The sequence below is a fragment of the Emydura macquarii genome, unplaced genomic scaffold, assembly GCF_026122565.2.
Source record: "Emydura macquarii macquarii isolate MOO-44397 ecotype Brisbane River unplaced genomic scaffold, CSIRO-AGI_Emac_v2 contig_2975, whole genome shotgun sequence".
Lineage (NCBI taxonomy): Eukaryota > Metazoa > Chordata > Testudines > Chelidae > Emydura > Emydura macquarii.
The window spans coordinates 5274703-5563060 of record NW_027133112.1 but is presented as its reverse complement, the minus strand read 5'-3'; positions in this window follow the sequence as shown (position 1 = coordinate 5563060).

The following is a 288358-nucleotide window of genomic DNA, read 5'->3' as shown; positions in this document are numbered from 1 at the left end:
TGTCAGTAGCAGCATGTTGCCAGGGAATTTGGCTGCGGGATGTGCCAGCTTTTGGAAGAAATGAAAAAGACTGAGGAGCACAACTGGTAAGCACCTCAAAGATCCCATGGGATTTCTTGGAAAAGTAGGAACATTAGCCCAGATATCCTGGCCAAATCCCAATTGTGGTAACTGCATCGTGCCAATTTAAGGCCCTGATCCTGCAAACATTTATGCACGTGTTCAAATGTACATATGCTGATGAGACCCATTGAAGTCAAGTTTTTACAAGATTGGGGCTTAAATTTCTTTGTCTCTTGAACTACCTAATATATATTTTTCCTTGCTGCCTGTTCTAAAATATGTTGGGCAGCATTACTGGTGGCCTTATAATAATTGCCACATCATTCCTCGGAAGTGGATGCATTTTAGTGGTGGCTGAAACATTCCCAATGTTCTTTGGGCCTCACCTACCACTACATTACACTAGTTTGATGTTAGTATAACTCAACTGAAATAAATAAATAAAAATCTGTTGGGTTTCAACACACAAAGCTGGTGTAATGCAGCGGTGAACCAGGCCCCAAAATGCTGTACAGTATTTCATTCTGGCGTGTAAAGAAATAATTAAAGAATTAAAAATAAAATAATGGTTTTGAGTCATTCTATAAGACCATCCTGAGAAGTAGCTTTCATTAAAAACCTTAGAAATGTCTACATTTCTGTTTGTATTAGTTTGGTTACCTTTTTATTTCATAACCTAGAACATACATTTAATAATCAACATAAGCAAAATGTTCATTTGATAAATATACTGAAAATAGAGCTAGTTACAATTAATGTACTTATTAAGGACCTGTTCCAAAGTCCATTCAAGTCAATAGAAACCTTTCCATTTACTGCCATTGGCTTTGGATGGGCCCTAAAGAATCAAACCCATTGAAGACTTCGGAAAGATAAGAATAAAGATGTTCCTTGTCTTAATAGTGTTCTTTGTTCAGTGTCACTTTCTCTGATTCTGAATCATTGTCACATGATAAATACAGTTTTGCTAGTGAACTTTGTTTTCCCCCCATAGGAAAAAATTTAATTGTTCCATTCTTCCAAGCTCAGCTTTGATTTTATTTACTAGTGGATCTGTTGTTAATTTGATTTCTTTTAACATAATTAAAACTTGTTCCAGGACTCATTTTCAATTCCAATCTTCAAATTAGCATCTGTTATATGGATTAGTGTCCGAACTGATGAATCATAAGATGAGGTACTAGTTAGTGTCTGCTAGAGACCACCAAATCACAGTAGGGAACAGGATGACCGCCTCATTATGCACCCAGCTGTAATGTGTCAGTAAAAACCCTGTGTGATCATGGGGGACTTCAACCTGAGTGACATGTGCTGAAGGTCTCATAGATGAAGATTTCCTGACTCAAAAAGTTTTCTATATTAGATCTTGTCCTATCAGATAAAGAGGAACTGACCACAGAACTAAAAGTTAATGGTAGCTTAGGTACAAGTGATCATGATTTAATCACATCTATAATGTGCAAACAGAATCAAGTCCAGACCAGTAATATGTATACTTGGTACTTTAATGCAACCTATTTTACAAAGCTGAAAATAATTATGAGGCAAATCTGCTAAGTGGAAAAATGAGCATGATAATTGGCAATCATTTAAGAACACCTTCCAGACACCCAAAAAGCCAAAAATTGAGGAAGAAAGCTGTGCTGGTTAACAACCAACAACAATAACCTGGTTTAGAGGGGAAGTGAAGACAACTGTAAAAAAATTAAAACATAATATATAACAAATGGAATAAAGTGGAAGTTGGTACTAGTAAATATAAATCAGAAGGTAGGAATTGTAGAAAACTGGTAAGGGAAACAAAGGGACAAAAGGAGACATCTGTGGGCAGCAGAGTGAAGGACAATAAGGATTTTTAAAAATATATTAGGAACAAAAAAAGAATCCTGACAATCATATTGGTCCATTATCATATGGTGATAAGACTTTTTCCATTTCAATCTCTACAGAATGTTTAACAAAAGCTACTAAAAAGTTAGATATTTTAAATCAGCAGGTCCAGATAACTTAGCAGGTCCAGATAATTTGCATCCAAGTATTTTAGGAGATTTAAGAATCTGAGAAGCTCACTGGACCATCAACATTGATTTTCAATAAATCTTGGAACACTGAAGAAGTTCCAGGAGACTGGAAGAAAGCCGACGTTGTGCCATTTTTTAAAAAAAGTGTAAACAGGATGATCTGGTCAATCATAGGCCTGTCAGCTAACTAACTAACTTAATATCTGTTTTTGATGAGGTTACCAGTTTTGTTGATGAAGTTAAAAGTGTTTCCATAACATCCTTAGAGTTCTGTATGGCATTTGACTTGGTATTGCATGACATTTTGATTAAAAAACTAGAACGATATAAAATTAATGTGGAACACATTTAATGGATTAGAAACTGGCTAGCTGGTAAGTCTCAAAATGTAACTCTAAAGGGCGTATCATCATTGAGTGAGTCCTTTTCCAGTGAGGTCCCACAGGGATCGTGTACTTGGCCCTACACTATTTAAGATCTGTGGGATAGCAACCCCCCTTTGGTCTCACCTATTGGCCACAGTCTCCTTTGGCAGTCTCCTTTGGGGCCTGTGGTAACTCTGCCCCAACCTGGACCAGTCCTTTGGCTCTTCCCCTCGGCACCTCCCTCACAGAGCGTTTGGAGCAGGCCTTATTTCAGGTCTGGGAGGAGTCCTTCAACCCCGCAGGGGAGGGGCGGGTAGTCCTGGTCAGTGTATATGCCCCAGGGCCCAGGGAGGTACATTTCTGTGGCTCCTTCTCGGGGCTGTAGAGGTGGTAATAAAGCCCTGGAGGGTTGGAGACACTGGTCCTTCCTGCAGGCTGGCTGAGGTTTTTCCTCTCTCTTCTTCTCTGGCTGAAGAGAAGCACTGTCTCCTGGTCTGGGGGAGTCTCTCCTCCAACCAGCACAAACCTTCTGGCAGCTACTTTCTCTCCTTCTCTTTTGCTCCCCACCCTTTAGGGAAGGCAGGGTTTAAGTACACCTGGCGTAGGTGTCTCTAATTGACCTGCAGTAACCTCTCCTGTGCCTGCAGGGAAAAGGGCCTTTAGCATTCTAGGGCTCACATACTGGCCCTGGTATACCCTTTTGTAGCCATCTTGCCTGACGTTACCACACATCTTCATTACTGATCTGGAGGAAAACATAAAATCATCACTGATAAAGTTTGCAGATGACACAAAAATTGGGGAAGTGGTAAATAATAAAGAGGATGGTCACTGATTCTGAGTGATCTGGGTCACTTGATAAAAGCAAACAACATGCATTTTAATATGGTTAAATGTAAATGAATACATTTAGGATAAAAGAATATAGGTCAGACTTACAGGATGGGGGACTCTATCCTGGCAAGCAGTGATTCCGAAAAAGATTCAGGGGTAATGGTGGATAATTAGTTGAACATGAGCTCCCAGTGGACACTATGGCCAAAAGAGCTAATGTGATCCTGAGATGCATAAACAGGGGAACCTCAACTATTTGTAGAGAGGTTATTTTACCTGTATATGTGACAGTGGTGCAAGTGCTGTTGGAATACTATGTCCAGTTCTGGTGTCTGTAGTTTAAGGATATTAATAAGTTGGAGAGGGTTCAGAGAAGAGGCACGAGAATGATTAAAGTATTAGAAAACATGATGTATACTGATAGACACAAGGAGCTCAATCTATTTAGCTGAACAAAGAGAAGGGCAAGGGGTGACTTGATTATGGTCTATAAGTATGTATAGAGGGGGAAAAATTGATAATGGGCTCTTCAATCTACCAGAGAAAGATAAGACACAATCCAATGGCAGGAACTAGAAGCTAGATAAATTCAGATGCATAAATTTTTAATGGTGAGTCTAATTAACCACTGGAACAATTTATAAAAGGTTGTTGTAGATTCTCCATCACTGACAATTTTAAAATCAGGATTGGATGCTTTTCTAAAAGATATGCTCTAGGAATTATTTTGGGGAAGTTCTATGGCCTGTGCTATCCAGGAGGTCAAACTAGATGATCACAATGATTCTTCTGGCCTTAGAATTTCTATATTGGGAGAATTTCAGATTTATTCTCTTTATTTTACAAATGGATAATGTTCCAGATTCATCAGTTAGTTTCAGGTGATTTTGAATGGTTTCTTCCACATTCGGGATCCTAAGGTGCTGCCAGCATACATTGGAACCTGATTCTCCTGTGCCTTATACCTTGTTTAGTTACTTACACCTGTGCAAAGTGGGTATAAAATGCCACCAAATAAGAGCTACAAAAGTCACACTGCAATACATCACTTTAACTCTACCCTCTTCATTCATTATTTCAGTATAACATCTTGGGCCAGGCTGTAGTACTTGGCAGTGCCTTACTCTGTAATAATCCCACAATGGGACTTCTTATGGTGTTAGGTACTACTCTCTGTAAGTAAAAGAGCGGCAATCCAGCCCATTATGACTATTCATATGAAACTGTGAATCATGTGTAAATTTATGAGAGTCAGGTATATTCTTTTGTGTAACCTTGATTATTTATAAAAAGTACACAGTGCAGTTTTTCCCAAACACAGTAGAAACAAACAGGAGGACTTTCCCTTGCTCAGAGATCTCCAAGCCTGTCACTCCAGTGAGCTCTGTGCCCAAGAAACTGTTTCTCCTCAGGGTCACCCTGCTTCTCCACATTTTCACCTCTTAGACACAGGTTGCAAAATCAGTATTCTAGTCCCCGTGTTTACAGTCAGGGAAACCCCTCAGTCCGCACAATATATCTTTGACCCTCCACATGCCATAGATAGCTACCAACAATCTAAGACTATCTCTGCTCTGTAAAGAGGCTTAATTTCTTTTTCCACTGAGCTTGAAAGAGTGCTTGGCACACCCATTGACTTCAGCATAACGTGCTATGCATGGCTTTGTTTAATAGTATGCACACTGTATGCCTGATCTAATCTTTCTTGAAAGTCATAATGTAAGCATGTAGAATTTTTTTCCCCATGCTCAACTTTACTCACTTTATCAGTCAACTGTGCATTTTTTTTCCTGCTGGGTATCTGAAGATGCCAAGATTGTAATTTTAACATGACAATTGTCAAATTATTAGATAACGTGGCATTGGAGGGTTGAAGGCAGAGTATTGCCATGTAGTTTTCAGTTATTTGATGTGTGTGTTGACAGAGTTTCAAAAGTGTGTTAGCGAGTATTACTGAACTCGTGTGGTTGAATGTTTGAAAGGCAGTGGAATGTTACCATGTGCACTCACCATTACAGCACCCATTTGCTTCAGAGAGTATGTCTACACTGCAATTGGACACCCAACCCCTCTTGGAGCAACTCCTAAGTCCAACCCCTCTTGGAGCAACAAAAGCTGAAACTTGTAATCAGTCTTTCACAACAAATCTGCCCTTCTCTCGGCTCCATTTTCAATTGCCTTCTTAAGCTACACTGGAGTCTTCTCCCCCACCTTCGGCACTGAACATTGGCCCCTCAGAATGAGTCTCTCTGAAGTCTTTGCTCGCTTGCAGGCTCTAGCTCAGGTCCCTTCACAGAAGCCCCTTAATGTGACTCCTCCTCTCAGACTGAACTCTTTCAGGTTTCATGGGGCCCACGTGTCTATTAAGTTTCACTTGACACCTCCCAGTCCCACCCCTTTGGCTGAGAAGCATCTAATTGGGTACATCTTTTGAACCTGTGCCATAATTAATTGGCCATTAGCCTGTTTCACCCCATTGCAAGGAGATAGATATGGGGTGGGATTTTTCAAAATCATTCAGCATTGGATTAATTCTGTTCCTTTTGTAATACTTGGTAATGGGAGAAGTTCTATGCAATTGTCAAACACTTGTGAAAATCCCACCCACCATGGGGAGTGTGAATGGTGCCTTCACTTGTGATTTCCTCACTTTTGTTTGCATTGTGAGGAAATGCACATGAGCAAACTTTGACCTCAATTAATGCAGCCTTCGGTGTTGGAATTTCATATTTAAAAAAAAAATGCAAATGTGAAGACTGATGGCTGCGCATGGTGATGAGGGGGTAGTTAGGGAGTAGAAGAGACAGATGAGACATGGCCTGACACTAAGAAAATGGCCAGACCAAAATTTTCAAAAGAAACTAATGTTGCAGGTGTCTCAATTTTTGGGTGCTACACTTAAGACACATTGCTGTGCACCCATCCTCTAAAACTTAGGCCCCTGTAATTTCTGGACATCAGACCTTTTTAATGTGTCTCAAAATAGCAATTTTCAGGGACTCAAATATGAGAACATCAAAAAATCAAAGCAGTGCTATTTCCTGTTGTCTTTCACAGAACATACCAGTATCCAAATATGGATTCCTCATTCTTCTGACAAAACCTGTAATGGGAAGAGGACATTGTACAAGAGCAACTCATCCTTGTTATAATCATAAAATGCCATAGTTCAGAAAGTATTTAATTTATATTGTCAGACCTTGTCAGAAAACAAAATGGCTCTGAGAGCTCTTTTAAGATTTCTTGTAAAAAATAAATGTCACACACACACTGAATTATTACAAATATAATCCTAAATGTTTTTGCCAAAATGACACAACAAATAGTGCATGGATGATGATTTTTTTTTCCAGATGCAAGAGAGAGGCTGGTATATATAACTCTTCACCTGAAACGTGGCTTATGCTCTAGTCTATTTGCATCTCTTTTAAGCCTGACAAATAATGATGCTGGCTCATATATGGATCTTGCCTCCTCTCATGGTCCATCTGCCCTGTATTTGTCAGCCTTCAGGGCACAGTGCAAGGTGGATGTTTCTTATAAAGCGTGTGTGCGTGTGGGATTTCTTTTTTAACTGAATTTACTGCTCATGAGAGGTGCTGGATTGGGGACTAAACTCCTCTGTCTGTCCAGAGAACTGTAGGAATTATCTTAACGGTTCAGACCTGCAGCCGATCTAAACCAGTATCGAATCACCAGCAGTAGACGGCATCAGATGCTTCTAAGATGTAAGAAACCCCAGGCAGATGTAAAGTAATCTACCCATCATGACAGTTTTATCCTAATCCCTAGTAGTTATTAGAGATTAGTTTAAAATCTGAAACATGAGGTTTTATCTCCCTTCTAATACGCTGGATATTCTTGATTTCCATGTAAACAACCATTCCCTCTTTGAATCTGATAGAATTATTGGCTTCAACAACACCCCGTGGCAGAGAGTTTCATGGTCTAGTCACGCTTTGAGTGGAAACAATATTTCTTTGTATCAGTTTTGAATTTTTCACCTTTTGATTTAATTGAAATTGCCCTTGTTGTGAAACGGAGAGAACAGAAACTCCTGATCTCTCTCTTGTACATAATTCATTATTTTATGTATTTTCACATGTCTACGCTTATTCAGCTCCTTGATGAACAATCCCATTTTTTTCATACTCTCTTCATTATGAGAGTTTTTCCATGCCCCTCATCATTCTCATAGCTCTTCTCTGAACCCTCACCAGTTCTGCAATATCTTTTTTTAGATCAGTACTGCTCACAGTATTCCAGATAAGGCTGCACCATTGATTTATATAATGCCATAATGATTTCTTTTGTGCATTATTTTTTCATTCCATTCCTTATGCAACTTAACATTTTGTTTGCTTTTTTGACCTGCAGCTATACAACTGAAAAGAGACCTTCATAGAGTGGCCTACAATGATGTGTAGATCTCTTTCCTGAGTTGAAATAGTTTATTTAAAACACTGTACAGTGTACAAATACACATTTTTCTTTGTATTTATAAACATTGAACTTAATATGCCATTGTGTTGCCCAATTGCCTCACTTAGTTAAGTGTCTCTGAAGTTCCTCAGTTATTTCTGGACTTGACTAACCTAAATAACTTTGTGTCAGGTGCAGATTTTGCTGTCTCACTGCTCAATCCACTTTCCAGATAGTCAATAAACATATTAAACAACATTGACCTAATATAGAACTTTGAGGCACCGTGCTGTTAATCTTTTGCCACAATGAAAACCATCCATGTATTCCTACTCTTTGTTTTCTGTCTCCTAGCCATTTTTTCATCCATGACAATATTTTGTCTCTCACCCCATAAGTAAGCATAAGTACAAGTAAGCAATAGTACAAGTTGCCTCAGACTGTTGTGCCTATGTGCTACAATGACTTGGTTGGACCCCCTCTGAAGAAGAATGTGTGGGAGGACCCTAAATATAGTTACGAAGTGATTTTATACTGTAAAGTTACATATGTAGTAATGATTTGAAACATTGTTTGAATTTTCCTTTGTTTTTTGTGTTTTGTATGTTTGATAGAAGATATATTTATTGTGTAGGGACCAAAATCAGAGCTGTCCCTTTAAGAATGGGGTCAGGCAGCAAGTTGCACTACGTTGTGAGTTTGAGGAAGACAAGTCTGCAGCTCCAGAGCACAAAGCTTTTGGAAATAAATCAAATAGGTCACAAGGTCGCAGATGGATGGGACCAAGCTGCACAGATTTGTAGAAGTCAGTCAGAACTGACTTTGAACCAGTTCAGGCTAGTACTTTAGTGTAAACTGCCTTCTCTGATGCAAAGATGATTTTTTGGTGTGGATGCTTTGCACATACCAAGAAATCCATCAGTGTCTCTTTAGATTCTCAAGCTGCCTTAGTTAACTTTTAGTTGAACTCTGGGGCATTGTTTTCAAAAATATATGTTTAAAGCATTTGCTTTAGCTTGGACACAGTCACATATAGGCTGTAGAGACAAGGAGGCCACCCAGGCCAGGGCTTGACCACTTTTAAGGAGGGGAGATTAGTGCTACCAGAGTGATCTGGAGCATTGCTCGGGCCCCTGAAATCCAGGACAGAGGATGCTGTGGAACTTCAGAATTTCCCCTTCCCTTGTTCCCCTCTCTGATTGGCTCCCACTGCTTCTCCCTAAAGCATCTCTTGCTCAGTTGCCCTGGGAGACACTGTGGATGGGAGAGATCTGAGGGGCACATGTGGCTAGGGTCAGAGGAGCTCAGCTTGGTTCTGAGCCTCGTGGTTCCCCAGCAGCAGGATGATCAGTGAGTGGTCCCAGATCCCCATTACTAGGATACATGGCATCCTACTTAATTCAGCTTAGAAAATTAAAACATTGGTGGTGTTTGTTTTAAAGTTATTGAAACAGTGCGATCTAGAAGACTGAGCACCAGACTGGAAGTCAGGAACTCTCAAGTCCTTCTCCTGGCTTTTGGACTGAATCATTTGATAAGGTGATGAAAAGCACGTGACTTCGATTCACGCTGATTCTCAGTTTCTCCATCTGTAAAATAGGGGTGATAATATCAATTCATCAGTGGTTTTGGATGGATTATTAGTACAGTGCTTTGAAGATGGAAAATGTGATGCCCTACTGGTTTTAAGAAAATATAATGTGACATACATTCAACATTTTGAAAATGAGAAGCAGCTGCAATTGTATTTGACTGACATTTCAAAGAGAAAGTGCTTTCATGAAACTGTGGGATTTCTTATTCACGTTTTTTTTTGGTCTGCTTCTATTTATTATTAAACTTTTAAAAAATAGTATTTCATTGTACTGAGATGCATCTTTTTCCAGCATTAAACCATTCTTAACAGTAAGTGCTGCATGTGAAACAGAAACACATGGTAATCTGAACACAGCCAGTTAAGAACTCTGAAATTCAGTGAATGATTCAGTAGGTGGGCAAATCATTTCTACTTTTGTGCCTCAGCTCCCACATGTTTAAACTGAGGCTAGTAATATTTACTTCTTGTACTTCATAGTGTGTTCTGAAGAAGAAATGTTGTTTACAAAAAACTTCAAAAGATGTACAGTGCTGCTTTTAAGAGCTAGATGTTAAAGTTAGATTTCAGCTCAGATATTTTTATCTGTCACCTACTGGAAATGTGTGTAAGGAACCAAAAACATACAATTGATTGGTTGCATCTAAGTGGTGGCAAAACAGAAATGCAAGAACTGTGTCCATCCTGCGGCGCTAGTAAAAGTTTTCTTGCTTTGCTTGGGATCTCTCTCCTTTCATCTTGGTAGGATGATCTCTACTTTATTAAATAATGATTTCATCCTCCTTTTCAAATTCCTCAATTGTGAAAGGAACTGGGTGTATTTAAACTAAATTGAATGTCTTTTCAGAGGCTGGAACAAAATTGGGAAATACATAGCTGCTGAGTAATTCTCATTACCTGCCATCCACAGCTGACATTTATTAGAATCCTCAGGCCACTTGTGCAGAATTCTACTGTGGCTTGCCTGTGTGTGCTTAGGGCTGGCTTTCAATCACCCCAATAGGCTTTTATCCCTGAAGTGAATCAATACAGAGAGAGTTATTTTGAAAAGGCCTTAGTCATCTGTAGTCTATTTGTGTTTAGAATGTTATTTCAACTTCTCTCCCACAGAGCAAATATCACCGGCAGCAAAACCATCTCTTTTCATATCTACACAAAGAAAAGGACAGTTTAACACTCTCAGTAAAGATATAAAGATTTTCCTGGTTAAACTATTTTATGATTTTTTTAAATATATATTCTCTAAGAAAACACAAAGCAAAAAATAAAGGACCAGAGCTCCTCAAATTTACACAAGCATCAGTCTTTTCTGGATTTCCCACGCCTTGATGCCATGCAAGGTACATCTCTAATATAAGATACTCTAAGATAATACAAGAAACACTTTGTGTGTCAAGTGTAGTTATGTACATTAAAAACCTCCATTATCTCTATACGAATTCTGGATGAAGTTTATACACACCAGGCAATGCAGGACAGTCAGTACCTATTGCTTAACACTTTATCAGAGAACTATATACATGTATATCTGTTTATCTGCTAAAGATGAATGAAAGTTAGTTCAAACTCTAAAATGAATTTTGATTCAACCATGGTTGCAACCCCTTTCTGGGTCACTTTTTGTGAATATTTATATGCTTTACCTTTATTAGTGCAAATAGTTTGGGATAGTAAATTTGAAAACTGGATGAATTTCTAAACATTAAAAGCAAATTTTAATTGTGAATGTGACATCCTTGTTTTAATAGAGATATGATGATTTACATCAGCTAAAGCTCTGACCCTCCATAATTACTATTTTTTAATCTAAGTATATTGATTTTAACATTTGCAATTCAAAATCTGTTCTGTATTGGTTAGTTATTGTATAAGTAATCAGTTCATTGAATGAAAACAACACATAAATGATCAATACAGTATGAATTTCAGAGGTACAAATAAAAATTTACCTTGTTTATTTATATAAGTCACATGGTATTGTTTCTGTTACTTGATTGGATGATGTAGGAAACTTGCCATCACAGCATTCATCTGTATTTGTATATTTGACTTAATAGGGCTACTCATTTTTGTGAAGATAAGAATATGACTGTTTGCAGGATTAGGGCCTAAATGAAAGACTAGTGAGGCTATAACATATACCAAGAAGGGAAGAGTAAGGAAGGACATTAATTATGTATATATAATTATCTTGTTACTTGGTTTAAACAGACATCTGTTTTGATGGCTCCCACTCAAATCAATGGGAGTTTGAATAAGGGCTACGGGGTTTAGCCTTGCTTAATAGTTTTGGCTACATTCTTCTCCCACACACACCAGTGTAAATGCAGACTCTCTCTGATTTGCCTTGCTGAACTGTCCCTTAATTCTGAATGACTCTGGATTTACATTGATGTAACTGAGAAATGAATTTGGCTATGGTTTTAAAGTCTGCAGGGACAAGTTCTGCTTCGATTGATTTGGAGTTTACCTGAGTAAAGACTGAGGCTGAATGAAAATGATGTAAAAACACGAAATGGACCTCAGGATTTGGCCCATATATATCTCAGTAAATGTTTATCAAGCTCTATTTTAGTAGTTTCCATTGAATGCAAGTCAATTAAGATATTTTTCATTAATAATACATTGCTATTCTGTGGTGTCTTCTGTTTGAGGATCTCAAAGTGCTTCAGATATTAAAAATCTCAATATCCTCTTTATTATTTAACAGATGGGGAAGGAAAAGCTCAGTACAGTTCAATAACTTGCCCAAGGTAATATGGCAAGGCTGATGGAGCTGGCAACGCAATTCATGTTTTCTGTACAAACACTTATTCTATTTTAGTTTTTGATATACAGACCAATGTTTAAAGTTTTTTTTCTCCTGTTTAAATTTTGGTACACTGAATATTCTAATTGTGATACATGTGGTATTTCCATTCATTGTGATTAAGATATATTTCCTACTGTGTATGAGAGAAACAAGGTGGGTGAGAGAGTATCTTTTATTAGACCAGCTTTTCTGTGTAAACTTGAAAGCTTGTCTCTCACCAGCAGAAATTAGTCCAATAAAAGATATTCCCTCACCCATCTTGTCTCTCTAATATCAAGGGACCAGCACGGCTACACCATCACTGCATCCTACTGTGTGTAACATTTACAATACTGAAGGTTTGCGTTTGGACAGCATATTCTAAAGAGAGAAAATAAAAGAAACTGTGAAACTGCATGAGACTACTGCCACTCTAGTGCCTTTTAAATCTTCTATGTAAGGAATAGCAATAGTAGGATTTTTGAAGGAGGAATTGGTACTGAGCCTTGCTGATCTCTTATTCCATTGGGTCTCCCAATTTTACAAGGAAAGTTTTTGGAAACAATGGTAGAAGGAACTAACTTTACCTTTGTTACTGGATGAAGAATACAAATATATTCATGGGGCTTTCAAACTGTTGCTTCTAACTTCACAGGCTAATTCTTGCAACTGTTATGTTATTTATGGTTAATGAAGAGCAAAGCTTAGGTAAATGTTTGTAAGAATCAAAAATGCAACTGAAGTTTTTACAGAATACAGGCTATTAGAAATCATATGACTTGTGCTATTCAATTAGCTCTATAAGCCATTTAATTTTTTGGACATCATATGAAAGAATAATTAATTGAGAGTGTATGGCTTGCTTGAACTTGTAGTGAAATCACACTCCTTAACCAGTGTAGCATTGCCAAAAGCCACGTAAAAAGGCAGCACCCAGCAAGGCAAAGCAATAGAAATCCAGCTGTCCCATTTCCTGTATCAACTAGACATCAATTATTTGTCAGGCAGCAGGTGTAATGTCATTTCAGGTTGTTGAATCCGTGGAAGATTGCAGATGACATTTATGGAGCACAATCGTATCCCAGGTGCTTCTTGGTATTCTTTTATCAAAGGTGACACACTGAATAACCTGCAGGTTAGAGTCAGGAAGGCCAGACAACGCACTAGGGACAAAAGAGGTACATTGATGAATGGTCTGACAAAGCAGGCCTGCCTGCAGAGAATAAGTCCAGGGAGGTGAACATGAAGTAAGTCACAGAAATCCAGAAAGAGAGGCAGATTAATTCTAAAAAGAAAAAGGCATGATGTCTCTGTGCACTTAGCTCAGTGGAGCGTATTATCTTCTTAATGTAAACTTAGAATTCAGGACATGAAAAGGTCTGAGTCTTCTGGAGGCTATGAAGACCTATGTTTAACTTGACAGTGGGTACTGTGTGCTGCCTCTGGTCCAGCAGGTAGTTTCAATTTACACTCAGCCTTTAACTGGCAGGGCAAAAATCAGTGCTGACTTATTTCATTGGGGTTGCACAAGGTGTAAACCAGTCCAGAATTTGTCTCAGTGGGTTTAATTTGGTAAAAGGCTTTGGCAGTTAATCCTTCATTCTTCCGAGAACAAAGTGTATATACTACACAGAAATATCAGATCAGGCTTTGTTCTGTGAACTAGGATTCAGTGTGTGAGCTAGACATCTGTTGCATTGACTTTTGAGGATTCTACATAAATAAGAAGCAGCCGTGAAAAAGACACAGTTTAAAGTTAAACTGACTTTTTTTTGTCTCATTTACCTTGTGCTATCAAGAATTGACTCCACTGAATTCAGGGGAGCTACGTCAGTGTAACTGACAGCTGAATTTGTGCATGGGTGTTTAACAACCTCACAACAGAAAAGTAAAGGGCACTTACTACATAAAAGGAGGAAATACTTCAGAGTCTTCTGCTTACTTTCTTCAAAGTCCAACTAGCTGGTTTCACATTCATGTATTCACACAGGGAGAGTGGTTTAAGAAGAAGATTAGCCATTGAAGAACACAACTCTACCAATTAAAGAGAAGAGCTTCCACAAGGTTCTAGTTAAAATTTAGTATGGAATCACATTTTCCTTTAACTTATTGTAGCTAACTAAGTATTATCCTGATTATTTGTCTTTCAGGTTCCAAGATCATCTAAATTGTGCCCAACTCAGAATTGTACTGGGAAATTGCCAGACGGCCACACACAGTTTTAATAAATGGTAGCCACCTTTATTGTTAACTTAGAGGTTAGAGGCACAGCTAAAATATTCTTTCGTGATCCAAGTACTCAGTTACAGGATCAAGACAGAATATCACATATGACTTATGTTTCCTAAAGTCTGTGCTTCATTATTATTGAAGGTGAGGGCAGGAACAGGCCACATTGTACAATCTTGAGGGGCAGAACTTTAACCAGTGCAGGCTTACTGAATGTGTGGCTACTGGGAGCCCTGATTTTGCATTTGAATCTGCTCAGGCAGGTTCATCTACCCATGTGGTGTCATGCAGAACTTAGTGGGGCTCCACCTAAACAAAAGATCCATCTGTGTAGACTGGATTTCAGGGATAGTAGATATAACATGACCTCATGACTTTGTGCAGAGGTAAAAGTGTGCTGGAAATGAACTAAACTCTGAATTCATTTTTCTCTCCCTGGTGAAGGGAAAGTGTCTAATAGAGACACATGGTCCTACCAAGCCTAAAACTATATAAGAGCAGAAACTGAAGAAGAAATCTCTCGCTCAGCGTATGTGCAATGTGCCCAGCCATTTGATAGCATTGTCATCAGCCAGGTTTAGAGCCAGTAGCCTGCCATCAAAATAAGTCAGTGGGCACTCGTCGAGGATATGCGACATAGTCTAAAGTTGACTGCAACTGCATCATGAATCTTTAGAAAAACCCCATTTGAAGAAATTGACTGCACAATTGCCTGGACCTGTTTGAAATCGGTTCAAAGATGACTACAGGTGCCTTGGCAGGTCAAAACTTTGTGGACAGATGGTTGGGTCGGTGACAAGAGAGTGATTAATGACTGTTGTCGCTGACCACTTGTTATGCCAAGCAGATTCCACCATCATGTCCTTGGTAGCCTAAATGACCATAAAGGGCATCTAGAAGACAGGTGAGCTGATGGATGGTTGAAGAGATCTGTATATATAAAGGCATGTTGCTGTTTTCACAGATTTTGGCCAGCAGCATGATGGAAGCCTTCCCCCGGTGAATATAGGGCCGTGTTATGTTACTAAATTATTGGCAGCCATAACAACGGAGTTCCACATAAAGTCCCGGTGACAATATGCATAGCTTTGTTAAGATCTACATTGACCAGCTTTGTGTGAGATGAGTGATGCCAGAGAGGTGCACAGTACTCTGCTGTTGAATAGCAGAGGACAGGGGCTGATGTTCTAAGTTTCTGTGCGCTCAGACCCAAAGTTAAACTGGCCAGTTTTCTGAGCAGATTGTTCTGAGGGCTGACTTTTGCTGCTGTCTTTTTCAGGCAATACTGGTATGTCAATGTCCTATCCAATGTCACGTCAAGATAAACTGGGTTTGGATCATGCTGCAAATGTTGGCCATTAAGAAAAAATTTTAACTCGTGGCTTGTGCCTGCATTTTGCAAGTGAAATACACTGGAAATAGTCTTCGAAAAACTCAGTTGCAGGCGCCATCATTGAGAATAGTCTGCCATGAGCTTCATATCATCATTTAAGACCTTCTCAGTTTCTCAGACATTGAGATGTCATTGGCATAGATACATTCTCATACAAGATTGGCTGGCGGGTCTTTGATGTACACATTGAATAGTACAAATGAAAGAAATGAGCCCCAAGGAAGATCATTGATGTGACACTTCCAAGAACTACAGCAATCACCTATGTGTACTCTGAATCACCTTTTTTGGAGGAAGAGCTCTCCTACTTCTACCGCCCATCGTGGGGAACTTGAGAGAGTTTAAACAAAAGGCCTCTGTGCCAAACCGAATCAGAAGTGGGGGTCAAATCCAAGAAGATGGCTCCTGTCTTTAGATTTTGTTGAAAACCATTTTCAATAAAGTTGGTCAAAGCCAGGACTTGATCTCAGGTGCTGAGCCCTTTCCTAAACCTTGCCTGATTGACATGCAAAATATCATCCAGCTCCAGAGGGATTTGTTGAAGAATTAAATGCTCAAACACCTTGAAACACACAGACAGCAAGGATATTGGGCAGTAACTCAACACACTGTAGGGGTTCTTGTCTGGCTTGAGAATGGCAATAATCTTCACTTGTTGCCAACTGTGTGGTAACGTTTTCTCATTAATGACCCATATATAGAAATTAATGAGCCACTGTGATGCCTTTGGTCCAAGGTGCTTAAGGAATTCTTGCAAGATGTTATCTATAGCATGCCGCTGTGCATGGTTTGATGGAATTGAGAGCCTTATCTAGCTTGTCAAGCGTGAATGGCTCTGGTTGACTCCTGTCCACATTCTGATGTTGAAGTTGGCACCATTTGTCATGTATTTTGCATTTAAATTGCTTTCCAGTGGAACCTTTGCTACCCCAGTAGATGTCTTGCAACATCACTGGGCTTAACCAGTGGGCAATATTGATCTGGGGGTCATTGAGCAGTGCCCAGCCTGGATCAAGTTCCAGCACTTCTTGCTGGAATAACTGAAGTCAAAGTTCTCCATAGATTCCTTCCACCAAGTGAGCCTGGTGGCATCCAGAGACTCAATCAGATGGCCTCCAATGTCCTGGTTGCCAGATAATTCAAATTTCCTGAGCAAGACTTGGTATTCGGCACTCAGGCAAGGAGTGTAAATTGGCCAACAACTCATGGTATAACCGAGCATTTGGCTTTGTAAATGGCCCTTGAAATCAGTGGTAGACTTAAACAACTGCGATACAACATAACGGAATGGTAACCACACTATGTTCCAGTGCATTGCATAAGTTTTCCCAGTCTGCCTTATCAAGATTCCACTAATGCCTGGTTGAGATTCTAATGGTGGATAGCTGGAGCCTGACATAAATGAGTGATAGCCTATGTTGGCTATGAGGGAAGTTATCAAATACTAACTGACTCATTGGTTGTCGGTGGCCATCTAGCGAACTGACTGAGCAAAGGTCATGTGAATACTCTTTTGACCATTTGGCTGAGAGAAATGCGCCACATTATTTTTCATTGTGGATCAACATGAAATCATTGTTAGTTGCCCAATCCATCAGCCATTCACTGTCATCATCCAAATCAGCATACCCTCAATTCAGAGTGGTGGTTGTTGAAATCTCCAACAAAGATTGCTGGGTGTTCAAGTGTTGGGATGACCTGTTGGTCCCAGTGCACACTGGGTGTCTTATATACATTGGCAATCCTGATGCCATGAACCTGGATCATGTTGTAAAAAACTGGAGGATGGGAGAGGAATGAGATGTATTGGAATGCATGTATGTTGCTTGGCCATATTTAGTATTTGGGATTTGTGAAATGAGGTCAAAACCATCAATGCCATAATGTCCTACTATTGCAACATATATTTCATGAAAACAGATTCAATCGATACTGTGATGAGAAGCTAAGGCACTAATGACGCTGCTCTCAGCTGTTGACAAGCCCTCGACATTAAGCTGAAGAATTTGAAGCTCTGGTCCAATGGCTTGAAAGTTGAAGAATGGCCATACATTGGGGTTGCAATCAGAAATATCATAGGGAAATATCACAGCATTGATTATTAAACAGAAATTCTCACTGGAATTAGTGGTGTTCTGCTTAATAATCCATGGCATGATAGGATCCATAGGGTAAAGCTAAAGAAAGCTAAAAACTGAATTTTTGGAACTGAATATCATGGCAAAAGAACCTCTGGCCTAGTGATGGCTCATGTTACAACTAAACCAACTCAGATGCTGCTCAGTCTCCATAGAAAAATTCAAATTGGCTAGGGGTGTGGTGAGTGGTGTCCTCTTAGCTGCCCACCACTACACTTTCCATTTGGGCAGGCCAGTTGTAGGAGATGGGCTACAAATTGACTGACCACTATTGTAGGGGATGGATTATCACTCCACAACAAAGATAAGCAATTCATGGCAGTCCCACATGGTTCCCACTGGAGGGAAGGAAAGTCACTTTTGGAGAGGGAGAGAGAGAGAATTGGCTGAAGGACACCTGGTTGGCTCTGGGCCAATCTTCCATCACAAGGGCATGGGTTGGGTAGGATACGGTGGTGGGAAATTTTATTGTGGGCTGGGAGAATAAGACAGAAGATAAGGGGGGAGCTAAAAGCTGTTGTGAAGAGGTCAGCACCATAAGTCCAGGGCATAAGATACAGCACCCCAATCTTAAAACACACCCCATTATCCAGGACCTCAGTATAGAGTTGATTGGGACCTAGAATGGGACAGAGAAGGGTGGGTTGGACTGCTTGGACTCTTAATCAGTTTAGAGAGAATTACTCTGTACAGTTAGAAGTTGGGGGACTGGGCATATTGTATTAGTGCGGGATAATATGTATGAGTCTATAGGAGTCTCCTCCTGGAACTGCCTCTGATATTGATTGAAGGCTTGCCTGTCTTACATAACCATTGCTTTATTGTTGACAGCAGACTCTGGTCTCGGGATTAACTCCTGCCTCTTTGAGGGGATTGGGGTTTAGCTCGGAACAAAAGGGGTAGTCCCAGGTATGGTCTGGAGTTTGGGAACCTCTCAGCCAGCCCTGGGATATCCCCACCTGACAAAGGCACAATCATCATTCCTTTACATATGCATGAAGTTTTATTTTGTAAAACTGACAACACACTTTCAATTAGCTCAGCAGAGCAGTATAAATGCATGAGTTGATCTCCCCCATTAGAACTTGAAACTGCAAATTTATTTAAAGTAGGTGACGAAAATAGTATTTTTTATATTCCCAATGACATATGTTTCAATACAACATGTTACATAAAATTAAGGGGAAAAGAAATAAAAATACCCTCTCCTCCCCCAAAAAGCACAGTATAATAAAGAATATCGCATCTAGTTCCCAGAACAGCAATGAAGTTGTAAAGGATATGTATCTGTGGTGCCTCTTCCTGGAATGACAGGTGGATACCGCGATAATGGCTATGAGTTTGTATGGTATGTTACTAGGCTGATGCTCTGCAATGACAGAAAGAGATAAAGCTTTAAACTGGAGCAGACCAGAGTTCTGCTTCATCTAGAGAATGGTTTCAGTGTTTTAGTCTTCCTGTACAGCTTATGGCTGTGATCATTCATTCTTCATCCAAACACTTTTAGATGGGAGCCCCTGGAATAAGCAGAGTAGCAGGAAAAACTAAAATGCATGACAGGCTTACATGACCAGATGATGCTGTAGATGGACAAGGCCAAGATAATTATAGGCATAGTCTGTGCTCACAGGACCAAGGAAGTTCAGATCACGCATATTACATCTCCAGTGTATCCTTTCAGCCATTATTAGTATGGAGAACTGGCCAAAAAATGAACCATTTTATTTGCAATTAATTATTTGATTAGAAAAAATGCCAACATTTGCAACAGAATGAACAGAGAATAATATTAATTACATTCATCTCAGTGACTAGCTCTGGGATTGAATGTAGTTTCTTATATGTCCCACATCACTGTAGAAACTGTAAACCCAAACCGAGGTATGGAAATGCTAGATGAGGCACAAAGATTAAATGTTTATGGCTGCTTGATCAAATATCAGTAGGTATTGTTCCATTGACTTCAGTTGACATAGGCTGAAGCCAATAGTGACTTGCTTCAGGTCATACTGTAATTCAGTGGCAGAGCCAGGAATTAACCTAGGTCCCTGAATTACACTCCAGACATAACCACAAGAGACCATTATTCCTCCCTTCACTAGATATTAATTTTTAAAAATAATGCTTATTTTTGCCATTGAAAATATTTTTGGAAGTCTTTTTAAAAAATGAAGATTGGTTCTGTAGGGGGTAGTTTATTAATACTCTCTTCTTCCTGCTATTTTTGAACATATTTTGCAGATTTATTATATAGGAAGGTTTTACATCTGTGATATCTGCAAATATTTTTCAGTGTATTTAATGGGACTTTTAGTAGAACTGGTCAAAAAATGTCATCAAAAATATTTGATGGAAAATTGGGTTTTCAAATAAATGAATTTTATTGCTAAAAGTATCTACCAGAAAACTGAAATATTTTGATTTTGGAAATACCAACCCAGTGCTTCGTGGGTTATAGTCCAGTTGCTTCATGTCCCCATTCTTTTCTATGGGATGGGTTCCCCAGCAGGACTTTATATCCCATGATATATTTTGGCCCACTCCTATGATACAGTCTACCCTCACCAAGAGGAGAGACCATGGTGCACAAAGGGAAGATGTATTCCAATCAGGGAACCCAACCTAGAGTAGAGAATGGGATATGAGACAACTCCCTTGAGATACTATGATGGCATTTCCTAATCAACATAGTTCAGCTTTGTTTTTTTTAAATTTTCTTTCCAAAAAAGGTCAAATTTTCTGTGGAATATTCCAATGACTCACTCCCAACCCCATTTTACATCAGTTTTTTTCTGTGTGTGGGGGGAAACCCAAACATTTTCCAACCAATACTACTTTTAATGTATGACCTGGCATATATTCTGGACTTTGTTTAATTGCAGAAAAGTGATATTTGTACCAAAATAACTGATTGTTTCATTGTATTGAATTTTTTTCTTCCAACTCCATAGGAACGTGTGATACATTAGTTCAGGAAATAAAGTAGAGCCTCAGAATTCCCAGCAATTTCAATGATATAGCATAGAAGGTCCATGTTTATCTGTGTATTTTCTAAATGTAAGATACATTAGTGACCACTAAAGTGAACACAGTGGATCTGATTCTCATTTACAGTCACACCCCTATGCAATGAAAAGGGGCTTTTTTAATGACTGTAAATTTAATTTATGTCCATTGTAATGCCCTTTCACACAACTAATGGGGAATAAAGGGTCTGAAAAGTAAATGAAATTCAGGACCAAATGACAGAGACAGACAGACTCTCTCTCTCTCTCTCTCTCTCTCTCACACACACACACACACACACACACAAAATTTGGTACTTTCTCCTGCTTCCATCGAAGTCAATGGAAGTTTTGCCTTTGGTTTCCATAGAACAGCATCACATCCTTTAGCTTTTCATGGACAGATTCTATAAGTTACCTATTCATGCACAGTCCATGTTGTGATATTTATCCTAGTGTAAAAACCAAAAGTGTACTAATTCTAATAATCATCATTATATATCCTTAACTAATATAATTTCTATCAAGATGCAAGCCTGCCTTTCCTGAAGATGTCAAAGGACAGTGAATTCAATACATTTAGCAAATAACTAAGAGGAACTGGAAGAGACCTGGTTGAATGAAGAAACAACATAAAGAGGATGAACTTTATCAAGATCACAAAATGTGCTCATACAGCATAAAACTGTTTGGTACAAATACTTTAGGTAGAGAACGGGCCCTCATGCTGATCCATCAATGGGAATTTGGAGATGCACCCATTAATGGTTAAAAAATTGTATTTAGATTATCTAAACCTGTCCAACATAATTAGTGGAAAAAGTGGAACATTTTGTGGAAAAATTTCCCCTTTTTTTTGGTAAAAAAAGTTTCTATAAGAGGTGAAAATGTGAAATCTTGGCCCCATTGAAGCCAGTGGCTCCTGATTACTTTACCCAATTACCCACCCTAAGGTGCGGTTTATATCTACTTTAATCCATGTGAGTTCAGCCTGCAATATCCACCACTGTAGAGAAGTTATCAATAGAAAGGTGACTTCATGGTGCACAGAGGCACAGACTGCTTTTTCTATAATAATTAATTTTATTAGCCAACCAAACAACTATACACACATTGCAATTTGGTAAAGGAGTCAGAGAGACTAATATAAAACATATAGTATTCACACTACTCACACAATGCCTTGCAGAAAAACCAAAGTGTTAATCCTCCTTCTCATCCTCACCATCAATGGTCATTCTTCTGGCTTCTCCCTCACAAGACACGTAAGCCAGGATACAGTTTTTATAATGTGTTACACTGGCATCCATTGGGATTCAAACATATTTATGAAGGCTTTAACATCTTTTCCTTATTTGAATATCCACCCCTCCCCACTACTTTGGGGAGTGCCTCATTTTTCACAAGCTAACTTGTTAGTTCCCCGTATACTCATTAACATTTATGTCACTTTAACACCATAGTAACGGTAGGTTACCTTAAGAAAGTTTCCAACATTTCACCCTGGCTACGATCAGTCATCTTGTGATATCTACTGATGTCTTGTAGACATTATTATCCAAACTCAGCAGTTATTTTCAAAACATCAGCATATCACACACATAGACACAAGCTTAGCAGGTTTATTATAATATAAGTCAGGATACATCTACACTGATGGCGGCAAAGTTGCCGCTGTCAGATCGACCTATCTGGATCGACTGAGCGGTCAGTGAAGACCCGCTCAATTGATCCAGAAGTCGACACTGGTAAACCACCCCCTCAAGTGGCATAGCGCTGCGTCGACAGGAATGCGGTTCCCGTCGGTGCAGTGCAGTGAAGACGCCATGCAGAATGGGAGCACAGCAGTTGACGGGAGTTACACAAGCTACTCTGTGTAGGTAGCGTAACTCCCATCGACTGCCGCCGAATCGCCAGGTAAGTAAAGACCGGGTCTAACTTATTCTAAATCCTAATGCCCAATTTGGCTAAGCTAAATATCTTTCAGGCCTGAGGCCCATAGACCCTATGCTACAACAATAATTAATACTTTTATTTCATCTCTATATCCTAATTATACCCGCTAGTGGGAGTGTATCCAAGGATAAAAGCTGACTTCAACAGGAGCAGGATTTCATCAGTGAAAATTTCTAACCAGTTTTAGTGTGACAATGTTTGTCCTCTCCTTAACAGACAACTCTCCCAAAAAAAACCCACCCTCCACCTTTTTGCAGAATCACAATTTCCATAAAGATTTATCTCCCATTAACTTTCAGAAATGCTGCCTTATTTCCTCCCAGAACTGGCTGAACAATCCAGGTTGTTAATCATGATGCCTTACCAGCTGCTCCATATAGCCAGTGCTTACTGGTATGGTCTTGTTTCCTCTATCCATGGTAGGGTGCCCACACTAAAGCTTGACTATGTATCCGTTCATTTGCACAAATACTGCTTGCTTCCTGCTCGTGGCCTACATGTTCACGCTCAAGATATATCTAAACCAGAATCCCAGATCTGAATTTCAGAGTCAGGCTGAACCTCCAAAATGGGCAAAACAAAAAGTACAGCTCCAAACATCTGAGAACTTTGGGCACTTTTAAATCTAGAGAAATCAAATGCATAGTTCAGGCCCATCTCCCAGTGTTCTCCTGAAAAAGGATCCTTACAAAGCATTTTGTCAGACAGGCTGCATTGTGATGGACACAATGAATACTGCTACCTGTGCCCCTACATGTGCCTCTTTTTAATCACACTCTCCATTTTTTTTTTGTCATGGAATTAATAACCAGAGAACAGACTTCTCATGAAATGCAGCTCAGTGAACCATGATGCTTTTACTGCTCTGCTAGCTCCAGGCATTATCTTATGTAAGTATAAAAATGACAGATGTCTGGAAGTCCAAAAATAAGAATACTTTTCCTTTGGCTGTTTGTTTGGTATAGAATTACATAACAAAACAAAACAACCCCCAAACAACAAACTTACGTTAAAAAGAAAGTCAAGATTGCAAAGTCAAGCACTCAAAATTTAGGAAATGCCAGACTTAAAAGTTGCCCGTGCAATGTTAATTTGCCCCCTTCCATGTATATATTATGATATGTTGTTTAATTACATGACCACATTTTTTCCCCACAGGACCCCTGTCTCATTCAGTGCACGCTGCATGGAAAGATAGTCAATATATATTTTTGTCATCATCATTCAGTGGGTAGTCCAATGCATTATATACTGCACACCATCCAAATCTTGCACTGAATACAGAATTATAGATTCCTCAGGGGCTTTTCTATGGTGCTCTCATTGTAGTAACTTGGTGCTTTACAAAGATTAATGAATTTATCTTCATAACCTTCCTGTGAGAACAGGTGGTATCTCCATTTTACACTTGGAAGAGAGAGGCACAGAAATTAAAGCTAAAAGTATCAACTAATTTTGGGTGTTCAGTTTCAGAAGCTGGGGCCTTCTTTTGCAGAATACTTGGCATTTTATAGCATTCCTATGTTCAAAGCTCTCCAAATCAGACCCTAGCCTTTCAGGCTGGGTGCCCAGAAAATGAGGAACACACAATGGCCACCTGTGAAAATTTGGCTTAAGTGAGTTGCCTAGTTCACATAGGAATTCTGTGGCAGAGGTAGGGAGAGAATCCAATTCTCCAGGGAAACATTCAAGTGCCTTATCCATGAGACAATCTTTCCTGCAACTTCCTGCCTCATTCATCACACACCCCCCTGGCTTCTGCAAATAAGGCAGGGGTCCTACAGACAACAGCCTTCTTCAGTACAGAGCCCTGATTTATTCCTACAGCACAGTCCATCCTGTGTACTTGATGAGGCAGGGACCCTGTAGAAAACATAGCATGTAATTATGTAGATCAATGCAGATGCAAAAGAGGACTGAATTCAGCCTGAGGCAGAGACCCAGCTTGGAAAATTTTAGCTCAAATATTTTAAGTTTGGCAAATGCATAAGCAACTGAAAACAGAGTTTAATAATGAGAAATATTGGTCAGCCTTAATGTAGGCATCACTACCAATATCATCTGTAAGAATGGTTATGTGTAATGGATTCTGTAAACAAATATTCATTCCATTTGCATCTGCCTAGAAAATATAGTATTACTTTGTCTTAGGGAGATGCACTGGCCAAAGGAACTGAAGGTGCAAAATACAACTTTTGATGGGTGAGAGACAACAATGCAAGGTCCTCCTAGTTAATTAATTAGGAACTTAAAAAAAAAAACCTTACTATTTAATAAAAACTTTATTCTGGATTTGGGCCTGTGCAGCCACTAGGTCACCATTGAATTTCAAATGTAGGAGAGGTGGAAAATCTTCCCCAACAAAGTGCTTTACATTTTTCCTTGTAATTTTTATGTTCAGCCTCTGACAGCGGAGTGAATAGCTAGCAAAATTATTCACAAATGTTTTGGGGTCTTCTAAAGAGAAACTTGCTTCACCCATGTATAACCCCCTTTCAACCTCCTCCCTCCCAATTTTATTGGCTTTTTGTGAACAATTGTGTGAACAAAATTTTCTTCACACATGCATGTTTGTGGAAACTGAATTTTGGGCCTCATTTAACAGACATGCACCAAAATTCATTTAGCGATGAAATTAAACTTGGTTTTGGGCAAAGATGGAAATAATTTATAATCCAGACAGGAAATAGGGTTAATGCCCTGTGACTTCAGTAACGAACCACACAGTTCAGATATGGAATCCTGTATATCCCATACGTGAAGGAATGCTCACAGAAGAGATTCTGAGAAATCCTTAAGCTGAAGTTTGCACAAATCACTAGTTGAATAATTCTGAATAATGAAAAGGTGTCATAAAAGCTGTACTTTGTTCACAATCAATTCACAAAGAAAAAGGGCTAAGTTGCAAAATACATTTCCAGTGTTCACTCTGCTCTATCTACAAAGCCTGTCTGGACCTAGCCTTTCATAGTTTTGTGTGGCTGGTTTGATCTCCCTATCAAATTCTGGATTGGTGTCCATTCACATTTTAAACAGTCCCTAAAAAATACATGGGTTTAGTTTTGTGAGTCCTGTTCACCTTGAAATGGTGCTGAAAAGGTGCATATCTTTTCTGGTTTGTGTTGACTGCCTGAAATTCTTCATACTTCAGGTTTTATGTTGTCTAACAAACAGTTATTTAGGGCAAGCCTTTCTCCTGGTGTCTGGCGGAAATCTGCCCCAGTGGCAGAGCTATTTGGGGTAGGACGGATGACAGCCGCCACAGTGGCCTTTGGGTGTATGTGTGACAATAAGTAGAATTCAAGCTAATAAGTATAATTGAAGGTGGCATTACCAATGACCTATTGCCCCCTCCATAGCTTTGCCAGTGCTCAAAACCTGGCTTTTCTACTGCACCGCACTGTATATTAATGTCATAAAGAACTGCTTGAACACAAGGTGTCCAAAACAGTAATACATGTAGTCTAGAAAGGGAGACTGGATCCTACACTATCTTTCCTAGTAGATTTAAAATTTTTTATTAAAGATAATGTTTAAAAAAATGGTCAGGTACAGAGTTTAAACAAAAGAGTTGCTGGACATCCAGGCATAATGTACAGATTATCAGAGGGTACAGAGTTTGGTTGGGAGTCAGGGAGTACAATGAAAGCATAATCTGTGGTATCCTGGATGGGGGTAATAGGTTTGACAGTTGTCAGTACACGCGATCAGTAATTCGGGAACATCACTTATTGCAGGAGTTACATATGATGCGGTTAATGGGGAGTAGATATGTCCATAATAGTGGATTGTCCCTCAATGAGTCAGTTATGTGGTGTAGATAGTCCTTTAATCTATAAATTCCTTGCGGTGGCGCTCTGGTTTAGTCATCCCGGTATTGTCTGTGCCCGGTGATGTGCTCAATGTAAATATCTCTCGACCACCTGATGGTGTCAGACACCATGAGGCGCCGCATCAGCCGGGTGCATGAGGTAGAACCAGAACAGGTTCACACACAGCTAATAGAGTGTGATCCCATGCAGTGAACTTACATACTGGGGGGCAGATCTGCTGTGCTAAGTAAGAAGGAGTCCTTCCGGCATAGCCATTTATTAAGAGCAAAACTAGGCTTAATCTGTCATATGGAAGAACAGTGAGTGGACATAGATTGAAAAAAAATCAAACACTCTCTTAATAATACCTGGAGATAGTTACTTTCAGTTTCTGTGGGCAAAGAAATCCTAGAACTGGCATCTGTCCATGCTCACAAATGAAAAAGAAATGGGGCAGTAAGAGTAGGAAGCATATCCTTCAGCCTATTAAAGACCAAATATGGGACACAGAAAAATAGATAACTTCTTATCAAAAGATTTCTGCACTAAGCATAAACAACATCATCATTAAATCTAGTTTCATGCATTATACTCCAGGAGATATCCTGGCTCATTTTCCATGGTAAATTCTCATCTACGCTCACTAACAATGGTTTGTTTTATTACTGAGGACTCCTCTGGCACTAAATCATTTTGAATCACAGCTTAACAGCAGTACATAGTTTGCAACAGCGACCAGGGCTAGAAGTGGGCAGGAATGCTGTTTCAGAATTGAAAATAAAAACTGTATGTGAGGCAAACTAGATTTAAGTGTCAAGGCTTCTGAAGTTCTGAATGTCTTCAAATCAGTCTTCTGTTATGGATGAAAGCATTGGTGTCAGTTTTACTATGTGGAAAATACTGAGCTGGAAAGAAACATGAAATCTGGAAGTGCAAAGTTACATTCCTGCAAGGGGACCACAGGCAAATATAGCTCTACAGGCTTCTGAAGAATTGTTTTCTTTTTATGCGGACAATGATAATTTTTCAAATTTTGAAAATGTTATAACAGACAAAGAAATGCATACCATAAATGCCTTTCATCTAATTGTATGCATTTCAAGTACTTATTAAATTACTAGATACAGTTCTTATACACTGTACCTCTGACTCACACACACCATCTGGTAACATTTGAGAAACACCTCTGAGAAATGTTATTGAGAATAAATGTCCATGTCACATTCAACATTGGAGGCAATTACAGGAGATAGACTTGAACAACAGCATGATGGATTTGTCAAACCTCACTCACAAAAGCTTAGAGAATTTCTGGCAAAACTCTTTAGAATAAGGGCCAGCAACAATGATCATGGGCATTTTCTCAAAATGACTTTTGTGGGGTGGGGATCAGGTACATAGATTTATATGGAAAGTAACTTAAATTTTTGGTTTTTGTATCTTATGTCAGAGCTTATACCTAGAGAAACATGTAGGAGAATTGTCTGAGAATATTCATTTGAATTGAAAACTAGCTTCAATTTGACTGTATATGCCTTTCACATTCATTTTCCAAAAATATCCAATTAACTCTCACAAAAACTTGTGAGCAGATAAATCTTAAGCTTGAATGCTCAAACATTTGTCAAAATCCAATTTTAGATTGTGTGTTCGATAAAATTCACATTGGATGCTCCGTTGGCTAGTTTCATAAGTCATCCACTGTGATGATCATATCTGAGATCAAGAAAGTTATGGCTTGCAACTGAAAATCTTAAATAAGGATCATGTATGGAAATATGCAGTATGAACTGGGCTAGTTAATCATGTAATTCATTTTTTAAAATTATTTCCTTATTAGAGGAGCTGGGTAACTGATCAATACAGTATGAATTTCCAGCTGCATATAACAAATACATTTGAATAATTCTGTAATGTGCACGTGTAAATTTAGTACCTAATAAAAATACAGAAAAGCTGTCATTCTCTATTACATTCTGTAGAAGATTCTTGTGATGAAGGTCCAGGTGAAACAAACATGTGAAACTGCAGCAACAGAAAAGGTACAAAGCATTGGGATTCACATGGTCCACCCGTTCATCCCTAGAGGTGGAAACATGAGTGGTATACTTTACTAGTATTAGGAATTAGGTGATGGTAGCAAGCTGATTGAGCCAACCCCTAAAAAGTGTTTAACAATCTGATGAAATGCACTACAACTCTCAGACAAGAGATGCCTGAAGCTGCAAAGTTGGACTGATATTCCCATTTCCCCAAATTTGTTTGGGTATGCAGGATTTTGATTGAAGCTTTACACTTCAAATGAGTGTATTTTCAGAACCAAAACACCAAGGCCCTTTTGAGGTGATTTTTTTTTAAGACTAGTAAATTAGTAATGCAAAAACCAAAAATACACTTCATTAAAAGACAGTGGTGGAGTCAGTGACTTAACAGCAACGTACTTATTTTTGACAGTGGAGAATTCCCGCCCCCCCCCAGTAACTTGGCATAGTACCATGAACACTGTCTTCTCCCACCTGATGGTAGTCTGCAAATAAATGATTTGTAGTCCCCTCTACCCCATCTTTATATAGGTCTGAAATCACAGCTCACACCCCTATTGGAATTACTTTGTATGCTAGCAATGGGGGAAGTGCTGCATTCAAATATACCAATCCATTGGACTGACTACTTTTTGAGATAGCTTCCTCAAGGCTTTGTTTTCCATCTCTGTTCAAACCCATTTCACATTCTTTCTTTTTTAATGCAGACACTGGATTGACTAATGTCGACAAACTACTATGAAGATCCACCCTAAATGTAATACTGGTGGAAAATACCTCAGCTCAAACATTCCAGGGTGGTGCCACAATCACCCCAAGGATCTATCCTCTATCTTTAAAGTTGTCCCCAGAAAGTAACTTGATTCTGGAAAAAAAACAGGCTTTGCTTTTATCTCTATCACCATTTTTGCAGTCTTTTCAGAAGCTTTGTTTCACCTCTCACGTTACTTTATCTCTCTCCAAGTTATCAGTGTCATCATTGAATCCCTGGTGCACCTGACTCATTGTCCTCTGAAACATTTGGGCCTTGCTCATCAACATTAATGAAAATTATGTATTTCATGAATGTGCTGGAAGGGCAAAGACTGGCCATGTTTCCCATTACAAATTCAAGAGCACCAATTTCTATGCTAAACAAATAGATGGCCACTGTTATTACATAGCTATTCAGAATTAAAGCCTTCTTCTGCCTTTTCTGTCTAATTTCAGATATTTTAAGAATATTTTTGTACACAGAATATTAGAAAATGTTTAACAGCTCAATATGCTTTCATCACTAAGCAGTATTTTCAGTGCCCTGCCTTCACAAAGCACAGGCAGCTGTGTCCTATTATTTTATATAGAGTCTGGCCATTATACCATCCTAATCTGCTAAATTACAGTGATATCACAAAGAAATAGAAAATTTCATAAAAGCCTTCACCAATCCCTTTACCCATAACCCCTCACCTGAAACAAAATACAAACAAAAAGCCAGATAAAACCCCACAACCCAAAAAACACCCAACCTTTAATTTCAAAGAAACGATCGGATGTTGAATCGGGATTGAGGTTATTAAGGTGGTTTAGGGTAATCGGACTGGTCATCAGATAACTATGGGCCTGAATGTCCCTGCATGGGAGGAGAGAGAGCAGAGGGAAGGGTTGCAAGGAAGATTTACCCACCTTATACAAGACTAGGGACCAGTGAGTTTCTGCACTAATAGAAGCAGATATTGCTCCCTACCTGTAAAAGGGGTTGCATGGTGAAAAAAGTCTCCTAACTGAGTGACTGCCTACGCAATTTCTGCTTTGGATTTGCCAGATTATTTGGACGAATACCTGTAGCACTTTCAACAACATTTGATCATATAGTGTGCTAATATTATTACTTTTTACTTGTAAGCACACAACAAAATCTTATGATATCATTACCATGTTTTTGGCCTACAAGAGTTGTTAACAGTAATTGTTGCTAACAGGCTATTACAGGATTTGTTTCTGAAAAGATAACTGCACTAAAAAGACAGACAAGTCTAACTTTTTGCAACCTGAAACAGAAATGTTGGGAGGCATTAATAAACCTTGATCAGAAAATTTATTCCAACAGGAAGGGAAATCTACATTCTCCCTATAGTAGAAGGTAGAGAGGGAATATAACCAAAAGTCTATATTACACTGGGGCATTGATGATTTGAACACATGGAGTACAGCTGGCTTCATTCAAGCTAATTTAACCCTCTTCTCTCTCCCGCCCCTCACACACTTGCATTCAGGTAAGATTATGATGCCTTCACTCATATTGGGCTAGATCTGGCCACAGAAACTCTGGCCATTGAGTACTACTATGTAAAGTCCCACTGAAGTCAGTGGATCAGATCTTTGATTGGCATAAATTGGCATAGAGCTTTTGACGTCAATAGAAATATACCAATTTCCACCAGCAGAAGATCTGGCCAAATAGGACTATTTGAAGAGTAAAATACTACCAATATGATTATGGGTCTCACAATCTAGCTCCTTGTTCATTTAGGGTCTAATCCTGTATTTGTTTCCCATACAAAACAATAAAAGCAAAAAATGCTAGGAAAACGAAAGTTTGAAACTACAGAAATCATCCAACTGCTGTCAGCTTAACATTAGGAGAATCCAAAGTGACAGTAGTGATAGATCTAGGTGTGAGTGAAAGAGAATTCAATTTTCATGTTACTGCTAGCAACACCAAAAATCAAGCAATGGGTTTTCTAGTTTGTTTGGTTCCATCTTAAAAAAGGTGAGTTTACCACAGGAGAGCATTTTAAAACATTTACATGGATAAACACAGATCAGATCGAATGTGTTACCTATCAACAAGAATATTTTTAAAGAAGGCTACAATAAGATTTTTTTAATTATAAAAAAAGTTTCAAAATTTGGCATTCCAAAAAGTTATTAGAAATGACAACATCTAACAGTTAACTAGAAAAGTATTATTAAGCAAGGGGAAACAATTCCACTTCAAGCAATTTATTGCTTAATTCAAAGATGAAGCAATCAAGTAAAAAAGGAAGCAAGTAGCTAACCTGTCCCAGAAGTAGAACTGCCAGCCCTTGTAAAAAAGTGGGAATGATTCTGATAAGTCGTCTACAGATCAAATACTGAAAACTAAATCAGATGCTGAAATCAATACTGAATCAGGGTTAGAGAGTTTTATTGGATTAAGACATTTTCTTCATTCTTCATGTTCACTAATGCAACAGAACAATTAACTTCAGAGGGAGTGCTTAAGGTTGATTTTAGAGAAAACAAAATAGTATCATTAATCAAAATCCCTAGGTAACTGTATGTTTTGATTATTAACCATAGATAAGCCTAAGAGAACAAAGAAATTGATTAGTGGAAATTTTGCTTTAAGATTTCTGGAATGATATTTTATGCCATGCTAGAATTAAGTAGAATGAAATACTTATTAACTGTTTTAGGGGATTTATATGAACATACAGAAAATTATGAATAAATTATATGCCCAATCCTGTGTGCCTCTCTCACACAAATAATCCCTTTGAAGTCAATGTGATTATTCATGTGATAAAGCAAACAAGACTTGACCCAGTTAATACCACCTAAAAATGTTATACAGAGCATGGACACATGTAGACAACAGACAAGAGCCTCATTGAAGCCAATGGAGTCATGCCAATTTACAACAGCTGAGGATCTGGTCCAACATTTCTATTTCTGAATTCACTGATGCAGTTTCTATGGAAGCCCTTATATGAAAAGCTACTTGTGTTGCTATTGTTTCAATACTTACTACAAAAAGTTACTTGACTACACTAAATTTAAGGCTGCATGTTGCAGAAAGGACGACTCTCTATAGCCCATAGCCTGCAGTATACAGGTTTATTGTTAGGGGAGAGTTTTATGGCTGGTGGGAAAGGTGAACTCCCTGTGAAAGTGAAATATAGTTCACCAATCACAGGTAATTCATTGGCTGCCAGCATCTGGCCATACTCCTCTTGTAGCTAGAGAAGTGTGGTTACAGATCTAGTGGCAAAGCAAGGTGAATACCAAATGTTTTATATATGCTTTGAACCTCTTCACTGAAACAACAGCCCTGAAAGCGGCTACATTTTTGGCCCTCTGGTGTTAGGCACTCTGTGAATAAAGGGATCTGTGATTAAAGAGGGTTTCTACTATGGGTAGGTGTTGCTGTTCCTTCACTTTGAAGTTGGATTTGCTTGTTGACCTCCAATGGGGCCAAACTGCACAGACCATTTTGCGGTTCGGTATTGGGCTATTGGCCTGGAAAGCCACAAAACTTCTTCCTGTCATGTTTGTGACTGTGCACCCTACATACGTGCTGGGAGTGGACCAGCTAAGAATCATAATTACTCTTGTTTGTATCAAAGAGCATGCCTGAAAATAGACATTTTGGAGTCCTTCTGAAGATGCAGAGGTACTTTATCCACTTATCTCAGCACTGACATGAACCCCCTTGAAGAGGACAACATCACAGCACATATATAAGAAATAAATACTATGGGCCAGCTTCTGCAACCCTCACTTATATTGAATGGTAGTTAGTCATGCAAGTAGTCCCACTGATGTGTTAGTAAATGCTACACTTTAAGAATAAGGGTTGCAGACTCTGGCTTTATATGAACAGAATATTTTCAGTTTTAATTCTGGAATATTATATTCCCTCCCCTCCCAAGAATGAGTAAAAGGCTTTTTTGTTTTGTTTTTGTTTTTGTTTTTAAAGACGTGTTGTGTTGGAGTTAGCACTAAAATGTCCTGCCTTTCTAGTACTGTTTGCTAGCTCATTGTGTAAGCGCTTTTCAGTTTGAGTCATTGTGCACTGCTTTTTAAAGAGATACGCTATGCTTCATAATATGTTCAGCGAGACGGGAATACCCTGCAAGCTTTGGAAGGGCAGTGGAACACTGTTCCACCAAATCAAGTCCAAATTTCATTTTCAAGATGCAAAAAGGTTTTTCAATCACCAAGCTAGTCATTTTTTTTAAAAAGCATCCAGCTAATTTTTTCCAGGGAGATTACAGATAAAAAATAGGAGTCAGCCAGTTTGCCCAAAGATTACATACTGTTATAGCAAAATAAAAAGTACAATTATTTCACCAGCCCAAAACACTCATCAAAAAACTTTTGAGCAGACAGTTGAAAAACAGCATAGAAGTGGGAGGTCGGAGACCTCAGTTCTATGCTTGGTGCTGTTAAAAACTTGACGTTAGATCTTACAGTTACCTAGCTTCATAAAATGCTTTGGACCAAGATTTTTGGCATGTAAAGTTAGAATGAGTCAAAAGAGCTGAGTACGCTGTAGCTCTCCTAAGATCTCAACAGGTGCTTAGCACTTTTGAAAAATCCGGCCAGTTATTTGGGTGCCTAAATACGGATTTATGAGCATAGCTTTAGGATCCTATTTTGGAAACTATTGGACTTAGATGAAAAGCCTTATGCTAATAACTATTATTTTGACAAAAAGCATGAAGATACCTTCACCAAACGTAGCAAAAACCTTCTATATACGAAGGCAACTAAGGAACTCAGCATAGCTCTGCAAGTGAGCATCCACATTTAAAGAGGATTTGCATAAACACAGCTTCCCAAGAATGGGACTCTAGCAAGATGTTTGACACTCTCATCAGTCAGAAGAACCCTGACGCTTATCACAAGCTAAAGAGACACTCTACATCTGTTAGACATGGGCCAACTGGGGCCCATTTAGTACACACCCAGACATGGCACTGTATGGACAGTTGGTAATTTGAGCCTGTAAAGTGTGGTACATTCTTTCAGTCATTAAGAATCAGACAAGAAGAATGGGACTCTAATAGCCACTGAATGGGAACACTGGTCAGAATCCAGTGGTGATTCACACCCAACTGCACACTGTTAGTTGCTGTGGATTACTTGGCTGAGTCAGACATGTCCAAAATAGATAGGAAGGCCTCGTACCACATACAGCCCAACACAGTGGCTGAGATAATGAGGGAGAGAGAGAATTTTTCGCCGGCAACATCCATACAACCCGGACCTCCAAAAACATAGATCAGCTAGATAAGCACATGCCTTATATGGTCAATCAGTAGAGGGTGAATTGGCAGCAGAATCCAAACCTACATGTTGACTGTGACTGAGCCTAATGTGTACTGGCAGCTGTAGACATTGTCTGAGATTGGGCTTGGGTAGATAGTGTGTGTGTGGCGGGGGGGGGGGGGGGGGGGGAGAGAAACAGAACTACCTGGACCCCAGGTCCCACTGTCCATCATTTACCCCCTCTTCCCCAGTTGGCAGCCCTTGGGGAAGTTCTCTGCCAGCTACCACCCACAAGCAGGATTGGTGCCTCTTCTTCCCTTTGCAATAGGAGAGGGTCTGGCTGGAATGAGGACTAGTCTCTCAGGCAACCAAGGCTCAGTTCCCCCCTTTTAAACTCCTCTCACTCCAGGATGGACAAGCCCGCAGGTGCATCTCAGTGTGGAACAGGCCCAGAGGAGCTCATTAGCTTCCTCCTTACCAGGGTGAGGGTGATTCACATAATGTTATCAGGAAAACACTGCTTGTGTCTGTGACCCGTCCGTGCCTAGGGTAGCCACCTGAAAATGCCAATGTCAGGGCAGGCTGCAAAAGGAGAGCAGATTCTCCCAGCACTGGTAGGTGACACTGAATTCAGACTTCCCAACCAGCCACAAACAGTGCTTCTGATTCCCCACACTAGTTATCAAGAAGCCAAAATAAAGATATACACAGCCCCCTTTACTGCATTTCAGTCTCCAGCTCCCAATCAGCCACTAGGTCCAGTAAAGAGATCAGTTATTTAAACTCTGTGCTCTTTACCAAAAAGGTTTCTCTGACCCCAAAGGGTCAGCCACAGTACTAGATCAATATAAGTTTAGATCTAACCCAAAATATCACGCTGCTAGCCAATCCTTTAGTAACTAAAATTAAAGGTTTATTATAAACAGAAAGAAACAAAGTATAAGAGAAATGTTAAAGGATTAAATCAATCAGATACATACAAATGATTTGAAAGTCCATATATATCAGGTTTCTAGAAGAATTGTGGAGTTTGCAGGCTTGTATAGACCCTCTGGCATACATCCAGTACCTGGATGAGTCTCAGTCCTTTGTTTCATAGCTTCAGTTCAGTTGTTGTAGATGAGTTAATCCAGAGGTAGACTGAAAGACAGACTAAAGATTGGTGACTGAAGACAAAATGGATCCCGGGCAGCTGCCTTTTATGTCCTTTGGTCTGTGCCATGCTGTTTGTGGAATTTTGCAGGAAACAATATGGAGTCCAGAGTCACATGAGCAAGTCCTGGTGACTCATCAGGTATATCCCTGGCTTCTCTCCCTGGCCCCTTGTACCTGTGAATTTCTTAATGGGCCATTAAGCAGGCTATCGCTGCAGCCATCCTGTCTGGGGTGTCGCCCAGACACAGCACAATTTGAAATACAGATATATCAAACATATCCATAACTTCCATTACACATATAACACATGAATATAAACATCATCATCTTACTTAGCACATTATAGCCTTTCTAACAGTATCTGACATGGCATATCTTACATGAATTATTATGATGATCAATGACATATTGATGTTAAATAATATAATAAATGCCCCCGTCCATCTAGCCAGCGTGACACCCCTAATGCGAGATTGGTGTAGAAGGGAGTAATCAGAGCTCCGGAATACACCTCAAGGGCCCCCCCTAATCCAGCCAGCGTGACAGTGTCATCCTGCCACAAGGTGCAGAGCCACTCAACACCTTGATTCCTAGCCGGTCTAGTTATATGGAAGGTTCTCCAATCCTCTTTATTCACAATCAGACTCTGGAAACAGATTGCCTTTGTGTCTGTCCACAAACTTCCATGGGATGTCCACAGGTTTGCAAAAAGGAGGCAGGGTGGTGTAAGTTACACTTGAACACAGTTTACACACATACCACAGCGTGTGTGTAGTTTAATATATTCCACTATCCCAGGAGCCTTCATGGGGCATCTTGTCCGTTGGTTGCACACTACTGCTCGTACATGTGATTTGGGACAAGACGCTCAGTGATCATGGTTTAGCCAGTTGAACACACCTTGGCAACTGTGCCATGCTGTGTTACTATCCTCCCAAATAAGGTTACCAGTCCTTCAGTAGCACATTCTGAAAAGGCTGATGTTAGATTCTCTCATACACATTTTAATGGAACTGGCAGGCAGGTCTTGATGACTGTGCCAAATGTAGCGTCCAACCATTATGTAAAGCAGGCTGTCGATACTTCTCTGTTTGTGGTCAGACAGCCACAGAACATGCCAGGATCCTGGATGTATGTGCTGGTGATGGCACTGGGAAGCCAGAGTCAGAAGTGGGCAAGAATAATAACCATCAACATCTGAAACATGAGCAGACACCTCCTCACTTGACAGCATTCTCATAATTCAAGCCAGAGGATTGTCTCAGTCACCACCGGCAGGAAGCCTGTTCTCATAATATATCTTGATGATACATAACCTGCACCAGCTGACATCACTGTCCCTCCTACAATGACACTATGTAGGGCCATGGTGAATGCAAATGCCTGTTTCTTTACTGAGCCGATCACCTCGTTCACTCCTGCAAGATCACATTGCCCCACAGCAGAAAGTGCTTCCATATATCATGGCAGGCGAAATCACCATGAGTTACCTGTGTCATGCTATGACTGTTTGTCTTCATTGGAGGGGTGATGCTCCTTCATCCTCTGACAGTGAGCAGCAAGAGAGTGGCGGTACCACCAGACAGCATAGAGGTGCAGGCGGTGAGCAGGAGAGATGGAAGACAAGCCTTCCGGAGAATCAACAGGCATCAGCTAGTTTGCCTGGAAGACTGGAGAAACAGTTACTTGGCTGCAAAGAGTCCCAAATAAGGAGTGATCTGGCCATCGTCAGTTCCATAAATGGGCTTCTTGCTAAGCACCCAGCAACATGAAATACATTGGATGCCATGCAAGCAGAACATCAAGCTCTCACCAGCACGCTAAAGGCATAGAATAAGCAAAGGCAATTGATGCATGCCTTCATGCAGTGCCAGCTGATGCAAAATAGGACAAATATGCTACATCCAGCATTTATTAGCTGTCCTTTGGGATGCACGATTGTCTATTTCTTACATAGGCCGACACAGAGCATTCACAAGGAGATTACAGATTTCTAGGTAGTCCTCGGACAAATGAGAGAGAGAAGAGAAATGGATGTCACTGTTACCCAACAGGCAGCCATGTCACCCAGACCTACAAATCTTTCATTGGCCACTGCAGAGGAGGTGAGTGATAAAACTGCACAACAAATGGGTCATCCTGAATGCTGGTATTGTACACCACCTGGAGGTGCATCCTCTATATCCCTGGTGCCCATCAAGAGAGGATGGAGCAAAAAGTCATGTGCAAGCAAGCAATGTAGTTGTAGATGCATGCAGAGGGACTACCAAGTAGCCATTAGCAATGTGTAAAACTTGATTACATGATGGCAGAGACTCTGAGGGAACAGAACGCCCAGGTATATTGTCTTGTGCAATATATTCCATGTCAGAGTGGATTCTGTCTCCATGTCCTGCTGCACTGCAAAAGTATGGTACTGTGCTGTGACGGTGTTATGTTCAGGGCATACAGAGAAGTTGGACAGAAACATAAAATATTTTCTTGAAGGTTGCAACATGACAATGCTTTATATCTTAAAATTCAGAACCTAAACATACATGAACCGAAAACAGACAGAAAGCAGGCTGCTCCCTGAAGCAGAAAGGCACAACTCACGCCAACTGGCTGTAGGCTGGAACTTTGCAGACTGACTGCTCCTAGACTCAGATCACACGCTTCTCTTCAGAGCCTGCTAACCTGCAAGCAGGACTAGGAAAACCCCTGAGAATTTAAAGTGACAGCGTACAATTTTAACAGTTTTCAATAGATCACAAACAGGAAACAGCAAGTGGCTGGTAGCAGCAGGTGAAAACAACCTTCCTTGAGCAACTCTGAGTGCCTGCTCCTCTCTCCCCCTTCTTTTGCCTACCTGCATCAGAGAGAGGCATCCTAATGAGTCATCGTGTGGCATTCAGATAACTGATTTTATTAGTCTGTTTATTTTAGGAAGAAGCATTTGGATTCTTTAGAACCATTAAGTTGTGCAGTAGCATAATCTCTCCCTCATTCCCTTTCCCCATCTGTTGTTACACTCACGTGTAGCATTTTGTTTCAGATTAGATTGTAAACTCTCTAGGACATGGCAGCTCTCTATCTAGCACTTTCGAGCACCAATCCCAATGAGCACTCAGATGCTCTACTTTAATATGAATAATAAATAAGGACACAGAACCACTCAGTAGAAAAAGTATTCTTAGCAAAATATGGTAGGGTTTACATGAAACTGGACACAAACTGGAGGTTTTTGAATTTAGAATTTTTCATACACCTCTGCAAAATACATTACTCACCCTACTGGCTTGGCCCTATCAATGCCTGAAAAGTACGTATGTCCCAGAATTTACTGGTATAATTATGGTTCACGATTGTTATTTAACATAAGTACAAGTAAGGGGATGTATGAAGTATGATTCCAGTTTAGCAAACCATTTAAGCACATGGTTAGTCTTGAAGCTGTATTGAAGTTCATCCCTTTTCATCAAAGCACTGGCACGACTTAAAATTAAGAACTGAGTTAAGTGCTTTGCTGGATTGGGCCTCTATGCATATTTATTGTCAGTAAAGCACCTAGCAAATAATAAAAATGCAGGATAACTTATTCACAATTTCTCTTTACTTCTGTCTGTCCCTTCTATCTTTAAACGCTATGAATCAATGAGATTATCTAGTCTGACCTCCTGTAAAGCACAGGGCCTTAAATTTCACCCAGTTACCCCGGCACTGAAATCATTAACTTGTGCGTGACTGAAGCTTATCCTCCAGAAAGGCATCCAGTCTTGATCTGAAGACAACAAAGGTCTGAGAATCCACCAGCTCCCTTGGTAGATTACCAACTGGGACATTCTCCCTGTGATGGAGGACAGGACATTCACCTCTCGGCAGTGCCTCTTGTTGGTTGGGGTTGCTGCAATTTTTTCTGCTTCTGTCCCCTTATAGGTTGTTGACCTTACTTGGTAGGTCTTCAGTGGCTCAGCCCTCCGGACAAGTCACACAGTCTAAAACGGATGAACAAACCATTCTGGGGCATTCAAGTCCAACACAGTCCTCCAATCCCTGGCTCAAGCTGAACACAGCCCTTCCTTCCTGAGGGTGCCTTCTTTCTTCAGAACCTCTTGGGCTCCTTTGAATCCAGCCCTCTGCTCAGGCTTTTAAAGGCAATGTATCCTCTTCTCAGGGCTTAGTATAGAGTCCTGCTGGAATGGTTGGTGTACCCTCACCAAGGACTTCAGCCCTTTCTCTGGGTCCGTTTAAATCTAGCCCCATTCTTGGGCTTTTAAACTAGCCATGTCTCCTTTGCGGGGCTTAAGTCACATGAGCACTGGCTGGTGGGGGGACTCAAGCCCTCCCACTACTCCAGGTCCCAACGCAAGGACTCTATGAACAGTAGTCACACACTACTCCCTTTAACCCCTTCAGATAGCTGCTGCTGTTTCCCTGGGCTTCTTCCCACCAGGTCTCTTTCCATTCACCCATTACCTTACGGTTACTGTTCTCAAGTCCGCTCTCTCCTTGCAAAAAGCAAAATGTAGCCAGAACTCAACTTATCTCTCAGGCTCCTGTGGCCAGAGTGGAGCACCCATCCTCATCACTCAAGTCCTAGCCAGGAACTGATCTACTAAGCCCCCTGCCCTGCAGCTCCTTTTAACTGAGCCTGCTGGGCTCTGATTGGCTGCTTCTTAGGAGACCTCTGTAGGAAGGTCTGGAGGACTCACCTTTTCTGTTCTTCTCCTGGGGTGGGGTGTATGTAGTAGGGCCATGAGGCTTCCATCAGGGGCCCTCAAAGGGCCAGTACACCCCTTCACACTCCCTTATTGATAAATGTTAGAAATAATCAAACAGGTTGTCCTGGGTTGGATTGGGGAGATGGAACCCTTTATTGCCTGCTCGTTCCACCTCGACACCGTGAGTGAGCGACGAGGGGGTTTCTTTACAATTCTTTTATCCATAACAGTATGTAACTGTATACATTTCCCGCAACTCCCCATATTTGGTTACACTGACACCTATAAAATGAATATAAATAACTACATAATGAATACAATTATACCCGCCCGTTTGTTGTTTACAGGATTATAGCACAGAGTGCAGGCACGTTACCTTGAAACTTACTAACATTCTTTAAAATATACTGCATGCAAGGGAGGGAAAGAAGATAATGCTGTATTCCCACCAAAGACCTTGAACAGAAGGGAGAATAATTATTTGCTAGTCTCATTTCTTGCGTAAATGGCTAGAAAGGGAGGGAAAAAAGAGATGATAGACTCTAGCTAAAATTCACACCAAGTAACAGAAACAAGGTTTTGCCTGTGCCATGACTCCATTCCCTGTAGCTTAGGCCTGATTACTTGTCCAGCTTTTAACTCTTTACTCTCCTACAGTCCCTCACTCTCTTTCAAAGAAAGACCAGGCACCCATCCTTCCCGCACACTGGGTGGTGGGGCACTGCTGCAGGAGGCCCTGGCTCCAGATGACCCAATGCCTTGATCCACTGGTCATGCTACAGGGAGACGAGGGAGGCGGGTTACTGATTGGATAATTATGCCTAAAATTACAGGTATGGCTTTCAGGGAGAGGCTAGGGTGGTGCAAAATTTTAAACGTCCCATAAACATAATTAAAAAAACAACTAATATGATTAATATTCCTACAACATAGGTAATACGACCGAGGAGCGAATGAGAGTCTGTTAAGCCTGTTTGAAGGGCACAGGCTACATTACTCTAAGCACAGTCAGCAGGCAATTTAGCGGCTAGTTGGAATGCATTGGTTCCTTGGAGGGCCTGGGCTTTTAAAACCTGTGTTCTGCGTTGCTCAGCCTGGAGTTGTTTTAACAGCTGTGTTAGGTGGTCCCAATTTATCAAGGAGGGTTCAGGTACAGTCTTAGTCCAGTTCATTGGAATTGTTGGGTGTTCTGTTATATTAAGCTGTTTTATGGCTGGTATGAGGATGTGATAGGTGGAGTTTCCTAGTTGCAGGGAAAAGGTTTATGGTCCAAACCCCACCCGTTCCGCACACCTTCTATCCTTTAGCCCCTGACCATTTAGCACAGCTGATCCCTCCCAACAGATTTTATTTCCCTGTTCCACCCAGTGCTGACAGGATACAGGTTCTATACATTGTAATGGTGGTTGTTCTTGTGACCATCCCTCCCATATGTTACCTTGTCCTGCCCAAATTAGTCCCATCTGTGGATAGTATATCTCTGGCCCAACCAGAAACCATGTGTCGTTTGTTCCAACCTGCACCTGCCACACCGGCTATCAGGACCATCCCCTTTGCATCCACCTCTGAAACCTGCTTGCAGAGGGTGGCAGAGGTCCAATTCTCTCTAGCTACTCCTTTGATATTGAGAGTGCACTCAGCTAGAGTACAGATCCCGAGGGTTGTTCGCCAGGTGGCTTTGAAAGGCCAATAACTTTTTAATTGCTTTGCTACATTGGTACCCTCTAGTCCAGAAGGCCATTCCCCCAGACGGGCATTCTGTAAGAGGTTTACAAAACGATTTGTTAAAGTTTGCTGAACCTGGTTACAAGCTTCTCCTCATAAAATAGTTTTGACACTTCTCACCAAATTTGTCATAGGGCTTTTGGTGAGGTTTCCAAGGATTAAAATAAGAGTTCCCAGCAGGTGGTTAGTGGAGCTCGGTGCAGATCCCTGCAATTTCCCCCCTCTGTTCAGCACCTCCAGGACATGTTCTAGGCATGTTCCTGAAAAGAGTTCCACCCTTCCCACAAAAAATTAACAACATTCTGTTGTTCTTGGAGATTAACCCCTGCTGAGTTTGTAATTGCCCACAGCAGCAATTTTTCCTACTCTGGTAAATTGGGAACAATTTGCAAAGGTATTACTTAGAAACCAATCAGTGGGGAATAAGGTGATAGATATCTGCAGTCCCTTGGTCCCTGGATCCAGGATTCAACACGTGTCACTTCCCGCTTCTGGCTTTCTCTTTTTCCCTTTAACAATAGTTATGTTTCACCCTCCCCTTACACACCATACCCTTTCCTCCTGCAGCCACATGCCCTGTGAGGAGGTTGGAGAGTAGCATTTGGGTAACCCCTCCCTTTAATCACCACTCCCCCCCATTTTTGTGGAACTGTGATTCCCATTACCAAGCAAAACGGAGTGTATTATCCTGAATTGCCACCCCCACCCTGCCAGATGATTTTTATTGTCCTCTCTAGCCCTTTCCTTTCACTTCAATAACTGGGCAAATAGATACCTTAGCTCCCCCAAAAACTTGTGAGAATTTCCATTCCGTTTACATCCCCCTCCCAACATGGTCCATTTTTTCCCGTGTGAGTCTGTGATAGTCCATGGGAGGCTGAGTTCATGAGTATGAGAAAAGAGTTCACTGTGGCCTGCACCAGGTGACAGTGGGCCACTCTTTGTGCCGTTACAGCGAGCTGTCCCACTTCGATGATTCCCCTGTGGGTTTTCACGGTGAGATTGAAGATTGCTTGATGAAGTTGGTTGGCAATGTTGGTAGTATACTGAACAGCTTTACCTTGGAGATATAGTGATGAGTCTAATGCTTGCAGCAGAATTGGGGGTAGAAACTCTGGATGTATGGACACTGCACGCTTGGTACGGAATGGAGGGGTGTTTACAATAAATATCCAAAGGCCTTTGGAGAATTGCGCTTCCCAGGTTACACAGAGCGGCATGGTACGACCCATGTTCCAATCCTGGAGGTCTGAGCAGAAATGTGTTACTTGCTCCCTCCCCCCACCGTCCCAGGTTCACATTGCGAGCGGTCAATTACCCAGGGACCGTTACCGTTCCTGGGCTGTGTAACCACAGCCGACCATTAGCCATATTAATTGTACACCTTTGGAGGATCATATAATTATAGAATATCAGAGTTGGAAGGGACCTCAGGAGGTAATCTAGTTCAACCCCCTGCTCAAAGCAGGACCAACCGCAGCCAAACCATCCCCAGCCAGGGCTTTGTCAAGTTGCAGCTCAAAAACCTGTAAAGATGGAGATTTCACCACCTCCCTAGGTAACCCATTCCAGTGCTTCACCACCCTCCTAGTGAAAAACTTTTCCCTAATATCCAACCTAGACCTTCCCCACTGCAACTTGTGACCATGGCTCCTTGTTCTGTCATCTACTACCACTGAGAACAGCCTAGCTCAATCCTCCCTGGAACCCCCTTTCAGGTAGTTAAAGGCTGCTATCAAATCCCCCCTCATTCTTCTCTTCTGCAGACTAAACTAGTTCCCTCAGCCTCTCCTCATAAGTCTTGTGCTCCAGCCCCCTAATCATTTTTGTTGCCCTCCGCTGGACTCTCTCCAACTTCTCCACATCCTTTTTGTAGTGGGGAACCCAAAACTGGACACAATACTCCCAATGCAGCCTCATCAATGCTGAATAGAGGGAATAATCACTTCCCTCAATCTGCTGGCAATGCTCCTAGTAATGTGGCACAATATGCTATTAGCCTTCTTGGCAACCAGGGCACACTGCTGACTCATATCCAGCTTCTTATCCACTGTAACCCCCAGGTCCTTTTCTGCAGAACTGCTGCCTAGCTCGTTGGTCCCCAGTCTGTAGCTGTGCATGGGATTCTTCCGTCCTAAGTGTAGCTTAGTGTCATCTGCAAACATGCTGAGGGTGCTGAAGTTTGTGTAAAAAGTTCACATTAATTTCAACAAATGTAGTCATATGATATACAAAATATTAATTTTTGCAAGTTGTACCTTGGCCTGAGCCATTTTCTGCATTTTTGAAAACAAAAGGTGGTTATTCACTAAGATAAAAATCAATTCCTGCTCACAGAGCACTGCTTTTTCACATAATACATCACCTCTTATCTAGTAAATTTACAGACATTAATGAATCCATGCAACACCCTTGTGAGGCACAATGGTAATAAACCTAATTTGTGATAGACTAGCTCATGTGATATTTACTGTGTTATCCTGAGAAAGACTAGATAGAATCTACAATATTAAAGCCACATTTTTATAGGTACCCTCTTCTTGTTAGGCATGAGGGTGGCCACTACTTTAGGTATTATGGTCATATTGCACAAGGATGAACTCTGATACAGAGATCACTTTTGTCCATGGTCCCCTGGTAAGAAAGTGGCATATCCCGAAACACAACCAAGGAGTTCCTACTCCCCTAAGCACTAGTCACCCTCTAGCCAACAGAAGAAAATATTTAAGGAAATGTGTTAGTTTTTCCCCCCAAATCCAGTGAAAATATGAATTAATACATGGTTTTTCCTATAGCAGGAACTTTTTCTTGCAACTCTGCACCACATAAAGGTGGTATATTACATTTCTGCTTGTTTTCCATTTTCTTTTAGAAAACATCTTACTCCTACACTGCTGCTTCTGATTCATTTTGTTTTTAATACAGTCTCCAATTCTACAATTGGAAGATTACCCTATTACTGCTTTCCTTTGCTTTTTCAACACAAGGATTATGCAAGGCACACTAGCAATCTCCCCCTGCTGAAAAGTGAGATGAAGAGTCAGATAACACATAGCAGAAACATTTTTTATATACCTGGCAAACACTGTGTTTTTTCCCCAGATAAACAAAGCTGTGTTCCTATTACATTACAGCATGCTAAAACAGATTATGGTGATTTCCACAACAGAATTATCTATGCATGAAGTGTAGAGGCTATTTTCACATCATAGTAAAGACTACACTTCCCAGTGTTAACATTTCAAACATTTCTACTTGGTATACTTCAAACTACATCCATGTTTCCTTTCAATCAGGGCTCACACATCCATTTGAGCTAATTATTGTGGATCTTTCACCTGCCATGTTTTCAGTTTTGTTTTGGTTTTTTTTCAGAAAAAAGACATAACTCGCTACCTCGAGAGCAAAGGCTTATAAAGCAAGTGTGTTTATTGAAACAGTTTTTTGCCCTCCAGGAGACAAGGTGTTTCTTAAAAGACTCTTTATGTGAGTGAGGAATTTTCAGAAAAGGTTTGAGCCCCCCCTGCGCAAAAAAAAAAAACCAACCAAAAAAAAAAAAAAAAAAAAAGTGACAGAATATTTTGCTTCCTTTAATGCTGATGTTTGCTTCAGTCTGATTTCATTAAAGATGTGAATACAGGATGTAGCAGGAGGAATAAATACACTGTCATAGATTCTCTGAATCATCATTATCTTTTTTTTTGGTGGGGGAGAGATTTCATTTGAGTATATTTTATGGACCTGTTTTTTCCATGCATGCTGTATGGTTTTGTGTTTTCCAAGCTTAGAAAATGATGCAGAATGTGGGTTTTTGTGGTGTATGTAAATCATGGTTAAGTTCCTTGTTCCAGTTGTCAGTTATATATACTTAAAATAATTTGTTTTCCAAAAGCTGAGACACAAATCAACTTGTTCCATAATGTGTGTGACCTGGTCAGCCATTTTTCAGGATGAAAGCATTATGTTGTCTCACTCTGTTCTTATGGAAAAAACCTGATTTGATTAGAGATTAGAGAAGATTCACCTTTCCATAGAATATTTAAAACAACCAATTAGAGTCTGAATCAGGGATACAATTCTCTATTAAATTGCATAGATTTTTAAGGCAATTTACACAAATGATATTCTTTAATAAATCAGATATTTCTGTACATAAACTGAAATTACTGTACATTTCTGCAGAAGACCATTGATTTCTGGTGTTTTGCTTTAAGACCTACCTTTTGAACTCATGTAATGACAGGAAAGTCTTAGTTTATCTTTAAAAAGATAAGTATGTATCTAGCTTCATGGCTGTGGAGAAAAGCCTGAAAATATGACTCAGCAGCACGCAAAAGGCTCAATACAAAGAAGGCAAATAAAAAGCACTCAAAATGTAAAACTTTTAAAGAATATCATGATTTCTATGCCAATATCAACATTTTGTGGGGCCTGACCCATTACTTTTGAATACTTGGGTATGGCAATACTGCATCATAGAGACCCAACGCTACAAAACAAACCCCACCCCCTGTAACGTGGGTTATGCTGCTATAGCTCCTATTTCTCATTCTTCTATCCTGTCTAAATCCACTCTACACTTTCTGTCATCCATGAGGCAAGGAGAACCAGCAGTGAGATCTCTTGCTCACCCCTCCATAGGAAATGGAAGATCTCTTTCTCTGTTTAAGTTCTTGTCAGCTCAGGGAAAGAAGAAGAGTGGTAGACCAGTGAGAGGTGGACTTTTTTTAAGTCCCTGCTTCCTTGTGATCATAGGTAGCCTTTTCTTCAGCTTCTCCTGCTCTGTGGGAGAGAAGGGTAGGATGAGGTCTCTCCAATCCCTCTCCTGTCCGTGGGGGGACAGAAGCCATCAGCAGGAGCTTTCTTACCCCTATATCCACAGCTAGAGGAGAGAGGGAGCTATATAACATGAAGAAGTGTGTCTTATGAAGCTCCTTACCATACAGCCTTTGAGAATAATTCATGCAGCAGGGGAAGACAGCTCCTTTCAGAGCAAGTGGAAGGCTTAATAGTGTTACCTATATCAGGTTCAAAGCTGGCCCTGGGGAGTTCACATGTTCTGCATATCACTGGGACCACATCTGAGCACAAATGCAGCCGAGCCCTCAGGTTCAACCTCGACAGTACGGAAGGGAGGGAGGATGTTGCCTGGTTCTTCTGGGCATAATTTTCAGGACCTAGTAACAGGTGATGTGAAACTGAAAGAAACTAATGACATAAGCCCAGGTCATCTTACTACAGTTTTCTTGCTTCTTCCAAGACAATTCACCACAACTCATCTCCCAACACTGCCTCATATCCTGAGGGATAGACAGGTAAACATAGCCACCACACAGCCAACAATCTCTGCTGCACTGCCTCCTAACAGCACACACTGGAAGAAGCATGCCTTATTAGGCAGAACACAGAACTCTAAATCAGGATTCCTAGAGTTCTCATCCCGGCTCAGTATCTTCTTCTATAGTCTAAGGTATAAGAATATTGACAAAGATACTGTAGCTCATGGAGATGTTTTAAGAATTCACTATTTAATTACAGTACATTTTGAGTAGATAAACTGCTATGCAAATACTACATTTTATTATCATCATACATACCCTTTCCTTACTTTGGTTATGACCCTCGATATTGCTCCATTTGGACCTAATGCTACACCATTACTGGTCTCCAAATAGAAAGAGGACAATTACTCCTTGCTGTGCAATACCAGATTGAGGCCACTGGATAACCACTTAATAGCACAATGCCTCAATCCCTTTAGCAGATCCATCATCCTACAACCAGTATTCCTGAGATTACTCTTACCAGTTGGTTTTTTTACAATACATTTATTATAATATACACTATATGGGATAGAGAGACTAGCTGTTAGAAATATTAGTCCTGGATACTTGTACTATATGTTCAAGAGTGCTGCTAGAGCTTTCATTTCATTTCATTGTCACTTCATTTCTCTGCATCCTTAAATGCACAATTAGCTAGGTGGAAACATAGCTCGGAAAAGGTTGCTGATTTCCAGCAACACTCGTTTTAGTCCCACAATTTTCTACATTCCACAAAAACATCGTGTTGCCCTCCCTTTTTAGTGTTGAAAAAATATGAGTATTAGAAATAAAGGAATAATGAAAGTAAGGTTATAAAAAGATATTTACACTAAAGGAATGAATCCCTCATCATTTTAAGTTTTTTTGTCTCTCATAAGAAATAAATGATAAAATAATAATAATAAATACTCAGCTCTTATCTAGCACTTTTCAACAGTAGATTTTAAAGCACTTTACAAAGGAGGTCAATATCATTATCCCCACTGTATAGATGGGGAAACTGAGTCACAACAGGATGTGACTCATCAGGCTATCAAAACTGGGCTTGCTATAGATGAGCACTTTCACTCTTAGTGACTGGAACATGCACTTGGAAGCATATCTGACAGCCTAGCTCCGTCTGACATTTAGGCCTTGGTGGTTTGAAATGTATGAGAGGAAGAGACAATAAAAAAGAAGGAATGTGGGTATGCGTATGTGCATGAGTCTGTGCACTACTGCCCTATAATGGAGCAATAGAGAACTGCTTATATATAAAAGTATATATATATAGCAGTTTGCTATTATCTACAATGAAGCAGTAACTTTAGATTCAGTCTTGAATTTATGGAGTAGAAAATTCTGAGATTAAATATCATTGTTCTGTCTTGAAATTAACGTCTCTGATATTACACAGGAATACTTTAGAAGAGTGACCATCTGACGGGTGTCTACCACCTTGTGGAGATATCACAGCGATATATAGATAATGAACTAAACAGTAAAGATTAGCCACTTTGATGAGAGTCTAACCAGCCCAGAAAAATCCTTTGCCAGGCTTTAAAAATGTTAAGATTATATAAAATTGAATGCCAAAAAGAAAATGTTAATGTAGCACTAAGCAATACAGGTTAAAAAAAACCAAAACCCTAAGGTTTCAACAAAAAGGTTAGCTCAACCACATGATATATTTTAAAATGCTTTGTGGTGTAAGTTTAATTGCAAACAAAATGCTGAACTACACATTTAACTAGAAAATTCTACTAATGTAGCCATGTTGGTCACAGAATAATAGAGGGATAAGGTGGGTGAGATAATATCTTTTATTGGACCAATTTCTGTTGGTGAGAGAGACAAGTTTTGGCATTTACATGGAACTCTTCTTCAGATAAAATAAATAAAAGATATTCACCTTGATTCTCCAATACAGCAGAGTGATTCTATGGGATTTTGCTCCTGGAATCTTAACTTCAATCATTTCAATTGTAAAACCTTAATGCTGCACTAATTTAGGTTTTTGCACTTAATTTTCTTTATATGAATGAATAATAGGGGAAACACAAACCTTCACTAACCATTCAAATATGAGGGCACTAGGAAATATCTGTATACTTTGTATAAATGAAGTCAGCATTTTCCTTCAATAACATTTGATTTTAAAATGAGAATATATTGTTCCTATTTAATAATATTATCATTTAAATGGGCCCAATTGCTGGAGCTGGGTTGTTTTTTTTTTTTTTGGTCTTAAAATGTTATGGCAAAACTGGATTAACATGTTAAGTAGTACATCTGTATAGAAAGATATTTTTACATAATAAAATACTATCACTTGTTATGCAAAAAATCAGACTAGATCATAGTTGTTCCTCCTGGCCTTAAAAGTCCTGGCTGCACTGAAATCAAAGGGAGTTTGACTTCCTTAAAATGGAGTGTGGATTACACTTTATGAATACAGAAAACATTTGCAAGGAGTCCTTCAACTCATGGGATCTGTATCTTCCCCCCCCGTCTGATATGTTCTTCTGACCCTACTGCTGAGGCATGGGTCTGTTTGTTGGTGTATTTTGAAGGAGCAGCATTTTGCTACATGTGTTTCACTGAGTCACTTCCAATCCCCCTGATGCAAAGTGTCCCATCAGCAGTCCACAAACAACAGTCCCTGTATCAGTCAGGCTAGGCAGGGACAATGTACAGATTGATGTAAAGAAAAACGTTCTATGTTTTCTATTACTTATACCTTTTTTATTTTTAATGTTTCCTTTCAACCCAAGGCACTGTTTCTCCAGGGTGGGGTTGGGAGGTATAAGATGCACATGCTAATTTTCATATTTCAGGCTTCATTTTAGCTTATGAAATTTTCATATTTCAAGCTATCCTTATCTTATCTGATTGTTTTTCCAGTGGTAAATGTATATACAGTAGAGGGAGGATAAGCAACACTTCATCAATCCACGCACTTAATCTACACAAAAGGTTGGCTGTCACTCAGCAAAGATTTAACTTCAAAGGTGTAGTGACATCTCCTATCTCTAAGGCTTCATTAGTTTTACACATTATCCTACAGTACATTTACATGTATGCCGTGAGGTATGATAATAAATAATTAGAACTAAATTACTGTTGTCAAAGTAAGTTAATGAAGCTTGGTTCATTTTACAATGTATTATCTTTGTGTTTATTTGTTTGTTTACTTGACAATTTGCAAAATTCAGTCAGTCATTTGCAATGGGTTTCCCAGGGAATTAATGAGACAACAGTGTAGATTCTTTCTAATCAATCAAAAAATAGCTGAGGGATTTTGCTCAAATGTTCAAACATTTTTAAAGAAATCTCCCTTGGAAAAATTTCAAACCAAAAACATGAATTTTCTGGAAAATTATGAATGTATGAAAATGACTAGTTAATGATAATGTCTTTTTTGTAGCCTTCTAGCACATGCAACAGGCCTTCGCTATAAATGCCTATTGTACTTACACCTTTTAATCACAGCTGCTAAATTAATAAGATGGCATGAAGCTGATCATATTTGTTACTGTTTACAGGAACATAACTGACAGCTTTAGCAGACACTTGGGTTTATTAGGCAGATGAACACCACAATTTTTAAAACTAACAGCACGTGCCTAAGAAGTTACTACATTTTGGAGTGTTAAGTGAAAGGACTAAAAACACTAAGTTACTGTACTAAAAGAAACAGTAAAATAAAGTTTTTTCACAATTGTGCATGCACGTTGTTATGACCTGCAGTTGATCATTCTAGTTCTCCGTCATCATTTAGATTTTAGAGCTTAATCTTGACTAAAGAAGTCAATGATTCATTTGCCATTGCTTTCAATGGGAGCAGGATTAGACTCATGTTCTCCATACAGTAGATTTCTAATGGCATTTGTACACATATTACAAGTTATAATCAGGGGAAAATATCCTCCATACAAAGAGACTTTACTGCTGAGATCTGCTCCATAACCTAATAATTACACAGACAAGTCTTACAGAATAATTCTTAAAAATTTCTTCATAAATATTAAACAAACCCCAACGCCCTTCTTTCAACCATATCAAGTCCTTCAATACTTCCACCTCTCAGCAAAACCTGAGAAATTAGATGAGACTTGCAGCTTGCCTAGGAGCTCTACAAATCTGAGCTCCATTACACCAAGAATGGAAGTAGAGTTCCCTGTCAGAGACCATCCTGTCAACAACCTCCTCTCTGTTAAATCAGGAGACTACATTAGCTCAAGCAGGAGCAGCAAACAGCTAGAAACCCCTATATAGCAAGCCACTGGCAGGCACTTTCTTATTCAAGAATGTCAGTATAGTCTGTCAGTTGTTCTGGAGGCTTCTCCTCCTGTAAGGCTGATCTCAGTTGCCTCTAGGTTGAACCTCAGACAGCTAGGTCTCAACCAAATCCCAGTCACATAGAGAAACTGGATTAACTGCTCAGGTGCCCAGATCAGGTCAGATGAGATGGAGATACAGAAATAGATATCAACAGACTGAAAGCTCCATAAACAATTTTCTTCATTCCTCACCTGATCTGGACACCTTCAGAGAAATCATGATTTTGAATTTTTATTTTAGCACTGGCAGCTCATGTTTGCTACTGACTAACCAGAGGCTGATTATAACCATCTGCACAAATACGTTCTATAGGAGTGAAATTCTTACATACACTTGTTTAAAATGAATCCTTTATGGAAATAGCTTTCTATTAAAACAGATCTATTTCTGAGTCCTTAACATTTGTGAAGTCTTCAGTTTCAAAAAATATGCTTGATTTTTCTCTCATTTTACATCTGTGTAACTTCAAATTTCAGTGGGCTATGATACTTTGGTTTAACCCTCACTGTTGACTGGTTTTGGAGGTGGCTGAGTGGTGTTTAGTGGCCTGTGATATATAGGAGGTCAGACTAGATGATCTTGTGATAATTCTGGCCTTCAGCTCTATGACTCCATGATTTATAGCAACATAAAAAGAGAATAGAATTAGAATCAATGTATATACCATACTACTTAAGAAGCTTTGGTTAAATAGACATTCCATGGTAGTAGCGTACTTTCAAAGACTTGCTGCAGAGGCAAGATATCAAAGTTTGTTATATCACTTTATATACTATATCAAAATCTATTATCAGTCAATTGTTCAGATCGCTAAAGGACATCTTGAACTAAAATCCACAAAAATGGAAGATAAAATTAAATCAGCATTGACCAGCTCTCTCTCAAAAAACCCTAAACATTAAATGGAAGAAATCAAATGAGATAATATATTTCAGACAGTTATTTTCACTACATCCCATTGTTGAACATGGCCAACAGGAACTGTAAAGAAATCATCTTAACATTATATTTTCCCCAAGCTCATTAAAACCACTTTGCTGCAGATATCACCACAGGACCTACTGAAACTTTAAACATGAAGTCAATATGTTGTTTGAGATAATGCTAATGGCATGCAAGACAGCAACAAGAGTGTTCCAGAAGAGAACATACAACATTTGAATCTGGTGGTTTCAAGGATACCAGACTGTTAGGCATGATCTATACAATGAGGTGTTTGCATATAGTACTTAACAGTTCAATTAAGTAACAACGTTCAGTGATTACTGAGAGCTAAATCCTGGCCATAGTGCATACCTGGTACAGAATTTGCATAGAATGGAGAGACATAGTTAGGCTCCACATAATCATGATACCTCCTACTTATGAGGGAAGCAGAACCCATACTAGGGCAGCTTTTTAGTGCCTACATGGCCACCTACATACTTACTACAACATCTGTAACTCCACCTTCCTGGTTGCCATTATCTCTTTTGGAAACATTCACTAGAGGTGTCATAAAAACCTTCTGATAGATTTTTTCTTCTAAACAATCTTGTAGAATTGAATAGAAAATAAAATAGGATTGTCCAGAAACATACAGAAAGCTAAATGCTATATAACTTCTGGAGAGACAGTGCTTTCCCTTGTTGCATGTTTGTATTTAATAAAACATGATGTCAAATAATTAACTCAGTTGAAGTTTTAGTTGAGTAAGAATTAAGCAATACTTAAAATGTAGTCCTATAAAGAATTTAGAAAGTAAACATACATACCAACTCTCTGTAACTGGAGAAGTGATGGCAGCTTTTACTTCAGTTCACGTCTAACTATCATTCCAAAATCCACACTTTGTATACTGGTTTACAACAGAGAAAATCTTTTCTCATACTTTTTTCGAGGATTGGTTTTGCTTACTCTGAATATTTTCAATTTAAATTAATCAATAAGCTAATTACATAGGTAACCATAATTAGCTCTTAATGACTTAGACATTGAACAAGCCATCACGTAATGGTTTGCTGTTACATTGATTACAGAACACATCTGCTATACTATGCTATTCCTTGTCCATTTTCTCACTTACTAATTTTATCAGTTATAGTGTGTTTGTCAATTATAGCAGTTTGTCCATTACAAAACACATCTATAATAATAGGTATCCCTTTATTTACTATGGGGTGTTAGAAGAGACACCAAGAAAAGGATGACCTATTGACCATGGAGTTCTTTTCAGGATATCTGGTTTACAAAATTGATAAATTAAAGCATCTTTTGGAACATTATTTTATTAATCACAATAAACACCTATCCCATATCAGTTACATTTGGGCTAAGTCAGAGTAAAAGCAAAGTGGTTGATTAAGTATAGTCCTACTGATTAATGATGAGGAGAATGTTTGTAATCAATTTCACACAAAGGTCTAGGGTCAACTACATTTCAGCTTAGGTTTAATTTAAATACAAGAATTATAAACAAAAGAACTTTGGTTCACCTGCAAAGTGTCAAAAGGATTATGGGTAGTTTGGTTCATTTATAGGGTGTCCATATTTCCCAAAGGGAAAACAGGACACCCCGTGGAGCTAGCCCACTCAGGGCTGGCCCAAGCCTCTCATCTGAGCACCCCACCCCCCTTATGTGGATCTGATACTAGCCACTTGCCTGAGCCCTGCTCCCTGCCCATGCACTGTCTGACCCCTGTGCAGGGCTTGCATCATTGCTTGCTTGAGCCCTGCCTGCCTCCCCCTCAGGGCCATTTTAAGACCTTCGTAGGCCCTAGGCAGATTTGCCTTAGTAGGCCTCCCACCGAAATAACTAATTTGATTTTAAGCTATTAATAAATAGTTTTTTAAATAAAAATAAAAAATATATATAAAATATTTTTTCATAGATCCTGAAAGTTTCGTAGGCCCTAGGCGCTGTGCCTATTGTGCCTAATGGATAATACGGCCCTGCTCCCCCCCCACCCATGAAGCTGGAGCTGGTGTCACTGCTCATCGGAGTCCTCCCTGTCCCTTCTAAGCACTGTCTCCCCTCCTGAATGGGGCTGGCATTGTTGTGAGTGGCCCCACACATTTCTCCACACCCCATTTTTTGACAAATGCCCCCCCTTTGCCAAAAAAGTCAGGACAGCCAGGACAGGGCTTAAAAAAAAAAAAAAAAGGGACTGTCCCAGCCAAAATGGGATGCATAGTCACCTTATTCATTTACATATTATTCCCCCATCCTTGACAAACTTTGAGCCACATGGGAGAGATGAAGTGGGCCAAGCAGACTGAAAACAATTCCCAACTGACAGCTTTGAAAGAGAATTGTGTACCCCATTGAAAACAACAGCCCATAAGGGTAAGTTCCCTTCCCTTGCCCCCTTTTGGGCAAGAAAGGGGCTAATGAGCAGCCCTTTGGGAGCCTCCCCTGCCTTCAATGTAAAATTAGTGGTCATTTGGGATGATATAGCTGAGGTTAGTCCTGCTTTGAGCAGGGGGTTGGACTAGATGACCTCCTGAGGTCCCTTCCAACTCTAATATTCTATGATTCTATGATGAAGGATGCTGGATTCCCCACAATAGCCACTTAAGAGGATTCCTGCAGCCTTATTTGTTGAAAAATAAAAAAGACATTTGCCAACAGTGTTGCAGTTGTTTCTGTTTTGCAGGGTTTCAAAAGAATCCATTTTTCATTTGTGTGTGTGTGATTTTAAAAAAAAAAAAAAAAGAAAGAAATTTAGGAAAAACTAGGTTTTCCGCAATCCACTCTAGTAACAGTTTCAATAATGTTCATCCATTTTTTTGGGTTAAAAATATCATGGAAACAAACAAAAAAGGAAAAAGTCTATTTTATATGAACATTTTATTCTTTGCCTATATAAATTATTTAAATTATTATTGGGAAACTAATACTGGTGGCTATTAATCAGTTAAAGTAATTCAAATGTAAAGTCAAGGACTGATTGGAGACCTATAACAATAATTCTCTGGTTTGCTTATTCTGAATGTGAAACTGTATAATGTGCTATTTTTATTTCAATCTAATGTATAGTAATCTCCCTCTGCCATAAATTGTAAGAATAATATTCCTTTCTAACACAGAACATTGAAATAGACTCTGATACTTACAATAGTGAAGGTTGATTTTTTAAAAATAATTTTCACATTTATGCCAAAAGAAATGTAGCGATGCTATTTGTGACCCTTCCATGCCTAGGGTAGCCACCTGAAAATGCCAATGTCAGGGCAGACTGCAAAAGGAGAGCAGATTCTTCCAGCACTGGTGGGTGACACTGAAGTCAGACTTCCCAACCAGCCACAAACAGTGCTTCTGATTCCCCACACTAGTTATCAAGAAGCCAAAATAAAGATACACACAGCCCCCTTTACTGCATTTCAGTCTCCAGCTCCCAATCAGCCACTAGGTCCAGTAAAGAGATCAGTTATTTAAACTCTGTGCTCTTTACCATAACAGTTCCTCCTGACCCCAAAGGGTCAGCCATAGTACCAGATCAATATAAGCTTGGATCTTACCCAAAATACCACGCTGCCAGCCAGTCCTTTAGTAACTAAAACTAAAGGTTTATTATAAACAGAAAGAAACAAAGTATAAGAGAAATGTTAAAGGATTAAATCAATCAGATACATACAAATGATTTGAAAGTCCATATATATCGGGTTTCTAGAAGAATTGTGGAGTTTGCAGGCTTGTATAGACCCTCTGGTATACATCTAGTACCTGGATGAGTCTCAGTCCTTTGTTTCACAGCTTCAGTTCAGTTGTAGATGAGATGATCCAGAGGTAGGTAGAGACTGAAAGACAGACTAAAGACAAAATGGATCCCGGGCAGCTGCCTTTTATGTCCTTTGGTCTGTGCCATGCTGCTTGGGGTATTTTACAGGAACCAAAATGGAGTCCAGAGTCACATGAGTAAGTCCTGGTGACTCATTAGGTATATCCCTGGCTTCTCTCCCTGGCCCCTTGTACCTGTGAATTTCTTAATGGGCCATTAAGCAGGCTATTGTTCTGCAGCCATCCTGACTGGGGTGTGACCCAGACACAGCACAATTTGAAATACAGATATATCAAACATATCCATAACTTCCATTACACATATAACACATGATTATAAACATTATCATCTTACTTAGCACATTATAGCCTTTCTAACAGTACCTGGCATGGCATATCTCACATGAATTGCTATGATTTTGACATATTGGTGTTAAATAACATAATAAATGCCCCCCCCCAGTCCAGCCAGTGTGACACTATTTTACTATTTTCTCTATAAATGGCTGTCTCTGTAATAAGAAGAGGGGTCCTACTGGGTTGTCCTTACTGAGGCAGGACTCCCATTGGGCTCAGTTCTGAGCTGAGACCACTTTAGTATCAATAATTCCACTGATTTTAGTGGAGTTACTTTAGGTTAGCACTGGTTTGAATGACAGAACAATCAAGCCTTCTGTGTTTTCCTTGTGATGATGGATAAGTCTCTGTGAATAACAGAATTTTTAAATGGGGGGGGGGGGGTGAACAAATCTGAACCAATTCCAACATGAAAATGCATATTCTAGATTAAATGAGTCTGTTCCAATGCCCTGAATCTGAATATTTCCAGACTTTAGTGAAATTCAGAATGGGATTCAAACATTGTTAACTAAAATAGTGGGCAAAACCAGCATCCAAGATTAAAACACAAGACTGGATCCAACTCTAGGTCTGAACTTTATGGCTAATGTCCATCTTTATCTTGAGAAAGTGGACACACTTCTTGAATCCTTCAGCTTTACAACTCGCACAATCCAGCTCCACAGCTCCCCGCTACTTTTGTTTAAAGCTGAGCGGTGCTTACCCTTTGAGAGAAAAAATGGCAACACTCATTATTCGTGAAGTGAGAATTCAATTTCTGCAGAGGAATTTAAATAGTGAGCAAGGATAGTTATCTTTCTGATATCTGATAAATGTGAAAAAGATTTAGTTATCCTGAGGTAAGATTACTTTTCAGAGAGAATGACATTTATTACCTCAAGGACATATTTCAATAAATCTCTATCCTTTATCCAGAGGTGAAAGTTCTGTTCATCTGAGTAGAAGGCAATTGCATTAAATTTTTTGTATGCTTGGGTGTGGGTGGGCAAAGACAGGTGCTGATTTTTATTTTTGCTGGTGGGTGCTCCTCTCCACCCCTTTCCCTGAGGTGCCCCCTGCCCAGTGCTAGTTCCTTTCTGTCTTCTCCTGCCTTAAGTGTGAGCGACGGGGGAGAGTAGGTGGAGAGGAGTAAGCGGAAGATGGGAGGGGGGGCACAAAGGAAGGGGTGGAGCAAGGACGGAAAGAGGTACAGCTTTGGGGGGAAGAGGCCGAGAGGAAGTGGGGCCTCAGGGCACAAGTGGTGGTAGAGAGAGGCAGTGGGCTGGCAGAGGCAGTGGGCTGGCACGCCTCCAAAGAGAGGTGCGTTGCATCCAGCATTTCTTGCCCCATTTGGGAAGGCTTAGCCTCCCCAAGCCTCTCATACCTGACACCCAACCTGTGGCTTGTGGATGCTGAGCACCGCCTATTTATTTTTGGTGGGTGCTTGAGCCTGGAGCACTCATGGAGGCGGTGCCCAGAAAACACACCAACATTGCATGTAACAGGAAAAAAAAAAAGTTGAGTGATATCAAACCCTTCCCTCCCCACAACAAAACCAGTAAAATTGCCCGTTGTAGAGAACAGGGAAAAACTCTATTTGTGAGCTGGATGAAAGCAAAATGACATGTTTTCAGGATGTGAGGTGATACAGTGTGATTAATTCACTATCGTTTCACATAGATTAGATAGAAAGCTTTATGAAGACTAGTGAAACATGTCCCTAATCAAGCAGGGGATGATTTTGAATAACCGGATCACTATTGATTTATCCTAATTTATCTTGTACACTGAAAGATTATTGAATTGTTCTATAAATGAGTATTGCTGGGAATGAGTTTTCAGGATCAGATAGAAATAAAATGATCATCTTAGAATTCTAATGATGACTGTGATGCCCTTCAAGACTCAGCAAAGAATGAAAGGGCACATAAGGGTGATGAGTAGCACCCTTAACTTATGCCTTTGGCTAATGAGAATACAAATTTAGGGCTGCCTTTTCCTGGAAAGGACATAACTGCAATTAACATTTTTGCTGCTGACCTGTGGACTGATGTTAGCTAGCACAAAATGCCCTCAATTTCACCAAGATGTGAGAGCATTCACTACCTCCCAGAGTCATTCAAAACTTGCACAATTAAGCCCTTAAAAAGATCCAAAGGGACTCTCAGTCTAGTCTTGATCACACATTACATAGCACTCTGGGGCACATAAGCTGCCAAAAGCAGCTGCCTATCAAACCAGCTTTTGTAGGGAATGTTAGCCTGGTTCATGGAGGTGGAGTGAAGGGAGAAATACACTATGGGAGAGCCTCACAGAGCCACTTGGCGGTGAGAAACTCATGTTAATGAGTGGTCTGGCTCTGCACAGACTTAAATCCCCCAAACTGCTCCCCTGAGCTGGATCAGCCTCCTTTTCATTATGGTGGAGTAGTTGAGAGATCATAATTTAGGTTGCATCAGGGTTTTCACTTGCACAGGGTAATGATGTGTTAATATGTTCTAAATCATTTGAGATGAATAAAGCCCAAATTGTATTCAAGTTAGAAAATAAGATCTACAGTGTAGGGGGAGGCAGGAAGGTGCAGGGCTCTCTCCTCTTGCCTTTAATTCTGATTGCCCTGAAGTAGTTATCTCCCTGTCATGTCTCCCTAAGTGAGTTCCAGAACTCCATAAGTCCTTCATATGCCAATTGGGCCGGGCTCTGGACTCCATCCCTGAGAAGTATAGACTCAGTATAAAGTATAGACTGTCATGCAGAGGAGGATGTTTACTCTTCAGTGCAGAGTGGTTCTGCAGCTACAGAGCCCATGAAGACTGCCAAGCTGTCAGGGCTCATAAAACATGGACACTCTAGTGTGCAGTACTGGGCCTTGTAATCACTTCCAAAAGACTTTGCTCTCTCTAAATACAAATGCTTCTGTCCATCCATGTATCTATGTGAGTCTCATCAATGGAGTACCTGGATGTCATTTCAGATAGCTACTCTTGATGACCATGGGCATCCTTCAAAGCCTTACTATTGTCTTTCTGTGTACACACCATTCCCTGAGTAATCTAAGAAAATTAATAGGACAGGCAGCCTGGAAGGGGAAAAAATAGAAGTGTCTGATTAATGACAGATTCATAGTTAATACTCAAAAGTTTATCTTGAAGAAAAGAAACACAGATGGATAGGAAAAGATAGCTTTTGCTTCTATTTCATTTTCCAGTTCTTTAGCGCATAGCACTTCAGATGGAAGACGAGTCTCCGTGAAGAGTCAAGAATGATTTAATGTTCTCAATAAACTCTACAGGAGAATTAGACTTGATGTGAAAATTTTTGCACGTCTTTTCTAACCCGCTGGATTTAAGCAAGCATATCATGCCAAAGTGACAAAAATTTTATGGAAATTTTTCATGGCATTGTGATCCCCAATAAGAGTTATGAGCTATTAAAATTGAAGCTCGGCGTGCTTTGCAGCAGTAGTCCTAATGCAGCTTTGAAATCCTATATGCTCTTTTTTAATACTTTTATACTCTTATAGAAATTCATTTGAAAAATCCTTCATCTCCTCATTCAGAAGATGCATACAAATTTTATATGTAAAACTATGTCTGGGATGGATTGTCTCAGATGATTTGGTGAGCAGATGTTTGCAGATGGAGCTGGAGCAAGGGAGAGCAGTTTCTAATCTCAGTGGTGATACCTTTTCATATTGCTCCTCTTATTTTAATCCATGTTTTCTAGACTTTTAGATGCAAAGAAAAATGAAATGGTACCATCTGGCCAACATGTCTGTGATTCTGACAGTCTTTTTCAGAAGTGTCTTAAATAAATATCTTCTTTAATAGCAAATGTTTCTAATGTCAGCTAGCTCAAACAACTCAAAATACATTCAATCATTGAAGATGAGTCAGGCTATCTCCCGTCTTCCAGCTGTCTTCACTGTGGTCTATTCTGAGACTGAAAACCAGAACTCTGAGGTTCTGTGCCTGAACCTGCCACTTGTATTTTGTGTACAGACAGACACATTCTTTCCTAGAGCAGTTAGCAGATATGATTCATTTTAAGGCTATAGCTACATTACGAGTGAGGGGTGTGATTCCCTTGCTTGCATTCTCATAATCTTGCCAGCTCACATTGAGCATGCTTAATTGTACTGAGTCCACACTTTCCTGAACCTCATGGGTATGGACTCAGCACAGCTAAGCCATGCCTCCATGGCTGCTACCCATGCTACCATGGCTACCCTGCTATTTATACTCACTCTAGCTTGATAACAGCAGAAGAATCACACCTCTGGCTCGCAGTGTAGATATAGCCTGAGTGAAACACAGAAAACAAGTCAAGCTTCTTCTGGGGACTTTTATGCTATCTGGGGGGGTCTGCTTTACCCCTGATTTGCACCTTTAAACTATCAAACAAATGCAAAAGGCAGCTCATTAAGCTGAGCTCTTGACATGGCTCTGGAGTGCTGGGTTAATGCTTAGATCCTTCCTAGCCTCACAGGCTTCCTAGCCTCACACAGCACTGCCCCAAGAGGAAGCAGGCAAGCCTTCTGAACTGGCCTGCTGGCTCCCAACTGGTCAGCGTCTCCTCCTGGAACTTGTAGGCCCCTGAAGGACTAAGATTTATTGGTCACGCAGCCTGAGCGGGTTTCCTTGAGTAGCGGAGCATCAGGGCAGCAGAGGCCAGAGAAGGCCTGAGAGACCTCATCACAATGACCCTTTAGCTTGATTGCACCTCAGCTGAATTCTGTTTCCATTAACCTCAATGGGAGATGCGGCATACTAGGTACTTTTGAACATCCATAATTTAGGACCATCTAGCTGACATACTTGTATGACTCCTATCACTGCACTATCTGAGCACATCGCAAACTTTTATGCAGTTATCCTCACAACACCCCTGTCAGCTAAGGCAGTGCCATTATCCCCATCCTACCGAGGAAAACTTAGGCACAGAAAAGATAAGTGATTTGCCCAACTCCCAAAGGAAGTCTGTGGCAGCGCAGGGAAATTAACCAGATCCCAGGCTAATGCCCTAGCTGGACCATCCTTCCTCATAACATCTTGGCCTTAGTCGCTGAAATGACTGATTTCTGAAGGGTCCTATTGCTATCCTTTAAGAGAGAAAAAAAGAGTTTTCTAATCAGATCAATCTCCGTACACAATCACTTTTCATTTCACTTAGACATCCTTGCTCTCTCTCACACTTTGACCTGTCTACTAGCCATACACTGTAAAATGTCATGGAGGCAACAGGAATCTGACTTGCACAATAGGAGAGGAGAGGTACATTAAAAACAAACCCATGAAGATTAAGAATTGGGTTATTGGAATGAAATTGTGTGTGGAAGAAAACACAGGCACAGTAATTTGTTGGAACAAAGTTCCGCCTCAAAAATTGGAAGCTGGTTTGGAGCCTGGCTGAAACTGAGGCCCAATGTATTGGCATTTTCCTAGCATTAGCAGGAAAATTATTTCATCTTGGGTTACAGTAGCTGGGGAGTTACATACAGTAAGTTGTAACTGTGCAGAACTTGGCAGGAGGAAGTTCTTAGTGCCCAGAATATTACAGACACAGGATATATATTTAGAAAAACAAGGCAGTGACATGCATTAACAACAGATGATTATGAACAAATGTAGTTCTGGAGGCCACTAAGAAAATCAAGAATGAGCAATAATTCTCTCATTTGTTCGGGCTGGTTAAGAAGAAATCCCAAAAGCATTTTCTCTCACTACAACTTGTACAGTAGTGACTGATATGATTTTGGCATGGGAGATTTTTTTTTGGAAAGATCACAGAATTCACATGAAGAGGGTCAAAGTCATGGAAAAAGCTTTTTCAAAAAAGCAACTCAGAATTCACGGGTATTACATTGTGTCACATTTCTAGTGTAAACAACAAGAAGATATTGTGGTAACAGCCCTTTTGAATATAGGAGTTCTGCTACAGCAACTGTTCTTTGTAAACTTCACCTAACTCTAATGAATTCCATGAATGGAACAGTGTCAATTTCTTTTGCATAATGTTTGAGGCTCAAGTTTTCAAAACAGTCTCACTGAGTTAGATCAAAATCACACTGATAGTCAATGGGAATTGAACGCCTATCTACTTCTGGCCCCTTTGAAAATCCCATCCTGAACAAATGCAGGCAATGATAATTAGCGAGACATTCGCTTTTGAAGAATTATATCTGGAGTAGCAGGAATTGAGAATAAGAAAACCAGTGAGAATTGCATTTTTCAAATATCAATACAATCTTTGCCTTTATAACTAGATAATTTATTGTTAATCTAATTAAAGTGTCTGAATAATGATAGGACTCATTATGAAGTTTGCATTTCCTCCATAAATAAAAAAATCTTATTTGGTTATTACAAAAGCTGGTTACGCTATACTTAGGGCATTATGATTAAACAATTGGTATGCTGCGTTAGTTCCTCCCCTCTTTCAGTTTTACTCAATACAATTCTTTTTTAATATAAAGTTGAAGTAACTGTTTTCAAAGGTTTAGTGTAGTCTGTTTAAGGCACCTATCACAGTGAGATCCATGTTCTAGACAGTATTCTACAAAATGATTATTCCAGAGAGTTAATGTTATATAATAAATATAGCATTGTAGCTATATAATAGGAATGTGCATAAGTTTGCAATTGTAATTTTTGGCACCTCATCAGCTATAGGATGATAAAAGATACAGGACCCATTTTGTCCATGGGCAAAATGCACTTGGGGATGTCAACTTTCCTGTGTGGAATTGGTGGCTGGGACATATGCAGCAGTGTTCCCTCCTTCCCACATATTCTGTGGAGGGCTCACCACAGGTTCAGGGATCAAATATGGGAGCAATAAGAGATCGTGTAATAATTAGTCCTACAAATTTACCTTAATTGTGAGCTGAACTGTAAAAAGAGAATGCGAGTTCATAAGATGTCACAGTATCCTATAACAATATTTGATGGGAAAAGGTGAAAGAGGGAAACTGATAGACTGAATTAGTCCAAAACAAAAAGGGCTACTGATATAACTCAATGACTATGTTAAGATGATGTCTTGTAAACAAGAGAAATGCAGGACTGGAACTCTGTGTTTCAGAAATTAGGCCTAATGGTTGTTGGGAGTAAAGCAGAGCCCACACCCAATTATTAAGCTTAATCAGTTTTAAAGCTTTACTAAGAATTTTTAGGACAATATATCACCAGCTTAATCAATCATAAAGTATAAGTAAAACAGATAGAGCAGGTTCTCTCTTGAGAAGAGCTGAACCAAATAGAGCTGGTTCTCTCTCGAGCCCCCGTGATCAGCCAAGAGCACCTTTCCTTGTTCCCCTGGTCCCAGCCAGGAACTGACCTGCTTAGGTCCAGCAGCTCCTTTTATCTAATCCTGCTGGGCTCTGATTGGCTGCTTCTATGCATCATCTATTGGCAGACCTGAAGGACAAACTTTCACTGCTCCTTTCCTGGGGTGGGATGTGGTTGGATGGGAGGACCTCCAACAGAGGGCCTTGAATGGCCAGGTACATCCCATCACAAAACTCATATATGATATTACATAACCTATACATCGTGAATATGCCCTCCTTGCTATTGCGTGTGTTAACTAACTGATCACCCATCATCCTTACCCATATTTTGTATATTCTGTGCTATGTACAAATTGCATTTTCACACCACACCCTCTTTTCCTAACTGGTTACTCTTTTTTTTATGCAAGCCTTGGTCATGCAACACTCCATTCATATTGTTATCTATATGTATTACTTCTTCAGCATAGGCATTTTCCTGTTTTTCTCAGTTTTATCTGTCTGTGTGACCTTATTCATTTGTCCCATCACCCTGACTCACTTGTCTTTCCATACATAACAGAATACTCACACAGTTTCTATTTACCCAGTTTCTTTTATGACCTTCCAGTACTTTGATTCTCCAACATTGTGGACAAAATAACAAGATGACCAGTTATTCTGCCATCACTGCCATGTGGGGTACTTAGAAGAAGAGACTTTTGGGGGGAAAATTAGCAGAGGCAGAGCTTGAGCACAACAATTGCTGATGGAGAGAAGAGGAAGGAGTGAGTCATCTCCTCCACCTCCTGGGACCATCATTGGGCCTTCATCGTCCTGATTCTAAGAGATGTCCTTACCAGACTGGCCAAGAGAGGGATTCAGATGACATTGCCACTTTCCCTGGTTTTGGCTTCATCTCACCACCTAAGATGTAAGACTTTGTCACCCCCGCACTGTGGCGTGTCTTTTCTCTTCCTCACATTATTTCTTTTCTTTCCCCCCGTCTCTTTCTCTCTCCCCCGCTCCTTTGCCTTCTGTTTAATAACAGTTTGGCTTATATGGCCCAAACTGTATATTTTGCAACTCTGCTCTGAACCTGTGACCAGAAAGGCAGTTAAAAGTAATGCCCTAAACAGACCAATGCCAGTACAATTTTGTCAGGTCTTGGAGAGGCTGATAAGACTGTGTGCTGTGACTGTTTTTTTCCAGCAGTGAAGTTGCAGGTGAGAGTCAATACCAGAGACAGAAGCTGAATTTTCTAACTCGCTGGGTTTTTTTTCTTCTCTCTTCTGTGTGTGTGTGTGTCTTGTTTTCTCTTCTAGGTAATGGGATTGGACTTTAACAATGACAGCAGCAACAATAACAGCTCCATCCTATCTCAAATAACTTCTTCTCTTTTTCCCCAAAAAGACAGTTAATACCATCTTTGATACCATCTAAAAGACTGTCAGACAAGGGGTTTTTCTTTCTAAAGACTCTCTCCAGCTAAAGGGAACAAGACATGCTGTTAAAATGAAAACCTTATTAATACTTTACAGAAAAAGAAGGAAAAAACAGTTAAAGTACGTGAAACTTATCTTTCTGGCCCATGTCAAAAGGGCTCAGATTAGCTTTCTCTGCCTAAAGGCTACAGGAGATTTCCCTTGTCAAATGGAATCAACTTTTTTTTTTAATATTGTATGTTTACTCTAATGACAATTATACAGGTTAGCTGCTTTCTTCCTCCTACCACTGGTTTCACTGACGTGGAGAGGTTTAAAAAATGATAATCATTTTACTGTTGTGTCCTTGAACTAGTGTTCCTTCCTCCCGCAATATCCCAGAGTATTCTTTACAAGTCAAAAATTTACCAATCTTCCAAATGCCACAGTGTTGTAGTTTTACTAGACTAACTTTTGTATATTACCACTTATTTAGTCTATCAAATATTCTGATATATTTTTAATGTAGAATTTAGTTCACAAATCTGTTTTTTTCTGTGTTAAGAATAGTCTTAGCACTACTAAACTGAAGAGTGAAATATAGATGAGCTGAACTACTTGAAGACATCATCTTCATTTAATGTACTGGCTTATTATTACTGTACTAGTATTGCAAAATTTAAAAAGTGTCCTTTCTGTGTGGCAAATATCCTGTAGCAATGCTAACTCTGTCTTTGAAATATTTCTGAACATTATTCTGATTAAACAGCAACATTGATTTGTGGTAAAGGTGATCTGGAGTCAGCAGTCCTAGGTCTTATGTCTGCCTGCAATTGCTACAGATTCTCTCATTGCATTTATCCTACCTGTGGATGTCCTCATCATTACCCATGTAAATGTCTAATCATTTTTGAATTGTACAAGCTCTTGGACTAAATGATATCTTGTGGCAGTTAATTTCACAAATTAACTAAACCTTGTGTAAAAATATGATTTTATTTAATGAGTTTTAAGTCTATTTGCCTTTTGATTTCCTTGACTACCTCCCTTCTTTCATTATGAGAAAGGATAATACACCACTCAATCTATTTTTTCCTACCCATTCATTATGCTACATAACTTGTTCATGTCCCCCCCTATTTTTCTCCCCTCAGTTTAACAATCCTAATATTGTCAATATCTCCTCATTAGGTAAAAAATAAAGTGTTTTCATTCCTCTGGTCTTTTTTTGTCATCCACCTGTGGACTACATCCATTTCAGTTATATTTTTTTGTTATGGAATGACTAGATGTAAACATGATAATTCCAGTTGAGGGTATAGCATTGTTTTACATAGTGACATTAGAATATTTTTGCTATTATTTTTATGCCATTCTTTTTATGGATGTTTTCCAGCAGCACTCAGTATGCTAAACCATGTTCAAACACATCTGAAGATTCTTTGTAAATACTACTAGGACTGTATGAGGGTAAGCAATGTGTGAAAGGTGGGAGATGAGGATAGAATACACATATCTTCTTTTAAAAAATATAAACTATCCCCAACTGCTAATCTGTTGTGTCCTTTTTGTTGGCTAATTTCTCATGTTGTATTTAATTTATATAAAGGTATCAGAACCACAAAACTCCAAATGAAACCTTGTGCATTTTTTGTCAAGAGAAAAATTTGCTGGATCAGATCCTCTAATCCCCTGACTTCCACTCTTCTAACTTCCTTAGGGTGAGAGAAATGGAGTTTCAGCTGCTTGCTTTCAACCCCAACATTTCCTGATGGTTTTGGAGGCAGTTCCACCTTCTCTTAGCTCTTTAGGCATGGTTAGAGGGTCTATTTTCCATATGGAGTCTGTAGGAAGAGCCAAGATATAGTAAGTCAATCCCAACCCCCCCTTTATACAGTAGCGGGATCCCAAAGGCTCTATTGGGTCCAATTCCTGCCACTCTCATTCTGTGTTGCTGAGACAATGCTGAACGCAGTAGGTGGTAAAAGGGAATTGTATAAGTTGTACCTGAGTTGTGCTTTTTTTGGGGAGGGAGTTGTTAAGCAAATTTCACATAATGGTGGTCACATTTATGTATGGGTGTTTCTCACAGGAATACTTCGGTGATAGAGGGACAGTTTTTTTTGTGGAGTTCAGATGACTGTTCTTTCCATAATGATAGCATTCTCTGGCTGTGGAGTGGTCTTTTACTGGTTTTTATGATATATATCCCATGAAATCAGCATCACTTTTACTGGATGAAAAGGTTATATTTGCATATTACAGGTGTTTTCAGATCTTATAAGGAGGAGCACTAGAGACAGAAAGATTGCAAAATAAATAAGTAAAATTCCTGCTTAGGTATCCCATTGGTCAGCTTATTTGAACACATTCATTAAGATCACCAGGCCTTCAACTCCAGAAAAACAACAGTCACACAAGTTCTATAATTAAAAACTTAGGGCCAAATTCTGCATTTAGATTTAATACTTTTCTTCTTCAAAAAATTTAGAAACATTAAATAGAGCCTCACAACACTCTGTGAGATAGTTGAAATATTATCCCAATTTACAGAAAATGAGACAGAAGGGCACGGATGGAATTACTATGGGAACCAGGATTGGAACTCAGGAGGTTTTGATTCCTGGTGCTACACTAATACTATTCATCAATGGAATTGTACGGATGAAATGAAGGGCAAAATTGAGAGCTTAGCTGAAAACGTAACTGATCACATGTAAATGTTTGTTTACCGTGTTTGAAATTTGAATGTGATCACCATGAGCACTATGTTCTTAAAAAATGCAGGGTAACTCTGAATTATATATTTTTCTAGCCATAATATTTGGATGAAGTACAAATATCCACTGGTAAATAGAGCGGTCATGTGAACACTATCTTGTTTTAAAAGTTCCATCTTCCAAAGACATTTTTGTAAAAAGGAAAACAGACAAGAACATATACTTACATGAGAAACAAGTTGACTGGACTGTAATTATGAGTAGAGTTGGCTGAGAATATTTTTGACAATGTTTTTTGTTGAAAATTTCTGATTTGTCACAACCAAAACTGTTTGCAAATCTGGGTCAGTTTTGATGAATACCTGGACATGAAAAAATATTTGAAGAAAGTTTTGAAATTTTCAAAATGTTTTGGTTTTGTAATTTTCTAGATGAAAAGTTCCAATTTTCCCATTTGAAAAGACTTCATTTAGAAATTTATAAACTAATTAGAAAGAAAAAAAAGTGTTGAAATCTAAACAAAAATTTTTCAGAATTATCAAAATGAAATGTTTCAACTGACCCAGGTCAAAAAAGTTTTAAGTTTTTCAATTCATTAATTTTTTTTTTTTGTGATTTCATCTTTTTATCTTTTTTTGTACCCAAAAACATTTGGGGGACAGGAGAACCATTTCCCAACTCTAGTTATGACTTCTATACGTGTGAGCTGAAGACAGAATATGTACAACAAGGCTGTCAAATTTATGGTTCATGGAAATTGGTCAAAAAAAGAAAAAAAATAAGTGATGTAACTGCACGTTCCTTCATAAGCCAAAATTCTTATGATTGGAGCTAAAGAGATCAGTGGCCTACCTAGAACATTAGTTTATTAGTTCTATAGTAAATTTTTGGCATCTGAGAGAGCAGTGGTGATAGAATTTAAGTGGTCATCTTTTAAGTGAACTTAAACAATTAAAGGACTATATAAAGAATAGACAAAGGCCTAGTAGGAGAGGCTTAGGAGTAATGTCTTCTTTGTCAGTCACATGAATCCTAGAAGAACTCTGAAAAGCTTGCTGGAAATATTTATCACCAAGAGAATGACAGAAAGAAAAATGAATTAAACTGTTTTTCATTATCTGAGGAGAACTCAATGGCAAGTCCAGCTGAAGGATTTATCAGTCACACAGGGATAGAAAAAAAAAGTTAATTAAATACCTTTTCCTTATCCAAAGATAAAGAAAGGCGGGATGAATGTACAAACATTTCAAATTGTTTAAGAATTCTCACTGTCTTTCCCTAATGTCTTTTTTCCTTTGGACCAACCCCATCTCCTTACACTGTACTCTTCTCAGCTGACTAGCTAATGAACTAAAGTTCTTCAGACATAAAAATATAGGGTAGATACTCAGAGGTTTTAAAGATATTTCCACCTCCAATAGCCTGAGTTTTTGGCCCAGAATAGGACAGTCCCCATTATATAGGCTGAGTTCCTTTACTGACAACAATGGGTAGTTACACACAAATAGTTCCATTGAGTTCAGTGGGATTATTCATCAATAATTGTTCACCAGTGTGAATACTGAGTTCATAATTTGGTCCTAATCTTCATTGTGGCCTGCAGGTGCTACTGTACTACAACTAAGTGCGATTATTTTTTATAAAAAAAAAATGTTAGGGCAAAAGGTAAACTGACTTATGCTCGTTTGATTCAGTTATATCCAACTTTTTCAACGTGCACACACAACCTTTTGCATGTGCCTCAGGGTATGTCTACATCACAAGTCGAAGGTGTAATTTCCAGCTCAGTAAACAGACCTGTGACAGCTCTGACTGAGCTAGTATGCTAATGCCAGAAGTACAACCTGCCAGTGGCAGGAGGGAGCGAGCCATCCTGAGTATAATCCCACTTGAAACTGTAGCTGTGCTCGGGGGAGGGGGGGGGGGGGCAGCTAGTCCCTCCTGTGGCTGTGGTTGCACTTCTATTTTTAGTGCACTAAAGATAGTTTAGGCACATCTACTCGAGCTGGAGATTAGCTTCCAGCTCCAATGCAGATGCGCCCTGAATGGCATGAGCAATTTTTTTGGTGTATGCATGCATGTGGGGGTTGACTGTATGGAAACCCTTGATTTTCATACACACATTGTGCAGTTCCAAATGCAACAAAGGGGCACACAAAAATGAGACCCTCACAGTTTTGCCCCAACTGTAATGGGAATAGGATTAGATCCAATGTGAGGCAATTAGTATGTTTCACTGTGACCATCATCCTGATCTTTTTCTTTCTTTTCTTTTGGTAGTGCAAGTTCAGGTTTTGAGGGACTAATTATTTAGCCCTTTTACCACTGTAACTGAGTGCTGCTAGTGTCCCTGGATGCAAAAACAGGTGATACTTAGTCATACAAAAACATGAAAATAAAATCTGATTTATTCTGAAATTGATGGGGAGATAGGTGCTAAATTCCATTTATCAGTGGGCTTTATTTTCAGAGCTAGGACATAGCTGAGGTACATCCAACCTATAATTACATCAGTTGGAATAGAAACATTAACTTATTATTTATCCTTTGGTTTTTGCTGTCCCTTACATATTTTACATCAGATCTGAAAGATTAGATATACAGGTAGGTCTGGGGCTCAATAAGTATGATTTTAGTATAATAATGCATCTTTTTGACACACACAAAGTAAAAAATGGTCAGTAGGCCATTACATTTCCTTTATTTAATAAAACTGCCTATAAATGACACTATGAAAAATGCTTGTAGGCAAACCCTGTAGGAGAACAGTGAAAGACATTGGTTGATGCTCTCAGGTGCATGTTAGCATGTCATTAACTAAAGAGAGACATTTGAAAGTCACTACATAAAACCAAATTCCATTCAATTCCATTTTATTTGCAATTTTTCCTCCCCCTTTCATTGACAGAAAGGGGTTCACGTAGGCAGTGTAAAGCTGGGTTGAGCTGCTAGATATTTTATTAATATAGTAGAATCCAAATGAGAGATTGAGTAATGTTTCTTTACTTCAGTCAAAGTTTATTGAACCTTAGCAAAATTAGTGATATTACTGTAATCCTTTTACTTGACTATATCTTTGTACATGACTATATTTTAATGATCACGGATCTAGCTTTAGCAATTTCCATGATCTGCTTTAACTTAACCAAATAACAATGGTAAAACAAATACCAGTGCATATATAACTGTACTTTCCCATGCTATCTGCATATAACAGCGGTGTACCAAAAATCTGTAAGAATAATATTTACTTGGCTATCATTCTTTGTATGGATTCTATGTCTAGTTTACACAGAGCATGCTTGCAATTTCAATACTGCTGAATTGACAATCCCAAGTGTTAAAGAATCATGAGATTGGCTTTAAAAATAAATTACTTTTTAAAAAAAAATTACCATCTGCTTACTAAGCCTTACATAGTCACATGAGTCCAGAAGCTGTGTCTGTAAGAAAAACACCAGGCTATAGACTCATGCGAGAACCATGAAAGCTAGTAACACTGATAGAGGCATTTGCAAAGGCACTGACATAGTTCCATAAAATCATCTACATAATTTACATCAGTACTTCAACATTAGTAATATGATACCTAGCCTTTCACTGCAGGGGCCTGAACTGGTCTCACTCTGTCACTGCTTCCATTTTGGATGAGGATCACTGAAAAGTATCTCCTTCATTCCTAGCAACAAGCACTGGGAGACTGCCCCACTGGAATCCTCTATCATCTACAAAAGGTTTAATTTCTTAGTTCCCTGCTCATTCCCATAAGATTCTCCCAATCCCTTGTTACTCCAGCTCCTCTGTGTTAAGCAGTAGAAGATGATTGAGGCCTTAAAAGGTGAGGAGAGAAAAGAAAATCAGTGTCCTGGTGTCTAGGTATCTTCTAAACCTCACTTGTTTAATTTACACTATATCTGATAGCGATGGAACAGAGGTGGTCACAAAGAGCATGCAGGCAAACTCTTCCTTCAGAAATCTAAGTGACTTATGTTCATGGCAGACACCGAGATGTTAAAATAAATAATGGAAGGCTGCAACATAACGCTACTTTGTTCCTTAGAGTTCAGAACCCTAACACAAGAACCAAAAACAGAGAGAGAGAGAAACAGCAGACTGCTGCCTAAGGCAGAGAGGCACAACTCAATCCACCATGATCCAGGCTGGCTTTTTGCAGACTGTGAACAGAGGGTTTAGAGCTTCCCTCAGACATCCAGAGCCTGCAAGCAAGACTAAGGAATCCCTTACAGTTTAGAGAGATAACTTGTAATTTTAAACACCAACCCCTTGTTCCTACAGAATAATTTTGCCTCAGGAATTGATTCTAATCTGAGACCAAGACAGTGATTAAACACTCTTGCTGATTACACAGATCCCTCTCCAAGGACCACTACCTCTACCCAGAACCTTACATAACTAAAAACAAACATTCTTCCCAAGACTGAACATTTGTTTTTATTCTAAGAAAAGAACTTGGAAGACTTTATAACAGCCCAACTTGTGACACCTGCCATATTATTAAAACAGGTAAAAATATATTTTAGCAAATTGAAGAATAAGCCTCATTCTGGCTATGAATTTAAGCAACATCCTGAAAATAAAATGGTAGTGGCAAGCATACAGTAGCATGTTGCTATTTAGCAAGACCTTTTACAGAGGTGCAGAAAGGGAATCACCTATGGAACCCACACTGAGATGCTTGGTACCATCAAGTAGCTCTACAGGCTTGGATGAGCCATATATTTAGCTATTTTAGTTTGCCTGAGTACCCCTCCTGTAAAATCCTTTTAGCACAGAAATTAAGTCATAGAACCCTGTGTAACCATGCCTCAGTGGGTCACAACTGAGAATACCAGATTCCGGACAAACTGCTGATAAACAGGACAGACTCACCCCAAACTGGTCATTATTGTTTCATTAGATTACATCAAGAAAGTACAAAAAGTAAACTTCTGTCTCACCTCACTGGTTGACAAGAAGTAAAAAATGCAGTCTCCTTATGTATTCCAGCACTCATTTCACCACCCAGACACTAGACTTTATGATGAGTGGTTATTGAAAACCAGTTTAATCAAAGAAAGCATTCTTCTGATTTCTAAAGGTCAGCCACGTAGCCAGGTCAACATATAATTCAGATCTTATCCAATCACGTTGTTGCCAATTCTTTAATAACAAAAGTCTAAAAGGTTTATTTATAAGAGAAAAGAAGATAAGAGTTAAAAATCACCGCAAAGTTCTTATATGAGGATTGTAGCAGTGGTGGAATAAACTGCTAGTTTGCAAAAGTCTCTCTGGAAATTATCCAAACTTGAGGGTCATCAGTCCTTATTTAGAGCTTCCTTGTTAGAAATCTAGTCCAGAGAAATGAAGCAGGAAATGAAGACAAAATGGGAATGTTTCCACTGTCTTTTATACCCTTTCCTATGTGGAAGGAATTTTACTGTTCAAAACAAAGTCCCCAACACAGTTTGTGGGCAAGTCAAAGCACAAGATAGATTCCAGGCTCACATGTCCTTACATGGCCTCACAGGGGCAAGCCATTGGCCGCTTGGAGACTAAGGCATCTGCAGGAAGAACCATCTGGGTGGAATGAATTTCTTCTATGGCCCATTGTGAGTCAGTTGCCTTTGCTGGGCCATCAACACAAAGCTGCCTGGCTTCAATGTAGATTTTACCTGATGGGTATTACCCACGAATACAGCACGTATGTAGGATACCAGTACATAGTCAATATTTATAACTTCAGATACAAAAATGATGCATGCATATAAGCAGGATAATCATACTCAGCAAATCATAACTTTTCCATTGACAGGACATACTTTGTACAAGATTTGTTGCAATTGTCTAACAGTGGCAACATCAATGACTGATTGTAATGGGACCATGTATGATGGTATCACACCCTATCACAGGTCCACTCACTACTAGGGGCACTTCTGCTTAGCCACTCAGAATTAGCTCCTTCCAGGTGCTCCACACACCTCTAGAGCGCTCTTCACCTATCTTCCTCTCTCATGCAACAGACTCTTTTGCTCCAGAGGCTATAACTTCTTTTTTATGACTTGGCCCCCATGTCAAGTCACTATGGTTCTCCCCTTCAAGGGTATCAACATCTTTGGGGGCAAACTGTCTCAGGCAGTCCACTCTCCACTGCCTGATCTGTGCCACTTCCCCAGTGACTGGTAGAGGAAATTTGACCCGTCCTTGACTCTAGATTACAGCTCAGAGACCCCTTCTTCAAGCAGCCAGGGTCCATACTATCCTATACCTTGCTGGTTTTTACCTGAGCCTTTCCTACCATTCTTCCCCCCCATCTACCAGTCCAAGAAGTAACTATAGACTAGACTCCATAGCCCCTAAAACATTTCCTTTACCCAGGAAGTGACAGCAGACTGCTTTCCTGGAACCCTCAGCTGCTCCCCCAGCTAGACTTCCTCAGCATATTAGACCATAGTATGCCCTTGTATCCATGTGCAGCCTATAGGTAATTGGCTTAATTCACCCCTTCTAACCTTGTGTGGGGTGGACACCACTGCCCAGCAGAAACCCTACACAAAAACTGCTTTTCATTACTTAAGTATATTTACCAATGTTGATTCCAACTTGGGCATATGCTGTACATTCTCCTGTACATGGCTTGTTTAAAGTAATAAATCCTCGTGAGTTTTTCCCTCCTGCCCTCATTGTACAGAATAATGTGCACAAAAAATTGGGGGCAAAGTTCTCTTCTACTTAGGTGAGTTTTACATCCGCTTAAGTATACTGATTTCACCAGAGTTACTCTTGATTTACACCTGTTATGAATGAGTGGGGGAGAGAGGAAAAAGACCCCAATTCATATATTACACATACATGTTCACAGCAGCTTTTTTCACAGCCTGTACACAGAATAAACTCCTGAATATGGTTTGTTGTACAATACCTCTGCTGTTTATAACTCTTACTCAAGTTATTCAAAACATTCAACTTTGTTTTGCTGTTCATGAGGGGTTAGGCCATAGGAATCTATTCCCTATTCAGAATTGTTCAATAAAGTTTGTGCCAACAATTTTTCATTGTATGTGGAACCCTTCTGCCAGATGTTGTCAGCAGCTAAAAAAAACAAATTCAGTTTTCCAGGACTTCCCTCTGAAACTTAAACACCAGCTCAAGCCCTTACCCAGAAACCTGGGAAACTCTATATGCCACCCTGAGCACCCTTAATAAGCAAAACCTGCCTTCTCACAAGAACTGAATGTAAGTGTTTAAAACAAAGAATTTTGGAGAGCAGAGGCGGGCAGGAAACAATAGAATAAACTTGTGAAAGCCAGCAATTATACAATATTAGGTAAGCGTCCCACCCCACCAAGGTTTCTAAATATCAGCCCCAACTCAGGCTTCCTTTTACAGTTGTGAGAGGCTAATACATCCTAGTTTCTTTCCTGCACAACTCCCCACTCACAGTTCATTGTTCAGGGTTTGTGAAGACCAAGAATTTGGCTGGTCAGTCTCCAAACCCTAAGGAAAGTGCTGTCTGAGCTGCTCCAGGGGCTCTGTCACCTGACCCAGCTCAGCTGATTTCAGCTTTGATTGTTAGATAAGGAGTCACACACACACTGGAGTCCGTCAGTTAAACTGCTGCTCTCTCTATGGGCTTCAGCCCAAACTACCCCCATACACTTCTGGGCTCTCTCACAGCCTCTTCAGCTTACTGCCATTGTGCCAAGTCTTCTAAGAGCAACCACTGGTACCTAGGACCCTGAACAGAACCCTTATCACCAGAGACACATGACTAAATAGGACTAACAAAATATTTTGTACATGTATAACTACCCCTCTCCTATGCCAATAAGGACTTTCATGTAAACGGGTACTGTTCAAACATTAATGTTCATGAAAAGGGAATCGAAGGGGGATGGCCTTGGTTGAAGCAGCAGTCATTTGGAATTTAGAAGATTACTGTGGAATTGAGATTTCAGTTAAAAAAAGAAAGAAATATTTGCAAAAGGTTTCATAAACTTCCTCCCCCCTTCTCTGTCCTGTGCTTATAGCTGCAAAAACTGCATTTGTTTTGGAGTTTCTTTTTTGTTTTTGCTTTTTGTATTTGATCTGAAGTCCCTATAACCAAGTATTTTATTTCACTTTCCTTTGTTTATATAATTTTTAAAAACAGAATATCTGTCTCATACAAACATACTGAGAATGGCAGCTGCCAGCCAACTGGATGCAGTTTAGAAGAAGAGGTGGAGGCGGGAAGCCAACTTAAGCAGTTTCTCTTTCCTAGAGCGTGATGTGTGCTAATGGAGTCAATTTTGCACCATTTTACATTTTGCACAAACAGGGCCCCCACATGGAGGGGGAAAAGGGTACACTTTACTGGGGCCGAGAGGGCCTGGGGGGCTCAGCCCAGGCTGCAACCCCCATTATCCCCATTTAACACCCCTGTGTTAACAGTTTGTACTGGGCTCAGAAAAATTATGCTTTGGCCCTGTGCACAATTCCTCCATGTGGTGAATTGTGGGAGGGCTGTGAAAGTACTACAGCTGCAAAATCATGCCATTTTCTTTTGTTCCAATAATTGTTGCTTTTATATTTATGTAAGTTTAGATTACTGTAAATGAGCAGAGGAGGATTTCTTCTTGGACTCATCGTCTCCAGTTTTTCATCTGAACTATGTAATTTGCCAAACATTTATACTGTGTTGCTACAAGTGTTTTGTTTTTACTGCATAAGGGCAATAAAATGGCTCAAAACAGTTATGCTCAAATGTTTTTCTGGTGGAGACCCTTTCCATATCTCAAAAACTCTTCTGGGAAAACATTAAAAAAAAGGAACTTGTGTATGGTAGGGGTTACCCACCAAACAAATAAATACTGACCCAGAAACTCCTGCTATTGTAACAACCTATGCACTATAGACCATCTTCAGTATATGCTAGTCCTATTATATGAACTTTTCCCCAACATGCCTTTGGAGGTTGTGGGGGGTGGCCCTTTAAATTTGGTATACACAGGTAGTTGCAGCCTGGATATATATTTTGGATTATATAATAAAATAAAGGGAAGGCAAGAATCATCCTATATGACAGATAACGTTTATATATGGTAAATGGAGTCACCATAGTTGAATACGTATTGACAAATGTAAAAATAAAAAGAACAGGTAGACTGGAAGCAGCAACTTTTGCCTCCCTGCCAGCGGAAGTAAGAAATCTAAAGGAATATCTAATGTTATTGCCATTATGAGAGCTGAATTATATTAGCTTAAACTGGATAAGGGTCATGCAGCCTAGTGCAGCTCTTATGTTTTCAGATTCATTACCAGGTTACTGGCAGTTAAAAGAGAAAGCAGGAGTGATGCAATAAATGAAATATTGTTTTTGACAACAGAGTTAGTATGTGTGGCTGTGAACATAGTACTAGCATGGATTCCAGCACATGCTGGGGTACCTGGCAATGAAATGGCAGATAAAGAAGCAAAACATGCTTTACAAATGGAGAAATTGATAAGAAGATTCCTTTGAGTAATCAGGAATTTAGAAGTTTAGTTATAAAAGATTAAAAAAGGAATGGCGAGAATTATGGATTTAGGAGAAAAGAGGAAGAAGATTCTGTGAAATACACCCCAAAATGGAGGATAATGTGCTACTCCAAAGTTATAAAAGGATCAGTGAAGTACTCCTATTTTCCCTGTTAACTGGTCACTCTGGTTTGAATAATAATTTCTATTTATTAACTGGACATATAGTTGGGTTATGTAACACATATAAGGTTAAAGAAACAGTTGATCAACTGATATGGGACTGCAGAAAGTGTTCCCAGGAAAGAGAGGTTCTTTATGAAGAAATTAGATGCTTTAAAGTGACAGAATATGCTATGAGAGGTTTTGTGAAAGTATAGGGAAAGTGGCATAATATTAAGAAAGCTGTGATAAATTTGTTTAGGGCATAGAGCAGGGTAAAAGAGTGTAGTGGCATTATGTACTAGGAATATAGTAGGTGGCAGTTATAGACTCAATAGACGGGTCTGTTTTGCCATAAAGCAGAAGAAGAAGAAGAAGAAAGAAGAATAGGCTGATGCCTTATAATGGCTATTTGTAATGGTTTTTTGCTCACTGCTTCTCTTTCAACTGGTAAGTATTCTTAGTTTCTCTCATGGTTTCCTTTCTTCATGACTGTGGGGATGATGCGCTCTCACAATATGGTTACACATTCATAGTCTTTCAATGATCCAGATCAAGTGTGAACTCAGCTGTCAAGTTTTTTTGATCTTCTAATATCTTTGCACAGCTAGCAAGTCAGGGCTCAAGAGAATCAAAATGAATTCTTCTCATAATCACTAGTGATGAAGGCTGTGATTCATCTGTGAAGGTACCTTGGCTCCTAAATTCTGTTTTTAGGTGCCCCCCAAACCCCTCTTTTGCCTAACCCTGTAGGTACTTAAAATCACTCTGCGCCTATATTTTCCCCCTGGGCATGCAGATTGCTGCCTCACGATAGGCTTCCAGGACCAGTCTCCTGCCTAATCCCAGGAGCGATTCACAAACTAGGGAAAGTAGGTGTTCAGCTATCTAAGTCATGTGTGGGGCTCGATCTGGTCAGTGTGCTCAGAGGCCACCTACCCGATCACACCCCTCAGGTGAGTTGACACAAAACAGCTGAGGGAAGGGGGAGAAAGAAGGAACTCTCCCAATAACCTTCATCTTAGGGTATTTGGGTGAGTACCCCAATAGTCTGTGGGATATTCTGATGTAGGGCTCCCTCAGTCTTTCCTACTGAAGTTGTTCCCCTTTAATTAAATAATTGAATAATTAAATATTAATTGGGGTCAGAGAAAGCATTAGAATGACTCTGTGGCCTAGTGGTTAGGGCACTCACATGAGAGGTGGCAGATCCCTGTTCAAATCACTTCTCTGCCACAGGTGGAGGGGGACTTGAGTGGGGAGAGGGTGGTCTTCCACATCCCAAGTGAGTACCCTAACTACTGAACTAAAGGTTATTAGGGTTTACCTCCTTTCCCCTGGTTTTGCTTTGGACCCTGCATGTGACTTAGGTTGTCAAGTGCCTATCTTTCCCCCTTTTGTGGATTGCAAACAGAGATAGATGCCCCTCCCTTCAGTCTAGACTTAGGCACCAAACTCTGATGAAAGAGGAGGCAGGCCTCAGCACATACCCCTCTCATCAGCATTCCCTGTTGGCTAGCTTAGGTAATGGTTGAATTTGTGGATCACAGTCTAAGGTGCCTCTCTCTTTCCATTCACGGTATAGGGAGCCAAGGCAACTAACTCAGGCTTTGTGGATTACAGTGTTGTTCCTGTGATTTTCTAGGTGCCTAAAAGTTAGGCACCACAAATGCTTAGCCTTTTTGTGGATCTGGGCTGAAGAGACTGAAGGCCAAATTAGGACTTCAGTGATAGCTGTGCAATACCCATCTTCCATGTGGTATCACAATGTCTTCAATGTGGTATCACAAGTATAGTGGCACTGAAGTCAGCAGATGAGACTGAATACATACAGGGAGCAGATCTGCAGAGAAAAAAGGATGCCACTTTTAGATATTCACTTTCAGGCTACAATTGTAGTTTATCAGCTTTACTGGAGTTCTGTGAGAACCTCTTTGAACTATTCTTGCCTGTTCAGAGACCATTCTAATTCTCTAGGCTGCTCCTGTAGTTAAATTAATCTTAACATAATTGTTTTTACAGCTTGCTTTAGTAGCATTTCTTACATTTATCTAAACATTACTGAATACAACATTAACTAAACACTTCAGAAAATCAAAACGAGTTAGTTTATCTCAATGCTGGGACAGAAGAAGATAGAAGAAGGTTTAGAGGGTCCTTGTTCTGAATTTGATCTTCCATCCCTAGTGGAAATGAAATGATTAACTGTGAAATCCCCTTTGGACTAACAATTCATTTCCTTGAATTTTAATTTATATGAGAAAATATTTTATAGAGCTCACTGGGTCTGATCAAATCTCTATTGTTTTTTTCTGGGAAGCTTAGTTGATATATAAAAAGTCATATCCATTTCACAACCTAAATTAGAACATAACTGTTCTCCTAGCTTTCTGTAGAAAAAATTAAATTAGGGCAACTGCATTCTTATCAAGAAATAATATTTTTCCCTTCACCCCACTAAAATCCTGAGGGAGCCCTAAAAAGATTCAACTTAGTTAAACAGAAGGGAATGAAAAACAAAGGGGAAAAGGGAATTTGCTTTAAACAGAAATGAGCTGTGAATCTTTGCAAATTGGGTTTTATTGGTTGAATAAAGCATGAATGGAAAGATTTGTAGTTTCAGAAAACAATCATCTTATTCCATAATTGAGAACAACACATTTTCAAGGCAGTACTCATCCTCTTAAACAGGGATTGTTTTTTAAGCTAATTTAAGCCATTTTTAAAGCTAATTAACTGCTTTGTGACACAAAATTAAAACTAGGTGCTTTTTTTTAACCCTTGGATCAAAAACAGAAATCTGAAATCACCTTTTCCCTCTGTAATATTTACTTATTCCCTAAATCAGAAGTATAGGAAATGTAAATAACATCACATTTTATGTGCCCCAATTCATTTTACATTTTTTTTGACATTACATTTTCTTTTTTGACTTGTTTTCCTTTTCTTCATGCAATCACTCCATCTTCACCATTTATCCATTCTCTTCTCTTTTCTCTGTCCTTGTCGCCTTACCCCCATTGCTGAATATTTTCCAACTGCTTCTGAATGGAATGATTCACTTCCTCTCAATGGTTTTTCAAAGCCTTCTGAGTTTCAATATCTCTGATAATTGAAAACCCTGCTACTTTTGGAATCTTTGATTTTAAAAAAATAAATAACTCTTTTTTCCCCGGTAGTGTTTGATTTCAGCAAGTAATAAAACATCATGTGTTTGGTTAATTTGTCCTTTGCACATTTTTGTACTAGAGTGGGGTTGGGAGCTGTGGGGGAGCTGACAGAAATAAGAAAAGCAACAAAGATTTAAACTGATAAAATAAATGCAAGAACCACTGCGCTAGGGGCTATTCTAGGGCAGGGTTTTTTCAGGCTTTCTTGTTGAAGTTATTCCGCTGTGTATAAATAAATATATATGGATCAGAGAGACACTTTGAAAAGACACTCCCCTGTTACATATCTTGAATGCGGATCCCCCACATCCTGAAAGAGAGCCTTAATCACTGGGTTAAAAGTTATAAGGGGGTTGAGGTAGCACCACTGCCATCTCTTCTTTTCCTGGACATTTTGTGTAGGTTTAGATGAACTCTTAGCTCACCTTCCAGTTGGAGTCCCAAACGCAAATTGAAGGGAGAATGCCTGGTTTGTGAATCCCACTGGGGCTTAGGTCCGCTGCTGCGTGGTGTCAGGATGGAGGTGCTGTATTATGCATGCCCAGCTGCTGAAATTTAGGCAAATTGGGGACATTAATGGCAGATACTTAGGCACACAGGGACTTTAGGCACCTACAGTGTTAGGTGCCAGCTGAGTAGGGGGTTTGTGAATGCCCGTAATGCCTACATGTTGGATTTAGGCACCTAAGTGTCAGTTAGGTGCCTAAATCCCTCTTGTGAATCTGCCTTAATTGAGAATTCACCATGACTGTGACTGAATTCATGCCTCCATCATACCTACTCCCTGAAAATATTCTAGTGAATCAATTCACTGATAGGAATGCTTACAGAAACAGTGACTCATGATTGGTAGACAGTGCTTAACAAACTTAAGTGGTGGGCCTCAGGGAGAGCATTGGGGGATTATACCTCTGAGAGCTAGAGTCCCTTCCTGATGAGGCAGGGTAATGCATAGGTTGCACCTTGGCGACACTAGATCTATTCTGTGAATGGGCACGGAGGAGAAGGAACTTCATAGTCCACCATCCTTCCAACCCCTTTCAGGTAAGGGGTACCCCTGGGGTACACTGAGCAGCCAGTACCAGTGTTCTCTCACACACAGTGATGCCAATTGTGCCTCAACCTTGAAGAGGCAAGTAAAGGAATGGAAAGCTTCTAGTACCTGGCCCAGTCCGGCCTTATCTGAGTATGAGAGAATATAGGAGGAAGGCAAATTTTAAAATTCACTTTCTATGAAAATTTATGGTGGAAACCTACTTCTCAGGGCTATAATCATCCAGTCAGGAAGCAGAACCTACCATGTGAGTGAATACCTTGGTGCCTGGGGTTCTGCTGACTGAGAGTTGTTGCACCCATGATTTTAAATTAGCTTCAGCTAGTATTCATGAGATGTCTGTTGTAGATCCATGCTCTCTCTACTCAGAGTCACAGATGTTATTTTTCCACTTCAGATAAGAGGATGAACAATTAAATTTAACTTAAATCAGTTCTTTTTTATTGGGAGATCCTAATTTTTCCTCTAAATTTTTGATGAGCTGCAGCCAGATTACACCAATTTGTTAATCCCTTAAGCAGGGAAATGCAAATAACTTTCTTTCAGCCTCTGGGAAAAGTAAAGATAATTATTTACTATTTGTATTTGGAATGTTGCAGAGGTTCAGAGAAAGAAGAAGAAGCCTCATTATGTACCTTTCATATTCCTTATATACCATATTCAATTACATGCATGTGCCAGATGAAAAACATCGCCCCCCAAAACTGGACAGAGCGGGAAGGGAATGCCACTTTCCTGCTTCCCCTTTAGGAGCTTGACTCCTGGACATCCCTAAACTGCAAACAGAGAATGGCAAAAAACCCAGTTCCTGGATTATTGATTATATGTATCACAACTGTGATCAGGGCCCTAGTATGCTAGGCACTGACAAACACATAGTAAATAGGCAAGAGAGAGAGAGTGAAAAAGAGGTGAAGTGATTTGCCGCAAGCATAGGAAGAACCAGGAACAGAACATATCTGCTTACTAAGAGTTCCGTGCCCTAGCCAGAAGACCACAGAGTCTCTGAAGCCACCCTCTGCACCCTCTTTCCCCTGTCAATTCAAAATGTAAGGAAACAAAAAACATACCTAAAAAGGTATTACAATATATTCACCTAGCTCTGTGCAGAGCACATTGTGGGTTTCCACTATGATATATAACACTACTCGGTTCTTTAAGTGGAATTGTTCAAAGTGGAATAGGATTTTAGAGTGGTAACATAGTTGTGTACAAATGACATGCTTAGACTTTTAGGTGCGTGTAATGACAATCCATCACTGGACATATCGAATGAGGTGTTTGGCAAAGAAAATTATTCAGGAATGTTTCAGATTTTAAAGGTGTTAATGAGCACATCTGGTATGTAAAGAACCTGTCTTAGTGCTGTTGAAATTAAGAACTGATCTTTGGAAAGTTTTTAGCAGCTCTTGTTATGAGATTTTCACAGCATAAAAAAAGGAATATTTACTAAATACTAATTTACTTAGAAAATAAACCCCTGTTGATTCTATGTATACTCCCATCAGGGGCAGAAAAATCCATTTGCCCCTGGTGTGTAGCAATCTTTCCCAGGAGTTTACCATAGGCATCTTAAAAATCTAGATATCCATATTTTTTAAGAAAAAATTCTAGCCCTTATGGTTGTGAAAATAACATTCTAAAGATGAGCCAATTATTTAAAGCAATGTAATACACAGTCTTCTGAAGTCGGCTCCAGTGCCTCTACTGCTCTTCGTAGCTCTCCCAAACTGCAGCAACAGAGAGAAACTTCACTAGTTTTATCAGTTGTAAATTTTACAAGCTGGTGCATATTTGGGGGGTGAAGAGGGGTGAGGAGGGGTGCGGACTGGGGGAGTAGCTAGGCCCTTCAGGAAATGAAATGTTGAGAATACAAGAGCCACATGAAACTATCATTTTTAGCAAAATTTAATGAAAAAGGCACCAATTTTGATCACCTTTACTTAAAACTTTTGATATTTAAAATAAATAGCCTCACAAAGAGTGAAATAATTTGTTATATGATGCACCAGTATGGATGAGTTCTTTGTATCTGAACAGCATAGGCATGTGCTACACTTTGTGAACACTTGAAGGATACTTGAAATAAAACAAAATCTAAATGGAAAAATAAACAAAAAGAGGACAGGAAGACAAAAGAGAAACACATTTTTACAAAAGGAAATGGTAGGCTATTGTTCTCAAGTTGCTGTGTTGGATGCTAACCTTCTGGAAATATAGGCATACCAGGGCCCAGTCTTGTAACCACCCCATTTGGAACACACATGGAAGTCAATTAACTTGAGTTAATTAACATAATTATAAATGCCAGCCTAGGCCCTTGGCAAATACTTGTTCCTGGTTTTGACTAGACTAGCATTTACAATCGTGAAAGTTAAAAACTGAGTTAATTAGCAATCAACTAATCCAACTTCAAAACACAACCAAAAACACTAGTCTAGACAGGTCCAATGAGAATTCTGTTTGCAGGACTGGGCCATCTGTTTCTCAGCTGATCTGCATCCAAACTGGTATTTTCCACACTACTGATCGAAGAATAGTTGGATACAGCATATTAAATGTGTTGGCAGAGGCTGTAAATTGGCTGAGATTTTATTTGATAGGTTAAGTGCAGAAAGGGTTGCCAGATCTGGTTATAAATATGTAGCTTTCTGAATTCCTCCATAGATAATAAAAAACATGTCAATGAGTGATGAAATTTAGATTTCCAATTATTTTAACAACACAAAACTGGATTTTCTGGTTATATTTCTTATGCTTTGCCTTTTGTAGTTACAAGCATGGGGTGGAGAGGAATTAGCTGAAGGAAATTCCTGGTTGAATAGAAAACTAGACTGCTCAAAATTCTAGTCAGAAGAGGAAGACTTATGTTCAAGTCTTTTTCATTAGAATTTAATTCACTCATGTTGCTTTTCTCTTGCTGTTGTTTTTATCAGAAGAAAGCTATTTGGTGATATTCTGATTGAAGGAATTTGCAAATCTAGATTACCTGTGACACTGAAATAAAAACACATTTTACAGTGCAAACTGCCTCTGATTTTTAATGCATTTAAGGACTAGATGAAGACAACCATCAGTTCCTGGAATGACACTAGAAGAGCAGCAATCAATCATTATGAGGCGCTAGAAGCTGACAGTTGTCTCATGAGACTGTCAGGCTTAAAGTTTTTGTGCATTCCAAAGGAAATTTTAACAAGCTCAGGTGCTGGAGAAAGCACACTAATCCACAAATCTGGGGAGGATTTGTTTTTAATGTAGATTTGCTGCATGAGCATATGCCCACTTTAAGTTTAATTGCCATATCCAATGTAATAGGCTGAATGCAAAGGAATTCTGACTTCTTACACTAAAGAATTAGTGCCTGATTGTGCAGCTGTGAATTAGAGGTGATACAGTGGTGCAGCATGTCAGAAGGAGCTCCAAGCTATGTGCTGCTTATGCACACTTCCTCCTGGCTTTCTCCTTGAAGGAAATGCCATCCTCTTCATCTGGCCATTGTGCTAAACCCCTCTGCCCTGGATCACAAGAACTACTACTTACCCGTACTCTTAAAAAGAAGAGCAGACTGCCTTCAGGGGGAGAAGCTTGACTCTGTGACTTGGCTGACCTGGCAGCTAAAGAACTCCTGATGTTTCAGAGATGAGGGATCCCGGACAAATTTGAAAAGATTTGTTCTAATTTTTTAGAAACCTTTGACTGATTCCTAGTTGGATGGAAACAGAGGTTGGTCTCCTTTCCCCTCCTTCCTTCCTTTCCTTTCCCTCCCTTCCCATTCCTTTGTTATTTTTTGCTTTATCTTTTTTTGTTCTTTGCTTATTTCTGTACCTTTCCCCCTCAATTACATATATATATGTGTGTATATATATACATATATATATACATCCACACATATAACAAGGATGGCTACTGTCTTTGCATCTGCGGAGGGAGGTGGAATAATAGGGGAACAAGAGAAAAGAAAGAAGCTCCTTGCATTTTCATTGTTTTGCATGCTCATTCAGAGGCCAGGCACAATCTGGCCTTTTGTAGCTGCACTGTGAACCCAAGACCTTACCAGAAGTATTCCATCTCACTGCTTGGTTTAGGGTTATGATGAGCAAAATGCAAAGCAAAAGGTAGTAAGGTTTATCAAGAATGTGAGTAGAAAGGAGTGCTCTTCCATTAAGAGAGATGCTGAAGAGAAGCACCTTCCCTTCATGTTGATACAATATTATGGCGTGAGTTGTTGAGATTGAGGGAAACCTGGGAAAAAAAAATCAAGTCAAAGGATTGATCCTGCTTCCATGGATGTCAATAGCAATTTGCCACCAGCTTCAAGGGAACAAGACTAGGCTCTCAAAGAAAGGTCCCCATTCAGTATGGGATTTGATCCCTGGCTTTACTCTCATAAAGATGGCAGAACAAAGTGCATCATCCCAGGAACTTTTCATCTCTACCCCTCAACACTGGTACTTTAACTTCAGGGTCTGTGCTACTGCACACAAAAAGAGGATCTTTGCAGTACTGCCAGGACAAAGAAACTATGCTATTCTCAGAATATTTTTAGTGCTGTTTGGGCTAGTAACTCTCTGTCTATCATCAGTGAAAAGATTGATGTTGAAACAATTGAACAATTATCTTTTACTGAAACCTTGTAGGAGGTCCCAGCATTCAGCATGCACAAAGCGATGGGGAGGAGGAGGTATGGGTGGGGGTGGATACAAATCACAAGAATTATAGAGAGTGCAGAAATGTTCTTACTAATTAGAGATCCAAACACTAGAGCTACATATTTAGCATGGTGCCATGCTTTTTCTAGTTGTGTCGTGTCCGGACGAGTTAGATCAGGATCCTGTTCTTTTGCGTATTTTAGATGACCAGTAATCAATCTATTTGACCCAAGCAGAGATTTAGATTTAGGTAAATGTGTTTTGAAATGTAGCCTGGAAGCATATGATAATCCCAGAAAGTGTTTAAAGTTAAAATAATATGTGTGCTTTGAAAGCTGCATAATTTGTTTAATATCTAGTTCTGTTTGGTTTGCAATTGCACACATATCGATTATACAGTCCCACATATGTTGTTCCTCAGTTGTTTTTTAAAGAATGTACATTGGAAACGGTGTGTTTTCTAGGGTTGATATTTTGTGGGGTGTGTGCTTTTTAAGTACGTGCACTGACACGCGCTGCATTCATTTGTGCTGGTCTGGGATTCTTGCAAAGTCTCTAGGTACCTTCTCACCAATGTATAGAATCAACGTGCCAAAGGGGACAGAAAAAATTGCGGTGTAAGTCAGACACAGCTAGAACTAGAACCCTGGACCTTAAGTTCCAGAAATATGGGTTTCTGCCACTTGAACTAAAAGAACACTGGGAAAATAGCAACCCTTCATTTACCCTTTTTGTGGGCCAGGCCGTGGACATGACTCTCTAATTGTCATGTGCTCCAAGACACAACTATACTAATGGAGAGCAGGGAGATGCAGGGCCTCAGAGCTTTAAGAATGGCAAAACGCTCTTCAGTGATAGCCACTATTCAGAATGGTCATGCTTTCCATTTCCATCACGGATCACTGCTTCTCCTCTTAAACCGATATCTGTCACTTCTCTTCTTTAACTTTTAAAATATATATTTTAAAATATTACTATAATCATTAACATGTGGGTCACCATCTCAGATGCTAAAGCTCACCTCCTGAAAGTGATTGCATGGGTTACCTTTCTCTTGTCTAGTAATTATATTCTAAACATCCAGAACTCTGCTTCTCACTGTCTAAAAAGAAAGGGGAAATCCTTCTTTTAAATATTGTTTGGCTAATAAAATGTTACATTATATGAAAAAAAGCTACAAGATTCACATCAGTAATCATGATGTAAGCCAGGAAACAATCATTGTAATACTCTGTTTACACCCTTTAGTGGTGGCCACATAGAGATTGAAACACATGCTTCTACCTTGGCTATATATGCATAATAATATGCAGAGGTCCCAGGTTCAATCCCCAGTGCCAAGAACTCAACCAGTGGTTTCAGTATTACGTGCCATTTCCAAAGCTAATTACCTGATAGATTGTGGGGGTCTGTGTGATGGTAGGCAGAACCCCTGGGGTACAGCCTGGGGGCTGTGGAACTGCTGGGTACCCTTATCAACTATTTAGTTTGAGGTGAGCTCACCACCAGACCCTAGCTGATGAGACGCAGTCTCTCCAGACCCTGTTATCATCCAATCCAACAGCAGTTGGCACCACACACCTAGCTTAGTTTAATGAATGCTTCCCCCAATCTCTCATGAACCAGAAAGAGAGAAGCTTCAGCTAGTTCTCTAATCCAGGACTGTACAGTCTTGCCCTGGTCAAAAGCCTGACCAGTGAAGTTTATTGTTCAGTCCAGACTTCCCTCAAAGTGAAAGAGATATGCAACTGCTTTTGTTACTGAGCTGAGTTGCCTAAACATTTCACTCAAAACCACACTGATTAAGATAAAACATTAAACAAGGTTATTAACTGCGGAAAAATAGATTTTAAGTGATTATAAGTTGCAACTGTAAAAAGAAAGGAAACAGTTACCAAAGGGGGGGGGGGGGAACACAATCTAAATTCTAACAGTATTTGAATCTAGAAATGTCTTACCCTGAGAGATGGTATAATCAGGCTACAGATTTTCAATTAACACAGGTAGAGACTGCTTTCCCCACCTGGGATTCCCCTCCTCCATTCCAAAGTTCTTTGTCTTTCAGCCGTTCTCCAGGTGTTTAGCTGTGTGTGGGGGTGGGGGGAGTAAAGACAAGTGATGATGTGACTCCCCAGCTATTCCCAGCTTGTTGGAAAAGTCCATACATGTGATGTGGGGACTGCTTTTCATTGGTCAATCAGTACCCCATTGTGAATGTGCTCTCTACAGTGAAGCCTTCACTGTAAATGATGCCTGGTAGTGGATTTTTTTCTTGATGGCCCATTAGCACATCTGGCCACTTCACTGTTGTACCTGAAAAGTTGGTTTAGCTACTTCCCACAACATCTTTCAGTAGCATTTACAGAAATACTTTATATCTTCCCAATGACAGCACATGCAATCCAATAGGATATTAATGTTTAGCAGATCAAGACCTTTAAAATGATACCAAACAAGGCCTACTTTGTACAGAACACATAATTATATGACATTGGTGAATATGCGGTTTTTGGGGTTTTCAGACAGAGTGTCAAGGTTAGGTACAGTAAATTGGCCAAAATAGCCCTGCACCCAACCCTCCCAAGGGACAGGCAAAGAAGATGAACTGGGCCGTTTTACCCCTAGTTCCTTGGTTGTTGAGACAGCTGGCCAGGAAAGCTCAATGCAGACTTCTTGCTGCCAGCTCCTCTCCCAGAGGTAGGCGGGAATGTCACTTCAGCGTGGGAGCTCAGCCCTACTCAAGCAGGGACAAGAGATTTGTTACCAGATTTGCCCATGACATTGGGGTACATTCATTTATTAGAGTTACTTTTCTTGGGTGGGGGATGTAATTCTATTCATGTACTGCTTATGTCACTTGTTTTCATAGGGAGCTTTACTTCTCCCTTCTGCAAGTCGCCTCCCAATGGAGCTACCCTGCAGGACCTAAGTTTCCCAGGGCTGGATTCCTCCAGCCTCAGACTCAAATAAACACCCACATACACACACACACATTCACAGATTAACAGAGCGCATCTGAGCAGACCGGGTCAATCGGCACTCTCAAGCTGACCCCTTATATGTCCCTGGACTCAGTAGGCTGGCTTTAACAGCACTTCCAAGCTGCCACCCTTATATGCCACTGTCACTGCACCAGAATAGAGTATGTCTGAGCAGGCTGGGTCAAAACAGCACTTTTAAGCTGACACCCTTATATGCCCCTGGACTCCACAGACAGGGCAGAGTAGCACTTTCAAGCTGACACCCTTTATATGCCACAGGTTCAGCACGTTGCTATCCCCACTTTCACTCTACAGTTATTCTGGTAGTAACCCCCTAAATGAGCGAACCCCACAGGATTTTGGGGCATTACAGGGATCTTTGGCTTAGGTAAAAGAAGTGTTGCTGCAGAGCAAGATAGGGAAGCCGAGAACATGAAGGAGTAAATGAAGTTTGGAGAGAGTCTGGCAACCAGCTTGATTATAAAAGTTATTTTATTGCCAGGTTTACAGAGTAATAGCCATACAAGGAGAGACCGATAAACAAAACAGTTACAATATTGCACAGTTTCATTTGGGGGTACTGAGGAAAACTAGACAGAGTTTGATTACAAGTCAGGTTTAGAAAGTTATACCAGGAGTGAGAGAGAGAGAGAGAGAGAAAGAGAGAGTGATCAAATTAGGTGTGAGGGGAAAACTGGGCTTAACCAGAGAAGAGAAGAGATTGAGAGAGAGAGTTAGGGTCTCACCATTCAGCGCAGCTTGAACCGGTCAAGGGTTCCCAGGAAACAGGCTGTTCAGTTTAGGGTCCGGAGGACTTGAGACAGGCAGAGCCCCCAACGTGATCAGTCAGGAAAAGGTAAAATCCCAGTGGAACTGATGCAGCTTTTGGATCCAGGCATCAGAACAGAGTTTTGAACTTGGGTAGGGGTTTTTGTAGGGAAACAACAATGGTGCAAGGGAGAACACTAGATTTGTTTATGGGTAAATGATGACCCAAGGGAGTTTCTACCCGAGTTTTTTTGTTTAGGCTGGACAACAGGAACTGATCATTCCTGGCTATGGGCAATGTTACTTCGAGGGAGCTCACAATGCAATCAGGCCGATTCAGTATTTTGGATATCAATAAAAGTTCTATGACTAGAATTGGTCTGATAACTGCTGAGCTGAGTGTGTGCAGGTGTGGATTCATTAACCTCTGGAGCAGAGATCCCCCATCATGCAGTGCTTCCCTGCTTCTCTGGTCCCAGAGTTCAGTGTGGTCCATGCCTTGGAATCTCTGTTCTTCATTCTGTATGCTAATGGAGATGCCTCCTTGTCGCATCTTTGATGCAAATAAGGCTAGGGGAGTTACCTTAATCCTGTCACCCTTGTCCAGAGGGGTTTAGATGTATCTCCCACTGCCTTTTTATTGCTTTTTGTAAGTCCTGATCAGTTCTGGTTCAAACGGGGGCTGGGGGGGGGGGAGGTCCGTCATGAGTCAGACTGTGGGTACTGTGCCTTGGTTCCCCAAGAACACAGAGCTGACAGGTAAAAGATTGGTTACAGGGTCCCTGACTGACTCTGGAACAATTGACTGAGTGGAAGAAGAGAGTGCCTGATCTGAAGTGAAGCAAGGAATATGTGCTATTGCTGCTGGGTAAGCAGGGCCCAAACTCAAGGCTGAGCTGAGGCTAGGTGAAGCCAGGCAGTGCTTTGAATGCACACCTACAGGCAGCATAGCAGAGAGATCTATTATCAGCAGATGAAGTCTAGACTAGTGCACCAACCACAAAGATGGATGCAGTGGTTACCTGGACTAAGGGAAGGAGGTGGCAGAGGCAATTTGTCTATTGAGTAAATTAGAGCTCCTTTGTTAAAAACCTGGGATTTATCACATTGCACTCTGAGTGGGTAATTGCCGGGGTGAATTAACCATCTGTGTGAGTTACTCTTCCTTTTTAAGAGTACTAAGATTTCTATCCATGCCATTAAGGTGGCTGATAAAATTACTAGAATATATTTATCTGTCGGGATTCAGGAATAAATTCCTGCCTTCACAAAGGCCAAAGAAGGCTCCTTCTTCCCAAGGTGAGAGGGTAGGAATTTGGAGAAACCAGTCTCTGAGAGGAATCTCCCCCAGAAATACTGATAAAAAGTAGGACTTGCCTTCATGAACAAATTGCATGAATTTAACTTAAATCATTTTTTTAGCTGGTTTTGTTAAGTGTGGCAAAGCTCTGTGTGGACATCTGATTTTTAATTTAAGCATGACTTACTTGATTTAAACAGATTCCTCAGCACGAAAGTGAAATAAGCCACTTTCAAGCTGAAATAAGTGCCCATAGAGCCTTTTCCAATGGTTTAAATAAATCAGTTTAAAATCACAGTTTAAGTTAAACCAGTGTAACTTTGTCATGTTCACAAGCCCTTAAAAATGAACAGCTTTGCCTCTCTGGTATATATTCCCTCACTCAACAATATTACACTGCAACAGAACACAATGAAGGGAGAAATCATCTTCAAGTGAAGCTGATTTATATTTTCTATGCTGCCTTTCATAAGCAGGATGTAAGCATAGAGTTCAGACAAAGGCAGGTTGGAACATTTCAGTAGCATGCTGTATGCTCGTATAGCCTTTCACTTAAAATCTCTGGCTAAAATGTGAAAACTTCATTTCCTGAAGTTAGGTGCCTAAATTCACATGAAGATGCTTAAAGGAAAGACTTGTCTGTTCTGCGTTGACGAGAACCTGCAGCTACTGTTGAAGTCAATGGGAGAGCTACAAGTGCTCAGTACCTTTTGAAAAACTGAACATTTCTTCCTCCAATCAGATACTCTTATACCCCTCCAGCTGTATCCAATTGTGATAAAATAATCCTTAGCTCATCAGGAACCACTGTGGTGCCCTGCATCCTATCACACCATAGTTTTGAACAATGATTATGTTAAAATAAAAATATTTTTTCTAGCTATGGTGAGTATGTCTTATGTATTAAGGGCACAAAAACCACCACCAAGGTAGGCCCCAGTTTAAATAGGTGACTTTTACATGATACATGTGCATATGTAACCCACTGGTGAATTACAGGTCTCTTCCCCCACCCCTGACGCCAGAACCCAATCCTCAGAGGATGTGAGTGTTATAGCCACCTCTTGAGAACTTTAGTTTAAGTTGTAGCAGCTCATGATTTTTAGTTCTGGAGGACCCCGTTCAGCTCCTGGTGTGTTGGCCAAAATGACAGCTGTCACATACATGTGTGTGTATAGATATAGACATGTATGTTATACACACCTGCATTTTTTTCATTTGTGTCTCTCTCTTTTTCCTGTATGATCCTTTATTCACATTTTGTCTTGATATTTTCTTAATCCTTTCCATGGATAAGGCTAAAATATTGTTGCCACCTTATTTCACCCAAGGGCAAGAAGTAAAATCTTGCTGCTCTCATCTCTTGTAAGCTGTGTAAAGATTGGTGCTGAATTTGACTAGCAAGCAAAACTTCAAGAAAATGCACTGAATGCAGTATCCAAGTGCTCATAAAACCATATAAGACCCAAGTTTAAATACACATGGAAGAACTTGAACTATAATGACTCTTTTCTTTTTCTTAGCAACTGGATATATTCCTAATATATTCTTGCCCTGGACTCAATGGCCTATGCATGCATGTCACTGGATTCTCCTAAGCAGAAGGTGAACCCAAAGATGTATGGCTTGAGTAACAAACTTCAATCCTACAACATTGGAGTGGCTCAAAAAGAGGCACAACAAATCTACCCATCCATTTTTTTATAGCTACAGTATAGTCCATTCATGATAAATTATTCCTATCACTCATTTTGTGCCCTGTAATTCTTATTGTTCAGGCTATCTATTCCATGATATCATAAAGGATTTAGATCTTTTTAACTACTTGCTGGTGAGATTGTTACAAGGGAAAAGTCACAATCATTACAGTATGTCAGTAATTATGGCAGCAGCAATAGCATCAGAGTCCTGTACAAAGCAAGCTAATGTATTTGAACTTTACCAGCCTCTTCCAATTTCTTAGAAATTCAAAAGTCTTACTTTACTCCAATAAATGTTTATTCTATGTTTCTCCTGTCTGTGCAGTCCCTGGCTGAAACACAGGAATAGTCAAAGGATGAACCAAAACTGAACTCCTGCAAATTTCCATTGAGAAGAGCGTTCTGGGCTCGTAATTCCTATGGTTTATGTTCAGGATTAGATACTGAATCATAAAAGTATGCAGTATGGAGTAAGCAGTATGGAGAATAGCAAAACCTCAAGATAATGGCCATAACCATGAGACATTGTTCAAAATGGGAGAAATAGTGAGAGAACAACTAATCTTTTGAGTATTCTACCATTTTATAGTGAACAGCTTGAATGTTCCCATACTATTGTATCTGAGCCGTGGTCCTGATTAGACATTGAACACAAATTAAACAGATTAGACAAACAGCTGTCAGGGATGGGCTAGGTGTACTTAATCCTGCCAAAACATGGGGGATGGATTAGGTGACCTCTTGGGGTTCCTTCCAGCCCTTCATGTCGAATCAAAGGAACTTTATCCTGTTTCAAACACAAGCCACATCTTATCCTGATTCAAGCTCATCTCCAGCAGTCATATATTTAGTACAGGAACTTTAGCTACTATATGTAAATGTTATTGATTTATTTGTATGCTGCCCCTTTACATTTCTATGGGGTTGCTGTTGGCAGCTGCCATTTTGTGTGCAGTTCAAATGTTAGCTCTTAAAGAGGAGATACACACGCTCAGCTCTCTCGCAAAGGCTTTGTTCTTTTTTTTGTTGCTTTTGATAATATAAAATAAGTAACTCAGACTTTATGTATATGGTAGCCCTTTGTGTTTGGAAAACATACCAATTTATATCTATTGTTTTGTTGCTTGCCAAGGGGAGTTTAGAATCATATTGTTCCTCTTGGCTATTTTGCCAGGCTTGCTTTTAGGGTAGGGGAAAGAATGATTATGCTCAAACTGAGCACAGTTGATGTGGAAATGAGGGGAGACAATAAACATGGAATGCAAAGATCCATGTCTTCTGAGTAGAACCAACTTTAAATGTCAGATTTCAGTATTTTCATTGTTCTTTTTGATAGAACGGTCTTGCTAATGTGACTTGCTGAGCATGGTTGGATTTAATTGATAGGACATTCCAAAGAAATAATTCCAATATTGAAATCTGAAAACAATTGAATGCATCAAATATTTGAGGGCCTTTATTCTCTTAGTATCAAATTTCTGCTAGGAGGGAGGAGAGGAAATCACACTAGGACGGAAAAATCTAAAGGGCAACATGGTCTTCTTACTACCCTTCTCTGTTAACTTCTTGGCTTTTTTGTTGTTTTGTCTTTCTTGAATTCTAAATTTACTATTTGGTTTCTGGCCTGCCAAAGTACTTGGCTAATTTGATTTTAGCATATTAACCTGATCGAACACTTTACTTTAATACTGAAAAGGATGGTCTTGGAGTAAAGGCACTGGACTGGCACTCAGAAGCTCTGAGGACAATTTTTAGTTTTGCCACAAACTTCTTGTGATTTGACTAGTCCCTTAACCTCTTTATGCCTCAGTTTGCCCCCTTTAAAGCAGGGATAATGTTACTTCCTTTGTCTATATAAGTTGTAAGAGCTTTGGGGCAAGTAATATCAGTGCTGGTCTTTAAATAGATTTAGTCCAGAATAGATATTCTGGAGTAACTCCATGCGTGGACACTTTTATTCCAAAATAAGACTGCCTTTTCCTGGTTTAACTTAATCCACTTTTAAGGGGGTTTAAGAGCTTAACTTTAGACACTTGTTTTAGAAAATCTTGGCCATGTGTAAGAAATCCACTTCGAAAGTGGATTAAGATAAACAGAATTAGTGTCCACAGGAGTTATTCAGGAATAGGATGTGAATTTAAAGCACAATAGCTATCTTAATCCAAATTAATTTTCAGGTGTAGACAAAGCTCTTACTCCGTGTTTGTATTGTACCCTGATCCTGATTGGTGTTTCCAGGTGCTGGATGATATTAATAACAGAATGCCATTAATGTATTTGCTATTCTTAAAACAACAACATTATCTCTTTGCGATGAAGCCTTTTTGGTTTGTCACACCAAAAAAATATAAAGCTTTTTATTAAGCTTTGGCAATGTCCACTTCTCATCAAATTTTTACCGGATTTGAAAATCTACTTGAAAGGTTTTATGATGATGTGATGGCTAGTGCTGTGTATAAGTGTGCATTGATTGTACATTGTTTTGTAATCATCCTGAGGAAAGACACTAAAAAAACCCAAATTGGGACTAGAGCGAATTATGCATCTCTTGCTTTAGAAGGGCATTTCATTGCAGTATTGGTTGGTAGCATTGTGTGGGATTGTGGAATCATTACAGTGCATTAAGGTCTTATTTATGTAATCATTCTTGTCCTCTAGGAGACTCTATTAATAATAATTAAAATGCCAAGAAAAGCAGCTGAAGTCTTACCATTCACAGACAGGGATAAGAGAAATTAAATAAAAATACCACAACTACATTAAAAAATTATAAATGGCCAAGGTTTTGAAAAAATAAGTGTCTAAGTTAGGCTCTTATTCATAATTAGGCACCCACATATGTTGGCTGACTTTTCAAAACTGCTGAGCCCCCAGCAACTCCCATTAGTTAGAAAAGTTAGAAATCAGGTTCTCAGGAATTGAAAAAAAAATCATCCCACTTATTTACATGCCTAAATCTCACTTGAAAAGCCTAACTTTAGAAAATCTTTACCATATGTGCAGTGTAAATATAATACAAGCAGAAACTCTTAATGTTTTGGGGAATAAGAAATTCTTCTCAAGATTACCTTCAGTATCTTTTAGATCAGTAGTTCCTCGCCATTTTTGGACAAATATGCCTATTTTCCAAAATCAAGGCTCTCATGTACCAGAGAGTTCCTTCCTTCTCCCATTCAGCTGTGCATTCTTTAAATCTCTCATAAGCGTTAGTTGCTTCAAACATCACATTGAGCCTGCGGCAGACCAAAATCCATTCCCAGCATATTTGAATGGAAGTGAGTAATAGCAGCGGAGTGAGGGCCAAAGATAAAAATTATGAACTTTGGGAGGGAGATGCTAGAGTATAGCAGCACAATGCTGCAGGCCTGGGAATGGTGAAGTAGAACAATCTTAGTCAGCATTCAGGACTTAACACTATCTATGGAACCTATCAGGCCTCACAATCTCTTTTATAAGATATTATTTATCCTCACAACATTCCTCTGAGCTTCCAAAATATTGTTATGCCCATTTTCCAGAAGCAGGTAGAAGCCATGTTAACTAAGGCTTGAAGAATCAAAGTGGTTTGCTGAAAGCCAGAGGAAGCCTGAAATCAGGGGAATTGAACTCAGGACTCCCAAATCCCAGCCTACACCCTAAAACACTGGACTATCCTTTCTTTTAGGGAGTGCTGTAAGAGATTCTGAGCTGAGTTATTTCAAGATTTGGCCTTGCTTTCTAGCCTACTGTGATTTAATATATAAATAAATAAACAGCAAGAAGCTTAATTCAGCAAGCTTGTTTACTGAAATTGTAAATTATGCAAATATATTCTGTGCTTGACTGCTGTTTTTGAAGGTTTTTTTTGCAAGTAATTATGGAAAACTGGCAGCAATAGCCTCTCTCCTAGCACTTAGTGTTTCTAGTGGATTTTCGTGTTTAGTGATGTCGCACCTAAGAATAAAATCATTCATGTTCCCCAGAAATGCTCATTAAACAAACTTTTTAAATGGTTATATTGTCTGAAACTTGACTGTCCCTGTTGGACTTTGATGAATGTTGCTCATTACTTAGATTAAGCTTTCAGCCTTGTGAACACTACTACATTGCCTAATAATGTGAAACATTTTACAATGAAAGGGAGTCATGTAGACAAATGATAGTATTTTAATCAATTAACTTAGCAGTGCTATCAAAACCCACATGAAAGGTCTAGACACATTATCTAATGTCACATTTTTAATAGTTTATAATTAACACTTGGGAAAGAATTGGTTTCAAACCAACTGAGAAGAACATGCCACAAATTACATTCCCTGCCAGCTGAAAAAGGTCTTGAAATTACATGGTGCACTTCCTGTTCTCTGCATACATTTTCTCCCCCTCACCCTCCAAACAGCAGAACAGCTTTAAGTCATGCAGTTGCTCAACTGTCATTTCCAACATTGAATCTAATCTGAAACATTCGGTTCTTCATTGCAAATCAGGTAGAACTGAGCCAGCCTGTGAGCTCTTAATTGGGTCATTAATATGAGGAATGAAGGCTATCATTTTAAATGTTATGGCACAGAACAAAGCAGCATACAAGTTCTCTGCTGTGTTGTGTAAATAAATGTATAAAACAAAAAACCTCTTATAATTTCACACACTGTACTACTAATGAATGATAGTTCCATAACAATGTCCTTCTTTGAACAAGCCTTCATTCATTATGCCTCAATTGTTAGCAGAGACTGATGAACTGGTTCCAACAAGTGTATGTTAATCCTAGGGAGAGAAAAATATTTAAGATGCCACAAAACAAAGGCAGTGATTATAAATGTGAAAAAGTTGGATCTGCATTTAAAATACAGAAAGAAAAACAAATGAAGTGGCTTACAAAGTTAAATAATATTCTTGTCAAGGAGGAACCTCAAGATGTTTGAAGTTTGCATATAGGAGGTTTGGAAAAGCATCCAAAAGTTTGGATTTTTTTGCAACAGTTGGCTACTTTTTTGCTGTAAAACAGGAGTAGTAATCTAGAAAAAGATGCTTTCTTGCATATTTTCTGGCACTTCCAGTTCTGATATTAATTGTAAATTTAAAATAAAAAACAAGAGTTATCTGAAAACTTCAACCCCTTTCCTTCTACCCCTGAAAAAATCCTTGTTCTTAAAAAAAGTCAGATTTGGGAAGGTGATGGGGAGCGGGGGGAAAATGTTCTTATTGGAGACATGCTTGTTTATACATCTTCAGTAAAACTGAGACTGCAGTTACTATCAGTCAAAGAAATGGTTAAAGATCATACATATGATGCAGTTATTGCAGCTGCACTAAATATTTTTATACTCTATGGCTATTTGAATCCTTACTTTTGAATCAAAGGCATGTTGCACAAGTGTAGTCTCTTATTGTTGTGATTTGCCTTATCCATATTCATTCTAGACAGGAGTCTTGTCTCTTTTGTAACTCTCTTTGCCTGATAATTAATCATAATTTGGTCTGAAGTTGCTGTAGGCATAATAGATCAAATAAATCTCTGCGTAACTCCAATTGTTTCAGTGAAGTTAATCCAGAGGTATATTTGGCCCAAAGATATTAGCACAGTTTCTGAAAATACAACCAAATCTTACTCCCTTAATAAACTGCAAGAGTCCTTGAATAGAATCTATTATTTTCATTGCAATCAAATGAATGCAGATTTGTTGGAAAGCTTAGGGGTTATATATATATAGAGAGAATTTTTTTGAGTAAATGCCTGTGTTTTGAAAGGAATGTCAATATTTCTCATGAGTAATGACTGCTTAGCACTGGGAGAAATTTCTTCCTTTTTTATACCTTGTAGACTGTAGTCTCCTTAAAATGACAGTTTGAAAGTTTGCCTTAATTTATAATGTGTTTAGAACTGGAAGGAAGGTACACTGTGAATCTGAAGTAGTAAATATATTTGTATGTTATGCACATCTATGTATTTGCAGGTAGACATTTATAAAGCACAAATCTTTGTCATATCTAGGCACAATCATTGTACCTAGATGTAACTTCCTCTATAATAGTGGAGTCAACATCCACACATATTTTATCCTGGTATAGTGTATGGCAGTTGGTGGTTGATATGAGCATTCTATAAAGATGCATGGATCCAGAGAACAATACTTTCTATGATTAATCACAGTTCTTCTAAGGAATGTTTGGTATCAGACCAGCAATTAGGGTTTGTTAAATAATCATTAAAAACAATAAGCATTTTATCAGTGCAATTGTTTAATGAACTCACACTTTTTGGGCAATGAGAAGGATCCTCAAGTTTGATGTGGACTAAATATCAATCAATCTTAAGAGAAGTCCATGATAACTGCCTGGAATGCATCAAAATAGATTACTACAAGGCTTGAAAAGGGAGAGTGATCTACAGGTTGCCCAGTGGAATAAAAGATTGTTTCAAGAATATGAAAGAAATATGAACAAATTTTAAGGCAAAAGTCTGGTTGGACATGCTAGCCAGTGCATAAGGTTATATATACACAAACCATATTAATACTAATTAATATGTGCATGGTATTAATGAATATATATTTGTGTTGTGTAATCATACTAAACCATATTATGCTTATTCTCTTCACTATGCTAAGGTATATATGCCATAATATCTTGGGACAAGAATAGTTCAGCACTTGGCTTAGGCAAACACAGAGACTGTCAAAAGCTAGATGGACGAGTGTTATGAAACAAAAGGTACAATGTGGTACAAGAAAATATGAATGCCTTATATTAGGGAGTATCTTCATGTCTAGATATTAATATTCAAAAGAAAAATGAGAAAGCACGGCTATGCACTAAAGACAAAACTGGCACAAGCTGGCATATGAACCTCAGAGACTTGAGTGCTATGTATCTTGTAAACATACTATAAAAATGACTAGTTTAAGGGGGCATTTGGGAAGCACATCCTCTGTGTAAGGTGAACAGAACATGCTGCAAGAATTTGATTTCTGGGAAGGATTTGTGACAATTAACCTTTGTTTCCTTTACCGTGTTGCTTTGTCTTTTGACAATAAATTTGCTGAGGTTCGTTATTTGGTCTCTTGAACATTCTTAATATCAAATATTAAGGATAGTATTTAGAAGTGTGTAGAGGCAAACCCCATAGAAAAGGGACAACAAAGTGACACACTGTACCCCATGTACACCCTTATGGTGTGATTTGTGTATCATTCATGTTCACTCTTACAGAGTAACTGTGTATGGTCTGAAGCAGGGCATGCCCTGTAGATGTTTTTGGAATGCTCATGACATACTGAAGATTATTGTTGTGGTAGCATGTTCCCTGCAGTGTCATACATATGAAACCTTGCTATATCATATCCCCAAATGTGTGTCTCACATGGCTTGAATAGATGCAGACAAGCACAGTCATTGCCAAACATGAACGCTCACCTAACCCCAGGGGGTGTTGAGGAAACTTGTTAAAAAGAAAGAGACATCTTTGTCTCAAGTCTCTCACCTGGAATCTATCTTCCAAGCAATATCAAACACTGGCACCTACTCATAGGGAGCGGGGCCCTGGTTGCAAGATACATCACAAACAGCCTGTGTGGTAAACTAACATAATAGATTGAAAGAGACTGGAATATTTAATCCTAGTTTAGGATAAGCATTATCTTTTAGTTAATTGTGATTAACTCCTTGATTTATTAATAATCTGACTTAGATTCACTTAAAATCTTACTGTAATCAATAAACTTATTTGTTTGTCTTATCTAAAACAGTGCATGTGGATTGAGTGTGTGCAGAGACTTCACTTAGAGTGACAGAACTGGTGAATATCAGTTTCTTTGATAAATTGATGGACAAATGTAAATGAGCTTGCAGGGTGCAGCATACAGCACTGAACCCTGCAAAATGGCAGTTCCCGGGATTGCATCTGGGACTGGGGGTGTTTGCTGGGGGTCTATTCTATGAGTGGCTGGTCAGAAGCTCTCCTTCACTAGGTCAGGGACCGATTACTCGCAGGAGGCTGGGTGTGGGCTGACCCAATAGTGGGTGGTTCACACAGCAAAGCAGGGTAGGTCGGGGCCCAGGAGTGAGGAATTGAGGTGATGCAGCTACACACCAGTCCAGATTGCAGGGGAGGAATGTCACAAACATGCATCTGTTTATATATAGTAGCCTCTATTCCAGCCTTTCTGAAAAGTGGCTCCACAGATCATCAGTGAAATAAATGGGAGCTGTAACGGAGGGAAGGGATAGGGCAGCAGAAGCTGAGGTCTGGAAACACTGTGTGCAGATAATAAATGTGGCTGCCTAGAAAAAGCCTTTGTCCCTGTGCAGAGACCCCCCACTACAGGAAGAGATTTTGTGACCACAAGGCATGGGAGTTAGCCACTTTCCCCAAAGTTCTGGTCCTCAGACTAGACTGATTAATTAATAAATAAAAATGTTCCAGACTAAGAACGTCCAACTCTAAGACTCTCATTAAGACCCCAGAATGATCACATGAACATTGCCCAGATTAGGGATACCAGGACCCACCCCTGGAGTCAGACCAGGCATGGTGTTAGGAGAGTGTCTGGTGGCTGGGACACCCATGTAACCTGGCCGGGCTCAGCCCAAAAAGGTAACATGGACCCACTTCATGGGCCTACCACTCGTGAGGTGAAAGGTGAGGGCCAGGTGCCATGCCAGAATGGCAGCAGGAGGGATGGACCATATCAGACTGGCTCTTCGCAATGGAAACTGGCTCTAGGGAAATGGAACATCATTTTGTTGGCAGGGAAAGAGACAGAGCTGGTGGAAGAGGTGGCAAGACACTGGCTACATATAGCTGGCCTCAGCTCCATTCATAGCAGAGGCTCTGGAAACAAAATTCGACCAAAGATGGTCTTTCCTATTCTGGAGTGACCCCATGTGAGAGGCTCCTGGCCAGTGTGAGGATACTCACAAGTCCCCAGCTAGATGCTGTGCATTTGTAGTTTGTCCCAGTAGATGAGAGGGTCGCCTTGATGGGACTTCAGGTCTCAGAGAGGAAAACTCCAATTGTTGTGTGTGTTTATTTGCTTAAAAGCGTGTTAGAATACTTAGCCTTTTTGGAGATTGTGAGATTGGTGCTTGATAGAGTTCCACCTACCAACTCTGAAGTCCCCCAGTAGAACGACAATGCCCACATGGGGAACAATGGAGATATCTGAGGGATGTGATTAGGAGGAGCAGCCTCCCTGATCTGGACCCAAAAGGTGAAATGTTGTTGGACTTATGCACAATTCATGATTAGCACAGAACGAACACCATGTTCAAACACAAGGTTGCCCATAAATGTTCGTGGTAACAGAGCACTTTGGGCCAATGATCAACTTTATAGTAGTGGTAAAGGAAGCTGTCAAGGCAAAGAAGGAGACATTCCAAGAAATACTCATGAATCAGACTCCTGATACAACTGAGAAGTACTAGTAGGCTAGGAGGCCTGCAGTGGTTGTTGAAGCAAAAGCCTGGGCCTGGGAGGAGTTTAGAAAGACAATGGAGAATGACTACTGGATGGCCTCAAAAGAGTTCTGGCAAACCATTAGTTGCCTTAGGAGGGGTTGGTGGGACTTGCCCAGGCTGTTCTCAACAAGGGTGGTGAAATGCTGACTGTGAGTGAGAAGATTGTTGAGAGCTGGAAGAAGCACTTTGAGGAATTCCTCAATCAAATGGACATGCCCTGCTTTCAGGAGACAGTGCCAGAAACCATTGGTGGGATTGGATCTATTTTTGTTGATGATTTGATTGTGGTGTCCAAGTGCCTTTGCAGTGGTAAAGCACCAGGGGTGGACAAGATTCATCTGGAGATGTTGAAATCACTGGACAAAGTTGGGATGTTGCGGTTAAGGTGCCTCTTCAATGTTGCATGGAAGATGGGTGCAGTACCTCAGGCCTGGCAAACCGCGATGGTGGTCCCAATCTTTAAGAAAGGAGACCAGAGAGTGTGTTCCAACTACAGGGGCAATCACACTTCTCAGCCTCCCTGGCAAAGCATATGTCAGGATGTTGGAGAAGAGGCTATGCTCGTTTGTTCCTTCTGAATTCAAGATTCAACTCTGTGGTTTCCATCTTGGTCTGTGGTTCCACATCTATCTTTTTGCTCTCTCACAGATACTAGAGGGATTGTGGGAGTTTGCTAACATGGTCTACCTTTGTTTTACAGACCTGGAGAAGGCTTATGACAGCGTTGCCTGAGATGTCCTGTGGGAAGTACTTTAGGAGTACGAGGTGCCAGTGCTGCTGCTGCATGCTTTCCGGCCCCTCTATTCCTGGAGTGAGAATTGCATCTGCATTCTTGGAATTAAGTTAAGTTCATTCAAGGTGGGTGTTGGAATCTGCCAAGGGTGTGTCCTGTCCTCACTCCTGTCCATGATCTTTATGGACAGGATATCAAGGCACAACTGTGTTGGAGAGTGTGTCAGGTATGGGGACTTGGAGGTGGCATTTTGCTGTTTGCAGATGTTGTCCTTCTTGCTTCTTCAGAAGAATCTCCAACGCACACTCGAATGCGTTGCTGCAGAGTGTGACGTGTTTGGGATGAGAATCAGCACCTCCAAAATCAGAGGTCATGGTTCTTTCCTGGAAGAAAGTGGAGTGTTCTTTCCGGGTGAAGGGGAAGCATCTGCCCTTAATGGAAGAGTTGAAGTATCTAAGGGTCTTGTTCATGAGTGATGGTAAGTAGGAGAATGAGATTGACTGGCAGATTAGTGTGGTAGTGGCAGTGATGCAGGCACTGTACTGATCCATGGTGGTAAAGTGGGAGCTAAGTTTTCAGACAAACCTCTCAGTTTACAGGTCAATCTACATCCCCATCCTCATCTATCGTCATGAACTCTGAGTAATGACCAAAAAGACGAGATCATGGGTACAAGCAGCGGAAATGAGGTTTCTCAGCAGGGTGGCTGCACCGATTTACTTTTTCACTATTAAGAACATATTAATATCTATCAAGAGAATGCTACCAATACCTGGCAGAATCCAAAGGCAAGCCTAGAGATGCCTTCAGCCACTAGAATGGTGTCATTAAGTGTTCTCAACCAATCAAACCACCGCTACAGGTTGTCAGAAAATAGTCTTCTCCAAGGAAAATGTTGACTTTTTAGCAAAAAGTGATTTTTAGAAATGCTACTGTGGTGCCTTATGTTATTCTCCTCATTGAATTGATTAATTGGGCTTCTTGGCCAAACTACATCTCCCATGTGGTATCCCAGTTCTCCTCTTGCTGAGCCACTGTGATGCATTCTTTGGGATACAGTCCAGACTGGGGGTACGAGGCATCATAGTGGCATTTCCAAATTGACTTTTTTTTATGTTGGGTGTTTGCTTTCCATGGAAAATTTTGACTGTTGGAAAACTAGATGCCAACAAATTGTTCAGCTGAAAACCCAATTAATTTTCTGTTGAAAACTTTTTTGTAGGGAAAATTTTTGACCAGCCCTAACCATAGTCCTTTACATGAAATACTGTCAACATACAGACTAATTTAAACAGAAGCCTGAATAAGTGGATGGACCCTACACTGTACCCAAGAAACTTGGATACTGGCTTACTGACAAGAAAAGTGATTTCCCATTGACAAAAATAGTTTTTCCCCCATATGTAGGAGACAGCATAGGCAAAAGCATAAAGATACTTGAAGGAGAAGTGACCAATCAAGGATGTCCTATTGTTAAAGCAAACTCAGAGAGCAACATCTTGATAAACTAGTAGATCTTATGGTTCAGATAGGGCTAAATGATTTGGGCCATAAAGGCAAAGACGAGGAGTTTATGTCTGATGTGGCAAAGGATGGGGAAATAGTGGAGGGTTTCAAAGATGGGGGAGATCTGGTCAGAGCAAGTCCATCTCAGAGAACCTTCACCTTCATTTCTTTTAATATTTTATTATTAGGTTAGAGTGGTGACTATTGGTTAGATCAAGGCCCTGTGTGAGTAAGCAATCCTGGGCTATATTCTTGATACTAATTAATTAATTAATTAATTAATTAAGTGTTTTCAAGCAAGTCAGCCTCCATGATTTAGTTTACTATATACACAATGGATATATTAGTGTTCTGTTACATCACATATTTGCTTTGAGGTTCAATTAATGTTAATCAAATGGTTTGGGGTCCATAAATGGAAAGTGACACTGAAAAGCAAAGTATTTTTTGTATACAAGAGAATCACTTTAGAAATGACAAACTGCCCACTATAAACACCATTTAAGAAGTATATCAGGTTACCTTCTGTTATGAAAAAGTCTTAGGGTACATAGGATGAAGTTTCTGTTCATGATGTGAATGTCATGTACGACTACGCAGTTTCCATACAATATAAGTGTATGACAGGGTAGTTTTTAAACTAATGGAAAAAATACCAGCTCTTCAAGTGTGCATGTGTTCTGCATAATCTCCAATTCAGTCTAATTCTAGTTGAAAAAACACATCCGCTGAGGGCTAATTCTCAGTGGCACACAGATTGAGAACAGCGGCTCTGTGGGATTTGAGGGCAAAGAATGAACAGCTTCAGATCAGCTTCCTACTAGGGCCCGTGGGCTGTAACACTGCCTATTGACAGTGCAGACATCCTATTTGCTTGATCCTTAGGTCCATAACAGTCTGAGTTTATTAGCCTTCAGAGAGCTCTATTTCTCCTTAGCCTAGGAGGAAATGTTTAGGTCTAGTTGCAGTGGTATTGGACTCAGCAGGAAGGCTAACTTGCTGTATTTTTTGCTTTGGGATTAGTTGAGTTGATCCTGGGGTAACTGAGAATGCAGTGTGTTCATATGTGTATTTTTAAAAGCTTGTGAAGAGCACCTACAAGGCTGAATGGGTGTGCTTTTATTGTAGAATAGTAAAAGAGCCTAAATAAATATATCAATGTGTCTAATACAGGGACTTCCTAAAGGAAATGCCTAGTTATGAATCCATTGGCCACTCCCTGGACCTACATCTTCCCTCTGTAAACTATCCCACTTTGCTGCTATGGTGAGAGATGCCCTGGTGTACTCTATAGTGCACAAGTAGTGTAGAGTACCTCTCCAGAGTCTTCCTGTGTGGAATGGTCACAATTCTGCTCTTTTCAGTGCTTTTTGTGCCTAAAGTTCTTCAGGATCCAAAAAGCTACAATATTCTACAAAGAAGCCCAGTGCCTACTAACAATGTACACTAATTTGAATTACAAAGAGGCCAACAGCAGAAGTAGCCACAAATGAGATCAATAACCCAATTCAGCCATCCTGACAAAACATTCAAATGACCTCACAGCAAAAAAAGGCCCCAGGATTGTGATATTCATTAAGTTTGAAAAAAAGCAGTAAATAAGACCAACAAGTTTGAGCAGGTTAGTAATGTTGATTTAGCTGCTGTTAGTGTGTTGAGAGATTACCTCACAGAGCATCAAGTAAAAGAATAGCAAAATGAACAAAAGAATCATTCACAGCAAATACGTATTGTGACAGAGGACTATTAGTAGGACCATGGTCACTGATGTTGCTGCAGCATGAAGAAGGCTGCAGGATCAGCAATGAGCAATTAAACACTTTCTACAGGGGGGGATTATGAGCACCAAGGTAGTAATCACTGGGCCAGCGATATAATTGGGATGATGTAAGTGGAATGAACAGGAAGCAAGAAGAGATCAGAAGGGAGCTCAGAGGATGAGCCTGGGCTAAGGACTGAAGGCAGAAGAGAAGCCTCCCCTTGATGTAAACCAGCATTACAGAGATAATTTGTAAGAAAAGAATAAATACACACCTTGGTGAAAGGATAACCACTTAGTGTGCATTCATGACCATGAGATTGCACAAACTGGCCAGCCAGTGACTTATATCGGATAGTGGCAGAGGTACCAGGAGACACATATACATAAAAGAAATATGTAAACATGGAAGTCTGAACAGAAAAGAAAAGAATAAGTAACACGGTAACACTCCAGGAAATGCTCCCATTCTTAAGCAAGTCCTAATCCCGCAAATATATCATTGAAATCCTCCAAAATGTCTTTGTATTTATGAAGAGATATTCATTCTTAATATCTTAATAAAAGTAGTACTGTCGTCCCCCCACACACACCCTCCCAAAACAATCATTCACAGTTTTGGTGTTTGATCTATCAATATATGAAAAAATTTTGCACAGAAGAATGGTGGCTGCTATCTATCTTCTCAGGAGAAGTCTTTTTTGCCATCTGAGAGAAGCAATGTGACAAAATAACTAAACCTAAAAGATGCTGAGCACATTACACTCCCAATTCAACGGGAGCTGAGCGTGGTCAGTCCTTCTTAGCAGTGTCAAACATGGACGGCCTTCAGTGACTATAGTGAAGTATGTGCGAAAACTGGTTTTTTACATGTATATGCTGCATACTTCTGTTTGATTGATATTGTGCTGTGTGATCCATTGGTGCAAAGAATTAAAGTATTCAAGGAGGGTTTACAATGTCTGCAGGAAGATAGACAATGATTGTCTATTGTTTAAGTATCAATGATTGGGCTACCTACAAAGTCCTGTTGTTGTTTTATGCAAATGGGGGAAAACCACCCCCAGTTTAGTAGAGAGCCAGGGCTCTCAGGAGGACAATGGAGAGTACTGGCCAAAGATTATTGATTTGCCAAAGACTCTGATCTGCTCTAACACACACAGAGGATTGGAAAATGGAAAAACCCTAGAGAAGAGCAGGAACAGACAAGATGTTAGAATGTGTTGTTAAAGGAGACCCTTTGGTGAGGGGAGAAGAAGCCAGAAGAGAAGTCTGAACAAGAAGAGAGGGGGTTCTGAATGGGATGAGGAAATAAAGGCAGGGTCTGGTATATGTGTGTTTGTTATTTTTCCATTGATATGTACATCTATTTTGCTTTGTCTATGAGTAAGTGTGTTTGTTTTTGAAATTCCTTTGAAAAAAATCTGTCTCTAGCTTTACCTGTAACATAGTCCTTGAAGAGTTAAAACTTAAACAGAGTTTCACCCTCAGGGGTTCCCTGGGGGGACATGTGAGGTTCTGGGGAGACTTTCAGGATCAAAATTAGTCTAGGAGCATAGGGCAGCTGGATTGCAGGATTCCACATCTCACAAAAGGAGTGCAAAACAGGGGGTCTGTACTCTGGGAGTGTGCTGGAAAGGCTAAACTAAGGGACAATGCTTGATTGCTGCTCAGACCCAGTAAGCTGAAAAGAATGGGGATCCAAAGTTTAGGTCCAGTACAACAGACTGGTGAACAGAGGGTAATCAGTCAGCGTTGTAAAAGACATCATAAAAAATAGCTGATATTACATTTGTGGAACTGTATGGTATTGTATCACAGGTAGTAGTAGTATCTGTTGGTATACAAGGACAGTTTATTGACGATATCTTTTGGTACTCCACCTAATGTATATTCTGTTGTTTCAAATATGTTATTTATGATTCCTCCAGTAACTATTGCTCCCCTTTTAACTTACACTGTTGTAGTCTAGAGAGTGACCAAGGAACCTGGTAAAGAATTTTGCATTCTATATGTTTTAATTTAGCACCGTTAGCACACTAGCAATAGCTTGTAAATGTAATGTTGAAACCAGCATTTAAGGAACATCTCCAATAGACAATCTCTTGTCTTAACCAGTTCATAGTATTCCCAGCTTGTATTCTTGTATAGCTTTTAGTTAAAAAAATAATTTAAACCACCATTAAAATCTGAAGTCAGTGGCCTGATTAAAGGTCTACTTCTCATGTGTACTATGTGGATCTTTTCAGCACAATTTTTATTTTTAAATGTAATTGCTTGTTCACATAATTTTTAGTACCCTTATACATCCCAAAAGAGGTGAGCTCTCCCTTGTCCCATGCCACCCCTCTCAATTAACATGTACAATGAAAAGTCTCAATCCCCTAATGGATATGCCTGGGAGGGAATAGGGCTGTGGCAAGCTACTGAAAATGTTAGTAAGTGTCCCATATTTTATGTCCCTCATTTTGTCTTTTTTCCATAAACTGCACTAGAATGTGACAGGAAGGCTGAACGGTTCTAACTGCCTCTTATGGGACATTGCATGCTACCTTTCTAATCCCTGCCTTTCTTGATATGAAAAGCACTAATCACCAACTGTCCCAACAGACCATAATTAAGTTAACTATGAAGTTAACAGCTTGAAAACATTTTTCCCCTAAATTAAACCTTTTGTGCTTTTGCTCTGGTGGCTGGCAGATAACCAAGTCTGGGAATGTTGCTTTTTTAATTCCTTCTAGCTCTAAACCAAAGGTGATAAATACATAGATAATTACAGTGAATAGTTTTTTGGTTTATTTTACTTTTACACTGCTTTATCTGAGATGAGATAATTGAGAAATAAGCATTTACCCAAATTTAGATCTGATCTTGGTAATCCATGTGGATTCTGAATACCTGATTTGAAACTGAAATATATTTAATGGGAACAGGTACCCGGGAAGAAGGATAATTTTGAACTATTTATGGATGGTTTGAAGCCATGAATAATTCAGTGCCCACATATCTTTAAATGACATGGCATAACCTAGATTGGTGTAAATTACTAGCAATGTAAAATCACGTACACTGATATTCATCTACAAAGATTGGTTGTTTGTCAAGCTGTTTGTGGGTTTGTAACTGACCTTTAAAAACTTGTGGATGAATCAGACTAATAGCCTGAACAATGAAAGTCTTTCAACAAGTGAGCATAATAAATCTCTTCACTTTGAGAGGGAGGCAAGTGTAATATATAACATTAAAGACAAGTTTTAATAGAAACACTGAACACAGGGAGTTCTGAATATAGAAAGAGATTAATTATAGTTATAGGCACATTGAATATAGAAGCTAGTGATGGTGTATGGATATGTAGGAAAACTTAATTTTTCCCCACTTTTAATTATATCTTTGAAAGAAGTCATTCCAAATATGTCAATTTTGTGAAGAGGGGTATTTCAGAACCTTCACCTTTCAAAGACTTGTCTTTAGCATGATAATTATATTGCGAAGTAGTGAATCACACAGTCAATTAGCAATGGTTGGATCATGAAAAAAAAAAAAGGACAACTTTTAGGTGGAAATATTGCAAAGAATGTTCATTGTGAATCTTGGCAACAAATTATTTGGCCAGCTTTACATTTGATTTTAGAGCTAAACTTTTTTACTGTGTCGAAATGCAGATTGTGAGCTCTTTGGAGAAGGGACTGTCTTTTTGCTCTGTGTTTGGGCAACACCTGGCACAATGAAGTCTATGACTGGGACTCCTAAATGCTACTTCAAATCCAACTAAATAATCAAATCTTAAGGCTTAAATCTTAAATCTTAAGGCAAATCTTAAGGCAAATCTATTTTCCAGGTGGAGGTGGAATATTTGCCCTCTCCTTTCAACATCAAAGTATTTTGGTATTTGGAGCATTCTGTGATTTGAGGATAGGTTACAATAATGCTTTGGGACTTAATTGATTTATTTTACAGTTAAATTATTTCCACGATAGGGCAACAATTTATGTATTTGTAATGTCTAGCCCAATGGAGCAATAATATAGTTACTCTTCCTGGTGGAAGAGAAGAGGTGAAAATTAGAAAAAAGAAAAAAAAGCCACACTTTCAGAAAAACTGCCAACTGTTAATGTCAAAGGACTGGAAGATGTTGACACTTTGGAACAAGAGTTATCATAAGACTGAGGGGGGGTCATGGGATTTATCCTCTTTTCAGCTGGTGACATATTCTCCAAGCTATTTATAAATGGGCATCTCTTTTTCAATGAAGCAATTTGTTTCCCAAAATAGAGAGGTGCAAAGTCAGTTGCCTTTGCTAGAAAAAAAACCCAAAGGGTGACATTCTGTATGATCTTGTTTACCCTGGGAAATTACATTGTGTTAGAACACTTCCTTCAGCAGTTAACTCTAGGGCTAACCCTAGCGTTCATTCTGACCAGTTGACACAATGTTAAAATGAGAACATCTGTCTACACTGAGCTTTAAATAGCATTTAACAGTGTGTTACTTACAATTACTCAAAGGCATGCTGTAATACAATGTCATTTTCCACTGTAGATACCCTGTGTGATGATTAGAAAGAAATAATCTCATTCTGCCAAATATAATGATTTAATCCAACCTAAATCCAGACTGCAAAATGAAGTTATAGGTGTGTGAATCTTTTATTATAAAACTTGAAACTAGGCAAAAGTTGCTTAGCCTGTGGTTTCTTTACAAACCTGGAATTTGGGCCATGTGGTCAAGTTTTGTGAACATTTCAAGCAAAATGTCAGTAAAACACTTCTGTCTGTTGCTATGGCCAGTGTCCAAAAATTATGAGTTAGTACTATTTAAGAATTGCCCAAATATCAAGGCCTTTTAGGAAAGAAGACAGAGGGCTGAGAGAATAAAAACTCTGACAGGATTTCTTCAGTCTTTACAAATGGTCTGAGGCAATTCAGAGTTTCTGCAGCCTTTTACAAGTGTATATTACAACCGAAGACAAGTAAGATAGGAAGCCTGCTAACCACTGGTGCACCTGAAAAGAGTTCCCTTCTTTCCCTTTCTCTAAACTACTTTGAATAAATACATTTAAATATACGTACTAAAGATTAAGATACAATATGACACTGCCAGCTACAAGAGTACAGAAACACGGGGAACTAGACAGGATATACTATTTTGATTAAATTAAATGTGAAAAGGAGTCAACTATAAGTGGGCACAGTAGAGTGAACGTTTACCTCATGGGCAATCCTGTTAAGGAAAGAAGGTGGTTGTGTTCATATTGGCTTCATTTAGTTCTAAAGTGAAGAAGTAAGGCTAATATTTCCAATTAAGTATGCTTATGTTATCAAGTTAGTAAAATACACCTGTGCTGCAAGAGGCAGTAAATAAGAGGGACTGAAACCAAACTGTGTTAGAAGGACACTTTGATCACAGAGTTGATCAGAAGTGCAACTATTTGATCAATAAAGCACAGCCACAGCTCAACCATACATATAAAGGCCCTACCACTGATGTTAAAACAAGGTTTTATTCAGCTATTCCTGTTTGCTGGAGAACAGCAGTTCTTGATATGACTTTGCAATTGTATAATGGACTGGTAAAACAAGTTTAAAGAGCATCAAAGAATGTGGAGGGACTTTGTAAAAGCTATGTGAACATTACACTGGATATTTCAACAGCTGCTAGAATGTTGATGTAAAAACTACAACTTGAGCAAGCATTGCATGCAATGTTGGTCCAAGAAAGCATCAGAATAGGGGCCCACAGAAAGCAACCTGCAGAAGAAGTATGTTGCTGAACAGAGCTAGCCAGCAGGTATTCAATGTATATGCCAAGACAGTTGTACCAATAGCTATGACCTAACTCGTCTCATGCAGACTGGTACAACAAGATGTTTTGCACAAAGAGATTGGACTATTCCAGCCCAAGTTGTAAGACTTCAATAGTAATTCTTAATTATGTGATTGGATGGTGAGAGGGGACAACTCCATTTTGGTTGGATATTTCAAGTCAGACTTATGGGTCAATATTTGATTGGTCCATAGCAGCATCCCCAAAAAGAGGAACCAGTTTGGACCACCCAACAGAAATGGTATTAAGCAGCCTGTCTCCTTCAGTACATTGCTTCCCAAAAACTGAAGACACGGGAAGAGAGAAGACTGATGTTCTGGGCCAGCCACCTGGGAGTCCTACTGCTGATATCAAGTACTTATCTCAGTTAGTTAAAATTCCCTATCTCTTTGTCTTTTCCAGCAATTTGGATTGCTGCTAGCACACAGGCAAAAGATTGAAGCTGTGTCTGTCCTCTGCTCCACCTGTGTTTGCTGTATCAACTCCTGCTGTGAACAATAACTGAGCTGAAAGCTGACCTCTGAGCAAAGATGTGCTGATAAGTAACACACAGACTCTCTTGGGTAATGACCCCAAACCAATCAGTTGACTACTTCCTGAAATTGGGTACCTAATTAGTAAGGAAATATACATGCTGGTGTACATATTTTTAAAGAGTTTGCTTTTTTGTTTGTCTTGTAACAGGTTCCAGTCAAGATTATTGTAAAGTAGTCTTGAGACTGAACAAGTTGTTGTTGTTAGTTATGATTGTGGTGCACTGCACGTGTCTACAATAGTTAATGGTTTCAAGTTCTAGGTGTACACAGACATAAAACAAGACCAAGTGTACAAGACTCTTGAACTGCACTCAGTCTATACAGTTTGTTGTAACTATAGGAGTTCATGTTTGATAGTTAGGAGTGTTAGGTCTTGCAGGTAACATGATTTGTGTGGAAGCAGGTTAAAATAGTTGATTACTTGAGATGCATTGCGAAAGAGATTGTGATGACTTGGCTTCTGAGTAATTGACCAAATTGCCTTCTGTTTTTTAGTTATGGATAGTTTCTTCCTCTGTTGTGTTAAGTAACACCAGAGTCGATAAACAATGGCACAAATAAAGCCCTATTCTGAGGGACTATTTGTTTAAATTTTTGACTAAGTCATCTTCCCAGTACAATGGTTGAACATGCATGTTTTTTTCTGTTGTGATTGTGTTATTTGATTCTTAAAATCTGGATGGGTATTGTACTGATCTATTTTCCAGTTTATGTTAGCAAAACCATAGTCAATACTATTTTGTATATTTATATACTATACTATTCTATAATCTATACTATTAATTGCTGATTTTAAGAGTAGCTGTTTTTAAGAGTAATTTTTAAGAGGAGCCAGCAAACAGAGCTGAAAAGAGGGGAGTTTGAGTGGGACTTTGGGGAGGGAATGGTGGTGTTCTGGTATTATTGGGGTGCTCGTTGGAGGTTGTTTTCATGGATTTTTTTGTTTTTGTGTCTCTCATTGACAGGAACTAGGGGGAAGGCTATGACAGATACAGAGGCAGTAATGGTAGTCACTCAAGTAGTGGAAGAGACAATGAAGATGACTGGATGTGGAAGCTGCGGGATGTACATGCTCCTGGAGGGAGTACTTCAAAAGAGCTTCATCTGCATGAAGTGCTGACTCATACAGCTGATGGAAGAGAAGATTCGAGAGTTGGATATGCAGGTCAAAACTCTAGCTGAGTTTAGAAGGGGGTTCGAGCAGATGATGAAGCAAAGGAATGAGGAGGCTGAAGGGAAAAACCCAGACCTACAGATGGAAGCAGGACCAACAAACTGACAGGAGAATGCTGGGTGAGAAAAGTGGCCAGTGGAAACATGTCACTCTGAGAGCCTGGCAGAGGAAAAGACGGGCTAGTGAAGGAGAAATAGAGCTCAGGAACAGGTTCTCAGAGTTGGAAAATAAAGAAGGGGCAGAGGAGGTGGTTGCTGAAGGTGGGAGGGCAAGAAAGAAGAGAAGAACAGCTAGTCCTATACAAAGAGTGGATGAGCCAATAGAGATACCACCAAATAAGAGCCCTAGGATGATACAGGGGATTGCAGAGGATTCCAGGAGAATAGTAGACAAGATGACTTGCAGCCAGAAAGAACAGGGGATAGGCCAGAGAATCACACCATTACCAGGAAAAGGCAGGTCTACATGATTGAAGACTCCCTGCTGAGAAGAACAGACCAGCCTGTAACCAGAACTGATCCAGAGAAGAGAAGGGTGTGCTGTCTGCCGGGTGCTAAGATATGGGATGTGGACCTGAGATTGAAGAGGATCCTAATGGGTGCGGGAAAGAATCCACTAATTGTCCTTCATGTGGGTACAAATGATATAGCTAGATTCTTGTTGGAACGTATCAAAGGAACTATGCCAGACTGGGGAAGACTCTTAAGGAAATCGATGCTCAGTGACCTTCAGTGGGATCCTGCCTATCCCTAGAGAGGACAACAAAGGCATGACAAGATTCTGAAGATCAACAGATGACTCAGGCAGTGGTGCTATAAGGAGGGCTTTGGGATGTATGGTCACTGGGAGGCATTCATGGACAGAGGACTATTCTCTTGGGATGAACTTCAACTGAGTAGGGAGGGAAATGGACTTCTAGGATGGAGGGTGGCACAACTGATTAAGAGAGCTTTAAACTAGGGAGCTGGGAAGGTGGTTGGAAGATGCCCAGGTAATCTCCAGGCTTGATTTTAACATTGAGGGGGAGGAAAATGAAGTAAAAAAGGACACAGAAGTGGGGAGCAGAACAGACATTAAGAGGAAGGGTAGTGTAGATACCAGTCTAGTAGGCAGTAGAATGACTGTGCCAAATCAGGTAAGGAATGTGAGCGAAGCCAAACAACAAAGATTAAGATGTTTGTACACCAATGCGAAGAGCATTGGTGTACAAAATGGAGAAACTAGAGCTACTGGTAGAGGAAGTGAAACCAGATATTATAGGGATAATAGAAACATGGTGGAATAGTAGTCACAACTGGTGTACAAGTATTGAAGGGTATGTGCTGTTTAGGAAAGACAGATATGAAGGCAAAGGTGGTGGAGTAGCATTGTATATTAATGATGAGGTAGATTGGAAAGAAATTAGAAGTGATGGAATTGATAAGACAGAGCCTGTCTGGGTGAAAATCACATTGGAGAAGAAAGCTACTAGAGCTTCCCCTGGGATAGTGCTTGGGGTGTGTTACAGACCACCGGGATCTGATTTGGACATGGATAGAGACCTCTTTAAGGCTTTTAATGAAGTAAATACTACTGGGAACTGTGTGATTATAGGAGACTTTAACTTCCCAGATATAGATTGGAGGACAAGTGCTAGTGGTAATAATAGGGCCCAGATTTTCCTGGATGTGATAGCTGATGGATTCCTTTACCAAATAGTTGCTGAACTAACAAGAGGGGATGCCATTTTAGATTTGGTATTGGTGAGTAGTGAGGATCTCATAGAAGAACTGGTTGTAGGGGACAACCTTGGTTCGAGCAACCATGAGCTAATTCAGTTCAAACTAAATGGAAGGATAAACAAAAATAGATCTGTGACTAGGGTCTTTGACTTCAAAATGAATAACTTAAAAAAATTAAGGGAATTAGTTGGGGAAGAGGACTGGACTGATGAACTCATGGATCATGTGGAGGAGGCTTGGAATTACTTCAAGTCGAAGTTGCGGGAATTATCTGAAGCCTGCATTCCAAGGAAAGGGAAAAAATTAATGGGCAAGAGTTGTAGACCAAACTGGATAAGTAAGCATCTCAGACAGGTGATTAAGAGAAAGCAGAAAACCTACAAGGTGTGGAAGATGGGAGAGATCAGCAAGGAAAGCTACTTCTGGGAGGTCAGAACATGTAGAGATAAACCGAGAAAGATAAAAACCCAAGCAGAGTTGCAAAGGGAATTAAAACCAATAGTAAAAGGTTCTATAGCCATATAAATAGAAAGAAAACAAAGAAATAAGAAGTGGGACTGCTAAACACTGAGGATGGGGAGGAAGTTAAGAATAATCTAGGCATGGCCAAATATCTAAACAAATATTTTGCCTCTGTTTTTAATGAGGCTAATGATGAGCTTGGGGATAGTGGTAGGGTGGCTAATGGGAATGAGGATATGGAGGTAGAAATTACCACATCCAAGGTAGAAGCCAAACTCGAACACCTTAATGGGACTAAATTTTGTGGGGAATGGGGGGGAAAAAGGGGCAGATAATCTCCATCCAAGAATATTAAAGGAACTAGCACATGAAATTGCAAGCCCATTAGCAAGGATTTTTAATGAATCTAAATTCAGGGGCTGTACCGTATGACTGGAGAATTGCTAACATAGTTCCTATTTTTAAGAAAGGGAAAAAAACTGATCTGGGTAACTACAGGCCTGTTAGTTTGACCTCAGTAGTATGCAAGACCTTGGAAAAGTTTTTGAAAGAGAAAGTAGTTAAGGACATCTAGGTTAATGGTAATTGGGACAAAATACAACATGGTTTTACAAAAGGTAGATGGTGCCAGACCAACCTGATCGCCTTTTTTTGTGCAGATAACAGACTTTTTAGACAAAGGGAATGCAGTGGATCTAATTTACCTAGATTTCAATAAGGCATTTGATACGGTTCCACATGAGGAATTATTAGTTAAATTGGAAAAAATGGGGATTAATATGAAAATTGGATAAGGAACTGGTTAAAGGGGAGACTACAGCAGGTCATACTGAAAGGTGAACTGTCAGACTGGAGGGAGGTTACTAGTGGAGTTCCTCAGGGATTGGTCTTGGGACCAAAGTCAACTTCTCTTACAAGTTCACACTCAATAGACAAGATAGCTAGATGGCTTAACCGTTCTTGCCCCATTGTAGAACGCCTACAGTTTTTGATGAGAGCTAGCTTGCTGAAACTTCTTTCAGCTTCTGCCACAGTCACTGACAGTGTGCAAAAAATCCATAGGACTATACACACTTCACTGAAAATGTGTTGCAGTTGTTTCTTGAAAATCTCATTTAATAAGATAAGTGGGGGTAGTTCATACTCTATGTTGTTTAAACCTCCCTTCAGGAAACGGCCGACATGGAAAGCAATACAGTGCTTGGTTGGTAGCACTCCAAACAAGCCAGTCTCTTGGTATCTTTTCTCTTTTTTTGGAAGTTTTACATTTGAGAAAAAATTCAGGAAAATTATGCCCATCAATATCTTTTGGCATTGACTTTGCTAGCTTCCACATTTCTTCAAAAGTCAGGACACCGGATAGAACAATTTTTTGACGGATAGAATCTGTTATGTTTTCAGGCCACAAGCCTGGATCTTTGAAAAGACAAGAATCAGATAGTGTAGTACTACTCTCTCCTGCTTCTTGTAAATCTTCTGAATGTGGTGGTGCTAATGGTGAGATTACCTGACTATCTTCAAGCATTAGATTGGAGTCACATGATGCATGTTCTGCAGCTTTTCTTTGTCATCAATTGCCAGTGCTACAGACATAGTCTCTATACTGAAATCATTTTCGTCTTGATTTTGTTCATCTGCTTCCCTGGTTAGCATATTGCCGGACTGCAGATTTGAAAAACTGAAGGATAGATTGGTGTGTCCTTTAGCTTCTTTTAGTTCCCTTTCTTTTACCTCCTCACATTTCTGGCTGACTGATTTGTATTTATAGCCACCACCAGACATGGCAGTATGGGGTGTGTGTGCGACTGTAAGTGAATTAGACACTTACTCATATATAGTTTGGGCCTGCAAATCCTATCAGGAGAAGAAGCAGCACTGGCTCCCACTGTGTTATGGTGCTTTGCTTTGCCCTTCCCACCAACTGTCCCTCCCTCCTGCCTATGCACAAGGAACTCTGATAGTTCTAGTTCTTGATCTTGATCTTGATTTGATAGACCATGTCACAGAGAGGAGCACAAATATCTTTGTTTCTCAGTCTCAAACTACAAGGCCTAGTTTAACTGCACAAGCACACACTCTCTGTTCTAGAGAAGGGCTTGGGCTGTATTCACTGTTCAGAACTCACTGTTGCTTGAGACTGCTCTATCACTGCTTCTGCTTCACAGCAAATCTCACAAGATCTGGACAATAGATACTTAGATACAGGGAAATACGTTTCTATAAATATCCTGAGGCATGATCTACAATTTAGCCTCAATTTTTTCCTCATGGTAATGAGGGTTGCAGCCTGGGCTGGGCCCCTAGGGTATCTGGGCCCCGGTAAAGTGTACCCTTTTCTCCCACATGTGGGGGCCCTCCCAGGGCGTATTGGTTGATAACAGGATGACCATGAACCGCCAATGCAATGTAGCCATGAAAAAAGATAATACAGTCCTTGAATGCATCAGATGAGGTATTTCCAGTAGAGATAGGGAGGTGTTAGTACCATTATACAAGGTGCTGGTGAGACCTCATCTGGAATACTGTATGCAATTCTGGTCCCCCATGTTTAAGAAAGATTAATTCAAACTGGAACAGGTGCAGAGAAGAGCTACTAGGATGATCCATGGAACGGAAAACCTGCTTATGAGAGGAGACTCAAAGAGCTTGTCTTGTTTAGCCTAACCAAAAGAAGGTGGAGGGGAGATATGATTGCTCTCTGTAAATACATCAGAGGAATAAATACCAGGGAGGGAGAGGAATTATTTAATTTCAGTGCCAGTGTAGACACAAGAACTAATGGATATAAACTGGTCATCAGGAAGTTTAGACTTGAAATTAGATGCAGGTTTCTAACCAGCAGAGGAGTGAAGTTCTGGAACAACCTTCCAAGGGGTGCATTGGGGGCAAGAAAGCTAGCTGGTTTCAAAACTGAGCTTGATAAATTTATGGCAGGGATGGTATGATGGGACAGCCTAATTTGGCAATTGACTGATCTTTGACTACTGGTGGTAGATATGCCAATGGCCTGTGAAGGGGTGTTAGATGGGGTGGGTTCTGAGTTATTACAGAGAATTCTTTCTTGGGTGTCTGGCTGGTGAGTCTTGCCCACATGCTCAGGGTTTAACTGATTGCCAATCTGTCCTGGGGGAAAATTCCTTCCCGACCCCGAATATGGCAAAGGCTCTGTGGGTTTTTTGCCTTCCTCTGTAGCATGGGGCATGGCTCTCTTGCTAGTGGATTCTCTGTACCTTAAAGTCTCTAAACCATGATTTGAGGACTTTAGTAAGTCAGTCATAGATCAGGGGTCTATTACAGGAGTGGATGGGTGAGGTTCTGTGGCCTGCATTGTGGAGGAGGTCAGACTAGATGATCATATTGGTCCCTTCTGACCTTAGAGTCTATGAGTCTATATCAAATCAACAAACTGAACTTTCAACTCCTTTTCTTTAATTAAGCAATCAGAATCCAAAGAACCTTAAGAAAAGTAGAGAAATTTAAGGAGTTTATGTAACTAAGGTTTGTTTTAAACTATCTTTCTTAACCATTGGTTCCAGGAAAAGCTTTATGGTTTTGTTCAAAATCATGAAATTGGCAGTACTGGCTGAAGTTATACTTGGGGTTTTCAAGTTTGTTCAAACACAAAACTTCAACCGAAACAAAGCAACCATCAAATGCCCTGCCAACAAAATCCGCAGGGTTCTCATAGCATTGGAGAAGTTTCTGTAGCATAACTGGCTTCATTAAAACAACTGAAGTGTGGTAGTCAGAAACACAAATATATACACGTTTATGGTTTATTGCTACTAGGGAGACTATATAGCAAGTGTAAAAAAATCAGGAGGTGGGGGGTAATAGGCACCTATATAAGAATAAGCCCCAAATATCAGGACTGTTCCTATAAAATCAGAACATCTGGTCACCCTAATCGCTACTTACAGAACAATTATCAAACTGAATTACAGACTAAAATTAATGCCTAGAATTAGTACTGCCACTGGGATTCTCTTATTGCATAAGACAAGCTAGCAACCATATCACTTTCTGAACTGTCTTTCTATTCAATAAGTTACTGTGCATTAATCTTATGATAGAAAGTTTTATTACAATGAATGGGAAAAGATTTTGTTCATTTGTATGGGAATCTGCAACTTAAAAAAAACAGAGTGAAAACCACTTAGCAAGGTTTATTGTGCAATTCATCATGTTGTAAAATACACTATATGATGTGTTATATGGTTTGTTCTTATGTAATAGTTTATAACAGTAAAACAGAGTATGTAGAGTATTTCTTGAGATGATGTAATAGCAGAAGCATTCTGAATGTAGCTGAGATATACATAAAATAAGGAAAGTGTCAGATTTCCTTTCAGTGAAAAGAAGATGGGAAATGATACCAGTAGATGTAATTTTCTATGTTTGCATAGATTGATATTGTGGATCTGTCATCACCTTAATTTATGCAGGTAATACCTTGTAATGGGGTCACACTCAGCTCCCATGAGCACCCCCTGTCTGAGTGCATGTGCCTGTACATTCTTTATTTGTGGTGGATCTTCAGTGACTTGGCCCTCCAGCCAGCACTGCTCTCTCTGAGGTACTGTGGCTCCCTCAGCCAGCTGCAGCATCCACACCTCTCCAGCTCCAGCAAAGAACTGAACTCACTCTGGCCCTGCAGCTCTTCTTCTACTAACCTGCTGGTCCCTGACCGGTTGCTCCATGCAGCTCCATTATGATTGGCTATATCCCACACAGCCACTCTAGGCAGCTTGGAGGATCATCTCTACTCTCTTTTTCTGAGGTGGAGTGTGGCAGGGTTGCAAGGTCTCAAGCTGGGGGATTCAGGGCCTGGTCATCCTGTCACACACCTTTACTGGGCTAAGGTATTTGGGCATGATACTGTAGACTAGAATAGAACCCATCAGATGAAACAACCATAGAAAAGGAAGATAGTCAATGCGTACTTTTCTGCTTTAGAGAACTGAATTGTTGTAATTAAACTGGTTAGACAGATCCAGTTTAAACATCGAAGGTTGTGTTAGGACTATGATAGGTGGCCACACATACCCACTAGCACTGCTGTAGACAATTTCATTTGCAATACCGTCTGGGTATCTCTTCCACAGCCCCCAGAAGGAGTAGATTCTGGTATATTTCAAAAGACCACAAATGCATTGGAGGACAGTAATGGGAGGAGTGTTGAATCATTTCACATAGGTCTTGTCCATGCTGGCACTAAAATGGTTCTGATTAAATTGGCATTGGGCCTTACTGATAGCAAATCTACTCCAGCCTGCTTTTCACACATAAGAAAATTCTTAGGAGCACTTTTGTGTGTGGACACAATGTGTCTTACAAATGTGCTCAGCGGACTAACGGTTCTCATTTCTCCACTGGAGAGGAGTCCATATTTTATAGAGAATACTTATATAGATCACCTAATAGACTGGATTTGAATTTTTTACTTCTAGGTTTCCATGGTGTGTATTTTCATTCTCTTAGTTCAACTCTTTCTTTCCTCTCCATTGAAATATTTCAACTCAATATTTAATGCTTTTATCCATTTAGCATTGGATTGTTTAGATCAGCGTTTCTCAATTAAATTTCCCCGCGGGGAAATTACACTCATACTCGATACCCTCCGCCGAAAAATCCGGGACATCTTCCCTTTTTCGGTGGCGCAGAGAACAGCTGCTCTCGGCGGCGTGGAGAACAGCTGCTCTCGGCGGCACGATGTCACTTTCTCGTGGAACCCTCACAATGTTCCCGCGGAACCCCAGGGTTCCGTGGAACACCAATTGAGAAACACTGGTTTAGATAATACCATGAGGAAATGGAAGCACAATCAGTACATTGGCCCTGTTCTGAGTTTTGAAAAAACTTCTATTTTTACATGTATTGTTAACTCAGGACTCTGATAAATTTCAGCATATTCCAATATGATCGTCTTAACATAAAAAGGCAGACTTTAAAAACATTGTATTTCCATCTCTATACTGCATAAAAAAGATCTGGCCTGTAAAAGGCTATGATACTAAATAAAAAAAGGGAATTATCTTAAAAGCTGACACCCATCCATTAAACTATTATAGGAATAAAGGCACACTCATGAACAGAGTTATAAGTTAGTAAGAACTTCTAACAGCAAAGTACCAGTGCCAACAATGTACTTTTCAACAACATTGGTTCTTCCCTGTTCTATAACTGACAATCCACTTGTGTGTGGATTACATCCTGAAATAGCTATCTAACTGTAAACAATAGTGCAAATCAGTTGTTATTGTCCCCTGCTTTTGAATACAGGCCCAAAAACTCAAGTGTTCTGCTTATTATCTAAGAAAAGAATTACCAAAAGGGAATATAAGGAATAATCCCAATGATTAAATGTGTGGAGTGGGGTTCTTTCCCTTCTTTTATAGGCTACTCTTTCAAGAGTCTCCATGTCACTTAATCAGCTGACCTAGTTTTCTATCTTGAGAGGTGTTGGTGATTTTCAATGGCTGTTTCACGGCCATCGAGGCTCCTAGAAATCATCTTTATTTTTGTGAATCAATAAGTGTAGCAGACAAATCACTGTGGGATGATGATATCTATGAGCCTCTATTTTGATGCATGTGGTCAACAGTGCTGGAGAGAGTAATAGACTCAGGGCATTTCTGTATTATGACCGTTTCCAGGCTCTACATGGTACTTCTCTCTGACACTGCACCTCACGTATCAATTTCACTCATGTCCCATGGATCACTTCTCCATCCTCTTGCTTTGGTTATTTTACTGAGTTAAACATTAAAGTTAGGAGCAAATATACAAGTATCCTGTGACATGAAAATATAGCTTTCTATTGCACTTTTTGTATTATCCTTATTCCATTCTAATTGTTAGTGTTTCCCTCCTTTCATACAATTAAAAAATGATTAATTTGAAGATATTGACCAAAAGTTCCAGACAGATGGATTCAGGGACATGGAGGAGCAGAGAGGAGGGGCAGACTGGAACAGTGGCAGGTATAGAGATGGGGCAACTGGGAAAAGTACAGAGAAGTTGCAAGAGGTGAGGAGTGAACCATAGGGAGCCCCTGACAGGGGGCACTCGAAATCTCAATGAAGTGGGGGCCAGATGAAGCTCCTACTGTGGGGAAGTGAGTACTGAGCAGAGTAAACTCCCAGTCAGCAGGACCTGGTGCAGCAGGAAAGGTGATGGGGCGAATGGAAGCAAGGACCTGGAAAGGAAAGCAGGATGCTACCATCTCCACCCTTCAGGATCTTCTTTCATTCTTGTTTCAGCAAAGATAGTGGCAGTCAGTGCTGGGACACTCCAAATACTCAGCCAGCGCTAGCGGGGTGTAGTTCCATGAGGTAGGCAGTCAGTGAAAAGCTCAATCACTTCTAACATGGTGAGTGTGGAACACAAGAATAAGAAGCCGAATAGGCACAGATCTCTCTTGTAACTCTGTAAGTTTCCCTTCCTAGTCTGGCCTCCCTGCAAACACAGCTTCTGCAGCCCCTCAGTTCCAACCAAATATTTTTTTTGAGAACAGTGCTACTGGTTGTTATACCCTTCTCAACACCTTGGTGTGACCTCTTTATTTGGATGTGTTCATCCTCCTCCAACGGGGAATATCTTCAAGAAAACTTTCTTTATGGTCTTCCCTACTTTGTTTCACTGTTCTTCAGAAATATTTGTCCTCCCACACTCACACTTGCTTCCCCTTTTTCTTTTCTTCCTACTGTTAGAACATAGGAGAGTTATATCAGCTGAAACAAAATTGCCACCAAGAATTATAAAAAAACTAAAGGTAATATTATCCATTAGTATCTAAAATATAACATAGCATAAATTTGTACTAATTTGAAAAAGCACACCTTCCTTCTTTAGAATAGACATCAGAAGCCACTTAGAATTTTATATAGTAACTGAGATCTAAAGTTTATAATAGTCGTTTTCAACCTTTTCCATATGGGGAGGAGGGAATACCCACTTCCCATTTAATCAGGATCTAACAGGGATCCTCCTTCCTTTTCACATTATGGAAAGAGCACACCGACACCAATTATTGACCCCTGTAGGGGTCACAACCTCTCACATTTGAGAAACCATGGTGTCTAAGTTATCCATCTGATACCTATTTAGGTCCAGTTTGCAAAATATCATATATTTTACTTTATTCCATTGTTTTAAGAATAGCTATAATGAAATCACAATTTCAGCATATATTACATCAATATATTTTACTAATTTCAAGTATTATTATATTAGATCAGCACTGTATGCACTTTAACAAAATCCGGTTAATATTTTCTTTGTTTCACATTTCTTTTTTCCTTTAAAAAAATCACATTTTTATGACCATTCACTTAAAAAAAAATATAGAGCCTAGGCTAATAGATCTAAATCTTGAATTCTTAATTTAATGTTTCAACTTTTCTTTACTTTATTCTTCGTAAAGTTTTTAATTTAATTGCTTTGTTTAATAAGATACAATATTCTATTAATAGGGGACACAATAATTAATGACCTTTTTTGCTGATGAGTATTTCAGTTCACATAAAGTACTCTTTAACTTATGAATAAAACATCAATCTTTTGTGCAAAATCTGAGTTTACTGCCAAGTGTTCAAAAGGTCTTAAAGCTTTTCAGTAGAAGCTGACTAAAATAGATATAAAATATTGTTCTTTGTTTTCTTTCATTGACAGTGGCTTTCTTCCATTTTATTCTGTAATTTTAAAGATTAACATAATGACAGAAAAGCCATTAACATTAGAGGTGACATATACAAAGTTCAAGAAAAAGTGGCAGGATTGTGTGGAACATCTCTGCAATCCCACAAAAAGGGAATAAATTGGAGAAACAAGGCAATTACATTTTTCAGTAAAGCAAAAATAACACCTGCTTAATAGAAAAATATTTCAAGAGCAAATGCTCTTATCTTTCCTCTATCTTGCTAAAGAAGGATATGTATTTCAGCCATTTATTTCTGTTTCCAATGAGTATTTAAGGGAAGGTACACAGAATACACCTCAGGAAACAGGAAGTAACAAGGGGATATTAACATCCTATTATTATGCTAGTAGTAAGAAGTCTGTGAGTTTCTGAACAAGGTAGCAGGATGAGATGATGATATCATTGCCTATGATCAAGACTTAAAGCTTTGTCATATTTTCAGGAAAGTCGGAATGGTTTTGTGTTGGCAATTTAGTTTAGCAGTGTTTCTTTTCATTCTCTTGTGTTGTAGGTGGTGGATTTACTGAGGTCCATCTTTCTGCTATCTGGTGCAGGGATCATTTGATTGGGGCTCTAATTTGTTCCACAACTTGTATGTTTTGTATTTTGTTTAGCTATTTTCTGGCTGTTATAGTTAAGATTCTAAATAGGTGCTGTGTTATGTGTTTTGAAAAAAGGATTTTTCTCTTCACAATAGGTTGGATTTTTATCTATCTATAAGTTGAAGATGCCATTGACCTTGATCCTCTGTGGAGCTCTGTGCTCATGTTTACAATTGCAGGACTGCAGTTATTCTCCACTTGCACAGAAACAAAGAAAATTCATTTGTATGTCCAAAATATCTTGCTTGTAAAATAGAAATCTGCACTGGTAGATTTGTTTCATGAAAAAATGTCAGGGAATATCATATTTTCATTTTGCAAGAATAATTTTAACAACCTCTCCTGATCATGAGGAAATACAAAGGTTATCAAGAGTGTACCCTTAATTTAAGGAGTTTTACTAATGCTTTTCTGAGTCCAGCAAGCAGAGGGAAACATTTGTAAGATTCTGAAGAGAAACAGCAATGATTTGCTCATCCCAAATGCCCCTTCTGTTTAATAACTTTGGATTTTATAGACAACTCAATTATATAAGAGGAATTGTTTCCATCCACTGAGGCCGTTGAGCCTGTGGGAACTTTATGCTGTGCCTACTGGCCTTGGACCTACAGTGCAGCAATAAACTGTTTGCCACCATTGTAGACTCTGGTAAAGTAGCCCCTTAAAACTTGTTCTATTTCCCTCCTCACCACCAGTCAGAGTTCGGTCATAATCAAAATCAAGGGCTACCTTAGAGCTAAAAGCAAATTAAAGAAGTTGGACTTGATGAACCAGGTAATAACTGTGAATCTTCTACCATAATCCTCCTTTGTGAAGAAGGGAAGAAAATCAATACTCAGAAGGGCAGGCTAAGGTAGGGGAATTAAAGTAGTATCTGCAGGTCCACTTTTAGGTATGTCAGACGATTATCAGCACAAGTGTGCTAATCTGATGCTTGGTGTGTGTAACTGAGAGTAACCTTCCCAAAATTTGTCAATCTACAGCTCGATAGTAACTGCCAAATCAAGCAATTGTATACCAGATATACAGAGCTGAATGACACTTTCTTTTATAGTCCTTAAGTACAGTCCTGGCATTTTACAATTCTTCCATTCCTGCAACGATTATACAGTGAAGTTCATCCTACATGGTAGGAAATCCTCTGAAAGGGAATTCTGCACATAAATCAAGGGGGAGGATATGGCTCATTGAAGCCTCTCCATTAGCATTGTCTGCAGTACATATTTCTTAGCTGAAAGGCCAAGATAAAACATACATACTATCAGATCAATATGGAAAGTGGCCTCTACTGGTAGAACTATATGTTGCAGTTGATTATCTGATATTAGTCTTTTCCATCTCAAACTTCCATGATCTGTGATCACATAATGGGAGGAAATAAATAAATAGGGCTCTTCTGACATGACATACATATATATGATATTTACACATTATATTTACAGCTAACTTTACAATTCTTCACTAATATTTGGATAATGGAGCTTAGAGATGGAAAAGAGCTATCAGTCTATCCTCCAGGGAGAGATACAGGGTGTGGACCTGTGTAATTGGAGTTAACAGGAACTTTTCCAGGATCAAATATATATTAAATATGCATTGAATATCAAATAGTACTACTCAAGGAGTAAGATACTTACTCAAGTGAGTAAGAATCTAGGTCTAGAAATTATACTATTTTTTAATCCTAGCTAAAAGGTAGTTTTCAACTTAACTTCCTCTACAATAATTACCTAAACAAAGTTTGAAAAGATTTTATAGAGACAAAATGGTTACTCATGTTCTGTTCAGAGGTTAGTCTGGGAACCTTTGCAATATCTAAGTAGAATTTACAAGGTTTCCTTCTGAAAATGAAAATTTAAAGGTTCACATTTGCACTTGCATTTTGATGACATATGTTTTCTTATTGAAAGTGGACACTTTCTGTGCACCAATACCTGTGACAGGGTCTTTTTCTGGAAAATAGTCTCAGAATGTATGATTTCTGCTAAATTCTGAGATCTATATAATTTATTTGCATTCTTGTATTCTGACCTTCCTTTGTGTTCTGTAATTTGACTGTCTGCCAGTATCAACAAACTTTCCAGAAGTTTGTTAGCCTTTTAATTGGAAGACAAGGTAGGTGAGGTAATATCTTTTACTGGAAACTTCTGACTTGGAAAGATACTTGTCGAAATTTTATTTATCTATCTATTTATCTATTGATTGATATTGCTTTAACTTTTGCAGCTTCTGGATTATACCAGTTCCTTACCACAGGCTGATGGGGATGGATAGACTGTTTTACCAATGAGCATATAGAGCTTTGCATATTTATAATGAATGTTGTATTTTATATTTTTTAACTTGTAGACATTTTCTCATTATTGTATGTGATAGTATGCACTCCTGTATTCACACCTCACACACTAGTATAAACATCTTTGTACAAAATATGTACTAAACACACATTTTGGGGGAAAGATCTGGGACTAGGAATGTGTAGAGCACCTAGCAAGTGATAACCAAGGCTGGTGAAAGCCAGAGTGTGACAGGTGTGTGCTGACAGGCTTCTGGGGTCAGAGCTGCTGAACCAGAGTTGTAGCTATACACAGACACTCAGGGTGTGGCCTGCATGCTAGTAGGTTGTTTGTGAGCAACCCCAGTTGGGAGCTACCACAGCAAAGCATTGTGAGGCACCCAAATTTGCAGGGCAGGGGTGACACAGACCCTTCCTGGTCTGGGTTGCACCCCAGAATGTCATACTGTACTTTTACAAAATGGCTATTTTCCTAGTCTTCTAAAAATCGACTTTTGTGAGTTGCTGGAATGTCTAAAACAGAAAATGTAGAATATTAGGCATATGCTTACCATTGGCTGTTATAAGTTATAAAATAGTTTTGCATGCATTGCAATTCTGTTCTGATCCATTCTTTTGATCCAAATGTATTTTTTTAAAAAGGATGATGAGCCAATTTAATCCATATGTAAATTGAAATGGCAGAAAATTGGTCCAAATTCAATAATGCTTTTAGATGAGATTTTCATGGCCTTGACTGACAAGAGCAATAAATCGAAGTTATTTTTAAAGGTTTCAATTTTCCCACTAAGCATTATTGATAGTCTTCAGAAACCCTACTGAGCTTGGAATTGTACTTCTTTTTTTTTTTAACAACTTAAAATAAATTCAGTTATCAATGTTCACAAAGTTTTATTTTTGTTAAAAAATAATCTGATGTGCCTAAATTAGACTATCTTTTTAATTAAATGATTTATAGATCATTTTGCATTTTAAATTTGATATGCTTTAAAGCACAAATTCTTAATAGCCCCACCACATCATCAGTAAATGAAGGCACTCTTTAATGCTAAAACAATGGTAGCAGTCTTTCCCTCATTTTTATTCCAAATGATAAAATAAAGCCTATAGAGTCAAACCATCTGTAGGCACAGAGTAAATATCAGTTTCACAAATTGATCTACAACTCTTTGAGGAAAAACCCTCCAGTGGCTCCTCTACTGTATTTCATAAAAGTGCATTACATGCCCGTAGTCAGCTCCTATTCATGTAGCTACACTACCATATGTCAAAAGTAAGATTACAACAGACGGTTGAATGGCTATTAGTGCAGGTATATATACTGGACTCCAGAGGCTAAACATAATTGAGTCAGGCTGAACATGTGGAAAACTATATTAGAAATCTAGTTTAGCCAAAGCAGCAACAAATGAATTTTTAATAAAAATGGATAATCCTGAGCACTTCCAAGACCTGTTCTTAGGACAATTAGCTCTCCATACATTTGTTAATAGTTAAAATATGGTAGAACTCTCATCCTTGGATTAAGTGGTTTATCACAGGCCACACAAGCCAATCTGCCACCCTAGACAAGAGTTCAGTGTGCTGCCCCTTCCTGCTTCCTTAGAAGTTCCTGGTTGAGACACTGTCCTCACAAACCTTCTCCATCCCCTGGGTTAAGGATGTATTCCCTATCCAGCCATCTCCCCAACCCTCCCTGACGTCTCATCCTCCACACCCCAGGACTGGGGACTCTCACCTCTGCAACCCTTCCCTTGGAGCCTCTCAGTTTAACCTTAACAGGTGCTGGGTACTCCCTTGCACATTTGCCAGCAGCCCAGCCTGCATGCCCCACCCCAGTTCCCTGCACTCCACACCCCAGGCCATTCCAACCTCCCCCGTGCCCCCTGGTCTGCCCCCCTCACTTTTCTGAATAAGCTCCTCACTGTCAGGCTCAGATCATGGGGTGGCCGCAGTGCCACTCCAGGGCAGCAGCTGGAGCCGATCTGGGCAGCAGAGCCCACAAGGGCTGGGCGTGGTGTGGGAGGGGGGTCAACATGGCCCTAGGCAGTTTGCTGTGCCCTGGCAGTGCCAGCAGGAGTAGCCCCAAGCTGCTGAACACCCGAGCCGCAGCTGTGATCTTACTAATACTGAGGGTGGGGAGTGGTTGGGGAAGGGGCAGCAGCACTCTTTGGCAACCTGGTTGGCGGTCACCTCTTTGCCCGGGCAGCCCCATCAGCCTCATTCCCTGTTGCTGCCCCAGAAGTAACCAGGGAAGGGATCCCAAAATCTGCCACCCTCCAAAATCTACCATCCCAGGCAGTTCCCTAACTTGCCTATGCCTCGTGTGGCCTCTTTGGCTGACACAGAATCTTAGGTGACGGAGCCATGCTCTGCCCCTCCCCCACTTCCTGTTTGTCAGTGGGAGTTTTTTTGCTTCCCACCCCACAGCATTGGGAGTGGTTTTTTATTGTGTTGCACTGAGTGGTCCGTTTAAAAAAAAAATCTGAAGTTAAAGACAATCATGGACATTTCCAAATGCAGGAAGAGTTTGTATTTGAAGAAATTGTGTCACAAACTTAAAGATTGTGCTTAAAACAAAATCTTTCCAATGCACGAATCTCCTGGGCAGCATTACCTTGAATTTCACTGAACTGTGAGCAAGTGATAACTTTTCAGTGAACTAACCATTGGCTGGGGTGATCCAAAGTGCATGCACCACTCCCTCAAACCTGGACCCTCCATCTCCACAATCTCAGAGCCAAAACACTTTGAAGGAGCTGCATGTGGGTAAGGCGTGAAGACTCCTGGGGCTAAAACCTGTGTTTTCTGGCTCCTGAGCGACTGCCACTTTCATGTCACCAGCTCTTGATAGTGTAGCCATGATAAATCACATTACTAATTTTCCACACACATAATGTTTATTGATTTTTGATTACACTGATGTTTAACAATTAACACAGGTTCTTTCACAAAGTAGAATACACAGAAGTTCAGAAACTCCTCTCTTTCCTTCAGTGATTGATGTGATCTATAATAGAGCTGTATAGATTCATTTATAACCCTACAAAGAAACCAAGTAATTACATGATGTAAAATTACCAAACCTATCCACATAAACAGCCCATATACCCAAAGTGATAGAGATGATGATAATCAAATTTCATATATACACTCTGAAAGATATAGGGATGAAGTACATCAGTTATTGGAGCACCTCAGAAAGCTATGGATCTAGTTGACACCAGTTCAAGAGCTTGAGAGAACCCCAAAATAGAGAATTAGACAGGATCTTTATACTCCATCTGTATGTAGCTTATTGGATACATAAATATATTTGACCACCTTCTGTGACTATAATAAGATTGATACCTGCCTGTAATAGAGTTCTTGGTGGGTTAGGTGGCCTAGTGGCTGGTGCCCTTAGCACCCTCTTTCAGTGGGTTGGTCTTATAGTCCTGGTCCTCCTCCAATCAGAGGTGCTATGAGATAGATAGGTGGTGCGAGTCTCGCCTGTCATGAGGGCAGTGATATGGGAGCACAGGCCCACTCACTCCACCATATTCCAACCAGGATCTTAGGAAGGTCTGACCCTCAGAGGCACCCTCTGAGTTACCCTCCCTGGGTCACTTCCGACTGCTGCTTTTCTCTCCTTGCTTTCAGTGTCCATTTTATTCCAACAGGACACACTGGATCCAAAAATTCTGGTTTCTGTTCCCACTGAACCCAGGGTATTTAAGTCTCATCTTTTCCTATTAAAACTTTCTAATACTCAAAGTCTGGGAGGGCAAAAAGTCCTTACAAGGTCCTCATCTTGGTGCTTGCTTACTTCTTTTACGTGTAATTGATAGGCACAAACTCTTTCTAACAGCACTATTGAATAAAAGCCACACTTTTGTTTTCCTTACAGTATTGCACTTCTAACATATTCCACTGGGATAAATTTAAAACTACTGGGATTTTCATAGACTGAACATTATTGAATAGAATACCAACAGTTGAGGTAGAAGTCAGGCCACTGGGCAATTCAGGGGAAAGAATCAGACAATTGTTGGCCAACTTAATTTGTAACTCTAGTGCTATATGGGTATCTTAATTTCAATTCATGCTGTATGTTTTTATATCCCCACATCTCAAGCAGAGACACATATTAGGTATATACCTTCATCTCCATAATCAACTTTATATAATGTTCAAGATCCCCCTAAAGTGTACTATCACACTACACATGACCTGGCCATGATCCCTATGGTGTTCCTACCTCTACCATGATATGATTATCCTGACAGGTATTGCAACCTCCCAATTTGAATATCAACTTGTTACCCACATTGCTTTTTCAAGGGAAGAGGGTAGAGATTTCTTCTCTTGTAACTTATACTTAAAGGTTGCAGGTTCCCCAGCTGTCACAGGCACCACATGCTGAATAACCTCAGGATCTCTCTCCCCTCCAAAATTATTTGTTTTGGGGTCTGGTCGTAAGGAAACTCACAATTCGATCTCACTGTCATGATGATTAATTTGCTGAACTACTATTTGGCAGTTAACACCAGACCCAGCCTTTATAGCCATATAATATTTATCATCAAAACTTAAAGGAATATTGCACACATATAGAGCAGTCCCTTGGACCAAGCATAAAAGGTAACATTATTCCACAACTTTGTTGTTTTGATTCCATCAGATATGGGGGTATATGTCCATTGCATTATTTGATACAATTTTATCATGGGATGTATTTGACCAGAGCTCGTCTATGGCCAAATTTGACACCCCTGAGCCCTAGGCACATGATATTTTGTTCACGTGACCTCAGTAGCAAAAGGAGTCCACTGGTATGTCAGGTCATATATGAAATCCACTTCGTCATCAGTAGCCTCAGCATATTGTTCAGAAGGCAACGCACAATCTAAATCAGATGTTTTGACCTTGGTTCAGGAGCTGGGAAGGCCTACGATGGTGAAAGCATCACTGTCCTTGCAAAACAGGGTGAGGATGCTAAGGCAACACAGAAAGAGCAGATACATCCTGGCTGGGATTGACCTTTCCAGCTGTAGCAGGATCAGTCAATATCTTTGGGTACAGATAGCCCTTTTGGTACAGTTTTAGCTCATTAGCATGATATACCTTATCAGTATTTTGCTTGTCTGGAATGTGAATCTTATACACAGAGGAGCTGAGCTTATCTATAATGCAGTAGCCATCAGTGACATGGACTGCTTTGGAGCTGCATACAATAGGTGCATCACCAGGTCACCAACTTCTCAATTATTCTCCTTCTGTCCCTGATCAAAGTAGGCTTTTGCCTTTTTCTTGGCCTTTCCCAGTATAACTGCCACATACCAATGCAAATCTTGTGGATAAGCATGAAGACACTGCATATAGGTGTTCAATTTGATCCTTTCCAATTGAGAATCACTGTTTTGCCAACTCAGATGATCAGGCAATCTCATTTCTCATCCTGTCATCATTTCAAAGGGCGATCTATCAGTCAAGGCTTCAGGGGTAGCTCTGAGGCCCAATAAAATCATGTGCATTAGGACATGCCAGTTTTTGCCTTTAGCATCCACTATTAATCAGAATTAATTTTAATGGTTCAGCTGGTTCTTTCCACCATCCTTGATGATTTTGGATGGTAAGGGATGTGGCATTTTTGTTGAATCCCTAACAATTTCAAACATTCTTGGAAAATGCGGCCAGTAAAGTGGGTGCCTTGATCAGACTCTATATTTTCTGGGAATCCCCAGTTTAAAAAAAACAAAAAACTGTTCCACAAAGACCTTAGCTATGGCAGAAGTGATTTAGTGACATTTACTTTCAAAAGAAACACCTCTATCCACTTGTAAAAGAGGTCCACAACAACTAACAGGAATTTGTTCCCATTTCCAATATGAGAAAGTGATCCACCAAAATCATTTTGGAGGGTTGATCTTGGTATTGCACACTGTTATGGCCTAAGGGATGTATTCAGTTTATGGGTGATTGGATTACCCTGGGCACAGACCAAGCAATTTTCACAATACTGTTTAACATCCTCCCTCACAGCTAGCAACCAACCCGATTTAGAAAGACTCTGGAGAGTTTTCTCTGTTCCCTGATGTGCCCCAGAAAGAACATCATGTACCAAGTAAAGGATTTTCTTCTGCATTTGATATGGCACTACCTATAGGGAAAAGTCCTGCCCTATATACATTAACATACACTGCAACACCTTCAGTTTAGATTCAAAAGGCTTAATGGATGAATCAGGGGGTAACCACATGTCTGTACTTTCCTTTGAACCTTTCTCTGTTTCTCTGGGAATTTCTGATTGCTTTTAATATAGCCCAATCCTGTCTTTGTAAGGCCTGAATGTCAGGAGGTGAATTTTGCTGACTTCCTTTAATTAGGGACACCAGGGCCAGTGTGATTGGCTGTCCCACAAATATGAAGGTGCAAGCTCAGGCCACATCAACATGAGTGCCTTTCTTGGCTAACAGGCCAGCTATTTGATTCCCAGTATGACAAGGGTCTGATTTATGGTAACCCCTCCCTAGTGAATGTAGGAAAGCTCAGCAAAGCACGAAGACAATATGCTGATGTATGATGACACAGTAGCATACTTAGAGTGATGAAGTGAATACATCTGCTGCCAAAAGGACAGAAACTCAGTAAGAGTATTGCATATACATGTCAAATTGGAAAAAAATGACAATTGGGATTTTAACTGCAGATACACTACAAAATTCCAATGCATATGCAATGACTGCCAATTTGGTATATCATGCAGAGTGCAGGGTGGAGAAAAGGAAAGTGAAATCTCTCATGTTAAATCCATGGGATCATCCAACATCCCTTGTAAAATGGCCTGTTTATAACCCTGTTGGCCTTCATGGCCTTTCATAACCAGAGGTCCCGCATACTATTGAATATATATACAACAATTCCTGTATTTGGATTACCTTGTTCAGAAAAGCTGGACCTACCAATGAAGATATTCAAAGTCTCTTTCAGAGTGGGTATGGAGCGCAGAAGCTTGAACAATTGATTTAATTCACTTGTCAACTGAAACACTGAACACTCCTGGGTTCTCTTCAATATAGTAATCCAGCCAGCACAGAGATTGAACCCCTAAGGATTTTACCTTGATATCCTTCCCATGTAATAGCAGTGTGACAGATGAGCATTTGTTACTTGTCCATCCTTGACTCTGAGAGCAGAAAGTTCACTAGAGTCTGATAAGACTGCAACATAACAGGGTCTGGAAGCATAGTATAACAGGGAAGTGTGGCCTCCCTCAAAGATTGACAGTGAGGGATGGCCACCCATCTCCTAGTGGGTGGAACCAGGAAGTCCACGCCTGCCAGACTGGTAGCCAAGGGACAGGCCAGGAACAGGAAGTATAAAAGGTGGTCCCTCAGTAGGGAGAGAGATGTCAAGAGAAGCAGATGGTCCCTGCCAGCTGCTGGAGCCAGAGACCACTGGAGACTCATGCTGTCCTGTGAATGAGTCTAAGCCACCAGACTTGCCAGAGGTGCCCTACACTGAGGATCTGCTGGGGCTACCATTGGCAATATATCCCGGAGAAATGGAGGAGCACCCTAGGACTCAGGTACTTCCCGAGGGAGAGATAGGAATTAGCCCCGAGATAGCCAACTGCAGTCTGGCTGTGCACGGGCTAGAGCACCAGTCGACGCGTTTTGGCTGGAGCTCTGACAACCCAGTGGTGGAACGCTCCCTCATTGCTAAAGCCCTGGGCTGGGACCTGGTGGAATAGGGTGGGGCCAGGTTCCCCTGCCAACCCATCCTTGGTGTGGCAGACAAAATCCCCCTAGGTGGCAAGACCTAGACTGTGCTGGTGTTTGACCCCTTTGGCTACAAGCCTTAGACTGTGTTCGGGCTCATCCCTGCTAGTGGGGTCTAGACCCTGTTGATGCTCACCTCTTGCTTGTGAGGCCTAGACTGCCTACTGCCCTAAGCCTTCCGAAGGGCCAGGACCTTTGAACCATGCACTGCTATATTGCACCTGGGAGCCTAACCCCCAGGGACCACTAACCTTCCCCTTGATTTGGGCAGTTACTTCAAGGGTGTGAAGGCCAGGGGTGTGTGGCCTCCCTCAGAGATTGGCCATGATGGAGGGCTGCCCATCCCTACTTTCTTACACATTGGACTGGTCTACACTGACGATAGAGGTCGATGTAACATCACTTACGTCAATCTCTGAAAACCTGTGTCTACACTGGCACGGCAGTCCCATCGAATTAACACGCGGCAAAAGTCTATGTAATAAAACCACCTCCGCAAGTGGCGTAGTGCCTAGTTCGATTTTATTAGTTCAATTTTGCATCAGTGTAGACAGAGCGTAACGTAATTTGATGTTCATGGTCTCCGGGAGGTATCCCACAATGCCCTGTTGTGACCGCTCTGGACATTCGCGCTCTGCTGTTACGTGCTCAGCTACCCGGAAATGGCCCCTCCCCTCATGCCCTGGGAAAATTTGAATTTTCATTTCCTGTGCAGCCAGCATGGAGAGAGCTTGTAGCTGAACTCCTCATGGCTACTGCAAGGCCCAAACACGCTCCAGCATGGAGTCAGCCAGTGGTCTTAGAGTCCGTTATGGCTCAGCTCAGAGCCAGCAAAAGAAATTTGGACATTTATGGGAAGATATCCTAGGGCATGTTGGAGAAGGGGTACAACAAGGATGTGCAGCAGTGCCACGTGAAGATCAAGGAGCTACGGCAGGCATATCAAAAGGCCAGGGAAGCTAACAGCCGTTCTGGCTCCTTGCCCAAAAAATGCTGCTTTTATGAGGAGCTGCATGCCATTCTTGGCAGGGACTCCACCACGGTGCCACCACACAGCATCGATACCTCAGCTCCATCCCACTGCAGGGACAATGATGAGGACTCCGTGGACAAGGAGGAGGAGGAGGAGAGCATGGTGAAGGAGTGCAGGGTGTCCCTTCTCCCAGACAGTCAGGACCTATTCCTGACCCCAGAGCAGTCCAGCAGCACGCAGGACAGCACTAATGATCCTGAGGAAGGCACCTCTGGTGAGTTTTTTTTTCTTCTTATCAGTTAAGTTCTTCTTTAAGGGTGGGGGGGGGGAGAAGGCAAGGGGATTTCAGGGGTTTAGCATACTGTCTTTGGCAGCTACTCCCGGAACAGATTATTTATGTGCAGACATATGCTCCGAAATTCATCAGTGGATATCTCAAGGAAACTTTCATGTATGTAATCTGTTATCCTTTGCAAAAGGTTTCGGGGCAGGGCAGCCTTGTTCCTTCCTCCCTAGTGGGATGTGGTACCCCGCTGGGTGCAGTAAATCTTTCCTTTCCTCATGCCTTACTCTCAGGAGACTGATATCGCTCATGGTCACCTAGGGAAGACAGTGCATGTTTATTCCCCATTGTATTGCCCCAGCAAAGTCATTTTAATTATTTGGCTATGGTTTCAGACAACACTATTAACTCCCCCCACACTGTCCCCAGATCCCCGGTGGCCACCTCGTGACAAAATGGTCATCTTAATTAAACCGTGGCACCCAGGCACCCCTCTCATACAGGACATTTGAAATGAGCTTTTTTAATCCTCTCTAAAGCAGAGCAGTGCCCCTAGCTTACCATCTCTGCAACGGCACAGCGAGCTGACCCTTCTGGAATGTGCGGAATGGATGAAGGGTCTGTCTTACCCTTGTGCACAGCAAGGGGAGTTTTTTATATATTGTTGCATTTCTTTCATTTCCCTGGGTATCCTAACAATGGGACCGCTGTGCATTTCTTTTCGCTCTGCAACACCTCAGCCTTGGCCCAGTCCACTCAACTGCTGCAAAAAGACTATCGCAGATTGGGAAGAGAAAAAAACAACAACAAAAGACGACATTTGTCGAGCTCATGAACGCCTCCGTGGCCACAGAGACAGAGCTCCAAGCACGGCGGATAACCTTGTCCCAGAACATGGACGTAGACAGAGAGAGTCAAAGAGCGATGCAGGAGCATGATCGCAGTACCACGCAGGAGATGCTGCGAATCATGCGTGACCAAGCAGACATGCTCTGGTGGCTTGTGGAACTCCAGGAGGAGCGGTGACTGGACAGAGTCCCGCTGCAGCCCCTCCATAATGCTCCTTTGCTGTCCTCCCCCTCCCCAACCCCCAAGCGGTCTCAGAGGAGAATGGCCAGGCTGCAGTATGTGGTGCATTCCACCCTGGTGGAGGCGAGCAGAAAGCAGCGGCGGTCCCGCTAACAGCTGGCCTGAAAGCAACCACACTACCATTTGAGACTGTGAATGAACACCAGCCCCCCGCCCCCCCCACCGACTTGAATGTTCATAAATAAAAGTTTGCATCTTTTCAACACGTTTCTTTATTAAATCATATCTTGTTTGGGAGGGATTTGGAGGGTACTGACGTACATGGTAGGTGGGATTTAAAGCAAAAGCACATAACATACAGGAACAGAAATCGTTACTGCATCTCATTGCAGAACCTGGTTTTCAATGCCTCCCTAATGCAAAGCGCTACGCGGTTAGCTCTCAGCGTATTGCTGGCATCTGGCTGCTCCTAATTGGCGGCCAGTCTTTCTGTGTCCACAGCCCAACCCTGGGGGAAGCTTTTCCCTTTTGCTTCACACACATTATGAAGAACACAGCATGCAGATATCACTGAGGGGATGTTCTTTTCACTCATGTCCAGTCTAGTGAGGAGACTTCTCTATCTGGCCTTTAAACACCCAAACACACATTCAACAACCATTCTGCAACTGCTTAGCCTGTTATTAAAACGCTCCTTGTCGCTGTCAAGATGCCCGTGTATGGCTTCATTAGCCAAGGGAGCAAGGGGTAAGCAGAATCCACCAGGAACATCACTGGCATTTCAACATCCCTGATGTTAATTTTTTGGTCTGGGAAGAAAGTGCCCACCTGCATGTTAGAGAACAGCCCTGAGTTCCGAAATACATGTCATGCACCTTTCTAGACCACCCAACATAGATATCTGTAAAACAACTCCTGTGACCTACAAGGGCTTGCAGGACCATTGAAAAGTACCCCTTGCGGTTTATGTACTTGGTGGAGAGGTGGGCAGGAGCTAAGATAGGGATGTGCGTGCCCATCAATGGCTCCGCCGCAGTTTGGGAACCCCATCGTGGAAAACCTATCCACTATGTCCTGCACGTTTCCCAAAGTCACTAGCCTTTGTAGCAGAAGTCTATTAATGGCCTTGCACACTTGAATCATGGCAGCTCCAACTGTAGATTTACTGACTCCGAAGTGATTCCCAACCGAGCGGTAACAGTCGGGGGTTGCCAGCTTTCACAGAGCGATGGCCACTTGCTTCTCCACTGTCCGAGCTTGTCTCAAGCAAGTTTTCACGCGCTTCAGGACAGGGCCAGCTCCGAGCAAAGTTCAAGGAAAGTGGCCTTTCACATACGAAAGTTTTGCAGTCACTGGTCATCATCCCAAAGCTGGATAACGATGAGGTCCCACCAGTCTGTGCTTGTTTCCCGGGACCAGAACCGGCACTCCACTGACTGCAGATGATGCGTTACGGCCTGCAGCAATCAGGAATTGTTCCGCTCGATGGCTTGTAGCAGGGCAGCCTCGGTGGCATAGCGGTTGCCCGTGCCTCGGGTTCTCGGTCTTCTTTGAAAATACTCCATGATAAACTAAGATGTATTTGTGATGCTCACAATAATAGTACAGAGTTGAGCTGGCTCCATGTCTCTGCAGGAATGGTGAGCGCGTGGCATAAACAGACGGCGCGAAAATTTCCTGTTTGTTTGGGGGAAAAAGGGAGGGGGAAGGAGCATTGCATCATGGGATGATGAATCTCGTCCCAACAGCCACTACGGCTAGTTGCACTGTGGGATAGCTACCCACAGTACACTGCTTTGACTGCCAACACAGTCATGGCGAGTATGGATGCACGAGCCCAGCGCAAGGAGTTTGGTGTGGACACGATCCAGCGAGTTCTAAAAATCGGCGGGTGAAAGTCGACTTTAAGTAAGCAGTGTAGACAAACCCATAGACAATGGACTACAACTTTCCATGTCTCTCTTGGTATACCACTGTTGTTAAGGCAATAGAACTAACATTCATTTCTAGATGGTATGGCTTAGTGTGGTCAGGGGTAACTAACACTGGGGCATTAGCTATCAATTCCTTTTGATTCTCTTAAGCTATTCATGCATCTATGGACCTTGTCCACTTGTTGAGTGTGGCCGGTCGGGAGGAGTTGAGTCGCCTCCATCAAAGTACCTGAGGGTGAGGTGGACTTGGTAATTGGTGAGAGTGAGATGGCATGATCCAAGCTGTAAGGGGCATCTTTTCCAAGAGCCGAGCCCTCTTCCACCCTCCCATTGGGACTCGGCTTTAAGCTGGCAAAGACCACTCATTGAGGATAGCCTCTGGATGACAAGTCCTACTGCAACCTCCTTGTGGTGAAAGTTGGTAACTGGTGGATCACCAGGTTAATTGCGGAGGGTGAAACCCCTCCCCGCCAGCTGGGGGGAAGGGGTTATATCTCTTAATTATGGAGAAATCTATTTGAGATATTCATACTGGATTGGCACTGGACTGGGTAAACACCACCTCCCAGTGCTGGTTTTTATGCCCCAGCCAGCAGTGTCATATTTTATTGAAACCGTGTGATTTTATTGAAACCGGCCATTTTGATAGTATTTTACATACTGATCTTAATATGCTGACCAGGCAGAAAGATAGCAGTTCATTAAAGGATGGGATATTTTATTTAGAATATCCCGTAGGGTGTTATGACTGCCCTATATGTCCTTAGGTTTTAGCAACTTTCAGCAAAAGGGCTAAACATATTAATGTGGTCCACAGAAGTGCAGCAATTAGTATGGTGTGCAAGAAATATGGCAAATATTCCCATTTTCATAATATTGCTTGCCACTACCTCAAGTGCGTGCTCAAGAAGGCTGATAACTCAGAAAGTTCACCTGTGTGCTCTGTAGGTCTGCCTTCCATACGAGGTCAGGGCTGAGTCAACACACCCGACATAGACATCTAGCAGTAAGAAATGAGCAGAGGAAAGAAGCTAAGATGGTGGGGAATGTAGTTTGCTCTTGAGTATGGACAGATCAAGAAATTAAGCTTTTACTCCAGTTGGAAAATAAATATGCCGGAGTAAGGAATATCAATAAATATATTGAAAAAGAACTAAAGACTAAAACAAATAAGCAGATTGCTGATTAGAGGAGTGTCTTTGCAAAAAAGAAGGGTAAGGGAAATACAGGTATGGAAATTTTAGGGGGTGAAGGAGTGGGTAGTTGTATATTAGAAGTTCCACCCACATGGGAAAAAATAAAAACTTTAAGAGAGCACCCAATGATTGTGAGGGTGTCTAAATTTTGTAAAGGTAGAAATGTTGAACAGATTTGAAATTGTTTAGATGAAATAGAACAGCAGTTGAATCAGTCACAGACTGCATCAATTGGATGGGGTATGGTAGAGGAAATGTGCAGATCATTGATGAATATTAAGGACAACGAACAAGTAGAGGAGCAGAATATAGAGGTTGATAATAAGGAAAGGGAGATAAGAAATTGATTCCTCCTATCCAGTCTATCAGTTTCAAGGAGGAAATATGCTACAAAGAAAGCTCAGTATAATTTTTACCAAAGATTATTCGATAAGGGTAGAAAAAGATTGGTGCAAATTATCATGGGAGAGCCTGATAAAGCTAAATGTTGCATTCCTCTTCAGGAGATTGAACATTATGTAGAGATCTTCGAGAAGGCCAGCCATGCTAGTACTGCAGGATTGCCCCCAATAGAGGATAGGGCTTACCATGATTTACTGGATAGTCCTATATCTACTGATGGAATTAGGGAAGTTCTACAAGCAATTCGAACTAGTGCCCTGGGTCCTGACAGGGTTATGGTTAGAGATTTATGGATCCTTTTTAATTTGGATACTTGTATACATACTACAATTTTTAATATATGATTTTCAAATAGGCAAATCCCAGAATATTTTAAAAAAACAGGACCATTTTAATTCCAAAGGTCCAAGATCCTCAAGAGTTAACTAAGATTTCTTCTTGGAGGCCCTTAGCTGTAGGGTCAGTATGAATCAGATTATATACCAAAATTTTAGCTAAGAGATTAATTAGTGCCATTAAAATATGTCCCAGACAGAAAGGTTTTATTTCAGCCCCGGGGCTGAATTAAATTAATTAAAGGAGCCAAATAGAATGTGCACAAAATTGCTGTTGTGTTCGTTGATTTGGCTAAAGCTTTTGATTCAATTGGACATGGACATATAATACATGGCTTGAAAAGATTTGGAATTGGGGAGCAATTTACTGAAATTACTAGGGATTTGTATATTGATTGTATAACGAAGATATGGGTGGGGGAAGAATGTATGGATTCCATTTTTATTCAAAGTGGGGTTAAACAAGGAGATTCTTTATCCCCCATATTATTTAGTATTGCTATGGACCCACTTTTGACTAGGTTAGAATCTGAGGGGAAGGGTTTATAGCTCAGGGAAAGAAGATCACAACATTAGCTTTTGTGGATGATATGGCTATTTTAAGTAATTCTTATCAGGGGATGGTTAACAATTTGGAGATTTTAAATCAGTTTTGTAGTAATACTGGTTTGCGGGTCAATGTGAAAAAGACCAAAGGGTTTCATATTTCGCCAATACATAAAATGTATGTGGTTAATCCTAAAGGAAACTGGAGTTTAGGGAATGATTTTATTGACTATGTACAACCTGGTCATTTTACACCTACCTCAGTGTACTTCAGATGGGATATTTTATGCAATAATTGAGATGGGGGGTTGGCAATGACAAAATTTAGCATGCAAATCCCTAATATTCTTATCTATAAATGGAGGAAGCATATTGTGTCTAGGGATAATTGGCTGGACTTGTCTTTTTTATATGCCAGAGAAAATCTGGTAGACAAGATTCTAGTCTATAGTGCTGCTACTTCCATCCCCAAGTCATGGAGGGATGAGAAATTTAGTAGATGGAGTAACTTGAAATGTCAGGGGGTGAGTGTGAGATATTTAAAAAATATTATTAGTAACTCATTTTTTAAAATACCCATGCTTGGCCAAGTTTTCCTTTTATAGCTGCTTTACAAATGAGGGCAAATGTATACCCCACCAGGGAGACAGTAACTAGAGAGAGAGAGAAGGATAACACATTGTGCAGATGGTGTGGGAAGGCAAGAGAAACCATTCCTCATATATCTAGGTAGTGTTCTAAGATGAAAGATGCCTGGATCAGTACACATAATGGAATTTTAAAAGCTCTGATTGATGAAGTTGGTAAATTTGGGTGGAGAGTACTGGTGGAACCACATCTTTGGAAAAAGGAAGGAAATTTAAGGAATCCGGATGTGGTCTTTGTGAGAGATGAGATAGTTGCCATTGTGGATGTCACAGTTCGGTGGGAAAACAATGCTAACAGTTTGGAGGCAACTCACAGGGATAAGACAGAATATTACTTGGAGCTGAAAGAGGAGATTAAGAAGATCTCTGGAGGTAAGATCATTCACGTCTTTGGGTTCTTAATTGGGGTAAGTAGCAAATGGAGCAAAGGAAAAGATGGCCTAGTAAAGCTCCTGGGAATAGAAAGATGCAAAAATTTTAAAGAGAATTTATCTAGACCCGCAAAGTACTCTACTGCTGATATGCTGGCCCTTTTTAGTGACAAGCAGTAATCCTGGAAATTCATTTCATGCATCTTGCTAAACTTTTATATATCTTTTTAGTTCTCCATATCTTAAATTTTAACAATGGACTTTACTTGTCTGTACTATTGCTTCCATTGGCTACAATTCTATTTGTCCTTTATATGTATATATTGGTTTTAAATCTTAATAAAAGCATATTAGCTAGGTTTTGAAATCCTATTTTAAATCACTTTTATCAGATGTGTATGCGGACTGGCTGCATAGGAACCAGGAAAGGGTAGGTATTCACGCCTGTACAAATGTAGCCATGGCTTCAGCATGGTGTTCTGTCCATTCCCATGGGACTCCTTTCTTTAGCAACAGATACAGGTGCGTGGTTACCAGGGCCTATTCAAGAGTGAAATCTCTGCGATACCTAGTGAGCCCTAGAAAAGATCTAATTGTGGCTACACTTGTTGGCAATGGCAATGGCAATGTCCCTATCAGCTCTACCTTTTCTGCGATGATGTATGGCTGTCATTCAACAGAGTGATTCCAAGACAGGAGACTTCCTGGGTAAACAGCTGTGCTTTGATTTGGTTACACTTGAGTCCTGTCCCATGCAACAGCTGCAACAACTCAGCCAATTTTTCAAGGTATTACTTTTGAGTGCTTGTGGCGAGGCAAATGCCATCACTATACTAAAACAAAGCAGATAGATTAGAAAAGGTACACAGTGCTTGTTTCATTTCCATGTGGAAGATTGATGGACTATTGTGAAATCCTTGGGGGAATATGTTCCACTTAAGCTGTTGCCCCTCAAATATGGAAACAAATTTATACTGAGATTTCTCTACTAGAAGTAAATTCTAAAATCCATTCAAAATATCAAGGGTAGAGAACCATTTTAGATCTGGGCTAAATGATTTTAAGTAAGTCTGACATCATTGCAATAATGGCTGCATGTGCTTGGGTACCTTGGTTGAATTTCTGATCATCAGTAGTTAGATGCCAGGAACCATTCAGTTTCCTGACTGGACAGATTGGGGAATTGTTCACTGAGGTGCATTTCTGAATTATTCCTTGTTCTAAAAGGGAGGTAATGATAGCTGCAATATAAAGCTTTGCCTTATCTGGGAACGGGGGACTGCCTCTCTGGAGAAGAATAATTCCCTTCGATACGGATTGCAGTATCCATTCTCCAAAATCACGTTTGCATTTTAAAAAGGCAGCAGTGTTCATTTCCACTAGAGGATAGTTCCTATATAAAACCGAAATATTGTATGTGGCTAGTTTCCTCACTACTGCAATGTCATGTTAGTCTGGGATAATCACTGGTCTAGCACCTACAATCTCTGTGGGAATAACACACAACAAGCAGTTAGTTAAATCAAGAATAGAGCCATTAGGTACCAGAAAGTCTGAGCCCAACAAATTTGTGGTTCAGGTAATTTTACCAGTGCAAAGGCATGAACTTTATGCATGTCCCCTATTTGTTATGGCACTAGTTGGGATAAGTTAGATGTCACAGGATTACTTGTAAATGTCTCTAGAGCAAGTGGCTTTCCTGATGACAAGGATGACGTCTTTGGGTCTGGATCATGAACGATACTGATGGCAGGTCCTATATCAATTGAAAAGTTAAGGTGGCAGCCACTTACCATTGCTGACACAGTAGGACAACCATTTAAACTGTGTTTAATGAATCCAGTACACAGCATGGGGCCTGTAACCATCTTTCCTGATCCTCTCCTGAGTCTTCCTCCTCTTCAGGGTATTGATCATCCTACTCTACATTGAATGCTAAGCCACGTCTTGGTTGTTTGAAATTACGGGCTCAACATCTTTCTAGGGGCTGCAGCTGCAGCTGCTGTGCCTGAAGCTTCTGAAGTCTGCTTTACTGTTTTTGGCTGATTCCCTTTTGTGTTGATTTCTTCCCTATAAAAGTGATTTGAAGTCACAGCATCCAGCTTTTCTTTCATGTTGCAAGGCCAGAAGTTCATCGAAGGAATGCCTTACATTGTGGTTGTTGTCCATGCCAAGTCTCTCTGCTAAAAGCAGCATAATCTCTCTGAGGTGATTATCAGTTTACAGGTGACACACTATGACTTTTTGTTTCTGGATTACCCCATTGAAGCTTCTGAGTCAGGAAGCAGATCACTCCTGCCTGCTGCTGAGTTGTTCCCCTCTGTAGCTGGTGTCTCTACTGTATTTCTGGCTTCTGCTGCAGTTGGAATAGGAGGTTTCCACTTATCTCGCTTCTATTGACTCAGTTTGGTTCTCCTCGAATGGAGGGCTTTGTAAACTTTGGTCATAAAGTCAATACTTAATCTAGGTTGGAGTCTGGTTTCACAAACATTTCCACTCTCTTCCAGATTGCTGGAAGGGAATTGCTGACAAGCAAGCTAGCATTCTTGTGAGGCTGGTCAATTGGCATGTAACTACTATTCCAACCAAATCCTAATCTTTCGTTAAAGATGTGGGGAGATTCCCCTCCTGCTGCAATAAATTCACAAGCAGAGACATGTTTCACCTGCCCAGGATGCATTGCCTGGTGCAGCTGTTTCACTATGTTGCCAAAGGTTTGTGTCCCAAACTTATAGTCAGGGAGTAGAGTACTCTACACACCGTGGTCCACAGTCATGTGCGATGCCCACACCCAGTCTCGTGGGGAGGGGGCAACCCTAACATTTGACTCAATTGTGCTATCCAGAGAGCATATCAGCTCTCCTTTCTTTATTTTTCTTACATCTTGAGCCACCATAGCTTTTTCATGTTTATTGGGCTGTCTTGATCTTGGTGATGCTGAGGTGACAGCCCTGCTGCAAAGAATGGGTGTAGCCATGGCAACTCTGACTCTGCCCCATGCCGTCAGTGTTACCTTCTGATGGAGCCCCATCCCATTGTCTCTGCATGAAGAAATTTGCCCAGGTGATTAATGGAGAAGTCCAGAACGGTTGAGTTAACCTTCCACCTGGGGTCCAGATTTTGTCAATGATGTTTGAGCTTGTTTGACCTGTCCCAAGGTCATCCTATCCTGTAAACTAATCACACTCTCCAAAGAGTTACTCAACCATTCTCTATCTTCCATGCTTGGAGTTCTAGGTGTCCCTTTTGGATAAAGACTTATCCTTTCAACATGTCTCTTAAATCTCCTAAGCCTTCATCTCTGCTTAACTATGTCTGCTATTCAGTCTTCACTGAGGCTTAGTGACCTGAGCTCTACCCGTTCTGCTTCTTTCAATCTCTCAGGGTACATCTACACTGCAATAAAAGACCTGTGGTTGTCTCTGGTCAGCTGACTCAGGCTCATGGAAATCAGTCTCCAAGGCTATAAAACTGTAGTGTAGATGTTAATGCTTTGGCTGGAGCTTGGGCTGTGAGACTACACAAGGGGGAGGGTCTCAGAACCCAGGCTCCAGCCTAACCCTGAATATCTAAAGTGCAATTTTTAGCCCTGCATCCTGACCACTGAGAGCCTGAGTTAGCTGACCTGGGCTTTGACACTCAGTGCCAGAAGTTTTTTATTGCAGTGTAGACATACCATAAGTCAATGCAGAGCTTGAGTCTGGGCTGCTACTATTACTATCAGCATTGTTATGATCAGTGCCTGTGCCTCCAATTTCTCCCCAATTCTGATCAGCTCCATGTACTATTAAACTGCCTAGAGCTCTGGTGAAGTTGTAAGGCTATCAAACACCTATTTTGCTTGGATTCCTCTCTGGTAGTGCAACATATGTCGAGTTCCCTCGGGAAATTCTGCAACTTTGGGTTCCAAACGTCCCTTACACTGTCTCACTTAACATCTCAAATAAGCACACTCTTCCTCTATAATGTCATACATCTGCTCTAAGGCTCCCACTTTTATTTCCAATACCCCTATCAGCAGTTTATACTCAATTCCTTTTGAATCTCTTGAACCACTTGTACCAGTCACTGTGTAGCCCTTTCTCGCTCTTTGATTAAGGATACATAGCTTTCTCTATATTTTGCTGTGATGTCTTGGGTTTTATTTGCCAGAGTGTGACAGGGTGTATCTGCTCTGCACTGGACGAGAAGGAGTTAACCCCATATTGTAGGCTGAGGAAGCCACACCCATCACCACTGCTGGGGGTATGCTCCAACTGGAACTTCAGTATAAAAGGGAGCAGCCCAGCTCCATCTGGCCTCCTCACTGAGGAAGGAGGATGCACATTGCAGGCTCCCTGCCGGGAGCTGATGCCAGACTCTGGAGGCCAGGTGTGCCAAGACCCAGGTGGATACCCAGCTGCCTGCGGAAACACAAGAGGAGACGGCGTCGTTGGGCACTTCGCCAGCTGATAACTCCAGAAAACTGGTGGATGGCAGCACTAGAAAACAGGGTAGGGAGTAGCCCAGGGAAACTAGACACTGCTCTGGTTTTGGAACCAGGACAAAGGCAGCATGTTTTGGATGGATCCCCACTGACCTAGTGGCAAATCCATTTGCTACTTACAGGGTCCTGGGTTGGGACCTGGTGGAGTAGGGATGGCCATTCCCCCACACTGCCACTAGGCCATACCACACTGCAGAGGAGGGCTGCCATACTGACTCTGGCCATTAGACCATACTGTCCTGAGGCTAAAGGTGGTCATTTGGTCATGGTTACGGAGCTATAATGCCCCTCTCCCCTGCCCTACAACACAGAGAAACATTTAGACTGACAACTGTAGTGATCATGACCTAAGTTCCTCATTAGACTTTACTCAGCCTCTAGCTACCTTTGGATCACCTCCAACTGGTCAATTTTTGCTTTCAATTTACTTCACAAGCCAAAAAATAACATTGTGTGGTTATTCCTTTAAGTTTCCTATCTTTCACCTCCTTTTGTGACTCAGAGGCAAACACCTGACACACAAACTCCCATGGGTCAGACTGGTTAACCACATCTGAGGCAACAGGGGTGCCTCCTTTGTGAGTTATTATGTAATTAGTAACGAATGACTATAAGGTGTTAATATGCTCAACCATAGTGGCCAACATAATTACGCACACATTTAATAATATCGTTATACCCTTAGTACTCACACAATATATATACACAATGCTTAAACTAAACTAATCAATTAATATAATTAATATTAATAGGTGTTCCTTTTTACTAAACATATCCTATCTTACCTTACTTAATTTCTAAACTTATCCACCACCCCAATTGGTGTTATTGGATCTTCTTGCACTAATTATAGATAACCATGAACACACCTGTATAAAAATATGCATACCTAGATCCAGGAGCACACATAATCCCAAAAATACAAAAATCCCAACATTCATAGGAACGATGCCCAGGTCTTTGGTCATTTACAAACAGAATAACAACAGTACAAAGATGGCTGCACAATTATCCTTTTGACATGGAAGTGTCCCACCAGTTAACCCTTTGTCTTATACGTAGCTGTCCACACAGGTTCCCTTCTCCCCCAAAAGTGTCCCATCAATTAATCCTTTTCCTTTCTGCTTCAACTGCGAGGCATCAGCAGGAAATCTCCAGGTGTCCCGCTACACAGTTATCCCTCTGTGAGGAGATGTCCTACTGCACAGTTATCCTGCCATTATTCCCCCTTTAAGGGACACAGAAATCCTTTCCCCATGAGGGGACAACAGAGAGGTACAGCTGACAACACAGATTTCCCTGCATTTCCTCCTTTACAAAGCCAAAGTGCTGCAGACTACTCTCCAGCCTCTCTCTCTCTGAAAAGGGATAATATTATAAATCTTTAGGCCGGTACTTAGCTTGACTAACACATTGGCTGTTCAGACAAAGATCCTGCTTTGTCTCGTAGAGCCCTCAAGCTCTCTATCGCCACTCAGTGATCATTCCTGTTCATGACACCACTGTAGCCCTCAAATGATGCTACGACTAATTTTCCTCACTTATAATGTCTATTGATCATACTAATGTTTAACAGTTAACAAAGGTTATTTCTCAAAGTGGGCTATACAAAAGTTTATTTCAGAAACACCCCTCTTTCTTTAAGGGATTGATGTTATCTATGATAGAGCTGTATAGATTCAGCTTCAACCTTACAAAGAAGCCAAATATTTGTACTACATAAGATTACCAAACCACATAAAGCTATCCAAATAAACAATCCATGTACCCAAAGCAGTAGAGATTATAATAATTGCATTTCATAAGATAAGAAGATAATGGGATAAAGAATAAGTTAATGGAGCATCTCACTAGACTCTGGATTTAGCTGAGACCAGTTCAAGAGCCTGAGAGAATCCCAAAATAAGGAATTAGACAGGACCTTTATACTCCATCTTTATGTAACTTGTCAGATAAATAATCATATTTGACCACCTTCCTTGACCATAACAAGATGTCCATTGTCTATCTGAGGCCATTCAGGTGTTCATATGTATGCCTTAATCATTCATATTAATAAAATACATCACCCATTTCTTAATAATTTCTCAAGTATTCCTTTATGTAAATGTGGTCTAATTGCTTAGATTACTGCATTTTAGTGAGACAAGGAGAGTCAGTCAATATCTTTTATTGGACCAAATTCTGTTGGTGACAAAAACAAGCTTTCGAGATTACACAGAGCTCTTCTTCAGGTCACACTTACACTGTCTCTCTAATTCCCTGGGACTGACATGGCTACACCAACACTGCACAGATACTGCATAACAACCAAATTGCTAAAGCCCCTTCTCTTGGAGAATCTTGTGGCACGCTGTCCTCTTTGTGGTCACTTGTTTGTCTTCACAGCATGACAGTGCAGAATTTATGACCGAGGTTATTAGGCCTAGTACCCTTTAGCTAACATTTAACCTTTAGCATAACTATTTCCACAAGGCTTTATACTAATACAACAGGCCCCAATCAAAAGAAGCTTGATAATCCAATTATTTATGCTCACATACTTGCCCCACACATGTTCCAAGCCAATAAGTAACACATCCTTGTAAATCTTATAACCCTGTAGTGTCCTTCTATCCATAGCAACCATAAAGCCATCCACAAAATATGGGACAAGGCTATAGGCTACAATGGGCTGTGACTCTTGTGGGCCCAAGCACCACAGTATGTGCCTGATTGGCAATTCTCCCATGGTCCCTGATTGGTCCAGGCACACTACTTAAGCCTAGAGGAGACCAGGAAGTTGTCTCTGCAACTAGATGGATCCCCAGCCAACGTCCTGGCTCTGAACCTCAACCCTGGTTCCTGGCTTCAGACCCTGGCTCTGACTCCATCCACTAGGCCCAACTCTGGCTCCACCCACTAGGCCTGACCACCCACACCCTGGTTGTGACACAGAGTCTAAGAGAGAGGTGGTAGATTCCTTTCCCCACTGAGGGAATCAATGTGGATGTTTTCCTCTATGTTAAAGATTTTGGGGGGAATGATCCACTGCCAGTTAAAGTTCCAGCACTGACCTTAACTTTGTTCTTGTGGTCAAACTAAGAATGAGGAGTTCACAAATTTTGGTGAATATTGGAATCACAATACAAGCTTTCTAGGTGGTGCAACATTACTTCATTTTTATGGTTACAGAATGCATAATTCAGTGGAGAAGGAGATCGAGATCAATGTGAAAAAAGTTCCCTTCTGTACCTTTCAATGATATCAGGGGAAGGATAAGAACTTTTGGTTATAGATTTTGCTGGCCAGAGAGATGGCAGAAAGCTACATGATTAGTGTGGAATGAAGTCCAAGGAGACAAAGCTTTTTAATTATGTGAATGTCTAGCTTACATAGACAAGATCCAAGCCATGAATGTGTATGGCTGTCCATGTGCAGCATGAAAGGAGTTAAAAAACAAACAACAAAAAACCCTTTCTAAAGAACAGGAATGGGGAAAAGAGCATAATTTCTCTGGGGAATATACCTGTGTCTGCTGATTGCAAGGCAATTTTGATTCGACAGACACTCATATTACTTTCTGATATACTTCTTGTAGGAATGCATTTCAGCACTGACATGTGCTTTATATAATGAAAGGAGCTGCCATAATGTGCATCTTCTTCTATTTCTTAAAATAGAATTAAACTCCACATAAATGTGAAGGACAATTACCTTTCCCCATCCATGACAGGAAGGTTCTGATTCTTGCTCAACCTCACTGTAAAATAATATGAATACTGCTTCTAGAATAGGCTAAGGCAACAATTAGAATATATCTGTCCAAGCACAGTCTTGGATCAAGCTGAATTATAGCTTATCTGTTGAACTCCTTACAATCATGCCATCCCCCTTCTCTGTGAGAGAGCCTGATTTGCCTTTTAATAAACCTTACTTGAAACAGACTAGACTTTCCCTACTGTTAAAAAAAATGAGAGAAACAGCAGTACTACTTGTTCAGTTGAATCAATTCTATTTTTCATTTATAAAAGGGAATATTTTGCTAGAAAATGCTTCATTTGAATTCAGTGTTAGTGAAATCCAGAGCAATTTTTCTGAAAAAATGGCATGTTGCTTTGCTGCTGTCAAATTACATTAACAGGATATAGGTATATATTTATATTTATATATACACAAGCTTACTCACTTAGACATAGCTATTTATGATCATCTATATCTAATGTAACCTCTGTACATACACACATCATGTAATATATGTATACAACACTGATTGATTTTGCAAAGTCTTTGTGATGTTGATTTTATAGGAATATAGTGAGTGCCTTTAAAAAGTTACCTTTTTACATTTTAAAACTGTCAGATATTAATGTCATGAACAATAATAACTTACTTGAGAGTAAAATGTCATTTTTGGGAGACTTACTTTAATAATGAATCCCTTTTCATCCAGACACAGATAATTCCACAAACAGTGTAAACTGTTGTCCAGTGATGGGTTGTACTGGTTAAGAATTTCAGTCTTGTACATCAACCTGGGAATGCTATTTGGCAAAGCAGAGCACGTCCACCCCTGACGCTCTTGTCAGCATCAGATATTGTATCTTGGTCTGGCACACCAAATCTCTCATGGAGAGTTTTCATATTGGATAAGTTGTATGATCAAGCCTCTTCATTTCTGTAGGCAGGGAAAAATTAAGGCATAATCATTGAGATTAGTGCAGCACTTGCAAGGGTATGCTGAGCTAGCTGGGCTACCTCAATAGGGCAGGTAACTAATATTTCAGAAGTAGGAAAAAGAAAGTTCAGCTAGGAGTAGGGTAGGCCTTTGAATAAGTGTCTTCTGGGGGCTGGGGCCTAAAATAGAAGAAAACAGCTCTCTGAGCATGCTGAAATCTTGGTGCATCCATGTACAGATTACCCAGAATCCTCTCTGACTCTGTTTTCTCATTCTTGAATTCAGTGGGATTACTCACAGTTGCTTATGTAGCTAAGAGTTTGCACAATTGGGTTCTAAATCCAATTTTTGTTATGTAGTATCTGGAAACTGCAGCTTCCTAAAACATTTTCAATATTGTCCAAACATCCATGTAAGACTGATTACTTCAGCTATTGTACACATGTCTAAACACCTTGGCTCTAAATTTCACCTGAGTTATCTGGTATAGTTTTATCTTTATCTGCATGGTTTTACTTACTATATTTTCTTTGATTAATAAAGGTATATACACTAAATTTACTATTACAAACTGGCATTGCATTAAATACTGATTTATAAACCACTTCATCTTGCAGCAGAGAATTTCCAAAATAGACTCATAGACTTTAAAGTCAGAAGGGACCATTATGATCATCTAATCTGACCTCCTGCACAACACAGGCCACAGAACCTCACCCATCCACTCCTGTAAAAAAACCCTAACATATGACTGAGTTACTGAAGCCCTCAAATAATGGTTTAAAGACTTCAAGGTACAGAGAATCCACCAGAGTATCCACCAGCAAGTGACCTGTGCCCCATGCTGCAGTGGAAGGAGAATAATCCTGGCTAAGGGACCATGTTTCTCTGGACAGAGGTTTCCTTAATGTGATGGTCTGCCATCTCAATCCTGCCCTTGTTTTACAAAGCAAGTATTTCTCCAACACCTTCTCATTGTTGTTCTTTGATTTTCCCATCTTACTGATATTTTGTAGTTGCAAACCTATTATTTTCCAAAAAGTAGGCTTTCCAATTGAAGTGGCAGTTCTACAGTCATGGAATGCTGAGTAGGCCTCCTTTTCCAAATACAAAAGGGGGAACTGAATCAAAAGAACTTTCTCCTCTGTTTCTACCTGACAGGACTGCTGCCTTCTGGAGGAGTCTGGGAGCTATTTTGGGGTGAGGTTTTGGAGGGGGCCAGGGGAACAATGGCATAGTTAGGTGAGGGGAATAAATGAGGCAAAGGGACACAGACGAGTCATACAAGGATAGAATTTTTTGCTAGAGGTTTGGTGGGAATAAAAGATGGAATCCTAAATCTTGCCTAGTGGGAGAGGTTATCTGAGAGAGTGGGAAAGGAATCGATAGCCAATAATTATTCATAACAAATGATCTCTGTAGGATATTTTGGTGTTTTGTCACCATCTTTGAGGGAAACTGAGGTGTGTGTACAGCTGTCTGTGAGCTCAGCACTATATGGACTGTAATTAAACCTAGCACAGAGTCTCTTGTAGTAGAAAGTCCACCAGGTGGAGGCATTACAGTGCCCCACAGAGCTTGCACAATGCCTACTCCCCCTGGGTGTAAGGAACCAGGTATAAGCAGTCTGGCCTAGCAGTCACAGCTGTGGTGGTGTCCACAAGTCAAGGACAGCCAGGAGGCAGTAGTCAGCAAGCAGGGATCAAAGTAATCACTAGAGCTGGGGTCAAGAGACAAGAGAGTCAGGTCAGGGTCAGCCACTGGAAATCACAGGTAGTTACCAGGCTGGAATCAGGAGGCAAAAGTTAAGAAACAAGGTGCAGTTTGGAGTCTCAGAAAACCAGACACCTCATGGTTGTCCAGATAACCACTGGAGCCATCCTCCAGGGTTAAAGAGTGAGCATGGGCCAATCAGAAGGCCACAGGGCTCTGTTGCTCTGGAACCTTTGGGCCATATGTTCTTTTGCACCTTATCTCCACAGTGCTCCTTTGATATAGCTCTATGTGATCTCCTGTTGGCGATGTGGGAATATCTGCTACCCTGGGCTCCATGCACCCAGGCTCTAGTCCAGTGCTTAATTTGTGCCAGGGCTTGCCAAGGCTTAGCCGCAGCACCTCCAGGCTTGGCAGTGCATGGCCCAGGCATCTCTGGGTTTGCCAAGTAAGTTATGAAAGTTAAAAAAATTGCTTGAGCCCCAGCACCTAATTGCTTGAGTCTCGGCACCTTTTTCATTAACAATTATGCACTGTTCTAGTCCCATGGCTTCTTACATGGGAGGGCCATTATGGCTTGAAAGTCTGATCAAGGTCAGTTTGGCTCACAAAATAAACTGACTTCCCTGCTTTTCCATAACTACTACTTATGCTTGTTTACTTACTTACAATCCTAAAATGATTGTTTGGGGTAGCACCAGTGCTGTCAGGATAAAGTCTTGGCATGGTAGATAAGAAGACAGCTGAGAAAAGGGAAAGAGATAAGGAAAACTGTGTGTGTGGACAAATAACTTTGATATCAGGGCTGTGATTGGGAAAATGAAATTAGTGAGGTGATAGAGTTGAACATGTTTCAGAACTGCAAGAGTGTTCAACGAAACAATACATAATGTCTTTTCTATACTGATGAGCTTCTGACTTTGCTGTCATTCCAGTCCAATTAAAATGAATTAATTCCCCCTCTTCCCACAGTATTAGATCCTCTTACCTACAGAATTTAGAACACATCCATAATAAAAAAGATCTTTCTTTTTCATTATCTTTTTAAAGGTGATTTTTCTATAGTGATTTTTCTGGAACCATTGCAGCTAATTGTAAGTGATGTATGAAATGAGAAATTCCTGGCCATCCAATGCCCAGAGGAAATACAGACACTGCTTTGCAATTGCTACTGCTGTGCACATTGCAGCAGTATCTTTATTTCTCACAGGAGATAAGGGATTCCTCCCTCCCATTCTTCCATTCTGTCCTCTTCCTTACCTGAAAACTCATTAGGTTAGCTAGCTAACAGTTTCTGGAGAAAGAGCTCTCCTTTTCACACAGTCACCTCCTTTCCAGAAGTTTCCCCCCGCGCAAAACAAAAAAATCAAATAATTTGATCTTTTCAAATATACAGGAATTTCTTTTGAGTTCTGTTTACTTGTAACTGTCTTGTATTACAGATGAGTCCAACTCTGGATCCTAAAATTTAGGAGGAAGTTTAGATCCTGATCGGAACTTTGTGTCTTGTTGGGCTCATGTGTCTTCTGTAAAAATTGTCCACTAAGTCACTGTGAACCTCATTAAAATGGCTGGATGAAGAACAAGGAAGTCACAGAAAGGTTACTTGGCACAGCATGATCACTGACTCAGGGCTGGCCTCTGTGAGGTGCAGAGTGCCCTGGCATCCCAGGATGCTCAGCAACCTCACAGGAGAGGGCTATAAATCAAAGGGAAATCTGCAGGCTCTCTCTCTTGTAGTTTGTATTGCAATAGCACCTAGAGGTGCCAACTAAACCCCATTATGCTAGATTTTGCACATACACTAGTAAGTGACAGTTCCCTGCCCTGCATATACAAGACAGAGTCCAAGAAAAGACTGTTTTTTCCAACGTTGTGGACATAACAGCCACGTCATCCTGGGTGCAGCTCTGTTTGCTGATTGAGAGGGAATGGAGACACAGCACTGTCTCACTGCCTTTACCCAGCTAGCTCCTAGAGAGGCAATACAAGAAAGTAGGGGACACCTGCTCCCTGGCCATATTATTTCCAACCTCTGCACAGAGATGTGGTATGGGAAGAGAATCATATCATCATCATCATCATCACCACACACACACACACAGACACTCCCTTTACAAAACAAATAAACAAACCTTAAAAAAATTTAAGAACACCCATATCATCTAAAAAGTTAGCTTCAGTTGTACAATTTGAAGAGTTTCATTTTTTCACTGTACATTAACTTGACGGTGTATTAAATTGTGTAACGTAAATTACCTCTTTTTGAAACAAATCACATTCCTTCAGGTTCAATTTCAGATTAGCAGATTTAAGATTATCACTAGCCATTTGTAAATATATCAGTGCTTGTTCAAAGATTTTTAGCTTGCATCAGGAGATCATCTAGGTATAACAAACAGGGTGACAGAGGCATGCCATATAATACTCTCTCAATTAGCCCTTCCAATGTGTTTGCACAAGCCAAAACCCATCACTTTAAATTGTCACAGGCCTTGTTCTACTGGGAAAGTATTTTTCCCCCTGTCCTTTGGATCTGCTTCTACTTACCAATACCCGTTCTTAAGATCCAGTGTGGAAAATCAGACTGAATCTGCTACAGCATCCAGGGTATCATCTATGTGTGGTAATGGACAAGAAACCTTTAAAAAGACTTAACTCATTTTTCTATAATGCACTGCCACCTTTTACTTTAACATAGACTATGGCTGAGGCCCAAGAATTGAAGGCTTAATTATGCCTATATGATACATTTCCTAAGTGACCTATAATGCCTCTTCTCTTTTTGCTATAGGTAAATGTGAGGCTGTTTAATGGGTCATTTTCCTTCAGTGTCAATCAATGTCAAACCAATGGAATACAACCTATATTTTTATTGTCTCAGGAAAACAGCTCAATTCCAAACTCTTAGACCATTCCACAGTTCCGCATTTAAGTGTACAGTTCTGTGCCAGAACAAGTCTAATGAAAACTCTGGGAGCTCACCTTCATCCACTTTCCCGTTGCAGTCTTCTTTTATTAGATCCACAAGCTCATATTTTGCAACTATGGCTTCCTTTTTTACTATTTGCTGCTTGTCAGAAACATTCATCAAATGAACAGGGATTTATTCCGGATTCAGATCCACAAGAGCTTTAGCAGCTAAGATTTCCTCTACTCCCCATCTTTCCATTTTTGGAAAGCTACCATAGCTGTTATAATGGTATCTTCCCATAGACGCAGGGCAGCTCATTCACTGCAAGCCAATAACCAATACATAACTTTTTTCATCTGGGTCACAATTTTAAATGGAATTTCCAGACTAAATTTGTAAAACACTTTGTTTCTGACATTTATTACTCAGTTATTAGCCATAAAGAAATTCAAAACAATTATTAGCTCATTCACTGTTTCAGCTTCCCAGTGTTACCTGAATTGCAGAGGTTCAATGTTCAAACATATTTTTTTCAGTTTTTGAAGGCGTGCATGTTCCCCCAGTCAGTTTTGGATCCCCTATTCCTTAGCCTTTTTACTATATCTGGTCTGTGTTTTGGGCAGTGGCATGTGCCTGTTGTAGGTGGAGACAGCTATTGGTTCAGATTTCTGGGATTCCATAAAGAAGCTCGACTATCCTTAAATTAAAGGCAGCACTTAGGCCCACCAGCTTCAATGATGGTACACCCACCTGCAACAAGGCAATAGAAAGATATGACAAGGAGAGTCACAGACTTTGCTGACACATAACACACAAACTTCTAGAAAGATGTCAGCTTTCTAATATGTAAAACAATCAGTAAGATAACTCAATGAGAGAACAATCTGACGTGTAATATGTTTTCCTATCAATTAGTGTAGTTTAGACTCTTCTCAAATTCGACTCTGATTTTTCTCTGTAGTTTGCATCCTGTGCCAATAAACATGGCTCATGCTGGAGATCAATAGATCTGGATGGGATGCCTGCTAAGTCTGTATGCCTTGGAGACAAAGAAACTGAGCTCAGCTCTAATATTTAAACTTCTAGCATCCCACAGCCAAATCCAGTTAGGAGGTCTAATATCATATTTAGTATAATTTAGAAGACTTTCAGTGCTGAGGAGCACTTGTTCAGAGTATTGAGTGCCTGTGTCACAGGACTATGTGTGTATGTATATGGAGAAGAAGGAAGATACATTTTGTAGACATACTGGTTTCTTATCACCTGCATGTTCCCAACTGCAACATTATAGAAACAAGTGCTTATCTTGACTGTTTTTAATCAATTGCGACTCAGTGCCCATGTTCAGCATCTCTTGGAATAGGTGAAAAGGAAGTAATTAGGTGCTATTCTGTGTTAGTGGGGGGACAGCAGGAGACAGTGTGGGCAGTATAGATAAATGGGACAAAGGAACCCATTTCGAAATTTCAGTGCTGCTCACATGGACAAAATCTCCCTGTCACTGTGTCTTGCACTATCACTAGATAGCTAGGGAAGGTATGTCTGCACTGCAATTCTGAGGTGGGATTGCAGGACTTTATACCTGAGCTAGCTTAGATCTGTCTAGCTCAAAGCTAGCTTGTGCAACAATAGTAGTGAAGTCACTACAACACAGACAGTGGCACAGGTCAGCTGCCGGATTATGTACCCAGAGTCCGGGCAAGTGGGGATTGCCCATGCAGCTGCAGCTTCACTGCTATTGTTACTCGAGCTAGCTTTGATCTAGATTGAAACTAGCTCAGGTATGTCTATATGTGCTGCAATCACATCTCTTGATTGTAGTATAGCAGACATACCCACATGGAGAGAAAACATCCAAGTCTGCCCATCTAAATAAATCCCTCTGTTCATGTTACACCCACATCCTGTCTATATCATGAGAAACTCTACAGCAGTAATTTCCCACAGTCTTTTGCCCTGCCCCTCCATTCCTGTACGCACCTCCTGGCTCCTGCTCCAAACCCCCTTTCCTCCGAGCTCCTATCCTCTGGGATGCCCCTCAAATTCCTGCCCTTGTCCCCTCAATGTGCATCTCTTCCCCTTCTCATCCTATTCCTTTTCCTCACCCCTTTACATCTGCCTGAGCATGTTGTGATAATTGGGCTGACAGATTTACCCTAACAGTGAGCTCCACTGTAAAAAGTATGTAAAAATTCATAAGATGTCACAATAACTTATAACAACAAATGTTGATGGAAAAGAGATGAAAGGGGGACAGACTGAATTACTCAAAACCAAAAGGCCTCAAAAACTCAAGGACAGTGTTAAAACCATGCTTGGTAAACAAGAATATATGGGTTCAATAATCAGAAAACCAAAATTGGTGTGTTAAAAACTAAGCCTAATTGGTAAACAAAACAACAAGGGCATGGGCTATTCCACCCACCATTCCTTCTGCAAGACCTTAAAAAGGAGAGAAATTTGGGGAGGGGTGGAGGAGAACAAAGAAAAGCTACTGAAGTAAGCTTCACCTTCCTGGTTGTTCTCTCCTCCCCCCCACCCCCACTTAGGGCCTTGGACCTTTCGGCACTAATCCTGAAAAATGTCCTCACCCTACTGTTTCCATCTGAATCCCAAACACCACCTGAGATGAAATGGGATCAGACTTTAACAGCAGCAGCAGCAGCAGCAACAGCTCCAACCTCTTTTCTTTTCCCCAAAGGGGAAGTTGTTATCATCTTGAATACCAACTAGAATACCAAAAAGATTGTCAAACCAAGGGATTTTCCTTTTAAAAACTCTGTCTGGATAAGGAAAAAGGGAACAAAAATTTGTTAAAATGAAAACCTTACTTAATTTACATTTCAAATGCTTTAACTGTTTTTCCTTCTTTTTTGTATCTTTAATAAAAAGTTTAAAGGATTTGTAATAGTGTGTTTGCCATGGTACTAAGCAGGATAAAGCCTTTGTACACTAAACCCTGAACCTTATTTAATACTGTTTAATGTTAGACAGTAACTAAGTTATATTAACATCTTTAAGCCCCTATATTCCATTTAAATTAATACAATAGGCACCAGCGAGGGGGGGGGGGGGGGGGCAATTGAGAACACAGAGGAGAGAAAGAAAGAGAAAGAGTCTCTCTGCTCTCAGCTTTGGTGCCTGACACTACATCAGAACGTCAGGAGCACTTGAAGGAAAAATGCTGCTTAGCCCCTGCAACACCCAGCAATGACAAGAAAAGCTGCTCTGTGATGATGCTGCATGCACCAATGCATGTAACACTGGGAGATAAGAAGGAATGGAGCATGCTCAGTGTAGATGGAATCTTCAGAGTATTTAGCTGCCAAAGTCTGGACTAGTATCTATCAAGCATGATCAGACTGAGATTTTTCATAGACTTACAAATGGACCAAATTTAGGCAGTTTTTCTGAAGACAGTTAAAGGCATATAGGCAATTCATCCCACTACCATTTTTTTTTAGTCCTTGCTCTACACTAGAGCTTCTCAAAGATACAAGTTTAAGAATTTGTTTAACCTGGGCAAAACAATATTTTCCCACTAATCTTCTTCTTGGAAATGGCTGAATCATTTTAGCTGAAACTTTCCAAAATGATTCAGCCTGAGGCAGACACCCAGCATAGAAAATTTCAGTATGAATAGCTTAATTTTTCAAGCAACTGTAAACAAAGTCTTATAATAGAAAGTGTTGAAGAATCTTTATATGTCATTACCTGCATTGCCTAAAAACTTGCACTGTGTACTGTATAAACCAATTTTTATTTTAATTATACACAACTGTTTCAAACAGAACTTGAATACATTTGGACAGACCTGGTTCAGCTAGGACACCCATATAATATAAATCAGGGGCTCTCAACCGGTGGTACACGTACCACTTGTGGTACGCGGAGGATGGCTTGGTGGTACGCGAGGCGTACCCTGACGCCGCCGCCGAAATCCCCCCCACCGCTGCCGAACCCCCCCCCCACCCGAAGACGCGTATCCTACCGCCGGCTGCACCCCTGCTGCCGCCGAAATCCCCCCCGCCGCTGAATATGCATTCTTTACTGCCACCGAATTCCGCCCCCCCCCCCCGCCGAAAACGTGTATCCTGCCGCCGGCTTCTCCGCTGCTGCCGCGGAAATCACTCCCGCTGCAAATCCTGCCACCGAAAAGCGGCAAATAGCTGTAGGGTTTCGGCGGTTGGTATCGCGTCGTGTATGCAGCCCGGCTGGCTCTGCATGTCCCGAAGATAGAAACCCTGCCGCCGAAATTTGGGTAACGGCGGCCAGGATTCGGCGGAGAGTACTGCCTCCGCCACTGTTCCCCCCTTTTTTTACTGGAGTACCACTCGGGTCAGGACCAGTGGTTCTTGACCTGACCCGACTGGTACTCGGGAAAAAAAGGTTGAGAGCCGCTGGTATAAATAATTCTTGAATATTTTGGTAACCCTTGTTAAACAACATTTATTTACAATTTTGTGACTATCTCAGAGCCCCATAATATAACTGTAGGAGAGTAAAGAGTTAAAAGCTGGACAAGTGGTCAGGCATAAATTACAGGGAATGGGGTCAAGGCAAGGGCAAATCTTGTTTCTTTTAATTGGTGTGAATTTTAGTTAGAGTCTGTTATCTCTCTTCTTCTCCTCCCTTCCTTGCCATTTGTGCAAGGAATGAGACTAACAAATAATTATTCTCCCTTCTGTTCAAGGTCTTTGGTGGGAATACAGCATTATCTTCTTTCCCTCCCTTGCATGCAGTATATTCTAAAGAATGTTAGTAAGTTTCAAGGTAACGTGCCTGCACTCTGTGCAATAATCCTGTAAACAACAAACAGGGGCGGGTATAATTGTATTCATTATGTAGTTATTTATATTCATTTTATAGGTGTCAATGTAACCAAATGAGGGTCTATGGGGAGTTGCAGGAAATGTATACAGTTACATAATGTTATGGATAAAAGAATTGTAAAGAAACCCCCTCGTCGCTCACTCGCAGCGTTGAGGTGGAACGAGCAGGCAATAAAGGGTTCTGTCTCCTCAGTCCACCCCGGGACAACCTGTTTGATTATTTCTAACAATAACAATATAATAATCATGCATATATTTGTTAGACTATTTTATTATCCTTTATCGTAGCCTATTTATTTCTTTATTTATTGTTGCTGTAAATGTTTTGTTGCATTTGCAAGAACTGTTGTAAAAGGGGCCACTGGGAACATATTTGTCATCATATTAGATAGCTCATTATAATGGTAAAATTGCATAAAGTATGAAATTGCCCATTTATCTTAGCAGTGCCAAGTTATTTGTGTTTTGAATCACTAGTAAAACATACCCAGGTACTACTGTGCAAACACAACATTTATTCTTTGCCACTTATTGAAGCTTTTTGGTAACACAAATTTGTTAAGCTTAAATTTAAAAAAAAAAAAAAGACAGCAAGGCACAAAACAGATATTTTTCCTCGTATTTTTGCAGTTCAGTTGATCATAATAATAGGAAGCAGCTGTACAGCAAACATATTGTTTTCAAATCAAGCCAAATTCCTACTGCATTTGTGATTTCCTTCTCCTGTTCATCAAAGCATTGTATTGCATTTTGTTAGCCATTGCATCCTCTTTTTATATTTTGACAGCACTTAAATTTTCAAAATAGTACACCTTGTGACTGCTTGGCTTGGGACAGGGCAATAATTGAAAACCAATAATTGGCATTTCTCTCATGGGATCTATACATACATTAGCTGTAGTAGATAGCTTTCAGTGTGGATTTAGAACAAACCCATGCAGTTCAGGAATTTTCAGAAGAGCAGCTTCCCTTTGGTAGGCACATTTTCTGCATGCAATTTGTGTTAGTCTTTTGTGACTATATTTTAACCACAGGCATGAACCTCAATTCTTGTGCCTCTAACTACCTGATTATGGGCACAAATCAGGTGGTTATAGGTCCAAGGACTTGGATTTGTTTTTAAATCATTCTATAGGCACACAAATATGGACACAATTTTTGCAGATGAAAATTTTGCCTATGGAAATGAAAACTAAGCTTCAGCCTTTCTATAAAATTAAACCTTAATTTCATAATTTGATGAGCTTCTGTATCTTTACAATAGCCAATGTTGTGTGTTTATTTTATCCTACAGTGGAGAAGTGGCTAATGGAATTTATATATGTGTATCTCTCTATATATGTATATATCTCTCTACAGAAGATGCCATTGTTTATTCAGTCAGCTTGTAGTTTTTTTGTTTTTGTTTTTTCTGTGTTCAGGAAGGAAAGAAAGATGAGAATGCCAAGTACTTAATCTTAACATTTAATAGGTAGAGTCATTAAATAAGATATGAAACAGCAGCCAAAGATTTAGAAAGGAACATCAAGCATAGTAGAAAATATAATTGCTGCACATCTCTAATATGATTCTCCTTCTTTGACAATGTAACTTATTTTCAGGGCATTTCCCCTGCTTTAAATCTTCTCTGGCTCTTTGCCAAAACCTCTCTCTCTCCATTTTCTTTTTCCCTTGTGCTCTCTAATTAATCTCCTCCAAGAAGTCTCTCTCCGGCTGGAGGCTTTCTTTAGTTTTTTACCTGCACCTATTTTATTTGTTTTAAAATTTTCTTGAACTTTTTTCATCTTTTTGTTTCTGTACCTTTGCAAAAACTTTTTAAGCTACTTTCTGTATCTTTTGATTCACCATCTATTTCATTCTGCCTTTTATCTGAAGGATCCGCTCATCTGTTTTCTGTATATAAAAAAGGAGTCCTTATCTTTCACAGCGCTAATATTGTGGGTGCTCTTAGTGTTCCATTACGATAGACTGTTTTTACTATTGTCATTTACTTGTACTTCAATAACACCTGCTGACCCCAACCAAAATTGGAAGCTCACTTTATAAACAGAATAAGAAACAGTCTGTCTGAAAAGTTTTCAAATGGTGGGAGAAAGGAAGGGGTTTGCAGATGGGGAATTTCAGCTGAAGCACAGAAAGATGCAGTGACTTGTAGGAGGTTGTACAGGGAGCCTATGGGAGAACTAGGATGTGAACCCACATCCACTGCACTTCTATCTATAATTTAACCACAAGACCATATAGCTGTTCTCAAAGAATACTGCCTTTTAAGCAGAGAGTGTCCATCTGGAGCTGATTGATTCTACCAATTCTCTTAAGTCAAGAATGTTGAGGCAAAGGATAATCAGACAAACTGATTGTTTTCAGCTAGTTGCAATTCAGTACAATGAAAATAGCTTCCACTAAGCATTTTTGCCGGGCATTTTATCCCATAATGAAGTGGAGCTGGCCTACCTTAGCAGCACCAGTATTAGAGGAATCCTCACTGGAGCATTGGCTGACAAAAATACACGTTCCTGCTTAGAACCCTTGGCACTTGTTACACAAAGCAAAAAGATACTTATCCTCAGGGTGTGTCTACTTTGCAGATAGAATACATGTAATTTATCACATCTCATCTATATTTGCCAGACATGGAAAAGCCAGAAGAAAGCATGGATATTGGCATGCAGAATAACAGAGTGGTGGGGTCCTCAGTCCCTTACTGTTATGAAGGCTAAAAGCACAGAGGATGCCTAGGAAGGCAGGGGTACGTATGTTGGGGAGGAGAGGATTGGATGATTGGTGTTGCCATCAAAACTGTAAAGTTGTGATAACTGTAAGCACATTCTTTTCCACTTTTAGAACATTTTTGCTTACCACATGGAACAAAATGATCAAACTGCTATTTTTTACTATGCAAGCATTTCAGATGTTTTGATGACCGGGTAACAGGATTTATCAGTTCAAAGGGTAGGCATATTTTTTGATCAAGCTGCATATTTTGATAATTCAGTTGCACACTTGGGCCATTGGATTTTATATATCTTGCTGAGCACTCTATTTTGATTCAGTAATCAACCAGTCTACTTCAGTACATTTTATATTTTAGCACAATATTTGAGGGATGTTCAGACTGTTCAGAACAAAGCAGCACAATTTTCTCTTCCATTTACAGATGTTTATGACCCAGCTGTAGACAGCACTTATCTAAGAGGATATCATAGAAGGTCTTTTGTTGTTGACTGACAAGTATTAAAAAACAACAGGAAATGCCTTTTCCAGGGGTGGTGCTGGAGTTGGCCACCCCACAGGCAATTACTTTAATCAGAAGCTAAACTTTTATTTAAAGGAGAAAAAAAGTTTCTAGTTCTGACATTTACATAGGAAAACTTTAGAATCTGCACCAAAAGGTGGCATTTCTGAATCTGCAGATAACAAACCTGAAACAAAAACTGGAAAATGTATGAACTCTCCCTTTGATCTCCATGGGGGTGTTAACGCTAAAGATTACTGAGGGGGAGGCAGTCTGTACGTCAGTCATGCTTTGTTAACTAGATGGCGGACTGCATATTCATCAAGGAATTCAAAGGGAGATTTTGTTTTGTTTTGTTTTTCTAATGAGCACAGCTACCTCTGAAGACTTAAACCCAGTCCTGCAGTGGTGGCAGAGATGTGGGGCAGATGAGAAAAGGAACCTTCTCTGAGGCCTGGCCGACATTTGAAAGTTGTACCAGTATAACCATTTAATTAGAGGTGTGATTTTTTTTTTAACCCAAATATATATATACCAGTGCAACCCACTAGTGGGGGCACAATTATGCCAGGAAAAAAATGCCTTATAGCATATTCCTCTTCCCATATGGATATAGTGCATTCATACTAGGGTCAGTTGTATCGCTTTAAATATATTGATATAGTTAAAACAGGACAACTTTTGTGTGTAGACAAAACTTAAGTCCGGTTTTCACCATAGCAGCTGCCTGTTACCTGTGCCCAGTCAGGCAGGAGCTTCTCCCTCAGCTCCTCCTCCTGCTCTCACCAGCCTTTCTGAGATGCAGAGCGGGAAGCTATGGGCTGGGGGCTGTCCATGAATTATGTAGTGCATTAGGGGGTGAATGGACCCTTAATTTTGTATGTTTTGTTTCAGTGTTACAAGTGGTAGGTGGGTCTTGAAAATCACCCAGAAATGTGTTACACAATGTATTGACAGTCCCCTGGAGCCTTTGATGTGTGGGAGGTGAGCTGTTTGGCAGAGAAACAGGTACCAGGGGTCCTGAATCTATGGGTACATCCATGCTGGGATTTGTTTATACCGATGTAGCTGCACTGGTTCCAACCCCCTAGTGTCAATGTAAAAAGTGATGTGCACCAATGCAGCTGAACCTAATTTCAAAATAGCACAAGTTGCCCTAGGATAAGCCATTATTTTAGAGCTGTGCAGTAAACGTTATACGACAGATTTGCACTGGTGCAGCTTCGTCAGAGTAGCTACACTAATATAATCCCATCCAGCCTCCCACTGTAAATACTTCCTTAGTATTAGAAACATCCTTATAAAAAGGACACTGTCAGGAAATTTAGGACCCCAAATTTAGAGTTTAGTTCAGGGGGAAAAATACAACCCCCAATATTAATAGATATTTCATGAAATAAAAAATGAAATGATTTGCACATTTCCTTGCGAAAGAGGTTATAATTGGCTGACATGATGCGTGATTATGATTTAGAAGGAGTGTATACAATTCAGAATGATCGTTTTACAGGGGTATCTTTATTGATGAATTCCAGGTTCCTGCTAATTTTTTTTTTTCAAGTTACATAGTTGTTCTTTTACAAGACCTTTTTTCTAGGCCTGACTTAAATTTGGCATTGTCAAGCAGCTCCAGCTTTAAGGTATCCATTTTGTAAGTGGCCACTGTGTTTGCTACATCTCTTCCAGCTGGTTGTATTTTTGTTTTCTATTGTTAGACCTGAAGCAGTTTTCAGCCCAACCGAAACCCACAATAATTAACAGGCATGCATAACAAAACCTCAAGGACAATGGCTAGCGTAAATGCCTGATAACTCGAAGACCAGATACCCACTTAGTACCTTTCCATGAGAACAGCACATTCCTTACACCCCCGCCCCATCCCTCTTGTGGTGTACCCTCTTATCTGTAAAAATTCCACCCATTCCCCCCCCTTCACCCCACTCCCGAGGATAGTCAGAAATCCTGTTCTGTATCTGTCTTTATCACCCCTGTTCTTTCTGAAAAGAACAAGGTCTGTATTTGTAAGTAAATAGATAAAAGAAATGTAAATTAATTGTTTAAGTGAGAAAAAAACATATATAAGTGATCTCTGTAACACCATGAAGCCGAAGCTGATTTATCAGACTTTACCTTCCTGCTTTACACTATTATGTTCCCCTCTCCCCTGACTCCACATTTCTCCCACTGTTGTTCCTGAGGGGAATAGCACATTCTCACAGCAGGATATGTGAAAAGTGTCTAGCGGCTAAGATATGCAGCTCTAGTGGTTTAATATCACCTTTAGTTTTATAAAAAGAATTATGAAATGCATTTTTTTCACATTTATTTGTAATAGGTCAAACTAATTTAGCAAAGTTCAAACACACTGCATAGAAGATTATTGTAAACAGTACAAATCAGAGTTCACTTCTGTTACTAATAAAGGATCAAATATTTGTAATGAATTTAGGAAAAGGTGAAAGTTCAAGACTTTTACTTGCTGTTGTTTTTTATGTAGCTCTATTAATTGTCCAGTGGTCTATTATTATAATTTACCATGCCCTGAAATAAGGACAATCTGGCAAGGAGAGTTTAGTCTAAGGCCTGCGGATTTTGTTTCTATAGTTAATCAGTTGAACAGTAGCGGCTCAGAAAACCAAATAATTCAGTTTTACTCCCAATAGTAACATCTAATATCTGTGTTGTCCATTATGCAGGTAAGTGCTGAACTTTAGAGTCAGTGGACCTCATAAAATGTTACATAAAAATAACCTTAAATTGCTGACCTGTGTATGGGATTTTAAGATGATGTCTCTAAACTAAGGGAAAACATCAACTTCTCTGATTTACGTAAAATGCTAAATCTGGATTGTTCTTTTCTCAATGCTTGCTACAGAAGGGCAGAAACACCAAACTCAGCATAGCATTTGCAAAAGATTCTGAATGGAGGCTATACTACACGTGGATTAAAAACTTTTATATTAATGAAGTTACATTTAGAGTGAATTTGGCCCACACTTTATATTTAACTCAAAATTTGTTTAGAAACATATTGTGTGGTGTATATATAATTCACACAAATATATTACAGATTGAAACTTCCAGCTGCTCACTATACATACAGTATAAATAAATTATTTATTATTCCTTAGTGTATTCAAGATAATGTACAATAGCCACCAATTTACCTTATGAGACATTGTATTAAATACAAGTTAGTGACTTGACAGGCAAAAATGGATTTAATTTTACAGTACACTGAAATGATGAATGTTTGTTTTATAGGCATTTTTTAGGATAAAGTTGTTCCCTTAGGTTATAGATCCCAGTCTTGCAGCACGGCTGCACAACTGAGTCCATTAAAATTTAGCTTCCGTTAAAACATATGCACCGAAAATGAGGAGTATAAAGTATAGGGAATGACAGCAGGTCATCATGCAGTCATAACCCTAAGGGAAAAAGACTGCTGCAGTGAATTTGTAGGAGTGTTTGAAGCTCCCAATATCCAGTCAGGATTGCAGTTGAGAAGAGCTCTTTTTAAAGGGGGAATGTTGGGGAAGAGCAATTAATTTGGCTGACCAGGAAGCGTAGCTTGGGAAGAATCCAACTATGGGGACAGTGTGCAATGTGGCCGGTGTCTCAAAGCCTTTCACAGGGATGGAGATGAAGAGCTGTGATGCAGCGCAATTAGTAAAGCAGATAGTTGACTTGACAGAAGCAGTCATAGAAGGCAGTGAAAGGAAGCAATTAGAATAGCTGCTCTTACAATTTGTTAGTGCGTTCTCCTGGGATAACGAAGAGTTTAGGAGGTATGCTTGGGTGCCACTTTGGATTGTGTTTAAGCCGGAGAGTATTTCTGTGAGGCAGCCCCCACATTGGATTCCCCTGGCATGTCAGGTCACAGTGAAAGAAAAGCTAAATTGCATGCTGCCAGGTGTCATGATTGAGCATTCTGCATCCCCTTAGGCATCCCAAACTGTAGCTGTGAAAAAGCCCTCTGGAGATTTGAGGATATGCATTGACTACAGGAGACTTATTCTCAGACAGTCCAAGATAGCTACTCACTTCCCTACATAGGAGACTGTAATGGCATGGAGGCCACCCTGGCATACCCCTCTGTGGTCAGGTGCAGTGCTGCAGGTGAGCCCCTGCCTCAGTTTCCATTAATGGGCTTTCAATAAGTTCAAAGAGGCTATTATGTAGAGAACAGTGCCCCTTCAGGGGTCTATTGTATTTAACCAAAGGATCAACAGACATGTCAGCAAATTTTCACCTGCAGTGTCCTAGCTGGTGGAGGGGTGAGTTAATATTAATCTGTCTTCCCCTCCTGACTCAATCAGTCTCCTCTGTCCAAGCTCATCACCAATAAGGGTCTCTTGACCTGGAACCCTCTTCTGGAGTCAGGCCTCCTATGGAAGAGTTCATTCTCTGGACTCAGAGCCCCTGCAGCGGTCAAACGGCTGCAGTTTTCTTGTGCAGTTTCCTAATGACCTGGACTTTTTGCTGCTATCTGATAAGGTTCTTTCCCTGGAACTGGGTATTCCTAGGCTTTGGTAAGGTCTGTCACTAGAACCAGGCCTTATTGGGCTTTGCCACTTGTAGCCTTTTGGAGCCTGCTTCACCTGGGAGCACTTCTCCTAGGTCCCCTTTTCTTGAGAACTCTCTAACCAACTCCCCTTAAGAAATCCATCTCCTCAGGAGTCTCTCTCTGTTCTGGGGCTTCCTGACAAAGCCCTCAGAAGCCTTTATTAGGCCCAGGTGAAACTTTCTTCATTAACTGCTGCCCAGCTATTTAGGCAATTAACTATCCACAAATTGATTTGGGTTGGCTCATTCACCTTAATGGAGCCTGTCAGAGATAGGCAGGGTTCAGCCCCTGTGACAAAGACACATGGATAAAATGTCAGGAGGAAAATATTTTAGTAGCTTTGATTTGGTATTTGGGTATCATCAGATTAAAGTGGTACCTAAGGACTCATAAAACATTGCCTTTGTGTGAGATCATACAGACTTTTAGTTCTACTGAATGCTTTTCAGACTCATGAGTGCACCAGGGATGTTTCAGAGGGTAGTAAATGATCTAACCCGAGTTCTGAAAATGGAAGACATCCTTGCATACTTAGATGACTTCATTTGTTTCCATGAAGTATGGGAGAAATATCTGGTAGGAGTGGAAAGGATTCTAAAGCTTTTTAAGTAGTCATGGTTTAAACTTGCAGGAAACAAATGCGAGTTTGAGAGGTCACATCACCTTCCTAGGACATATAGTCACTGAGAATGGGGTGGAGCCCCAACCTCAGAAACTGAATGTTCTGAAGTACTGGAAGGTTCTTACAAACCTGGAGGAAGTAGAGTGGTTTGTATTTCTGTGTAGATTCTACAGATTTGTAAAACATTTCACAGAATGGGTAGTGCCATTATACCAACTAATTAAAAGTGACTGTGTCTCCATTGAAGAACACAAAAAAACATTTGAGTCACTGAAGGAAGGAGTTCTAAACCAGGTTGTGCTTAAATTTCAGATCCATCCCATCCATTCGTGGCAACTTGTGATGCTTCAAATGTTGTCACAGTTGCACTTGAACAGATGGATGAGCTCAGTAGATGCAGACTAGTAGCTTTTGGAGGTTGCATATTAAATGAAAATGAAACCAAGATTTCAGCTACAGAACTAGGGTATCTGTCTATTGTGGAGTCACTCAAGGCCTATTGTTCCTATTGTTCAAGGCAAGGCATTTACAGTGCATACAGACTACAGTACCCTGCAGTGGTTCCTTATGAAGTATAACTTGGAAGAATGCCTGTGGAGATGGATTCACAACCTCACAACCTAGCTGCCTCCTCGCTGATCTTGTGTCCCCCTGGCTGCAGCAGGGAAACCGCACATGTCCAGTAGCCCCATGTGCTCCACCTGGATCCCTAGACAGTGGCTCCCTTCTGCAGCCAGAAGGAGTGGAGTGGCAGGCCACCTTGAAAGACCCTGCAGGCCACTTTTGGCCCATGGGCCACGGATTAGGAACCACTGATCTAGATGAGATCTAACTGTCAGTGATAGCTTCATGATTGAATATAGGATTTGAAGGGGCAGAACAACAAACAAACCTGTGTGGATGGCAGCCTACCTGGATTCCTAGGAGTTACTGTTTAAATTCTTATTTAACTAGTGTGTGTATGGGGAGGAGAGTTATAAGTATCCATGCAGGCAGCACTTTCTCCAGTAGATGACACTGTATCTTTATCTCAGTGTTAAGTTGTTGTCTTCTATGTTATGGTATTGTTGATCTGACCTGGGGGGTTAGCAGCCAGTTCAGCTATGCCTGCTGTGCTGCAGTTAGTACTTGCAATGTTCCAATAAATCTGATTCTATAAGTGAATATTACAATATCTCAAGGTAATGGAAGGTCCTTGGTCTTGTGAGAAATTAGTCTGAGCCAGTACTCCAGTTCTGAATTTCATTACGATAGCAGATCTAGATGGCTTAAGTCATTATGCCAACTAAATAGAACTAACATGATAACCTGGAGTCCTTTGCTTTGGTTTGTGCTTGTGCCAGATTTTTAATGTTGTATTAACATAGTGTTTACTGTACTTGGTTCTGGTGTGCTACAAATACCACACAGACTTTCCTTTTCCCTTATTTATTTTACAAAAACTATAAGCATATGACCACATACCATTCATGTTGCCTAAAAAAGTGGCTTGAAGCCACCAGAAAAGCATCAGAATGTTCTCTGTAATAGAAAGACCTAAAACTTTGTAATGCTTGTCTGCTTCCATAGTTTTGAAAGGCTGTTACTGCATAACAAAATGTAGATTAACGGGGAGATTCAATTGCTGAGGTAGACAGATTACTTCAGTATTTAACTCTTCCAACCAGCAAAATGTCAATTTGAAATTACCTAGCTCAGCTGATTAAGTCCATTGCAAAGAAACTCGCAGCATTTCCTTGGAAAAAGCACAGACTTCATCAATAAACTTACTGAGCTTTATGGTACAACTCAAAAGGGAATTATCTCCTGAGCAGATGAGGCAATTAATCTCTATGTTTCTATCCCTTCATATGGAGACTGTGACTGCAGTGAACAAAGCCCTTTAAAAACAATAAAAGGGCTTCTCCCTGAGTGCTCATATTAAAATTTATAGGATATTGTCCTCACAAAGACATTTCCTGGTGAAATGTGTCTTTTCATCATTAACCTTTGGGAATTGCAACAGCCACAAACTATGCATCTGTATATACCCACTGTTCTGAGACATAAGTACATCAATATACTGAAGAAGAAATCTACCGTAGTACAGTAGATGTAGATTATTATCCAAGTCATGTCCTAAAAGCATGAATGGGGAATGCTAATAAATGTGACAGCTTAATAACTGCATTCAATTTAAATTGATTTATCTCTGGTAGAGGACAGATATATTGTTTTTAGACACATCTATGTTCTTCAAAGAAAATCAATTCCAAGTTGAAAGAAACTTTGAATACAAGAAAGACACAGTCATTAGGCAATGAACACATGTCTGAATGATCAGAGTATTTACTGCTAAAGGGAAGAATTTCAGTGAAGAGTGGCTGGATTCTTAGATCTGAAACGTTTTAGATTCATATGTGGTTTTATTTTTGTAAACAATCCAGTGGAATTATTTTCTCAGAAGCTAAGGCATTTTCTTGGAAAACAAAATATCCAAAGGTGGATTCTTGGTCTAATTCAGAGTAAATGGTTAATTTATTTAGACAGAATTAAACTTATAGGTTCAATTCAGATATGGTGTAAGCAGCTATAACTCCCTTGGAGTCAGTGGAGTTACACCTGCTTACACCAGGTCTGCATTTAGACTGTGATAAGGACAGACTATTTACCAACAGGGAAAGGCTAACACATCAAACTATAAAATGCCCTGGATGCCTGTCAGAGTTTATAGTAATGATCTCTTCTGCCATTGTATTGTATCTATGTAGTCTTCTCTTGGTGAGCATTTAATTCCCATTAACATAAATAGAGATGTGTGGATTATAGGCATTGAGAGAGAATAAAATTCATATTAATTACACAGATGCCACTTGTTTCAAAGATTGGAAACAATCCATTTTCAAATACGAGAGCAACATTTGCCATGTCACTGGCTCAAAGTTTATTTTCCTTATCTCAGGTTACCATTGATATACAACTGATCTCAAACATGAATAAAATAATTAACCAGCAACTAAATTACAATGTACAAAATATTAAAACAAATGGGACTGTGATAGCATATGATATCAGAATCCGTGCTGCTCCTGTGGTCATGCTGTCTTTTCTCTATTATGGTCTTGAAGAAAGCCTTGAAAGCAGTCGTTCTGCATAGAGATGGTCAACATTTTTCAAATAAGCTTTTTTAATTGAATAGTTGCCTTTTTGAAAAGCAAATTAGTGGGAAAACAGGGATTTTTAAAAGTTTTTTCCTTCCATTTTTTGTCAATTTTTGGTTAACCCTTTTATCTAGTTTTTTACTGAAACATCTGTATGTTTGTGGTATTTTTTCATAAATTTTAAAAATGTTACGAAATGAAAATTGTTGGGAAAAAAATCGGTCCACTTTAAACATAAGAAAATGTAAACATTCAAAATTTCAGTTCAATGTTGTGTGTTCAGATTTAACAAACCATAAGAATACAAGATGTCCTATAATGGAACCAAGTAGAATTTAAGAAAAGATTAATACAGAGTAGAATACAGAAAGGAAGGTTTTGTATGCTACCCAACCCAGCTGATCCAAATACCAGAGAAGTGACTGCAGTTTGATCTAATCCTCTCTAACTCTCCAAAATTCTTCCTTTGTATATTGCTTCAGACAAAGAAATTCCTTACCACAATTGATCTTACTGTGGGTTCTACTCCAGATATCTCAACTTATCTAATCAATAAGCTAAAGATATCTGCAGCTGAGCCTTTATTACAGAGACCATCTGTGACAATGTGATTCTTATAGAGCATTAATCAGTAATTCATTATTTCATCAATCACAGAACACATCTGATAGGAAACATCCCTTATTACTCATCAGTGGTTCCTATCTGGACACAATTATCTATTGGACAAGGGTGTCAGAGTAAAAGATTATGCATATTCCTTTATTTGGTCACCCAGCAAGGTTCAAACTAAGTACAAAGAATTTTCAGTTTGATAAGCACAGAGTATTAGAGTTGTAGGTAAAAACCGGTTTGGTTTATACACAAACAGCATTTTGGTTCCTATATGTATAAAATTTTAGGTATTTTAATATTTAGTAACATCTCTGATGGTGTTTCTTAGAAAAAAAGACCAGCTCTAGTTTTGTGGTTTTTTTTTTTTTTTTTACTGTTATCAACTCATTCATCATATACAAGAACAAAAATTCCAGTATATGATCAAATACATGTGTAATTATCTACATTAATAATTATTCCATTGTCTCAGGATCTTGTGACAATCAGATGCTGTTAGTTGATGGTCCTTTTCTCTAGAATTTGCTTCCCTTTTGGTATAACATAGTTGCATTCTGTTCACCTGAAAAAATTATTCACTCTGAGAATGATTTGAGAAGAAAATACATTTTTGGTTAGCAGAGGAGTTTGTTGGGTTGGATAGGTCTTGTAAGTGTGATTTTGTTATCAAGGAATTGACATACTGGATTTAAAAAAAAAAAACGTTTCTGGTTATTCATGATCATTAGAGAGTTCCTGATAGCTGCATTGTATAAACAGAAATATTAATAAAACTGAACAGTTTCCCATACATGTAGCTTTATTGGAAGATGGCCTCTGTTTTAAAAAAAAAAAAAAAAAAAAAAAAAGAGCTGCAACAAGCATCCAGAATACACACAACGAATGGTGACTTCCAAAAGAGTTTGGTGTCCTTTCTCTCAAATGATCTTCCAAGCAAACTCTTTCGTCTGTGAATCCAATATTAGACCTTTCCTGTATATCATTTGGATGATGTCTGCATTTTTGAAGTCATGTTCAATTTCTTTGTAAAAAATCAGTTGCTTTGGTGCTTTGAAATGAAACAGTGCTTGAATATGGACCTTTTTCAGAAGTTTGCCCAAACAGTGAATTCTAGCTACATCTGCACATTGATTTTTCTGTTTCTGCTACATGTACCATCTCTTGTGCATTCTGTCCAATCCTGACTTCCAGTTAACTTCAACAGGAGTTACACGTTCTGCAGATGAGACTATTTTTTTGTGTTGATTACAATAACCTGAACCCGTTGGATATAGGGAGATAACCATGAAAATAAGGGGGATTGGATTCAAAGATTCACATTAGTGGTGCAATAACTGTCAAAATGAACTTGCCTGGGTGACATCTGTGCACTTTGTGACCACCTGCCCTGATTTATTTGAGATTGCCTTGATAATAGGGTCTTTCTCCAGCTGCTAATAGAAAGTTTTGATAAGAAAGGGTTGACAGCATTAAAAATCATTGGAACCATAGACACCAAGTAATCTATTCCTTTAACAATCTCTGCAATGCTCATTTAAGTTTAAAGGACTTACAGACACAAATATCAATATGAGAACAGATGGTAAAATTTTCCATTGAAAATGAGGTGATCATACAGTATTAGTGGTTGATTTTTATAAGTTTACCTTTTATTAGTGTTTCAAAGATAAATTCTTTCTCAGAATAAATAAGGTCTTTGTAGGCAGGCACTGTGGCCTTCCTTGGAGCCTGGGCCCAAGGAAGGGTCGCAACGCCCCGGCCAGAAGTTCCCAGGCCCGTCCGGCCAATCTGCCTGGCAACTGAGGGACAGAGCTTCCATGGGAAGAAGAAATGTAAAAGGCAGGCCCCACAGCTCAGAAGGGAGAAGGCAGCTGCCGGAGGCAGATGTACCTTCCCACCAGCTGCGGCCAAGGCCAGACCCCAACCAAGCGGCCCCTCGGAGCAACCGCCTTCCAGAGCGGAGGCCCCAGAAACTGCCTGACCTGCCAGGCCCCAGGGACTGGACCAGGCCACCGGGCCCCAGGGACTGGACCAGGCTACCAAGCCCGAGTGACTGGACTGATCCCTCCGAGTGCGAGATACCCCCGGAGGCTGGCGTGGACCTAGAGGAGTTGCCTCACATCGGGGAACCGCAAGAGCCCTGTGATCCGGAGGAGCTGCCCTCCACTAAGGAGCTACCTGACTTGCCGCCGATGGATGAGGAGGGACTGGTGGGCCTGCAGCGTGCCAAGTACTCCAGCGACCCCAAGGAAACGGAGGACAGACAGGTACCCGGGGACCAGGGGGAGGAAGTAGCCCAGGGACAGGCAGCTAGACAGCGGCTGAATCAGGGGCCAGCCCCAATCAGTGTGTTGCGTCTGGAGCCCCGCTGATTTAGTGGCAACCACTGTGCCACTGCTAGGGCCCTGGGGTGGGACTCAGTGGAGACAGGTGGGACTGCGTCTCCCTCCCCCCTTCCTTACCCACCCCGGGAGCAGGTACGCCCCCCTGCTGCTACAGACAGCGGATCCACTGCCTGCCTGCCCTGCCCCGCCTGAAGGCCGGGGGCAATGAACTGCTTACCTGTCTCACCCTGCCTGAGGGCTGGGGCACTAGACTGCATTAATCACCCCGCCTGTGGGAAGGCCGGAGGCTATAGACTCAAACAGGCACTGCTTATTCCCCTAAAGGAAGGTGCTGAGGCCTTCCTTGAAGCCTGGGCCCAAGGAAGGGTCGCAACGCCCCGGCCGGACCGTGCCACTGGCCTACAGTCTTCTAATAAAACAGAATTTTCTCTTTGTTACTGGGAAATTAGTCAAGATGACTGTAAATGTTTTCCATGTTTCATTGTGTACTCTACTGAACCGGTGACTAGAGCAAATAAACTAATTATTTTTTACTTCAGAAAGATTTCTTGAAAATGTAAATGACCACCCTCTGTGACAAGCCAAAGCATTTTCTAACTCTTCCACTATAAATATTAGAGGATAAAACTAGTTTAAAATAAACCTACAAACGTTAAAGGGGTGTATTCACTATTATTATTATTGGTCAATCTGTCGGAATGTGCTCCTTATATTATTGAGTCCCACTGTTGTCAAAACCTAGCTTAAACATCCACATAATTTTTTGTAGTTTTTTTTTTCCTATCCATTATTTTATAAAACAAAACCTGTATAGAAGTTCAAGATAGTACAGAAGTCCCAAGAAATATTTTTAATCTATATAGAACTTGGCTACAAAATTTTGTGCACAGTTAAAGACGGATCAGTCACTTTAACAGGATATAAGCACTTGCAGAATTACAAGTCCTCTACATAACGGATTTACCTATTCCTTTCTAAATTTAAAAATGAGACTTATAGTGGAACATCAATTTTATGACTTGCAGTCTTAGTAAAATGGACCAAAAAATATCATTGCAAAAGTTTACCCAGCTTCAGTATACAATGTGAATTTCCAATTATCTAGTAAAATTTGAAAAACACTGTAAATGTGCTGTCATTATTAACTTCCGCGGCAATTAATTTCTTGCCCATTTCTAACATATGAAGAATTTGGCAATTTGGACTGGTCCCTGTTTGGTGCTGAGCTCCCTGATGCTGAACTCCCTGGATGTGCAGTATATTAAGCACTTGCAATATGTGCTGAGTACTTTTCATTACAGCCATTTGAAAGATCTTTGACTGAACAGTCTTCCATTGGAAAAAGTCTTTTTGTCAAAATTTTCTTTTCGAAGAGAAGATATCTCCACCTCTGAATAACATCATGGCTAGGGCACTAGCTTAAAACATGGGAGATCCTTGCTCCAAATCAGACACTACCAGGCAAATGGCTATTCTGGGGGCTGAATAACCTTTTCATGAAAATGTTTTAAAGGTTAATCCAAAGCTTTTTTCTTTTTTTCAATTTTCTGGAATTGCCGGTGAACTGAAAAATCAGTTATTCACACAGCTTTAGTGACTCTCCAGTGATCTGGGTTGTCTCAGTTTTTTAGTACCCAACAGGAGACACTCCAAATATTTAACTAAAATACAGTGTTCAAATATCCATATCCAAATATCTAAATAAATACCATATTCAAATACCATATCTAAATAAAATCACATTAAAATATCAGGCCCATTTGAAGTTGGGCTTTCATAAATGGAGACATCCAAAATCACTAGTCACTTTTGAAAATCTGGGCCTTGAGTTTGGCCCCACAATATGAATTTCCAATAGAGGAAATGAAACACCATCAGAGTCCATATAAAATTTCAGCTCCAAAAATGTTAGTAGTGTTCTCATTCTCATTCCAATTCTCCAGTTTTACTGGTCTCTGCTCTGTTGGTCTCTATTTGACTTGCTTGTTTATGGAAAAATATTAGTAGAAATCTGCTGACATCACATCAAAGGAGTGGTGCTTGAATCTTTAAGTAATTGTTCTGTAAAATAAGCTTAATACTGAGAAGACCTCAAATAAAAAGTAACACTGGTCAATAAAAATAGGAGAAATCAACCACTTACATTTTGTTTTTTTCTTTCCCTTCTCATTCCAACTCCCAAGTATTTGGTCTCTGCTCTTGGGGGTCTGCTTGTTGTTTATTTTAACAATTTGATTCTCTTTATCTCACTTACCTGTGCATGAGCCTCACTTTCTGCAGGGAGTTTATAAATGAAACTATAGACCTGCAGCTTTCCAACAAAAGAGCAGCATATTAAATAGAGAGAGCTCTTATTTGTCCTGGATCTTAATTGTCCTGGATTTAATATTATAAAGCTACTTAGTATTTCTCAAATAGATGAAGGAGTAAATAGAAAAATAATATTGTGGTATTGTATAACTCTTGTTCATAACAAGCATATGGGATATAAAAGTACTGTAGAATATAAGTGATATTTTTTGCTATGGTATACCTGCTTTTTCCTTCCATTCCTTTCTCTTTCAGTTGCATTTAGTTTGTTACTGGAGAAAATGTGTGAAAAGATGAGAAGTGTAGTAAACTGTATATGAAAGTTTGAAGGTGAACTGGATATTTCATATATAGGGAAATTGTTAGCAGTGTAAATATAGATTATTAAAGGAAATATATGATTGGAGTTAAGGTTATGCATTTGATGTTGATGTTGAGTATATGGATGGATGGATTTTAGATTTTTATTGATAGAGGAAATTGTGATAGAGGGCATAGAATGGAATTGTTACTCTAAGAACATTCTTGTACATCATATATATAAACCTATAGCTCTGTCTAGCTATGGACTGTGATAAAAAGACTATCTAGGGTATGATCTGTACAACTCGTATTAAGATGGTACTGATGTCAGAGTATCTTTTTGCATATTAAATATCTTATTTTAAGTGATTGGGTAAAATCTAAAGGCTTGTGTATTATTTAGGAAGAGTTTTACAGAGCAGGTCAGGTATGTTAAATTGAACTACTGAAAAGGGAATTCACTGTTCAAAGCAGAGGTAAGCTTAGACCTTGTCGAATTGACTGAATTCAGAGACTTAAATCCTTGAATAAGGCTGCAACTAAAGGACATTTCATTACTCTGGCTAGCTTAGTCTGCCTATGTTATTCTTTTCCAGATATTATATTGCTATAGAGAGAAATAATCCTTAGGATTTGTTCACCATCCAGTTATGATCCCCCCCACCCCACTTATATGAATATCTTCTTCAGACTAATACAATTCTGGTTAATTAAAACTCTCAACTCATTATAACATTCCCAAAATATTACATTTCTACAGCACACTATGTAACTGATTAAAGCTGTATTTGAGAACTGAGATCTTGTGCAGAGGCTCTTTTGAGAAGAAGTGCATTTGTTTTAGATCTGTTAATACCAGATATCAGTTAATAAATAAAAAAAGATGGTGCAGACCCAATCACAGTCACTATCTGGTGTACGGGGGAGCCAAATCCATGAAAGAATTGTCACGGGCAATGTGGAGATTAAATGTTCCCCTTCTGTATAGCCAGTCATAGCTCAGCTGTTGCACAGCTCCATGTGTAATGTTATATGTGCATATTTCCGTTAATTTTTCATATATTTATCATTTTTAAACTTTGGTTTAAAAATAATAGGTGCTGGCTCTTGTGGCAGGCAATAGTTTAGTCTTAGGAGGGCTGTAATGCACTAATCTAGTTTTGGTTTTTCTACACTGGTGTCAGTAATCAACGAGAGAGACACACAAACTACGTTATGTAGCTTGCGTATCTCCTGTCGACATACTTACGTTGATGTACCGCGGCGTCTTCACAGCGCTGCGTCAATGGGATACCCCCTCCCATTGGCGCAGCCTTACTCCTTTCAGGGAAGTGGACTAATTCAGTCGATCAGCGAGCGCTCTACACAGACACCTCAATCAATGCGCTATATTGATGCCTGCCACCATGACAGTGAAGACATACCCTTAGTGTGCGGGTAGCTGGATGGTATTGATGGCCTGTGATACATAGGATGTTAGACAGGTTGATCTTGTAGTCCCTTCTGACAGTAGTGTAGTGAAGAGTAAAAGTGGGTAAATGGCATTTATCCACATCTCATTTGGGGAATATAGAGTTGGTTATATTTGTTTACCCATTTTTTTAAAACCACCCCATCATTGCCTTCTGGCCTTAAGCACCATAAAAGCCCTAGTGTATGAAATCCATTATTTATCAATTGGGCAGCTGAGAGGGAAGCTTCCTTCATAAACTGCCCTGCCAGTATGGCTCAACCCTGATCTGGGTGTGACCTCCTTTACAGGTTACAGAAATAGTTAAGTATCCATGAGCAATTCAGTTCTCAGAATCTCTTCCAATTAATACAAAGCATGTGGTAAATTTGTGAAGTGGGAGTTGGAAATGAACCCCACTTAACTCATCATTTCATATAGGGGCCACCAGACATCCATCACATGGGAACATCTTTTTATCCTTAATAAGCTGGGCTAGATTCAGAGACTGATCATCTAGAAGTTATGTAGCTCATTAGCAATGCTCTGAAGTAGCCAGTCCCCAACCTAAGAACAGCTTTAAGAAGTGTGTTACCCTTTCAGTGTATACCTAAAAATCAGTGTTAAAAATATCAATATTTAATGGTTTTTAGAACAGCAACTAATAATATTCCACACTTGTGATCCCATGTGGTGGAATCACAGAATGCAGCTGGAAAACTGGTAGACCGTCTTGCGGCCATAGTGTGTATATGGGAGGGCCTCTCCCGGATATCTAGTGCTTTGTTATTGTTTTCTACTCACTTGCTTTGACATTACACACACAGACTGCAGGGATGGGGAGAAAGTGATCTGTTGTCATCTTGTCAGCAAACCACAGTGGGTAACAGTCCTTTCTGTGTGTTGCGTTTGTTGTTTTTAACTGAGAATTCATAAATTCCTCTAGACCATTCTTGGTTTAGTCCTGTTTCTCAGTGTCAATCTTTGAGCTTTTGCTGTTGAGTACTGTCTGGGTAAAACATGTAGAAATGTAGACATTTAATGGGATATTCAATCTACAGCTAATTTAATATAAAATGAATATTAACATAGTGGAAGAATAATTTTGCTTATTTTTGTGGTTTGTAACATGCCCTTTAAAAGGATATCAGTAGAATTAATTAGTGAATTAGCTGTGTGGGTTGCAATCCATTATAATAAATAAATCAAGTAATTATTTGAAATTATTAATCTCGTCAATTCAATTGAACTTCAAAAAAGGAACTTTTCATGTTACATAAAGGGATTTTTAATAACCTCATGCTTTAATGTGGAGCTAATTAAGTTTTTATATAATTGTGCTACAGCAAATTGATTTCAGTTGCACAGATTTCCTCCCTTCTTAAAATAAAAATCATCTGCACTTCCAAATGCACACTTCACTTTTATAACAAACTATAAACTTAGATATTTTGTTTACTCTGACAATAAAGATCTTATTTCGCCTTTCAATATGTATTTCCCGGAAAGAAGTAGTCTTAGATTATACATTGTAAACACACACATTATATTAGACTGTTTGGGAATAATGTGTAGGGGAATGTTTGGGAATAATGTATAGTCTATAGATAACTACAACCCTTGCTTCTTTGGCCCTGATTCTGTTCCATTAAAGTCAATGAGAGGTTTGTCTGATTTCAACGGGAGCAGGATTAGTCCCATAATCAAACCCCTCTAACAGTTGCCTGTATAAAGTACATACAAATTCTGTATGTAACTGCCATGCACTATTAACCAGAACACAGGATTTAAATAAGATATCTCTGAGAGCAGTAGTTAAATAAGAAACTAACTGTTACACTTGGGCATCAGCATTTCTTACATTTCAGAGGTGAAACAATCGGTTTTCGGGTTCTTTAAATACTAAATAAATATAATATATGGATTGGAATAATTAACATAAATTCTTCTCTCTCCAGATTAAACACATCTAACAAGTTAATTTGTCAAGGCAAAGCATCCTGTTTGCTCAAGAGATTGCTTTTTAATTCCCTTGCTTGTGAGTAGTTCAAAGTGAGTATTAAAATCTGAAGCCGCTGTTTAAAAAGAAAATATGTACTTGTACTAAATGAGGTATGTACATTATTTTCATCCTTCAATTACCCACTTTATGCAGAGTACTTGATACCCAACTGGGATGCAGGCTGTGGTATTGTTGGCTCAATTGTTTGTATACTGTAGAAATAATATATGAGTAGTGAGTGTAGATGTGTATATGTAGATCACAGAAGTGAACTTTATCATGAAAGGATTGTCAAGGAACTCTCATGAGGGATTTATATGGATCATTAGTCAAATTGGAGTCAGAAGAGAGATCAGAGTCTATTATTTTTAATGTCTTAGGTCCTGATCCTGCAAACTCTCGCTCTGAGGACCTGGAGATGTTATTTCCAAGCTCAAGGAGACATACCCACATATCTCTGATTGAGCTGGTGCACTAAAAGAAGTGTAGTGGTGGTGCAAGGAGCATGAGGGACTAGCACCCAAGTACAGTCCTGTCTGAGGCTATAGGCATGTATTTGGGGCTGCTAACTCCTCATTTCACCTCAGCTACACTGTATTTTAAATATGCTAGCTCAAACAGGGCATGTTTGCTCAAGGTAGAAATTATACCTCCAGCTCCAGTGTAGACATACTTGAAGATGGAAGTAAAAATGCCACCTCCTTTTTCCTGCAGGTGAATTATCTGAAGATCAAGGAGCCAGTCTAGCTCAGGGAAGTGCATTTTGTGTGGTTGAACTTGATCCGCATGTTGTATATTTAAATAACGTAAGTAGTATGAACCTAGCAGATCAGAATAAATTAACTGAAAATGTAAATTACAGACAAACAGTTATAATACTTAGAAACCCTTTTAAGGATCGGTATCACTTCTTCCCTCTGAAGATCTGTGCTACAAACAACAGACTCAGTAAATATGAGTATGTAATGTTAGGAATGGAGGAGAGAGGATAGTGTTGCCAGGCTCTGTATAGTGCTCAAATCATTTGGGTGCTGTTTGTGTACTGAATTATTTCTGAAATGATTTCTTCTGTTTGTGTGGGGGGTGTAGCAAGGGAGTGCGGCCTCCCTATGGGACTGATGGGGAACTGCCACTGGCCCCTTGGTGGGTGGAGCAAGCACAGTCAAGCCCACCCCACCAGAAGCAGAAGGGTGGGACAGGAAGTATAAAAGGTAGGCCCTGCAGCCCACTTGGGAGATGGATGCCTCCCACCCGCTGTTGGAGCTGAAACCTGAAGGAGACCCCAATGATGCAGAAGACTCGCTAGGGTCACCTGAGTTGCCAACCAATGAGGACACCACTGGCAGTGTACCCTGGGAGATGGAGGACAATCCCATAATGTAGGTATACACGGAGGAGAGTGTAGGATGTAGCTCAGAGAAACCAGACAATAGTCTGTCTGTGTTGTTGTCTGAAGCCAGGTCAGTGTGTTTTGGCTGGATCCCTACTGACCAGTGGTAGAACCATCCACCACTGTTAGGGCCCTTGTCTGGGACCCAGTGCAATAGAATGGGCCTGGGCCCTGCTACCCTCTGCTGAGAACCCCATCCCCTAGGGTGGCAGCCCCCCCACTTTAGGCCAGGAGGTCTGCTTGCTGCTCTGCCATACCTGAGAGACAGAGCCCCTAGACTGCTTGGTGCTCCATCCTGCCAGAGGGCCAGAGCCCCTAGATTGCTTACTAGCTCTGCCCTAGCTGAGATCCAGAACCCCTAGACTTCTAATTTCCCTATGCAGATTGCTAGGTACGTGACAGTGAGGGGGCATGGCCTCGCTCTGAACCTGACAGGAAGGGATGGCCATGCACTCCTACAGTGGGGGAAAAAAGAGAATTCTGTTTGTGATTTAAAATGTTGCCATAAGTAAAACTGTCAGAATGGCCTGTCAAAAGTATGAACTGGGTAATTTGGGAACTACTTCTATATCTCTTAAGATTCGCTTCTCTTAAGACTCGCTTCTATATCTCTTAAGACTCGCCATTTAGACTATCTTAAGGCCATTTATTCATCTCTGGACCCTGCTCAGTTGTCAAATCAGAGGAGCTGAGACTGGGTTGAAGTAGCCTGGTTAAGGTAAGGAATGGTTAGGTGTGAGCCAAGGCATGAAGGGGAATCTTGTCCAAGATCCCAGCCCTCTCCTGTTAGGACTCAGCACAAGACTGGCATGAACCCTTCATTGAGGAAAGTCTATAAATGGCAAATCCTACAACCACCTCCCTGTGGTGAAAATCAGTAATTGGTTCATGTTGCCAGACTGAATGTGGAGGATGAAACCCTCCTCAATTTGGGGAGGGTTGGGATGGACAGCCCCATCAAATTCTGTCCCCTTGGCAAGAGTAGCCTCCCCTAGGCAATGGTGTTTTCCCCTGGTCAGGGTAGCCTCCCCTCAAGAAGGTTTATATCTTTTAATTTTATGGAGAATCTGAATATTGATATTCATATCGAAGTGGCACTGGACCGGGTTAATGGATGCTGGCTTTGATGCCCTGGCTAACAGTGTTAAATGTGTTAGGGGATAGGTTGGGATCACAGGACCTGTTCATGATGCTCTTCTACATGGGTGGATGACTTACAAAGAGGATGAATGTGGTCTCCTGTATGTTTAAGATGAAGATTTTGAGGATCAAAGTTGGCAGGCAAAGGATGTTGTTTTAACACTTTTACCATTGTTTTTTACTAATAGCCTTTTTAATGAATTAGAAGGGGGTGATTTTAAGCGTTGTTTTTATAATATTTAAATACACTTGAAGACCCATATGTTATTGAGACTACCTGTGCTGACATTATTTTACATACTAGTTTTAATTTTGAGGATAATAGACAAAATAGCAGTTCATATAAGGACGGGATATTTTATTTAGAATATCCCATAGAGTGCTGTAATTGCCCAATATATCCTCGGGTGTTAGTGACCTTTAGTAAATGTGCAAAGCACATTAATGTTGTGCTTTTATGGACAACATTGGAGTGGTGTGTAGTAAGTGTGGCAAACATTCCCAATTTCATAATATAGCGTGCCTCTACCCCAAATGTGTACCTAAGGTGTTATCCAGATTGGAAAAAGGGTTTCATCTGCTTACTATTTGTGTCTGCCTTCTGTACCATGTCTGGGTTAAGTCAGCATGCCTGACATAAGCATCCAGCAGCGAGGAATGGACAGAGGAAGGTGTTGGATAACAGAAAATAGCACTTGTTCTTATGTGTGAACAGCTCAGGAAATTGAACTTCTACTTCAGTTAGATGTTAAATATGCTGGGGTAAGGAATATCAACAAGTGCATTGAATGTGAATTGAGGACTAAAACCAATAAGCAAATAGTAGATAAGAGAAGAGATGTGGCCTAAAAATTTAAGGAGAACATAGTGACTGTTGTTCAAGATAGGGAGAATAAGTGGGTGGTTGTATGTTAGAAGTGCCATTCCCTCGGCAGAGGATTAAACCTCTCAAACAACATCCTATGATTGATAGGGTGTCTAAATTATGTAGGCAGGGAAGAAATACTGAACAAATTTTAAATAGTTGAGATAGAAAAGAATTTGAATAAATTGCAAACAACTTCAATTGGATAAAGTATGATGGAAGAAATCTCTTTCAGTTAAGAGATATGCCATTAAGAAAGCCCAGTATAAATTTTATCAGAGTTATTTGAAAAGGATAGGAAGAGAATAATGCAGCTTATTTTGGGTGAACCAGATAAAGCCAAATGTTGCATTCCCCTTAGTGAGGTCAATCAGTATTATATGGAGTTATTAGACAAAATTGGGCATGGTAATAAAGTAGGATGGCCCCTGGTAGAAGAATAAACTGATAATAGCTTGTTGATGAGCCCTATATCTGCTGAGGAAGTTTGAGAGGTTCTGGAAGCCATTCCTACAACTAGTTCCCCTGGTCCTTTTTCAGTAATGATAAAAGAGATTTGGCACCTTTTTAATCTGGATTCTCATATAATTACAATTTTTTAAAAATATTTGGGTTTTAAATTTAAAAATCCCTGAATATTTTAAGGAAAGTAGGACTATTTTAATCCCAGGAGTTCAGGATCCTGAAGAGTTAGCCTCTCTCTCTTCATGGAGATCTTTAAATATAGGACTTGTTTGGCTCAGAATATACACTAAAATTTTAGCTAAGTCACTAATTTGTGCAGTCAAGATATGTCAGACATAGACAAAAACATTTTATTTTTTTCTTTGATGGTGTGTTTACCTCACACTGTTATAAAAGGGGTTAATAGAGCTCTATGGAGGCTGTGAGGAACAGCCAATCAAGGACCAGAAAGCTAACATATAAAGGGCTGCCCGGCCAGAGGCAGTCAGTTGCTGCTGAGAGCCCAAGGGGTGAGGCCTGGGTCCCTAGCAGGCTGAAAGAATGCTAGCACCTTGGACAGAGCAACTGCTGGCTGCGGCTGGGAAGTGAGAGGGAGATCCTGGCTGGCTATGGGGCTGAGAAGCTGAGGACACTGAGGTGAGGGTGAAGAAGGTGTTGGGGTTGTGGGGAAGTGGCCCAGGGAAACAAAGCAGTATAGAGAGAGAAGTAAAAGAGATGCAGCAGGAAGCTGCTATTTACAGGACCCCTGGGTCGGGACCTGGAGTAGTGGGAGGGCCCAGGTCCCCCCAACTCATCACTGAGGAAGTGCCTGGACAACAGGATTGTGATATGCACCCTGCAGAATGGGGGAACACGGATGACACCCCAGTCAGAGGGCTGAGTTGGGAAAAGGAGGTTGTGGTTCCAGAAGCTGAGAAGGGAGCCATAGGTGGCAGCAGAGAGCAAATGACGGGGTATATACCATGAACAGGGGCATCTACCTGGAGCTAATCCCCAGACTTCCCCAGAAGGAAGCACCAGTCCAGCAGTGTGGGCTGCACCCCATCACATTGCTTCTAGATGCGAAGAAAATATCTCAATTTTAGGTAAGTAAATTAAGGAAGCTAAATGAAATGGAGAAGAGATTGAAGTTGTTTGTAGATTTGGCTAAATCTTTTGATTAGATAGGTCATGGGCATATTCTATATGGCTTTAAAAGATTTAGGGGTTAACAAAAGATGTATTTAAGTTGTTATTAAAGATTTGTATAATAATAGTATAACTAAAGTAGGGATGGGTGATGATTGTATGAGGTCCGTTTCAATTCATAGTGGGGTTAAACAAGGGGATTCTCTATCTCCTATATTATTTAATATTGCTATGGATCCCCTTTTGACTAGGATGGAGTGCTAGGGATCTGGATTTATTTTTAAGGGAAATAAGATCACAACATTGGCTTTTGGTATGATGTGGCTATTTTAAGTGGATCTTAGGTGGGTAAGATAGAAATTAGAAGATTTTAAATCAATTTTATACTAATACTAGTCTTAAGGTTATTATTAAAAAGATGAAAGGCTTTCATATTTTACTCAAGCATAAAATCTATGTGGTTAATTTGAAAGAGAAGTGGAAATTAGGCAATGATTTCATAGAATAAGTGCAGCCTGGCCAAATTGAAAAATATTTGGGTGCTCAGATTGACCAGTGTATTGGGATTGTTATGTCCTTAAATGTTAGAATGATCAACTGGTGTAACATTTTGTACAGGTTCCCTCTTAAACCCATCCTAAAACTGATTATTTTTAAAACATATGATTGTATATATATAAACCCTAGTTTGTTTTATAGTTTATTATTGAGTGAGCCCCCTTTTTATATGTTATATGTTAAAACTGTTAAGAATATTTTACACCCCCCACAATACACTGATGATGGATTTGTTTTATTCGAGAATTAGAAATGGGGGTTTAGCAATGACTAAATTTATTGTACAAATCCCTAATACGTTAATTCAAAAATGGAGAAGACATATTGTTTTGGGAGATATTGGGTAGATTTATCCTTTATATATGCTGGGGAGGGAATTTGGTTGACAAAACATTAATTCATAGTGCCTCCACCCCTACTCTTAATTAATGGAGGTCAGATTTTGTCAGATGGAGTAATTGGAAATGTCAAGAGGTTGATGTAAATTATTTTTAAAATTATCTAATTAACAATTCCTTTTTGAAATATCCTTGTTTGGTCAAGTCGTCTTGCACCTTGCCAAGATTGCACCTTTACAAATGAGAACAAATGTGTATCCTACCAGGGAGACACTAGCAAGTGGGTGGTTAAATGCAAATGCAATGTGTAGGTGATGTAATAAGGCTAAAAAGATCACCCCACATATTTCTGGGCAATGTTTTAAAACAAAAGATGCCTGAATTAGAAGGAATAACAGAATTCTTCAGACCTTAACTGATAAAGCCAATCAATTGGGATGGACAGCATTGATAGAGCCATAGCCTAGAAATAAAGAAGGTAATTTTAAGGAAGCCTGATATTATTCTTGTGAAAGATGGTATAGTCACTTTAGTAGATGTTACAGTTTGTTGGGAAGATAGCCCACAGAGATTAGGCAGAATACTATTCTGAACTGGAAGAGGAGATGAAGAAGGTTTCTGGATGTAAAACTATTCACTCCTTTAGTTTTGTAACTGGGGCATGTGGAAAATGGAGCAAAGACAATCATGATGAATGAAGTTCCTGGGAATGGACCGAAGCAAGCATTTTAAAGAAAATCTTTGCAGGCTTGCTCTGCATTCCATGGCAGACACGATCACATTATTTAGTGACAAGTAGAGGTCCTGGAACCTTATTCCATGTATCCTACTGAATCCTCATGAGCTTTTAGTTTTTCCATATTTATCTTTTATCAATGGAACCTCAGTTGTTTGGTAGTATTGTTTACATTGGCTACTTTTTATTATTAGTCCTTTACATTTATTAATTGGTTTTAGTAATTTAATAAATACTTGTTGCTAGGTTTAAAGGTCTGTGATGGGGTGGTCTAGACCCAGAGGCCTCCCCTGCTAGAAGCCTTAGGGTCTTGCCACGCCCATCCCAGGAAAGGAGCAGTGCAAGAGTCCTCCAAGCAGCCTATGGTGGCTTCAGGGAGCAGCCAATAAGGTCTCAGGAGAGCCGTATAAAAGGAGCTGAAGAGCAGAGACAGTCAGTTCCTTGCTGGAGCTAGAGGAGTGCTGATGGTACTCCTGGCTGGCCAAAGGGAACTGCAGAACCCTGGACAGCTCATTGCTGGCAGGGACCAGGAGAGCAAGAATGAGCTCCTGGCTGGCTGCTGGGCCTGAACACAGAAGATCCCTGAGTTAAGGGTGAAGAACTGATGAAGGCTAGGGCTGTGAGGAAGTGGCCCAGGGAACTGAAAGATTTTTTTAAATGGACACGGCAGCGCGTGGTTGTTGTTTTTAGTGTCCCTGGACTCCGACCCGGGGGAGTGGGTGGGTCTGTGGTCTCCCCCCACAACAGCCCACCAGGGAAGTGGCCTGTGGGGTGGGCCCGGGTCCTCCCGTCCACAGCCCACCAGGGACGTGGCCTACAACTGGACAGTGATAAACCCCCAGAAGGGGAATCTTAACCACTTAGTGGCCCAGATGCAGAGTTAGGGCCAGAAGGGCCCAAAGAGAGCAAAACCATTGCCTCCAAGGATGCAGCCCTGGGGGTACAGCCTGATACCGGGGCCAGGAATGTTTAAAGACTGCAGACACACCCAACCAGAAGGGGCACTCACGAGAGGAAGGTGCCACACCATCACAATATTCTTTTAAAATGTATTTATTTATTGGACGTGGATGCAGACTGCCCTGTAAAGTAACAGGAAATGGCAGGTAGCTGCGCCTGTATAGGAGTTGGCATGTAATTGGTGAATTTCCACGCTGAAGGGTTGTACATAAGTAGTTGTTTGTTACAGTTTATTCAGTTCTCTAACGTCCATTTCCATATTTCATTTTTTACACTCCTTGGGTGAAAGCCGAGCTCCACTATAATCAGTGGCAAAACCTCCATGGCTTTCAATGGCCACCATTTCACCCTTGATGTCTGACCCATGCCTAATAAGAAAAATAATGGTATTTAATCTTTAAGAATGAGATACACTCCCCATGTGTGAGGGGGGGAAATGTAATTGCTTTATAATCAACACAAAGAGTTGCAAGGACCTAATGAAGGTGTATTTTTGAATTTTTCTCTTGCATTAACTTGAACCAATAGATTATTTGTTATCTGTTTCATGTGCTACTTTTTGATTCTGTGTGTTTTATTGAGGCTGTAGATAGGCAATACAATACAATTTAATTTTATAATACATCATCCGTACAAGTATTTCTTTTCAAACAGAAATTACTATAAGAACGCATGAGAGCAGGTTGGGCCAGAACATAAGGTGAAGCAGATACAGTATAGTAGTGTATAAACCTTTTGGTAAAGGTGACAGATATGGAGGGCAACTCAACATGTAGATGGATGGTTTTTGAGCTACATTTTAGAAAACATTGGAGTCATTCTAGAGGGAGAATTAAAAGACTCATGCATGCAGTTCAACATTTAAATGTTCAAATGTTTATCTGACCTCTTTCGACCTCCACATATTCTTCCTTCACTCTTTCTGTTCTCAGTCTTTAATTGAGCACAACTTCTGGGCATTCATGCTTTACTGCATATGTTAGAATAATTGGAACAAAAATTTTGTCAGCTGTGTGTGAGAGGGAGGTGTGAAAGGACTTTTTAATCATAGCTTCTTGCCAGGCTAATGTTTGAGGGAAGACTTGCATTCCTGCCCCATGGTCTGAATCAAATGACTTCCTTCTGGCCCCTGTCCAGGCAATAATAAACAGGGATGTGTGTATTCTGTGATTCCACATCTGCAGAATTGACCCAAAATTTTCCATATGCATTAGCCACTGTGGAATTATGGTAGCATTTTTGCCAATTTTGTTGCAGTCAGACATTCAGTGCTGCCTGCCTGCTCTTTCTCTCCCCTACAGGAGGGAGTTCTAGATGGTTTCAAGGGGCATGCTACATGCATGAGTTTGCTGCCTAAACAAAGCTGTTTTCAGGACAGCTAGCTAGACATCGCACCAGAACAATGATCCCTGAACTAAGCAAGCTGCCATTTCTCCTGCTCTCAAGATAATAAATGAGTAGGCTAGCAGTTAAACTTCCTAAGAGCTGTATGCGTGGATCCCGCATTCTTTCGGAATCCCAGTTGACTATCCAATTCCTTTCTCTTGCTCCCACCTGCTGCTATTTTCTCATCAGGACTTCCTCCATACACAGTCAGTGTTCTGTCCCCTTGTCCTCTTGCTGCTTCCTTTCTCTTCTCTCCCTTTGGTATCACTTTCTGCTATTTCCCTTTCCCCAGTCGCTGGCAGTTTCCCCATCATCTTTTCAGTTGCTAGCAGAAGGGATGATAACATACTGGTCAAATTCTGCAGCAAGGGCCCTGTATTTTTATGATGCTAACACCTGCTTCTGGGGGGAGCTAAAAGCTAGACAGCAACAACAAAACTTATAGGAAAAATCATTATTGCAGCTCTTTAAAAAATTAAGTATTAGAATCTATCACATTTTGTTATACATAATTTAATTTAAAATATTTTCTCAATGTTTCTCCATGCATCTCATCAAGGCTTGTTGTCACAGACATGGCCAAAACATGGAACTGGTGGGTCAGAGGCATGTCAGTTCCTGGCTTCAATATATTTCAAGTTGTCTGAGCCCTAAAACTTTATAGTAAATTAATTGTAGTGTATTTAAAAACAGTGTTGGAATTGTAGCTTTCCCTTTTAATTGTAAGGGGTTTCCTGATCCTTCTTGAAGGTCAGCAGGCTCTGTCGCAAGCATGTGATCAGAGACAGCCTAAAGCAAGGTGGGATGAGTTGTGCCTCACTGTCTCAGAGAGCAGAATGCTTTCTCTCTTGCTGTTTTTAGTTCTCATGTGTTAAAGTTCTGGATTTTAAGAAGTAAAGTAGTTACACTGCAATTTTTTTAATCTAACTTCACTGTATTCTGTGAATGTAACACCAATCAAATCTCATTGACTAGGACTACCAGTTGAACAACTGCCAGACCCCTGGGATGGATTTAAATGGCAGGCTGCAACTTTACTAATTATATCTTGGGGAGGGGCACTCCATTGCCTCTCCTGCCTCAACTATTACATACCAGGAATTTAATTGGTTCCAGTGTAGGTTATAGAGCTTTGGCCATGTACTAAACAACCTTGGGAAGGGTTTACCTGTGATTGTTGTTTGGTTTATGGCCAAAGACTGGGGAGGTTTACCCCAAACTCAGTTCCCTTTTGAATCCTCTTCTTCCCTACATATAAGGAGATGGGAGGGGGGTGGAGTGACAGATACAGGGCTGAGTGGGGAGAACTTCAGTCCATAAAGACTTCAGGCTAGCCCTTTTAGTCTTTACCTACACTGGCCACTGGAAGCACCAACAATTGGCATGGACACGTCCATCATGCCTGGTACTCATCTCCTGCCTGACCCAATCCCTAGAGCCAAATATGAGCTCTAGCATTTGACAGATGAATTCTGTCCTCCCTAAAAAGCTCATGGCCATTGTATCAGCTATTGCTATGTATTATCACTGCCTCCTTCCCCCACAACTCTCAATTATCCTGGCTACCTCATGGTTCACATTTTCCCTTGTTCTGTCAAAGTGGGCTGGCTCAATAACTTCCCCCATCAGACTTATCCTATGACCATCTTGGACCAAACAAATTGAGGGTGAGACCAGGACTGTGTAATCACCTCCACATCCCTCTGTATTGTAGTCCTAAAATTAAATCCAGAGAAGTCCCAGCAGGCCTCAGGATCATTTTCACCCACATAAATAATCAGGACATGAGGTGGCTTTAGCCTGGCCATCAACAAGGGCTGGGACCAGCTCATGCTCCAGCTTCAATATCAAGAGCTGATCCCAAAGCATGCTATGCCTGCTGAACCTCTGGATGCGTACAGCTTCAGCTTGGCTGCTTTCTTGTGGGCCCAATGCACTCTACATTGGTCACCAAGCCAAACATTGATTATGCTTTGGGATATCCCCCGGCATCAGAAATCGACAAGGTTAGTAATGCTTGTTGCCAGTCCTAGCAACCTTTCTCCTGGGATGGACATAAGTCCTCTAAGAAATAAGATCCAGCGGCCAATAGCCACTCCGATGTGGCCAGAGTTGCTGCCCTAATTCTGAAAGAATGTATACCAAAGTTATTGGGGTTGAGACTGCTTTTTTTTTTTTTTTTTTTTTAACCACCGCAGCAAATAGGTATCTTCTCAGGAAGCCATCAGCCTCATGTTTAAACAGCAGACCCTGCTTCTAGTTACTTGTGGCTAGGAAAGCTGTGACTGTCCTTATGGGACACAGGCATTCATTTGCATGTTCCTGCAACACTATCAAGGCCCCTTTCCCAGTCTGGCCTGTTTTAGAGTACCTTTAGCTCTGTGACGTTGCTCTAGGTGACAAATGTACCTCCAATAACTCAGCTGCCTGCCTGGACCTGTCCATGGCTGCCTGAGTCAACAGCTCACTTATAGAAACACCAAGGAAGGCCACAATGACTGCTGCCTTAAATAACATAGCACAATAATTATCCCACAACTGCATAGCCTGGGCAGACGTTTTATAGCCCTGTAAGAATTTCTGGTTATGGGATTCCCATCATCCCCCCCTGTGCCCATCACCTCTGAACCATCCCTCCTAAAGCTTCCACTCTATGAAATCTCTATATGGCTCTGGGAAACCCTGCTAGCTTATACCAAAAGACCAAGCCAACTGGATGACCCAATATAGTGGAGGGAGCTAACTTGTGGTGGATCAATAACATATCTCATCGCTTGAGATATGCCACGGATGTCTGGCGCCTCTCCAGAGCTCTAAATTCCATGAAGTCAGTATGTCAGGCTTTGTCACCTCCTACATGTCCTCAGGGCAGCATGTTCCTGACAAGTCCTATGTCTGTCAGAAGCCAAAGTTCCAGTTGTTGTGCATCTGCTGTGTATCTCTGCTGGCAAACAGGGTGAGCTCCTGTAATCTGTCATCTGCCAGCCACAAAGTGGATGATATCAGATGAGGTCCTGCTTCCTCTCTGTCCTAGTCTGCTCCTCAATCCAGGATGGGGGAGAGGGTCTCTCCTTCAACTTCCTTACTCAGCATCGTTTCTTTGTCAATGGTTCTTCTCCACTCCAAAGTCCTGTGAAAACTGAGAATCTTTCTTCTCATGGGGCAGCAATCCTAGGTCTCTGATTCCCTGGAAAACTGCATAAAGGATTCCTCATCTATCCCTGGGGTCATTATTCATGTGCATCAGGTCCAAACAGGGGCCCCCCAGGACATGAGAGAAGAAACTCCCTCTATTGCCCCTGGCTTCACCTACACCCCTCCTTCTCCAAGCAGTGCCAACTGCTGCAGTAGCTGCAGAGGGAAGGGATGCTGCAACACTAACAGCCACAGCTGCTCTAACCCCCCCAGATGTCTTCCTACAGCAGCCTGGGTATGGCCCCCCTCCCAAGCAAGGTAAGGAGCACAACCCAATGCTGTCCCTGCAGTGGTTCCACCACTATGGGGGCCCTGGAACTTTCTCCCCATGAGCCAAGGGTTGTGGGAGAGGACTTGGCACCTTCTCAGCCAAATGGCTCTGGGAGTGGGAGCCCCCTGCCATACCAGCAGCAGCAGCCCCATGTGTCCCTCACTTGGAGAGTAGGAGACTTTTATAAAGCTTAGGCGTAGCTTAAGCAGGCAAGAGGAGGCACACAGCAGCCAATAATCTGGCCCCATTCCCCTTTGCCCAGACAATGGATATGGAGAGAACTGAAAGTGAGGGGAGGCAGCAGTTCCCTCACTGCTATGCATGTGGTTTGGAATTCTCTCATTCCCTACTATCCAGTTAGAATAACTCCCATGCTCAAGGAGGTCAGAGGGTATCTTCTGGCATTGATAGTCAACACATCTTGGTGTTTACTTTAACCCAGCCTCTTTCACTGTTGCAAATGTTGTAGTTTGCCTCTGAATCCAACATCAATGCTATAGCACCCATCCCTAATCAGTACAATACACTATTTAAAATTACATCCCAGTAGCAAAATAATTGATATTTCTCCCAGCCCAGAAACTTTGTTTGACCGTCTACAAGTAAGCTCTACCTCGAAAAGGCTGTCCTACATGTGGTGCTCTGTTTTCTGAGAGGTTGAGGTTGACAGGTTGTTGCCTCCCTGAGGTTGCCTATCTATTTTAGTCCCACATGGTGGTATTCCTTATTTTGTTCATTATGTGCAATTTAAAGCCTGAGTACAGGCTGAAAATAACATAGGATTAAAAGGCAATATTGTAGACACCAAGTGTGAATTAGATATGCTTCTGTTATCAGTGGAACATACCACAGGAAATTTTACTCCTACTCACAGAAGCAACACCCCCATAATCTCATCAACCCTGAAAAAAAGCACCACTTGACAGGTAATACAAGTTCTTTTTATTCCACACTAACACACTTGTGGGATGTAAAATGATTGCACACAATTTCTTCACCTCAGTGACTCATTCTTTCTTGTACCCATCTATTTTAGCAGCCTGTTTTATAGTACCTGACCTAATATCCTTGACTGCTAGTGCACTTCTTACCCAGTAAGAGCAGACACAACAGGAACAAGCTGCTATCTTCTCAACGACTTTAAATCTGCTGGCACTGTCATCTCCTCTCAGACCTGTCTTCTATTATATTTTGGGCATGTTTTTATTGTTGCTTTCCTTTAATGAAAAATATAGACAGACAGACACATCTCCAAGGATCCCCCAGTCCATTCTCATTTTCCTGCTGTCAAACAATGGAAGCAATCTATATATAGACACACACAAATATTTATATACACAAAAATGTATTACATGATTGTTGTTAAGGTTGAAGTATTGAGCACTCAAATGATGGTAGGTGGGGAGAAGGATCTGTTTTGCCCATGCTCTGCCTAGAGCTATTTTATATAGCATGCTAAAGAGATAGGCTGAGTGATGCATGCTCAGTGCTAATAAAATGCTGACAGTGTATTGGTGGCAAGCCAGAAATGAGCTGTACTGAAAAAAATACAGATGGGAAATGGCAATTGTTTGACAGCTTATCGCTTGCCTGAACGTGAATGGATTTTCCTGGGGCCAGCAGAAATACCCCTCGTGACTTCGGAACTATCCCCTATCAAATTTCAAAATCCTGTTGCAAACCATGGAGGTGCAGGATCTCTGAAGAAATGGTCAATACTTTTATAATAGAAAGTGGTAGGCAATCTAAATATAGGGGTAGTTGCTGCTCTGTCAGAACATATGGGACCACATTGTGTTGCCATTTTTAAACAGAATACCATGTTGATATTGATGTCATATCAATGATGGAGGCAGTATTGATTTACACCCTTGAATTACTGTACTAGATCTCTTAAAAAAAAAAAAAAAAAGGGTCTTGAAATTCCTGGAGGCAGTAAGTACCTCCTCTTCTACAGAGGACATCCTCTAAAAAGGGACGTAGAGGACGGAAAATTCTGAGTCTCCCCACATCATTCAATTTGGAGAAAACCAGTTGCCCCTCCAGCTGCATAGGCAGCTATTTGGCCTCCAAGCCCTGGAGATACTCAGAGATGTGTAAAGGCAAAAAGTCATCCAGGGTTAGGCCCTGTAAACACTTTTCTAGCTTGAGAGCCTGCTGGTCTTTGGCTCTCTAGATGGTGCAGATTCATTGGTTGTTTATCCTCCATGTCCTGTTCCTGGCTCTCCCACTCCATTTCCATTTGGGATTGAGGATATAGAAGCTGACCCCACCCTGAGTGATGGAAGGAGAGCTCTACCTATGGAGAATCTTGCTGTATGGCTCCTGGATGCACAACCCCATGGGTGTCAGTAGTTTTGCACTAATGTCATCTTTATGCAGGCTTATGTCTCTGAAGGCAAAGGTCTGTGACAGTATCCATGAAATCATTTGGCATTGCACATGCGTACAATGACGGGTCAATAATTTTAATGACATCAGCTATTAACCTCCTAGCCAATGTTTGAGGCAGGATCACATGATCCCATAACCTAAGCATCTTCAACTTATAATACCTAATGTTGAAGTACATTGAGAAAAGAAACCTGTATTTTGGATACAAACTTATTTCCCACTTAATACAGCATCTTGAGTCCATTAGTTACTCTTTTGCTATTTTTAGGTTCATCAGCCATACTATAGGAAGCACACATCTCAGAACGGTATGAAAATTAACAAAAAATCCCCTCTGTGGCCCCACCCCCTTCTTCTCCTCTCCCTCTGAGGCCCTGCCCCCTGGCCAAGCCGGAAACCAGAGCTGTACCAGTAATAAGAGCTGTTCAGGGAGCCTGGGCTACTGTGGAGAACCCTGGACCCTCCACCTGCCCAAGATCTTCCCCTAGCCCATGTCCCTGCCCCCCAGGGCACACTGCCGAGGGCAGGTGGAGGGTCCAGGACTCCAGGGCTCCCCACATCATCCCAGGCCCCCTGGTTGGCTGGTACTACTGTCCAGCTCTGGCTTCTGGCCTAGCCACAGGCTGGGCCTTGGGGGTGAAGAGGAGGAACAGGGGGTGGGGCCTTGTGGCAAGAGAAGGGCCTAAGGTCCACCTCAGTACCCTCTCTATTGGGAAGAAGCTGGCACAGCCCCTGAGCCTCAGGCATCTGAGTCAAATGCTGTGCTGGAGTCATTCAGCCCAGGACCGGGACTTGAAATGTACATTTTGGGACTGTCCTGCCCAATGAGAGATGGGTGGTCACCCTACCAGGAGGTGTATCTGACAATGTGAAAGCTTACAGTAAATGTGGCAAAAATTGCAGCCAATGAGAAGTTTCACTTTTAGCAAAGATGGCTACTGCTGTTACCAACTTAGGGATGCTATTGATTGAGACATGGTTATGTGACAGTATAGGCTAAAACAAAGCCTCCTTGGGGTTTAGCTAAATTTGAAGTACATTTAGGAGGTAAAAGATCTTTTAAAAGTTAAAAATAATAAATATATATGGGTGGAGTGCTTAATAGGGATACTCCTGTGGCTTCTAGTATCATATTCCTCTGTCAGCTTTTCCTTAAACTTGTCAGGCAATCATTTACTACTGTTGACATCAACTCTTGTCAATATTTTCAGTACACAGGGACATCCGTGTACATTTCTGGGGAGGTTGAGTAGAGGGGAATTTGCTTATTTTTCTTGCCCCCCCTTTTCTTCCCCCCCAAATGCAGTGAGGCAGCTTGACCTGTCCTTCTGACTGACTTCAGAGCTATGGATTTCATTCCAGAGTTCACCAGAAGGGACCATTTGAGTGTGACATGAATCACTCACCCTCTTTAAGAGGCTGAATGTACTGCATCACATACATTTTAGTTTCAGAAAACTAGATCCCCCATTTCTTAAAAATCAAACAAACAAACCTTTTTTTTTTTTTTTTTTTTTTTGAAAACACAAAGTGAAACTTTTCAGATTCACTGAAAATGTTTTATGAAATTGTGAAATAGGGAGTTTTTGTTGGCAATGAGAATTTTTTCACATAGACCTAATATATTTTTCTGAAGCTATTTCTCATCACTGGTTATGTGTGCTTAGAAGTGGTCTCCTTTACAATAGAGTATCTCTTTCTGAGGGATTCATTCAATCCCATAGCTCGACTTCCTTGAGTTATTCTCGGAAGCCACAATTCAGTTTTGTGCCTTTTGTAATATTAAAAATTACCATCATGTCAACTAAATTTCTCTTAATTTTGAGAATTTTTAAGCTCATAATAGTAAAGATAAGCAATATCACTGGCTAGATGGAACACAGTACACGTCTTTTCTTAATATTCCACACAGCCAGGAACTCCATCTTAGTCATGACATGAACACTCACTTCTGTTCACCTAGACCTAAATTTTTGAATTGGTGTTTTTACAGAAATGTTTATTGTGGATCAGTATAACAGTTCCAAACTCATCTCATTTACATCCTGAATAAGATTATGAAGAAGGACAGGGACAGAAGCAGTGTGGACCATAAGCTTTATCGTGGTGTTGAGTATCAAGAACTTCTGAGATGTCATCGCAGTTCTGTTATTTGCTGTGGGCCCTTTGGCAAATCAGTTCATCTCTCTGGCTGTATTCACATGATAGAATTGAAAAACTGGCAGATGACCTAGTAGAACCACACTGGTGTCAGAACTAGGGGATGCAATGTTTTGTATGAACCCGCTCAGTGAATTCCTGACCCCACCGAAGACAACAGGTCCAGGGTTTTACTCCTTGAAGTGCTAGACCTTCTGAGTAGTCATAAAGGTTCATATTCCAAGAGTGAAGCAGGATAATCCACAGTCCTTATGTGGGTGCACAGTGGGAAAGTGAGAAAGAAAACCAGGCCTCCATCTTCCTTTATCTTCACTAACCCACAGATAATGCAGCTTATATGCACTCCCCATGCATAAACTGTCCCTGATTTTGACAGACTCCCCCTGGGGTGGCTCAGCTCCCTACTGTTTCCTGCTCAGGGCTGTGCATACATAACACAGTCTAGTCCTAAATTACTATTATGAACATGTGCTTGTACTGTACACTCAAAACGGCCCCCAGGATTTGTGATGCACCTGCACACCAAAGCCGCAGCACACCTGGGTGCATAAGCATTTGGGTTTTTCCAGGGCATTGAGCCTGTGTATAGCTATTCTGTGTGAAGCTATAAATGCTTCAAATTTCTGTTCATAACTACCCATCCAGTTTGAGGACACATTTTCATCCTATTTAAATATTCCATGAATTCAGTTTGAACATGAGCTTGATGAATCTGCAATGGAGGGAATCTATCTCTCATACAGCTTGTAGCAGTACATACGTATAATATTTCAAACGCCTTTCCTAAATTACATTAAATAAATACATCCTATTTAAGATACATCTAAATAAAAGAAAAACATTATAAGCTTCTATTTTGATTTGCCCTTCTTCAACTTAAAAGCAACTTCAACAATCTTTACTTCCGGGGTGATGCATGCTGTGGCTGTTTTGAATCCATATTTATTATTTTTTGGGAGGCTGCATATAGGTGTTTCTAATGAAAACACCATTTCAATCCTTGCTGTAACTCCACTCATGTGCCACTATGATCAAATAAAGCAAAAAATACACTTTTCCTTTTATTAACTTTGCATTTCTAAGTAATGGAAACATTTTGGTCTGCTTCCCAGAAACTTTCTGTTTGCAAGTCATTGAGCATGGCATTTTACTTCATTAATCGTTGCACTCCTTGAGAGCAACTTAGATGTTGGAAATGTAAGTCTAAGCAAAAAGGCAGAGTCCCATAAATTTTCTGCAATGGGTTGGAAAACTGAATTTGATGCATCTGGAAAATGCCATAGAAGGTATTTCCTTTTTTGTTTGAAAGACTTTTGATTTCTGTGCCGCAGGTGAAAATGTTATGTAGTTTACATTGCTGAGATAACAATAAGGTTATTTAAGAGAACACAAGAAAGAAGAGTAGGCAATTGAATACTGCACAAAAAATAGGGCCAGATTCCCAATTACACCTGTCTAACCCCATTGAAATTGTTCACATGAGAGAATTTTTTGGCCCAGAGCAAATACACAGTGCACATGTATTCACTTTGAGGTTAAATCTTGCCGTGACCTGAACTCTCAACCATTGATTATATATTTGCATAGAGTATAAGGGACAGTAGACATTGGCCCTGTGTGCATTATACACCTTTTTCATTTTTAACACTGATGCATGGGATAAATCTCTCTTACCTCTTATAGCCCAATTTTTCAAAGTGAGCAAGCACCTGAAGTTTCCAGTGGCTTTGGTCAGAGTTGCACGTGCAAAAGCATCTAAGAATGGACTCAAAATCCCAGCTCTAAAGAGTTTAATCTATGTTGATGATACAGAAAGGAAAGGGAATAAGATTCAGCAAGAAACAACTGAAAAAGTTAACATGTATCTTGCTAATTCCACAATTTTTTGTTTTGGGGTTTATTTTAATTGTCTTTTGCCCAGTTTGTTAATACTAGAAGTAACACGGAGGAAGAGGAATAGATTCTTGGATTAGAAGGCCAGGAGGTCCACAGTGAACATCTAGTCTGACTCCTGTATAGCACAGGCCATACAACTTCCCTGAATTAATGCCTGTTTGAACTAGATAGAGCATATTTTTTTTAGAAAAACACCCAATCTTGATTTTAAAATTGCCAGCGATGCAGAATCCATGACAAACACTTGGTAAATTGTTCCAATGGTTAATTATTCTCACTGTTAAAAATGTGCAGCTTATTTCCAGTTTTAATTTGCCTAGCTTCATCTTCCAGTCATTGGATCTTTGTCTGCCAGGCTGAAGAGCCCCTTATCACATGTTTATTCTCCAGGTAAGTATTTATAAACTGTGATCAAGTGTTAAACTAAATAGATTGAGCTCCTTGAGTCTGTCACTATAAGGCAAGTTTTATAGCACAAAAAGGGACAGGACTTCTAATTTTCAGGCCAGATCACTATTGGTATTTCCCTCTTCCACAGTATCAAAGTCCCTTCTCCCTAGCAGTCTCCCCTCTCATTGCCCTAAGGTGCCACTCCCTCAGTGACTGATAGGGAACCCAGGCCTGTCCAATATACTGTCAGCAATCAAACCCCCCCTAATATGGCTGTCCATTGTGCCTGAAATCTCTGTTCAGAAGAACAGAGACAATCAGCTTGACAAGATTTTAAAACCAAATATTAAAATTCATCAATACAAATTGAATAGGCGCTTCTAGCATTTGTGAAGACAGAAGACAAATCAGTCTAACAAGGGAGAATTGAGTCAAATAAATCTTCAAACTGAAATGATAGTCTTAAAAAGCTTTGTCTAAATTTTGTGAATCATGTTTTTTCCCTACCGTTAACTTCTGTAAATCTTGTTTTGTTTTTTCTTTTAAAAAGCGCTTTGAGGACCTCATCAGAGAACTACTTAAAAGAGCATAAAAGCTATACCACAGTTGAATTCCATATAGAAATATTTTTCTGAACATGAGAGGCTATTTTCCAATTCGTTAAACAAAAACAGCAGAATTATAAATCAGTAGGCCAACTAGCAGGTGAAACTGTGGTCCTACTGAAGGAGGGGAACCATACTCAAGGATAAGGTCGGATGAAATGACTTGAAGATCAGCATCATTTCCAACATGTGGTCAAGAGTAAAAAGATCAGTCAGCAGCTCTCTTGATAATATTTTATGATGTAAATACAAGGAAATTTTACAAGGAAAAGGGAGAATGTGAAAGAAAAAGTATTGCATGAGTCAGATCTTACAATAGGAAAAGATGGAAAACCTCTCAATCCCCGGGTTGCTCAAATGTAAATTAACCAAAGAATTAAAGAAGTACATCATAACTGAGCGAGCAGCTAGAGTAATTCTTCTTATGTGCAGCAGCGACAGCTACATACATAAGAGAGTAATTACCAGGGAGAGGAAAAAAGATTAACACAAGTTGAAGTAAAGAAAAGAAAGCATCACCTATTCATAGAGAGATTGGACTTGTTCAAATGTGCTGGAAGCATATGAAACTGATTTCTAATACCAAAAACAAAATTCTATGCAGTCTCCTGAAGTAAGGAAAATAATTCTTAAAGATCAAAACTTGCGATGCAAGAGAAATGTCCATATCTCACTGCGTAATGAGGTTGAAGGAGAAACATTTTTCTTTTGATTATTATTTTTATAGTGGAAAGTAAATAATTCACAACTCACATACTAATGAAATGAATTTTCCTGGTGTTTTCAATTTTTTACTTCAACTTTTGAGTAAAGGCTGGATACAAAGGGTCTGACTGAAATTTAAGCTTTCGTTTGGCAAATTGTTCCTATATACAACTTACCTATATCCTACCATTGTACTTATCCCTGCTAAGCATACCTGAAAATCAGGTCCAAACCCCCATTGACTTCATTAGGAGTTGTAGGTGCTGAGTTGCAGTTGTGGGTGCTCGGCATTTATGAAAACCAGGTTCTATGTGCAGGATTCCTGTTTAAAGTCAACGGAAGAATGAGCTGCATAGAAATATCTAAAAAAAAGAAAATCCATAGATCAATCCCTCTTCAGTTATTTCTTCTGCTGCAGTTTACTGGAGTATTGCAACTGCTGAATGTTTAGCAATATATGCATTGCATTTTATACATACAGGGCTCAACTGTGGCTATAAGCCACAGAGGCATGTTGCCACAGCAAGGGCTCCTGGAAGCACTATGCCTTGGGTAAGCATAGTGTTCCCAGGGCAGTATTTTCAGTGAGAAGTTTGGATCTACATGACAATGTGAAAACTGTCTAAAATTTTCAGTGAAATCAAGGCCAAGAAATGCCAGTGGAGCATTAGTGCTGCCGCAATTTTTGAAAGGGTGCAGTTTGCCCCCATTTCCATTCCCATTCCCAGGATGGCCAGCTCTACTAACCAGAATGCAGTGTTAGGCCCAGAAGCCTGAAACCACTCTTGGGAATTTCACCCAGAAAGCAGCCCATAGAGAGGATGGCAAAAGGTTTATGAACCACATCAGTTCCAATGAAGCAGTCAGCATGCCGACTAGGCCCTGTGCTTGCTGGATTTCATTCTCCGACCAGAAAACCTGCACGTATGCCAAACCATTCACAGAGATGTAAGGAGAGAGGCGTAGAAGGCTCCTTGCATCTTCTTTCCCTTCTTCCCATCCTAAGGCTAAGATGGGTATTGTCTAGCTCACAGTACATACCCTAGAATCATTTTATATTGAGCACAGTTTTCTTTTCTTAAGACAATCCATTTTGCCTTTCACAAATGGGAAGTTTTCAAAATATTTTTTGGAAGTAATTTCAGTTGAAACTCTGAAGAAACAGTAAGGTCACAACTTGGGATAAAATGAATGAATACAATGAAAGCAATATTTAATTACTTTATCACATAATTCATGCGTAGCGTTTTGGAAGTTGCTATGGTGACCTTGGAATTGATTTGTTATGTTATATTTAGTGCTAATTTAATTGTATCTAATTTCCATTTTAAAGACCTAATGTCTGTCACTTGTTCATAAGAATACTTTATGAAAGTAGATTTGAGGTGCTCTGCAGTCTGTAGTGATCAAAAGGTTTTATAAAAATTAATTTCAGGCCTAATATGTAAGTAGTCTTAAAATTGTTACATCAGTCTATGGTGGCTTTTAATTTTAAAACAGACAGCCAATTTATCAGAGACTAGACCTGAGGTTTGATGAGTTAATTAGGTTTCCTAACCTGTTATCTTATCTTTCATAATTAATACCATACTCATATTCATCTGAATTCAATTATATGAAAATGACAGTGTGAATGTTTATGAAAAAGCAGGAGCAAAACAGGGGCACAGCAAGACATCTGTACATGCCTTTGTGTGAAAGATCTCTGGCCACTGGTGTAGTTACGGGGGGAATTTTGGTTTTCTACTAATTTGGGAAATTAATTTTATGTGTAATAGAAACTCTATTGGTGAGTAGAGTCCAAGTAACTACTGCCCATGAGAAGTTCTCTTCAATCTGCACTTAAAAACAATGAACCTCCTTATTTTATGTATAAGATGCAGTTGTGTGCCAGAGTAACTCCTTTCATATGAGAACATGTGAATTTACACTCTCTAACATATTGGAATGTGTGTCATGATTAGAGCTGGCCCAATACTTCAAACATATTCATTTCAAATTTGACTGGATGGTATTAACTATCCTTTTTGTCTCATTTCCACAAACATTCTTACAAGTACATATTTATTCTGAATAACATTTGGAAAGTGGGCCTGACTCTACCCCCAATAAGCCAGAAAACTGATGTAACTGAAGACTAATTGGGAATGTCTCTTTATGAGAAGAATCCCAAGATGGCATAGACTAAGAACTGTGGTTCCTATGCCATCTCCCCTTCTAGCATCCAGTAAAAGGGCATGGGCAAAGTTTAAATTAAAGGCTAGTTTTAACAAATGTAGCATCTACATCCCCTAAGTTGCTTTGAAAATCTCAACCACTATCTCTATTAATATCTACACTATTCAGAAAGAGAGGAGGAGATCAAAATGCCCAATTAAACTGGTAAACTAAAGTTCACAGAAATGTATTAAAGGAATTTCATGATTTTAGGGGAATAAAATATTGGACTAACTTTTTTTTAAATTATTCACTAAGTTTATAGAGGCAGGAAACCACAAATACAAAATGTGTGTTATTTTAAAAATTAAAATATCAAATAATTAATCAAATCAAATATTAATTAAATAATTTTATCTTTATTTGCTCAGTTTTGATGCCCAACTTTTCTCTGATAATCAAGGTCCTTTAATAAACTGCTTCTAGAGTTCTGTTTTGGATGGGGCTCCTCTAGTTCCATATATGGAATTTCACATTTGGCATTTTTAAAGATGAGTATTTAGTGAAGAAGACACATTTATTGCATTTGGATGGTCATTTTTTTTTATATTGGGTATTCAGTTTTATTAACACAGAGCTAGGGAGGTGGCCACTCCATCAATTGTTTCTCAGTTATCTGAGCTTTTGGAGAAATTCTTATAGTGTAGTAGATGTTCATCACTACCACAAGAGGCATTTGCTTGATGAAAGGCTGTTTAGCAGAATAGGGGAGCACACAGAGGTATCAGTCAACCCTCCTCTCCATTCCAAAAGTCAAGAACTCCATCCAAGCTATTTTACAAGCAGTTAGTTTCTGCTGTTACTGTTGGGCAGCTATTCCATGCAGATACTGCTCTTTAGATGACAGAGTATGTGCTTCCCAGACTCAAACATTGTTCCCTCAGCTGAACCTTTCAAAGGTGCTATTATTACTGGAATTGCTATGGTTGAGAGGACCATCTAGAAACTAAAGTAATTGGTAATTAATTTTTTTCATGACCAGTGTTTTCATTAGTCTTTATAGAATTGAGTGTCCAATCTGTTGGAGATCATACATAGCGTGAATGAGGAGTCCCTGTTTGTAGGGGAATAATGAGAAGAGACCATGTTTGGGACGATGAATAGGTATACTGAGATGTCAGCTGGATACACAGAATTAGCTCTCTCTGTGTGTTTATATCATTAAATGATTTTTTTTGTAGTGATCTACCATTCTTGTTCAAAATTGCAAGGTTTAGAGTGAAAACCAAGGTGAAAGAGCTGGTTCTGAGAGATGTCCTGTTTGCAGATAAAGTTGGTTGCCAATAGTGAATCTGCCTTGTAAAATCTCTTGAGTAGATTTTCTGCATCATGCAAGAGCTTTGGGTTGCAATTAGTTTCAAGAAGACTGTGATCATGTACCATGGGGTGGAAGAACCAGTGCCTGACATTACTCTGGAGAGTAAAACTTTCGGAATTGTTGACAGCTTTTGCTTCTTGGGTTCTATGATCAGCAGGAATCTTGACGTTCAGACTGAACTAATTAATAGAATTAGAAAACCAGCCAAGAATTTTGAGCTATTACAGAGACATGCATGGATAAACACAAACTATCAACTAAGGTGAAGATGCGAATCTACAAGACTTGTGCGCTGTAATCCCTGCTTTATGGTTCAGAAACATGGGCCACATATGCTAGGCACATCAGGAGACTGAACAGCTTCCATGTGAAATGCCTGCATAAGAATCTGAAAATAAAGTGGGAAGACAAAATACCATTATTAGTAGAAAAATATCATTTCTAATTCAACTTCTCAAGTTTTTGATAGGAAAATTTGAAACAACTCATTTTCATAACTTTGAATCATAATTTTAATTGTGTTTGTTTTTAAAACTGAAAAGTTTGTGTTTGGGGAGTTTTTATTTTTTCCCCTTTCTCTCCTTTTCATTTTGTTTATTAACTTCCCTCCCCCTGTTTGTTGCACTGGAAATGCGTGGGGAAAGTAGAAAAGGGAGAACAAGTGAGGAATAAAACAACTGGGTTTTCTGGTTTTTTTCTGCCTTCCTTTTGCAGTAGCTAAAAGGGGAGACAGGGAAGGGAGGATTTTTTGTTTTGTTTTTTGGTTTTTAATAAAAAACAACTTTCAAAATCCAAAAAACGATCGTTCAAAAACTGAAACAAAAATTGCAATTCGAAAAGAACCTAAGATTATTTTATTTTATTTTTTTATTTTATTTCATCTTGTTCATTGAAAAAAACTGACAAATGTTCAAAAAAATTCTCCTGTAAAAACATTTTTAATTAGCTCTAGCTACAACAGATAATAGAAGAGAAAAAAATAGTGTTTTGCTGTAGAATCAGCAGAATTCAAATACCAATCTCAAATCACTTGCAAAAACAATATTCAACATTTTTCCTCCTCAAAAGCAAACTTATAAAGATTGGAGAAAATAATACATTTGCTTTTAGTTTTAACTAAAAGCATATGCATGATCTACCTATTAGAGATGCAAGTTGAATGAAGCATATGGATTGTCTATTATAGTAAAAATAATTATAGAAAATTGTAGAAAATAAAGGCAGGTTGTGCTCAGCAAATTAATGTTAATTATGTTAACATTTCAAAGCCTATATGGATTTTTGAATTATGTTTACAAAATACTCAGTAAAGTCCAACAGTCTAATCAAATGTGTAGATGACATTTACTGTAACCTTTCAGGGAAAGATGCATGGTCAAAAATTCCATAAAGAATACTATTGGATGCTGCAATTAATAAGCAGCCTGGTTCAATTTTTTGAGGTGAAAAAAATAAACATTTTAGCAAGTGGCCAAGATTTCCAAAGATGGTTAATGACTGTGAGTGTCTCAAATTTGGGAGTCCAACTTTGAAACACCTTAAAGAGTGCTGGCTTAGCACTTTCTGAAACGGAAATCCCTTTACAGTGTTTTAAATTGGACATTTCTAAATTGAGGCCTTTAGAATCACAAGACATTTTTGAAAATCTTGGCCACATTTTTCCTGTAGGAATCTAAATGGGTAGAGCAATGTATTGTCCAAACCCTCTAGCAATATTTGTTCAAATGAATTCTTTGTGAAATGAAAGGGCTACACTCCAAGAGGCAGTGAAGTGAATTGCAAATGACAAAATAATGAGAAAAGGACTGAAGTCTACTGCCATCACAAATAATATAAATGTTAGTTTCTGTCTGCCACCCCTTCCCTTTAAAAATAATAGTATCTGTCAGACAGAGAAACTGCAAGAAATGATGATGTTGTTTAAAAGCATTTCTGCTGGTATGTTCTCTCTTATGAGCAGTGCTGATATACGTAATTTACTGTACACTCATGATAAATAATGTGCCTTCTTTCTGAAATCAAACCTGTTGTATGTCAGCCCCCCAAAAGGAGCAATATATCAGAAGAGAGAAACCGTAATTGAAAGGAACAATCAAGTTTTAGACATGTGGTGCATTTAATCAATAAGACATGGCAGACTGTGCTGTAGTACTGCCTAATCACCCCTCTGGTGCCTAGTGAGGCACAATACAGAGCTGAGTGCTTCTAGAGCATCCAAAGTGTGCATTAATCAACACTGCACAACAGCCTAAATGTCATGTTGTGTTTTGAAAGTGGGTGTTTTGAAAGTGTAACTTTAAGGGGCAAACTCTGATTTCCCCACACATTGGGGGAGGAGCCCAGCAATAGCTGGGCCACTTGCTTGGGCTCCCATATCCACCCAGTGATACTGAAATCCTGAGTAGGGATGCTTCCCCAGCAGGAACTGCCCAGTCTCACTCTGTTCCATTTAAGCCAAGACAGTCACTCCTTGCGGCAGTACCTTCTGCCTCTGCCTGGACTGATTGACAATGGGGAGGCAGAATGGGTCCCAGTGTCATCTGGGCCAGAATGCTGAAATGGATCTGTCAGACAGGAACAGGGATTACTGGTCTGAAGATAGACTCCTTCCCCACAGACAAGCTGGGGCACAGGTGAAATACCTGAGCCCCCACAGCCCTCCCCATCAAAAGCGTTGCCATTTTGGAGGCTGTGACTGACCCCTCCCACTCTCTCAGATTCTGTTTCTTCCTCTGTTCTCCTGCAGCTAATTCTACAGGAGCTACTGCTGCCTCCACAGTCTCTATGCAAGGGACAAAGATCCATGGAAGTCCAATGTAAGGCTAAGATCCATGGAAGTCCAATGTAAGGTTAGAAGAGAACTCATTTGCAGGAGCCCACCATCCTTTTCTTGGCCAGTCTTGACTGTCCTGCAGATGAGAATCTTCTACATATCTCATGATATACAAACCAGATTGGCTGTACCTTTCTGATGACACTGTGTACCAATTTCTAACAGTGCACAGCTGAGGCTTTTTCAGCAAATCACTGAAATACACACACACAAAAATAATCCTGGGGGCCATACTATTAAATGGTGGGTGGGGGAACATCAAAGAGAGAAGACCTCAGGGTGTGCAGGGGCCAAAGGGAGGTAGTGCAGGATAAGAGAAATGAAGAGCTAAAGGAGAAAGTGTAAATTTTAAGCTGCCTCCCCCAAAAATGCTAGGATGCCATTTCAGCAGCATCTTAGTGGCCCTTCCAGTCACTTACACCTCCATTGTGCAAAAAGAATCTAAATTGGGTACTGTTTGTTATTCTGAAATTAACATGTTATTTCACAGTTACTACTTGGTAGCTCCACTGGAAACTGCTCTCAGATGCTCAACAATATGCTATGAACTGTTATTATTAAAAATTGATAACTGCTTCTGTGGGTGTCACTAAGTAATGCTTTTAACAAACAATTACTGATCTTCAAGGTGAGCGGTCTCAGCAAGGGGAAATTTTTAACTACAAGTGATATTCCTAGCTAGATTGCAACCTGAAAGAAAAGCAGCAACAATGTCATTTTTGGAAAGAAATTAAGAGTCCGATCCTAATTCTTGTACCGTTGTGCATTCTTCTCTACCTGATTCTTGTGGAGTGTACTGTATGTAGTTATCTACACCTGTAAGGGAGACAGTAAAATGCTATATCAGGGTGATGGTGATTTTATACCCATTTTACACAGATGCAAATGACTATACAAGATATAAGGCAGTGGAGAACCAGGCCCAAGATATTCCGGTGCATCTTTCTGCCTTTATTCTTCCCATAACTCTTGCATTCAACTGTGTTGCTGGCAGTCTAATCAGTGAGACTAAATGTAAATGCTACCACCTCTCTCCCCAAAGGAACAAAGAGCATAGGAGGGTAAAATGTAAACTAGGACTGTCATTGAACCATATTCCTGTCAATCAGCCATCTCCCATGTGTACTTAATTAAACCGTAATTTACAGTGACAAAGGAATGTTAATAGAAACTGCCTGTCTGAAAAGTCCTGGATCAATACTCTGAGGCCATAAGCAATAGAACCAAAGAGTGGGCTACATGCAGTAGAAGAGCCATTTTTTTTAGTGAGACCCCCCCGCCTTGGAGGTGTATGTACGGCTAGTCTCACAGAACAACTAGGGCCTGGAGAGATCATATTGATTTTTCTGTGTTTAAAAAACTTTGGGTTTTACAGAAATAAGGGCAAGGATTTTGCAAACTGAGATACAGTTGCTTTCTTTCTTTCCAGCCATTCTGCTCCCACTGTACTAGAGGTGAGATAACACTTATCATAGCAGAAAGTGAGAGAAAGCTGCACAGTCTGCTGTTTTTATGGAAAAATAGAGCAACAGATGACAGGAAACCATATGAAATCCTAGATAGAGCACAGGACAGCACAGGACAACACAGGTTCATTTCCAAGCTATAAGAAGTTATAAAACCACAGAAGGTATTCAGACAGTCTCTGAAATTAGAGTGGAATTAGATAACCTTTCAATCCATTTATCAAAGTGCTTTCAGCTTTTAGTGGAAGACAGGTTATTACTTAAATTAAAAAAAGAAAGTTAATTTGTTACCATAACATTTTAATAAATAGTTAATAGTACTGTTTCAAACAGCACTACCTTAAAGAACACCAATGGGTCTACACAGATCAATTAATGAGTGTGCGTTAGAGAGCACATTCCCATAGGGTGCAGTACCCATGAGTGTGCGTTAGAGAGCACATTCCCATAGGGGGCAGTACCCAACCACGTACACAAACCCTATGTTACCTTATATCGTAGACTTTAATGCCAAAAGGGACTCATGATCATCCATTCTGACCTCTTACATAAACAGGCCATACAATTTCATCCACTGATTCCCGCAAATTCACCCCATGATATTTGTAAAAAGGATGGAATGATACTCACTTGTTGCCTAAGGGAATAGTATAAGTTTTTTCAATAATTAGGGATGTGAAGTGCACAAAATTAACACTAGTAAGTGGAAAAGCTGAGGCTAAAACGTTGGTTTCTTCTTGGCACCCAACTAATGCCTAAGGGCAATAGCACATACACTATCTAACATAATCCCATTTATTGATAGATGGCTAGTGAGGAGGCCACCCAGCCAAAAATGCTTGCTCCAAGGCCTTTGAACCTGGGACTTTTGGCCAACAGAGAAAATTATTACCAAGTGAACACCCAGGATGAAGTCTTTGCTCCATTTAAATCAAAGACAAAATTCCCATTGACTTCACTGGGACCAGGATTTCACTTGTAGATTCTAAAAGCGCATTATAATATGTAAAAGTGAAGGATAAGAAAATAAATTCTGACAAGGTGTTAGGAGATTATCAGAAAAAACCTCGCCTTCTGGTTAAAATAAATAATATTGCTGACTTTCAGACACTATTACGCAGTGAATAGAATTAATTTAACCCACAAGCAATATTTTAATGCTCTTTTCTTCAGTCTCTGTCTATATTTGTATAATAATGCATTATAATGTGTACTGTTACGTAAGTGACAAGGACACCTGTTCTGGCAACTTTTTATTTGAACAGTTGATTCTACTTGTTTGATAGTATAATTTCTGCACTGTCACTTTAAAGCTTATAATAATAGTAGTTATCACTTTTCATTCATAGATCTCAAAGAACTGTACAAAGGTGGAGAAAATATCCTTTTCTCCATTCTGCAGGAGCAGAGGTAGGCTAAGTGTTTTGCTTAATGTCAGTAGAAGATCAGTAGAAATAAACCTACATCTGTAGACTCTCAGGACAATTCTTTGAAGAGGTGTTGAATCTCTTCACTGCCTGCTGGAGCCCATAGATTTTGCTGATGCTCAATGCTTCTCTATTTTGGCCTTTCATCTTAGGGTCCTTTTGAATCACACAAGAACTTGTAATGAGTCACTGGTGAATATCAGTTGATAGGACTTCTTTGGTTTTTTACAAAATAATAAATAAATAAAAGAGAGTAACATGCACATTTGAAACAGGAGTCTGTGCCTTCTTCCTCAGTAACATATCACCAGTATGCTACAACCCTGTCAAATAAGATCAAGAAACAGTGTAGATTTGATCATTCTGTACTCTCTGTAGTGTTAAAGTTAAATTCTTTTTTAGAGAACATTCATACCAGAAGCCTAGCTACATCTTCAACCTTGGGAGAATTAGGATTCAGATCAAAATATCTCTAATTGTTATGTCCTCATCTAGTGGTCAAAAACAATTTACTGCTTAATTCGACATTATCACTAAGCAGGCAGGGCACAAAGTCTGACACAAAGAAAATAACTAAGTGTGTTGACAAGGGTCAAACCCTTTTATCCTTCTGAAGCTTCACATTTTGACAAATTAGCAGTCTTTTTTTTCATTCCTTACAGTTAGATCTTTTGCTATGCTCTGAAAGAGGGCTGGGTAAGAAAAATAAAATTACATTAAAAAAGGTCATGAATAAAGGAGATAGCTATAAAAATAAATCATGATGATCTCCTTTAATATGAAACCTTATCTGACCTATTGATTTTTGGACTTACATCAGAACAAGACTATTAGATTCAGTATAATTTAGTTGTCTGAACCTCATTTTATCTACTGTTAATGTCTGTGTAAACCTGCTATATTTATCTTTCAAATGTATACATGAAATGAAGAGAGGAGGGAGAGGAACTGCCTTAATAGCTGATATTGTTTAATTTGCTCCGATAGTTGAATGCGTGTGTGTGCAAGTAAGTATCACATTTTCCATTTATTTCCTTCTGACTTGTCAGTGCTGACAGCTGGAGAATGTTGTTTCCTGGTAGTTTTGAACTCTCTTGCTGTAAAAGATAATTTGTTGAAATGCTGATTTCCATCAGAATTACTTGAATCCAGGGCAGTGCAACACTTTTCAGCTTTTATTCATATCTCCCTCTATTTCCCTGTAGCATTTCTATCTTCAACACCTTATCAGAGGGAGCCGGTACTATGCTGATGGACACCTAAGAAATCCTTACTATAAATAGAAAAGGGAAAGGCAAGAGATTGTAATAGGCTTAGTCTGCCCATCAACTTTTACTAGTTCTGTTATTGATGGCCTACATTAAAGCCTTAATTGCATTAACCCCTTCATTACACAGTATTACACAGGTACACCATAGCAATTTTCTGACATCACATTATTTCCAGTCTAGCATAATCTTGGGCCAGGTACACACTCGACAGCCTTACTAGCATAGGAATACTGCAGTGCTATATCAACAAATTTATCTCACTGTGGATGCAGCTATACCAACAAAGCTGCACTTTATACTGGTATAGTAAAACCACCCCACATGAGAACAACAAAATATACCATAAAGGAACTTTTCTTCTGATATAGCTGCAGCTATACTAGGGAATTCTGCTGGCATGGCTGTGTCAGCCAAGGATCACACCTCTTTTCTCCCCGATGGACATAGCTATGCGAGCAGAAGTCTAGTGTAAACATAGCATAAGAAGCTTGTTTTTGTATACAACAATTGTGATACATATTGTTGTGATATATTGTGATATATATTGTGATTGATTAAATTATTACTGAATTTGTTTTTAAAAGATTAACCAAATACATAGAATGATTGGGGACAGTCATGGTTAGGACAGTATGGGACACAGATAAAAAGACAGTTCCGGCCTAAACAAAGCTGTTCTCATTTGGATGGCTATATAGAATCATAGATCATATAATTGGAAGGGACCTCAGGAGGTCATTTAATCCAACCCCCTGCTCAAAGCAGGACTAACCTCAGCTAAATAAACCCAGCGAGAGTTTTGTCAAGCTGCAGCTTAAAAACCTCTAAAGATGGAGATTCCACCACCTCCCTCGGTAACCCATTCCAGTGCTTCACCACCCTCCTAGTGAAAGCCTTTTTCCTAATGTCCAACCTAGACCTCCCACACTGCAACTTGTTCTGTCATCTGCCACCTCTGAGAACAGCCAAGCTCCACCCTCCCTGGAACCCACTTTCAGGTAGTTAAAGGCTGCTATCAATCCCCCCTCATTCTTCTCTTCTGCAGACTAAACAAGCCTCGTTCCCTCAGCCTCTCCTCATAAGTCTTGTGCTCCAGCCCCCCTAATCATTTTTGTTGCCCTCCGCTAGACTCTCTCCAACTTCTCCACATCCTTTTTGTAGTGGGAGTCCCAAAACTGGACACAATACTCCAAATGCGGCCTCACCAATGCCGAATAGAGGAGAATAATCACTTCCCTCGATCTGCTGGCAAAGCAGCCCAGTATGCTATTAGCCTTCTTGGCAACCAGGGCACACTGCTGGCTCACATCCAGCTTCTTATCCACTGTTACCCCCAGGTCTTTTTCTGCAGAACTGCTGCCTAGCTTGTCTGTCCCCAGTCTGTAGCTGTGCATGGGATTCTTCTGTCCTAAGTGCAGGACTCTGCACTTGTCCTTGTTGAATCTCATCAGATTTCTTTTGGCCCAATCCTCCAGTTTGTTTAGGTCTTTCTGTATCCGATCCCTACCTTCCAGGGTATCTACCACTCATCTTAGGTTAGTGTCATCTGCAAACTTGCTGAGGGTGCAATCTATCCCATCCTCCAGATCATTAATGAAGGTGTTGAACAAAACCGGCTCCAGGACCGACCCCTGGGGAACTCCGCTTGTGACCGGTTGCCAGCTAGACATGGAGCCATTGATCACTACTCGTTGAGCCCTATGCTCTAGCCAGTTCTCTATCCATTTTATAGTCCATTCATCCAACCCATACTTTAACTTGCTGATAAGAATACTGTGAGAGACCGTATCAAAAGCTTTGCTAAAGTCAAGGTATATCACATCCACTGCTTTCCCCACATCCACAGAGCCCGTCACCTCTTCATAGAAAGCAATCAGGTTGGTCAGGCATGACTTTCCCTTGGTGAATCCAGGTTAACTGTTCCTGATCACCTTCCTCTCTTCCAAGTGCCTTAAAATGGATTCCTTGAGGACCTGCTCCATGATTTTTCCAGGGATTGAGGAGAGGCTAACCAGTCTGCAGTTCCCTGGATCCTCTTTCCTCCCTTTCTTGAAGATGGGCACTATATTTGCTTTTTTCCAGTCCTCAGGGACCTCCCCCAATTGCCACGAGCTTTCAAAGATAATAGCCAATGGTTCTGAAATCATATCAGCCAACTCCCTTAGCACCCTCGGGTGCATTGCATCCGGCCCCATGGACTTGTGTATGTCCAATCTTTCTAAATAGTCTTGTACCTGTTCCTTTAGCACTGTGGGATGTTCACCTTCTTCCCATTCTGTGCCGCCCAGTCTGGGAACTGACCTTGACTGTGAAGACAGAGGCAAAAAAGGCATTGAGTACCTCAGCTTTCTCCACATCCTCTGTCACAAGGTTGCCTCCCTCATTCTGTAAGGGACCCACACTTTTCCTAATCTTCCTCTTGTTGGTAACATACCTGTAGAAACCCTTCTTGTTCCTCTTCACGTCTCTTGCTAGCTGCAACTCTAATTGTGCTTTGGCCTTCCTGATTTCATTCCTGCATGTTCGAGCAGTATTTTTATAATCCTCCCTAGTCATCTGACCAAGCTTCCACTTCTTGTAAGCTTCTTTTTTGTGTTTAAGTTCACCAAAGACTTCTTTGTTAAGCCAAGCTGGACGCCTACCATATTTGCTATTCTTTCTGCACATCAGGATGGTTTGTTCCTGTGCCCTCAATAAGGTTTCTTTAAAATACAGCCAGCTGTCTTGGATTCCTTTCCCCCTCATATTAGCCTCCCATATAAAAGGATAGATTGGTTTAGTGGTGGTAGAGGAGTAAGTAGACAATGCATTGCAAGAATTATATTAACCTGACCAGATTTATTTTGTATTTTGTTATATTATGAATGAACTGAATCACAACAAACATTGTGCAGCTTAAAATGATGGCTATTGAAGTGACCTCTGTCTGTTCAAAGAAAGGCTTGAACCAACCCGCCCAAAGGCCCTGAACTACACACAAAAAAAAAAAAGACAAAAAGTTCCCCATCTTTTCTAAACTCTTTCAGCTCCATCAACACTAATAACTGTGGGACACAAGGTGTAGATGAGCTGCCATCTGGCATTTTAACAACCAAAGAGGATATTTTCAGAAGCACAAAGGGCATTTGGGAACCAGATTCCTACTGAAGTCAATGGCAGTTGCATGCCAAACTGCCCTTTGTGCCTTTGAAAATCCCCTTCATGTGATTAATTATGCCCAGGGCCATTGCCTGCTTCTCTTCAGCTTTGCTGTCCATCCTGGATGGGTATGGATGGAGAATAGTGGAAGTACAGGATTCTGTACAGATCTTGAAGATGCTATTAGAAGTGGGACAAGGGTGCCTATATCTCTGATTGCTTCCTTCCCTGCCTGACTTGGTGCTTTGTATCTGTGCATATAATGTATTCTAAATATGTGCCCAACCGTCTATATTTTACTCTCTTTTAAACCAAAATTGTTAAAGATGGCTACAGCAGTAACTTCTGCACACCATTTTGAAAAATTTTTTGAAAAAGAAATATGAAATTAAGTTATTAGGGGATTTCATGAAATAATCTGAAAAAAGTGGTTCTTGAAATTGTGATGATTACAAAACCATGCAAAGCAAATTCACAAAAAAATAGTGCATGATGGAGTTTTATGCAAAGAGTCACCCATTTGGAAATGTGTAATAAAGGCTCTGCCCAATGCTTTTCGATTAGTGGGAGCTGAAGAAATGTAACACAAGGTGGAGAGGCAGCAGGTCTACTTAACTTTCCTTATTGCTGGCACTGTATGATGCTCTGGGTGAGTGAGAGAAGGAGACAACAATTATTTCCATGTGCTACTATTAGGGCTCAGATGGGGCATGCATATATATAAGGTTCATAAGGCTACTAGCATGAGTCTCTCTCTCCCTAAAAGGTACATTTCTGTCTGCTATTTATTTATGTATTTATATTATATTCCAAATCCATAGCAGACTTTCCACGCTTAAGTAGAATTTATCAGTTTAATTTTATTAAGCAATTAAAAGGATGCAAGATACATCAATCTCTCCCTTAGTCTGATTCCAATGGGTAGGAACATTTTTATGTGGAAGTCTGTATTAATAGATGATAAGAACATAATGCAAAGCTTAGTTATTTTTAACTTTCTTTTCAACAAGCTTTTTTGCTGAAGGAAGACATAAGGAAATCATGACTAAAAATGAAACTCAATGGGAAATATAATAATTTCTGTGTGGAGAAACAGCAGGGTCTATATGTTAATGCAGTGGTTCCCAACCTTTTTGGCTCATAGGCCACAAATGTCATTTTTACAACCCTGAAGGACCACCAGTCTATCAACTCATAAAAAAATGTATTGATGTATACACCATTAAGGTTTAAAAATCCCTTCATTGCAACCAGACAGAAAGAGTTCAGTGAGGCATCTCCCTGCTGCAGCAGGGAAATCACACACATCCTGTAGCCCCGTACACTCCACCTGGGTCCGTAGGCAGTGACTCCCTTATGCAGCCAGGGGGATGGGAGATCAGTGCTCCCCTCCCTCTGGCTCCAGCAGGAACCCCAGGCGAAGAGCTTTGCGGTGCTCCCTGCTACAGCCAGGGGGAGGGGAGCACAGATCTCCTGTCCCCTTGGCTGCAGCAAGAAGCCTGCACTAGTCTTGTAGCCAGCAATATGCTCCTCCTGGGTCCTTAGGCAGCGGCTCCCTTTGGCAGCCAATGGGAGGGGAGCGGCGGGCCACTTTGAAAGAGCCTACGGGCTGAGAACCACTGTGTTGGTGTATGGGGCCAGAAGTGTGGAAATGTGGATTCGATTCTCAACTCTGTTTCCCTTTGTGGGCCTGAGCAATCATTTAACTTCATCTGTAAAACTGGAGATAATTAATGCCCCCTTGTAAGCCCCTTTGAGATTCAAAGGTACACTATTAATCCAAGTCTCCATGTAAATTCTAAGAGGAGAGGAGTCAGCTGGGAACCTTTATCTTGCCCCCATTTCCTTATCCCTTCAATTCCCCTTCTCTCCTGGCCTCATCCCTGTTCTTATTACTGTTCCTTGTGAGGGCGAGTGGCTAGAACCCCACTCAACCACTCATATTTGGTGGGAGTGGCCACCTGGCTCATTACCAGCAATTTTAGAAATGATAGAGTACAGCAGATGCTCTTAAATTATAAATTAATCCCACTTTCTCCTTTGCTCCTCTTTCTGCCAGTGTCAACTGAGAACATTTCTCATGCTGTATGTTAGTCTAGGCAGATGGGCTCTCCCTACTTGTCAGGGACACAAATTATTATTGCTTGTTAATACAACACTGATGTGAATATGAAAAGTGCAAAGACTTGGGAAGATATACATGGTTCAGACAGAGTAAAAAGGGAGCCTGTGTTCTGAATGTGCTAATCAGGGAAGCTGGAAATCTCCTGAGCTCTGTTATCAGGTCGGCATCTTGTGGTAGTGAAGCTGCTGGACAGCGGTTGCGCTCAGATTGCAGCATCTCTCAGAGCGACAGAGGTGAATGTTATGTCACAAACTCCCTTCAAGTGCTCAGGCAAAAAAGAGACAAGGGGTTTGAATAGGTTCCTATGTCTTCTAATAATAGCTGACCACTGCCAAAGTAAGTCCAATCAATTCATTCCTATCCTGAATAGGGAAGTATTTGCAATTGTCCCCTTCCCCCCTCATGGGAATGTATAGACAAAACATCAGTATTATTCTGTCTGTGTGAGAAAGAGAGACTGGTAATCACATTCCTGTAAATTTTGCAACTCTCACCAGGTATTTTTGGTTTTAAAAAGTCATTGTAAAGCTACTTGAACAATTCTGATTAGAAAATATCTTATACTGATAAAATAGTAAATGGCTTTAATTACTTTCAAAAATGCCTTTTCAGTGGTACAATAATTTCTTTCTACCAATTGCATGGTCCTACTTTTAAATGCTACAACCCTTTGTAGTTTTCTTTATTAAGACAAAGCTGCACCAAATCATCAAATGTTTGCATCTGAAGTGATTTAGGCTCCTACATCCTATTTTCAAAAGTGACAGGCACTTAGTAAAGTGCTTAGCAGGTGAAGTCAATTGAAATGAAATATCTAACCTAAATTCCTTTGAAAACCTGGCCCTTAGGAGTGTAAGTCTCATTGAAAGTCAATAGAATTTAAGAAGCTAGGTGATTGTCATTTTTGAAAACAGATATGCTGTCATTTAAAGAAGTCATTTAAGACTGAATTTGCAAAAGAGACTTGTGATTTTGGGTGCCTATATTTTTAGGTCCCCAATGAAGGACACATCAGAGAGGTCTGAGCATCCATCCTGTGAAAATCAGGCCCATTGAAGACAACTCAACGTAAGCATCCAATATGACTGTCAGATTAGAAAATTTTACCCTGTAGCTAATACGAATATTTTTAAAATAATGATAAGAAAACAGCCGAATGGTCACAAATTTATTTTATAATTTTGTAAAGAAATGCTTTGATCACTCCAAGCGTCTCTTCTTTGCTAAGTTATGTAAGTTTTTTTTTTATCAGACCCAAAAATGATTTAATTTTTATTTGGAATTAGATCAGCCTCTTATAAAATAGTGTATAACTGGTGTTGGAGGCCCAGTACAATTTGAGTTGATTGACCACTATCCTACAGGCCTCGCATAGCTTCAGTTGCTTGCTTGGCTATTCTGACCCCAGTAGCATGACATCTTCCAGTTGGCAGAGATGAATAGGACTAGTGAATAACTTTATAGATGTCTCAGTTTCTGCATACCTTGGCACATAATAAGAAAAAAATACAGGTACTGTATGCTTGCAGCTGCACATAGATAACCGTGATGGGAAGAACAAGTTATCCTTGAAAGTCTGGGGGTACACGGTTTCATTGCCAAGGGGCATACTTTTACTCCGCCCCTCTTATCACCAGATGTTGTTTTCACGACCGCAATTATCATGGTGAGAATGGAATGTAGTTAAGGGTGGAAATCCAATGTAAGTAATTAGCATATATGATAATGAGAGAGATAATTAGATGAAGATTGTTTATGGAAGGGTATAAGAAGTCACGATTTAGACAAAGGGGGGCGCTCCATCACACCTGACTCCACAGGAGGTGCTGCCGGTTGGACCAGAGGATCCACTGACTCCCTGGCAGGGCCCCTGAAGGAAGCCGTTCCTGTATACAGCCTTCTCAGTAACTGCTTAGCTCTCCAGGCTTAGTGAGTATGATATATTGTAGTTAATTTTAGGCTTTGTATCTAACTAGTATATTTATAGAAAACCATTAAACCTTATTGATCTGCAGATCAGGTGTACCTTGTCTCACTGGTGTCCACAATGATCACAAAGTGTCCAGTATCAACAATTGGAAGTGTTTGGGGAGTTGATCAACTCTGCATTGACTCACTGTATTTTTTCCCCTTAGTCAATATATTCTTTCCTCACTGAAGTTTAAATGACCAAAAATAATTTTGATTTGCAACAGCTCAGTTTTAATTTGAAACTGTTTGTTGTTTCTATTGTTTTCAGATCTGGTTGAAAGTTTTTGAAATGTCAAAACTTGAATGTTAAGAAAAAGTGTGAATGTGGGGTGGAGGAATGTCAGAAATTTTGCCAAATGTTATTAATGTTTTTTGAGTAGCTCCAATGACTATTTTTATTCCAGTAGCAACTAGAAGGGCCAATCAGAATCAGAGGCCCATAAGAAGACATGGCAAAAGTGACATTCTTATCTGTCCTTACTCTAAAATGTGTTTTATATACATATATTTTCCAGGAAGTCATGAAGATATAACAAAAAGAAGATGGAGGAAAATGCCAAAAAACATCCCCCAAAAGCTACTTAAAGGTCACAAATTGAATATATAGCGTGAAAGGAATCATTCAGATTGCTACTAACATGGTCCTGCTCTGAGTGTAATCTTCCCATTGTATTTTAAATCTACTTCTAAATGTCCAGTTACAGGGGCAGATCCTCAGCTGATATAAATTATCATCGCACCAATGCTGTCCAATACTCCAGTCGAGCTATGACAATTTACACCAGCTAAGGATTTGCCCCCTAGTGTGGAAAGCCAGACTGACCCAGTTTCCACTGATTAAAATATTCATGACATAGAAGATAGGAGAATTCTTCAAAGTCTCTTCATAATATTCCTATGATAGGATCAACAAAGTCTGATGCAGTAATCCTTTTTCTTAACCAGAATAATGGGTGATACACAAGGACTAATTGAAGACTTTCTGATTCCTGTAAAGATGCCTTCCCTGTTTGAAATTGGCATATGAGAATTGCCATCCCCCAGTTTTGATCTTGTGAAGTAAGAGAACAGGGAAAGCTATGTCATTTGTTGGCCTAGGAAAACAAATTTTGATTTTATACTAAACATTTTTTCCCCAAAATATTTTCTGTTACACTGAACTGGAACAAAATATACACTCTAGAAATTCACTTACAGACCAACTATTTCACCTGGTTAATGTCTGCCATGGGGATTTGCAAGGACTAAATTGGCAGAACCCTTTGACTGGAATTTATCAGAAAGTTATTTGCCATAATGAATTGTAAACCCAACATGAATTTACCCAATATATCTGTAATTGCAGTTTATTAGTCCAAATGTTAGCAAAAAGTGTGAGACTAAGCAGGTAACTAAGCTTTCTCCCTTATAATGATTTGTTTAATTTTCTTTATCTTGGTGTCAGGCTGTTTCCCTGAAGTTAAGGGCTATCATTAGAGACTTGTGATTAGTTCTTATGGTTCATTAATTTCACTGTACCATCATTTAATAGGGCTGGTTCTCCTACTTTGCACTTCTGCCAACTCAGGAAAAGTGAACTCATTTTTTGATTGATTAATTTCAAACCCAGTCAGGCATAGGAAGGTTGAAAGTTCAACTGGAGCAACACTTCTGTTGGGTTTACATTTACTTGGCAGAGTTTCTGCACTGGAAAGAAGGAACAGAGAAGAAAAAGACAGTGTAAAAAACAAAGCAAAGAGTGGGCAGAGTGATAACTAAATACAGAGAGACTGCAGAAACGATCAGAGAAACAACATAGCAGCTATAGCTATAGGGAAGCCCAGGCAGCACGTCTCTGTGCTGATCACTGGCACTTTCCTTTGTTACCAGATACAAAGGACTTATATGGGTTTGTCTTAAATTCATTTACATATAGATCGTATAGTGGAGTTTGATTAACAGGTTATTACCCACAAGTAAGGTGATTACAGAACACCATGGGCTGCTCCAGGTGCTAGCCTGTCTAAATGGGTCTTCTGGTGCCAGGAAGTCTTGGATCACGCACAGACACTTACTAACTTATCTGACAGAAGATGTCTGTGCTTGGACTTCAAAGGTGGATAAGTTCTGCAACATAGACTAACAAATTTGTTTCTGGATGGTAGGGCTAAGACATTCCACTTGAACTTAGCATTTCTATCACAGTCTCAGACTAAGGCAGTCTGTCAGTGAGTTTCAGACTAAGGTATTTTGTCAGTGATATTTTTCTGATTCCACATGGTCTTGACAGGGGTGTCAATTCTGCAACATCTTCAGAAAAAAGAAACAAGAAAGAGCTCTCAATACTGGAGACTCTCATAAAAAAACCAAACCTCCACACAAACTTCCATGTGGTTGATCTTTACTAAGACAAGACAGACCATTTACAACACACAGTTTGCTTCTCTACAGAGGAAAAAGGACACTAAACTATCTAAACTCCTACATGTCAAAAGGGATCACAAAAGTAATACCATTAACTCACCCAACAATATTGTAATTCTATCCAGCTACACACTTAACCCGACAGAAGAGTCTGTTCTATCTTAGGGACTCTCTTTCTGTCCCACCAACCTCACACACATGATACAGTTCTGTGGTGACCTGGAAGCCTACTTTCGCCGTCTCTTACTCAAGGCATATTTCCACCACACCACTGAACAGCACACTAACCCTCAGATACCTTCCCACCAACGCTACAAGAACAACTCTGCATGGACTTGTCTTGACAGATGAAACCACAGACTAGGCTTTTACATAGAATGCTTCTGCTGACATGCACAAGCTGAAATTGTAGACAAGCAGCATCACTTGCCCCATAACCTCAGAATGCAGAACGAAATGCCATCCACAGCCTCAAAAAGAATTCTGACATTATAATCAAAGAGGCTGACAAAGGAGGTGAAACAATCATCATGAATAGGTCGCATTATAAACAGGAAGCTGCTAGACAACTCTCCAACACCACATTCTACAGGCCACTGTTCTCTGATCCCACTGAGGAATACCAAAAGAAACTATACCATCTGCTCATGAAACTCCCTGAAGAAGCACAGGAATAAATCTACACAGATAAACCTCTACAGCCCCAACCAGGGATATTCTATCTGCTACTCAAAATCCACAAACCCGGGCATCCAGGACATTCCATCATCTTGGGCATTGGCACTCTTACAGCAGGGTTATCAGGCTATGTGTACTCTCTTCAGCCCCTATGCTACTAGTACTCCTAGCTATCTTTGGGTTACCACCAACTTCCTGAGAAAACTACAATCCATTGGTCATCTTCCAGAAAACACTATCCTGGCCACTATGGATGTGGAAGCTCTGTACACCAACATTCCACACAAAGATGGACTACTAGCCGTCAGGAACAATATCCCTGATAACGCCACAGCACACCTGATAGCTGAACTTTGTGACTTGTCCTCACCCACAACCATTTCAGATTTGGAGATGATTTATACCTTCAAGTCAGCAGCACGGCTATGGATACCCGCATGGCCCTACAGTATGCCAACATTTTTATGGCTGACTTAGAACAATGCTTGCTCAACTCTCATCCCAAAGTGCCCCTCCTCTACCTATGCTACATTGATGACATTTTCATCATCTGGACCCACAGAAAAGAGTCCCATGAAGAATTCCACTGGGATTTCAACAATTTTCACCCCACCATCAACCTTAGCCTGGACCAGTCCACACAAGAAATCCACTTCCTGGACACTACAGTGCAAATAAGTGATGGTTGCATAAAACACTACCTTATATCGAAAACCCACCGACCACTATATATACCTTCATGCCTCCAGTTTCTACCTAGGACACATCACACAATCTATTGTCTATAGCCAAGCACTAAGATACAACCGCATTTGCTCCAATGCCTCAGACAGAGACAAACACTTACAGGATCTCTATCAAGTGTTCTTAAAACTACAATACCTACCTAGGGAAGTGAAGAAACAGCTTGACAGAGCCAGATGGATACCCAGAAGTCACCTACTACAGGACAGACCCAACAAGGAAAACAGAACGCCACTGGCCATCAGCTACAGCCCCCAGCTAAAACCTCTCCAACACATCATCAAGGATCTACAACCTATCCTAGAAGACAATCCCTCACTCTCACAAACCCTGGGATGCAGGCTAGTCCTTGCTTACAGACAGCTCCCCAACCTGAAGCAAATACTCACCAGCAACTGCACACCATACAACAGACACTAACCCAGGAACGTATCCTTGTAACAAACCCCGTTGCCAACTCTGTCTGCATATCTACTCAAGAGATACCATCATTGGTCCTAACCACAACAGCCACATCATCAGGAGCTTGTTCACTTGCACATCTACTAATGTGATATACTCCATTATGTGCCAACAATGCCCCTCTACCATGTTTATTGGCCAAACTGGACGGTCTCTATGCAAAAGAATAAATGGACACAAATCAGACATCAAGAATGCCAACATTCAAAAACCAGTAGGAAAGCACTTCAATCTCCTTGGACACTCAGTAACAGACTTGAAAGTTGCCATACTTTAACAAAAAACCTTCAAAAACAAACTCCAGCACAAAACTGCAGAGCTGGAACCCCTGTGCAAACTTGACATTATCAGACTAGGTCTGAATAGAAGCTGGGAGTTGCTAGCCCACCACAAAAAATAATGTTCCCTCTTTTGGCATTCACATCTTCTCATCAACTATTGTGAATGGCCACATCCACTCTGATTGAATTAACCTCGTTAACACTTGCCCTCCTCACTGTGATGTAACTCACGTATCCTTGCATGTGTTTATATACCTACCAAACTGAAGTTTCCACTCCATGCATCTGCTGAAGAGAGTTTCTGGCCACGAAAGCTTATGCCCAAACAAATGTATTAGTCTTTAAGCTGCCACAGGACTCTCATTATTTTGATAAAAACAGATTAACATGGCTACCCCTCTGGAGCTCCTCATCAGAAATAGTTCTCTCAACTTCCCAGCCCCTTTATTTACAGAGCATCTGGATGGTAGAATCCAGTAGGTGCATAGATGTCTTAAAATTGCTGCCATACCTTAGGCCTCTTTTATTTTTATTTTATTTTTTTTTGAGGTTCTGATCTAAACTTTCAGAGGGATCTGCATACTTCTCATAGAATCAGAGTTGGAAGGGACCTCAGGAGGTCATCTAGTCTAACCACCTGCTCAGAGCAGGACTAACCTCAGCTAAATCATCCAAGCCAGGGCTTTGTCAAGCCACAGCTAAAAACCTCTAAAGATGGAGATTCCACCACCTCCATAGGTAACCCATTCCAGTGCTTCACCACCCTCCTAGTGAAAAACTTTTTCCTAATATCCAACCTAGACCTTCCCCACTACAACTTGTGACCATTGCTCCCTGTTCTGTCATCTACTACCATTGAGAACAGCCTAGCTCCATCCTCCCTGGAACCCCCTTTCAGGTAGTTAAAGGCTGCTATTAAATCCCCACTCATTCTTCTCTTCTGCAGGCTAAACAAGCCTTGTTCCTTCAGCCTCTCCTCATAAATTTTGTGCTCCAGCCCCCCTAATCATTTTTGTTGCCCTCTGCTGGACTCTTTCCAACTTCTCCACATCCTTTTTGTTGTGGGAGTCCCAAAACTGGACACAATACTCCAAATGCTGCCTCACCAATGCCGAATAGAGGGGAATAATCACTTCCCTCGATCTGTTGGCAATGCTCCTACTAATGCAGCCCAATATGTTATTAGCCTTCTTGGCAAGCAGAGCACACTGCTGACTCATATCCAGCTTCTTATTCACTGTAACCCCCCAGGTCCTTTTCTGCAGAACTGCTGACTAGCTCGTCAGTCCCCAGTCCGTAGCTGTGCATGGGATTCTTCCATCCTAAGTGCAGGACTCTGCACTTGTCCTTGTTGAATCTCATCAGATTTCTTTTGGCCCAATCCTCCAATTTGTCTAGGTCACTCTGTATCCTATCCCTACCTTCCAGGGTATCTACCACTCATCCTAGGTTAGTGTCATTTGCAAACTTGCTGAGGGTGCAATCTACCCCATCCTCCAGATCATTAATGAAGGTGTTGAACAAAACCGGCTCCAGGACCATCCCCTGGGCACTCTGCTTGTGACTGGCTGGCAGCTAGCCATGGCTCCATTGATCACTACCCATTGAGCCTGATGATCTAATCAGTTCTCTATCCATTTTATAGTCCATTCATCCAACTCATACTTCTTTAACTTGCTGATAAGAATACTGTGGGAGACTGTATCAAAAGCTTTGCTAAAAAGTCAAGTATATCACGTCCACCGCCTTCCCCGCATCCACAGAGCCAGTCATCTCTTCATAGAATGCAATCAGGTTGGTCAGGCATGACTTGCCCTTGGTGAATCCATGTTGACTGTTCCTGATCACCTTCCTCTCTTCCATGTGCCTTAAAATGGATTATGTTCTGAGCCAAGTGTTTTTAATGGTCATTATGTCCTGTCTTTGTTCAGGTTCTTTCTGTTGATGTTTCATGTGGGTCAGAGGTGTCTTGCTCTTTACCACTTCCTAGAAAACTTTGTCTATGTTGGTCAAAATGCTTCTCCAATCGTTTCCCACAATCTAGATCTATTTCTCCAACATGTTGTTTATTTTCCATTGATTAGATATGATCTTTGTCTCAACTCTCATCTGTTGCTGGCTCCTCTCCTGAGTTGTGTAAGCTGCCATGATTTTCCTTCTAATCAACTTCCATGCCTTCTTTTTAATTCCTGGTAGGATGTTTCTTAGCTAGTTTTCACTGGGTTTTGATGCATTTTAATTTCTCCTAATATGGAAGCTAAGTTCTTGGGGAGGGGAGGGGCAAATATTTCATTGGAATCTTTTTCAACTCAGTTTCTTTCTATAGAAATATTGTTGTTTATTTCTGACACTAGTTGACAGTCAGGAAGGTATGACTTATTTCCTTGTCAGAGAAACAAATACAGACTATTTTAGAGTTTCCTCTACATCAATGCAACAGAGACAACTTGCATTTTTTGGATGCTATACATCTTTTTGTAGAGGTGAACTTGAAAGAGTGTGTTTTTGGGGGCAGGGAAGATTTTTTATGAGCCTTTTAAAATGTGAAACAAGTTAAATATTCTAGCTATCAGGAAAAGGAAACAGTGGGAAATCTGACTTTTTTTCCCCTAAAGAGAAAAACTTGAAGTAAATAGTTAAATACTTAAGGACTTTCCAAAGTAGGACAGAAAAAATAGATATTGTATTCCCTGATGTTGCACCTTATATCTATATTTGATTATGCAATAGCCTATGGGGTGGTGTTAATGCAAAATTCCCTCCAATTTCTGGAAACGCTTTAAAGAAAAGACTTCAAAACTGGGGTAACAGAATAACTGGGCATTGTAAATTGTTTCCAAAGGTACGGGGGCTGTTACATATATTGTTGTTCTCCCCCTCCCACTTATACAGGACTCCATTGCAAATTAGGGACAGGATTTTCAAAAGATGGAGTGGGTGCAAATAACCATTTGAAGACCAGGCACACTGACAATGGAACTGGGGAGCTCAGGGGATTTTTGTTGTGGAGCTGTGGGTCTGCCCAAGCTGTCTGAGCAACCTAGGAACTGTATGCTGGTATGAGAAGAATTTGGGGCATAGTTAGGGGAATTGAGCATCCAAAAAGTATTTTCAGAAGTACTATGGAACACTTGAAGGCTGCTTCAGGTGCTCAGAAATTAGTTATGGCAAAGGCAAGACTAAGCCAGAAACACAAGAGAAGGTCATTAGGCACCAACCCCTTACGGGGGTTCATACAGCCTGTGTGTCCCTATATGACACACAACATGCATACACAGACCCATGCCAGTAATATCCAAGGGACACAGATCATTCTAGCAAGGGACATGCTGTGTGACAGTGCCTTTTCTCTGATGCTGGAAGGACACATGCCTAGAGACATTAAACCCCCACCTCTACACACAGCCCAGAGAGACATGGTTATCAACAATTTCTCCTGAATTTGTGAAATGTATAGATTATTGTGCAAATGGATATATTTTAATCAATATTGTGGGTGGGGAGTGGAGAGTAAGAAATGTAGTGGTCCACGGTGCACATTTACTGTTACCTAAGGGCGGGATTAAGGGCTTTGTACATTATTTTTTTCTTTGGCTCCAGTGTAATTACCAAAAAGCCTAACTAAGAAGTGATAGCCAGCTCTGACCATGGGGATCTGAGCCAGACACACTTGTACATGCTTCATTACTTCATCCAGGACAGATGATGGAGCAAACAGGTTACAGGCATAGGCTAGAGGCATATATTATGGAGGATACAGGATCAGTTTGTACTGTAGGCTGAGGCAAGCTGATGAGGCCACAGACATATCAGCAGTAATTAATAATTCCATGTGGCTACATCTACCTGCACAATATTAATGGGTGAGGGTGAGAGTGGTGGTGGTGGTTGTGCAGGCATTGGCCACAAACTGACACGAGTTCCACAAAAGGTGCCCCCTTGTTCTTATCAGTTGAAGGATACTCACTTCCCCATGCTGAGCAGTCTCTCTTATGAGAGGCCAGGACACTTGGCCAACAGAGTACCAGACCTATGGTTGCCTATGTTGCATGCTCCTTTCTCATAGAACAGAACTATCTTAAAATATCCTGGCTTGCCCCTATTAGTTACATCAGCACACCTTTCTTCTGCCCACTGCCCATGGTTTTGTTATCAGATTCCTATCTCCAGAATATTTTCTTCATTCCACCACATACAGGAGAACTTTTCAAGGTGAAAAACAATAAATATGGCTTGTGGTTGAACCTGGTGGATAAACACTTGACTAGACTTTGTGCTCAAGCTGTGTTCTCAGCCCTCTTGCTTCTAGTGTGGATCAAGAATGAGCACTTATGCTAGCATCTGGGGTGCAGCTTGTAAGAATTCACTCTATGAGGCATTGCTTGATTTTTGATCTTTGCCCAATTTGTACTGGCCAGCTAGAAGAATTTGTCCACTAACCAAGAAGCAAGATAGTTTGTTACCTCTGCTGAAACTTGTCATGCCTTGTGTATAGTGCCGTAATGGCACCTGATAGCATCCTTTCAAACAGTTCCAGGGTAAACTTGGCAAATGATTCTTCACACATGCTGTACAGCAGCTCCTCTGCAGCTGGAAGATTTAGAAGTCTGGCCTTTTCATTTCGTCATCTGTTATTAGTTTGTCTCGCTGTCTGTCCCTGAAGCAAAATTATAGTGCTATCATCAGCTTCTACCCACTTCACACACCAGCACTCCTAACCCACCCTTTTACCAAGACACAGAGCAGAGATATAAGCACTTATCACACTTTGTACAGCTGCTTATCTTGGCACACTATGGTCTGGGGGACAGATTTCATTAGGACTCCTTTACACCACTATAAACCCAGCTTTTCTGATTTGTGTAAAGGAGAGACCCTGGGAGGTATAGGAATCGCATGAGGTAAACATGACCACCACAAAATTAACACAGGTCTCCCACACCATATTCCATTTTTATCATTTAAAGATTCTCTATTATCTTTTCTTCTGATCTCTCACATTTGGAATCATACTGGACAGAGAAGCCAAAAGAGAAAATATTGCCACTAAGTAACAGATATGTAATAAATCAGTAAGCCCATGGGAGAGATGCTGAAATGTGAATGCACACTTTGAATTCACCAGAGTGAAATTCCCTAACACACTGGAAGACTTTGGGGAGAGCCTTCCTAGATTTAGTCATCATGAAGTTGATGTAGCTGAGTGAAAAAAAGGCAAACTGTTTAATTCCTTCAGGGTTTAGATTGAGGGCATTTGGGAAACTAATGTAGCAGTTAGTTCCTTTTTTTAATCTCATCTGCAATACATGTCAGGATATTAGGCCATCAGGATGCAAGGAGGAAGCTGAGGGAATCAGCAGACATCAGTAAAAGATGATTCAGTGGTGTACATCTATCTTTTTAAAAAGAACAACCAGAATAAATTCTATAAATTATTTCTCTCATTCACATTATTATTATTATTGCTAATATTTTGTTATGGGGATTCATGCTAAGTAATGGTCTTGAACCCAGCACCACACTTAATGATGTGGGATGTAGCCCCTCGAAAGCTGCCAATGGACTTTTTCTAGAAATTCTGCCCTACGTTGTTAAGAAGATGCTAGGTTTTATCTAGCAAAACTGACATCACAGAGCATCAGCGTTCATTCAGAGGATAAAAATGACATGAGAACAGAGAGCCAACTCTAATGTTCTGAGACTTGTGATATTTAATTAACATTATAGAAGAGCATAGAGATGATCGTAGAGATGGTATAGAATCTGAATGAGGTACTGTAGAAGGAGAAAACATAGGTTCGCGTATCTGTGTCTCTCTCTTTATGATACGATCAATATACAATATATATATATTACTCACATGTATGAAGTGTATATGAGCATTAGATAGCATTTACTTTAAGAAGAGATTAAGGCTTTTTTAAAAAAGTCATAGAAACGCAGTTGCAACATAAACATATTTTAAAAATCCTTTGTGTTGCAAATTTATTATTAAGAGTTTTTCCCCTCCCAATGGTAAATCTCATTTGCCATAAATAATATTTGGACTAATACCATTTCCACACTGGGATATTCATCCTTTCTTGAAAGCATTCTTTAGAAATGTGGAAAGAACTGTATATTGTACTGGGATTTTCTTCACACATCATGCTCTATTCAGTTAAGAAGTAAGCTCCACAACTGGCCCCTATTTGCAATTTACTGGGGTGAAATTAAATTAACTGTAACCACAGAATGGCACCTTTAGGCTTTTCATTCTACTGCCACCCACCGCTATGGCTCCAGAGGAATTTGCTTACTGTACTGACTATATATGGTCATCACTGTGTACGGTATCAAGGCTAAACCACCGAGTATGTTCAAGGATCACCTAGTGTTGTTCTGTGTCTCTGTCACTCATCTCAGCTGTTTGTCATACCAGTTGCCTGAGGTAAACTAAAGAGTATTCTCTGCTTTGTATACAAAAAAATAAAATTTCCAATTTGTGTAACACATTGGTGCAGGGGAAAGGATTTTTTCCCCTTGCTGACAGTCAAGAAAGCGACTCTTTCTTTACACCAAAGCATAGGTAAACAATAGAGGACTTACATCATTGAATGGAATGTAATATTTATGAAGTGCTGATTATATGATTTGCACTGAACAAGAAACAGGAGAACATACAATCCCTACACTGAAGCTTGTACAATTTCAGTCAATTTGTGAGTGCACAAGTGTGTGTGGGGGGCGGGAAGGGAGGGAGAAGGATGGACCTCTAACCTCTCCCCTGTAACTTCACAATAGCCGTCCACAATAGTTCTGCCTGCTGCATTCCCCTGAGGATCCTCTGGCCTGATACACACTTCCCTGCTATGTGGAGAGCATCTGCCACAAGCCCTTTAAGAGGTATTGCAGCAGCCATAACTTCTACTGTGCCTCCTTAAGGAGGTAGCTCTGTGGTGCCCAACAATGGTCAGTGTTGAGCTCTATGTAGCCAACAGTAAAGACAAATTGCACTGGGAGGCCCAGGGGACAGCTCAGTCTTAATTTTTTATTTTAATAATAGTGGGTGGATGACAACAATTCTTATAGAGACAGGGTAACATTTTCACAAGCACCCAAGTCTCATTTGCACAAGTAACTTGCACACATAGGTGCTTAAGTCCTATTGATTTTCAATGAGATTTAGACTTCTGAGTGATTTAGGCACTCTTGAAAATTCTACCAGTTGGTGTCGTGTTTGTGAGCCATATGGAAGGAGGAAGATTTGAGGGGGGGAAATGAAAGAATGAGGTACTAGGGTCACAGGGAGAGGGAATGAGTTCATAGCACAGTGGTTACAATGGAGGGAGAACGGAGATGAAGGAAGAGTTTTCTGGATTAATTGGCAGAACCAATTGGCCAGTTGGGAAGTGGTGGGAAATGAAATCAGAGATGTAGGTAGAGGCAGAGTTATCCACAACATTTAATGGGATGAATGAGAAGTTAGAATAGTTGCAAGGAGAGCCTTTCATATAGTACTATATATGATGGGAAGTTTATTTCCATGGTCCAGAAAGTGGGAAGCAAAAATGGTCAATGGGTTACTCTAGACTGACATTAGGTGTAACAGATCATAATCTGGTCCTGAACCTCCAACCAATGGCACTCAATAAGCATTTGCACTTGTTATTTGGCTAGGCTATTCATTTAGTTCAAAAAGTGAAGAAGCTCCCATTGAATTCAATGGAAGTGCATTTGGACCCAAAGCAATGGAATCTCACCCTGCAATTCTATAATACATTCTATTTTGTAGACTTAGTGTAGAATCAGTCCTATCAGGTTTTTTGGTAGAAAATTCCTCTACCTTCTACAATACTTCCATTCTGTAGCTCCAAGTAGTTCCAGATTTAGGCCAGCATAAAGGAGTGAAGTATATGGTCCTCAGATTGTAATAAACCATTTCTCAAAAGGACAGCAAGACTCAACGATAGAATTAATAGCTGTGATCACACGTTTTGAAAGTATGAACTTTTTCAGATGTTTTTTCAAACAGAAAAGTTTCAGAGGAAGAAGCAGGGACTTAACTTTATCTTTGAATTTTGAAATACAATTTCTAGAAAAACTTGCAGCATGGCAGAAGAATATATAGAGGGTCAATTAAATGAAGTTTTAACTCACCCTGCTCAGTGAGTAAAGATAACTACTGTATTGTGGATTCTGTAATTTTCCTATTGATCGTAATTATTTTTAAAAGAGGACAAGACATTTACAAATTTACACATAGAAATATGACTTCCTAATTTCTGATGTTACAGCTACACTGACGGCAGCAAAGTCGCTGCCATCAGATTGATTTCTCTGGATCGACTGAGCGGTCAGTGAAGACCTGCTCAGTCAATCCAGAAATCGACGTACTAAGACCACCTTCACAAGTGGTGTAGCGCTGAGTCAACGGGAACATGGTGCCCGTCAGCGCAGTGCAGTGAAGACAACGCGCAGAAGAGGGGCAGAGAAGTTGATGGGAGTTATGCAACTTTTTTGCATGGCTTGCATAACTCCCGTCGACTGCTGCCGAATCTTGGAGGTAAGTGTAGACAAGGTCTGAGACTTGTGTGCAAGACATTCTCAAGCCTGTTCAGTTAAAATAGATCCAAATCTTAAACAGAAATTTCTCTGTGGTTAAAAATTTGGTTGACTTTATTAAAATAACTTTGGGGTGTGTCCATATTTCCCAGTTCCAGTGGGGGTTGGAAACAAGAATACCAAAATACCATCAAAAAGGATGTTCCCATATTACTTCTGTCCAAGTGTTTCTTCTTGTTGTTTGTATTAGGGGAGTGCCTAGAGGTCTCCAGTGAGACCTAAACTCCATTGCCCTAAACACTGTACAAACACAAGAGACAGTCACTGTCTTGAAGAACTTTCAGTCTAAATAGACACGGCAGACAAAGGGTGGGAGAATGGCACTATTATTATTCATAGATTCCAAGGACAGACAGCGATCATCTAGTCTGACCTTCTGTATAACACGGGCCATGTAAAATAAATAATAATTCATAGAACATATCTTGTAGAAAAACATCCAATCTTGATTTAAAACAGGTTAGTGATGGAGAATCCATCATGACCCCTGGTAAGTTGTTCAAATGGTTAAATTACTCACTATTAAAAATGTATGCTTTATTTCCAGTCTGAATCTGCCTACCTTCAACTTCCAATCATTGAATCATATTATAACTTTCTCTGCTAGACTGAATAGCCCATATTTTTTCCCCATGTAGCTATTTATAGACTGTAACCAAGTCATCTCTTAACCTTCCCTTTATTAAGCTAAATAGACGGAGTTCCTTGAGTCGACCACTATAAGGCATGTTTTCTAATCCTTTAATTATTCCGTTGGCTTCTTTATCCTATTCTATACATGTGGAACTATGGTGAAAAGTTCCAGAGGGGTAGCCGTGTTAAACAAAACAAACAAGCAAAAACAACAAAAGAGTCCTGTAGCACTTTAAAGACTAACAAATTTAATTTCTGGAGGCATAAGCTTTCATGGGCTGTAACCCACTTCGTCAAATGTTACAGTGGGTTATAGCCCACGAAAGCTTATGCCTGCAGAAATTAAATTTGTTAGTCTTTAAACTGTTACAGGACTTTTTTTTTTTTTTTTTAAATGTAAAACTATGTTTCTGAGCAATAGTAGAAAATACAGGAAATCTCACATTTCCATTCAGGGATTCTGAACCTGCAAGGTAGTGAGTACTAAAGTCACCACCAACATTGGGCCAGTCCTGCTCCTGCTTCCACTGCCTTTAATAAGAATGGAATTGAGCCCAGGACAGGAGTTGAAGGAGCTCCCCAGGAAATATTCAACACTTTCCCCGCTTCTGCAGATGGAGGTTCACTTCAGATAGTTTGGATAAGGTATGGAAAAGCCATCACAAATAATCCAAATGATTAATTGATTGTAAAGTGTGTAAAATGTTGCAATATCTTTGGAGGGAGGGAACTGTTCAAAAATATTATTTATAAAATGCTCGGTTTCTTTGTGGGTGTGTGAATGTTGGTCTTTTGGGGCCAGTTGCAGTCATGTATCTTCCTCATCTTCATTTGACTTTCAAAGGGGATAGGCCTCAGCAAGACTTCCTCACTGATGTCCAAGCTGATAATTTCTCCAAATACCATTTAAAATTAAAATACATTTCTAACTCAAATGAGCTGAAAGAGCATGCACTGAATACACAAAGTGATGCCTATTTTCATGTTGTGTTATCCAAGGTAATCACTCATCGTTAAATAATATTTTGAACAATATTATGTAATCATGCTGTCCTTTTGAGACATGGTTTACAATAATCTGAGGGCCATATTCTGCAGTCATGTATGGGGAAAAAACATATGCAGCATGTATGTTGTGGCAGCATATGCTCAATGGCAGATTTATCTGCAGGCTTGATACATTAGCATTGTAAACTTTTGGGGGCAAGGACAGTGTTTACTATATATTTGTACAGTATTGTGACATCTGGGATGTGGGCAGTCAAGTCTAGTGGTCAGAACATGAGTTGGCAGCCAGGAGGCTTGTCAAGTCAGGAGACTAGAGTTTGAGACAGTGCTAAAGAGCAGAGAGAGAGAGAGACAGGCATCAGGCAGGGTCAGGAGATCAGAGTTAGGCAGAAGGAACAGGTAGTGCAGGGAAACTCAGTGGCATAGACAACTTCCTGCTCCTCTACGTAGTTTAAATAGAAGCAGGGAACCAATCAGGGTTCCTGGAGTTCCACCAGTTAGAGCCCAGGACTAGAGTCCTCTTTTAGAGGTGTGCTTTGAGTTCTGGTAATTGTCGGGAGGTTGGATTGTACAGGCTCCTAAGAGCCCTGTGGACTAGGGTCTGAGACCCATGGCCTCGACAAGTACATAACATAAAGTACCCCAACCTAGTCAAGGCATCTGGACATTCCTATGAATAATACTTGAAAATTTGAGCCCCTCCCCTTTGTATTAGTTAAAAGTGGAATGTTATCAGAAAAGAGTCCACCTAAGATGGTTACTAGACTCAAAATAAAATCTTTGAAAAATAAAACTGAATGATTTGGAATTTAATTGAGAATTGGACTTGGGGAGCAGAAAGTTTGAGGGTTCTAAGTTTAATACTAAAAATAGAAGTCTGATTTTTCCAAAGTTCATGCACCTGCATGCCCCGTTGAATTGTGGGTGCTCAGAACTTCCAAAATTAGACTTAAAGCCTTCCCTTAGAGAGGGCTATATGCTTACCTTTATTATACACTTAGTCCTATTGATGTTAATGGGTCTGTTAGTGTAAGACAAGTAAAATTTATTTCAGCCTGTTCCTATTAAACAATTGCATCAAGAAATACATCTTCCCCTCTTCTCCATGCACAGGACTGAAAGAAATCTGTTCCTAAAATCTAGAAAGAGAACTCATTAGAATTCAGTAACTATAAAAAAAGTAAGATTTGCAATCTGTTATGTATAAAATATTACTACTTGATTAAACAAAGTCATTTTTACAGTGAGTCACCCAGATCAAGTTGTCTTTATACCAGAGGTACAAGCAATAGACAGTATAAGGAGTTGTGTCTTTGAACATTTATGCATAATGATCCCATGGCTAAAACATTATACTGGATTCTGAACCTGGTTTTTATTCTGGGCTCTAACATTGACTTACTATCCGACATTCTTGTGTGTGTCTTTCCTCCCCCACCCTTTGTAAACTCTTGGGGAGGGACTGAGGCACAATATGTGTTTGTATGGGGCCTATCACAATGGGATCACTCTTGGTTGGGGTCTCTATGTGTGCCTATAATACAAATAAATAGGAATTAAAAAACAGCTTAAATTCAAAGATATAATAATGTCAGAGTTGATGCTGGTAAGGCATTTGTCAGAACTAACTGGGATTTTGATGGTTGTTTAAATGAAATTAGATTTTGACATATTTCAAAAACTGAAAACCAGTTTACTCCTAACCCATCCACAGTCCTTATTAATGGACTACATTTCTGCCTCTAACCATAAAGATAGGGAGTAAACAATGTTGTCATTTATATCCAGTGAATTTTACCAGAGCCCTCTCATCATTTCTCATCAACAGAAAAAAATATTTAACATATGTAGGACAATGATTGATAAAAATATCACAAAATTGTTAGTTTATGCTCATGGCATCCTGTGACAGACTGTACCCTGAAGCAGCACCCTGTAAACACCCTATTCATCATTCCTGTATGATTGTAATAGTTCATTCTAAGCAAGCCATATAATGAAAGCTCATAATCTGCTAAAAACCCATTGTGATGTCAAAATGTGTATCATTAGTGTGTATCAAGTTATGAAATTTTGTTGTATAGTTGTAAAAAGAGATGAAAATTGCTCAAATCTATGACTTACAAGACTACACCAGAAAGAGGGTGGATGGGCAACCTTGAGACTCAGCAGAACCTGGACATGTCTACTAGGCACATGGTCTAAAGTTATAAAATCAGGGACATGCTTTGGCCTTTCTCCTCCCACACCTACGCTGGAAGCAATGAAAGTACTGAGCAACAAAGACTTCGACAGGAAGTCCCCAAGCTTCAGGGAGAAGCTTGTGTATGGAAAAACTATAACATCTAGTGGGGTGAGAAAAACTGCTTAATCTGAGTACTGCCTAGTGTTATAAATTTTAAGATTTAGATTATGTGTTTATTTTCTTTGGTACCTACCTCTGATCTCTTATGCCTGCCACTTATAGTCCTTTTAAAATTCATCTTTCTTAGTGAATAAATCTATTTTATATTTTAACTGAAATTGTGTGTTTCAGTTGAAGTGTTTGGAAAATCTCATCTAAGTTAATACAAGCTTGTGTATCTCCTCTCCACACTTAGGGAGGGGCAAACTGGGTAATAAACTTATACTGGTCAGGCTTCTGACCAGGGCAGAATTGTGCAACTTTGGGGTAAAAGGCAGGGAGCTGTGGTGAACTGGTGAGTGCCTTTTCTGTGAGATGCGTGAGTAGCTCTGGGACCGTTTGTGCAATCTAGCAGAATGAGGGACTTCACATGCTGTTGTTCTGAGTGATAACAGCACCTGGAGGGGTTTGTTGATTGTTGCTTACAAAGATTTTGTGAGGGATAGCCCAGGCTGGAGAGTTAAGGGGGCACAGTGGTACCCCAGCCCCAAGTTGTAGCCCAGAGGAACCTGTCACACATTCGCCCACTGACTTTTTAAAAAAAAATGAATGATGCATCAACAACTTGATTTTTTAAGGAATTCAGTAAAATCTTGCATTATAAAATTCATCTTTAAATTACTCTATCTTCTCTCCTCCTTCCCTGCCCCTCAGGAAATCACATTCATTTCTGCTGCATGAAAGACAATTTGGTGACAGGGAAATTAAAGGAAGTTTTGATTTCTTTTTCTTTTTCTTTTTTTTTTCCTGTAATACCACTCCATTTAAAATGTGATCAGAAATAACAGCTACCTGTAGGTATGCTACAAAATATCTGATAATAAAAAGTTTCAGCTTTAACATAACTTTCTTCCACTTTTAAAAACCAAACTCAAATTTTTGTCAGAAATTTATATTTAATCTAGTTTTATTTACTGTACTGTCCTGCTAAGAAAAAGAGTGAAATTCATGTTAATGCCTTAAACATCTCCAAATTCCCTTTACTAGAAGAACACAATGGAAAGTTTGAATCGTTTTCCCAACTGAAAAGCCTCTTAGAATTAGATGGTTCAGGACAATGACAGCCAAAGTAAACCACAGATTACTTCTTATATAACTCTACATACAGGATGTAAAATCTACTTCTTATTCACTTCAGGTTCAAGCATCTTTCCGGGACGGTCTAGGTATACTTAATCCTTCCTCAGAGTGGGAGGATGGATTGTTGAACTCTTAAATTCCCTTCCAGCTCTACATTTCTATGATTCTATGATTCTGTATTCAACTCTGCAATATTTGAGCAGAAAATGTCAAATGTTGTTTTAATATCACTTTTAAAAACTTGTGACTAATCCCCTAATTGATTCTTTTAGGCATTCCTATTAATTCAAGTGCTGGTGAGGGTGTTGGACTGTTCCAACAGACTACAGATGCCCAATAAGAAGCATGAGTGTTGTGAGGAGTGGGGCTGGAGGATGTGACATCTAGAATCTGGGGACTGATAGTAGTTGATTTTAGCTGACAAATCTTCAGATGGAGGGGATGCTCTCATCTGGTGCTTCTACCTTACCGTTCCTTACAGCCATCTCTGTCCCTTGGGGAAAAAAACAATGGTAAAGATAAAGAGTTATAGGGAATATCAAGGGTCCTTGGGGAAAACAACATATGACCCTCTTTCCTGCCTTAAACAGGATCAAAGAGGATGCTAAAAACTTAAGGATAAAGAAGAAAGATATTTGGGTGGGTAGTTAATAGCTGCCCAGGAAATTTTGCTGAGTGCTGGCAGGGAGCTAAGGAGACACACGCAGTGAGTGAGAGACAGACAGAAGCTGCAACAAGCAGTCTGTCTTTCTCATTCAGTAATGGGGTTAACAGGGTTGAGGGAGCTTACAAAAGCAAGCAAAGATAGATTAAGGTGTAGATAAGGGAAATATATATATTCTTTACTCTGTTTGTTTCGTACCTTTGGTTGAAGGAATAAATAATGCTTAGTTTTGATTAAGCTGGATTTTTTCAGTCACTTTAAGCAGCTTGTTGTCACAGGTACCTGGAGGAAAAGGGTTTACAGATACCAAACACATTCGGGCCTCCTGGGTTAACACGGTTGGTAAATGGGGAGGGGGGGGGGCAAGAGGGAGGGGAAGGGGAAACTACAGCCGAGCGAGCCAGTCTAAGAGACATAGGACTGCATGTGTGACAGAGTGCTGAGAACCAACACTTATTGGGGATGTGTGGGCACAAACTTGCACACAGCTAAAGGCCCCTCCCCTCAGCCTAAAGGGAGGAACTACTGGGCCCAGACCTCAAGCAATTCCGAGAATAACTAATGATAAAATAGGGACAGGAGTGAGGGTCACAGGATCGTAAGTAGGGCGCCAGAGGGAAACACCGAGAAGAGAACCCTGTACTGGCTGAATGCTGAGAACCACACACCTATTGAGTTCAGGGAAGGTGAGCAGGCACAAGTCTGCCGGTGTCTGAGGGCCCCTTCTTAGCCTAAGGGGAGGAGCCACTAAGCCCAAGGCTGAAATGAATTTGTGGGACAACAAATGGAAAAAACAGGGATGAAGATGAGGGTCGTAAGCAGGGAGGAAGAGGGGAATAATGAGCAGAGAATCCCGGACAAGATGAGAACCAACAGTTGAGCCAGTATGCTGATCACTTAAACACTAATTAATTTGCCCCACCTTTGAGATGTACCTGACTGTGCCTAATGAGAGGATTAGAATAGGCTGGGGAGGCCAAAGAGCTAATTAGGCCATTAGCACAGAAGGTAGAAGATGACAAAGGAAGAAAGTATTGGGGGATAGGCCAGCCAGCATACCCACACCAAGAAGGATCTCTGGATAGAGAAACCTCTCCTCTCCGCAGACAGCGGAGGAGGAACAGGCATAATCTACAAGGTGGTGTTTAACAATTAAAAGTGTCTGAACAGAGGGAGCAGAAGATGCCCTATCACAGCATGGTTCCACCCAGAGTGAAATGAAAGCAGCCATAACCCAATGAAAGCTATAACCCAATGGTTGCATTTGAGAGGGACTAAAGAGGATCTAAAGTGCAGCTTTACGGTAACCATGACACACACCCTCTGCTGCTTTCAGAAATTAGTTCTTTTTTGCTGGCTTACAATAAAGTATTGGCTTTCATGTGCTTTGCATATTTTTAAAGTTTTTAATTCATGGTGCACATGCAGTATCAAGTGCAATGCTCTGAGAATGTAGATAGGACAAGAATTGTATGTATGAATTCTACTCTGGAAACAGCAATATTTTATATGTGTTCTTCATCTTTGAGACTGCTCACCTGATCAGCAAGTGTTACCACAGCACCTATAGTTGATGTCTCGATAGTATGAAATCTGATAAATTTTTGGGGAGTGTAACCCCAAAGATAAGCTGTGTGCCCTCCAGATGATTTGTGCTATAGGCATTTCATATAAGGGCAGCACTTTCAATTACTATTCATTATACTACCTTCAGTGGCTCCCCATCAGCCTTCAGTAACAGGATATTAAACTTTTCAAGATGACACTGAGACAAGGTATCTAGAAAAACATGTGCTTTGCCTGAGATGTTTTGTTTTGAAAGAATTTAGGAATACTGGTGAATCAGTACCATTAGAGTTTGAGACTTTACAGATTTATTTGCCTTCTACTCTACTGGTGTGTTGATGCATCACAATTTTATTTACTAGACTATAAATCGATAGGGTTGTTATAAAGGTAAAATGAGACTAATGAATGTGTGGGAAGAAACTATATGGCTCCAAGGATTTTATTAACTAAAATGCATATAGTATTCAGGAGGTAGATATGTTGGGTAAAATATTCTGGTTCAAGGCCTGGTTCAAGATTTGGGTGAATGCTAAGGCTATCTGTCCCTAGTGGTTAACAAAAGCCTTTATAATGACAGCTGTTTACTGGATTATTTCAAATAGTTTATTTGTCTCAAAACTGTGTGTGCGTTGTTGCCAGCTGATGGCCATTTGGCTGTCTCTGTGAAATGTGTTGGTGGCTTCTTTAGTTCCTACTGGGCATGTGTCCACCTCACACAAATCACCAATGTAATTGCCACAATTTGGTAATGTCAGCAGGTGCCAGGGGATTGAGCTGGCTATATAGATCGAGCCACTCTTTTTCTGGCCTTCCAGAGCAGGGTTGAGGTATCTTGCAGGCCACTAAAGGAAAATTTACAGTGCTTTTGTGCCTGTGCTGTACCAGTTATGTGGCTCAATAGAACATTTTAGTCTCAGTGACTGTCAGTCTGGCACCTTTTCCTGGACACTAAAGTCACAGGTACACACACACATAAAATAAATAAATAAAAGGAGTGTGTGCTTGGAGAAAGTGAGAGAACTTTTTTGGAGAAAGCAAACAGAACTTCGCTTTCTGTCCTTTTTCTTTTTAAGGGCTTGGTCTGGAAAAGGATGTCCCCAGATTGTTAGAAGCCTTGAATAATTTTGAATGGTTGAAGTATTCTAAAATTTGTGAACATCTTTTCCCAAATGTTTAAAGAGCATTTGAAGCCACCTGACACTTTTTTCCTGGACAAGTTCATTCCCCTGCTAATTCAAATTTTTAGTAGCGTGAAATATATCCTGCCTAAGTTTCACAGAGTAATCCTCTTCTTAGACTTTATATAATAAAAAGAGATTTTTTCCCCCAAGGATCACATTGTGTTTTGGCACATAACAATATACAGACTGCCTATAACTCTGTCATCAAAATTAAATTATACAGAGGTGTAAACTACATTTTATTTAAGCAATAAGACATGACTCTTGGTGCTTTTGGGGGAGGCTGCTACAGTCTTTTAGGTGTGTTTGAGGCCCCAGACTGAAGGCTCAGTGGATTTAATAATGTGAGAAAGTACAATGATCTCCCAGAAATGCACTACCTGGAATGTGTTCTTGCTATGAAATTAAAATTGTTTTCAAAGGGAGTGGGATTAAATCATCAAAAAGATTATTAAATTTAGAGAATTAAACTGATGTCATACTCTGGCTTTTGCAAGGAATCATGAGACAAGGATTACATCACACACACACACACACACACACACACACACACACACACACACACACACACACACACACACACACACACACACACACACACACACACACACACACACACACACACACACACACACACACACACACACACACACACACACACAATCTTTCAGAAAACTCCATTACAGTTTTAACACAATTTAAATAATTGCTATTGGCCACGTGTTATGTCAGCTGAATCTTACACCAAAATGTATGCATCAATTTAATCATAAATGTATGAGCCATTCTGGGCATATTTTTATCCCTTAAATTAAAAAACTAACTATAAATATGAGAAACTATGCATTAAAACCAATTTGACTTATACCTGCCATCCCTTACCCTGTATGAGTGCAGTGACGTCACTTTGGATGTATGGCTGTGAGAGAAAAAGTTACCCTAAGGTCTTGATCTTCTATATTTGCCAAAGCTCTAGGTGGAGCAGACTACTTTGCTTTCTGCTTGGTCTGGTGTAATTCTGGAGAACAGCAGTGCGTAACAGACCTATAGTGCTTTAATAAATACTTTGCTAAGGAAGTCTAGTGTCTATTGAAAAAAAGAGTTTGAAAGCATAGGCTCCATTTTGCTCTGCCATATGAGAAGTGCACAGTTCTTTATTCCAAACACATTATGGATTACTATTATGAACAATTAGAAATTAGGCAGAAATATTGTTACATTTTGCCAGAGTGTCCAGTATATCTATCAATCAATCAAGCTCTTCTTATTCCTTACACAAATTGTGCCATATCCCCAAACCTAATGGCAATATGCCAGGTTTGTGACTGAATTATAAGAAGGATTTCTTTTATAACCTCTGAGATGAAATGGAAATTGAATATATATTGATATTGACCCTGAGGTGTCCACACAATCATTTTGGTGATACAAGAAGCTATTTCAGTTGTTGAGCCACATTCATCCATTGCAATCATGTATTTGTGTCAATAGATTGCTCTAAACAAGGTACATGTACAGTTTCTTTGCAAACAGGGCAATACTGTCACTAGGTAAGAGGGAGCTGTCTGACACTTATCAATCTTCATAGCTCTCCTCTTGCAATGGCTTCCACATGGGTGCCCTGGTTGTCAAGAAGGCTAATGGCATATTGGGCTGCATTAGGAGGGGCATTGCCAGCAGGTCACGGAAAGTGATTATTCCCCTCTATTCGGCATTGGTGAGGCCGCATTTAGAATATTGTGTCCAGTTTTGGGCCCCCCACTACAAAAAGGATGTGGACAAGTTAGAGAGAGTGCAGCGGAGGGCAACCAAAATGATTAGGGGGCTGGAGCACAGGACTGATGAGGAGAGGCTGAGGGAACTGGGCTTGTTTAGTCTGCAAAAGAGAAGAGTGAGGGGGGATTTGATAGCGGCCTTTAACTACCTGAAAGGGGGTTCCAGGGAGGATGGGGCTAGACTGTTCTCGGTGGTGGCAGATGACAGAACAAGGAGCAACGGTCTCAAGTTGCAGGGCGGGAGGTCTAGGTTGGACATTAGGAAAAAGTTTTTCACTAGGAGGGTGGTGAAGCACTGGAATGGGTTACCTAGGGAGGTGGTGGAATTTCCATCCTTAGAGGTTTTTAAGCTGAGGCTTGACAAAGCCCTGGTTGGGATGATGTAGTTGAGGTTAGTCCTGCTTTGAGCAGGGGGTTGGACTAGATGACCTCCTGAGGTCCCTTCCAACTCTAATATTCTATGATTCTAGGAGTTCACATGTGCTGCTGAGTTCAGTGCAGAATTGGTACCCAATGACTAGCTTGTGAAAATATATATACACATCAACATTCCTGCAGCATCAGTCAGATCTCACTGCCATATCTTTATAAGCTGTATTTCCAAAAACAAAAAACAAACAAAAACCAATGAAACTTTCAAGCCAGCGTCATTGTCCTAGTCGTGTAGGATAACAAATAGATAATGTATTCCTGAATACCTTTCCCATATTGCAGGCAAAACTCTCATCAGTCCTGTAGGCAGGTTCTGTACTTTGTCTTACCCCAGATAAGCATGAGTTGTGCAAGCCCGTCCCCTGTGCATGGCATGAAACAAAGCAGGAGGAATTACAAGAATTAAAAACTTGTTTTATTTAGGTCTAATTCTGAAGAAATTATTTAAGTCAAAGTTTAACAAATGTTTCAGATTTTTTTGAAAAATTGAAAATTAAAAGTTTCATTTTTCAGTTTTAGATCTCTCTTTTTCTTCTCCTCCCTCCCCCCTTTGCACTTCCAATGTAGGGAAAGATAAGGGAATACAGAAGCATCCAAAAATAAATTCTGTTTTCACTATAATGCTATTCAATTTTATCTCCAAAATAAATTAAAAAATAAAACATAATTCATTGTGTGCCAGGAACTTCCTTTTTTCCCCTCCTCAAGAGGGCAGGATGTTATCAGAAATCACCTTGACATGTCATCACTGTCTTCTTCCACCTTTACATTTAGTCCCACTGATCACAAATTTTTCATTAAATGTCAGAACATTTTAGCTTCCAAGTTTCGGTGTTTACAACAATCTTTTGCTTTGCAGCACACACGGTTGTTTATATAACCACGCAGACATTGTTCACAATACAGTTTACTGCTTACATTGCAGAAAAATATCTTTTATCCAATGTGAATGGGAATGTTAGTGGAAATGGGAAGGTTTCGTTTTTAGTAAACAAAATTGTATTCTCAGTAACAATATCCCCCTTGAGTATCATGCACTTTAATGGTTATATTCCCAGTTGGTGTAAATTGAATCTTTTGGAGCTATTTACCTCCGCTGAGAATATGACTAATTTCCTTGCTAGAGTGTGTCTACCAGATTTACTTTCCTGGATACAGAAGGAATGAAAATTTCACCTGCTCTATGTTCATAAGGCATCTCTGTCAGAGAGGGTGAATCCACCTCCTCCCCTTTCCAAAGGGTTCAACCTGAAGAGGTGACAACTTTCTATTATTGAAAAGTTTCACCAAATTTATAAGAAAATTACTATAGGTTCTGTTTAGAACCATCCTGTCTACAGGTTGTCGTCCAGAAACACATCACAAGTTTGAGATACAAAGATCTCTCACATATTTATAACTCAAGATACAAAAATACATAAATACATACATATAAACAAGATTATCATATTGAGCAAATCATATCTTTTCTACTGATACCTGACAAAGCATATCTTGTAAGATTCATTGTAATATTGGTATCAATAATATTATAAATGGTTACCCACACTCCATACAGTGTCACAAGAGCTATGCCACAGAAGGCTACAGACAAGAGATAGATAAGGATCCTTCCATGCAAATCTCTTTGCAGGATTGGGACCTAAATCAGTGCATGTTCCATTCTTATTTAGGACTTTACTTACTACAGGTCTAAATTCTATTCTCAAACCAGTACAAATTAACATCATGGAATTACCTATTTTCATTCTGGTAAACTGATATTTGCATTCTGGTAAAAATTCTAAATTGTATTTTACCCTTTCCAAACATAGAGGAAAGTGCAATCCCTGTCCTTCAGCATTTATGGTCTAAAAAGACAGACAGATGAAGACTAGGGCAAATAGATGGGGACCTAACGCTGGTTATACATGCCTTTGACACTTTCTCTTTGAGCTACATTAATGCAATATATCTATGCATGAAGCCACTAGCCCTTAGGAAACTCCATCTAGTACAGAATGCTGCAGTACATCTTCTCAGCAACATGGGCTAATATGAGCACATCAAACCTGTCCTCTGCTCTCTAAAATTAGCTTCCCATAGAAGACTGAGTCAAGTTCAAAGTCTCAGTCATTATCTTCAAGGCAGTCAATGGCCTGGGACCAGACCATCTAAAAAGTCACCTAAAACTCTGCAATGAAGATTGCAAACTCTTTGGGGGCAGGACAGCCTTTTTGTTCTGTTTGGACAGAGCCTAGCACTATAAGGTCCTGGCTCATGATTAGAGCTCCTAAACACGAGGATGATATAAATAAATAACAGTATGGCCCTGGTCAACAACTCCACTCCTCAATCACAATGGAACTTTCTCCCACAAGGGCAAAACTTGACTATGCAGCAGACAGAGCTTTCCTGGGTGCCAGTCCAAGATTTTGGCACAAACTCCCAGAGGAATTAAGGACCATCACAAATCTCACCACCTTCTACTCCAAATGCAAGGTGAACTTCTAATCTGCCTTCTCTAATATAAACACAGAGCAGTGTGAATAATTTTTATTTAAAAAAACAAAACAAAACCCGAAACCCTACCAAAACAAAACACTCCACTGCACACACAATTTTTCCTATTGGGAAAGTAAGAGCAAAAGAACATACATGACAGATATTAGTTACATCACTTAATGACTAAGATACAGCGGTGATGAGCAAGATATGCACCTGAACAGAACAGAGATACATCAAGCAAATTTATCAGTGCTTGTTGGAACACAGCTTTAGTTACATGTATGACTAATGTGTTCTTTTAAAGTTACACACCATATCAGGCTCCTAATTCTCTTTCCCTTCATTCAACTGCATAATGTCTCAGCACCCACAGCAATCATTTGTGTCAGTTATAGTGACCTTCCCAACAGACAGTCCCCACCCATTCAGAAACATAAGCAGTCCATTCACAAGACAAAAACAAAACAAAATCTAAGTAATAAATGGAGTTACTTTAGATTTACACCAGTTAGCAATATTTTAAAATGTATTCTGTGCAACAATTTCATAGTTGTGCTTACTCGAGGGACAGTCCCACTGTTTTCAAGTATTCAAAGTGTCCAGGTACTGTACAAAATAGATAACTGTTTTAAATTGGGCTTTCGGGGAAAAGTCTTAGAATTTCATAGAGAAGTAAAGTTATTTTCTAAAGGTTTTTAAACCATCCTATAGAATTAAATAGAATGATTTGCCTGTTGAAATTCAATAGGCTAGTTCAAAAATTCTACAAAACAGTATTATTTTAAGTTCTCAGTTTTTATAATAATTTCTACAGAACTCTAATTTTATGGAATATTGTTTTTATTGCTATTAGACAGTAGAGGACTTGAACTGTAACAAAAGTCTATGAGATAAAGAATTAAGTACAAAGAAACTTTTTTTTTAAATTAAACTACTTTTAATTAGAACAGATATACGGAGTTTGGTTTTGTTTTGGTAGACTCCATTGCATGTTTTGTTTTCTTTTCTTTTTGGTTGGTTTTGTTTTTTAATTCTGTCCTGTTTAAACCCGGTTATAGTTTCCTTGCATCTTAGCATGTTTTGTGTTTGGGGATCCTTTCTTGACAGGATTTATATTAATTATGTAAAGAAAATGCTGTCAGCTTTTCCTCTTTATGCTGTAGAAAACATTTTTGTTTGTTTGTTCCTACAGACTGCAAATACATTCAAAAGGCCAAGAGGAGAGAAACATAGTAAGAGGTAACCCATAAACACTGTACCACACTCTAGCATTGTCCTGTTACTATGAAATATAACAATAACTTAGGAAGGTTTAGTTGATGATCTTAGCCTGCTAACTCAATATGTTCATAAAATGCATAATCATTTCTCTTGTGACTCACTGAACACATAAATAACCTTCAACAGCATAATGTGTGCAAAGAAAGAAATATGTGCAGAACTGAGAGATGTTTCTTATGTCTGGGATTGATTGTTTCAGTTACATTAGCTCCTGTGTTGTTTGTAGTGTAGTCATATCACTCATACCTTTCTCTTTGAAAAATCATGTCAAGGAAGATTGAAAAGAAAAAAAGACAGAAAACACTAAGCTAGATTCTGACTTTGCTTACAAATGTCTGAATCCAGAATGACTCCCATTGGTTGCAACCATTTAACTTCAGTCATGGGGACTGCATAGGGATGGCTGTCTTCAAATTGTGTGGAATGTGAAATTGGTGTGTAGCAGGTTGGCGCAGGCCCCCCTGCTGATCAGGTCCTCTGCGCCCACAAACCACTCGTAGACATCAGCTTCATGCTCCCACCAGTGCTCTTTATTTACAACTTATTACCCACCATCATCTAGCAATGTACAGTCTGGACTAGCAGCCTCAGGGGCCTCATTGCTCCAGTCACTGATGAAGGGAGCTCATCCTTCCTCCTGCGGCTTCTCCCCTTGCTGGCTGTTTGTCCCCCCTGCACTTCCTTCTTGGGATCCTTTATAGTGCCTGGCTAACAAGCTCAGTAGCTGTTCCTCATCAACCCACTCTGTGCAGGGTTTACTCAGCCTTTTCCAATTCCCTCTGACCCCAGTACCAATTGAGTACCAGGATGTGGTCAGGATTGTGCCCACTGTAGGAAGGCGCTGTTGCCTCCTCCAGAGTCACGACCCGAGGAAGGGCCACAGCAACCGGGCTGGACAGGAGATGGCCCCACAGAGCAGCCTAGCCGACAACCAAACGGCCGGACTGTGAAGGGGCTGGCAGGCCAATCTGCCCAGCAACCCAAAATCCGGGCCATGATAGGGGCACCAGAGCTGACCAATCAGCTAAAGTGGGGCGGAGCCTCTCAAGGCACCTGCAGTATAAGAGACAGGCCCCAGAGCTCAGTCAGGGGAAGACCGCTACCAGAGGCAGATGTGCTGCCCCGCCGGCTGAGACCTAGGCTGGAGCCAAGACTCCGACCAACCCTCGACCAAATTGGGCCTAGAGACTGGGTAGGGCAATCTCATAGCTGGACCATACAACTGAGCCAGAGAAACTGGGCCGAGACCCCTGAACTGTGGGACTGGACCAAGGCCCCTGAACCCCAGGACTGGACAAAGGCCCCCGGCGCACCCTGAATGGGTTACACCCTCTGAGGCCGGACAGGACCTAGAGGAGCTGCCGGCCGCCGAGCCACCAGAGTCGGGACCAGACCTGGATGATCTGCCTGAGGCTGCACCCTTCCCGGAGCCCTGTGACCTAGAGGAACTGCCCCTCGCAGACGAGCTCCCCGCATTGCCGCCACCAGACGAGGAGGGACTGGCGGTCCTACCCCGGATGGCAGACCCCAGCAGCCCTGGGGAAGCAGGTACAGGGGGATACAGGGAGGAAGTAGCCTAGGAGCAGCCATAGACGGTGGCTGAGTTGGGGCAACCCTGTCGGTGTGTTGCAGCAGGAGCCCTGCCGGCTCAGTGGCAACGCCTTTGCCACTGTTAGGGCCCTGGGCTGGGACACAATGGAGTCGGGTGGGCCTGCGTCTCCCTTCCTCTCCCCCCTTTTTCCTAGCCACCCTGGGAGAGCCTCGTCTTCCCTACTGCTGCCAGAGAAGCATCACTGCTGGCTCGCTCTGCCTAAGGGCCAGAGCAACTAGTTGTTAGTTGCTCGGGCCCTTAGGCAGAGCAAGTACACAAACTGTTGGCTCGCCCGCCCTGCTGCGGCCGGGGCGATAGATTACTGGAGAGCGAACTTTTCCCCTGCAGGAAGGCGCTGTGGCCTCCTCCGGAGTCAAGACCCGAGGAAGGGCCGCAGCGACCGGGCCGGTTTGAGGAGACCTGCTGACACCCACCCACAGCTAAACGCCCCTCCCACAGCCTAAGGGGAGGAGCTACTGGACTCGGATTCAACTAATTACGGAGGACAATGGATGAAAAAACAGGAATGGGCGTGGAGGTCAAAGTGCTAAAAGAAAGGTAACGTGATAGACACCTAGCAGAGAACCCCAGACAGCACCACTACTCCTCAAAGGTAACCAAGGAGTCAGCAGATGCAGCCCACAGGAACTCTGCTCAGAGACATGAGCGGACGGAGGAACGGAAGGGGGCCCCACTGTCACAGAGCACTTCCTTGGCCAACCTCCTCTCCCTGGTGTTGTAGATGGCCACCTTGTTCAAGGTGAGGAGGAGGTTGATGAGGAGGTCCTGCAACTTTGTGGGGCCGCGGATGGGATGTGCATAGATGAGGAGTTGTGAGGAGAAGTGCAGCCAGAACCTCAGGAGGTGGTTCTGGAGGAGCCAGAATAGGGGCTGCAATCTGGCACATTCCAGATAGATATGTGCCAGGGTCTCCCTCACGCCACAGAAAGGACAGGCTTTAGGACAGGGGGTGAACTTAGTCAGGTACACACCTGTGCTCATGGCTCCGTGAAGGAGCCGCCAACCGATAACCCCGGCAGGCTGTAGAGCCATGATGGAATACAGACTAGCCCACTGGGGTCTCTCACCCTCGACAGGTGGTAAAAGGTCCCGCCCTTTGGTGCCAGGGTGGGACACGAAGGTGAAGAAATGAAGAGTGTGGAGCACAAGCATGTGGAGATGTACCTGTGGTGCGGTTTGGAAGCGTGCTGGCTGTAGATCTCACAGCCGGCTCTGGGTGTGCAGAGAAGGTGGTCGGAGGGGGGCTCATGGGGCAAGGGCCTGCTGAAGAGGTCCGGAGAGCCCAGGGTGGGTAGGGAGAACCTTCCCTCAGGACTTGCTTGAGGTATGCCTGAGCAGCTGGGGACAAGACTGCCCTCACCTCCTGGAATACGTGCTGGGGGTTTCAAATGGTGGAGAGCCCCATGTGCCTACCCAGCACTTGGGGAATTTGGACACCAGTGGCAGGGGGCTGAATCAGTCTGGTATCTCCCAGACCCTGTCACATGATAGTTTGTTACGTATTGTATTCTATAGCTTTTGGTAACTGTTTGGGGCATTATACTGAATTATTATGAAAGAAGAGTGGTTTGTTAAATGGAGATAATCTGTAATGTTTATATCATTTGGGTAAGTCACTGTTTATAATGTCTCTAGTAGTGTTATTTAGGTTCTGCAGTGAGGAAGCGTGCTGGTTTTTTATTTTTCATTAGTTGATATTTATGGGCCGAGTCAGAGCTTCACATTTTTTATGGAGGTGGAGGGAGACATGCATGCTAGGAGTACTGCATGTAGATTAAAATGATAGGGTTAGGATTTAACTAGTGGCTTCCTGGCTCTCTTGTGGTTTTGTGGGTGAAGTATTTTGATGCTATACTTAGTTTATAACATGTAAAAACTCCATTGGGGAGATTTTGTTTATTAACTCAATGGGAGTTAGGTACCTATGAGCTATGTGTGTCTGGGAAAATGTCCTTCTATATCAACAGCGCTAGCTAGTCACATGGACAGTTACCATCACTGTTTTGTATTCCCATACTTGTGGTCCATCACCTTCCACAAAGCTCCCACTACTGGCCTCTATAGATGTGGTAAAGGAGAGCAGCTATCTTCCACACAGCTCCATCCTCTCTCCACCTTGGCATGCACAAATTGTTCCAAGAATTCCCACTGCCCACTCGCCAATATAACTGATGCTGTATAAAAGAAAGGTAACCATGTTTACACTAATGTATCACCACTGTGGCACAATTGTGATAAATCTTGTACAAAGTATGTTGTATAAGGTATCAGAAGAGTTATTGTCTGCTAAGTATGATTATCTGTTTATATGCATGTATCATTGTATATGAAGTTATGAAACTTTGTTGTGTGTTTGTATCTCAAACCTGTTGTGTTTCTGGGTAACGCCCAAGAGAGATTTACATCAAGGCTAGGGAGCGTGCTTGATGGTTCATTAAGGACAATCAGCTCTTCCAGGAACCCCTCTCAAGATCTCATTAGGCAGCACGTAGACAATGAATGCCTCATGATGCAGCAAGACATAAGTGATCCAGGACTCCATGTTTATGCCAGTAACTTTCCATGCACCTGGATTAAGAGGTATAAATTGCAGACGGTCACAACATTCTTTGTCTTCATTCCTGCTCCACGTCTCTGGATTACAATTTCTAACAATGGGAAACTTTGAACAAAGGACTGATGACCCCCACATTTTTTAGATGATCCAGAGGGATTTATGGCAAGCTAGCAGAATTACCATCTTTGCTATTATCTTGACCTACAGATTCTGAAATCAATTGTAATCTATATAATCCCTTTAGCCAATTAATAACTTATTTTCTTTATTAATAAACCCTTAGTTTAGTTTACTAAAGGAATTGGCTAAGAGTGATTTTTGGGTAAGATCTGAAGTATATTTTAACCTGGGGTGTGGCAAGTTCTTTGGAATGGGAAAATACTTTATATACGGTTCTTTTGGTTTTAATAACCTTACACAATGGAAGTCCAGTTGTCTGGATGGTGATATGGGTCGGATTGCCTATAGGGGACTGTTTTGGCTCCTTGTTAACTAGTACAGTGATACAGGAGCTCACTTTTGTTACTGGCTGGCTGATCTCTAATGATAGCATGAACCACCAGTTTTGGGATATGTCTGCCCTGAGTTCGACAGTCTGTTCTGAATTTGGCACTCTCAGCTGTGTCTCAACCAGGCATGGTGACAATAACATACACAACTCTATGTGCCTCTCTACCCCCCCATTCTCCTACAAATAAAATGTTAGATTCCTGTTTTATCCAAATGAAATTTATTTTCCCTGTGCAAAGCCTGAGTAAATGAGTTTTGCACATATGATTAGAGATCAGGAGGAATATCTGAGTGGGTGGGGAAAGGAATCCTTCCCTAGTCTAGAGAAAGGACACCTACATAGTCAGTCCAGGGCACAGTACACTCCTTCCCAATTCCCATTCTGATATTTCTGAATATTTAAAACAGCAGCAGCAAAGGCTGCCTGTTAATTATAAATCAATCACCTTAAAAAAAGGTGTTTTTTAAGATAAAGTCCAAAAACTCTTCAAGTCTGTTATAAAACAGAATGTTCTCCCAATCTTTGGCATTCATGCTTTTTACGTGAATCTTTAAGAGTACATTAGATAATATGATGGGTGTCCACTACTTCTTGTTTCTTGTAAGTGATAGATTTTTGAATTCTAGATAAGTTTGAGAAGAATCTTTTGACTGGCAGGAGGATCTCCATTGCAAATTGGGCCGTGGAAGATACACAAAAGAGAATTACCATGAGATTTCTTTCACCAATTGTCAGGCAGAGAGAAAGATGCTTGATTTTGTATTTTTCCAGTCAAGTGTAAGATAATTTCATGTTTTTCAGCCAGACTGCAAATCAATGTCTCAATGTGCTGTTTCCTCAAAACTACCTGTAACGCATTTGCTAATGTATGTATTCCAGTTAGTCTGTAGCAACATATAGTTGAAATAAAATATTTAAAGATTCTTCTCTGTCTTTAACTGCTGTCTACTTCATGGCAAAACACTAAACAATATATACAAAGTGCAAGTCTCCTGTGCATAAACTATGAGGGTATATAACATGTGCCCTATGGCCATTAAAATACAAAGAAACAACTATTTTCCTAGAACAGGAGTACTGCTGTATGTGGAGATAAGTCTAGGCACTGGCAAGGTAGTTACTTAATATAAATAACATTGTAAAACAATTGGAGATATTTAGGGGTGGTTGCTTAGGCTAGATGGCGGCTCAATAAAAGTGAGTACCACTATAATGTGAACCTATTGAACAAATTTTCAGCATTTCTGCAGTGGTGTAACACCATGGAGAACACCCGAGAAACGAACAGAATAAGTCAGAGCTTTCTTCTGTGAAACTCTAAGGGTCATGCTTAGAGATGAAAATGTCACACACTCAGAGACCCAGCTTGAAACCTATAGCTTCCTGAATCAAGAGATACTGGAGACAGTGTCACACAACTGAAGATCTTATTGTCTGTGGTGGACACTAGTGACTGCTGCTTAAGGAAATAGTAGGCAGATAAGATGCTGAGGGGACTCAGTGCTCCACTACTCCAGTTTCCTAATCCCCAGTGCAGACAGAATTGCAATCTATCAGAGGTGAATTACAACTGGACGTCCCTTAAACATTTCTCTTCATAAAATGTATACATCTGAGGAAAATGCATCCTGCTTCTTTAAGCATGAGACTTCAAGGTCTGATTCATCACTTCAAAGCTTCGCTGAAATCAGTGGAAGTACGCTGAAATCAGAAAACGAGATAATGAAGTGGGGAATCAGGCCGTGTGTGTCAAATTTATATTTGATAAAATAAAGAAACCAAAAATATTTAACATCTTCCGCTCTAGCGAAAAAAAAGTTTTTTAGTAAAAGAAGAGAAGTGATGGAGATTTAGAATTTGAGTGTACAACGGGAGTAAGGGATTGATACTGAAATTTTCAATGGAATGCCTGATTGTTTTACATTTTTATGGAAGTTGAAGGCTTAAATATGCTGAAAGTGGCATATGATTTTGAGAGCTTCAATTTTTGAGAGCCCAGCTAGAGACACCTGAAAGAGACCTAATTTTCAGAAAGTGCTGGGAAGACACTCTGAGAATTGGGGCCCTTTAACGTGCCTTAAGATAGACACCCAAAAATCACAAGTACCATTTGAATGAAAGGCCTTAAGACCAGATTTTCAAAGTTATTTAGGTGCCTAGTGCGATTTTCAAAAGTGCCGAGGTGCTTAACTCCCATGGGTTACCTCATGTTATTGTTGAAAGATGAGCAAACATTAATGGATCAGATCTTTAGCTTGTGTAAATTAGCATATTTAAAACTACAAAGGATCTGGCCCAACATGGGTGGTATAAAATTTTTTTTTTAGTAAAACTGTTAATGTCTTGATATTTTTTTTTATTTGATTTATGTATTTAAGGGGATTGGTGGAACAAACTGCCTCAGACCCACTAACCTGCAAAATCCCATGTAATACTGGGCAAAATTTTGCCCCCAGTAACACATCTGTAACTTAACAGACATCAACAGGGTTGTACAGGGTAATTTAAATCAGAATTTGTTTTATTACACGTTGCTGGGAAATATATATGTTCAATAAAATAATGAATAGAATGAGAGGGGAAAGGGAAGAAAAGTGAATATTTAAAAACAGCCAACACCATTGATAGTTTTCTGCTCCTCTGGTAAGTACTCAGTGATAGACATTTCTCTCTCCTCTTACCATAACCACAATACAAACTTTGTCATGTTTCTACAATGTTGCAATTTAAAAAGAAGTTATTGAACAATAGGAAAGGAATTATTTTAGAGTTGAATATAATCTTCACTCAGCCAGGACTTTGATATTGCCTCAGGGGCTTTCATTTTTATAGGTGTTTGAAGGAGACATGCTTTTGTGTGCTAAAGCAGAGATGAAGTGAGCAGCATGTAAGACTTCCCTTAGTTTATGTCAGTCTTCTGAGACAAGCTGCTTGTTGGTTCCTTGAGCTAAAAAGTTGTTGATTTAGCATCTGATTTTCAAATTGTTTATACTCAGAATCCATGTAATTCATTCAAGAATGAAATTAATCCTAGCATAAATTCACCAAGATTTTTTTTTTTTTTTTGGGTCATTAAATGTCACAGTGATGGTAGATAGACCTTTTCACACTTTCTTTGTATTCAGAAGTATACACTGGAAATAAGACAAAGGGCTAATCCGTCCTGCGCTATTTCTGAAATAAACCCACCTGTGTGTCCTGGGACTGATTCTGCATAACCATTACTGTTTTCATTTGTTATGTATATATAACCCTGGCTTAGCTGTGCCTTGGCAATATCTACTGAAAGCTGAACAGCGCCTCTCTATATAAAACTGATCTAGTGCCTTCAGCAGTAGCCTCCATGCTCTGCAACTGTTTTACCTGCATAAAGGGGCTTGACTGATCCTTCTGTTAAGCCTAAAAGAGTGTGTGTGGCATCTTCATTGGCTTTAATGAGGTCTGTGACTGTCTGGATCCAAGACCCCACTGATGGCATCCACTAGCACCTTCCAGCATAACATACTGAACAAAAACAGACTGTTGACCATATATATTCACAGCCACTTTTTTTTTATAATATATGTAGTTACAATGTTATAATTTATTTCATATTATTGTAATTTGTGTGTATGACTGACTCTCTCGAGCAATGAGAACAAATCAGAACAATTCAATACCACCCACATCTGACTAAATCAAATCTGAACTCTCCTTGGCTCTCCTATCTTTAATATTAATACGTTAATTCATTAATACAACTGAGTTATGTAAAAACAATATATCAGGACCTGATTAACTCTTTGGCACAGCAGGCATGGTGTCTTAAAACATCTCTTTGCTAGAGATTGGGATGCAGATGCACACGAAAACCTAGCTCCTGCCACGAAGGAGTTACAAATACTAAATAGAATCTTGGTTAACAGTTTTGTGATGGACAGTTTTATATGGAGAGGCCATTGCTCAGCTCGTAGAAAGATCTACTATCAGATATTTATAATTAATGGATCTGTTGGCTACAGCACTGTCTGTAGGTAAACCCATCTTAGTTACTAACCTTTAAATATCAATTTGCATAATAGAAAATCTTTTGGATTCAAATTGCAGAGGCTGATACCACATTACACCTGGAGATTACCCAGAGACGTTTTCCTGACCAAAATTCTTAACATTCTTGATCTGCGCACTCCATTTATTTGACAGCTCTCTCCATAGGATTTGATGGGCAATTTGAAAAGTAAACAGCATTTTATATTTTAAAAGATATTTAATGCAATATATAGGGAAACAGATTCATCAGGGCAACATCAAAGGAAGGGGGCATCGCTAGTCTGACCATGTTGATTACTTTTTCTTCATTGATTGGCAGTCTGAATTAAGCATAAGTTGTATCTCTAGTATGATGCTTCTGTTTTTCCTGATTATGCTGGTATGGCATTATTTCAGAATAAAACTCTGTAAGCAAAACAAGAAAAAAACACCCCAGCATACTGGGATGCACCAGCCATAAGATCAGAAGCATCGATATGTAATACAGCTCTGTAGCACTCAGATCTCAGTTAAGAAATACTTAAACACATCTGGAAAACAGAGGTGAAACTGGCTTCTCTAGAGTTGTTTGAGAATATATTACAGGCCTTTATCTCCAGATGTCAGAGTTCATGGGAAACCACTGTTTAAGGATTTGATCCTATAGAATGATGTGAGCTCATCATAAGAAGTTTGGAAGGCCATCTGCTCCCCTGGAAGTCAGAAGTCATTGAAGTTGTTCAGCACAGTACAGAATGAGGCCCTAAAAGTCTGTGTGCTTATGGGAACTTTCTCAATTCAGCACCAGACAATTTTGGTAGGTGGAAGGCTTACTTTACTCTTTGTTGCTGTGGCAAAGTGCTGGGCAACAGCAGCTAAGCCAGCACTCTTTCCTTTTTTGGATGGTGAAACAGACTGGACTAGATAGTTTATAGTAGCCAGCCCACCAACAACTATAATTCCTAAATATTTAGCCATTTATATTCTCTAACTCTGTCCTGTGTCCTTCAGGTAATGTAACAACACCTTTCTAACACTGCTCCATTTGCCTGATATTTGTACTAAATAACAATTTAACTTTTGTTACCTGAGATTGTTTGAATTCCTCAAAAAGCTTTTCCCTTTCTTTATCAAAACCCTTACACACCCATAAAAGGTGATTAATTTTCTTCCACCTTACAGAGCGAACATAGTCCATCTTTGTGTTTATTTATTTTAAAAGCATGATTGCATAAAAGCATAAAGACACAGTGGCCAGTTAGTACTCTAAACAAAATCACTTCATTTTTCCTTTCCAGGCCCTGAATTTTCTCATTATCCTCAACTCAAAGGGACAACTAAAATAATAATAATCTTCCTCTCTTTTCATTAATCCAACTTTTTTGCTTTTCCTCTTAAATTTTTATGTACTAGGCTTTTAACTTTCTGTTTATTGTAGGGTCTCTGTGTCAATCTTTCCATTTCTTTCAACATTTTTAGCTGCTTTGTCCACCATTTCATTCCATAATCCTGATATGTGTTGGGATGCAAGCTAATGTTACATCTTTATTATCCTGTACTAACTCTATTACTAGCAATATAATTTCATAGATTAAATCACTTCTTTATACTGAGACACCCATAAGGTCTGAGTTTGAAACTGAGAAAATGACTGCTGCAGCTAGACATACATCCTTGAACCAATTCCATCCTAGCATAATTGCCACTAGTTTGGTTCTCATGACAGCTATAAAATTAGACATTCTTTTTAGATGTACTAATTCCAAATTTTGTTATACAATATGCAGCCCCTACCTTTTCTCATTTTTTTCTTTTTGTGGCCCCATCGGTATATATTTGACAAAATTCACTCCACTTTTCATCTATATACTGGTATACTTCATTTTTATTACCTGCTGTCTTTTTTTTAATCCTTAAATTTATAAAATAAATCTAAATTCATGTTTGGATATGCAGACTTTCCATCTATAAATTTCCCATGAGTAAAAGTTTTGACTTCATTTACCTTTTTCTGGTTTTTCAACTTCTGCAGCCACACTTTAGCTTGAATGGTATGTGGAGTTCTAATGATATGTGCTATAGTTCATCTACCAAATTCCCAACAATGCTTATATATTTGTTTGGTACTTTCATCATTACAATTCCCCTTAACTTTAGCCCAGAAAGTTAGGCCCAGTAATTTCATCCGTAGTGTAGGTGGCATTTCCCTGGAAGCTATCTGTAGCGGGCATGCAGGTGTTGTAATAAATACACCACATATAATTAATAATGCCTGGGCTTGTATTAAATCTTGTTTAAGTTCTGATTTTGATGCTGATCCAGAATATTGGCAGCCATAGTCAATAACTGGTCTGATTAATCTCAGTATCCATCTGCTGTGTTTTCTTATCAGCCCCCTAATTAGGTCCAGCAAGACTTAAACAGTTTGATCCTTCCATTACATTTATCTGGAACATCATCTATATCATGTTTCCAAAATAATTTAGTATCAAATATTTCTCCTAGGAATTCAGTCTTAATTATATCTGTTTGTTCCCCATCCAGATACAATTTGCATTCCCTTGTAACTTTCCTTTTTGTAAAGATCAGTCCTTTGGTTTGGCAACGGAGAACTTGAAACCCTATACATTTCCCCAATCAGAGGTCTCTTATAACACTTCCTTGATTCTCTTTTCTGCTACTTCAATATTCCTTTTCCTAACTCACAGAATACAATCATCTGCAACTAGAGTGACTCCAACCCCGGCACTTATTAGTATTGGAAGATCATTTAACAGAATGTTACATAAGGTTGGACTGATAACAATACTTTGTGTTTCCTTTTGTATAGTCAATGTAACTCAACTCTAACCTGCATAGTTTTTAGTCAAACAGTCCCTAATCCACCCATACATTCTTCCCCTTTTCATTAGGGGCACCAAGTTTGTACAACAAATCTTTCCTCCATCACTTGTGATGCATCTTGAAACCATTGTGCGTCATACTGTTTTGTATTTCAGTATCTAATTTACCAATATGATCAATGGTGCATCTTCCTTTCTAAAAGCAATCTGCATCTTATCTATAATGTTATTGTTTTCTAAATAGGTAACTGATATTTCATTCACCATTCTCTCCATAATTTTACCCAAACAGGAAGTAAGGACAGTAGGTCCATAAGTATCCACTTGTGGATAGTTTGCTTGGTTTTTGTATTGGAATAATTACTGTATGTTTCCACCTTACCAGTACCACTCCTTATCCACATGTAGTATTATGTAATTCCAAGAGAACTTTCAAACTGTTTTCAGAGAGATATATAAACATTATGTTGTATATATTATCTTTACCTGGGGATGTATTCTTGCTGATATCAGTAGCTCTCTCAAGTTCCCACATCTTTATTTATCCACCTGCAGTACTACCTTAAATCTTTCTTTGATTTTTTGAAGTAATTCTTTTATACTTCATTAGATCTTTACTATTCATTGCATTTTTTGTTTATTTATAGGCTTTGTTCCTTTCTTTAATTGGCATTTTACTCTCCTCATTCCACCATGGAAATGAATTTTTAGTGTTGGGGGTACTTTAGTATATTACGTATCGCTACTATAGCAGCTGCTATTAATCCCTTTATTATAGTGTCATTGAAATTTCCTATGTCATCACTCACATAATGAACATTCATAAATTTAGTACACTTATTTATAAATAGTTCCCAGTTAGCTTTCTTAAAATTCCTGGTGGGTAATTTTTCCATTACCTTCAACCTTATTTTGCCCTTGAAGAGTAATAAGTATAGGGAAATAATCACTCCCTATCCCTTCTTCCTTATATATTTCCCAGTTGCATCTGCTGTTATGATTCCCTGATCTAAGCAAGAAAAAATTATCTACTGTATAAAATGTAGTTGGTGTGCCATCATTTAAAAACCACTAGAGAGTTTTCATCAGTGAACTTTTCTAAGCATGCACGATTGCTATAAGTTGTCTTGCTGCCTCAGTTAGTTATGACTATTTGGGTCACTGAATATCAGATATGGTCTTTTAGCATTTTTCACTATATCTTGTAATTCCAAGCTTTTTAATTTTCTAGATGGGTTATAGATATTATAAATCCTTAAAGAAAGATTTTTCTTCTGCATTGGGATCTCAAAAACAGTCTATTTGAGACTTACTTCTTTGTTCTCTATTGTTATGTAATTTAATCTTGCCCTTATGAAAGTACAAAAGCCTTCCCTTCCTCCAATTTTTGGTCTTGCTTACAGGCAATACACCCTAGAATTTTAAAAGCAAGTTTTTTAAACTAACCATGTTTCCTTGATACATATGATAGCTGGTTTAGTTTTCATTTTCAGGATATTTTCTTTCAATTATTGATCATGTGCTATCAAACTGGGCACATTCCAATGAAAGCCTCTGATCCCCCTACTAGTTATAATTCACCATTAACCTCATTTCAGAATCATATGAATGTGGTCCATTGACAGATTGCTAATATATAAACATTTTTCTCAGAAAATAACAAAAATCTTATAGCAAGGGCTCCAGAAAAATGTTTATATATTAGCAATTTATCACTTCTACCATAAATGTAATAAACCTTTCTTTTATATCACTCATGTACCATTGGCTATTTCTTCTGCAGTGTTTAACATTTTTATAGAGTGAGGGTGGATCCATAACTCCCCCTTTTTTGGGCTGATTTTCTCTTCCTTCTCCACCTGATGTTTTGAGAGTCTCCCTACAGCTCCTACAGAAGATATGTTAACCATTTTTATCTCCTCAGCTTGTCTTGTCTTTTCTGAATATACAACCTATATGCTATGCTATGACTACACTTGATCTCTGGTCCCTATATACAAATTCCATAGTAACATTCTCCTCATTTATTACATCTCATTTTACCTTTACAAAACTTGCTACATTCCTCTACCATTAGCTCTACTAACACCTTAGGAAAAGAAGACCATCTGGCTTGGCTCTATAGATCTGAAACCCTAGTGTTACTTTCTCAACTAGAGTCCCACCCTTAAATATAATCAGCACTGCTTTGATGGCATCCTTTCTCCTCCTCCTTTACTAATTGGTCACTTACTTATTAACACTTAATTTTCTCCTTTGCTTTTTCTTATATCATCACTGTTCAGATCTAAAGACATTTCATAGATTACCCCCTTTGGTTTGGTTAAATACTATGGCAGCTAGCAACTTTTTTTAACTGTTTCTAGCATTTTAGCTTTTAGCAGTTTATTAGACTGCTCTTTGCTTTTACATTCAAATAAAAGATCCCCATCTCAAAACCTCCTGGCTCTTACTATATCCCCAATCCTTTTCTAATCCAGTCAGATACTTTCACAGGTTAAATGTCACCTAATCTTATTTCTTTGGCTAGGGATTTTACAATTATAACATTTTGGTTTATTTCCTTCCTCAGCTTTGCTTTTTTTTTAAAATATCACCATCCGATTCTGCTTCTACTCTTCCTCCCCCCAATACTTTCTATTCATTCTCCTTATTTAATTATACTCTTTCAGTAACCCAAGTGACTTCATTTGGGGTTAGAAAACCCTCCATTTCCCTCAGACAATCCCCAGAGACCTCAGGCCCCCAGCCAGCACTTTGATTACTGCAGCTTCAATTAGCTGGAGCACACCTGACTCTGGACACTGCACCCAAATGATAGATTGAGATGGGCTAGAGAGAGTTAAAAAGTTAATTAACTTGTTAGCCAGAGGGTACTAAAGGCACAGGAAGGAGACACCAAAGAAAGACTTTGTGCTTGGAGCTATGAGAGCTTTTGGCTCAGTAGTTGAGTGCTCTATTTTACTGTTGATATGATGCTGTATAGTCTGCAAAGGTGGTGGGAAAAGAGCCCTGTAGATAAAAGTTACAAGCTGTTTTATCAGAAGGTTTCACCAGAAGGTTTCTGAGCTGTTTAGGGGTCTAAAAAGTAAGTAGGAGGATACTAGGTAGACAGGGAAGCATCTTAATCTCAGATAGCTACTTATTTCTCTAAAACAATGTGCCTATACTGCTTCTCCTGTTTTCTGTGACACCCTAAAGACTCTGAGACAGAGGCAACTGTTTATAGGTAGTTTTCTAGAGAAATTCTAAGGCTCAGCCCTTAGAAAAAGAAGAGACCTAGGATTGGAAGGGTGAGGGAGGTTCTGACTGCTTTAGAAAGGGCACAAACAACACTGACTGTGCTGCTGAAGTACATGGTATAAAAATATAGAAAATCTATCAAAAAATGGCTTGTGTCCATGGAGTATGTTCAGCCAAAATAGTATTAAAGAGGTACTAGGTGACTTTAACCATTTCTTTTAAACTATATATGCAAACCCATCTGGGAGCTCAGGTCTTGAACAGTGGTGTTTATAATCTGCTTCAAAATGTACCTAGTTATCCAAATATAGTGGTAGCGTGAGGAATGCAACATTAACTACCAGGAGTTTTTGCAGTAGTCTCCTTTAAGTCAGCCCTAGACATACTGCAGTCTCACAAATGGTGAATTCTTCATTATGACTTTGGTCTTAAAATAGAGGCAGGGCCAGTGCTGCCTCTGTTTAAGGTTGCCTGCCACTTCCCATTATAAGCTCCAGATGTCAGTTGTTTATAACTTCATCAAACATTAACAGTCTATGCTGAAATTTTCCATGTTGGGCATCTCCCCCCAGGCTGATTTTTAAAAAAAATTTCAGCCCCAATGGTTGAACCATTTCTGAGAATGAAATTAGGAAAAAATGTGGTGGTTCCTCCCCCCGCCCCTGAAAGAAAACTATTCTCACGTTTGTTTCACTGAGAAGCTACAGTGTGTCCAGGCTATGGAGTAAGGGCTTAGCATTAAGCAAAAAGGCAAACCTCAATAGGCAAAAATAATTTCACTTCTGTTTTTGAATACAGAATACTTAATGAACTGCTCATCCATGATACATAATAACCTGAAATCAGTAATGTGTTAAAGTAAGAAATGTGTTAATACAAATTTTTATATATAAAATTAGAATGTGTTTAGCCCATTACTGACTTCACACACGCACACATGTAATATAAATAAACAAAAGGATTGCTAAGATTCTGGCCCTCCCTTTAGATTTAGTTTTAGTAAACAGAAAACTGCAGCATTCTTACTGATCAATAGCTAATAACTTCGTAACATTGTTAATGGTGAAAGCAGAGAAAGGAAACTTCAAGTATTGTAACTTGTTAATTATTCTATTTTATCTTCATCTAACCTAGTCAGTAGCAATCTGATAGATGTTTCTATTAACACGTGAAAAGCTGAGAAGAATGGGTGTTTGTTGTGACATCATGAATCTATTTGCTTGCACATTTCTAATATACTTAAATATGAGGTGCTGTTGCATTGCAAGAGCTAAGGACATTGGTACTAAAACCAGGGGCCAAATTCTGGAAAGTTCAGTGAGGAAGGTATAATCATTGCGCAAACACATACTGCACAAGTAATGTTAATGCACACCATCTTCTGGCTGTTAAATCAGCCCCAGCTGCTGCATATGTATGCAGCACATATCAAGTACTATCTATTCTTGCTACAATTAGGAATAATTTATATGAAGAGCTCTGTGTGCCAGCTGCTATGGGGTCAAAAAGAATCTGCATGTTAATACACAGAACTCACCCCAGATTGCTTGGTAACATCCCAGTAACACCCTGCATGTGAGGCATTTGTGGGAGTGCAATTGGGATATGTTCTTCTTCATGTGGTTCTGAAATGTAGTGGGTGGGCGTTTTTTTATTTATTTATTTTTTTTTTACAAGTTTTCACATAGCCAAATAGACTTTGGCTCCAATCCGTCAAAACTGATCTTAACAGTTTGATTTTTAAATGGAAATTAATGTAATACTTTTTTCTAGTAATTAAATGTAGGGTCAGGTATTGCCTTTCTTTTACAAAGCTTAGAAGTGAGCTGGGAAGAGGCTTTTTGCAATGATGGCCTTACATGTTTAGCAGTTTTACAGGACCAGTACATAGTTCACTGCTGAAAGCCCAGTCAATTCAAATTCTTTTGAATTCTTGATAAATCTTTTCCATGGAAGACATGAAACAAACGAATTAGTTTTGAGAATGGAAAAGAAAGAGATGTGTGTGATGTTCATTGGAACATGTTAGGGTTGGAATAGGAGTTAGGGATAGAGAGGTCCAGAGCTAGTCAAGTACTGCAAAAACAGTGTAAATGAAAATTTGTTCCAATTCCAAATGGCTGTTCAATTTGGCTAAGTTCACATGTCTATATATCTATTCACAAACCAGTTGTTGTTTGCACTAATTTTTGGGGAGCTCTTGGTAGGAATGCCTCTAGTGAAACACAAACAAATATGTTTGTGTAAACAAGAGTATTTGCTTTTCCATTATTCAGTATTTATTTATTATTTACCTTATTGCTCTGTTTAAAAAGTTTTGAACTTTGGGTGGGGAGCAGAAATACTGTGTGACTCTGACAAAACAAAATGATCACTACTGAATAATCAAAATGAACAATCCAAAGACTTGAAAATTGTTCTGCCAAACTACTTAATTGAGCTGGTGAGAAAATATTTGTTTTTCCCAAGGAAATTTTAACAAAAACAAACCAAAGGAATTGTTTTCATTGAATTTTTTCATGGGCAAGTTCATGGTCTTGGTACCCACCCTTCAACCTCCAGAAATTTAAAACCAAATAGTTTGTCCAAAATCTGAAATATTTTGTTTCTGAAATGCTGCTATGCTACCTCTTAAGAGCTGTAGTTCAAGTGCCTCATGCACCAATTCCCTGCTATAGGCTGGGATTTGTGGTTGGACTACATTTCCCATGATGCAACAGGGTCTTGTCCAGGGGTCAGGAGAAATAGTTACATCACAGCAGTCAGATAGATGGTGGTGCATCATGGGAAATGTAGTCCAGCTGGGTGAGCCCAGTTCATAGTAGGGAATGGAGACATCAGGAAAGTGAACTAAAATTCCTGTAAGACATGGTGGTAGGATATTTGAATAAACATTTTTCACTTTTTGAGCAAAATATTTCAATTTTGGGGTATTTTTTCATTTTTTAGTTATGCAGAAAGCACTTTCTATGGAAAACATGAAATTAGTCAAAACCCCAACTTTCGAAAAAACATTTTTGCTGAAAATTTTTAGTCATCCCTACTATTTAGTGAATTGAATAGAGCTGGTTGAAATTTTCCACTTTTCCAAATTTTTCTGGGAGAAAAAACTTGCTGTGAAATTTTTCATGGAACATAAGTTTCCATTTTTCAACATGCTCTAGCAGTAAATATTTATAATATCAGAATATATTAATAGAAATTAGGATTGATTTACATATAATTTGCAAACGGAATATAGGGCTGAATTTGTTGGATGAATTTGCTAAGAATAATTTAACCAGCTCTAGAAAAGATCCACCAGGCTTGCAATTTCACAGTATTCATTTAATTGCCTACTGACAGAAGAAAAATTATAACTCTCGATTCATATACAGAACTCTTATTAATATCAGAGAGTTTTGAATATAGATTAAGGGTAATAGACCCATAAGTAGTGTAAAAATTCCATACTGTTTTTCACAAAAAAAAAAAAAGGCTAGTTTCTATTCTAATAGAGTAGGAAAAACAATGTACTTTTGTAACTGCTTCAGCATATCTTGTTTTAGTCATATTTGGTTACTGTATTAAAAAGATGCAACTGGCTATGGTATAGTCATTTTGGGGGCTGGTCAGCAATTTTTCAATGAAGCAGTCTTCTGGTGGAAAATGAAGATGTGTTGAAATCAAAACAATTTGTGGGAAAGGGTGATTTTTGGCAAGTTTTTTCCAAAAAAATTGGGGGGAGGGATTCCAAATTCTGGTTTTTGGTTTCAAATGACTGTTTTCTTTTAGAAATGTAAGATGATTATCATAAAAAATTGAAATAAAAACATTTCAAAATTATCAAAACGCTTTGATGGACCTGAACAGATTTCTTTTTCAGTTCTTCAGTTTGCAAAACTGTTTGAGGCTGACTTTTCATTCCAGTTCAGGATAGGAAAAACTTTCAAGATCTTGAACATTTTCCCAGGACAGAAAAACTGCTTCCCAATCAGCTTCAGTTATTCTGTCATTGTTTTTCTAACCACTTTCTATAGGAATTAATTGTTTCAAAGCCCATTTCTTGGTGTTTTTTTTAAAATATATTGATTACTTACCATTTTCAGGGCCACATTTCCTTGCATTTACCACTATTTGAACCCCCTTAACTTTTAGAAGAGGAAACTTTGACTGTTAGGGGGTCAGTGTCGTCTTCCATAAGAGGGAAAGTAGGTGTTTGGATACAATCAGTAATTTGTGACTTATTGCACCGAAAGGACATTGATTGAGCACTGATGTTGCTTTCTGTAGTACACTGTACTTGCCTGAATAATCTGGCATTCATCCTACACACACATTTTCCTTTGAATTCTTAGTGTATGTAACAAACTGTCTAGCTTTTCCATCTTGAATTTTACCTATGATATATATTTAACAATTGCAGTATGAATGTGTTCCATACACATTTCCAGACTTATCTATCTTGTGCTGTGCTTGTTGAAATGGCCTAACCTCTGTTTGTGTGGTAATTAAGTACTGTACTGGAGACAGTTTCGCAGACTAGCATTTGATATCTCTTTTCTTTAGACATGCTCCCTCACATATTGTTAATCCACCTGTCTTTCTTGCTGCACAGGTAGCAGGAGGCAAGATATTTGTAGGGTTGGTTATGGGGTGAGTAGACCATGTGTAAATCACTATAATACATGAATTTATGGACTAATAGGCTTCCCAGTGTAATGGTGGCTGCTCCATCTATTATGAGTTGTACATAACATTTGGTGTCTCTTCTTTAGCCTAGATACCTCTCTGCCCCTCCTCAAAGTCTAATGTGGGGAAGATAGTGATAGCAAAATGGAACTTCAATTTTCCTTTCACAGGGGAAATCAGGAGAGGGCAAGCTAGCTAAGGCGAGGCATAGCCAAAATGACCAAAAGATGCACTGATAGAATAGATCCCCCTCAGTGGCCTAAGTTGGTGGGGTTTCTGTTGAGCCCATAGAGAAAACAAAACCTGTTTTGCCGTGATATAACCCCAGAGGAAGGGCACTCGGAAATATTACCTGCTCCTCTCTGTGGATGAATCCCTCTATCAAAGCTGCAGCTGATGTAGCTGGCATATGAAAGTGAACTTTGGGCCTCCTGCAACATAGACTCAGACTTAAAGGTCAGAAGGTACCATTATGATCATCAGTGGTTTCCCAACCTTTTTGGCTCGAGGGCCACAGATATAACTTTTACAACATTGAAGGGCCACCAGTCTCTGCCGGCAACTCCCTCATCCCGCACTACAGCTAGATGGAAAGAGTTCAACAGGGAGGCTGCTTCCTTGCTGGTCTCCTGTCTCCCTGGCTGAAGCAGGGAAACCACATGCATCCTATAGCCCTGTGTGCTCCACTTGGGTCCTAGGCAGTGGCTCCCTTCTGCAGATGAGACAGGAGATCAGTGCTCCCCTCCCTCTGGCTCCAGCAGGGACCCCAGAACCTCTGGACCTAGTTGGAGCACTTTGCATGCTCCCTGATACAGCTAGGGGGTGTGGAGTACTGATCTCCCATCCCCTTGGCTGCAGCAAGGAGCCTGCACCGGTCTTTTAGCCCCATGAAAACGTGCTCCACCTGGGTCCTTAGGCAGCGGCTCCCTTCTACAGCCAGCAGAAGGGGAGCCGTGGGCCACTTTGAAAAGCCCCCACAGGCCACTTTTGCCTCCCAGGCCACAGGTTGGGAACCACTGGGTCTCAGCTTCTGCACAACGCAGGCCACAGAACCTCACCCATCCACTCCTGTAACAGACCCCTAACCTAAGGTGAATTTGGCTCCAGAATTAAGGCATGAACAACCTGCTACAAGGGATACACAAAGGAGTAGCTCAGCATATTTCCATGCAGAAATGGATCTTCATAAAAGAACTGTGGCTTTGGGGGAGTATGGTATATTGACTGCATTAATTATGGTATCGGTCAGAGTGAAGGAAATAAAATCCTAATCATACTATCAAAACTTCTCTTCTGCAATCAAACACATCTGGTCAAAAAGATTCCAGGGAACATTTATTATAAGAAACTATGATTGCATTCACACAGTTATTTTACGAGAATGAGTATAAGGGATGCATGGAGCCCAGAACTTGAAGAATAACAGGAAATGAAAAAGGAGCTAATAGTGATTTTAAGCAGAGAGAATATAGACACAAGAATTCCCTTAAGTTCACAGAAAATCAATAAAATAATAGAAAAAGGCCAAGAAAGAAAAAAAGAAAATGTGAGTCCGGAAAGAATGTTTCAAGTAAATAAAGGTGGATAGAAAATATCTTAGTAAGAAATAATGAAAGAAGAATATAATTGTGATGTTCAGAGTGTGAGATGTTCATTATATTCTAAAGAAATACTTAAAGATGAAAATATCTTTTTTCATCCATATGTCTCAAGAACCTTTACAAAGCCAGGTATCAGTATCTGAAATTTACTGGTGAGGAAACTGAGATACAGTGGAGGCTAAGTGTCTTGACTAAGGTCAAACAAATTGAGTCAGTGGCAGAACCACAAATAGAAACCAAATGTTTGGAATCCTAGTCCCCTATACAATCAACTAGACCACAGCTCTCCTGTCTTGATCATTCATACAGTAATTTTCCAAATTGCATGCTCCACAAAGTTTATATTAGTTGATGAGCACTGATGCATTATAGACAATGAAATATGGAAAATATCCTATTAGTGGAATTTTGATTATACCATACAACATTCATTACATGTTTGGGAAATATACTGAACAAGTGAATAAACAGAAAAGGAGAAAGCTTGTTGTTAGAGAGCTGTATGAAACTTTTGTAATGAGCCACAATCAAGCAAAATTTGTCTGGTTTGGAATTTTGTTGCAAGCCCAAAACTCATCATGTATTAAAAAAATAAATAATCTCCAAACTATTTGTGTTAACTGCTAGGATTAACCTGTTGTCATAGGAAAAACATAGGAACACACTGTTTTTAATAAAACAGTACCTAAAAAAACTTCCAGTTTATTAAAATCTCCATATTGAGATCTTGGATTTGTATAGAGGTTAAAGTAAGGGAGAGCCCAGTTTGCCCCTCCTGTTCCTAGAAATGGGTAAACAGCTTCCCTGAAGCTCCCCCATCAGCTGCTGCTATCTGCTTCCTTTCCTGCTTCAGTTTACTTTAACCCCTGGGTTTGTACTAACTCACACTGAAAATTAGGGGTTCCTGAAACTTTACAAATCTAACTATAGGAGACTGGGGGAGGGTGGAGCAAAGAGGGAGTAGAGAGAGAGAGACTTGTCATTTCAAGTACTAATAAATAGAAAACCATGTCTGGAACAGTGCAGAAAGAAAAAGGAATCTGTTTGGCTTGTTGACATTAAAGTAAGGAGAGTAAATTAGAAATGGAAGGAAAGCATTAATTCTGTGGGTAGCTCTGATTACTAGGTTTATCAAAAAGCTAATTAATGTATTTCTAACAAAAAAGGAGGAATTGGAGGCACTTCACATGGCTTGCAATTTTCATGTTAAATTTCTTGTTAAAATTTGTGCTGGTTTTCCCAGTGAAGATTAATAATAATGAATGAAAATTGCTTCTTTTGCTTACAGCTTTTCTGTGGATGCTTTTGGGGGGAAATTGCTATTTTCTCCTCAAATCGATACAAAATCCTAACAGAATAGTGTTGCAGTGCCTTTCTTACCCATTCATTTACACAGGTACATCAATAACGTCAGAATCAATAGGTAAAATTATATAGAGTCTTCCTTCTGAGAATCTCAACGTGCTTTATAGATATCGTTTAGCTTAACCACAAAACACCTCTCTTAGATAACATCTGCACAGGATTTTCATTTGTAGGTCTTAGCGTCTATGACTGAACCTGTCAGAACTTCCCTAACAAAAGTTATTTGCTGTTGTGTGTATAACAGTCCCCTGAACAGAATATGCTAGACTGGCAAAAGGACTTTTTAAATGTCTTAACTGCATCTACACGTGGCTTTCACTAACATAGCTATGTCACTTCTGGGTGTGAGGTTTTTTTTTTTTTTTTTTTTTTTTCACACTCTTAACAGCTGTACCAACCAATCTTTAAGTGTAGACCAGGCCTATATGTTCTTTCTAGTCAGTTAATTGACTGTGTTAGGCAAAGTAGGTCCCTAGAGGAGATTATACCTCATGAACTGTTACTCTAGCATTTCCCTGAATCCTAATGCCACATACTGAATGTTTTTTAGTATTTATAACTACTTTCCACTCAAGTCTCTATAGTTCCCTAACATCTTTAACCCTTTGCTTCAGTGTGCTTCTCCATCATTTCAGTGGTTATTTCTAACCGTTTCATTACCTGCTTTGATGCTCTGGTGAATCAAACTTTAAAGCCCTATAGTGTTTTGTCACTTCAGTGACTGTTTTCTCAGTGTAACAGCACTTCTCTCTGCAAACATGTGCCTCTGAAGATCTGTCCCTTAGAGTCTACCCCATTGATATTATGGATTTATTACCAATGTGAAGTCCTATCTTCAGGTGTTCTCTCTACTGTAGAAAGGAATGAACACAATGGAAGCATTGTATAATCTGTATAATTTACTGCTATGCAGTTAAATAGTCTAGATTATTATAGACTGCATGAAAAGAAATCAGACAAATAGATGACCTTGTCTGGAACTTGGAATAAACATCTATGCAGGTATAAGATGCCGATAGGTTCTTGGAAGTTCTGGGGGTCACCTGCCTGGGAAAATGTTTTATTTTTAATTGGATCGGGTTGCACCAGATAGCACATATTTTAAAAACCGAATGCCTCCTCTTTAGAAGTATTTTTCTGAGTCCTAGAGATACATTTTGTCTGGCAGCACAGTAAACTCCATCAAAGACAGGGAAAATATCCCAAATTTCCCTTAATTCTGACATTGGAATTTAAAGAAGGAGCCTCTGAATAGCCCTTTCCAGCATCTCATTGCTTCTCTGGTTTTTAGACCATGTCTTTCCCTCTTCTTTTGGCCTTGGAAGGTATGAAAAGGGCAAAAACAATGCTCTTTTTTGACAAAATACTGTCAGGGGTGGTGATGGTCTGAACTAATGGAAAGCCATCCCTGTGTCCCCTCCAACCTAGTACAAAATGCTATGTGGCTCGATATCACTTTGATATATGCAACCATCTGGTCTGGGTTTGTAATTCTATGCTCACCCTATGGTGGTCAGAGTGCAGCTGATTACCATGCACCCTCTGCATGTGGGATATTGTAGGTGTGGGGGGAAAGAACAGTAGTATCCCCTTTTGCGGTGTTTATTTGTTTCTTCTGCAGTCTTGCCATAGGACTTGCCCTTTTACTAAGGGATACTCCTCTGTAAATGGACTGTGAGAAAACACTGCTTAAGTAGTCTGAAAAAAGGTCTTTGGGGATCTCATCACTCCCACATCTGTCCATCTCCCTGCCTAGCAATTATGCCCCCACAAGCTCCCTTAACAATTAGTTTTGCTCCATCAGCCTTGTTTCTGTGGCTCGTGAAGTTCTTCTCCAAGCATGGGAGCTGGGGGTGGAGATGGACTGCAGCAGAGTCCACTCTCCATCTCACCAAGCCTTTTGCAGGCAAGGGAGTGAAGCAGAGAGACTGTCCTGTTGCTTACAGCAGGGGAAATAGGAACCTGAAATAACCCAGCAGCTCAAGGCAATGAAGAGACATTGACTTTATAGCCATTGGTTAGGGTACTCCCTGGGATGTGGAAAGGTCAGATCAAGTCCCTACTCCAATGAATATTTATTTATTAAAAGAAAAACAGTTCCCACAGGAGAGTTTCAGAGACCCCCAAACCCGATAGCTTGGAGAGAGAGACCCCCCATCCCAAAACAACTTATAGCTTGCAGGTTAGGGCACTTGCCTCAGATTCGGGACTTGAAGCCAGGTCTCACTCATCCTATGTGAGTGCACTAACCACTGGGTTATTGGTTGTTCTGGGATGCAGGTTGGGCTGTCTGGTTTTTGTCAAAAAACTCCACAGGTCTGTAAATCCTGACGCAGAACATGAGAAATTTCCAAGCTCTCAAACATATTCACAGTTTCCTGCTCAGCTCTAGTGGCGAGCACTTTTAAGTCTCTATATTTCTTTCTTCCCTCTTCTGTCTGACTGAAAGCATTAGCCCTAAACAGTTCACTGGACATGCCAAAAATAATTGGAATTAACCATCCTGACAGGAAGAAGTCAGAAACTCACTCCCCATGTCTGAAGATGGTTTAATCTATTCTTCATTTCAAGTTGAAAATGAAAACCACATTTAAATCAATATATTGTCTGTCTCCAACATTTATTTAAACAGGAACATACACAGAAAATATAAATATTTCATAATGTAACTACTGGCATTAGCCTGTTTTGGAAACTATATTGAGTGTTTAAGTTTTTGTACCATCAAAAGCTCAAATGCGGGGTTTCTTCTATATTTTCAAAGCATAATTTTCTTTCAGAATTGAGCTCATAAATAATTCTTCTTCTAAATGTCACATTCACAGAATGATTTGCAACGTACCCCTCAGATCCTGCATGTTGTATCAGTTCTGATCATTTAGCAATAGGTTCATTCTACATCTTCAATCAGCTGTTTAGAAGCTCAGATTGGCTATTTCCCATCCTCCTCCTTTTGCGAGAACAAGTGTTAATGCCAGAGCTTTGTGCCAGAGGAGTAAGTAAGCAGTTACAAAGGAATTACTGGGGAATGTAATGCTTTGGCATATTACTATTACATTTCTGTGCATGCACAGTATGTGGTACCAGCAAGGAGGAAAGGGAGTTGAAATGCGTAATGCAAATCCTACTGCACCTTTTCAGTATTCATTTAACCTCCTTGTTGGATATATGAGAAGCAGCACGCCCCAGAACTCACTGTTGAAAATAATGTAAATGTGACACAAACATTACCAGCTGTTTATGGAGCAGGAGGTTTGCATGAGTTGTTTACTCAATGGACCTGTCCCAAGAGAGAGAAACTGAAATTTAAAAAAATATCAAAACCTGTTTTCCCCCACCTCTAGATTATTTGTCAGTGGATTATATATATATCTGTGCACAAGAGGAATAGATGAACAAGGATTCTTCTGAATTCAAGACATAGATCACTACTTAGATGTGTGTTTGCAAAAGATGCTTAGAACCAGCATATAGTTATTCTGAAGACCATCTTTATGGGTTCTCCAGTACTTATCAGTAACCCTTTTAAAGCTCATGTACAGATATGACAATTAAGACACGGGCAAATCATTTAATCCCTATCAATTTAGTGAGTGTCGAGATTCCAAGGGTACCTAGGTTATAGTTCTAGTCTGGGACCATTTAAACCATGCAATTTCTTGGCCACATACATATGAAAAAAAGTAATCTTGGTTACAGCTGCAAACTGATTATCCAATAATTAGGAATCTAACTGGTCTCCCAAGCTCTGAATGTGTAACAAATGATCAACACCCTCAAAGTGAATATAACTAAAGCTGGACAAAAATATTTGGACAAATAATTTACTTGACAAAAATACAGTTTTGGCAGACCTGAAAATACTCACAAATTTGATATGAGTTCTGTGGGATTTTTGTGTGACTGGCAGCCGTGGCAGAGAGGCAGCATCCCTTTCAATCTATAACCCAGTGGTTAGAATGCTCACGTGGATGTGCAAATGCTGGGCTCAATAGCTCCCTCTTCCAGATGTGGAGAAGGGATTGGAACTTGGGGCTTCCTATGTTGCAGGAGCATAAGCTAGCCAATGGACTCTGAGGGTATATCTAAACTGCAAGTAGACACCTGTGCCAGCTGACTCGGATTTGTGGGACTTGGACTAAACGGCTGTTTAACGGCGGTGTAGATGTTCCAGCTGAGATATTCTGGGATAGGTCTGTCAGTCTCTCCTGTTGAAGTTGTTCCATTTCCTATCACAGAGGGTCCAGCCATGTGACTGTCTCAACACCTTCATTTCTGTGGTGCAGAGCATACTGATTTATTTTCCAGTGGCTATCCAAGTCTATGTTCCATGCATCAGGATATGCCAAATTATAGTTTTATACCCTCTACTTTTTAACTTGATTGGCATCTTTTTATCATAGAGAACTGGATTTAGCTCTCTTTGATTGCACCAAGCATCTATAATATGACACTGGGTATCACTCAGGAGGGCACCATTGTCAGCTACCATTGTTCCTAAATTATTTAAATTTTCACTCTTCTAAACTTTCTAAGCCTGTGTTTTCCTTGATATTGAGTCCTCCTCCTCCAGTTATCATAGCCTCAGTCCTACCAGCATTCAGCTCCTAGCCAGATTGCTCAAAACTGTGTTGCCACTGTTCAAAGTTTGTTTGCAGTCTCAGTCTTCTGCCCATATCACTAAGTCATCAGCAAACCAACATTTTTCAATGTGGTTCCTTTCATATATTCTCTCTTATGTCCATGACAAACAGAAACAAAAAGGGGCTCACTGTTGAAGCATGCCAATGTTTACTGGAAATTCTCTACAGTAGCCCCATTTAATTTTGAATATGGTAGACACTCCATCGTAAATATCCTGGATAAGATGAACCATATCCTTCTGGCAGACCTTTCAGTCACAAACACCACCAAAAAAATTCTCTTGGTACATGATCAAATGCATTCTTCAGGTCCACAAACACCATGCCCAGTTGCCATCTCTTTTCTCTGAACGTTCCTAGGAAGGTTCGTAGCACAAATATGGTATCAATTGTGCTCCTTCCTGGCATGAATCCACACTGACTCTTCCAAATTTCACCTATTCAATGCAAATACTTTTAAATCTTCTATTACCTACTTTCATAGTGTGTAACATCAGCTTAATTGGGCGTTAATTAGCACAGTGTAATGCCTCTTTTATATTTAAAAATAGGAACCATAGAGCTCTCATGCCATTTATCTGGCATTTTCTCTTAAGAATATAACTGACCAGACTCGTAAGATAGTTGATGCCTTCCCTTTCCAATGATTTCAGCACATCCACTAGTATTTCATCTGGCCCAGATGCTTTCTCCTTTTTCATTTTTCAGAGTGTCTCTTCCCTCTGTATGCAATCTATCCCAACCCAGTTTGGCTTACATGTTCTTAGTTCCTCCCTTTGATTCATTACATTCATCACTCTTTCAAAATAATCCCTCCAACCTCTGTTCATTTCTAAAGTAAGAAAACTTGTTCACCTCCCTCATCATTTTGTCTCTTGCCTTGCTGAGTCTATAGATGGTCATTTCTCCTTCATGTCCTCCTAATCTGTTACATAGCTCATCAGAACTGTTGAAGTTGTTCCTGTTTATATAAATAAGTAAATAGTTATTGGAGCAGGGACTTGAACTTGAGGCTTTAAGATGAGTATCCTAAGTATGAGACATACAAAGTCACTCTCGCTGGCTGAATGACTATTCATAGTCATAGTCACTATTCATGATGTCATTCTATGTATAATCTTCACTGATGTAGTTCTGATTAATACATGTCTACTGATATATATTGGCTTGGAATCCTTGCATCTGAGATTGCTTAGTTAAATTTATCCATTTGGTAATATGCATACTGCAGAACACATAATCTGCATGGACTGTGAAGTATTTGTGATTAGAGACCAGCCCATTGTCAATAATACTAATCCTGCCTCCAATAAAAACAAAAACATCATTTTATAAAACTGTGTGGTACTTAAGCACATTTTATGCCATTTCCATCTTCCCACAACAAAAAGTGAACCTGAAAAAAAAAAGGGGGGGGCGGGGGGTGCTTCCTTTATCTCTCCTTGGTATTTGCAGTTTTCTCTTCACATTTATTAATGTCATAAATTGAAAGAAATCCCTGTCTTGGATGTAAACAGTTATTCTAGCTGCTGTGCTATATCATTTTTGTCTGTGGCAGTTCCTCTGCTACTTTTCTCTTTCCTGCCTAAAGCCAAACAATAAAATAAATAAATAAAAATTGCAATGCATTTAGTTTTGGGGATACATAAAGTATTGTAAAGTTTGGAAAAAGTTGAACTGTTCTACACAATAGTTTGTTTTTACATGTAATCATTCATTTCTGAGTCTTTATTTAGCCTTATCAGGAGCAACAGAAGAATAATTAACTCTGCTGAATTATGAATTGCAAACTAACAAGGAAAGAGTATGCATTATAAAACTGAATTTTCCCACTGTTTTACACACCCCTTTAAATCCCCTTTCTTTATAATTATACATTGCATATTATCTCCCTGTACATTTATCTAAACCAGGGATATACCAGGCTATATATATTCTAAAGTGGACAAAGGAAAGGCTGTGAGCTTTGCAGTTTGAATACAGCTGCCTTATGTTAGAGGCAATATTTTAATAGATAAATGGCATGAATTATTGAATTAATGTCAATATTAGGATTATAGGATAATTAATAGTTTGGAATATCATGCTGTATATGTACACAGTGGTGTAGAGTGTGCACAAATCAGATAATGGATCCAAAAGATTTCCAATGGGAGCTGGAGAAAGAGGATATTTAATCAGTTATTCTTTGGGATGTTTGGCTTTTTTTTTTTTTTAATACAAAAAATTGAGGGGGAAAAAGGTCACTGAAAACCTTTCTGAAGCATTATCATGCTTTTGACCAGTTCTATGTGCAATCTAAATATTACGTGAAGATTCAAAATGGTTGGGATGTTCCACTTAACTAGTCTATGGTTTTGTTAGAAACAGTGACAATTGCACAATAATTAATAATCAGGTCTTGAGAACATGGAAAATAACTGTTACTACAGCTGAGCAGTCTTCATCAGAAATTGTGTGGGCTGAAGCTGCTTGAGCAAGGCTTCTGCTCCTATCTTCTGTATTCAGAAGAAATTTGGCTGTGCAATATAAGCCTTTTGGCTGGAATACATGGTTGCACCGATGGAGTGCTGACCCAGAGTCAAAAATAAGTCTTGTTGTTTCAAAAGCTTTTAAAAATATTGAAGTTCATCCCACTCTTAGCAGAAATAGCATTGTTATTTATGCCCCTAACCTTAGGCATTGAACCTCTGTATAAGAAACATTTTGCATGGAAATATATTGAGATTACTCAACTGACGTGTGCATTGTACATGCTACCCAGTTTTCACGAATCTCTGGCATGTCTAGATGCATGCAGCATATCAGTTTCAAAAGACCCCGGTTATCAAATGCAGTAGAACAGAAAGGCCTATTTTTTTATAAGAAGATTCTTTGGGTGGCAAGCCAATGACAAATTAGAGACATGCGGATCACACGAATTATGGTGTGAATATCACCCAGAGTGGCATTCCCTTATGTCTGTTTCTTTACAGAGAAGTCTACAATTAGAAGATATGTGCTCTTTGTGAAGTAAGGATAAGTGCATTCATTCTTCTCTTAAAGATCTTCTTTCACATGAAGGTAAGCCAAAAACTACAGAAATTTCCCAGTTTTTCATCCCTGTGAGTATATTAGATGTTTTAGAAATGGCACAAAACAATGAAGATGAAGACAGATACAAAAATGTAAACAGCATCTCCAACACGCACATGTAGGTGATCACAGCTTGATCATGCATTGTAGTTCCTTGATCAGAGGCTTAGACTCTTTGGAGGTTTTCCTGATTATAATTTGAGTTGAATGAAAATCAGAATCTGTCCTGTGGAAAAGTGATATTTCGAAATACTGTTTTCATCCAGATGCAGGATGAAAACTTGAAATATTGATTTTTTGTGTGTGTGCAAAATTGTAAGCCAATATTAAGACTTCTATTGGCAAATCAGATTCCTTGTTTAATTGTGTGAGTAAATTACAATAGGGGTTGATTGATATAATAATGGTTATTGTTTAGAGTGTAATATTGCTTGACATAAGTGAAATCCATTTTGTTAGGTTCCCCATTTTGCTATTTTTCTGAACTTTGTAATATTGAACCTAAAAACATCTTGATTAACTGCTTTTTGGTTATGAGTGAGGGATGTGTTTGTAGGGTGTGAATACATAAGGAGAGATACCAGCCTAAACCATTTGGACAACAAAGAGGGGAGAAAAGATGCCAGCTGCAGCTATCATAGTGACCCTGAAGGCGGAAGAATGCAGATAAACAGCCCAAAAGCAGGAAAAGATTCACCCTGAGGACAGACTGAAGTAAGAGATAAGAGGAGGAGAGGTCATGCCTGCTTGCAATTGACTGGTCATTAATTACCATACAGAATCTGGAGCCTGCATGACACAGCAAGACTCAGAGGATTGTATGGGAACTGACCACTATAAAACGCAGGGGGAGAGTATGGATTCTTTGGGTTCATTCTGCAATCATCATCTCATCATCGAGGAACTTCAGATCATGACCAACAGAGGCCCGGCTCCCCCTCCCCCTGTGCTCAGCCCAGCTGGCCTCTGGGCTGGCTCGACCGACGCATAAAAGGACGGGTAATTACACTATACCAGCTTGTAGAACTTTTTGGATGTGAATGGGTGTATGTGTGTGAATGCAATAGCTTTTTAAGATCTTAATTATTTACAGTAATGTGGCATATTGCCTTGTCCCGTGAACAAGACCTTGCTGATCCTTTGTTTTACAAGTATAACAAAATGAAAAATTCTGACAAATGTTGATTTGGAAATGTTGCATCTGTTTGTTCCAACATTTTAAATCAAAACAAAACATTGACATTCCCAAATTAAAATGCTTCATTCTGAGTCCAGTTAACATAACACTGTATCTGCCTAAGGGTGCTGTGATGCCTTATGGGAGTTGTAGCTCTGGTTCCTCATGTGCCCATTGTTTCCTATAGGCCAGGCTCCCTCGTTGGACTACATCCCTGATGAATTCTGCAGTCATCTGACTGACCCTAGGGAGCCTTGTGGGAGTCAAGAATCTCTAGCTCATCATATGGTGCATCAGGGGAGATGTAGTCTGGCAAGGACCCCATCCCACAGGGAAGAATCAGGGTCTGGAGCACTCAGACTATAACTCCCATGAGGTACTGCAGAACCCTTAGGAAGATGCAATTTAATATCAAACTGATTAAAAATGAAATATTTCCACTCAGTTAAAATAAATGGAAATATTCTGATTCTGGTTGAACAAAATATTTCCATTTTGATTTTGTTTAAAAAAAAAAAAATAAAAAATAAAAATCTCATGTAAAGTTTTGATTTTGAGGAAATTGCATTTTCTGTTGAACAATTATTTCAATGGTAAATTCTTAAGCAGCTATAGTTATATCATAACATTTAACATACAAAAATCTCATTTATGGGAAAATCGGCACATACAGAATACCTTCTCTCAGGTACAACACAGAATAAGCGTGAACTGTAATCTGATGCCTTTTGTTTTTCAGATATTAACTAACTCACAAATCTCTTCCGTCATTTAAACAGATCCCCTTAACTATCAAAAGAATCTTCTGCTTACATTCTAGATAGCAGTTCTCCCAAAGTAGCTCCAAAGCCATGACCTCAGAGGATTGAACCTTATTCCGTGCAGACAGTTTATCACGCAATACTAAATATCCTTCAGATTTTTTCTGTGCACAAGCTAGGGGTAGTCTTGTGCCTTTTTGGTGTGGAGTGCTATACCCAATTCCTAAGATTTTCTTCAGAAAGCACTCAGTATAAGGAAATCCATGAGATAAAAATTCCACCTGCAGTAGTGTGTCTATATACAGCCTCTGAGGCACCCATTCGTGGACAGAGGTTGCTCTATGGTACCCTGTTTCTGTGGCCATCCCGCCTCTTCAGGGACCCTTTAAGAACTCTCAGTTCAAAAAAGAAATTCCAACAATTCCCACAAGGGGCAGGGGTCTTATTTATTTAGTCCTCTAGTACACACTCACCCTCCAGCCCCCAACCCTAGTTCATTCTCTTTCTCTCAGTAGTCCAACACAAAGTCCTTTAGAACAAAACACAAACTCTTACAGTCTTCACAGAACCCACCTCTCAGAGGGTCAGTCAGTCTGTCTGCTTCCCAGTACCTCCTGCCTGGAATTTATCTGCACAAGCCTTTTCTAGGCAGTAGGCCTTTGCCGTTTCTCTTTTGCTTCTAAGGCAGGGTCTCTCCCAGGCCTCTATGCCTGGAGAGCTTCCTGAACTTTCTCAGCTTCCCGTCAAGTTTCCTGCCTCCTATTACTCTTCCTCAACCACCCACTCTTCTCTGCAGCTTCCTGCTGTTTATTATATTGGAAACCTTGATTCCTCTCAAGCAAGGCTCAACTTGTAATTGGGGCTGGCTTAGCAACAAACTCTTCAGCCTCTGGGCAAGCCACCCTGTTACACCACCTTTTTTGCAAAGGTATGTGTGTCTGGATGAGGGTTGGCCAGGTGATGATACTGCCATTTATCATAATGCCTATGAGCCCTAGTGTTTGGCTGTGTCATTGTTCCCCAGACGACTTGCTGTGAAGTATCCATAGGCAGTCATCATTAGTTCCCCCAGTGTGATGGAGGAGGAGTTTGGGGACAGAGGCAGGCAGAGAAGCATTGATACAAAAGCTGCCATTACCAGTCCATAAGAACAGCCATACTGGGTCAAACCAATGGTCCATCTAGCCCAGTATCCTGTCTTCCAACAGTGGCCAATGCCAGGTGCTTCAGAGGGAATGAACAAAAAAGGTAATCATCAATTGATCCATCCCATCACCATTCCTAGCTTCTGGCAAACAGAGGCTAGTGATGCTTCAGAGCATAGTTTTGCATCCCTGCACATCCTCGCTAATAGCTATTGATGGACCTATCCTCCATGAAATTACCTAGTTCTTTTTTGAAGCCTGTATAGCCTTGGCCTTTACACCATCCTCTGGCTAGGAGTCCATAGGGAGAGGCTGTGCATTGTGTGTGAAGAAATGCTACCTTTGATTCATTTTAAACCTGCTGCCTATTCATTTCATTTGGTAACCCCTAGTTCTTGTGTTATGAGAAGGAGTAAGTAACACTTCCTTATTTACTTTCTCCACATCAGTCATGATTTTAAAGACCTCTTAGTCATTTCTTTTCCAAGTGGAAAAGTCCCAGTTTTATTAATCTCTCCTCATATGGAAGCTGTTCTATACCCCTGATCATTTTAGTTGCCCTTTTCTGTACTTTTTCCATTTCCAATATATCTTTTTTGAGATGAGGCGACCAGATCTGCATGCAGTATTCAAGATGAGCACAGATCATGTATTTATATAGAGGCAATATAATATTTTCTGTCTTATTATCTATCCCTTTCCTAATGATTCCCAACATTTTGTTAGATTTTTGGATTTCCACTACACATTGAGTGGATGTCTTCAGAAAGTTATCCACAATGACTCCATGATATCTTTCCTGAGTGGTAACAGCTAATTAGACTACACATATATTTAAATTATATGTATAATTGAGATTGTTTTCCAATGTGCATTACTTTGCATTTATCAATACTGAATTTCATCCACCATTTTGTTTCCCTGTAACCCAGTTTTGTGAGATTCTTTTGTAACTCTTCACAGTCTGCTTTGGACTACACCTCGACTTTAGCAAACTTTTTGATATGGTCTCCCACAGTATTCTTATCAGCAAGTTAAAGCAATATGGGTTGGATGAATGGACTATAAAATGGATAGAAAGCTGGCTAGATCATCGGGCTCAACGGCTCGGTCTAGTTGTTAATAAGAAAGTGCTCCAGGGTTGGTGGTGGGGCCTGTTTGGTTCAACATCTTCATTAATGATCTAGAGGATAGGGTGGATGGCACCCTCAGCAACTTTGCAGATGACACTAAGCTGCGGGGACTGGTAGATATGCTGGAAGGCAGGGACAGGATATAGAGTGACTTTGACAAATTAGAGGATTGGGCCATAAGGCATCTGATGAGGTTCAACAAGGACAAGTACAGAGTCCTGAACTTAGGACAGAAGAATCCCATGCTACGGACTGGGGACTGACTAGCTAGGCAGCAGTTCTGCAGAAAAGGACCTGGGGGTTACAGTGGACAAGAATCTGGATATGAGTCAATAATGTGCCCTTATTGCCAAGAAGGCTAATGGCATTTTGGGCTGCATTAGTAGGACCATTACCAGCAGATTGAGGGAAGTGATTATTCCCCTCTATTTGGCACTGGTGAGGCCTCATTTGGAGTACTGTGTCCAGTTTTGGGCCCCCCACTACAGAAAGGACAAATTGGAAAAAGTCTAGTGGAAGACAATGAAAATGATTAGGGGGCTGGAGCTCATGAATTCTGAAGAGAGGCTGAGGGAACTGGTCTTCTTTAGTCTGCAGAAGAGAATAATGAGGGGGGATTTGATAGCAGCCTTTAACTACCTGAAAGAGGGATCCAGGGAGGAAAGAACTAGGCTGTTCTCAGTGGTAGTAGATGACAGAACTAGGAATAACAGTCTCAAGATGCAGTGGGGGGAGGGGTCTAGGTTGGATATTTTCACTAAGAGGGTGGTAAAGCACTGGAGTGGATTACCTAGGGAGGTGGTGGAATCTCCATCCTTACAGGATTTTAAGATGTGGCTTGACAAAGCCCTGGCTGGGATGGTGTCACGCTGGCTTGATGGGGGTGGGCCGGTGATTTATTATGTTGTTTAACATCAATACGTCTGAATTATAATAATTTATGTGAGATATGCCATGCCAGGTACTGTTAGAAAGGCTATAATGTGCTAAGTAAGATGATAATATTTATGTTCATGTGTTACATGTGTAATGAAAGTTATGGATATGTTTGATATATCTGTATTTCAAATTGTGCTGTGTCTGGGCGACACCCCAGACAGGATGGCTGCAGCACTAGCCTGCTTCATGGCCCATTAAGGAAATTCACAGGTACAAGGGCCCAGGGGGAGAAGCCAGGGATATACCTGATGAATCACCGGAACTTACTCATGTGACTCTGGACTCCATCTTGTTCCTTTAAAATTCCACAAGCAGCATGGCAAAGACCAAAGGACATAAAAGGCAGCTGCCTGAGATCCATTTTGTCTCTAGTCTGTCTATTGTCTCCAGCCTACCTCTGGATCAACTCATCTACAACTGAACTGAACTAAAGCTGTGAAGCAAAGGACTGAGACCCGTCCAGGTACTAGATGTATACCAGAGGGACTATACAAGCCTGCAAACTCCACAATTCTTCTAGAAACCTGATATATATAGACTTTCAAATCATTTGTATGTATCTGATTGCTTTAATCCTTTAACACTTCTCTTATAGTTTGTTTCTTTCTTTTTTATAATAAACCTTTTGTTTTATTTACTAAAGGATTGGCTGGCAGTGTGGTATTTTGGGTAAGATCCAAACTTCTATTGATCTGGTACTGTGGCTGACCCTTTGGGGCCAGGAGAAACCTTTTTGGTAAAAAGCACAGAGTTTTAAATAACTGATCCCTTTCCTGGACTAAGTGGCCGATTGGGAGCTGGAGACTGAAATGCAGTAAAGGGGGATGTGTGTATTTTTATTTTGTTTTTTTGACAACCAGTGTGGGGAATCAGAAGCACAGTTTGTGGCTGGTTGGGAAGTCTGACTTCAGTGTCACCTACCAGTGCTGGGAGAATCTGCTCTCCTTTTACAGACTGCCCTGATCTTGGCATTTTCAGGTGGTTACCCTAGGCACAGATGGGTCAGAGATGGTTTAGTTGGAATTGGCCCTGCTGTGAGCAGGGGGTTGGACTAGATGATTTCCTGAGGTCCCTTCCAACCCTAATCTTTTATGATTCTAATAGTATATGACTTAACTATCTTGAGTAGTTTTGTATCATCTGCAAAATTTGCCACCTCACCATTTATCCCTTTTTGCGAATCATTTATGAATATGTTGAACAGTACTGGTCCCAATAAAGACCCGTGGGGGGCACCACTATTTAGCTCTCTCCATTCTGAAAACTGACCATTTATTCCTACCCTTTGTTTCCTATCATTTAACCAGTTACTGAACCAGGAGAGGACCTATCTTCTTATCCCACTTTGCTTAAGAGCCTTTGCTGAAGAACCTTGTCAAAGGCTTTCTGAAAATCTAAGTACACTATATCCACTGGATCACCCATGTCCACATGCTTGTTTGCCCCTTGAAAGACTTCTATTAGATTGGTAAGGCATGATTTCCCTTTAGAGAAACCATGTTGATTCTTCCCCCAACAAATCGTGTTCATCTATGTGTCTGTTAACTCTACTCTTTGCTATAGTTTTAAACAATTTGCCTGGTACTGAAGTTAGACGTACTGTCCAGTAATTGCTGGGATTTGTCTAGAACCTTTGTTAAAAAAATTGTCACATTAACTATCACCCGAAGCTGATTTAAATGATAGGTTACATACCACAGTTAGTAGTTCTGCAATTTCATGTTTGAGTTCTTTCAGAACTCGTGGGTGAATACCATCTGGTCCTGGTGATTTATTACTGTTTAATTTATCAGATTGTTCCAAAATCTCCTCTAATGACACCTCAATCTGGTACTGTTCCTCAGATTTGTCATCTAAAAATAATGACTCAGATTTGGGAATCTCTATCTCATCCTCAGCCGTGAGCACTGATGCAAAGAATTCATTTAGTTTCTGTGCAATGGTCTTATTTTTCTTGAGTGCTCCTTTAGCATCTCGATTGTTCTTACTGGTTGTTTACCCAGCTTCCTGCTTTTGATGTACTTTTACAAAAAAAGTTTGCTCTTATTTTTTAAGTTTTTGGCTAATTGTTCTTCAAATCCTTTTCTGGCCTTCCTAATTATATTTTTACACGTAACTTGCCAGAGTTTATGTTCCTTTCTATTTTCCTCAATAGGATTTAACTTCCATTTTTTAAAGGATGCCTTTTTGCATCCAATTGCTTCTTTTACTTTATTGTTGAGCCAGGGAGGCACTTTTCTGGTCCTCTTACGATGTTTTTTAATTTGGGGTATACATTTAAATTGAGCCTCAGTTATAATGTTTTTTTAAATTTTCCATGCAGCTTGCAGGGATTTCGCTTTTGGCACTGTACCTTTTTATTTCTGTTTAAGTAAAACTTCCTTATTTTTGTGTAGTTCCCCTTTCTGAAATTAAAAGCTACCTTGCTGGGCTGCTTTGGTGTTTCTCCTTATAGTTTTTTTTTTCCCTCCCTAATATGTAACCTAAATCTCCCTTGCTGAAGATTAAATCCATTATTTTTTGTCCTACCTTCAGTGAATGTGGAGAACAATTAATTGCCCTTAACATATTTGAATTATTTTAAACAATTAATTTAATTTATTTATTTAAACAATTCAATTAATTAATTTAAACAATTAATAGCTTCTAACATATTTGAAGAGTATTATGAGGTCCCCCCTCAGTCTTCGTTTCTCAGAACTAAACATGCCCAGTTTTTTAACCTTTTTTCATAGATAAGGTTTTCTGAGCCTTTTATCATTTTTTGTTGCTCTCCCCTGGACTCTCTCCAATTTGTCCACATCTTTCCTGAAGCATAGTGCCTAGAATTGAATACAGTACTGAGGCCTTCCCATTGCTGGGTAGAGAGGGATGATGATCTCTCATGGCAATACATATGACACTCCTGTTAATACACCCAAGAATATTAGCCTTTTTTGCAACTGCATCACAGTGTTGACTCATTCAATTTATGGTCTTCTATAAGCCCCAGCTCCTTTTCAGCACTACTACCAAGTTATTTCCATTTTGTAGGTAGGAGGGAAAAAATAAAATGCCACAAGTGAGGTACTTTGCATTTGTTTTTACTAAATTCCATCTTGTTGAATTCAGATCAATTCTCCAATTTGTCTAGCTTGTTTAATCAACAAACAAGCTAGCTTGTTTTTCTTGTCTAGCTTGTTTGGAATTCTAATCCTGTTCTCCAAAGTACTTGCAAACCATCCCAGCTTCGTGTCACCACTAAATTGTATAAGCATATTCTCCACTCCAGTATCCATGATACAATCCATTATGCAAATGAACCATCTTCCTTATGTAAGAAAGCCATTTGTATATCAGCATAAGGAAAGGAGTATCTTTATTTTGTGATAGAATAGGCTGTGTAGCCAAAGACCAGGATAAATCATCTATGGTTCAGAGATGTTGCAAAGAGAATTGGGATTTAGATTTACTAACACTAATATACTCAAGATCAAGGAGAGTTCTTGTAGAACTCACAGATCACATTTCTTCTGAATATGGGTTTAGTTAAATGTGATTTACTGGCCAAGCTTTTTAGACATGACTAGTAATTTTTGGTGTCCAGCTTGAAGCCCCTAAATCACTAACCACTTCTGAAAATCTTGGCCACAGTACCATATATGTGGCCAAGATTTTCAGAAGTGGCTAGTGATTTAGGGGCTTCCAGTTGGACACCAAAAATTACTAGTCATGTCTGAAAAGCTTGACCAGTAAATAAATAAATATATTTATTTGTTTGTGTGGGATTATAAATATTCAGTTGTAAATGGCTGGAATATTTGTCTTTGTATTCAACATTGGTTTTGAATTTAAAGGCAGAGTTTAAAAATATATTTTGTTATTGGTCCAGCCCAAAGGTTCTATTTACATCTTTTATCTTGCTAGAGATAA